General features: G+C 41.0%; 11 protein-coding genes and 1 long non-coding RNA gene across 20 annotated transcripts; 7 read left to right on the forward strand and 5 right to left on the reverse strand.

Moving 5' to 3' along the window:
* Positions 1-8,421: 8,421 nt before the first annotated feature.
* LOC113127300 (homeobox protein engrailed-1-B-like) lies at positions 8,422-12,654 on the reverse strand. Of its 2 annotated transcripts, none has more exons than XM_026301761.2 (2): positions 11,808-12,654; positions 8,422-9,130 (listed from the first exon to the last, which is right to left on the reverse strand). In XM_026301761.2, exons 1-2 carry the CDS (start codon positions 12,340-12,342, stop codon positions 8,811-8,813), a joined length of 855 nt encoding a protein of 284 aa, XP_026157546.1. In that variant the 5' UTR covers positions 12,343-12,654; the 3' UTR covers positions 8,422-8,810. The 2 variants fall into 2 exon arrangements, with proteins under 2 accessions (XP_026157546.1, XP_026157545.1); XM_026301760.2 differs by having other exon boundaries at positions 8,422-9,142.
* Positions 12,655-21,509: 8,855 nt separating this feature from the next.
* Positions 21,510-23,482, reverse strand: LOC113127354 (complement C1q-like protein 2). Its single transcript, XM_026301832.1, has 2 exons — positions 22,677-23,482; positions 21,510-22,015 (listed from the first exon to the last, which is right to left on the reverse strand). Exons 1-2 carry the CDS (start codon positions 23,274-23,276, stop codon positions 21,836-21,838), a joined length of 780 nt encoding a protein of 259 aa, XP_026157617.1. The 5' UTR covers positions 23,277-23,482; the 3' UTR covers positions 21,510-21,835.
* A 4,249-nt stretch (positions 23,483-27,731) lies between these two features.
* steap3 (STEAP family member 3, metalloreductase) lies at positions 27,732-33,867 on the forward strand. Of its 3 annotated transcripts, none has more exons than XM_026301722.1 (7): positions 27,735-27,908; positions 28,494-28,553; positions 28,708-28,941; positions 29,432-29,698; positions 29,820-30,347; positions 30,780-30,944; positions 32,234-33,867. In XM_026301722.1, exons 3-7 carry the CDS (start codon positions 28,714-28,716, stop codon positions 32,519-32,521), a joined length of 1,476 nt encoding a protein of 491 aa, XP_026157507.1. In that variant the 5' UTR covers positions 27,735-27,908; positions 28,494-28,553; positions 28,708-28,713; the 3' UTR covers positions 32,522-33,867. The 3 variants fall into 3 exon arrangements, with proteins under 3 accessions (XP_026157509.1, XP_026157507.1, XP_026157508.1); XM_026301723.1 differs by having other exon boundaries at positions 27,744-27,761; XM_026301724.1 differs by lacking the exon at positions 28,494-28,553 and having other exon boundaries at positions 27,732-27,761.
* A 429-nt stretch (positions 33,868-34,296) lies between these two features.
* Positions 34,297-36,032, forward strand: LOC113127282 (acyl-CoA-binding protein-like). The gene is made up of 4 exons (XM_026301726.2): positions 34,297-34,569; positions 34,819-34,936; positions 35,461-35,523; positions 35,674-36,032. The coding sequence occupies exons 1-4, from the start codon at positions 34,564-34,566 to the stop codon at positions 35,745-35,747; spliced, it is 261 nt and encodes an 86-aa protein (XP_026157511.1). The 5' UTR covers positions 34,297-34,563; the 3' UTR covers positions 35,748-36,032.
* Positions 35,831-40,222, reverse strand: sctr (secretin receptor). The gene is made up of 13 exons (XM_026301725.1): positions 40,056-40,222; positions 39,874-39,973; positions 39,401-39,514; positions 38,941-39,047; positions 38,706-38,815; positions 38,486-38,618; positions 38,159-38,312; positions 37,968-38,028; positions 37,804-37,873; positions 37,624-37,715; positions 37,052-37,190; positions 36,729-36,770; positions 35,831-36,631 (listed from the first exon to the last, which is right to left on the reverse strand). Exons 1-13 carry the CDS (start codon positions 40,113-40,115, stop codon positions 36,446-36,448), a joined length of 1,368 nt encoding a protein of 455 aa, XP_026157510.1. The 5' UTR covers positions 40,116-40,222; the 3' UTR covers positions 35,831-36,445.
* A 411-nt stretch (positions 40,223-40,633) lies between these two features.
* On the forward strand, positions 40,634-109,327 carry cfap221 (cilia and flagella associated protein 221). 3 transcript variants are annotated; one of them, XM_026301627.2, is made up of 26 exons: positions 40,634-40,762; positions 41,178-41,355; positions 41,701-41,801; positions 43,020-43,106; positions 43,224-43,319; positions 43,529-43,629; positions 43,802-43,905; positions 44,588-44,747; positions 46,374-46,503; positions 46,674-46,788; positions 46,916-47,027; positions 47,254-47,341; positions 48,843-48,932; positions 49,288-49,383; positions 49,941-50,028; positions 50,290-50,381; positions 50,796-50,876; positions 51,100-51,207; positions 51,336-51,518; positions 51,666-51,751; positions 51,921-51,987; positions 52,231-52,331; positions 54,229-54,321; positions 54,440-54,547; positions 55,186-55,321; positions 108,268-109,327. In XM_026301627.2, exons 2-25 carry the CDS (start codon positions 41,226-41,228, stop codon positions 55,319-55,321), a joined length of 2,553 nt encoding a protein of 850 aa, XP_026157412.1. In that variant the 5' UTR covers positions 40,634-40,762; positions 41,178-41,225; the 3' UTR covers positions 108,268-109,327. The 3 variants fall into 3 exon arrangements, with proteins under 3 accessions (XP_026157412.1, XP_026157411.1, XP_026157413.1); XM_026301626.1 differs by having other exon boundaries at positions 40,648-40,762; positions 41,121-41,355; positions 108,268-109,326; XM_026301628.1 differs by lacking the exon at positions 40,634-40,762 and having other exon boundaries at positions 41,274-41,386.
* LOC113127234 (gamma-aminobutyric acid receptor subunit gamma-3-like) lies at positions 90,136-146,387 on the reverse strand. The gene is made up of 10 exons (XM_026301633.1): positions 146,199-146,387; positions 145,589-145,740; positions 128,612-128,679; positions 112,555-112,646; positions 111,991-112,122; positions 108,266-108,348; positions 103,866-104,003; positions 99,445-99,597; positions 92,338-92,534; positions 90,136-90,584 (listed from the first exon to the last, which is right to left on the reverse strand). The coding sequence occupies exons 1-10, from the start codon at positions 146,252-146,254 to the stop codon at positions 90,303-90,305; spliced, it is 1,353 nt and encodes a 450-aa protein (XP_026157418.1). The 5' UTR covers positions 146,255-146,387; the 3' UTR covers positions 90,136-90,302.
* A 5,256-nt stretch (positions 146,388-151,643) lies between these two features.
* LOC113127235 (gamma-aminobutyric acid receptor subunit alpha-5-like) lies at positions 151,644-170,524 on the reverse strand. The gene is made up of 10 exons (XM_026301635.1): positions 170,509-170,524; positions 169,883-169,964; positions 169,076-169,200; positions 167,650-167,717; positions 166,567-166,787; positions 161,438-161,520; positions 157,447-157,590; positions 152,996-153,148; positions 152,528-152,739; positions 151,644-151,943 (listed from the first exon to the last, which is right to left on the reverse strand). The coding sequence occupies exons 1-10, from the start codon at positions 170,522-170,524 to the stop codon at positions 151,644-151,646; spliced, it is 1,404 nt and encodes a 467-aa protein (XP_026157420.1).
* LOC113127233 (gamma-aminobutyric acid receptor subunit beta-3-like) lies at positions 154,670-199,014 on the forward strand. Of its 4 annotated transcripts, XM_026301629.1 has the most exons (11): positions 154,670-154,821; positions 172,122-172,169; positions 173,738-173,829; positions 173,953-174,020; positions 182,292-182,512; positions 184,501-184,583; positions 185,342-185,479; positions 190,300-190,452; positions 195,200-195,447; positions 196,012-196,080; positions 198,643-199,014. In XM_026301629.1, the coding sequence occupies exons 1-11, from the start codon at positions 154,670-154,672 to the stop codon at positions 199,012-199,014; spliced, it is 1,644 nt and encodes a 547-aa protein (XP_026157414.1). The 4 variants fall into 4 exon arrangements, with proteins under 4 accessions (XP_026157414.1, XP_026157417.1, XP_026157415.1 ...); XM_026301632.1 differs by lacking the exon at positions 154,670-154,821 and having other exon boundaries at positions 172,129-172,169; positions 195,200-195,451; positions 196,019-196,080; XM_026301630.1 differs by lacking the exons at positions 154,670-154,821; positions 172,122-172,169 and adding an exon at positions 173,551-173,630.
* A 17,362-nt stretch (positions 199,015-216,376) lies between these two features.
* ndfip2 (Nedd4 family interacting protein 2) lies at positions 216,377-225,157 on the forward strand. Its single transcript, XM_026301656.2, has 8 exons — positions 216,377-216,612; positions 219,502-219,709; positions 219,908-220,038; positions 220,476-220,563; positions 220,914-221,038; positions 221,789-221,855; positions 221,961-222,066; positions 222,141-225,157. The coding sequence occupies exons 1-7, from the start codon at positions 216,589-216,591 to the stop codon at positions 222,062-222,064; spliced, it is 747 nt and encodes a 248-aa protein (XP_026157441.1). The 5' UTR covers positions 216,377-216,588; the 3' UTR covers positions 222,065-222,066; positions 222,141-225,157.
* A 6,647-nt stretch (positions 225,158-231,804) lies between these two features.
* Positions 231,805-232,584, forward strand: LOC113127555 (uncharacterized). The gene is made up of 3 exons (XR_003295450.1): positions 231,805-231,848; positions 232,299-232,424; positions 232,537-232,584. It is a non-coding gene; the product is annotated as an uncharacterized LOC113127555 (long non-coding RNA).
* Positions 232,585-240,686: 8,102 nt separating this feature from the next.
* On the forward strand, positions 240,687-243,071 carry LOC113127400 (protein unc-80 homolog). The gene is made up of 5 exons (XM_026301923.1): positions 240,687-240,758; positions 241,196-241,402; positions 241,493-241,677; positions 241,784-241,931; positions 242,938-243,071. Exons 1-5 carry the CDS (start codon positions 240,704-240,706, stop codon positions 242,979-242,981), a joined length of 639 nt encoding a protein of 212 aa, XP_026157708.1. The 5' UTR covers positions 240,687-240,703; the 3' UTR covers positions 242,982-243,071.
* The last annotated feature ends 44,185 nt before the right edge of the window (positions 243,072-287,256 follow it).

Consider the following 287,256-nt stretch of genomic DNA (forward strand, 5'->3'; position numbering starts at 1 on the left):
TTTTTTTTTTCCCCTGCTAAATATTTGGTGAAATGAAAGAAAATAACAGTTTATTTAAAAGGGTTGGACTGAATAAAAAAAAAAAAAAAACCCTCTGGGACCTGATCTTTCACGTGTACATGTCTTCCATGTTGCGTATTTGACCTCTCACCCCACCGATTCGTCGCAGGCAGCATGCAGGTGTTCAGCCTCACGCCTGTCAGGAGGTAAATGAGCAGTTGACACAGCAAACAAAACCTCCAAAAACAGCACAAACCATCGTTCATGAAGGGTCTAAACTCTGCAGGATGTTAGATCATTTTGTCAGTGTCAAAGGGGGGGAGATGATTCATCACCACCGCAGCACAGACACTGTATGATTTGAGTATTTGAGCAATGGTCGTGATTGTCATTCCAACATCATATGACAACACTGTCACTGTTTTCTAACAGTCACCACAACACACCAGGAAGCTTAAAGGCTAAAATGGTATTTTAACAGAGACTGTTTTTTACAATACGTACCCCAAAAGCTGCTTTTTCTGCAGCTCGTGGTTAGTTAGTTAGTTAGTTAGTTAGTTTGTTTCTGGGCCAAGTATAAAAACACCTCCATTTACTTCCTGTGTAAAAAAATAAGCTCAGGACCAAGAGACCGGACGAGAACTTCTACGTCTGTAACATATCCACATCTTTCATTTTTAATAATCCTGCAGTTTTATTTAAACACAACTTGGCAAATAAACATGCGCAGCATAACTCAAGAGCACGTGACTTCCCAGAAGATCTTGTGTCTATAAAACAGCGTGAAGTGTGTGGCGTCATAGCGAACGAACGCCACTTCAATCATACCATCACACGTTACTGAAATCATAACCAGACATGGCGTAGACAAAGAACACACTCTTACAGTACATGCCGGCAAAGCTGAATCAAATACATGCCCACTGAGAGCCTGACACACACACACACACACACACACACAGACTGACACAGTGATGCTTTAGATGGTATGTCAGGGACCACACATGGTGCAAGCTGTGTGTTAAAACAGTTATTCACGGTCTCACATTCTGCTGCGCAGATCCAGAGATGAGTTTCCCCGGTAACCTGAACTTCTGGCCTCCATGTATGTGCGTGTGTGAAAATCTATCTTTGACAGCGTGTGTTTAAAGAATGTGTGTTCATATGGTAAATATGGATCTGAGGGTGATAATCACAGATAATGCATTTCAAAATCATTGCGTTTACTGTACTGTACGCACTTGTACAGTAAATTAATTGCTTGCGACTGCAGCAAATTGGATTCATAGTCACTGGTGGAGCAGCCAGACCCGCTGAATATGGGAAGCTTTACTGTCTTTTGTCAAGCGAGGCTTCATAAATAACTTCGACTTCCTCCTCTGGACACCTGCCAGTGGCTCTTCACTATAAACTGCACCAGCTCCACAACTCTCTCTGAGCAGCCGACCGCAAAATGGACTGCTGGCTCTTGACCCCTTGAGGAGTTCAGTCATATTTGAGCTAATATTTCTGTAAGGAAGAGCTAAAGCAATCGACCACCCTCCTTCCCATAGTGCTTTGGGTGTGTAGCATGTGTGTGTCTGTAAGCAAACCCTGCTGAATCAAAACCCTTTTATTTTCAAGCTATAATTTAGAATCTATGCTTTTTTTTTTTATGGTGGAAGACGATGAACTGAAACTTGAAATGTTCTCACCTTTTCTGTAATGAAGCATAAACTGTAATTATACTTCACCTTTTGTTGAACAGGTGAATTAGCTGTTGTGTTCATCCCACATTATTGAGAAGGGCTGTCATTCATTATAATACCAATACAATACACACACATCTAAATACACAGTGTGGGCACATACACATGTTTATACATACACGTGCACACAAAAGTGCCCCCTTACATTCATCATACCAGTAACAGTGTTCCCATCACGGGGGAGGTTTTCTACTCCTCTGACAGAGAGAAGCCTTCCCATGCACTGGGGGGGGGGGGGGCCACAGAGGGCCCCACATACAGATGACATCAGCGCTCAGCCTGGACAGCCATATGTAAATTGAATATGACTAATCGCCTCTCTGCATCACCTCTCGTCACCTCTAGGCTACAGCGATGAAAGACGGGGGGACAGGGAGATCTCCACTAGCGCGTCGCCTTTTGAAGTGTGAGAAGAAGGTGAGAGGGTAGCCAGCCAGACGGCCAGCACGTAAGTCAGCCATTGTCTTATTTTTGCACTAGACAAAAACGAGCCCACAGATGATTAAAAACACAATGCCAGCGGCCTGCTGTCACAACAAAGCGCTCCGTGCTAGGGTTACATGGAGGATTGTGTTCTCATCCCTTAATGGCTGAGTTGACCAACATGACAATCTCCCAAAGAATGTGTGGTATTGCTTCAACAGCAAAACCCATGTCTGAAGTGTAATGCCTCTCAAGGGGGCGGCAGAAGTTGAGTTTCTGTTCTCATCAATGGCCATCTTCTTCTCACAGCTTTGTTTTCTGTAATTGAAGTGGTTCTCTCTCTCTCACACACACTCTCACACACACACACAGGATAGAAGAGAGACAGAGTGAGAGAGAGGCAGTGGGAAGATAAAGTGCTTCCACATGTGGAAGGCATGGAGAAGAGGCAGAGGTGCATGTGACCACCCATACAACAGGGGAATCCCAGGTGTCCCTGCCTTTGTTCTCATTGTGTGTGTGTGTGTGTGTGTGTGAGAGAGGGAGAAACTCACCATAACAATAAGAGTGCAAAATGTGCAACCCAGACGTCGCTGTGTGTAGTTTTTTTTTTTTTTTTTATCATATATGCTATATGATCCTCCGGGAGTTTGATAGCTGTCATCTAACTTTCCTCTTTCCTTTTCTGCAAAATTGCACAGTTCTTAAAATAATCCACAGATCTTTTTTTGCTTTTGTAATTTCACACCTCCTCCTTGTGTTGCAATCAAAGTTTTCACACTGATTAATATGCTGCATGATGAATCAGATTAGAAAACACTGGCAGACTGAATTGATGTGTTGTCTACCACATAGCTGTGGCTGGAGATGCACTGTCATTTCCTGACACTTGCCTTTTAATTAGAGCAGAGTAACTGCCCTTAAGTGCACCGCCTTCTCAGTAGCATGCTATGTATTGGAAAATTACATCTTTGTATTCCCACACTGGTTGAGGAAGATTTAGCTCACACGAACTAAAAGATGCAATTTTTAACTGGATGTAACATAGATTTGAATGTTTGATATATGTAATTCCAGTGAAACTTTATTCCTAAAACAAAGACTGATGCTCTCCCTCCACCCTCTTCGCACGCCACCCCTCTCAAATCACCCCCTGGCGGGGAGAGTAAACAAGTGGCACTGTGTATATCCTCCATGTAATCTGGATTTAGCTCGGTGAGATCACGGCTGTTGGAGCAGAGAGCCCCCTGGACACTCAGCTGCATTGTGGGGGGTACCCTCTCAATGCCACCTTTGTCTGTTTGTGTGTGTGTGTGTGTGTGTGTGTATGTGTGTGGGTGTGTGTGTGTGTGTGTGTGAGAGTGTGAGAGAGAGTGTGTATGAGTGAGTCCAGCTGACAGGCCGTAGTAAATCATGAGTAAAAATCCCCATGGTGTGAACTAATCTTAGTGTATGTGTACTTCTGAAACAAACAAACCCAAACTCTGGATTAAATGAAAATGATTCTTAGTTTCTCTGAAAGCTGATTGGTCTGCTGTCTTCACACACACACACCGAAAGTGTTTTGAATAGGGAAACACTTTCTCTTCAAGTCATAGCTGTAATTTTTACTTTTCAAACTTGACTTTCGTACAGTTAACCTACTGATAGCATCAGCTTCATTATGCAGTCCTTTCCTGTTTTCATTTTAACCTAATCTGCCCTACAAACACAATGTACCACGACAGTAAATTACTTAGAGCTTTTAACTGCAGAGAGTTGGTGAGGTTACATTATCTTTACATTACATGTTGAAATGTATTTATTTATGAATTTGAAAAAACTTTTGTTCATTATCCTAAACAAATAGACAACTAAATAAAAAGAGGATTTTCCAAAGGCACATTTATGTAATTTTTTGACTATAGCTATATATATATATATATATATATATATATATATATATATATATGTATGTATGTGTGTGTGTGTGTGTGTGTGTGTGTGTGTGTGTGTAAGGATTAAAACTTGGCTGTTAGCTCTCGGCTTTACTATGGCAGTATTCATTGTTGTATCCCATTCATTTGGTGCATTTATGCATTTATTTCCATTTAGCTTCATAGTTTTCTTTTTTTGTTTTTTTTTTTTTGTCCACAGATGTGGCCCACTTTCTCTGTGCGATGTAGACCCCTGTGTTCCTTCTGACATTGTACCGTCAAACACAATAGAAATGATTCAGGAACAAGATATTGAAAAGACTTCTCCTCCACCGATTTTCCTACCGAGTTTACTGACACACTGGACTAAAACAGATGTTTAATATAACATATGAAAACCTACTGCTGGTGGAGCTGCACGATATTATTAGAGAAATTCAATAAGAATAGCTATAACTGCTTGCAGTTACTTACGTGCAGCTGTTTTCACACCTTGGAAAGCTGAGCAATATTGCATGTAGTCTAAATCCAAAGACCAGTGTGATGTTGGACCAACTGGGCATCTGGTGTAATTTAGGAAAACACTGGAACAAGGACCTGTCTCTCCTGCCATTATGGAGGGAGCAGCTGGGAATGAATTACTCTAAACTTCTACTTAGCACCACCACCGTCACAGGGTGCTGATCTAAGAAACTCTTTTAACTGGCTCTGTGTGTGTGTGTGTGTGGGTGTGTTGGAGTGTGCGCGCGCACACACACACAGGCTCTCCTTTCCTTTTAGCACACGCGTGTATGTTCCTGCATGGGTGCGTTTCATTGTGCGTATCTTCATCTCTGTACCTATAATTGTTTATCTCCAAAACGCTTTTCCGTTTCCGTGTAAACACCACTGTGGACCCTTAATCTGCATGAACTGGTGAAAGCCCCCTCTTTGTTTGAATGACAGGTGGTTAGCCTGCATGGGTTTTCTTTTCTTTTTTCTTTTCTTTTTTGGAAAGGGAAACCAGTTTGTGGACTGTGTTCTCGTGTATGTTTTCTACAGGATTACCCTGCCATAACATTTATTCAACCAAGAGAAGCTTCTGGATAAACAGAAACAAAAAAAATGCAACAATTTAAAACAAAACACTGTTTTAAAAAAAATTGAAATAAATAAAAAGAGCTTTTTGTTATGAAGAGTGATCACTTTAAAAATGTCTTTTTAGATATTGTAGATTATTAGAGAGTGTAAAGATGGAGCTTGGTTTAACTACTTTAGTTTAGACTATAATAATATTTTATAAATGATTCTATATGTACTGTAAATGAAATAACAAGTACAGTACTGACAATTATATGAATGAAACGTCATAAAGTAGAAATACAAGCATGTTAAACTTGTACTTTAGTACAAGACACGTTGACTTGCTTTTAGAAAAACAAAACAACACAGCATCAGTCAAAACAACTTTCTGAGGCTGCATTTCCTGGCAGAGAGCACAGGGAGAGAGTGGAGTGCAGGGTGTGTGTTTGTGTGTGTGTGTGTTTGTGTGTGTGTGTGTGTGTGTGGTAGGATGCTGCTGCCTAACTTTTGCGTCATCAGAGTATCTTAACTAATACTAAAAGTCTTATTTAATTTGGGGGGGGGGGGCGTTTGCTGTGGTGCTTTGCTGGAGTTGAATGTTATATAACATCATTGTTCTTGGTTGAGGCTGCTCGTGCTTCGTTGTGTGCTCTACCTGCTCTGAATCCAAGTCTCGCCCCTTTAAACGGCAGAGATTTCCAGTGTGTATTCTCCTTTTATTGCTTTCATTTGCATATAAATTAAATCCATATTGTGCCTGCGAGGCAGACTATGCTAACTATGCAAACGATCCCTGGCTTTTCTTTGTTTTACAGATAAACCCTGGGCTTCCTCAGTGACAAGGTGGGAGGGGGAGAGAGAAATCCTCTCGCTGTTTCATAATTGTATGAATTTTAAATACACTGTCATAAGTCCCTCTTCCGCATTCACAGCAGGGAATGAAACGATCATTATAATAATAGAGCTACAGAGTTAGCTGACCATGAAGAGCCGAGGCAGCCTCTTCACCTTGGTTCACACATGCAGGCCAGATGGCTAACTAAGGAGCAGCACATTATCACTGTGTGTGTGTGTGTGTGTGTGTGTGGGTGTGTGTGTGTGTGTGTGGGTGTGTGTGTGTTTTCTAAACACATCAACAGCCTCTTATATAATTCCTCAGGACAACAACACGCATGAACATGTGTGTTCAAGTGTCTTTACCTTATGAGAAATAGTTCCTAGTGTAGAGTTTCTGTATTGTAGACACTAGATGTGATGAAATTAAATTCTGTGTCCAGCTCAAATAAAGTCCTATGAATATTCATTCATATTTTAGTGAACAGTGACGTTAAATTATTGCTGATACTGTGTGAGCCCTGGAGGTTTTCATTTCTGCAGAGCTGCTGCAGGGAAGCCCAGAGCACCAGGAGCAGGCCACAGATAGTCTACAGTGTAAGTGCTGTTTAAACAGATTTATTCTGGACGGACTCCTGCTCTTGCCTCTTCTTAACCCCGTCTGAGATACTTTTAGTGATTTAAGCCTTTTACCTTCACAGTTCAATTCATTTTCTCCCTCAGCACGCTCAGTGTTTTCTGCCCGCTAATTGTTCCTGCGCTCACGGTGCGCGCGTGGTCTTCACTAAATAAATAAATAAATGGCAACATTTTAAGATGCAATGTTAATTACAATCTGAAACCTGCGGGATAACCTGCCTATAAACTAACACCGAGTCCCCCGGTCGTCATTGCTGAAATCAATTATTAACACTCTATGTGCTGTGCGCTTATTAAATCTGTGCTCTGTAGGCAGAGCTGAGCACAAACGCAGCAGCAAGTACGTGAAATAATTAAAAAGCCTGAAACGCGAAGGCCGTGAACTCCTCCGCCGCAGACCTCTGCAGGCTTGTTAGCTCTTAATTAAATAATCCCATCGACGATCAGTTGTATATACGAACAGAAATAATATAAATCTCGCCATGTCAGTGTTGGTTGTTTAGAGCACAGTCGTGCGTATCGAGGGGTTTGCCCGAGGTGGATGAGGCAACATGCAGCCACTTACGACGCCCTCCTGAAGTCCTTCACTTTTTTCATCAAATTAACGATAAAATCACTATCCGGCCTCTTTTTGTGCGGATTTATTGCGTAAGAAAAAAAAATCTGGGTTATAATATAATGCAGAATAAATCGGCAGCAATGCTAGAGGTTTAAAAAAAAAAAATCATGGCATCTCCGGCCTTTTCTCATTATGTTTGCGCTGCAGTGACATTTTTGTAGGATACAAGTTGGGGCTTCAAAAATATGGCATAAGCACTAAATATTGGTCAAATACATTGAAGTATAAGGACAAATAAAAACAGGGCAATATTTCCTATAACTGAGAAAAACAAAGATGCTAGAGCAGTTTAAGTCTGTGTGTTTAGAAACATTTTAGATATCCTAATAGTTTCACTCACACCATTTCCCCTTTTCTGAGAGATTTAGACTATACAGCTAATATGGGGATAATTCCAGTTCGGTTTTTTCACCCTAATAAAATCTTTCACACACCAATAAAATGAGTTAAAATTAGTTGTGATAGTGTTTGTGCCTTTTCACCCCTAACACTGACTTTTTAAAAAATCCCAGAGGAGCACACATAATTTGTTGGAATAATTAAAGCTTTCACATCGTGGGAGGAAGTTTGCCTACAGTGCGTCTGCTCCCTCTGACCTTGCAGTCCACAGACACCCGCACACACGCCGTGTCAGAGTTCACAGCCAGGCTCGATCAGACCTGAACCTGAGGTCACGTCAGGCCAGACGCCGTCCTCTGCCAGTAGATATTCATTTAATTAAGCAGAAATCTGGCAAAATCCCAGAATAGATCAATATGTGAAATGTTTGCCAAGATATAAATGCCTGGTTATAGTGAAAGACTGAGTGTGTGTGTGTGTGTGTGTGTGTGTCATCTCCCTCTCAATATCAAAATCATAAAACAGAAGCAGAAGTAGATTTTCTGTGATTTGCTCCTTTAATTTGTGAATGTTGTCTGCCCAGTCAAATTCTAAGGAGCTGTTTGTTTATAATAATGGCAGGAAGTGCCCCCTATGTAATTTAATAATAATCATTTTTAATAATAATTCACAGATGTCCTTTAGGATTTTGTCCCTATAGATTTCAGTCACTGTGTCAGTATCAGTAGCTATGTCATATATATATATTAAATATGAAAATACATTTTGATCCCCCACATACTGCCCCAAAACGCTGTTTATCGCTTTTATGCAGCAGCAGGGAAAGCACGGAGTCCACCAATCTACCGTTCTCCTTTTTTTTTTTTTATTTCAGACTACATGTGAACATATTAAAATCTTTGGCTTGCTTGAGTCTGAGGACTGATGTGTTGAAGGAAATTATGGCGCAAATATGGACGACAGGAGACCACAAGAACCTACAGAGCCAATTAGACATCCTAAAAACAACGAGAACAGACAGAAAAAAGGATGAGATGAGGCTGTGTACAACATGATAACTGTGTGGCTATATAAACTTTAATAACGTTCGTTCATTTATATAATTATACTGTTACCATAAACAGAAATCTGTGTTTTAAATAGCGACGCCCCCACTTCCAGTCCATTTTTCATTATCTCCAAAGCCAAAGAGTCAGGTGGCGGCCCCCAGCAAGGAAAAGTCCGGGCCTCTCATTCGCTGTCCTCCTTGTCCTCCTGCACGGTGGTCGTTGAATGGTTGTAAAGTCCTTGGGCCATGAGCTGCAGGGCCAGGCCGTTCTTGTAGCCGCTGGCCTTTTTTATCTTGGCCCTCTTATTCTGGAACCAGATTTTAATTTGAGACTCGTTCAGGTTGAGTTCCTGGGCCAGAGACTGTCTCCGCTGCTCCGTTATGTACCGGTTGGCCTGGAACTCGGTTTTCAGTCTCTGCAGCTGCTCGGCCGTGAACGCTGTCCTGGGTCGCTTGTCCTCCTTGCTGTTCTTCTTCTTTTTCAGTTTCCGCGTCCGTGGGCCTGGTGTGGAAACAACAATGATAATAACAGATTTATTCTACGGTTGGACCACGAGCAAAGACTTACAAACCCCCCCTAACATTCACCATGGACGCTCCTGCTCACATCGACCGAGCGCGTCTGTGATGAGCGATGATCGCACGTCATTACCTGGTCAATATGATCCAATGTAGGTCACCACTGTCCTGATATGAATGATTTGGTCAGTGCGTAAATCCCTGCGCGCACACAGAGGGACCTTTGCCTTGAATGGCCTTTATATTAGCTCTTTAAACATGGCTTTCGATTATTTCATTATTTTCAGCTCGACTCTGAAATATGTCCATTATATTGGACTCAGAGAGGATAAATAAGGCCAGTCAGATGGAAAAACCATGCATTGCCATTTGGACCTCGTTCCAAACCACTGCCGACGATTCAATATATTCTGCAGCACAAGAAAATACTGCACAGTCCTGCCTCCTGCTCAGTGTATGGATGGCATTGTGTGATCAGGAGTAACAGATGCATAAAAACATTAACTGCGTCGTCATAATGTGGCTTTTGGTTTAAATCTGTGCTAAATAATAATAAAAAAAACACTATAGCTTGTGGTTATTAATGCATATTTAGCTAATACTGACTGTTATCCAAACATGGCCTGACTTCCTTGTATAAGGAATACGAACCAGCCAATCAGAGGACAGAAACTAGGCCTAACTATCCAACTGCAGCAACACTGGAGAAACAGTCCGCAAATTAGAATATTAGATTTGTTGTGGAGTGCACGGTGCTAAATCAAAAAGCTGAGCAGTGCAGTTGTGTGTAATGTCTCAGATCCCCCGGGTCGATCTTATTGCCTCATCTTGCTGTTCTCATGGTGTCCAGTTGGAGGTTCTGGTGTCTGGTGCGTGAGATCCAAGCACTCTCGTTAGGGCGCCAAAACAAGCAGCAACCCCGCAGCCACGGCTCAAATCAAATAAGTAGTCCTGACAAGAGTCCCACTGCAGACTTCACAGCTCCACATCACCACAGCCTTCGCTGCTAAAAGCCCAGTATCCCCTTATACAATTAGTGGAGTCCATCCAGGACTGTGATTTCTCAATCATATAAACGCCTCTATAGTGTCTATATGTACGCAAGGACGAAATCTGGCCTCGGCGCCTGAAAACACACATGGATAAAAAGCTCAAATGGCAGAAATGTGATGGTAACCGGTCAGGCTGAAAGGGGCTTCACACTGGGAGCGCACATACTGCACCAGGGGTAGATGTGTGTGAGAGAAAGCTGAGTGGAGGGCGCTGCTTTGCACAGAAAACGCATTGAACACAAGATGTTCATTTTATCCAGTGGCCCAAAGAATAAAAAAAAAAATCTCCTGAATAAAAAGCAACAGTCTACAGTGTCCTCTGACTTATATCACGGCCATTAACGCACAATAAGTTTAGGTTGTGTTAAACACATAACACAAAAATAAAATATGTTTTCAAATCAAAACTACTTATTTTTTCGTAATTGGGTTTAATAATGACGTTAGTAGGCTAAATATTGATAAGCTATTTCTATTGAACACGAAGCCTCGAAATCATAGAAATAATATTTAAGAGCGTAAAAAGACTAGCAAGCTAAAATTCAACAGGAATCCAAATAAATAATAACAGTCGAATGGTTTTGGTTTATAGCCGCTTTAAAATAACGCGAGTAATTACGGGAATTGAGAGCCACGTTATCAGCGCATCGTATTTATTTAGTTTTCAGTCAGAACAACAGAAAACACATTCAATTGAAGCACGTCCTATAATAACTGATTTAATAACCAAATATTTATTTATTTACGGCAGATAAACGGAAATGTGTTTGGGGAATATTCTGTGGGAGTTGGGTGATATTAGGTTTTGAACATAAAAGTATATTAATGTTGTGTAATTACTTTGTGCTGAGGATAATAACGTCGTTGCTCTCATCTACGAAAATATCACGGTGCTTTTCGTCAAACAACCCAAATATAAATGTATATTCAATCCACACAAACACGTTGATTAGCTATTAAATTCACTATATTTATTAACTTTGAATAGACTATACTGTCTGTGAATAGACTCTGTTATTAATGACGAAGAGGTCAAAAATTAAACAATTTAGCACGACATGAACGTGGGGGGCTAAAATAATAATAATAATAATAATAATAATAATACGGTGTGTTTTTAATTGTTAATATAGTATTAGCCTGTTTCTATTATTATTATTATTATTGTTATCGATGAACAAATTAAGCATAATATGTTGCAACTGCACATTGAATTGAAAACTATTAATATATTTCTGAGCTAGATAATAAAAACTATGAGACATCACAGAACATAATGTTTATATGTGTGTATGAGAGAGAAAGTAATGTAAATGACGGGTTTTGTTCATATTGGTGAAAACATATAGTCTCCCCTTGTTTTCAGATATTTACTGTACATGTGGTCATGTTTCAGTAATATATATATATAAATATATATTTTAGATATAATATATATATCTAACATATATATTCATATATCAGCCTTAAATTCCTTCAGCTTGACGAAGACTTTTAGAGCAAACCTGTCAGACACCACCAATGAGTTAAAACAAGTCACCAGAGCAAAGTTCCCCAGCTCTCCCCAACACCCCAGGCTTCATGATTTGGGGACTGTCAGCGCCTTACCAGATGAGGGCCGGTCCGAGTATCGTGTACAGTAAACCCAAGCGGGCCACAACAGCGGCTGGCTGTCCTTCGATGTGGGCGGAGACCCTCCATTGCTGCCACTCATAACCATAATTGACGAGGGGCTGTCTGCGTATCTGCCAGTCCCGTTGCTCGCCGGTTCGCTTTGTTTTGACGAGTTCTGCTTGGAGGAAGGCGAGGAGGACGTGGACGACGAGGAGGAGGGCGACGACGAGGTGCTGTCGCTGCTGCAGTTCGAGTCCAGGCAGAGGCTGCCGGCGTGAGGCGGCCTCGCTCCCAGCGGGTTCACGTTTTCTCTGCCCGGCGTCTGGCTCCGGTCGCGGTAGCTCGGCTCCTTTCTGCAGCCGAAGTCCGGCCGGAGGATGTTGTCAATGAAAAAGTTCGTGGTTCTGTGGGCCTGCTGGGCGGCCTGGTGGGGTAAAATCATGGGAGGGGATGGGAGGTTCGGCGACAGGGACATGCTTTCCTCCTCGGTCGAGTCCCGGCCGCTGTTGGGCTCCTTTTGCTCTTCCATAGCTCGTGTCGGCGAGAAATGTCAGCCTCTTTACACCAAACTCCACTTGTTGCTCGCTGTCCCGTCCCCCTGTCGGTATCCAATTTAGCCTGAGCGCATGTAAAAACAAGCCTTTTCGCTAGAATAAATACCTGCGCTCATTTATCATTTCACCTACAGCGGCGACATGTCTCCTAATAGGCCTCCGAGCCCTGGCATAGCGAACCGCTCCACGTTATCACCAGTGTCCCTGCCTGTCCCCGGTGCAGCATAATATCTGCTCATTCGCTCTTCCCAAACTCTCCTAAAACCTTTCGCCTCCCCCCCCCTCCACTGTTTTTCTCGCTCTTACACCCAGCCGGAAGCACGTGTGCGCGTACGCGCGACGCAGCGGGCCAACCAGACGCGGGGATCGTCCCTGTCACACTTCGCGGCGTCCAATCAAGAGCCGCGGGATGCGCTGCGGACGAGCACGCGCGCTCGTAGCCCGCGCTTTCGCTCGCCGAGCTTTGGTTAGGCGCGTGCATGTACGCAGCAAAACAAAAACAACAGCGGGAGATGACAAAAGGAGGTTTTCATTGAAATCCACCTGCCGGAGTCCGGTTTATTAAAAAAAAAAACCACAGGCTTAAAATAGAAAACTACATTATTTGGATTGTTTTATATGAGAAGGTTTGTTTTCATTTAGTCTAATTATACTGGGCATATTGTGGCTAATATAATAAACTGTAATGTAATAAACTAATACAAATAGTTCAAACAGGCTTTGAATGAGCCTTTTATAGTTTCATATTTTTTGGCTATAACACAATCACGACCATAAACATTCGTAAAATCTAGGTAATATTTGTTTTAGACGTTGCAGTTTCAGAAGAAGCAAAACGAAAGACGTGTCGTGTGACAAATCTCATCTAAACGTTTTCATTCATTTCTGTTTAGTTTTAATTAGACGCCTGTTTTCTTTGTTTTCTGTAGATTGTGTGTGTGACGCATTTAAGCCACGTCTGTGATTGAAACATTAATACTCTGGACACCCCCAGCTCTTCTTTTTTGTGAAAATATATACATAATAAAAGAAGATTATAGAAGCACAGTCAGGCTTAGAAAACTGGAATGAGTCCCGATAATAAATAGTGGTTTTGTAAAATCTCCAGAATAAGATTAAAACTGCTCCCAGGCTCTAATTGGCCATTTGAAATAATAATATTAATAATCATAATAACCACAGCGCGAAAGTGGGGACGTGTTGATGTTTTAACATCGCCCCAGTGAAATCTTTATCCCGCAGGCCGGACTGGGGAGTCCTGGCTACTTAATTAAATTCCAATTAGGACAGTATCAATATGCTGTTTAGCCTCAGCGCCATTGTGGCTAAATGGGCTCTCAGTCTGCTCTTATCTGGCGCCGCAAAGAGAGGCTCCTTGAGAGGGGCTGCAAAAGATAATTTATAGTTTTTAATTAGTCTTCATTCCGCCCGATCAGCCCGGTGTTCATCACGGGGAGCGGACTGAATAAAACCCGAGTCAAAAGCGCTGTCACCGGTCCCTGGCAGGGCCCTTAATCAAAGTGAAGCAGGGGCCGCGCTACAAGCCACCTAATTTCCAAGGTGCTGATAAAGCTTGTTGAATAATAGCGGGGGCCCTCGGAGACACCATTTACAGAAATGACTTTATTGACGGCTTAACGTTGGTAATTCATTTTACCTTTCATGTATTGGGAGCCGGATTTGTCGCCGTAATAGGATGATAAATGCACTGACGGATCGCAGCCCCGGTTTTATTGAGTAGCCTATATAGTCGAGGTGCTTCAGCGGCAGGCGCGCGCGCACACACACACACACACACACTCACACACATACATACACACTCACACACACGATGAGCTTCTTGAAAAGCTGATGTTCTGTCTGAAGTAAAGCCATGGCAGTGTGTGTAGACTGCACCTGAACCGCCTCTGTAATACAACAAAAAAAAAGAAAAAAAAGAAAAGCATGTTTCCACGGGTTGAGGCGACCCAGCAGATTGTTTCCTTCCTGTGTGAAGGATTAAATGAAACAATGCAGCCTAACGCCAAATGAAGAAAAATAGCTGTGCGAACAAGACCCCGTTTTCAACATCTATCTTCTTTTATTGTCTTTATAGTCGATCTGTCTCAGATTTTTTTCTTGTATTTGGCTTCATTCTGGTTTGTTAGCTGGCCGAGTATCCAGTCCCCAAATTCAGGCCTCCTTGAAGCCTGTGAGAGGCCATGTTCAGAGCAGCCAGCACAGTAACACCATGCAAACGGTTTGCCTCCAATTATGTGTGTGAATGACTTTAATTACTTGTCAGTATAATGTGTTTCATATTACTAAAAAACAATATATCCTAAAGCTCAAAGTTTCTATTACAAAACATAAGTCATTTAATTTTGCAGTTAAAAACACACCGATCATGTGGAAAATCCAGTACCGGTGTTAGTAATGACAACACATGCAGAGATATAAAGGGTGCTCGATTCAGGTTTATAATAAACAAAAAAGCCTTTTCAGGTCTTTTATTTACATAAAATCTAATTCAGTCATTGGCTGTTGTCCACTCCTGGTTAGAAAATCCCCAAATCCTACTATTACTGTGTGTTGTTGAGAGGGAAGCAGTTCCTGCTCTTTAGTTTATTTATTATTTATTTGTTTATGTATATATATATATATTTTTTTTTTTAAAAAAATGTATGTAAATGTTTGTGTCACATTAAAAATATTTCAGATGATAAAAAAACTGAGTCCTTGGATGGACTCAGTGCTGCAGCTGCGCGCTTGTGCTGCCACCTAGTGGAGGCTGAAGGGAACTAGTCTGTCACGCCCATGGTAATGTATTCATTCATGCTCATTCAGGTTAAAGAGCAGAGTCGGCAGCATCATCGCGTTTCGCATCTTGTTAGGACATACGGTGTTAGAGCAAACCTGCTCTGTCTTCTGGAACTGTTAAGTTTTCCCACTTTGTTTGATTCATTTCACTTATTTAATGTCACTAGAGAGTTTAGAGATCTTGGCAGATTGGACGAAACTAAAAGTAGTAAAGACTAAATCAGATGCTGAATACAGATGAAGCGTTGGCATGAAGCTGGACTATCACCTAATGTACTTAGGTCTGCAACGCTTCCATTTAAACTCAAGTAAAGAACTCTGGCGCCATCTAGTGACTGAGACATGTAGGTGAAGCGCGTGTGTTTGACCTGCTTTTCACCTCACACTTCATCTGGCAAACAGCAGCACATGAGACAAAACCACCCAGCCTGTATTCAAGGCTAAACCGAATCTTTGATTATGCAAAATATTTCAAACTGTGGAAGAGATTTCACTTAGAACAAACAAACAAAAAAAAACCTCACTGATTATAAGCAAAACATTCTTCAAACAGAACGACACTTAGGCATTTTTACTCAAATATTTAAATACACGTTTGAGCTGCCTGTGCTTGTGTTTTCATTTAATACCAGCTTACGCTTTTGCTACAAAAAGAAATACTGTGCTATATTTATCTGTCCGTTAAATATTATGAATTTATATTTTACATGCCAGCAATATAATGAGCCTATAAAATATAGAATATAATTCTAGATGACACTATGTTTTGTGAAGATAAAATTAATTTCCTGTCAACAAACACATCCTTGCAGTACTTTGCATGTCCACCAGATGTCAGAGTTAAAAAAAAAAAAACCCCTGCAAAAGCCAAGGAGACACAAACAAAGGTTAGAACATTAAAAAGGAGGATAAATCAGTGAAGCTTAATGACATGTAAGGAAGATGGATGAGCTCTGTCCAGTGCGGTTACTTTAAAATGTGTCTTCTGCTTCGGGAAAAGCCGACCAAACCGACAGCCAGTGCATTTTTCATTCAAAATGTTTTGAAAGATATGTTCAAATGAATTGAATCTGTCACCATTTAAAAAGTCAAATATTTCAGCTTATTTAAGGCATGTGAATGCAGACCGTCAGCCCCAATAAACAGCAGTACAAGCCGGGACATCACAGAATAAAGAATAATGAAATAATAACATTTGTATTCTAAATCGAACTGTTCATGCAAAGATTTGTGATGATCGGCTTCACAGTGGTGAATGAATCTGCTTTCCACTCTTTCAGCTTTTTTATATTTTATAACACTGTGCCACAAGTGTCAGGTTTAAGTGGATTTGTGGCGATGAGGGACAAATGTTAATAGGGATGAATTTACAATTTTAGTCCCGTCACGTTCTGCCATACAAGCCCCTTCAAATATTGAAATGCCAGCAATGTACGGACGATATGTGTGCATGCTAAAGCGTGATTGTCATTCCCTGAGTTCCCTCCATCTCCCTGGCTTTTCTCTCTCTCTAAGGTCCAGGCTCTCCCCAGTAATAATACATGAAGGGCTCCTTTACCTCATCCATTAATCAGGAGGGAGGCAGAGGTAAAGGAGGGCTGATCTTTGGCCCCAGCACACATACACACACCCAGACTCACCTATCATTAATAATTGAAGGCATATTAATGCAGATAAATAATTAAACTTTGGGGGATCTTTTTAGAGTCCTAATGAGAAGTAGGGGACAGATTGCTCCTCAGCCTTATTACGTCTTGCTGAGAAGTTTGTGAAAGCTTAAGGTGATGATAAATGGGCCCCATCGAGTAATTGGCAAATTAAATCAATGCAGACACTTTGCTGGGCGTCCACATCGCTGCCCGATGGTGCTATTTAAAGTAGAAATGTCTCTTCTTGTCTAATGTGTGTGGAATTTTTTTTGGCTCTATATGACAATGTCAGTCGACTGTTTTGATTGAGCCTGAAATATCTTTTACGGCCGTTGGATGGATTCAGATGAAATGATTTGTACAGACATTTACGGTCCAGAGAGGATGACTCCTTCTGACTATGTTGATGCTGCCCTTTTTTTTTTATCTAGCAGCACCAAGAGGTCGACAGTTTCGGTTTGTTGCGAAAGAGCTTGACAACTTGGGGAATGGATTGCCACTGCAATCCCCTCATGATGAATTGTAATAACTTTGATGACACCTTAACGTTTCATCCGGCTCCGTCAAGTCAAGTGTCAGCTTCAGCTGTACATTGTGTTGAGTGCTAATTAGCAAAGGGGCCTGCTGAGCTTCTAAAGTAAGATGGTAAGACGCTGAGCTAGAGAACAGCGTCCTTGTATGCTTGTGCTTCACACTTTAAACATGCATGCAGCAGCAGATGTATGCATGACTGTGGGGTCTCGGTGTGTGTGTGTGTGTGTGTGTGTCCTCATCAGCCATGCTGCCTGGGGCCACTCTAACCTTTCAGTCGACTCTCTGCGGATTGTCCCTCTCATCTGGCATCCTCAGCCTGTCACTGTCATCAGCCAGAGGAGCGATGAAAGATATAGTCCTCTCATCGTCTTTGTTACAATAAAAGCCGCCTGCTACAATGACTTATTCCCGTAACCTTTACTCCCCTATATTCACAAATGACAGATTGCTTGACACAGGATTCTAAAAACCTCCTGAGAGACATGGTAATAAATTAACAATGTCTCTCATAAGTCATTATCAGATTTTAAAAATCAGACACGTGGCCATTTTACACAGTTTGAGTAATTCGCTGAAAAGGAAAAAGGAGAAAAAGTGCAGATTATTTTCTTGATTTAGATGTTTGGATTTCTAAAATGTCAGGAAATAGTGGGAAAATGCCAAATTGGCAGTGATTTATTTTGAGCAACAATTTAAAAACTCAAATGTGCTTCGCTCATTATATTAGCAGACAAACAAACCCAGTGTATATCACTTTTAAAGCGAAATATCTATCTATCTGTAAATATCTATCTATTTATTATAATATCCCAGGGATCTGCTGGAGCCTATCCCAGCTCTCTTTGGGTGGAAGGCAGGGGTCCACCCTGGACAGGTCACCAGTCCATCACAATAATGTTAAAATAACTCGAAGAGTCACTTTAAACTGGTGAACATCATCTTTCATTAACTGCCACCGCAGCCTCTAATGTTTATGTCCTTCCAGGGTTTCAGCGACAATAAGCTGTGACACTATAGATCTAAGAATGAGTAACTCTAAGTTTACCCTTTGAAAGGAAGCACTTCCCTTTATTCGTTGACGTTATTTACCTCCATGAGAAGAAACTATGTTTGCCCTCTTTTATGTCCTCTCATTATTTTCAGGTTCCTTCTCTTTCGTCCTCTTCTCTTTCCTCTCGTTTGGCCGATTAAACCGAAGAGGAGATGTAATTTTCGAAGTGCAGACTGACAGATGAAGTGAGTCAGCATTTGGCTGAATCCTACTCCAACATATGAATCGTAATACTGAGAATACATCCCCCCCCCCCCGAGGCACATCCGTGTGGGTGTTCATTGTTTAGTATCAACTATATCACAAGGGGAAGGCTGATATAAGATATAATCTAAGGTAAGAATATGTTTTGATCAGCAAAATCCAAACAGACAATTTTACTTATTGGGTATTTTAACCTTTAAATAGTTTGTATTATCACTCTGTGATAATTATTCCCATGCAGCCCCTAAAAACTCAGTGCATTCCTTAAAACTTGCTAAATAAATTTGTCTAGCAGGCAGACAGTCATTGTTCCACTGCACACAGTAACATTTTTCATGCACCAACTCTTTCATTCTTCGCTCTCCCAGTGACAATGTTCTTCTCTCCTAGAAAAGAAAAAGAAGATGATAAGCAGAAGGTTTTTTTTAATGTGTCACTTAAAGTGAAAATTCGTCCTCACTGCAGGTCCCATTCAGATGCCCCCGTTTTATATTTTGCTCATGCCACACTGGCATTTGCATCTCAGCCATTAACATGGATCAATCATCTTCAGGCATGGAAGCGGGTGGAGTGAAAGAACGAGGAGAGGTTTTAAAAATGTCCCGATGATTGGCTGTCTGTGCAGGGAGCTTGTCGGCTGCAATTTTTCATGTCGATCCTGCAATCAGACATTCGCTGAAATCAACTGAGGCGCGCTGCTTTTTCTGCTGCTGGAGGCACACGTGTGAGCAGCAGGCTGCTGTGCTTTGGCACTGTAAACTCTATCGTTAGATTAGACTCACAGGGTTTAATTAAAAACAACAAAAAAACATAGCTAATGAAGGTGGCACTTACAACAATACACATACAAAATCTGGCAGAGCTCAGCAGCCAGAGCGCCTGGTGACACATGCTGCCATTACTCCACAACACGATGCCTGTTGCTCAGATGCCTGTCAAGCTAAATTCCCCTGAACACAGTGGTGTGTATGTGAGGCCTTGTCCCACTTATCTCATCCATCAGAGAATTTCACTACTCCATCTGTCAGTCAGCAATCCCTCACTGTCGGCCAGACTAGGGGATGGAGCAGCCTGATCATCTATCGTGTTGTTATATATGTGACTGTCTGTGAGCATCCGTCTAGCAGCCAGTGACACGTATTGCTGTTGATGTCTCAGTTGGTGTCAGCAGCTCCACATTTCATCCTAAATGTGTCTGCGGTGGGGGCTGAGAGCCTTTACAAGGCCATCATGTTTTAATCTTTAAACAGTTTAAAAGGCCTCCGCTATAGTGACACATCATCACTCCAGCTCTCAGTTCTAACCCTCCCCGAACAATGATCAGCTCAGATAAGTGAATCCAGCCTAGTTGTAGCGTAATAGTAAGAAATCCTTACCTAATCTTGAAAGAATGCCAGTCCTTGGTCATCTTTAAACCCCGTACCTTCAGCTGTAGGATGTCACTTGTGTTTCATGTATCGAGCGCCTGAGCACTACAGAGCACTTTCAAGATAATTTGATATAACTTGCATACTTTTTTCTACCTTGTCTGCCTTTTAAAACTTTTTATCGATTTGTCTTCCTCTGTGAGTACATTTTCCAGTTTTAGCCTCCAGCGTTTCTTTGGTCACATGTGGAGGACAGTAATGATAATAAGACCAAGGCCTGTTCAAAGAACCACCCCTTCCCCACAAAGCCACACCAGGGTTACTGGAGTGTTTTAAAGTATTTGTATGATTCATATAATTTTTTTTTTTTTTTTAAATTAATTTTGACTATAAAACTGTCTGAAACTATTGAGCCAGATTTTAAACCAACAAATTCCCTTCTGAAAGGGACAGAGTTAGTTTTTAGAGTGCAGGGGGAAAAGCCAACACTTTAATAGAGGTTTATTTAACCAGACATGATAATATTTGTATTTCGTGATTTCCATTTAAATTGACAGAGATGGTGTGTGAACAGCTGTTTTGTGTGTGTTCCTGAGGGGATGGGATAAAAAAAAAAACCAAAAACATTAAACACATACAAAACAGCCATCATCTTAATGAAGGCTCACAGCAATGTTTGAGTCTGGAACAGTGTTTACAAATCCCAATACAAGTTAATCAGAAGTGGAAAACAGGACCAACCATTTTCCACCTAGTTTTATTTCTCAGAATATAGATGACTGTGCTTGAACACTTACTAGAAATAATCAGCTTCCATTAGGGTACGGCTTACGCAAGTAACCAGATGAGGACCAAAAAAAAGTCCTTCAAATTAAAAGCTTGTAAATTCCGTAGCCGAGAGGTGCATTGTTGTAGCTTCATTCAATATATTAATCACTAGTCTGAAGCTGTAATTACGTGGCAGCAACCTTTCTGAATAAACACTAGAGAGCAGAATGGTGTCCAGGCTGTCAAAGTAAAACTGAGTGCAGGCAGTAGAGCAAAGGACATTGAGGCAGACACTTGGGACCTGTAGGACACACTGTACAGAGGCTGGTTTATAGGCTAACACATTCAGACAGACAATAGTTTTCAGGCAAGTGTGGAGAAAATATGTAGAGACAGATGACAGGTCACTACCTGCAGAAACATATAGCTCTGGGATTAAACAGGAAACACCTCAGTGTTTGAAATAGCAAATAGTTTATTTTAGTTGTGCTGGTGTAACTTGCTCTTGACGTTGAGGTGTATGGAAGACGTTTTCACACGCTGCAACTTTTTTTTTTTTTTTTTTTTTGTCAAACAATGTTTATTGGCATATGACAACATAACATAGTAGGTTCATTTGTATTTTTCAAATCAGTGTGTGGTCACTGGTTATTTTCTGAAACACAGAACACGACTGAACCACTTTTTTCTTCTGCAATCAAATCTCTCTTAGAACGTTTAGCAACTGTGAGCGAATCAGTTTAGACGTGGTAAAATGCTCATCTCCCTAAAAACATTTTAGAAATGTGCCCACCTTAAATAATATAATGCTTTTTCATCTCAGAGTGTTTATGCGGTGTTAGGTCTAGGAGCTCGGGCGTGTCCCTAATTACCTGGAACATCAGTGTTTTGATCGATGTTCATACGCACTAATGGCAGCAGCCTCCAGTTGTCCTCAAGTTAAATCAAATACAAATTAAACAACTTCACTTTAACTTTTACTAAAAAACATATAGTCGCAAATAGGTCTGTGCACTAAAAGAAGAGAAACATAGTTGACCATATACTTTAATGGAAAGAGTTTCCAGTGATGGTTACTGTCCGCTGGCTTGGCCTTTTAATCAGGGTATAAGATGAAGCCGGAGAAGGTGCTGTATTTGTTGTTGTTGCCGCCATGAGCCTTGCCGCCGTCCAGTTTGACGTAGACCTCATCTCCAGAGTCCAAGTGCAGCACAGCACTATTGCTGGCGTAGTCGTAATTCTGGTCTGCATCCTGAGCTATGGCACTTGCCCGCACCTGGGGGAAAGCAGGTGAGACGTTTGGTGATGAGCGTTAGTTTTCAGGAGGATACAACAGGAATAGAAACTGGGTGGAAAGGTCATGTAGGCCTGAGAGGTGGGAAAGCAGTGATGCAGCCATTTAACACCAGCTAAAGTCTAAACTACCAAGTGGGAATTCAAGGGGAAACAGTAACTTGAGGAAATCAAGTTAAAATGAACACAAACCATTAGGATGTTATGTAGAAGAGAACGTGATAAAATTGACTTTTTATCCAAGTTTAAATTTGATCCTCTCTCAGCATCTCTAATGAACAGTGATTATGTTAAGGCTTATGTCTAACCCCCTCCCCTCCCTCTTACCATCCAGCTATAGCTGTGCATGTCTGAGAGGAAACACTCATCCAAACAGATTTACGCATGAGCGCCACTGCCTAACAGAGCCTGCAGACAGTCTTGGATTTAACCAAAAATATCACTCATGTTATCATGAATCCATTCAAGACGTTAATTGTAAGACTATGCAGTTATATAACTCGCGTCAGGGAGCGTAAAAGGGCGCGCCTTAGGCCACGCTGTGTGCCTCCTGTGCGTAAAATGCGTACAAACAAGTGAAAATGCTTTGGAGTTGGATTAAAAGTGCACAGTGATTTGTTGTTTCTAGTCGTCTCCAATATTACCTGTCCGTTTTTGCACAAGTCGGCCCACATGCTGGTTCCGTCCCCTCCACGCATCAGCACATGGTAGGTGAAGAAATAGATCCCGGATACATGACAGGTGAACTTCCCGGTGCTCGGATCGTAGTGGTTCCCCAAGTTTGTAATCACGTCGTCAAACTTTAACACCTCATAGCCCTCATGTGGATTTTTAAGACCAACATAAAAAGCGATCCTGAAACTGCTGGCTGATGAGTTTGCACCGTCCGTTTCTGCGTTTTCAGACCCCACAGCTCCGGTTAATGCGGGGAACGCGAGTTTAGAATCGCCGCGCTCCCCCGGTGGCCCCCTTGGACCCGGGGGTCCTGGTTCTCCTGGCGGGCCCCGAGGTCCCGGTTTACCTGGTCGCCCCGGCTCGCCACGACTCCCTTGCGCCATTGGCGGCTGCGGAGCGACATCGTTCACGTTTTGGATCACCTCCACTGCGGTGGCGCCTCCCGGTTTGGGGCTGTATGGGTCGCAGACCATCCGACAGGTGCCCATCATCTCATAATAATGAGCGGTGGTCTCAGAGGTGCGGAGCAACAGTAACGGGACAGCGATGGCCAGAGCCAGAAGAAGCATCGCGACGACGGTCACCAGGAAGACCACCGACCACTTCCTCCGTGCGGTTCGGGGACAAATGGACGAAAGAAAACCCGGGGAGCCTCTCTGGAGGGGAATCGTGACAGAGGGCAGAGGAACTTTCTAGAGGATAAAACAAACGAGATCCACTTAATTCGTGCGCATCCCTCGGTCCAACTGTTCTAATTGGTCGCTCCAAGCCCCTGGGCAGCGGGTGCGCGTCTGGGCTGGAAGGATGGGAGCGCGCGTCCAGCTGTCATAGTGAGCAAGAATACGAGCGGAATATAGAGAGTCTGGCCTTCACATTAAAATACTAGCATATACTTAAGAGTATAGATCACACATTATTAAATTCATTCAGTCTTTAGAACGTTTTGTGATACTGTGATGTGATGTGATACTGGTCTAACTCGGAGCAGACTACTAGACTACAGCATTGTCTTTGTAAATACAGGTTTAATTTTGACACGCTTAACAGGAAGTCTGTAATTTCGGTGCGACAACTTGACAAGAAGGGCAAAGTGAAGCTTGTGCGTAAAGTTTCAGTCTGCGCAATTTTTATTCAGAACGGCGGGTAAATATTTAATATGATTCAGCAAGTAACACTCATATAGTGGAAAGTCTAAATCCTGCATATGTATCTTTACAAATCTCAATGCCGTGGAGACCTTTATGGAAATGAGTGGAGGGCAAAATTCCCACACTACCTAATTGGACAGGATGATTTCAGAAATAGATCCATAAATACTTCTGTGACCAATGTCTCACTCTGACCCATCTGACATCTTACATGGCCGTGTGTTTAAAATGTATCTCTTCACTTTTCAATTTGGAGACACTTGAATAAAAGCGTGAATTTTGAAGCTCTTTGAAGAAATAGCTGCTTTTGCAGATGACCAAAAATGAACGAAGGATGTTAAATATCTTTTATTTATGGGGGAAATGGACCAGAGATTTCTGATGGCTGTCGACACCTTCAGCTCCAAGCTCCCCATGGCTGCAGGGACATATTTGATGTCTTGTTTCACGAGGTGGAGAGCCACAGGCCTTGAATTTAAATTCTCCAACAAATTAAAATTCTTGTCATGCACAGGGAGTCATTACTCTATTGCATACAGATCTGTCTTAAATGCCTCTTTAGCCTGTTTTGTTTCTGCCTCCATTGTGGCCACTATGCACTCATTCTAACCATGTGGTTTATGAGCACATTACCTGAATAAGACCATTATTAATGTCTTTCATTGGTTATTTTCAAGATTTTTAGAGACTCAATAAAGAGATCCTTTGCTTGCTGAAAATAAAAGCGTCTATTGATTTTGTCCTCAAGCTCCAAAATTCCCTCCAAGGACCTATAATACTTGAAAACTACAGGTCAGGAGCTAAGCACCTGGAATTGGAGTACAGGCTCCACATCCACAACAAGGGCTTTAGAGCTCAAGGTGCTGTGGAGAAATCTTCAGAGGCCAGAGACAAGGCTTAACTGAAGCCCGCTGCAGAAGCCTCACACCCCCCTCCTAGCAATTTCAACTTATGCTCAGCTCAGCTTTACCTCCCAAGAACATGACTCCGTGTCTGAAGGTGAGATGTCACGAGAGCTGGCTCAAAAATGAAATTGAGGTTAAAATTTGAACACAACAGGAGCCGCGAAAGTCCTGTTTTACATTTTCTTCTCCAGGTGACTGAAATGAAAATAGGCATCTGCAAGACAATCCCCTTAATAATAAGTAAGAAGTAAAAGGCAAACAAAGCACATTATACTTCCCGGCTCTGCCGAGATGACCTTTACTCAGGATTAGTACAGTGAACTGTATCTTTAAGCTATGATGAGCCATGCAAAGCACAGTCTCCACATTATGCAGTGCGGCTGCTGAGACTATCCTGCCCTGCAGCCCGTGCTCCTAAACACGCTGCATGATAGTGCACTGCTGCGTCATACACACAAACCATACGGCGAGATAAATGAATCAGTCTGTCATTAGTCGCCCACACACCTATAGTAAAGAGGGCAAAAACTGAAACATGAAGGCTGTTTACTGACTGCTTATGTTTCGCTCAAAGTTCTGCCCTTTCATAAAACACATGCGAAAGTGGACCCTTTTTGTAAAAACAGTAATCCCATAACGTACTACTGTTGGCAGCAAAATTATTTTCATGAAATCAAACCTTGTTTTTGGTCCGCTGTGGCCATTTCCCTCGAGGACCAGGATTGGACACCCCTGATCAATACCCTCTTATTCCTATTTAGGGTCACAGGGATCTGCTGGAGCCTATCCCAGCTCTCTTTGGGTGAAAGGCAGGTACAAAAGTACAAAAGTCCCTGCAGACATTTAGTGGAACAGGAAGCAGAAAGTCTTAGGTGTGCAGAAATACAGAACTGTACCGCTGGACAACATCACCAAATCCAGATACTATTCATGTGATTGAGGTTTGACAGGCACTTTTTTTAATCATCACATCCTATTGCACCTGCATCCTTTGTTGTCAAATCCGTGAAGAAGTGACAACAACCATTTAATTAAACTTTGATAAACCTCTGCCGCACTGTGACCAAAGGAGAATATTAAAGGATTAATTATAGTGGAACCCCTGTCATTACATTAATTTGGGATCAGCAAAACATGCTGTATTTACTCTGAGTAAAATGCCACAGGGCATTACTGTAAATCTGTGTTGGGAAAGCGTCACTGAACCACAACAAGACAACTATGAGAACTTGTGACATCAGCTCCTGCCTCAATATGTGACCCTAATCCTGGATGAAGGGAACTGAAGACACCTCCACCCTTCAAAGCACAGAAGTAAACGTCTCTTCTCCGTGCTGCGTTCTGACAGTGAAGCCCTGTCACCTTAACACAGCTGTACCTGCCCGCTTGACGACTGTGCCTTCACCTCTCTGCCACAGCATTTCACATCCAACCGATTTACATGGTGTAAATCATGGTTACATTAACGGGACAAATTTGTACACTCTGGCTTTACTGGCACAGTGAGCGTCAGGTTGCTTTAAGATTTCAACGTCCATAAGAACAAGACAAGCAGCAGACACTGGGGACAACAAAGCTACTGACTGCCAGAGGGCTAAACTGACTTTCCACTGACCCGGGCTGACCACCGACTCATTCGGATGTCTCTCAGTGACCACAGGATGACATCGGTGACCTACACGATAACAGCAAACAGCAGCTGGGGTGAAACGAAGGGACAGTTTGAAACAGGCTCCTGGGGGGCAGGCCTGAAGTCGGGTAAAAACTGGAAGAAAGTATCTCATCTGTGAGAAGCAAAGAAGAGTCAGGCTGAGGTTTGCAAAAGATTATACCAAGACGCATGAAAGCTGCGTTTGCAAATCAAGCTTATTCCACCAAACACTGGTTTCTGAACTCTTTTAAGTTAAAACACTAGCATTGTGTCGTTTAAATGTGGCTGAGCAGGAAGCTGAAACCTCTTCCCCACTGGTCCACAATGTCTTCAATACATTTGACTTGTAAGATTAATGGGTCACCACACCGGGAGACACCAGTAATCGATACCTATGAATGAAGAATCTCAAAATCAGATATATATGTCAAGGACCGTGACCTTAAGCGTTGTAAACAAACACAAGGCCATGGGCGAGAGGGACTGAGAGAGAGAGGGGAGCATGCATTCGCTGTGTGTTAGCTCGTGTGAATGTGTTGATCTGTTTGTGTGCGGGGGACACTGATGCAGCGCCGCCAGCCAGGGGGATTCAACCTTTTGCAAGTGGCAAAGGCAGACATGATGAAGTCATGCTGACAGTGGGTAACCTGCGGCCAGAAATCTTAACACGATTTTGTTTTTGCTTTTTTGGTTCGGAGCCTAAGGCCAATACACCAGTGCAACAACAGCAGACAGAGTAAACAGGGAAACCACTGTGGAAGAACCTACACAACATGAGAAAATCTCTTATTTTCATTCTGTGGTTATGGATACACAACCCAACACCACTGTTAAAATACAGACACACACAGTCCAAAAGCTCAGCTGAAATGCCCAGTGATGTCAGACCGATACAAATGTTTTAACTTCGCTGCTTCGAATTTAATTCTTTTGATGCACAAACACACTTTTTATGCCCCTCTGAGTTGTTTTGTCTTGTGATTGTTCCAAGGTCAAGACTGAAAAGACACTTCATCTGTTGGCCAGAGACTCTATTATTCCCACTTGTTGATCTTATCTTGCCCAGAAAAACCTGTTTGGTTTTCTCCTAATGTTTTATTTTGTGGGTGAGCTTCATTTTGTTCTTGTTTTATTTGATTTACTCTCTGCTTTGCCTCATATCTCACTCTTTGTCCTTCACGCCTCCCTGCTGCGTGTACACACACTTTGTTTTGGTTATTTCGCCATTATTCGTCGTTACTCGCTTTATCTAAGGCGGACACGTGGGGGCGTGGTCGGGGCGGGGCATTGGGTGGTGCGTCATCTTTATCAGGAAGAGGTGTAGCCGTGACCAGCAGGCGGAGGGGAAGCGTGAGTACCTGTCAATAAGTGAAAAACATGGGGCTGTAAAAACTGCCAGAGGCGAAATTACTTAACATAAACTGTTATTTTACGAAAGCGGATATATTTGTGTGCCTGCGACGTCCTTGGTGTCATTGAAAGTAACTTTTTACGGAGGTAAAGTTTCTGCGGGTTTAGCCAAGGACAACAAGCAAAGTGTCTTCAGCTCGTTTTTTTTTCTCTCTCGTGGACAGATTTCCATACGGATTTTTGCTAATTTAATGTTTCATCGCTGATTGGGCAGCTTTAATAAACGACACAGCAGTTCTTGATACGGATTCGGAATGATAGCAAACTTTTGCTCAATTCGGCATAAAGGATGATCATATAGTTTGGGATGATCACCAAAACTGCACTTTTGCGGTAATCGCTTGTAATCTGCGCAAAGCACAGTAACCGCGCTTTGAGTGCGTCAAACCTAATAGCTGGTTATAAGTTGGGAAAGATATTACGCATGAATGGCTGCGCGGTTAGTTTAAATGTGAAATGAGTTTAACGTCGTCTGATATTTCTGAAGCAGACATCTGGTTTTCTAGTGCGTAATTTCCATTAGTGCTGATTCTTGGATCTAGTTGTGGATCTAGGACATGTCAGTCGAGACAGATAATGGGAATCCTAGTTCTGTGTTCTACAAAAAGAGCCTGTTGGCAAACAGCCTCTTTAAACTGCATGTTTCATTACTGTTAATTACTTTTACTTCAGGTCTGATGCTGGATGAAATAACCATAACCTTCTACATACTAGATCTAACCATTAGTGTCTGTAAGTAAAACTATTTATAGAATATATTTTTCAACTACAGTCTGCATATAGACAATAACACAAGGAAGTTTCCTTTTGCTTTTTGAATTGTTCTTCTTCTTAGTGGGCAACAAACCAAAACAACCAGCCTGTCTGCTTTGTCTTCATTTGTCAGTGTACTATGCCTGATGAGATGTCGTGGCCCTTGATCCGAAGTAGAGGTGAAGGAGGAGCCTCCACACATCTTGAAGCCTCAGCGTCTGAAACCGGTGCCCTGGTGATCGGCATCCTGGGTACGGGTGACTTCTCTCGCTCTCTGGCCAGGAGGCTGGTGGCCTCCGGCTACCAGGTGGTTGTGGGTAGCCGAAACCCCCATCGCTCTGTGGCGCTGTTCCCTGAAGAAGCTGAGGTGACACACACGCGCATGCACGCACACACACACGCACGCACACACACACACACACACACACACACACAGACAGTAACACTGACGCTCACATTCACACTCACCATGTAATTGGTGTTTTTGTTTCTGTCCCTGTGGTGATAATTATATATTTACTCAGTTCACACTGGGAAGTGATAACTGCTGTTATTATCCTGAATACATAGTGAAGGATAATCTAAGTTAAATACGAGACTCATTTGTGGCTTGGGAACAGTATAAAATAGTCATTTTTAATGATTCCCTCCTAAACTCAGGGATTATCAGTAGGAAAAAAGCATTCCTTCTGTCTGTCCGACTGAATTGAATTGATTGCTCAGCTGCATTTTCTGACATTTATTCTGAAACCGTATCTAGGATTTTTAGAAAATGCATTTCATTGTCCCTGCACAGGCCATATTTATTCAACGTAAGTTCCTCATTTTTCCGCCCGTCATTTCTCTCTGTCTCCCAGGTGACGTCCCAGATGGAGGCAGCCAGTCAGGCAGACCTGGTCTTTGTGGCTGTGTTCCCTGAGCACCACTCCACGCTGCTGGAATTGAAGCCATCGCTCGCTGGGAAGACCCTGGTGGACGTCAGCAATGGTTTGCGTATTAACAAGGAAGGGCCTTCCAATGCTGAACAGCTGGCTGACCTGTTCCCAGAAAGTTTTATAGTCAAAGGGTTTAATACCATATCAGCCTGGACGCTCCAGGTGGGCCCTCGGGATGGCAGCAAGCAGGTAGGACACAGCTCCTGATTAATGGATGTATAGTCATACCTGTGAAATTTTTAAAGAGCATGCTGAGACAAATGCTTGAACTCTTTCTATTTTGTATCGTTTTTTTTTTTTTTCTGCTCAGGTTTACCTGTGCAGTGACAATCAAAAGGCCAAGAGCTTGGTGATGCAGGTCTGCCGCAGAATGGGCTTCATCCCCGTCGACATGGGCCAACTCTCCTCTTCTGTGGAGATCGAGAACCTTACCCTCCACCTGTTTCCCTCTTGGCACATCCCCATTCTTTGCACCGTGTCCTTGTTTTTCTTCTTCTATCTGTACAATTTCACCCGTGACATCCTGCTGCCTTACATCACTGCAAAGAAGAGTGCTTTCTACAAAATGCCCATTAAGACCGTTAACGTCACTCTCCCTTCAGTGGCCTTGGTGATGTTAGCCCTGGTCTATGTACCTGGTTTGTGCGCTGCTTTCCTCCAGCTGTGGCGAGGCACCAAGTACAAACGCTTCCCCAGCTGGCTGGATGGGTGGCTGACCAGGAGGAAGCAGTTTGGGCTGTGCAGCTTCCTGTGTGCAGTTCTCCATGCCGTCTACAGCCTGTGTCTTCCTATGAGGAAGTCCGCCCGCTTCACACTGCTCAACAAAGCTTTCAAACAGGTGAGAAAGAAGCAGAGGTGTGTCCATGCATAAGAAATGTATGAAGTAAAATCCTCCTCATCTAGTGTTAACAAAAAAAAACCAAAAAAAACAAAACAAACATCAAATAGTTTTTCTGCTTTGTTTCGTATGTACCAGGAAGTTTCCAGGTCTGTGCACATGGCAGGATTTGTACCAAATCATTTCTGATGCACACACAGCGACTAGCGTTTCTGGCTTTTTGTCTCGGTACAAAATCACTGCAGTATTATGAAAAAGTAGTCAGTTACGTCTCCATACACACAACATCAGTGTGCTATTGTTCTGCTTTCATCAGTGTGTTCCTGCATCAGCCAATGCCTGATTATAGTACATATGTAGCGTATGCTGAATGGAATCACTGGAGCTGAATCTACCCTGGACACACTGGCATATTTAGTGTTTATTGTGCAGGTGAAGGACGGGGTGCAGGACTCGTGGGTGGACGAAGATGTGTGGAGGATGGAGCTGTACCTCTCTGTGGGCATCATGGCTCTCGGGCTGCTCTCTCTGCTGGCCGTCACCTCTCTGCCCTCTGTGGCCAACAGTGTCAACTGGAGGGAATTCAGCTTCATCCAGGTGCCTGCAGTCACACACTCTCACAGACCTTTCCTGTAATCATATATCCTTTCCTTCCTGCATGCAGTAGAAGCTAAACGGCCGAGAGGATTAATGTAGAATTATTCACAAAGACCAGCATGCGTACAGGCAGACGGGCGTCAGGCTGATGTTTACACAGATGCTCGATGCTCACCATGTCTCCTATATGCTCACATGCTCTTACAGTGAAACACGTGCATACAGTGTGACTCCAAGTGTTCGTCCTCCTGCAGCTGCCCCAGATTTGGCATTAAGCTCGGGCTGTGACAGAGGCATCAGGAGTGTTGTGACTCAGTACGCACAAAACACTACTCCGTTCCTCCCCTCCTCCCTCCTCTCCTTGACTTCCCCCATTGTGGCCTCCATTTTTTTCCAGGACCTGATCTTGGTCTGCGCTGCTTTCTTCCTTTTGATTTTTCTCTAATCCAGTGGCCGCCAGATTAGTCATGTGCCGACAGGCGGCGCGATGAAAGGCAACTTTGAGCCAGCTCATGTAGACTGGCTGCAGGACCCTGTCTTCATGTGTGTTTATGTGCCCGTTGATGTTGTAGTGTGTGTCATTTTTGTAATTGTTAACAATCCTGTGGCACTCAGCTCCATGTCCATACGCTTCTACTGACAATTCAAATCTGAAAGATACAGTTTGTGGCAGACATTCCTCAAACAGGATGTCTTTTCAATAGCTGATTAATACATGATAGTAGATGATCACATTAAATGCCCCAGAAGTCTAGTCCAGGTCTAACTGCACCATGAAATTGCTGTTCCCTTTGTTTTGGATATAAGAGAATTATTATTATTATTATTTTTTTTTTCCTGAATAATGGCACAGGTTTTAATCTGGCTGCTGTTCCCCCTCGGTGTTTTTAAAGCACTGCGATAAAAAGTCATCGCTCTTGTCAAGTGGAAATAATTATGATCCACTCAGCCCCGTTAGTGTGTGAACAAAGAATTATGAGGCTATTTTTAACCCCTGGCCTCTACGCGACTCAACCTTGGGAAGTTTTTCTAATTAGTGGGCCCTGTAGGTACGTTATACGGCATATCCATACACATGCACAGACTGCTGGGGTTCATTTAGGTCATGAATGGTAGGTCAGTGTGTTTCCTCAGGGTTTGCAGTAGCCTTTACCACAGTGAGTTAATGTGGTGCACTCACTGGACTGTAGTGGAGGAGTCACTTCAAGGGAACATATCTGCTGTTTTTTTTTTTTTTTTTATTATATATTTTTGAAACGATGGTGACACCCTTCTTTCATCTCCTGCAGTCGACACTAGGTTACTGTGCCTTGTCCATGGCCACCCTCCACACAGTTTTCTTTGGCTGGGACCGTGCCTTCGATCCAGCCCAGTACCACTTCTACTTGCCTCCCACCTTCTTACTGGTGCTGATTCTTCCCCTCCTGGTTCTCCTGGGTCGCCTGGCTCTCTTCGTGCCCTGTGTGGCCCAGCGGCTCAGACAGATCCGCCGCGGCTGGGAGGAGAGCAGGCACATCCGCTTCACCCTGCCGGACGACGACCGCCGCAACGGGCTGGAAGACGTCAGTAATGTCTGAGAAATATGCTGTTAGATGTGTGTATGAAGATCCAGACAGAAAGGTGTGAAAGTAAAGGTCTTTGTGTGTGCACTCATGAATATAATCATCACTTACACACATGCCAGAATATAATGATTTAAGCATCCTTAGAATGTAATGGAGACTGGTCTCTGTGGCCTGTTGAGTGATTCAGAGATGTCTGGTTATTTTCAGCAAACTAGTTAGTTCTTCCCTACAGGTATTTAACTAGCAGAGTATGGCAGTATTTACTTCATCTTTTTTGTCTGGTACGATTTTTTGTTATTACATTTGGTAATCTGGTCGAGGTTTCAAACTACAACTGATGGAGAACAATATAAGAGTTAAAGGTTAAAGGTTAAATCTATGCAGAACAGTCACTGTTACACTTCTGATCCTATTGCTGAACCATGGCAACCTCCTTTTGCAAGTTCACATCAGGTTCTTGATTGAGATTTATTTGATTATTTTTATAGTTTTTTGTCAATGATGTGTGTCATTTTGTTTTTTTTTTTTTGTTTTTTTTTTCAATCCAGTATTCGATCATATTGAATTTGTTAAGGACTGTATGACGTGTGTGCATGTGTATGTTATTGGGGCGTGCTGGGGGAAACTCTTTCATTATTTCAACAGGTCAATGCCTCCCCATGGTCTCCATATCTGCTTATAATGGTTTACAGTCGGTACAGTTCCTTTAACCATTAAGACTACTCTGTGTAAAATTTGTATAAAATTTGTGATCTTCATGATTAATTACTAAGCTTAAAGAATTGTTGTATACTTCGACTTAACCGTTTGAATATCCTAATTGAAAATGATTGTTTTTTACAGAATATGTGGCCAACGTGATAAATGATGTGCCACTTCTACCAACTATACAAATACAAAGCAAAGAAGAGAGATTTAAAACATGCACCTAGAACTGTTCATATTAGCGAAGACCCCCCCCATTCCACTAAATCATTTTCATACAGTGTCTTTTACTCAGGAGTGGTGTGTTAGCTCTAATGTGCCATGTGGAAACCCAAAATCTGAAACACTTGACTGCTGTTAGGTTTGTTTGTTTGAATTTTTAAACAGGTTGTTAATTTGTCGTCCTAATCTCACCTGCTGGTAAGTCCCTGTAACTACACATCTGACTTTAAAAAAAAAAAAAGAAAAAGTGCACTGTTACAGAACTTCAGTTTTCATATCAAGTTTTGTATCTGAGTTTGTCAAAGATGACTTCCTGTTATGTGATGGACATGTTTTCTAAATCCAGATAAAATGTCTAAGTGTTCTGAAATTGAATTTGGTGTCTGTTACCATAAAGAAAGAAATGGCAACATTTCAAATGGAAATTTTCAGAGCATGGTGTCCACTGGTCATGTTTTTCCATTGTTTTCTGCCTTTAATAATAGCAAAATAGATTAGTGTGTAGGTTTGAGGGCCAATGGGTCAAAGGTAGTAAAACATTTTGTAATTATTTGAAGATCAGACTACTAACAAAAAAAAAAAAAAGGCAATCTAATCTCAGACTGAGACGGCAAGAAACTCTTCGGATACTTAAATTTGTGAATGCTGCCATCTTGTGGAGGAATCATATTTCCCTTCTTTCCCAAAGTATGTGTTGTGGAAAACACAACTGGAAACAGCATAAAAGTCAGCCAGTCATGAAATAGGAGATGCCTAGTCTATTCACTGTGATCACACAAAAAAGCTGAACATGTCTTATCACGTGTGGCCTGTTGTGTTTTTGCAGGACACCCGGTGTTGAAACTACAGGTAACACGAGTAAACGGCTATTATATACAAGTTATGGCAAGTATAAAACAGATGGACCTCAACATTCAAAGATCTAACATGTGACAAAGTAACTTATATTGTCATGTCCAACTACACTGTTCCTTTATGAAAATGGAGTCCCACGGGCTTGAAGTAGGAGTGCTGACTCAAAACACAACCTCCCAGCACTGAGACAGCATTACTGCAGGACGAGTTGGGTAGGCACCGACTAACTGGAAGTGTGTAGCAGCCAGGTGTGTTCGTTTCTCACTGTAGTCATGACTGTAAGTAAAATTTTTATCATTTTAAGCCTTTCCTACACTGTTATGTAAAAGCTTTTTCTCAGGTGTGTCCAGATTCACAGGTTTTTGCAGTGAGGTAGTTACAGAGTGGGAGCCGCTCTGCTTTGCTCCATGTGTGAAGTCTTATGTGAACGTAATCAGGCGGGTCTAAACTTGTTCCTGAGCACAATTTGCAAATCTAAGACGATGATTCCAGGATACGCTTTTTTTTCTTTTCTATCTTCCTACCAGGAATCATTTGAAAAAGCAGCAGAGGAAGTCAAGGTACTGAAACAAAAACCAGACCAAGGAGAAGTGACTGCACTTTACGGTTTATATAAGCAAGCCACAGTTGGGGACGTTAACATAGGTGAGTTTAAGGTTTTTAACAGTGAATAAGTCATATTGAAATACTAAAAAAGAAAAGACTTGTGCTGTGTTTGTGTGAACCAGTACTTGTTTGAAGGAGGGCTTCCAGCAGGGTGGAGTTGGGACAAAAATCCAGTCTGACAAGTTAGGAGTCCTGTTATGAATCATGCCTGGGCTGGACAAGTTTATTTCTGATTATCAGATATGGAAATACATTGAAATACATTGTTTTTAACTTGCTGTGCACATGACGCACACAAAATATGGATTATTATTTTGTGTAAGATTTGCAGAATATAGAACTTGTTAGAGTGTTAATTTACAGTATGATATTACATTTACATATTTACTTGTAATAGGTTTTCTGGGACTCATCTCTGCAGCATGTAATAAATGCAAAAATGTTTATAAGACTGTTGCGTAGCTTGATGGCTTGTACTAGAAGCGACACCAGTACTAAAAAACTTTTATAAGTGTTGCCTATTGAAAAATCGAATTACTCATAAATTTTTTTTACATCCACAGATCGTCCAGGGATGTTTGACTTCATTGGAAAAACAAAATGGGATGGATGGGCTGCCAAGAAAGGTGGGATTTGTAGTTTTATCAAAAAGCAACAAGCTGTCAATAAGGAGATCCACAGAAACATGAAAGGCCACATGTAAAACACTGCAATCTTTAGGTAAAGATTATTCTTCTATGTTGATGGTTTGTCTTTCTCTGTTTCTATATCACCAGGTCTGAGCAAAGAGGAAGCCATGGCTGCCTATGTTGATTTGGTGGAGGAGCTAAAGGCTAAATATGGAATCTAGTACCGGTTTCTCTCAAATGCTGTAGTATTTATAGATTGGTTAAAATGAATACAATGCAATTAGTTTCTTTTACTCTACACTGGTGTTTAAAGGAATGCATCAACATATTTGTATGTCTGTATACTAATTATGAAGCAAGCGCCATAAGGTGATTGGTTTATGTAAGTTTCTTTTCCCGATAGTTGAAAGTATTCTTTTAAATGCCTACTATGTACATTTCCAATTTCAATTTCAAAGGATCTGTATACAGGACTGGAGAATAAAGACAGATAAGATGAATCTGTTGCTCTCTCACCAGCTGTTTCTTCACTTCTGCCTGCAGAAGACGCCTTTCCAATGTGCACCGAATCACAACCTCACACCGAGCTTCTGAAGTTTTCAATGCAAAATGTATCGTGAATGGTGTTGTCACAGTAATGTCACCAGGGGTTTTGGAAAGTTTCTAGATTACCCTAAACCGGATTGCTGGAGTTCCCCTTTAAATGAGTAAATTATTTTAGCAGTTTTCCTGAAATCTCCCGTTAAATCTGGGTAGTAAATACATAGCCTTGCTACATCCCATATTTTGTCTGCCAAAGCTTTAAATATGTGGTCATCATAAAAAAACTGTATCAGTGACATCTGAACATCAGCAAATCATTGCTGTGTAAATTCTGAGGTGGGCCTCTACAATGCATGTCAGCTTGTCCCAACTTGAGTCACATCTCCACAGTATCCACAGGAGGTCCTGTGGCTGTGGGGACACCTGGAGAGCAGGGCAGCAGCGACACCTGTGTATTAGGAGACCCACTGTGGCTGATGGAGCCGTGATGCTGCCTGGGCCGGCTGGGCAGGTGCTGGGTGATCCTCCACCTCTTCCACCTCCTCTGAATCTCAAGCTGCACCTTTGAATGGACAGGTCACAGATCTCTAATCGGCTATACACTTTCAAAAAAAAATCACCTTTTTACTTGGGAGCTGGAAGTTAGAACCAGTTCTTACCTCGCCATTCATGAAGCAATAGAGGACAGCGACCACAAAACCCTTAGGGATGTGAGTAAAGGTGAATAAAGACAGGTCAGTGAAGTGATTAGACATTCTGGCTCTCTTAAATATACATGGTGGAAGGATTAAAGGTCAAAGAGACTGAGAAAGTCTGCAAAGAGTCACACTGACCACAAAGACACACAAAACAACAGTGGCACGCACACACACACACACACACAAAATGCAAATAACTGTCTGTTTTAGTCTGGGTGTCTTGCTGTTATGTAGATAGGTTGGGGCCTGTTGTCTCTATCTGCCCATAGATACAGTCAATTTACCTGAGTGGATGACAGAGCCAGTTCTGCAAAGGTCCATATCTTAAAGACCGAGCTGCTTACTTCAACAGGTAAGAACACAAACAGGATGTAATGCAGACCGAACAGAGCCACCAGAAAAAATGTGGATTTGATCAGCCTCCTGTTAAAAAAAAAAAAAGAAAGGGGTTTTTTATTCATTAATAATAATTTCAGCATCTGTCATAGCTTTTCTGTGATGGCGTTCCATGTGTTGAAGGTATCCTTCCTATGTAAATGCTGCAAACTAAGAAAATCATTGAAACATTATATGGAAACCACCTAACACCTGGTTTCAAATAGAGGGATATCAACTGACATTTCCCTACAGGGTAGTGTCATTTTATTTGCTTATACCCATGAACAACTAATGTACTACTTTGCTTGCTTTTACTATGTGGATTAACAAAGTAAATAGGAATAATCCTGTATGCAAAATACACGGCCCATTCCTCAAAGACAGTCTTTACATATCTAAATAACTACTGGACTCAACTTTTACATATCAGATGTATAGTGCAATGGTGCAGAAATAGCACAGTGTGATTACTACTCACTTATACTGACTGAATTCATTCCTCTGTGCATCTGGCATTCTCAGTTTGCTCACCAGTGTCCTCAAAATGCCCAAGAAAAAGATGAGATTTATCTGAAATGATGAAAACCTGTTACAAAATAGCAGAACTGTTGCTGTTTTTTAAAAATTATTATTTAGACTTTTTTTTTTTTTTTTTTACAAATATAGTCAGAAGAACTGGCACTCGAAGTATCCACCAAATCCACTGATGTCTCCTGGTTTCCCAACAGCTGTAAAATGAAAGTAATATTAATTAAGTAAAATCATGCCATTCTATAATATAACTTAACATTAAATAATAAAACAGATTTTTACCCCCTTTACCTTTCATCTTCAAAAAAATACTTGGCAACCCCCCAGGAAACAATCACAATTAATGGCAAACCTGTTTAATGAAATGAATAGAGTTAAGAGTCAGTATTTTCTATATTAAGCTGTAAAGTTGTGTTTGACTGTCATGCAAAAAAAAAAAAAAAAAGATGATGTGCACTTGTTTTCTGTTAAGGTCTCTGTACCCCAGCTCAGGATGATGTACCAGGCGAGGTGCTTCTTCAGGGAGAAGAAGGAGCGGCTGACCAGGGTGAAGATGAAGTGACCCTCCACCAGCAACCAGCTGTAATTTGCCAGGATGGAGTAGTGGGAACACATCAGCACAACCTTACATGCCACCTGGCACACGGGAGAAAAGGTAGCAGCATAGGGAAGTAGCATTTGTGTTATGTCAAATATAATGTTTGTTTTTTTATGTATTTTCCTGCTGGGAAAAGAGGTAAGTATGATGTATGAAGTAGACTTTCGTGACTATCTAATTATAGGACATATGGCAAGTAGTTCATCAGTACCGGGTAATAGTCACAGTGGTAGAATTCCTCATTAGTGAATAGCATAGAGTCCCTGATGAAGATAAAGACAGCTCTCAGGATGAAGGAGGCAAACAGCTGGATGTGAATGTAGTTCCTGGTGCAGTGCAGCTTCCTGAAGGGGGAAAACACATAGTACACAGTGGTTTGACTTAGTATATGCATGAAAAAGAGAGGAGTAGTACATGAAATCATTTCTCACCGAAACAGGCAAAATATGGTGATGGCGATGGTGAGAGAGATGAGAGAGAGCGTGTATCCAGCTGTGTACATCGTCTTCACGAAGGAGAAATACAAATGGGAACCTGATGACTGAACAAGGGAAAGAGACCAGCATGATTTTACAACATATCTAACATCACCCATCATTAAAACTGACATTTAAATGTCATATTGTATTAACTATATATACTTCATGTATAATAGATACCACCAACCTCTCCAAGAAAGCTGAGAGTTTCATTGAAAGTGTAGCCACATGCGTCTTCATGTGGGATGAGCAGATGTGACCAGCCATTGGCAGTACAGTTGCGTTGTACTTGACCTGTCACAGAGAAATAGAATCACGGCAAATCTCCTTGCTGGTCAGGGATATAGTGTGTATGCTCACAGTTTCACTAGACATCGATAAATATCTGATTCGCCAAATAAATTAGAATGAAATCTGTCATCCTCATCTCCAAACATATGTTTAGCACTCCAGTGTATGACTCAGTATCTCTGTGTACACAAGCTTTTTATGGCTAGATGTCTGCATACAGACCCTGAGAGGAAGAAGCTGTCTTGTTTCCTTACGAAAACAAATGACTTTCCTGGCAATAATTTACCAGTGCAGTGTGGTTTAGTAATGGGAGTCTGTAAATGTGTATCTTTGTACATGTGTGTGTTGTAGCTCACCGTCTGAATTGAAAAACTCTGGACATGGTTGAGAGACGGTCTCCCCCAAAGAAGCAGGTGGCCAGCAGTTCAGGTGATCCCACATTCCCTTACAGTGTACACTGACATTGTTTTCTTAATAGATGAAATTAAACATTTTATTTGTATTTGCCGTGATTTAAAACACATAAGAGAGGAACATGATAGAATCTGAAGAATTAGTGTAATCAGCAGAGAAACACTAATGAATCTTGATTTTTCAAAATAAAATGCACGGTCTATTATGTCATATGACCACTAGGTGTCACTAACATCGCAGTCATATTTCTGTTGGTTAAAGAGCTCATTCATTTCAGAGATCAACAACAATTTCATAATGGAAATGTTCACTGTGCCACAATTTTGTTTTACTGCCTTTAAACAATATATATACATATTAGATATGTCACAATAGGTCTGAAACTCAAAACACAAATTTCACACTATTTACTCACCTGTTGCTTGGTATGACTTAAAAAGTAGCAGATCTTTGATGCACTTTTCCTCCTCTTTCAGAAGATTAACATGAGAATGACAACCCGATGATGATTTTGCCTGTGAAAATCGAGGTAAGTGGGCCATTGGTTTAAACATAGACAGTCACAGATTCAGTCCTGATATTTGCCAGTTTTCTCACCTGTGGTAGTAGTAGCAATCCAATTAGTCCAATCTTTTTCATTGTGTCAAAAAGGTTCATTTTTTACGTTAAGGGAAGTGCCTAGGTGCAAACCTCAGGTCGCATATCTAAATAAAATGAAAAAAAGCATCGTGTCATGCAGCAGATATACTAAGTCAGAAAATCAAACAAAGGACTGCGCAGTGTCGACAATTACACTCAATTCTTCAGGACAATTTGACAAGCGCTTTTATCAAGGTAGCTATAATAAAATTTTAAACGTCATTTCTCAACTTTCAAAATAAATCTTATGGTTTAAGGACACGGGTAAATATCCTATATCCGAAGAACAAACTGAAAGAGGAGTTAGAAACATATTTATAATAAATGGTAATATACATTACAAAATATGTTTTAATTTTAAGTATTCAAACAAAAATAGTAAGGAAACACACACCACAGTATGCTTGTAGTTAATGCTTTTATTTTGAAGCTGAAACGGATATAATATTAGCTGATTTGACGTAGATAAACGGAACTTGACCCCGACCAATGGGATTTGCCCACAGGATGTTTGTCCCGCCCCTGCAGAGCACTAGCGTCACTATGGCAACGGCAGTGTTTGATAGCAGGGTCTTCCCTATAAACAAGAACATTTTCATTCTTCCTTCACCAAAATAGCGGGATTTCTCCAAACAACTAAATGCAACACATTGTCTAAAACATAAGTAAGTTCTGAAGTTACATTGTCAAGTGCTTTTACATTAGAAGATACAAACTTTTGCATAGTAGTCCATTTTGAAGCTGGTTAAATTAAGATAGAGTTAACGTAACAATAACGTTAACGTAACAACAACAAGCGCGGTTAGTACCTTATTTACGTCTTTTTCAGTGTTTACAACTTAAAAATGAGCAGTGTAACGTTATCTCTGCATAGGTGTGTGGGTCATATTCATTTAGAAACATTCACATGTAGAGGGGGAAGGGACATGTGTGTATTTTCTTCACATTCATTCAGCAGTAACTATATCAGCCATACAAATTTCCAACATAAAATAGCCTGCTGCCTTCTGTTTCTTTCCTCAGATTATAAATTCATAGGTTCACCAGCATCATTCTGCTGTCTCCTTGACTGTCCTCCAGCCTCCTGTCTTTTCTCTCATGAGGAGCCAGGGCTGACCCTTTGCCAGGATGGAGGTGGCCCTGTCTGCCCCACAGATACCCTCAGAGCCCGTGAGGAGGGGGACACCTCTACCTCTGAGCCAGCTGGTGGAGGAGAGCAGGAGCAGAGTCAACATCCCGAATCATCTACTGGAATCAAGTACATATTAAGCCTGAACCCCTCTGATATGGTGCATTAATAGGATTTTCTTTATGTTAGTAGTCATACAAAGCATTTAACCTTAGAGTGACTTGAAATGTGTACATTATGGCAACTTATCTGTGTGGGACAAAGGTGAAAGACTGAGTGGCTTTAGATGTGTTAAAGCTACTAGACATGGGTACATTTCTTTCTTGTGGTATGTTTTATTATTGTTTCCTTTGGTTTTAAAATATTTAATGAATTTAGAATTAATTCAAATATTTGAATTTACTCCTACTTGCAATTATTTGCAATTATGTAAAATGTTTATGTCATTTCAGTATGAGTGTTTTTTCCTTATAGAAATCTATGCCAGACTGAAAAGCAACAGCCTGATCGAAGCAGAGCCTCCAGAGCTTCATTTCAGTGGGTTTGAGCTGGGGAATGATTACATAAAGATACTGGTGAGCCAAAAACAGCTAGTTTTAATAGCCATAGAATTTCCATCAGTATTTCAGTTTCCTATTCACATTCTTACTGATTGTGAGTTCATTTTGAAAATAATATTATAATGGTGAACCTTTTCTGTGATTCTTCTATGGTCAAGTGTAGTGTAAATGTAAGGTTATTAATTCCTGTTTGGTATGAAATACCAGTAAATAAGAACCATAGAAACATAAAATATGTCCCAAAAGCAGTACTGATGCAATGAATACAGGACAAAAACACATTGCTGTTGTTTCGATTTTGAAAAGAGATGTGGGTTGTTTACATTGTTTTGCTGACAAAATTATACAAATGATGGTTGATGTCCAGGGGCGGAGCGTTAATCTTGGTCTGCTGTAGCATCGTGTCAACAAGAGTGGAGATATGGTACGAGTAGTTGTGTGCTGCATTTACAGTGCAGCCTGTTTATCATGCTGATTTCTGTTCAATGTGGCAGGAATTTATTTGCACTGCATCCACATATTAGAAGCACTTAGCAACTGATGTGTAAAACCACATCTAAGCGTGAAACTGGTGACTGAGAAGACAATACCTTAGATGAGGAAGAAGCTGTTTTCATGCTGCTGGCAGCTTGTTAAGTCATTGTGGATGGGAACAAATCTTCATACCTTGATTATGTGCAACAAAATTCATATATTGTACAGTATATATGTATACAAATACATGTACATAGTATTAGAGGTAAGTAAGTACTGGTTAAATAATCCATCTTGTTCTCTTTTCCAGACTTTTGAGACAAAATCAGCAAACACACCAGAATGAAATAACCATTCCAATTTTTGATCTTCTGAATATGAGGACATTTCAGGAATTTGTTGAGCTCTCTTAAAATCATCATAATTTGTACAGAACAAAGGAAAATTGAACTCAGACAATTATACAGCCACCGTGTCATAATGGATGTAAATTTGTTTGTTCAGTAAAGGCTAGCCAGCAGATCAAGTTTCAATTTAGAAAAACATACAAAATTTTCAAGTACCCCACCATAAATACTCGTCACTTGGTTTTTCCATCAAAGATAAATTTGGTTCAATTGAATGGCCACTGATTTTACCTTTTACACGTGAAGCACTGTGGGCTGGATGTTGGCATCAGAAATAGAAATAGTTCTCTCAAGTGCTCATGATTGGATGGGAATTAATTATTCTTTTCTCTCCTCCCTTCCTCTCTCTCAGAAACTAATCAACATCTCATCTGAAGTTATGAATATTCATATCGTTCCTACCCAAACCAAACACTTCCAAACCACTTACACCAAAAAGGTATTTTTTCTTTACGAATTGCTGACTTGAATATGAGATTATTACTCCTCTTCTCTATTAGTGCAATCAGTGTTGTTTCTGATGATTCAATCTTGTTCCATGTGTTTTTTACTCAAGTATCGTCTTATCCCGGGCCTCTCTTACACACTGAAGGTGAGATTCTGTCCTGATGAGTGGCGTTACTTCTACGACTGCATTCGGGTCCACTGCAAGGTTCGGATCCGTTACAGCCGTCTTATGTAACATAGCAAACAGTCAACCATAAGGACTAATTCCCAGCTGCTTTAACTTCTCTTTTGGCAATATGGTCCTGTGTTTACTCAGAAGCCTATCTTATCTCTGCGCTTATTTCATCCTACGTATCTTCTGTGTCATGTTTTGTCACTCCCTTGTTCATTCAACCTGCCTACACCCTTTTGAAGGGGGAAGAGAACCTGTTAATTCCAGTTCATGCTTACCCTGTCATCGATGACCTGCACATCTCTCCTCATATCGACCTATCAGTCGTGCCACTTGGACAAAGGTGTGTGTATGTGTTTGTGTTGAGCTCCATGATGGGCTGTTTTCTGACCTCCCATCTGCCTGAGGGCTTGCCTGTCTCTTTGTATTCTTCTATCCAATCAACCATGCATCCACTCACCCATTGGTGTCAAATCACACAAAAATATCAGCTCTTTTTTTTCACCTGTCTCCAGTGTAAGCCATGCTATACCTTTGAGATGCAGCTGTCCTATTGACTTTGAGTTCCAAGTGTACATTATTCAGCCCAATGAGGCCTTCACCATCCACCCACTCGCAGGTAGGGACAAGTGAAATTCTTCATCTGTGAAACCGGCTTTTATATTTCAATACATGTGATTTCTGCAGTACATTTTGTTGCTGATTTACTGATTAAAAATAACATATTGTCATTCTGACTGTATAACTAAAAGCTGTATGAGCTTTGATAACACTTGTTTAGTTGTTTTGTTTGTTTAGTCTACGAGAACATGAACCATCAGTAGAGCGGCTGTGCTGTCTTTTCTCAAAGCTACGCAGTGCCATGTGTTGTGTATTAAATAAGTCACTAAAGAAGTCGGATCCTTCCACTTGTCCACGCACTGACACTAAGCAGTGTTCATGCTCTGGGAAGCATCATAACACATGGCGGAAAAAGCACTTGGGATCTGAATTACTGGTACTGCTGCAGTTTGAATTTGGTATAAGTCTGAAATGAGTAGGAAATGAGTAACTCATTTTGGAAATCTTTTTTTCTCCACCCCTCATTTACAAAAATCATGACCATCTAGATGACAACATCTTACAGCTCACAGTAGAAAATCATTCACACAGTCACACAAGAGCCAATAGTAGTAATTATTATATTATGCTTTGGTGCAATAATTAATGGGTAATAATTGATCTAGAGAAGCCAAATACTGTACTTACACTCACACATACACCTGTCAACACTGTTGTTTTATCTTAATCTGATATTCCAGGTGTGATCCCAGCCAATGGCGAGGCAAAGATCATGGTGACCTTCACTCCTTTCCAGTATGAGACGTCTCAGGTCACCATCCAGCTTGTCATCTCACAGTTCAACACCAAACCCTATGTGTGTACCATCACTGGGAGCTCTGCCCCTCAGCTGGCCTTCAGGTAATTAGAGAAATTGACTTTTTAGTTAAACAATGTACAAGTGGCCAAAAGGAAATAACCAAAGGCAAATAACCAGCTATGTAAAATATTGACTTTTTTTTTTTTTTTTTTTTTTGATTTGCCAATTGCAGAGATAGCACTGATAGCACCAGAAATCATAATGTTTTTTCATCACTGTAACACATCTTGCTGCCTTGCTTTTATTCTGCTCTCTTATCTTATTATGGTATCCCATACTCTAAATATAGCCCTCTGTCACCACATAAGAAGTTCACACCCAGTCTCTTGGTTTTATTGACTTTCTGTAAGAAAGCTTCAGCTAAAAGTAGAATCAGTTAAGCCTGTCTGATTACAGTAGTCGTAGTGAACCTACACCACCTGTTGGTGTTATATTTGTAAGAGCCAGTCAATCTAATGTATTTAACTACCAAGTTCATCCACAAACTGATTCATATAGTTTGAATACTAGTATAAAGTAATTTTTTTTCTCATTTGTTCAACAGCTTTAAGGTTGTATGAGCAAACTAACCCATAAACAAGTTGGGATTAAAACCAGGAAAAAGGCCTCAGGAATTTCCCTGTTTTTTTTTTTGTTTTTTTTTCAGCCAATATAAAACCTAATGTTTAATTCTGTTCCCATGAGAAAGAGGGTGCTATCCATCACACAGCAGTAGCTCCATCCACTGCAGTCTTGTGTTATCTTGGCCAAAGTTAATAATTCATGAAATAGCTTGGTAGCTGGTGCAGTGATATTAAGATAGATATGCCTCTGGATGGATGTTTAGCATATAAAACATTCTGCCTCTGTTTGTTGTTCCCTGCAGTGGAACCAAATAAAAGATCAGATATGTGCAAGTAAAAGATTAAGAAATATATGTTTGAGCCTGTTTGTTCCAGCTTGAACCAATTCCTGACACTAGGTTGTTGCGGAGTGTCCTTTACTTCACTTATCTAACATAGACACAGACCTTTTCTAAATATACAGATCATGATCAGTTTAATATCTGAATCTTTTTTGCTTCAGTGTTGCACTTTCCATCGATCTAATCAGTCTAATGAAATCTAATATAAATGCCGTGCAATAAATCCTTACATGCTCAGCTCTTGTTGACACAGTGTCAGAGAGGTGTTAAGTCAACTCTGGTTATTTAAGACCATAGTCAGTCATGCTGTGGCTTTGGGCTGTATTATTAAAGTGAGAAGTGTTTTTAATATTTTGTCCACCTACATTTATAAAACTGCGATGGACACTGAAAAAATGTGACAGCTAGAAAATGTAAATATAATGACACTTCTTTATCTGGCTCTACTCAGCCTCCCCACTACCCCATCACATAGTCTGTAATTGTCTATATATATCATGATATAAATTCCTCTAATTTAGAGCTATTCTCACAATTTGATGAGAACTGGTCTGAGAATTATTCCTGAAGTGAATCTATGCCCACGTCCTTGTTATTTGAAGTTCATCTGCTTTTATTTTTTTCATTCAATGCTTTTGTTTATTGATTTTTTTTAAAGCCAATATTGAATTTGCGAATGGGTGTTTTTTTGCCTTTAATAATGTTCACAGTTCTGTTATAGTCAAAAGTTTTACTTTTGTTTCTTTATTTCTCTGCATGTTAGTCAGCGGGAAAGAAAGTTGGCTCCTGGAGATGTAGTGCCTGCAGAATACAAAGGACCTTCTTCTACCACCCCGGGGCCTCCCCGAAGTAAATCCAAACACAGGTCAACTAAGAAGGTTGACAAATCAAAGGTAGCCTATTAAATGTGTATTAAATTACAGGGTTGTTTGTTTGTTTTTCAATTTGAAAACTACTGATAAAGTAACTTACTCTTTACGTTACAACTGCTCCTTTGTCCTTTCTTTTGTAAATACTGATCATTTATAGCTATAGCATTTTTTTTTTTTTAACTGTCATCTAGATATCGAAAGATCAGCCTGGCCTGAGCCCTCTGGTGGGTGTGTGTACCCCTGCAGGGGTGGCAAAGATGTTGATCAAAGACACCAGTAAAATCAGCGCTAAAGTCCTGAAGGAAGGTAGATACAACCCAGTGATTTATTTTTATGCTGTCGCGGAGTTTTGTGGACAAAATGTATACAAAATGTTTCCACTGAGGACACCGCTTCTCTAAGTGTGTCTTTGCTGGTGTCCCCTTCACTTCAGCCATGTCCTGTGGAAGTGTGGTTGCTCTGCAAAACAGGCAGATGAAAGAAGCGCTCTTCATAAAAAAAGTTCAACAAAATGTGAAGGAGGAGCAAGCCAGACACATCAAATGGTAGATTCATCAAAAATATAAATTTCAATTTTAATGACTGTGAAAATCAGTTTGGACACTTTTCTGTTTCCTTATGTATATTAGTACTAGATTTTATAGTACTGTTTCCTTATGTATATTAAAAATCAAATTCAAAACACAAATGCTTCATTTTATCATATTTTTATTAAATATATTGGAGAAAAAAAAAACACAAATTGAAAAGCATATTTGACAACTTTGTTAGGCAGGTTCATCTGGGTAAGGACCCTGTGCCAGAGGAAACCAGGAGGCAGGTAGTGGAGGAGAGGGAGATTGCACTGCATGAATACATGGTAAGATTTGTCACTTAAAGTGAAGATGGACAAATAGTGCACTCAATGACATTTAGCTTTACAGAAATGTTTAATGTATAGCAGGGGTTTTCAAACTGTGACACTGTGGGCTCGCACTCCACACAACCCTCAATCCTGTTGTGGTTCTTTGTCTAACTTTGATTTGGGAGATCATGTGTAATCATGCTCTGAATTTATTATTACTCTTAGGCAAATTGGCCCCTTCAAAAGTAAACAGAATTAGCTATTAACAATTCTGGTTTGCACCAATGGATGAAAACACAGATATCACAGTCCTTTGGTACAGAGAAAAACATGATTAGTGTATTCTCAGGCAAGTTTGGCAGATTTCTTAGTAGATTTAAGGACAGTTATTTTTCATTTGAGCTGCTACTAGTGCTGCTACTGCTGCTACTGCAATTTCTGTAGTGTATTGGCCATTAACAGACTCCACTGTATACCTCTCACTGTATCTTTGCTTCATTTCTCTCCCTCCATACCATCTGTACAAACTCTGTTTAAATTTTTAAAGTGCATCCCTTGGGGGTCTGCGTTGGTTTACACGTACAGTCTGAAGGAACAAAAACCTGCAGGATATTGGCATTCAAAGGACTGGAACAGGAATATCATAACCTGATTCAGTTCTGGCATAATTGGATCCACACTGTGATTTTCACCATTTAAAAAACTCATTGTGCCTCTGTGATTTATTTTATTGAGAGTCTCTGAGGAAATGTGCAGACTCAGCCAAAGTAACATCACTTTTGAAATATTGGTCCCAAAAAGAGATATTTGAAAAGTTGACAAACCCTCACAGACACTTAGCAGTACTTCCTTCCCCATGTCCTGTTTATAATGCACACACACACACATAAGCACACACAGATGTCTTCTCTGGCTTACAGTCTCCACTTTCAGCCTCATATCACCTCACTTTGGTATTTTATGAAAACTTTTTTATGACATGAAGACCTACTACCTTCTTCTATAGGTCCTCTTTTGAATCATGACAGGCTAAGTGATAAACCCTCCTCTATTTTTTTTTATCAGAATGATCTGGGTTATAGATTTGTGACACACTCCAATCTGTGTTGGTTAAGAATTGGGAAAGTGAAATGAATTTGACTATTTTTGTCAAAGTATTTTGTGATACCTTTATATATCACTCCAGTAAACCAATGGGGACTAAGAGAGAGACTAAGACTAAGTTCAAGTTTTCTGTTCTAAAGACATGACTTTTTAAAAATATTTTTATTCCATTTGTCTTGTACTGTCAGTCTTTGGATGAACCCTGAAAGTTTTAACAAAAAAAAGGAGTAGTTTGTGCTTTCACTTTTATTCTATATACCAGTCTCCCTTTCTATTATTACTACTGTGTAAAGAAGACATGTAAATTCATAACTTGCCCTTACCAGTGAATTAAAATATGTACCTATGCGACCCACTGCAGAACTCTGCTTTACAGACTTTTATCATACTGTTCTTGCTGATTGTGTTATAGGTAAAAAGGGGATCTATAAGGCAGGAGGAGGACTTTGCTGCTGGTAAACCTAAACTTTCCTCCAGACGGGTGCGTTGTGAAGCAGGACAGGTAAATCGTTCACACTGAAGTTATCAACAGAGCGAACTTTGTTAAAAAGATGGCTAATCCTCTACCAAGTCATCACACGTAGGGTAATACATTTTCTTTTATTGCTCTTTGGAGATGAGGGGTTTCACTGAAAAAACTCTCCCAGCGGTCTTAGATTAAATGAATCTGTTGCTCCCAGCTAGAGCTTTTCTGCAATTTAATTCAATCTAACATTCACTTTTTACTGTCCTACTATCTTTCCATGTAAATACTCCAAGCTGAGACCTCGTGATATTTCAGTTTATAGCTCTTTCATGTGCATTCAATGTAATGATGCCAAATGAGCAGCCATAAATGACTTTAGAACCTCTTTCAGGTCCCAGAGGGAGCCCCTACCTTCCAGTTTGTCTCCAGTTTTCAGCAGGAGCTGAGACAAAGACTTCTCAGACTGTTCCAGCAGGCAGCATGCAAGGTACACACATCCTAGAACTGTAATGTCACTGTGGTACATATGCAAATGCACACACTCATGAGCGTTTGCTTAGATAAACAGATACATAACATACACATGTGTTCAGCCATGTGCAAATTCCTTACACTAAATGTATTATATTCTTTATAGTAAAGTCAGTTTTCCCTAACGCACTGCATTGAAGTACCCTGTAAAAGCAGAGTAATCTCCCACGGCCCCTTAAAGCCAAAGGAAGATTATGCTTTTCTTTTCTTAGTGGGTATTAGTGCTGTTGCTGAACACTGGCTAAACCCAAGACTGTTGTTCATATGTGGCTGCAGTCAAACAGCTGAATCAAGTTACCTTTGTAGTACAAATTGCAATTTAAATTGTTTTTTGTAGAAAAATTGCTTGATGTTTTTAACATAATCCAGATTACGTATATCCTTTGGATGACATGATTACTTAAGTTAAAGTTAGAGGCCTTTTGTTGTCATGATTACAATAACGATGTGTGGTGTAAATGAGCATTGACTTGGTTAAAGCATTAGGCTACCCCGCTTCTCTCTCTCTCTTAGATCGTGATCCAGTGTCGCATGAACCACAGGCTGGCTTGTTTGAAGAAACTTGCAGACAATATGAGGAACCTGCCCTCGGCCCAGAAAGGTTTGGATTATCCCATGATTTCCTGATTCAGAGATAATCTTGTTATTGAATACTGTATATTCTAGAGGTGAAAGTAACATGAGACTCCCTCAGGTTAATATAGGGTTTTTGGAACATACTGTATGTGAATGCCTCAGGAAGAGAGCTGTTTATGAGGGTTTGTGGTTTGAGTCGTGCACTGAATATTCCAACATGTCTTTAAAGTCATAGATTCACTTTTTTCTCAATGTAGCTGCTTCTCCTTTTTTATCTTTATTTCAGTTGAAGAAGTGAAGACGTGTGACATGAAGATCGCATCAGACAAAGTCTTTCCGTTTTCTTTCCCCATTTTCTCTGACGAAGATAACCCACTGGTGAGTACATTAGATAACTGTAAAATGACATTCCTTCTACAGATTACAAGTCGTTAGTTAGGTGTAAAATATATCTACCCAGTAAATTCACAGAATCCTAGTCCACCGAAGAGTTAGTTCAGTTCTTTACAAATCGGTTTGCTTGTTAAAGCTTATTGAAATCACCTAAATGAAAGCTTGCTTACAGAAAAGGAGGAACCACTGAAAAGTCAGCGCTGGCTATTGTCCTGAACATGAAACAATTTACATTCGTTATTTCATTTGAAAGACATCTTTGATCTAACCGTGTAATCAAAGAGGAAGCTCAGTTTCCTGCACTTTGATTAAATCTTTCATTTCCCCGATGCCCTGCAGAGGACAGGCCTCGGTGCTCAACTGAACAAATAATGCCATTTGTCTCCTTGATATTTCTAGGCTGCGAGTAATTTGGTCACAGTGCCTGTGGATCCTATTGATGTGGCTGTGACAACACATATTCCTTTCTTCAAGCTTCAAGTAAGTATTTATTGCAGCATCTACTCTTCTGAACATCACACTTATAAATCAACATGTATGTATCAGTGATGCAGCAGAAGTAAAATGTTTAATGTGCTTTTTGCAGTGTATAGCTCTGCTCTGCTGGTTCCTATAAGTCAGTGTACACATCTTTCCTCTTATCTGTTGTGGTATTATGTTACCAACAACCATGTAATCTGTTGGTGTTGGTTTGGCACACCAGGTTCCTCAGCACTATAAGCTCATGGGCTACCACCCTGTGTCAACATGGGAGGCATTTAACTCTTATATCCCCACTACTTTGGCCAGACCACTTCGAACTGGAACTCCGGTAACTACGCAGGACCATCCCAAAAACATATATATTTAGCCAGTACTAGTATCTATTTACTGTATAGTTTTACTGATTCATTCTCATCGCCCCAGTCATTATTATTTTGATTTGTTCTTACTTCTCAGGGTGAGCTTATGTCAAACAAGGACAGGGCCCAATCTCCCAGAAAAGTAGAGCCCAAAGCAGGGGAGGAACAGCAGCATAAAGATGCAGAGGAGGATTTGGAAGCGGAGGCGGTTGCTGGTCTCAGTTTCAGTGCCCCTGAAGCTCTGCTCAGACCATTTCCTGCAAATCCACTCAGAATCTTTGTAAGGCTCTTCAATCATTTTCAATCCAAACAAAGTTATGTGTTTCCCATACACAATAGATAATAATGGCAGTATACCTTACAGTATTTAAACTACTGTAGTGCTGATTCTATGTTATCTCATCATATTATGCTCATTATATTACAGAACCCAGCTCCAGGCCTGCAGACTTACAAACCAACCCCTAAATACCTGGAGAGTGATCTGGAGTTCCATCTCTGCCCTCCGCTCAGGTAGCATTTTATAGACATTAATTATTCCCTGGCCATTCCCTACATTTACTTTTCGTCTTTATGCTAAGCTAAGCTATAATGTTGGCTGGATACCACAGCAACAAAATAAAAAAATCATACTTCCCAAACTGATGAACTATTCCTTTCACAAAGTACTTTCTGTATGCAGGTATACAGTCCCTGAGAGCAGCATCAGTGGCATGAGGACACAGACACCCCACACTCTGGACAGCAAGGTAATTTAGTTTCAGGGACTTTGCAGATTGTGAGTTTCATTGGAATGCTTTTAGTCTTATCCTTGAAGCACTTAACCCTGGTTTTGATCATTTTTGGTAAGATCTTCAAAAAACATTTGGCTGCTGGCCTTAAGTGTCTGATGCCTTTTTAGATGGAAGTTAATCTCCTGAAACCAGATCCTGTTTTATGTCTTATTTGTTTGGTCTGATGCAAATGTGGCTTTTTCCCTTGCCCACCAACAGAAAGTGATAAAAGGGGTCATGACCTGGAAGAATTTTGAATCAATCACACTAAACTGTTTGTCCAACCAACCTACTCTCCCCAGTGACTGTCCACTGCGCAGGTAGGTCAGAACCACAGAAGCTGTGTGTGTGTGTGTGTATGTGTGAGCTGTGTGGTGTAAGCCTTTTACCTACCTGCCTTTTTTATTTTTAGAACAGATTGTACCAACTTGGCTTTTAAATAATGTTTAACAGCTTAGGGTTGCTTCCTTTTATTGCCACTTTGTCACTGTGTACACTATCTAGCATGACTTAATATTGAGAGTTGCCACCCATGAATTAAAAGAGAGTGTCTATCCACTCAGTGGTTCCCATGTTAAACCACTCTCATGCTCAGTTAATTGTGTAAAATCTCCAACTGGAACATGATGGGATCAAAAAATTCCTTGTGCGTGTTTACCGTACTTGTTTACACAGTGGAGAGCAGCTTTGCTCACTTCTGCTCTACATTTGTCTCCAGCCTGCAGAGGAATTTGATCTTAGGATGGTTGCAAGACTGCAACTCCAGATTTCACCATTTTCAGAATCAGAATTTTCAAAATAATATCAGTGTTTAAAATGGCAAGGTGGGAGCGGGCATCTCATTGACGACTTAAATCAGCAGCTGATATGTTTTAGTAATACATGATGTAGCACTTCCATCAGTTATTGATATCTTTCTATCGGGGTACAATCCGAGCAGAAACATCAGTTTATTAATTAATTAGGAGGTAATTAATCTGAAGGAATTTAGTAATCTGTTGATTGATTTCAAACTGACCAAAATTATTGGGTTCCAGCTTCTCAAAGGTCAACATTTACTGGTTTTCCTTCTCCTCTAAAATTGTAATTTTTTGCTGTTTTATGACATTTATAGACCAAAGAGTTAGTATGGTTATTGACAATAATCAGATACATTAAATGATAATAAAAAGTCATTCCTATCAGCTCTAGCTACACTGGAAAGGTTTATAAGGCACAGGCTCAAAAAGCTAGTTTTATTTCTGATGCTTTTATTTTTTTCTGACTTGCCAAACGCAGTACATCATTATCCCAGGTGTAGATATTATCTGCTCTTCACCCTCTGTCAAATTGCCAAGACATAGCATGAGTATTTAATAGCTTGCAATTCCCATTCATCTCACGTACGGCATTACAGAAACATGACTTCTCACACTCTCCCAAAATAAATATGCAATAGCCACATCCACACAACTTCCAGCACCTGCCAGATAGAAGGATGTCAAATTGTCTGCTTGAAACATACCCACTAGAATCTATTCCACATTCAGGAAAGATGGAGGATGCTGTGTCAGTTGTGCGTTTTTCTGCTTTTGCAAAATAGTTCTTGAGGGTTAAGAACCTATGATTTCAAGACAGCGAGAAAAATTCCTTCCTGTAGTACTAACACAGCATTTCTTGTTCAAAGCTGATTTAAATAACAGCATGGGATCTGAAATGATTTTGAATCTTTGACAAGGTGCCCAAGTAGTTTGGGCAACCACAGTTCACATGATACTCCTGAATGTGTGTAGGTTGCAATTTACTCTGCTACATCTTCCTCCTTACCTCATCTACTTCTTATTTCTCCTCACCTTCCCTATGTTACATAATCAGATGTTTGTATTGTGCAAAGTATTTTCTTCCTTCTATGTGTGTCAGCACTGATCTGCAGGATATCTGCAGATATATTATTTTTTCAGGCACACAACTTTACCCCAACCTATTACAAAATAACTAAAATTGTTGTGACTTAAACTTGGCGATGATTAAAATGTTTTTGGTTTAGTAATTTAGTATTAGCACACTGCACTGTTTTATAGGACAGGGAAATTCCTCAAGAGCCGGTGCTATATTTCAATCAACCCTAAGCAGTTCTTTCGTTTAAGTAAGATGGAGTAGATATATGACCACTTTCTCGATTCCATAATGTGAAGAATTTTCGGGGGAAATAGTGATGTGTGTTTGTCTCTCCCATAGGTCTGTTGACTACAGCACAGATATACTTCCACTCACAGCACCTCCTCCACTAACCACTCTTCCTAACAATCTGGAAGTACTAATGGACAAACCGTAAGCATGCACAACATTCTTGACATTATTGATCTTCTAGTTAAAAGCCTTTTCTGTTAGATGTGTTCAGATGTGTTCACTGCTCTCATGCTGAGGTTATTCCTCTTTGTATGTGCAGGTGTGAAGGCTCAAGAGTCCAACTGACACCAGAGATGATCAGAGCTGAGTTCTTGTCTGGAGAAGCTCTGGTAACTAACGGCAACCTCACCACAGGAATGACAGCCAGGTAAATCTGCTGGCATGACGTAAATGTGACTAACACCAACATTACTCATAGCTTCACAATCAAGCAAGATGTTGACATTTAAAGTGTTTAGGCATAATGAATGCCTATTAACATGAAAGATGGGAAGAATGCTCAAGTATAGATATACACACACATATTACGAATACCGGTTCTTGAAATTGACAGTAAACATATTGTACTTTTTGTTTTAAGAAGGGAAGTACTCAGGATAAACCAAACAGTTCCTTCCAAGAAAAGCTTCCTGGGAGCTGGAACATATTGCATGATGCTCCTTTTTAACTGCTGTCACAGCATTGAAATAGATAAATTAAAGAGTTCTAACATGGTTGAAGCTTCAGCAGCGCATGGTTCTAGCAGGAATAAGTACTACTGTCACACAAATATATTTTTGTATTGTACTGTAAGTTAAAATCTAATTCTAATATATCCATATATCCAGTATTTTTTGGGGGGGGGGGTGTATTATATGTTTTATATTTCCAGCCTTTTGCAGAGACCTTTTAACATATTTGGAAAAACATGTCATTGCTAAATGGAGGCATTGGTCTCCCAGTCTTTCTGTTCACTGTGGTATCTGCCCAGTTCTTCACTGGTAATGTTAAATGACTCTGTCACAGGCACCAGAGGGAGCTTCAGATGGAGGAAACCTACAGATCTGAGTTCAACCAGATGGGAAAAAGAGTGATGACCAGGCTGAAGCAACTTGGAGTCGCTGACAGAACTTTGCATTCAGCAGAAGACCAATGTGAATAGGTAAGACACCTCACACACACTTCTTAAACATAGACTGTGTGCACATATACTGTGCACACATACTGACACATGAATTAGCACAATAGCTGGGCTTACAAATAAGCATGATACCCGTTCTACTCAACCACGTCAGACTCTATATTTTCTGCTTTCTACTTCTGTAAAATAAAACCTGGTTAGTATGTCAGCCACCTTTCCACATATAAGCACAGCCCCAGTATATTCAAACAATCTGCATTACATTACTGACAAGTGCATTTAATTAACAGTGACACTTGTGCGTTTTGTGCTGTAGTTTATGGGGTTGTAGAAAGTGTGATTATGTCTGTTAAGCCTTATTACACTGCAAGCAACCTTTTTTGTTTTTGTACTGAAAAAAACCTCCCACGCTTACTGATGATGTGACAGAGAATATTGGCAGATTGATTGCCAGAAATGCTAATTGGTGTCAAAAAGTTGCATCAGATATTGATTATGGTAGTATTCCACTTTAATTTGTGTAACTGCTTGCTGATTTGTAAGCTATCACAAGGACATCATTTATATGTGTCATTAATATTTATGTGGTTGTAAAAAGGGAGCTGCTTAGGTCAGCATCGAATTTTGAAAAGAGCTGCCAGGCTGTGAACTTACTGTGATGGAGTCCAGTATAGTACAAGTGTCCGTTCCCACCCCTAGAGGGAGCTCCAGCTCTATGACGTTTACCATTTGTTTGACCATCTGTGAGTGTGTGTGTGTACTCACATGATGCCAGTGTCCTTTAGACTTATCTCATGAAAGTACAGTGCCTGTTTAAAACTCTTGTACAGAAACAGACAGTTTAAAAAAAAAAAAGAAAAAAAGCAGTCACATTTTTTAGACATGGGGTTGGACCCACACAGCTTCACTGTCACAATACATTGAGATGACAGTAGAGGGTGTGTTTTTAAAGGACAGTGCTCTTGCTTTCACTGCAGCATGACTTCCACTGAGAAATTTATTGTATTAACAACACTCATGGAATTTTTGCAGGGAAGCAGTACAATAGCTATATATTGAATTAAAGCCACAGCAATGATTTCCAGTACATTTAATTAGTAAAATAGAATATATAATATACTTACCCAGTAGTCAGCATCTAACATTTTCAGTAAAAAATATAGCATGGCTTATTTTACCCTAGGAATATATTCCCTTATTGAAAAATTACATATAACAAACTGAAAACAGCACCAGTTTTGCATCAGCCAGCTCAGTTGGTGTGGCACCTCATGACAAGAATATAGTCTCAGCGAGGTGACATATATGCCACAATGACCCAGCCATTCGCAAAAAGCACCAGAAGCGCACAGAATCAAAGCAGGAGGTCATTTGTGAGACAGAATCTGCCCTTACTGCTGCCTCAGTGTTCCGTCAGCAGCAATTTACAACTCCTAAAACAAACCAACAATAACCAGTGGCAACAGATTGTGATTGCAACTTTTAAAGCATCCGTCTTTCTTTCTCCTGAGCACACTCCATCCCTGTCCTGACAGTTACCACTCCTCCTCGCTTACTTACTTCACACATTTCACCAAATTACTCCCTCATACATCCTTTGTGAGAAACTGTGTCACGGTATTTGGTCTCTTTTGCCTCTAAGTACTGGCCCTTCAGAGACGGCCATTCCCCTAAATTTCTTTTTACTGCGAACCAACTTCTGGCTACCTCTGTCAAATGTCGTGGAATCTGTGCGTTTGGAATAACTTTAAGACCATGCATGCAAAATTGGTTTAACGTCAACGTAAGCACTGAATTTCATAATTGTTGAAATAATTCATTAATGTCTTCAAACACATGGAGACTTTAGTTAGCCTCTTTTAAGCAGGTCAAACTAGTCTGGAGTTATTTTTTTCTGTTCTGTAGATGTATGAGGGCACTAAAGAGAACTGCAGTGGAAAAAGCACTAGAAATTCAGTCTGATAGCAGGCTATTGATTGACTGCTCAGTACCTCCAAACTTTGCTAGAGTCTCTTTCCAAACCTGAAGTGGTTTTGCAACTTTGGGAAAATAAGAAGCTCGAGTCTCATAAGTTGGACTCAGAATGCTGTGTGATTTTAAAAATGACTTGACTTAACTTTAAATATGAATCACTTATCATTGTGGTGTGAAAAGCCCTTTTCTTGTTGAAATGCCAACGTTGTCATCTCTCAAAAGCCTGTAGCTTTTTTCCCCTCTCTTTAATCAGGCAGAAATTGAGTCACCTTTGAGTAAGCTTTATGGAGGTGCTGAGTTTTCTTTGTTTGACACATTTAGGCTCAATTTATTATTTGGAGTATTTAAATGAAAAAGTAAACATTATTGCTGGTATTCTGTTGTATTTAGTAGGAACCATTACCTTTAAATGACATTTACTTTTTTATCATCCCAAACCTTTATGTGTAACTTATAGACTTATATATACTATATGTGCCATTATAATTTATATACTTACATATGCTATATGTGCCATTATAACTTATAGACTTATAGATGCTATATGTGCCATTATAACTTATATACTTATATACTTATAGATGCTATATGTGCCATTATACCTTATAGACTTATAGATGCTATATGTGCCATTATAACTTATAGACTTATATATGCTATATGTGCCATTATAACTTATAGACTTATAGATGCTACATGTGCCATTATAACTTATAGACTTATATATGCTACATGTGCCATTATAGCTTATAGACTTATATATGCTATATGTGCCATTACAACTTATATACTTATAGATGCTATATGTGCCATTACAACTTATATACTTATAGATGCTATATGTGCCATTATAACTTATAGACCTATAGATGCTACATGTGCCATTATAACTTATAGACTTATATATACTACATGTGCCATTATAACTTATAGACTTATAGATGCTATATGTGCCATTATAACTTATAGACTTATATATACTATATGTGCCATTATAACTTATAGACTAGACATAAAAAAAATCAGAACTTTAGAACAAATGATTCCTTGGTTGTATAGTAAGTTGATTTGGGCACGTTGCCGACCCTAAGAGAGACATTGCATATAACCTGTGCTAGCAGTGTTAATTTGTTGTATTTTGAAATACAGGGTTTTTCTGCAACCCTTGACACAGCCTCAAGCTATGCAGAATTGCTGTATTGTGGTCATCTCACCACAAAACCTGTGATGTGATCAGACACTGTTAACTTTGTAAAATTATTACCCCTTGATCATAGCCCCCACTAAATGGTATTACCCAGCAGACTAAATACCAAAAGGATGTTTAAAAAGTTATGACGCCTGACTTAAACAAGCCCTGCATTCAAACCAGTCCCATACCAGTATTTGGCACATTAAAAAAAACATCTGTCATCGAAGAAATAATTCCCCCTGCCACTACATTAATATGTTGTCCTGGCTTCATCGCCTTAAGGCAGAGAAGCAGAGATGTGATCAAACAGATTATTTACTCAGTTATGTTTCTAGATAGATGTCTTGGGTGGGGAGGGGGGGGGGGGGTGAGTGAGAGTGAGGTTTTTCAATTCTATGCAAAGGATTTAGTCTGGAATCTCTTCATTTGAGATCGATTTCTTGGGGGCGGGCCAATGGATGCAGAATAAACCAATCAGAGAAACAAGCAATATGACGCAGGCAAAGCGACAGTCAGATCCAGCTGTAATCTTGCAGTAGTGGTAGGATGCTCCCGCAAGATTACAGCTGGATCTTTCATAAGCTTCTTAGTAAACCAGGCAGATGTCTCAGTACCACTTGACATAGACTCTTTATTCTGAAAAAAAAGGCTAAATGGAATCTTGGACCTCTTAAGAGAAGTTTTTGTAACAAGGACATGGGTTTGTTTGATTTTTGTGTAAATTTTGTTGAACTTAGAACTTTTTGCTTCTGCCTCTAAAGGACAGGAAGTTCAAACTCCTCATCCTGTGTGTAAACAATGAATCCTATAACATTCTTTAAAAAGGAGGAAGAGTAGTCGTCGCTTGCACACTTGACCACCAAGTGGCACTACAGTCCCCAGAAGTACTTCTGGCCTACAGGTGAGGCCTGAGTCCTGTTTATTTTAAATTTAACAGGATTTTTGCTGTTGCTGTTCTCTAGTAGGTGTAATTCAGGCTATGACAGACCAGAAATATGATTTATTTCAATACCTGGAAATCCATTTCCAAAGATGCACTGTCGAAGAATCTGAATTTGGCATACTTGTCGGTTTGATTGGCGGAGAGTATGGCTTGCTACATAAATGCTTGCTTTCATTTCACATTGTGAGGGGTGTGCACTGTAGCATTAAATAGGCCACCAACATAAAACGGGGACCACATCAATCCCCCTGACATTTCTGCGAACGGAAATACAAGTGTTTATTTTTAGTGGGGGGGGGCGACAAACAGCAAATAAAATCCTTTTTTGTCAAGGAGAGAGAGCAGGTCTTAGCTCAGACTGGGTGTTTGTGGAGCTGGAATAAAAAAACAGAGTGAGATGGCTACAGATCTTTCTCTCTGTACGGTGTATCACTGGATTTCATGGATAAAAAGTCTTTCTTAACACCCCATTCAATGCGTTTAATTACTACTATTAATCAGTAATCTGTCCCTGATGGTCAGAGATAGGAGAGTGTTCATTAAGCCATCTGCGTTTCCTGATCTGCGTTCTGCATCTCTGGCGCTTTTTAAAAGCTGTTTCTTTAAAATTTATTTTCTGTTTAAGGTGGAGCTTTAAAAGATTTTGGGGTCAAGACCCAAATCACTGCTGCTTGTGGACGTGCGCAGCAGTTTCATTTAACTTATTAGAGAATTTTCTCTTCTCCTTGCATCATATGTGTTAGTACTCCTATAAAATTGCAGGTTTTTCAAAATATCTGCACCTTAGGGCCTTGAGACAATTTTCTATCTATTTCATATACTTGGCATATGAAGTGGCTGTGATTCAAAGCAGGGCTTGCGCTATCAATAGACATTTTATCAAGACAGTGACAAGGAAACAGTGAGAGGAAAATTGAAGAAAGATGGAAACAAAGTTATTTACAGGCAGTTAGGTTGACTTAAAATGTGTTAGCTACTACAGTGTTAAGAAGAAAAATTGAAAAATGTGTGGTGCAAGTTTCCTTGTGTAATATAAAAGCCTGTAGGGTGTTTATTTACAGATGGAATGCAATTTCCTGTTGTCTGAGCATGTATTTCTTACCTAATAAATGATCACAGCAATGATCATGTCAGGTCTGTGAACCTGCAGTTCTTGACACAAAACCTGCAACCAGGGTTAATCCTTTCAAAAGATACAAAAGATTTGAAAGAGAAACTCTCTTCTGGGTGTGAAAACCTTGCTTTGAGTACCATTGTGGTGTAAGATCATCAGAAACCCTAATTAGTCTTAACATCACTGGAGCTCTTTCAATTAAAGTCAGCCTTCAGTATCTTAGGTTGACTCCATGCACTGCTCAGCCATATGACTTGAATGCTCGCATGTTCACAGCAAAAACCCAAGAGAGTCATCACCAGGACTCAAATTGCACCTTTGAAGAGTCTAGTTGGAAGGATTGCTCTCAGCAGCGGTTACCAATGCTTCAGTGCTGAAAAGCTTTTTCCTGTCAGACACAAAACAACATAAAAGAATCACAAAGGTGGTTATTAGCTGCTTGTGTACCACTAATTAGCTTAGTAACCACAACACAGTGAAGTGAGCTTTACAGGCTCCAACCAATCTACCCAATTACTGAGCTAGAAAAGCCCCTTGTAGACAACAGTGTTACAAGTAAATGTTTGTAGTGCTCTAGTACTTGTTGTCTCTTTTTCATTTTCATTTGATTTCCTTGTATGCAGGTTAGCTCCTTTGAGGTTGAGCTTGTTTTTAAGGGAGAAAGTGTGATATAATAGGGTAGTCAGTGGTTTTGAGAAAGTAGGCTTGATGAAAACAGCACGTTTCCCAGTTTCAGCATTGATCATCCGAATATACAATCTCAAATTGTAAATTGTTGTTGAAGCTGAAAATAGTTTGCATTGTTATGTGCCTCTAATTAGAGAATACCCCAGATCTGGTTCATTCTGTTTATCCTGCTAAGTCTTCTTAATACCCACTGTACATAATTACCTTCGACTGTGCACCTAAACATTACTGCCAAACAGATACCATGGAATGCTTTGAGTTCACTGTGAAGCATTTACTTGCCTTATCACTGTAATTATTGTTTCAGACTTTAGAATTTGCATGTGCATGTTGTTTCTCCACGTCAGTCTTCCTTAAGAAAACATCTTGTCAGATAGAGATCTTGTTGCATGCGTTTTACTCGGTGCAGGCTTTTGCAACCTCGCCGAGAATCTGTGAAGGTCTTGCAAGTCAGGTGGCCACAGCATGTTGGAAGCATAAGAACATGTATTTTCTGGAGGAAATGTATGTGATTACTACCAGATGTTGCTGCTTTCAGCTGCTGCTACTAAAAGAGTATATGGTGACAAGATTGATTAGGCTTCCTAATAATCTCTGTTACCTATTCATAAATAAATTGTGGGGTGCACAGTTAAAACAGTAAAGCTCAATACCAACCAAAAGAAAAGACAAGAGACACATGTAGTATATATGATGCAGGCAGTTATATATTCAAAATGTATGTAATGCGTCATCAAAAATGCACAAATGACTCTTTGCTATCTGTTGTTCATTCCTCTCCTGTACATCTGACATTTTTTGAGCAAGAGAGCTTCATTTTAACCACTGCCAGGTTTGTGGATCCAGCTATGCACTGGGCATTCTGCCGTAAAAAGAGGTCAGCGTGCGTTTGGTGAACCTCAGAGCTTTTTGGAGCTATAATCTGTACTGTACCTACGAGAGAACAGGTTTCTACTTTTGATTTTTATCAGGTTAGAAAATCATTTAGACTGCTGCCGAGTTTTATTCAACACGACTTTGAGAAATATTTCCCTTTTCTGGTTCATATTTCTGAAATCGTTTTTTTTTTATTCATACACCTGTTTCCTCCTGTGAGTTGCACCAGCAGTAGCCAAATGTTCCTGCCATCAGAACTGCCAAAAATCAGTTAATGACAGTAGAAAGTGTTGATAACTCCCTTCTGTGTAATTGTTGTGTGTATTCATTGAAATGAAAGGAGTTAGATTATGCCACATGTTCCAGGGGATGGTACATAGCGAGAAATAGTTTAATTAGAGTTTTGATGCTTTAATAGTTGTAGCAGTGTAGTGCTGTCAAACTGTGCTCCCACAAAACACAATTATTTCCTAGAAAGTCTAAATTCAAAGTAGCAATTGAGGCTGTGGATTGTTTTATTGCAATACCGTGGATTTGTCAAAATAAGATGATGGCAAATAGTGTCTGTAATTGTCTATAATTTTTATAAGTGATTTTAATGTCTATAATTTACCTGTTAGTAGTGACTAAATCCTGGTTTCAACATTTTACAAACACAAAAATTAGAAAATTAGAAAAACAGTGGGTAGTTTCTACATTCTTAGATATACTTTAGATGGATTAGATAGATGCCTATTTTAATAAATCATTTTACAGCTCAGATATCTTTGAGTGCATCATTTCAAATGTATTCTACAGTATGTGGTTATTAGCTGTTAAAAGCAACCTGTTACAATTTTGTCCATGCCTACTGGTGAAAATTTGTTCTGTCATCATCATTGAAACTCTCTGAATCAGGTCTAACATGACACATCTACTTTTACAATTAAGCTGTTATGTCAGAGTTGACCTCCAGGTTCAATCCATAGTTTCAGGTTAAATTTCGTTATGCTCCCTACCTGCTGTGTATTAAATAAAATTCGGCTCTTACTGCTTTTCTGATTTATTTAAAGATACAGTGGGTGTTACTCACGAGCTGTGTCTCTGTGGCCTCAGGCGGACATTGCCTAGCTACAAACAAGCCCAACCAGCCCACACCTTGATTTGACCCTGGCACTCAATTTCACTATCGTCTAATCTGTGGAGTCAGGTGATGATGGGGAGCTCCATCTTGTGAAGCTACACACTTAATGGCACATTTCACTGTTGGCTTACATGCAGCTGGGGTGACCTCAGGGGATAGAGAATGTGTTTAGAGAGGTCACATAAAGGCTGAAACAAGACAGTTCAGGCTAATAAAGGGCAAAGATTAAGAATGAATATGCTGGGAGTGTCAGGGTGCTGACAACGCAACTGTGCATGTGTTTGTCACGCTGGTAAAACGCTGAATATCGGATGGTAGACAGTTGTGTAGGTTCACATTATGGAATCAGGCAACTGGTCCCATGCTGATCCCAGATAAACTTCTATTGCGTGCAATCATGTTATGCATCATCGAAGTGGCCCATTGATGGAGGCTGCAGTGTAGCAGCAACCTTTTAAATATGTGGAATGGTTTCAATTAAAGCATGCTTTAGAGCTGCCTAAGTGAGGTTTATGCTGCTGGGCTTCATCAGTGTGTGTGTGTGTATACTCCGGGAAGGATTAAGGCCCATAGCACAATATTAATCTCAGATACAGATTATGACTCTGGTTTCTACGAAAGGCTTCACTGCTACAGTATCACTAGTAGTAGATGTCAGTAGTAGCTGCATTTGGGATTCTATGTCCTTTAATTTGGGTCCATTGCTTTTAAAATGGTAAACTAGGGATCCAGATTTCTCTAAATATCCTTCCTGCTTCTTTTATTTAGCAAACTCCTACTGTATATGTGACAAGCAGTGAGCGAAATGAGAAATCAACTTCAACTAATTTTTAACATTTATGAACACATTCTTGTTAACACAGTCTTGCAGCAGCCTCAGGGAGGAGGCTGTACAGCAATCACCTCGCTAGAAAATCTTGAACTGATTTTGGCATTGTATAATTTTATCGACATGGTTATCAAAACTTTTTTTTTGATATATGTGATTTTCCTGTGATTGACTGGCCTCCTGCCCATGGTGTACTCCACATTTTTTCTCAGTGTCAGTTAGAGAAGCACAGAGGGTGTTGCTCATGTCCGTCACCTGCCCAGCTTTCCCGTGCCACTCTGCGGCTTCAGACCAGTACTTTCCGAACCCACAGGTTCTCAAATCAGTCTGTTTCTTGACTGTTCATAGAGAATTTGCTGGTTGGCTGGAAGTGTACTCAGCAGACTCTCAGAGCGGGCCTGCCCACTGCATGTGGAGGAAGCTTTGCTTAATGGTTTGTTTGCTGAGCCAAAGCTTGGAATAAGACATTTAATGATTCTATTACCTACTACAGTATATGCTGTTAGTGTTGTAGTTTCATTTAAATATTATATTGTTCTATTACCTTATTCTTTACAGTTTTTTTATGTTTATTTAGTTATATTTTTAATAGGGGCGCTCACCCCTGCAACCTACATTCACCCATAGGACCCTCTTTGTGTAGATTATCTGATATATGTATTCTCACTAGATCGTTCATCTAACAATTAAAAATGCTAATTAGTGTAACATGTAACCAAGTTTTTCCTACAAAATCCCATTTTTAATATTTAACACATGATATAACGTCATAAACACCTTGGTTTTGTTTCAGTTAAGTATGCATGTATCCATGTAGAGCCGTGTACATACATACATTTGAACACAAACAGAGACACACAAAAGGCACTCACTGGAGCTGTATACTGCTTGACTTTTTTTTTATCCCACTTCAATCCCTTCACGCACTCCTACATACACATTTAATCATGTTGTTTATCATTTTTGCACAGTTTGAGTCAGTTACATTTCAGTCCATCGAGTGAAGTTTTATAAATGTTCGAAAGCATTTAACCAGCGAAAATATTGGCAGATCTGACAGCAAATCAGAATGAATTTTACCCTCTCAGGTTGACTGTGCCATGTCTTCTTATCTAGAGTGTAAATGCACATAGTGGGTCCCTTCAGCCTATATGCATGAGCACACGAGTGCATACAGCTAGTAATAATCTGTCGGCTATCATCACTGTCAGTTACGCTGCTGTTGAATACGTCTGGGATGACACACACATATACACGTACACTCAAAGGCACCAGGGGTAAGCAACACAGCTGTCTGGGAGAGGCAGAAGGCTAGGGATTACCAAGGGTTACCCAGTGCTATTACCGTATGCATGTGTGTGTGTCAACGTGAGTCGCTTTTTGATGCTGTGGACCAGAATAGATATATTTTGATTTTGATAGTCCTTTTTTTTTTTCTTCTCCTTTTTACATGTGAAGGATCTCGATCTGTGTTATGTGCATTCTCCAAACCTACCTCTAATGGAGCATTAACACATACAGATTTAAAAAGCTTGGCCAATAGCAAATTCTATTCATTGCGAATGGGATGTGGCTTTGCAGCTGTGTGCCCCTTGTGTGTAAATTACATGCTCAACATAACACACCCCCACCCCCAAAACAGCAGATTGATGACAGGCCAGATGCTGCCAACTTCTTTGTATCCCTATGTGTGAGCACACCGTAACAAATCATCATAATATTTACTGCACGGCCCTTCAGATAAACACCTGATGAGATGAAATATTGATTTCCCTATCACACTCTCTCACACAGTCCTACACATGACAACCCCCACCTAATAAAACTAAAACCACAACCTGTCATATCATCTGTGTAGTTTAGAGTCATATAAGTATGTTCATGTGTGGTGACTGTACTCATTCCTCACTCATTTTTGTTTTCCGTACTAGATGCATTTTATTTGAGGGGTGCTTAGGTCAAATATATAAGAATAACGTACAGTTGCCTATGTGTGCTTTCCCATGGGATGCACTGGATGGATGGGGTACACCATGGATGGGGATGGATGGGGTACACTGGGTCACTGGGTCCTTCTAAGCTCCATGGGAGAGTAGTGTCTCCTTGGCACAAAGGTGGGGAACAGATTCACAATGTGTTCCTTTTTCTTCTTTTTTTGCCATTCAATCTTTGTAAAGGTGCAGTCGTGGTATGGAGAGAGTCCAGTTCACTGACATTAGAGTGGTATCTGCTCTTTGCCAGTGACACTGTCTTTCTGCCTTCAATGAACCGTGATCTGTGCTATGTACTGGAGCAGTTTTCTGGCTGCATGTGATGTGGATCAGCACCATTCGGTCTGAAAACTGTGATTTTTGTCATGTGTTTAAGCGGCACTAATGTGGATGGCGTACTAGAGAGTGGTGGAGGCTTTTGGGATTATTTGCAAGTAAGGTCCCTGTGTTGCCTACCTTTTTACATGTGCATTAGGTGTTCTGCACAGACTGATCTAAGACATGCTTTTGGATTTCCCAGCTGACCCGGGGGCCATTTGGACTCCCCTGGGAAGGGCTAGAGGAAGTTTTTGGAGAAAAAGAACATCAGCCTCTTATTCCTGTAACTTAGCTAAACAGGCAGCTAGAAAGCATGCACAAAACCATCATGAACCCAAAAAGCTTTTTACCGGTAATTTTGGTTATCTACTTTTCAGATCACGCCAAAATATGGATGACATTTCTATCCCTTAGTGAAATAGCTCAATAAGTATTCGATGGATTGCCACTAAATTTGGCACAGATATCCACGGTGCTAAGAGGATGAATCCTAATAAGTTTTTTAATCCCCTGACATTTCTTCTAACACCATGGGCAGTACAGTGTTTTCACTTCTCCAGTGAAGTATCTTCTCTATACAACTCCTGACCTAATGAGTGGAAGTTTATGTAAGACTCTTGTAGTGTCTGTTCATATACCAATTTGTTCAATACTCCTGCACCTCAAAGAATTGCTAACACTCTTACAGTCTGATGTGTGTAATTCTGTGTGAGGTTCATTTGTAGCAGCCGTGAAAATAGGGCCCTACTGGCAAGAAAGATGTTTGGCTTTCCTTTATGGAGCAAACATTGTTCTGTGTTGAATGTCTCTTGCTCCTCAAAGGTTTAAAGCTAGGCCCCTGCCTAGTCACTTGGCTGTTGTTATTGGCTTATGTTAGAAAATGTTAAAACCCAACATGTCATTTTGGGTGTAAACTCAGCAACATGTTGGTACCTGACAACAAAACTGGTGTAATAAGCCCATAAAATAGCAGAAAGACAAGGCGATTTCCTGTGGTATAATGGTATACTGATTTGTTGAAGCACTTGTCTTCAGCACACAGAAAATGTAATTATATAAATACCAATCAGATATAGTACAAGTATAGCTAGACATCAAATAGATGTAGTCACATATTGATTAAATACTGAACTAACAGCTTATTCAGCGACTCCGCTGTCAGCTTTTAAAATGCATGACTGAAATAAGACCAGTACTGACACCCTTTGCTTACCACATGCTGCTTACATGACACTCTTCACCCTTGTCTCATGCTATGTGCATCACACATTTTGCTAATGTGAAAATGAGCTGTATTATAGCTACTGTAATTCACACCTGCCCTCTGATTTAGCAAACAGGATGTATAAAGTTAGACATGTTTCCCTTGATTCTTTTCTCTTTTTTTTTTGTCAGCTAGTTAGATGCTAGCTAGCATAGCTGCTAACAGAACCAGTTGTTTTCTAGTGACAAACCCTAAAGCTAACTTGAAAAATTAGCTAGAAAAATTACATTTAGGTTGTAGTTTATTGAGAGAATGGATGCAAATATCAGTGCTGGCGGTCCACATATATACTCCGTCCTGCTTTGATGCCAAACACAGGTCATTTTGAGCCATTTGATCAAGCAACAAGTGACTCTTCTTATCTAGTGGGGATGTTGAACTCTGAGTAGCCCTCTCTCCTTTACTTCAATAACCATGATCAAGAGGTCCTTGATTAGTCCATATATTGGTAAAGTCTGCCGTTGCTGTTAAAGACTTCTTTCAAACCCCATTCCCTGGTGGAATGTAAAGTTTCACTGAATGTGTACTTGGGAGGAGGATGCTGTTTGGGGAGGGAGCTCTCCAAGGTGTTGCTTTGTGACACCAATAAGACAGTCTGTTGCTCTGTAATGAGCTGTGAAACTGCAGCCCACTCTTTGGTTCTCTGGCGGCCAGAGTGTAACAGGCCTAGTGCTATTTTTGACAAGAACTGACAATACAAGTCCGTTCTGCTGTGTGAGGGAGAGAAAGGACAACAGAGCCACCGGACTGTGTGCTCTGGGCTGGCACTGGGTCAGCTGACATGCTCACATGCTGGTGTTGGTGTTTTCTCAGGCAACATTTCCTGTCATCATTTTATTTATTCTCCATGCAGATGTTCCAGGCATGACAAATACAGTTGTTTACTATGTTGGATTTTCAACAACACATTATTGTTTGGAGGATTTAGCAACACCTAGTCAATTATCTTCAAGTGGACTTGGCAGTTAGCCTTTATAATAACAAAAGTAATTTGTATTTACCTCAGTACTATTATTGCCAACAGATGGATGGTGTATGATTAATAAAACAGGTGTTTATATACATTTAAAACTCTTTGAGTGGCCAGCAGGATTTATTTTATTAACTGGCCATGTTCCGTGACAAACATGGCATTTATAGGAAAGTAATTGTTTTCTGAATACCAACCAGCAATGTTTTTCATTTTTTATTTTGCCACTTCTTACTGTATTTATGACTTGGCTTGCTTTTCCAGGGTTTCATAAACCCAGACAAAGCAAAACTGTCAGCACTGCCTGTACAGCACTGAGTTTCCTGCAGAAAATATGAGTGTTACAATCTGTCTTTTCAGTGTTCGTTGGCTACAGATCAGCAGCTTGTGGTGGCTGATGGAACCTGGTGGGCGAGTGAAACGCAACAGCTGATGTTTTTATGATGCAATCCCAGCATAGAGTGTGTAAGCAAATCATCAGCAACTCAACATCCCCCCCTGTCCCTTTTTTTTTTTTTTTTTATTTGGTATTTACTCAGCAGTTCAGCCCGTGGGTGCATGTGCATGACTCCTCGGCACAGACGGAGAATGCTGTACAGATGCAATCTGCGCAGGCAAAGCAGGCAGCTAAAACCTGTCATCTCAAGTAGAAGAATAAAGTTTCCAAATAGCTAAAAAAAAAACAAAAAAAAAAACAACCCTGATATGAATGGAAACTTAAAACAGATGGCTTCTTTTCTTTGTCTGTTCACCTGTATTCAGTGGCTGTTGTTGCTGTTCATTTTATTGTATGATTTATTTATTGCAAACAAAATGCATCGCTTCCTTGAAGCTAAAGGATTCTACCCAGTCAAAGACAGACGGGTCCAGACGCAGGGAGTTTTTAACACTCACTGCAAAAGCTTTTATGACCTGGTTATAGACTCTATCATTATTGTTTCATGTCAGAAGGTAGAAAAAGAATCAGCCGCAAAAGGAAAAAGATTTCAGCTGCATTTATCAATATATTTATATTTACACATCAAATCAGTACAAGTGCTATCAAAGCGGTTGTTTGTAGTGACAAGCAACCGGTGCCGCAGTTCCTCTCGACTATGGAGCATAGCTTTAAGTCTTAATTTTCTTCTTCAGCTGTTTTCAGTGCAAAAACTCTTAAAAACAGCCGGAAAATGTTAGTGACTAGCTGGTTAAATTAATGGATTTAGCAGCTAAACAGGTAGATGTTTTTACTCAGGAGGTGGTACAGACCAAAAACAGAGCTAAAAGGAGAATAAATACTTGACAGAAACACTCTGAATCTCATGCTGCTATGTATTTGCTGGATGTGTACGTAACTAGCTATTTGTTTGGTGAAAAAGTCTTTATAGGGTGATTATATATTTATGTCGATGTTGTGTTTACATCTGCTTTTGCTGCCCCCAAGTAGCTAAAAGATCAGTAAATGCAGGTGTAATTGGATTATCTCATATACGTCTTAGCTCAAAATGGATAGTGGGGCTGGGCTTTTTATGTATTCTGGGTCAGTCCTGAGAAAATACAAAAACAAGCTAGAGCAAAGCAAGCAGACTTATACTGCAAACTAAATTAATTGGCATTTACTTTTCCCCAAGCACCAAAGCGGCATATGACAGAAACATGGAGTGCACCCAGTCATAGCATCGCATTCCAAAGGTTTCCAAATGGCATTTTGATTTGCATGTTTCCTCCTGCCAACAAGAATGAGCAATTAAGGCATGTTGCACTCAAGGAAGACAGGCGGCGCTTGGCAAAAATCACACACTGTGGCTCAACCCTCAGAAAATAAGCAATTAACACCTGCTCTCCTACCCTCTCTCACCCCCTCCTGGCTCCCAATAATTATTTTCAAAGCTCTCACTACCCTATTAAATCCAAAAATATGAGGTTTGCATTTGCATGTGTGTGCTTTTTCTGCCTTGCTTTCTCTGACTCACTTTCGAGCACATAAACACACACAGAAACAGGATAAATTAAAAAAAAAAAATGTTATTGTCATGCATTGACACAGTTTAATAGGCCAACAACTCCTCTTGTATTTTTCATACTCTGAAAAATCCTCCAGCTCACCTAGAGTCTTAAACACACACTGATACACACAAACAGAGTGTTGGACTGGACGGCCTGTTAGCTATTCCTGCTCTTTCCATTACAGACCAGCGACATGGTGCATTTGCTGATGCACTGCACTTAGTTGTACAAAGATACGCGCTTGCTGTTTTGGGAAAAAAAAGTTTAGTGAAGATGCAGAACTAGAGTTGACAGAATGGACTGTATGGAGAGTCTGCACTGTTGCTGCTTTGTGATGGAAATGCCGAATTTGTATTAGATTCAGAAACTTGCTCCGAAACCAAGGTAACCCATCATTCTCTGAATGTAACATACTCCTCAGGACTAATGCTGTTTAAATGTAGCCTGCGTTATCCATTTTTCTCTTCTCTTTTGAAGGACAGACATAATTGCCCCTGACTTTTGAATTTTATAATAAATGCAAAATTTCAGTAGGCTTAGGAGTACTGGTTATAAAGTTTTAAGCTTTGATTTGTCTTCAGTTCTTAGGGAGTCTATGTTGACTTATGGCAAAAACGGTTAGTTTGGAAAATACATCTATTTGCTTTCTGGGCTAGACTCTTATATCTGTTGCTAAATGTGAAGACAGAATCTGAAATGGTTTTACAAAGGGGTTTGTGTACCAGACTCTTTCTGAGCCAGGCATGGTGACTTGCTGAAATCTTGTCATTACATCTCAGGAGGCAGGTGGAGACTCATAAGGCCTTGTTACACCAGCGTTAGAACAGCAAAATCGGTTTATTACAAACAAAACACTGCAACCGGTTGATTTGCTTGCAGGAGCACATCAACTTTGATGAAATTTGACAAAGACTTAGTCTTTTTGTTAGCGACAAAGATCATCTTATAATTCTCAGCCAGAAAGCAAAAAGTGTTTCTCTCTTTTTATTTCTGAAAATGTCAAACCATTTTATTTCTATTTCTTTTATTCTCCTGCTGTAACCTTTTGAAGAACCTCCAGTTCTACGTACTGTATTTTGAGCACTGGCAGCTTCACTCAAATGAAGTGGTTTTTTGAATTACTGGCTTGAAAGTTGGTGTGTTGCAGTTTGTTGAACACCATTTAACATTGCAGACTTGTGGCAGTGGCAGCTATAAAACTTTCAGAGGAATCATGACAACTGTCCTCTATTTGGCCTATCAGCAATCTACCCACTCTATTAGCGTTATTTCTGTTGTGGTTTGAGTAGTTTGTTTGCTGTTGATTTGTTGAAGGATTCCCTTTTCCCCTGTTGCTGGGAGACTAAACAGACAGAGGAAAATGAGAGGAGACAGACAGAAGTGCAACTGTCCCACTCCTTTGTCTCCTCTGTTTGACACTGAACAGCAATGATTTGATGTGGAAACTGATAAAAATCAGTTGATCAACACATACAGTGGATATAGAAACAGAGTGAGCAAGAAAGAGAATAACAGAGCAAGGCCTTCTTATCTCTGCCCAGCTGAAGCTTGGGTAATAGTGCCCAGCCTTTCAGAGGAGACATGATTTATTTAAACCAGTTTACATGAGGGAGCAGCATCACTCTTTTAATTCTTTTTCCTTTCTTTAAAAGTAGGGTTACCTCCCCGAAAAACTGTGCTCAAAATAAAGAGCCCTACTTTTTACGTCGACACCGCTCTGCTGCTGCTTCACTCTGCTCCCCAGAAAATTAGTTCTGTTTCAGCTGTCATGCCAGATTGAATTAAAGTGGCCAAAGAAGGGAAAGACAATGAAAACAAAAGCACATGCAGATGGTTGGAGAATGAATAGAAACAGCACAAAACATGGCATGTGAACATGAAGAGAAAGTAATAGATGCCGATGTGAAAAATGTCTCCTCAAGAAGTTTAAGTAAAAATGTTAGCTGTTGCAGATTTACCTTCTTCTCCAGGTACATGTTATTTCCAACACAGCTAAAAAAAAAAAGTTCTGCAATGATAGTGTCAAGTTTTGGTATCAGTCTGTGCTGCAGGCCAGAGGTTCCAATTTCTCCACTGTCAGCCTCAATTGACCAGGATGCACCGACAGAAGTGCACAGGCTCAGGAAGAGAAAGTGTGTCGGTTTCCCTTTCGGGCCTCACTTATACTTTTACATGTTTTCAGTTGACATTACTTAAGTCCCGCATTGTAATCCCTCGCTCTATACAAATTGCAAAGTAGCCGAATAGGTACGGTTCTTCAAACACAACAAACGACAGAGTAGTGATATAACAGTGATTGAGACTTCCACTCTGACATGCTCAAAAATAGCAAACATACACACACGTAAACACACACAAAAAGCTTTCCAGCTAATTATCCACCTTTTTGTATCAATGCCACTTGGAAGCTAAGCCTGATTGCACCTCTGCATGATAAATGTCCCTGTCTAAAGTGCTCTGCTCTTAACTGTTCCTGCCGCCTTAACGCTGTTCTTCTAGTAACTGGTTTAAACACAGAATTAGGTGTTGCTAGTGGATGAAGTTATTTATCTTCAAACTGCAATGGATTTCCTTACTGAGTGGTTAGTGGCTTCGGCTTAAAGCTGATATTACAATTTTTGTGGACTAGTGAGTTTATCAACTGACTTGGCAGTTCCCATTACCTATGAGGAACATTTCAGCATCTTTAAGCTCATTGTTTTGGTTTTCTGGCTGCTCTTTAAAAAAAAAGTAAGGGCTTTTGGGTGGTTGTAGTAGTCAGAAGTAGTCAGTAGTCATAAACCTTTCAACACTAAGTCTCCATGTCCCACAGGCAATGAATCAAATTGAATTTAAAAAGCAATTATAAAACATCTAGAGGAAAAAACACGTTTCAGTTCAGACTGATTCAAATGCTGGTTGTTATTTATTCTCTATTATTTTTCTCTACCTCTTTGTGCTAACTTTTTAAGCTCAGCCAAGAGTTCAATTTATTTACATTCAATATTTAACACTTGTTTTAGCACGTGTCAGATTTTTCTACAAAATTTGCTTATACTAAAACTGCACGTTCAAGGCAACATTGTGCAGCTAGACTACTTTTGTTAGGTCAGTATCGTACTAAAGCAAGGAGATGTGTTGGGATGCAGGTAGGAAGAAAGTGACATGGATGAAGAATGGTTCCCAGAATCAGGTTTGAGAGTAACCAGATCAGGGATCAGTCAGTATAGAAGAGTGTGTGTGTTAGTAGGTAAAGACGAGTGGATGACATGTTCTAATTTTCTACTTCCCTTCTTTTTTTAAAAGGAGATTGTCTGTTTGTTAATAAAACTGTGTCAACTTCACTGTTGATGGCTGGGTAGTCTTAAGATCTGATGCCATGTCACCCCTACAGTACTTTTGAAGACCTTTTGGAAGTAGTAGCAGTCAACTCTATATATTATATAGTGTGAAGTAGAAAGCCCCCTTAACTTCACTAGTAAAGATCTGGAGCAGATCCTGGCTACTGTGGATTATCTGCATGTTTTGTGAGCTGAGGTTCCGAATGTAGTGGAACAGATGGGAACCCATCAAAAAATGGCTGCATCTCAACTGAAATGAAGACAGACAGGAGGACAATGATGATTGATGATGACTTTGAAATCTACACAGGGAGAATTATACATCCTCCTGATTGGTCAGATGTGGGAGCAAGTGGCAACATTGTCCAGGGCCCCAGCCCAGCTTGTACCAAAGTAAAGACTACAAGCTGTTCTTTGTTAACTGAATGTCCCTGTGTTGTAAAGTGGTGGCAACAGAGTATTGTATGTCAACGTGGATCACAGATCTTTTAAACTAATTGGTTGGTTGGGGCAGTCGTCTAATGGATAGGGAGTTGGGCTTGTAACCTGAAAGTTGCGGGTTTGAGCTGCTCCCCGGGCGCTGCAGCGATGGCTGCCCACTGCTCCAGGTGTGTGTTCGCGGTGTGTGTGTGTTCACTGCTATTTGTGTGCACTTTGGGATGGGTTAAAAGCAGAGCACAAAGTCCGAGTATGGGTCACCATACTTGGCTACACAAGTCACTAACGAACTAAGATTACATAGACTACCTTGGATTTTAGTACTGTGGTTGCAGTATAATAACCCCACAGTTACTCTCCAAAAAGTGTAGTGGAAATTATTTATCCCACAAATTAATAATAATAGTAATAATGATAATGAAAAAAATCACAACATTCAACTTAATGGACAATCTGTCAACTTCTTTCGTGAACAGCTTAAAGAGGATAAGATCTTTTAAGATAAAAGGGGGGTTGGGGTGGGGGGCTAGGCAGGCTCTGAAAGGCTTTTTAATGCTTGCTGAAAAGCAATGTGTAGCAAAGTTGTTTTGAAAAAGAAAAGCCATGTCTGGTACATTTTTTGTACCTTTTATTTTTGTCATGGCTACCTTCAAAGGATAAGTGTGTGTGTGTGTGTGTGTGTGTGTGTGTGTGTGTGTTTTGAAAATAAATCCCCCAAGCAGGGGAGTTGCTGTGTTTAGATGCGCTTTCCCCAAGCTATCCACATCAGCAGGCAGGCCCTGTTAACTGCCAGCCCTTATCTCTCTCTTTCTGTCCTTCCTTCTGTCTCCATCCCCTGTCTTTCCCTCCCTTATCTCCCACTAAGACTTTTCTTTCTCTGCTATTCCCCTTACAACTCTCGTCTCCCTCGCTGCTCTCTTCCGCTCTATTTCAGTTTCCTCACTCGTCAAGCTCCCTCCCGTTCCCGCCCTTCTCACTTTCACCCTCAAGCTTCCCATTTACCCTCCCATTTAACCCCCCCCAACACACACACACACACACACACACACACACACACACTTACATCCCCATTGCCTGTCATTTCTCTCACAGCAGATAATGTTTGATCCAACTCTTCATTGTTCACCCTAAAACTTTTTGACAGCCAACTATCAGTGACAGGGTATGGATCTTACATGTTTTGATAAATATCATGAAAGATCCTCAGTTTTCATCCAAATGACTTTATACTGTATGTAATTAATTACTGGAACGTCGTGCCTTTTTCATCAAAGGGGGCATCGATTTACTTTCTTCAAAAATATCAGACCAAATCAGTGCTTTGTAGACTGAAGACTCATTTGTTGCATTGATTGTTTATAATGTGGTTTTCACATTCCACCAAGATCACAACCCTGCAAAGATCAGTAGGATTTTAGCCTTTAAGCCCTATGGGAGAACAAATCTCTGTGCTAATTGTCTTTGCAGAAATATGACTGCCTTCCCCCATTTAGACATTGTTCTTATGCACCACACACTTACGTCATATAGAGCTTAATAATCTGAACAACAATAACGTTAAATACAGTCATACCAGCTGTTGTAAATGTAACAGCTTCCCTGCTGGAGTACTGATGCCAACTGAGCAGCTCCACTGTGAGCCCATAGCCTTGCAGCAGTATATTTGCCAAAGGACAGAAGGCTTGTACTTCTCTATTTTACAGAGGATTTGAAAAGTGTCAGGCACCTCTGGGTTAGTATTGTCCTATTTTATACTTGCTGATTTTTTTTTTTCTCCCCACAAGGACTGCCTACCCTGAAAAGAAACAAAACACGTGGATAATCTGTATTGAGCTGACTAGCCGCGATGCTCTGGACTGTATCCACCCCCAAACGTATGAGGAAACATCACATTCACCCTCTCGCAAACACCCCCCGGCCCCTGACGTGTAAAGTAAGCAATAAACTGTCAGCAGTATCATAGGCAAATTTTGAGAAAATGGGCCTCTACACAGATAGATAAAGGTTCTCCTACCCCTCCTTTATAGGATGCCCAGAATGAGACTCTATTTGTAGTTATTTTTAATCTCTTTGTGGTTGTTTTCCATCTGTTTGCAGTCATTTTGAGTCTCTTTGTGGTTGTTTTGAATCTCACAGGGAGTTCTGAGTCTCTTTGTGGTCATTTGGTGTCTCTGCGTGATTGCTTTGCCTCTTTTTTTGGGGATTGTTTTGCATCTCTTTGCAGTCATAACTGAGGACTGTGATTTCCAACCAAATATTAGCAGTCACTACATACAGAGGCTCTGGCCTGCTGGCCTGGGCCCAGTAGACCTGTTCATCATTCCATCCATGGGCAGTGTGAACACTGTGGAGTATGAAAGATTGCAGCTGAGAGAAGCAGTAGATACCAGACACATTTTACTATCTTCTGATTTTATATAGGTGAATCCGGAAATGATCAAAATAATCATCAGACTAATCAACATCACCAGCAAGGGCTCGTGTTGGTGAAATTAATATGGGGATTCTGTCAGACCCTAAACCTCTATATCATACACTTGACATTACAAAGCCCTTCAGGCCAGAATGACTACAACAGAACTTAGTTTTAATATTTCCAAAACACACAGGCAGCAAATGAAATTATAGATCAAATGAATTATGGATAGAAGAATCTGATGGGGACAAAGAAGCATGTTGTTATCTGTGTTTGTTTAGCAAAGGCTCAGTCTGATTTTGTAGAGGTGAACTTCAAACAGTAGGAGTCCTACAGGTACATAAAGAGAGAGGGGCATTGCCAGAAACGATTGCTTTACATTTAGCTTTGTGTTTTGTTTAGATCACAGAACTTTTTCACTAAAGATTTTAGTCAGTGTTCCTCATTTTATAAACAAAATCTGCATTTCACTATAACTGTTGTGTGTAATCCAGAGTTAAAAAGCACTATATGTAATTATTTAGTATTTAGCTTATATGAATCAATTCCATTAATTAAAAAGTACATCAAGTGTGTTAAAACTGTGAAATATTAAATTAGTTATTGAATGTGGTCTAAGTAAGAATAGGTAAGTTAAGAAGATCCACCAGACATGCTCACTATTAGTCCAGGATCATTTGCAGACACAAACAAAAGCTCTTCTAATCCCAACACGGTGCCTTGACCTTTGTCATGTGTCATCTGTTTCATCTCCCATTTTGTCTCGCACCATCAGAAATGCAACCAGTATTAAAATATTCATCACTGAAACAAGCAATATCTCATTCAAGAATTCATTAATTCATTGGTTTTGAATATAAAGCAGGGCTTCCTCACTGTTGGTTTTTTTTTTTTTCATTTTTTTCATTTTGGTAATTTATTTCTTTACATTCACCACTGCACATTTTAAATATATTGCTGTTTGTACAGATCAGTACAGTACAACCATTTTTAGCCTGTGCTCTTTTTTTTTCATGCATCCCATTCGATTTTAATTACACCTACTAGGATTTATACTAGACTCTGTCCCTCAGATCGGCCATAACTTCCTTGTTTAGAGCCACGTTTTTAGATGTTGCACTAAAGTCTGGATCGGAAATTACAACACAGTCTATAAGCAACACTCTGTCATGTAGGGGGTAATCTGAATGATTTAACAGCAGAAAATAAGAGCTCTCTCTCTCACACACACAATACAAGGTATGTCCAATCTCATGGGGGTTATCCGCACACACACAGCTCTTAGCTACATGTACACACTGTTAGATTCTCCATTCGATGTTCCAGCACATTCTCCACAGGGGTATCCATATTATGTAAAGCTTACAAAATCAGTGCATGATTGATGAGCGATCTGGCTGTGCAGGAAGTAAAGCGATTGATTGATGTAGCTTGCCAAAGAGGAAACAGCGGGGTGTTGATGAGGTGTGTCAACAACATTGAATTTTGTTGTCATAAAATAGAAAGGATGGTTGTGACTCTCAGTGACCTTTTTTCTTTTTAGTGTTGCACCTCATACGGGTAAGAGAGCCCATCTCTGGGGGAGGACAAGAACACAAGCTCTTACACCTTGTAAAATAATGCTAGCTAGATGCACCATGTTAGCCTCGGCCTGGCTTTACATTCTCCTAGCGTCTTCTCAGAAGACAATCTACTGTAGCAAATTATGCTGATTATTTTTCTATCCTCCAAACTTGCAGAAGAAGGGATGTTCTTTTGTTGAGTTGATTCTCCAAGTCTTCACTTCAGACTCCATCACCCTCCATCAACAAGGCAGCGCAGCTTGTATGTACTGTAGCCTTAGAGGCGAAGCCGAGGGCGAAACATTCTGTGAAGCACTTGGTGCTGCTTGTTAAGTTGATTGCTGTCAGGCTATGTTGACACAGCCTGTAGTTTAATACCCTTTTTATTTTTGCACACTCCAAATACTCATGCTTTTTGGCCTGCATGCACAAGCTACTCCAGTTTCTGTTTTGTTTTTCTATGCTTTTTTTCCCTTTCTATCATTCTTGTTTGCACTCCTGTACTTCCCCCATTATTGTTAGACTGTTGAGAAACCTGTGGTGTACAGGCAGTGACAATGGTTTGTTTTTTAATCCTTAGTACAGTGTTTTTATTTGCTCCTAACAGGTTATTAGAAAACATTTTGTGTTCCCAGAAGAATAATAAAATCCTGCATGTGTAGGCTGGTGTCACTCAGCGCTGTACTCATATTACTTTCTGTATTTAAAATATTTTTGAACTACGTTTCCCAAGTCATTTATCTGCTTGTTGACATAGTGCTCTATTTATTTCTGTTAGTCGTTCCTTTCAGTTAGTTGTGTCAGTTTAATTCAAAATGCCAATATCATTTCTTCAGATGAAAGTGAGACACCACTAGTCAGTTTTCATGAAAACATAAAAACAAACATGATCTTAGAATATCTGTACCCGAGCGTCCTTGTGTATTTATTTCCTCTACCAAGGTCCGCAGCAGCTTAGGGATATGACTTGTCATTTCTGGCACAATTTCACTAAAGCTGTGAATCTAACATCGCTGATCAGTCACACACACACCTGCTTGTTTCAGTCACCTAACACTGACAAAATAAACAGCAACATGGCAGCACAGATCCCCGGGAAATGACATGCAACTAACAAGATTTCACCTCAAAGTCTGCCATCTGGAGTTGCACATCTTGACTTGACAACTGTGAATATTGGCTGAAAGAGTTGCAGAAAGGCTCTGCAGCTTTTCTGTCTTTCATTCATGCACATTTGTGTATTTGCAGTTAACCACGAGTTAGTTTTGATTAGACAATAATGACTTTTTAATTCAATTTTTTTTTTTTTGAGGATTACCACCTGCTGCCACATGCAGGCTATGCACACACACTGGTACACATACTGTATATATGCTAGGCTAATGTGGACCTCACGTTGATATGTTGATTTAGTAACGTTCATAGACGAGCAAGGGCAGAAACAGTGGAAAGAAGCGAAGAAAAGGCTGAATACCCATCTGATTGGGTTCTCAATACTCTCAATGGGATCTCTGCCTCATAAAGATTATCTGTGACACACAGAGCACAGAGGCAAACAGTGCATGTCTGTGGCATTGGAGGGGCGGTTTGAGTGCATGTGAACATTCGCGTGTGTGACAGAGATATAGAGAGACAGTGAGAGAGAGAAAGGCAAAGTGTGTGCATTGAGAAAAATTCCATCCGGAGTGTCTTCGGCTTGCAGAGATGAAGCCTGAATATTTTATTTGACTCGAGCGAGCTCAAAAGGATAGATACAAAAAAAAAAAAAAAAAAAAGGCTCCAGTTTCTAAACGAGATGGTGTGTCTAAAGGTTCTCTACTCAACATGATTGCACACGTCTTATATATGGGTTTTGTGGCGATAGTCCAATTATGTAATCATGTGCCTGGCTTTATAAGAGCACTCTAATCAATATGGAGGGCATTTCATCTCACCTTCTGCAGGAGTAGAACGTCACCAACATTGCTTAGAAAATAGCTGGCTTACACAGATGTCTGTGTGTGTGTGTGTGTGTGTGTGTGTGTGTGTGTGTGTGTGTGTGTGTGTGTGTGAACACCAATCTACAGTACAGTAGCTACAGTACCAGTATGCCCAGTTTTATGTTCTGTTTTGTCAGCCATAGTTCCTGTCTTCCGAGCAGTGCGTCACATTGAGTGTGAGATATAGGTTCAAAAATATCTGCCTTGTTCTGTCTTCCATCACATGATCTTTGATCTGGGAACAGCTCTCAGCCCCCCTACAAACCTGAAAAAGATTAAGTGTAGCTCCATAGTTCTGAGTTCTCAAGGCTCTGAAGTCACATCAAGCCAGTGATCACATTCAGAAAACCATTTTTTTCTAAATTCCTGAAATTTTGACTACTATTGCATGAAGACCTTCCTACACCACAATTATGACCATATGCACAGAATTTAAAAAGCATCTTAGTATGAAGTTAGTAGGCGAGAACCCCAGTGCATTTTGCAAAATGTCACCCTCTGGTCCAGTTACTGCTCCCCTGAACATTGCACCTCAGCCCACTGATAGTGTTCTTGTCTCATGGTTCTCCTTTGGCATCTGGCCTCATTTCTCTCCTGAATCCAGAGAAATTACTCTACGAGATAGCAGCTGACAGGAGACTGGTGTTGCTTCTGCCCCAGGTTTATTGCTTTGCAGTTTGCTATTTCATATGCAAATTCAAAGGTGAGAAGCATAGATTGGCATTCCACCTGACTAGGTACGTTAAATTTCTCCAGCCATTTAGTTGAAAGCATTGCAGAGACAGGACATTGGCATGGCAGAACTGCTGTTATTTTAAGAGTGAAAACATTTTGCCTCACATTGATTATCCATTAAGACACCCATTGGAGGAGCTTCTGTATTGCTCTTCAAGCTCTGTTGTATGGTTCAGATAAAAGCACAACATGTGCACTTAAAATCCTTTCATTCCAACGCAATGGAAAACACAAAATGGGTGAATGGACTGCTGGTTAGGTCAAAGTGGGGCCCTGATAGAATTTTGTTGTTTTGGCTAAGCTGATTTTTAATCAGCCTTTGCAAAATCAGTTCAGATGCCTTGTTTTTAAATACCTATATTTTAAATTAACTTGAGGTGCAGATACCAGTAATAAAAATACCACAACAGATAACTGCAGGTGTGTGTGTGTGTGTGTGTGTGTGTCCGATAGTGACAGCTGGTTGACATGATGACTTTGACTCAGGTTCCCCCTCACAGGATCCAAAAATGCTAACAGAGCTGTCACAGATGTTCAGATGACGGCTGCTCATTTCTCTTAATCACTCCCCTGTAATGACTGCGATGGTCGTAGGATTTCCCCCCGAGCCGCGGCTTTGTGCACGCAGCGAAGCAGGAGCTAAAAACCATGTGAAATGAAGAGTCATGTGATATAAATATAAGTGATATATGATTTACGTGTCTGGGCAGTAAGGGATTTTTAGGCTTTCATTGTCAGTTTCTAGTTTGACAAGCTGTTTGGATTATAGATATACAAAGGCAGAGGGGATTCTCTTATGAAACTTATGAAACTCTAAGAACTAAAGCAATGCTGCTCTTAACTGTGCAGCATAAAACCTCTTGAACAAGGTGGATTTTGGTACAAGTCGCTTGCTAATGTTCAGTTACAGTTTGAATGGCATATTTGCAATATCAGTGTGGGTTTTGAAAAAAAAAGCATGGAAAAACAAAACAAAAACTGGAGTGCCTTGTACTCCTTTGACTCCACTTATATCCCAAATAGGTGTTGTAAAACATTTTACTTTCATTCCACTATAAATGGTGGTTTGATGTGGTTGGACTGGAATAGACTGAAGTAAAATATACATTTTGGCCGAGACAAACTTTCTTGCTGTCTGAATAATACAGTCATCCTAATAATAGCAGCGGATTAGCAGTCAGCAATGATTCTGTCACATTTCTGTTTTGATCTGAAGATTTGCCCTTGGAAATACGAAGATATATCTGTGGAAGACTGACAAGTATTTTGGTCAGATTTCCCCTGAGGTCCCATTTGTTACTTGAGGCACCCAGAGACATGATGCATCTTTAATGAAGTCATCAGTAGTGGGCATTGTGAGATAAAGCCCAAACACTCCCCCTGCCCTCTCTCTGCACTGTTGAGGTGTAAGTATTTCTACATATGGCTTTAAGTCAGACAAACCCAGCCAACAAACAGATTTCCCTTGAGTTTCCATTAATGAAAGCCTCAGATGAGGGCCAAATGTTGATATGTTTGTGCATGTGGCACTTTCCTTCATTTCACTATCCAATTTGCAACTGTAATGAAACTGACATACTCAGGTTTCATTTTTAAACTCCTCAGAATATCAGATTGCTTTATTTAGCACGCAGTGTTTGTTGAACCCTGAGTCACAAATGTAGTATTACACTGCCACTGAAGAGCTATGGGTTAACAACCTTGATTAAACTCAGTTTAATGGGGACTTTTTTTTTTTTTTAGGATGATGTCTTTTACTGTGACTTTCACGTTTACCCTCTATTAACAATTAAAGATTCTTAACCCGGTTCAAACTCATCTGAATCTTTGAAGCAGCAATTTTCTGTGTGTAGCCCTGAGGCTGTTGCTGCCCAACCATCCAGCTTTGATTGTTTTTTTGTTTTTTTTTATTAGGACTGTTTTACCACCAGACAGTGTAGATGATTTACAAGAAGTAGGTCAGGTACCTGTACCTAACCAGAGATCAGTTCAATAACTGGGAAGATTTCTGGTGCTGTCATTAGTCTGAATGCTACTCAAACATCTTGTGCCTCAAGACGTTGAGATTCAGCTATCTGACAAATTTCAGGGTTCGTATTGTAAAATTGCTGTGAAGTGTCCATTAATGCTGGCAGACATAAGCAGCCATTCACACAGCAAACATCACAGACATGCAGCAATTTACTGTAGAGGTATTGATACAGATGAGTGTATTGAAGAGCAGATGTTTTCAGTCGCACAAAATGCTGAAATGCTTGTTTCATTATAATCTGAAACGTGTGTTATGCCATCAGTTTGGCTTTGTGCAGTGAAGCACACACAGCACCTCTGCCTCCCAGCAACTCGATAGCTGTATTGCCACAGTACAAAACACTCCAGAGAAATGCAGCAGCATATTGCAGTCGCACAAATTTATGTCTAAGGATAAACTAATGCATAATTAAAACCGGAGATTGTCTCATGAGCAGGTTTGAATGTGTAATTCCAGAGCGACTTTAGTTTTTTAGCTTCAAAAAGATTATATTAGAAAATCTATGGAATATTTGACTTACAATTTTTGATATTTTATTCATTGTTAGTTGTTAGTTGTTGTTTGGTTTTAAAGCTGATTCAAATACAGTCTACAAAATTGGAATAAACCAATAAGATAGTGAAAGTTTTGTAAATTGGTGATTGTCTCCCCCGTGGTCCTTCAAATACAGGTTACAGCTTGTGTTCGTACAATATTAAAGACTTCTTTCTGTTCAGCTGAGCAGGTCTTATTGCAGCCTGCAGCACAGCCTTTTCCATGTTTCAGCTGATTAATGAATATCTTGCTGAATTCATTGGATGCTGTCACAGTCTCAAGGCTCAATCACAGTTCAGTGTTCCATGACTGTAATGATTTATTCCTTCAAGATATTGACAATAGAGATTTGTCATTTACTTTCTGTTCATCATAAATCGTCTTGAACTTGAAACACACTAATTTAGACTTAAAATAATTTTCATATTACAGTTACTGACATGAATTACCAGACGTGGAGTTACCAGCAATTTCATAGCATTTAAAAAAACTTTCTTTCCCCTCCGCGCTATCGTGCTGCTCCTGCTGCTGGGGAAGTAAAAATCCGATGGTTAAGAGAGGGTGAAAATTGATAATGTCCACTGCTCTTTTTTTTTTTTTTTTTTCCATTATCATGAAAACCGATCATATCACCCTATTATGAATTTGGGCAACTAGCAGAGATTTAACAGTGGCATGCAGCAGTCCTCTCTCACCCTGCTCTCTCTCTCTCTCTTATTCCAATTTTTGCCTTATCAGAAAATATTGATAGGAAAGCTATATCTTTAATTACCATTTGGATTAGATACACAGTATTCACATTCTGACTAAAAAGGAGACTCGGTTCAACTCAGAAAACCGCAAAAGAAATTCAGCATTCCCGTTTCACTTGAATATTTTCGAATGCAGTCAGCTTTGCAGACTCTACTGTATTTCTCAAGATGTGAGGAATGCTGCTGGGGAAGCATAACTACACCTTGAAAGCTCTCTATTATCAAAGTGACTGTGCTACTGCAGCTGAAACTGGCACTGAAATGCACATAACACATAAAGAGATTCCCAAGTGTTTATATTTTCTAGAAGGCGATTCTAGGATGGTTAACCAGACAATGAAATGCTTGAGCTTCCACCTATTTGACACCGTTATATTGATTAAAATTGATGGATCATAATGTTCCATCAAGGCTAAGAAGTCAATTACACTACCTTGGCATATTGTAACTCAATATGCATAAAGCCCACACACACTCTATTAATCTATTACTTTAACTTTAGCCATCACTAAATGTCTAATCCTAAGCCTTATCCTAACCCTCACCTAAATCTAATTTTAGCCTTAAGCCATGTCGGATCCCTTAAACATCCTTTTGAAGCTGAGAGGACCGGTCAAATGGTGGATGATGTGGCCGTATGCTACCTGTGAGGAAGACTGTAACCTGAAAAATTACATCTCTACATTTTCAGAAAAAAAAGAGTTTATCTTTTTTTTTTTTTGGTTTAAACAAATAATTCTACCAAAGAGACAAGTGCTACGACTGCTCATGAATGAAATATGAGAAAGTAAAGGACAGTACTGCACTTTTTGTGATATAAAAAGGAAATTCATTATTTATGGCATTTAAATATTCATTGTTGATGGTGGAAATAGTAGTGAGAACCTTCTGTCAAATATTTTAGAAAATATTAGGTCTGAGCTTAGGTCCCTACACACACACACACACACACACACACATATATATATATATATATATATATATATATGGTTATGTAATTTATGCAAAGTATTTCGGCAAATTAAATAAAAACCCACACTGATATTGCAAATATGCCATTCAAACTGTAACTGAACATTAGCAAGCAACTTCTACCAAAATCCGCCTTGTTCAATGCCACATGTTTTTATAGTAGCATCTTGCACACATTACTCTCTGGCAGCCTGCGTATACTTTATTCGGTTGAGTTCATTTGTGCTTCCCACTTCTGAAACCAAACCCACCCACCCACACTAACAGAGAGTCTCTTCTTGTTGAGGCTTGCATGCAGTCATGCATGAACACACTTACACTATGAATGTATTCACACAAATGCACTGATTCCCAACAGCAGGTTTTCTCACAAGATGTGTCCATTCTTCTCACAAGCAAAGCTGTCAGTTTACAGGCATGAGCAACTTCATGAGTTACATCTACACACACACACACACACACAATGACATCTCAGTTGTCTACTGCATAAGTGCTTTTCCCTGTGTATGCACTGTGTTAGCGTGCCATCCTGCTTTTGCCTCGCGTAGGTGGTGGCAGCTTCATCCAGTTTTGGCGGCAGTGGAGCTTTGCACTGTAAGATGCACCCTTTGACTCCACTTATTTGTCTCGCTTCTTCCCTGTTCATGTAGCTCGCTTCAAACTAGGTCAACAAACTCAGGGTAAAGCAATGACATGCTCATGCATCTGTCAGTGGATATTAGCTGTATCATTGTTATTAAGCAGGCAGACTGCCTGAGGATGATTGCAAGTGATTCTATTGTATATGGAGAGCTTAATTTGTCAGCTTGCCCATCAGAACATTGAATTAGAGGTCTTTTGCATATAAGCTCTGAACTTGGCAATGATGACATCACTTAAGTGAACTCAGATCATGTAAATAATTTTGCTCCAGATTTATACAATGCTTAACTGAACACTTTAATAGTTTATGCACGGTCACATATATGAGGTGTTTCTTTTACTGAGTAACAGCAAATTAATTATATAAAATAGAACAGCATACCCTATATCAGTAATTATTTCATTGTTGCTCTTCCTATACTTTCTTCCTTTATTTTGTCATAGTCAGTGTCACTGAGTTTTTATGCAGTTTAGCCAATGTGAGGCTGAAGGTTAGAGGGCATTGTATGTTGTACAGTCCTATTAGACCAATTTGTGATTTCTGGTAATAGAGTATATAGCTGTTTGATGTGTAGTGCACTGCTTCACTGCTGAGATGGCAGGGTTAACCTGAATGAGTTTAAATTTAATGCAGGGATGTTTTTGTTAATCACATCTGACAGAAATACTTGCTTGAATGTGTTAGTTGCTCAGTTATCAGAAATTAGTTTTGACACAAGCTTAGGGAAAAATCACACTTGTGCTAACTGCACTGCATAGTTGTCCAGTTTTTGTGTAGCAAACCTCAAATGATGGCATTTCTTATGCAATAGTGTTGTTTTATATCCATGAGTCTATAACTATTCCAGATCTTTAACTCGACATATACCAGAGGCTCATGGCAACGCACAATGAGCCTTATGCGAGAAGAGAGTTTTAAGAGAATTTGAGGCATTCACTGATTTTCTTGTATGAACAATATTCACAAGTGGTCTCATCGTATGAGTCATGAACAGATAGCTTCCCTCTCCTCAGTGGAGGGACATAACCAGAATTATAGTAGCTCCATTTGAATGGAGGTATACTTTGATGCAGATTTAATTAAACATTATATAACTTAATTAATATTCTGCTCACCATATCTTCATCATCAGGACCTGCCAATATGCTGTATGTAATGGTAATTTAGATTTTATTATTATTATTATCTAATTTTACATATTTCTTCAGAGCAGGTCCTACATTTTAGTAGTTAAATAGGATGGAGCACTTTGTTTCCCTCTGTTTCTGTACTATTAACATTTTGTAATTGTTTTGTATCATCTGATATGATCACTCGCTCTTATTGTACAATATTTTTTGCTTGTATGACATTTTGCGAATGGAGCCTTGCCACAAAAGATCACATGCCACATGGAGGAGTAACGTTCTCTCTTGCACAAAAAGACTTCACAGCAGTACTTGACCAAAACGTTATTTTTTTAATATAATCCATGTTAACACGCACTAGAAAAAAGATACCTATTTTCACTCTATATCCTGTTTTCATAAAATATTTCCCTTCAGAGTGCTGATCCAAGATCAGAGTGCCTTTTTGTTTATGCAGCCCTGCCCTCCAGGGACCTCGCAGACAGTCAAAACAAAATTGGTTTGTGGGGTAAAATGACAGTAATACATGTGTTTGTGACACCTGGGTGCGAATGGGCCAATGCTCTTCAGAAAAAAAAAACTTTAATGGAGGTGATGAGGTCTCTGGGAAAGGCTGTTCATTATGCTGGCCAGTGCTGATCCTGGGTTAGTACTCTAATTCCAAAGAAGCTTTATAAATACAGGTCACAGTCAGTTGAAACACATAGGTGATTTTTTAATTAAGACGTAGAAAATAGTGATTTTTGTTTTAGTGGACTATCTCAATGGACTAAGACACTTATAAAGTGTAGTAGAAATATCAGAGGTGAGGAGAGTTTACTGCAGTGTGGGCCAAGCTCTGTTCAATTCAGTCAGTTCATAGATAGGTAGACAAATAGATGTCAAAATGTATTGACTTTTGAAATTTCACCTCGCATGGGCAAATGTATTAAATCGGGAAAATAACAGCCCACAGGTTAACAGCCCTTCTGCTGTTTTTCTAGCATCACTTGAGGCAATTTGTAAGTACAAACCTCAGGACAGGACACAAATGTGTGTGGAGTCCTTATGAATATGTAAGACCCCTAAATATAAACTCATTTAAACTGCTTGAACCGACTGAACTGGAACCAGATCGACTCAGGCCTCGCTACTGGCCTAACATACATTCCATATATAACTGTATGAAAATAGAAACATTAATTAGATACATCTTACATAAAAGCTTTTCTCTGAACATACAAATACTCGGGGAAGGTATGATTGTGTCGGGGGAGAAAGGGCTAAAAGGGGGCTGATTGTTCTACAAAGCCAAACAACTGCAAAAAACACCATAGAACAGTAAAACCAAAACATCTCAAATGTCATCTGTACTGTCCGTCCCTGTATGTGACTTTTTTTTTTTGTTTTTTTTTTTTTTTTTTAATTTCTTTGCCCATATGCCTCAGTTTATGGCATCACTTTTACATGTTTGAGGAGGGGATGTGGGCCACTACCAAGAGTCATCAGCAACCTTCCTGGATCATCTATTTTTGAACATTGTTCTTTGTGTACAGTGTGTTGGATGTATAGAGTATCACAATATGACGCGACTGCATGGACAGCCTGGCTCTGAGCATAAGAACAACATCTTGCTGTTCTGCAGTGGACTATATTCTTTCTGTTTGTGTTACATGTAGACATCTAACTCTATAGTGTAAATTGGTATTCAGATATGTCTCGAATAACGCCCAGGGGAGTAGCCAGTACAAATACATTAAAAAAGGCTTATTGCTAAAAAAGACTGGGTAAAACAACACATTAAGGAGGGGTGGAAATTACCTGCAGTCTACTACATCAACTCATACTGTAAATTCAGAGAAATGCACATTTCCACAGCACCAATTCATTAGTGCAACAACAGAGGCAGGCCACACTCATCCCTCTGCTGCTCTGTTTCTTTTCTTTAATGTAAGGGTATAAAATTAAGGCTGCTTGATGTTTAATGCGAACATTTTGGAGGAAATGTTGAGTTTCATTCATGCTAGCCTAACATCATTCAGGGAAAAAGAGGAATGTCTGATGCTGCACCTGTTGTACTGCTGGAATTAGTGGTGAGAAATGTGCAAGAGGCTGAATTTACAAAGACAAAAGGGAGGAACACAGAGGAAGTTTTGAGATTGCATTAACAGCGGAAATTAGAAACAAGAATCTGTCTTTAATATAAACCTGTACGTTATACATTAGGGCCTCCCACCTTTATATGACTGAATGTACAATAAATATATTTCCCTTAATGTCAAACTTTTCCTTTACATGTTGGTGATCCCCAGGCCCTGTTAAAAAAAAAAAGTTTTAAATTCTTTAAAAGTGTGTGAAACTATTACAGCTGTTAGGAGAAAATCAAGATTGCTCTAATTTTCGTACTCATCACCTGTAACACAGGTGCATGATATGGTGTGCAAGAATATAACCCAGCATTCATTAAAACATCCACGTCTGCCTGGCATCACGAAGCATCTTGAACAAAAAAAAAAAAAAGTTCAGTCTAACTCATATTTACTGTTTATCAACTGATGTGTGACCTAGCCGACTTGCTGTGAAAGTCCTCTAACAACAAGAAGAAGAAAACATTAATGTTATTAAAAACGGGACTAATTCTAGGGTCCAACTAAAACTAATGTGCTACAAAATAAACGTTGAGTACTAAACATCTCCAGTGGTGAGAACTGTGTTCTCGGTTTGTCTCATCAAAGAATAAACAGCTCAGCATGCAGCGGTGTGATGGATGAGGTAATAAAGATAATGGAGGGAACTGTGAAACTGCGTCTCTCTGTGTCGCACCCTTTCTAAGAAAGGCACTATGGGTGCTTCGCCATCTTAACGACCAAGATTTAGAAATGCAACCCTGTCCCCAAACATCTCTGAAGTCACAGCTGTCTGTTGTTTGGTTTCTGCGAGTCGTGTACAGGACCTATCCATTCAAGTTAATTCTGCCAACTTGCTTTTCAACTGCTGAGCGTTTTATTCTCCTTGGAGTGCCACCGCTCATTGTGTCATGGCCTACACACACCGCGCCACAGCGCATGTGTGTCTTTTGAGTCATCCCACCTCAGAGGCAGTACGTTTTTCACAATTCCCATGGAGTGAATCCACCTCTTTTCCTGTACAATGCTTAGTTTTGACCTCAAATCACAAGCTGTGGCACAAAGTGGCAAGGACTGTGGTTGTTTCAGCAAGGTCCCACGCATCACGACCAGGGACCAACTAGAGGTAGAGGTAGCTGACCCAGTATACAATGTTGAAGAGCAAGAAGGAAGTGGGGAAGAAAACCCGGGAGTAGGAATCCAGCTCACGGATGTTGACATGGATCCGTCCTTTTTTCCAGCCACCTTCTTTACACTCCTCGTAGCAGCAGAAGAAGCTCTTACAGTCCTTCCCGTCCAGGCACTCATACAGGCAGTTGTCATCATAGTCATGCCAGAACAGGGAGTTGCCCATGGGCATCATGGACCGAGGGGTGCGACCCATGTTGAAGGATGTATAGGCCTGCATGTGATGACAGAGAGAGAGATTTATGGTGGAGGATCTGACTGCATTTGTCCAATCATAGCTTGGCAACTGTAAATTTGACACCTTTTACTGAATTTCTTACTGTAGAACAGGTGAAATCATTAGGAGACAATTTGTTGGTAGTTAATTAGCTACAGTAGAGCTCATAAAGACTTTCAGTTGTCATTTCAAAGAGCAGAATCAAAGGTTATTGGCTAGAAATAAGTTTGCTTTTGAAATTGTCTGAAATCAGGGACCAACTGGTGAATCTGCATATGTGCAGTGCAAGAATGGAAAATTAGCACATGTCCATCAGGATGCCTTTTTGCTGCATTAAATTCTGTTGCATTGATTCCATGAAAACATCGTGTTTTCTGGTGTATTATTCCGTCTATAATTGATCATTAGTGCGAAATGGCAAGACTGTAAAGACACAAAGCACAGACACGTATAATGTATCAAGCATAGTAGTTTCTAGTTTCTCTTGGGACTTGATTTTTTTTTTTTTTTTTTTTTTAATAAGCAACTTACTTACTAGAATTATAATTGTTAATCATTATTTTTTTAAATAATTTTTATATCCACATAATGCAGAAATAGACTGAATTTGTACACCGGAATTCTGAATAAGTGCCTCCAGAGTCATTTTATGACTTTCTCCCTGATGTTTATAAAATTGCGTGGGTCAGTCGAACTGGGGTAAAATCTTAACATCGTTTCCAGCCCTTTACTCTGCTCTTAAAGGAAGAGTGGGAGAAAGAGATTTAGATGTGTCCTGTGGAGTAAGAGAATTGACTGAGGGGGTGGCCCGAAAGGGCCACAGAGATGGGGTGGTGGTGGGGGTGGGGGTGGGGTTTCTCCATAGACGGACATGGTCAAAATACAGCTGAGAGCAGAGGAGGGGACTGACTGTAACACAACTTAATTGTTCAGCCTGAGCTGACAGACTTTTTAGCCCTGAGACACATTCAGCAGAACTCCTCTACATTGTGAGGAAATAATGAAGAGGGAGGGAATCTGAGGGAAATGACAGCAGCAGGGGCTGACTCAGTCTTAGGAGATGCGAGCCGTCGCTGCCATTAAAGTGTTTGCGGCAGGTGCAGCCTTGAGAACGCCCACACATAGCATTAGACTCTCGCCCTGAAGCGATTGCTGGAAAAAAGAAATGATTTCAGCTGCACACGTGTATGGCACCTGTGAATGTGATCGGTATGAGTTTCATTCATTAGCTTGTGGGTCTACAGTAGCTTTGTGTTATTTCATTTTTTTTTTTATTTCGCTAAACAAGAATTTTACCCTCGAAAGGTTGAAAAAAAAAAAAAAACCCTCATTATCATGGAGCAGATTCTCATAGTAAGTTCTGACTGGCTCACTGGCTGTCTGGAGAGCTAGAGGATGACCCATGGGTGCATGATGGTCATAGTTGCTATGGAACCAGTGAACCTCATGCCATCACCCTAAATGTGATCTGTCCAAAGCAAGATGTTCAAGGAAGCATCTCAATAACAAAATTAAGCAAACCAGTTTAAAATTTAATTTCATTTGAATGTCATTTTGTGGTAATTTTTTTGTTGGTATTTTTACATTCCAACAAGAAATCTCTTTTCTGGGTCTCTTCAAACAGGCTTGTTCAGTTGTTCATCCATGATTAGCCAAATCTGACACCATTATACAGAAGATACAAGGTGTTTGATACAGCTGTGCATATACAGGACCCAGCCTATTACTCACATTTTCACCACAGCCTTACCATTCTCTGTGTCTTGGCAGATGGTCTGCGTATACTGTAGGAGTAGTAGTTTAGCATGGCGTACTCAATCATGGCGGCGAAGACGAACAGGAAGCAGACAGTGACAAACAGGTCCATGGCCGTCACGTAGGACACTCTGGGTAGTGAGTTTCTGGCCACGGTGCTCAGGGTGGTCATGGTCAGCACTGTGGTGATACCTGGGAAGGTAACAAACGTATGAGGACTGAAAGAGAAATACTTTGCATAGCGAACTCCGTGACTGCATGACAAATTCCTTGTCAGTACTGGGGTGACCCGTGCAGAAGTCAGTGATTATATAACATGTGGCCAGAGGATTATTAATCACCATTAATAATGCATATGGGGTATTCTGGGTAGATGTTCCCATTCTTGCATCAATCCTGTCTATTATTAGACACCCACAGCGGGGAATTTGTTTTGAGTGAGGTTCAGCTGAGTTGAGAATTGTTAATATTATGGAATAATTAAATGCACCTGTGTGTTTTTATCTTTTCCTGCAGTCTAAAATATGATAACTTGATATGTCAGAAATCAGTCTGTGGGTTAAGACGCACTGTTTTACAGTGGAGCCACATCTGAATCCCATGGCAAATCTTAACACCTCAGATACCTGATTTTAATTCGTAGCTTTGACATGCTATCTCATAATGTTGACTTCATATTTCAGCTTTTTGACTATGTATTTTGATGATTATTGTTCTGCCCTCGGTTTTTAGTGTAAAAGCGACACAAGACCTGATTCTCTACTGACACTCCCTTTGGACTAGTCAAATGAGAAGCCACATTATGCTGACAGCTATTTCCTGACTGATGTACAGACTGTGGTTATTAGTCAGCCTCTGGAGAGGTGACGCTCTCATCAGTCCACTTGTCTATAGCTTGGCCTCTGTAGTGAAAACTCACATTGAATTGGAAACGTTTCATAAGTCGGAATTAACCTCCAGTCACCTGTCAACCACTGGTGTGTTAGACATTTTGAAAAACTAATCTTAGTAAAATATAATAGTAAAATTTTGAAAGTGGCTGTCATCAGTACCAATAATTACCTGTCCTACTGGTAAATATTCTAATTGGGGCTAACTTTTAATTGTGCCATCAATGCCACTGAAATTACTCCCCATGGTGTCTTAAAGGAGAATATTGTGTTCACTTGGTGAAATGAAATCAATTCTTTCAAAGAGAGATGAACCTAGTGACATTAATGCCCACTGGGGCCATCGATATCCACTGCTGTGATACACACACATCATTCTCATAAGCTTGTTGTCTTTTTTCACGCTTCTGTCTTTCTCTTCTGCCGCGTCTCACCCTTCCTCTCCTTGTCTCTGCGTCTCTTTCATCCTCATCTCCTACATGTCTTTCATGGCAGTGTGTGCTACTGTTTTTGCCTGTGGTTTCCATAGAGACGAGTTGCTCCCATCTATTTCAGGCTACCTCCTCTGGTCTAGTGCTCGTCTAGACTTTCTCTTTTTCTCCGCTCATTAGATTTAAGCACCGAAGTAGGTAAATGAACAACTCTGTGCTTCAAACACCTTAAATCTAACTATCTGTTTGGTCTCAGTGTACTGTAAACACTGTGATCTCACTCAAAAAGCAAGTGCATCGAAATTCCTGCTTTTTTTCCTTTGCTTCTTCTTTTTTTTTTTTTTTTTTAATCACAAGCTACTAACCAGCTGATCATTTTTTGGTTGCTATTTTCAGTGAATGTCATGGCTTTTCTTTGTGGGGTTTAATTCGTTCTGTGGAAATTGTCACTACATGGTGCCATAGCAACCTTACGATTCCAGGTGATCTGAACACAAAGTCTCACATCTCCAGACAGAAAACAAGGGTTGTCACATAGAAATGAGAAAAGCTCCAGTGCGTATGCCTAAACAAAGCAAATATGCAAGTGGCAGCCTCAACGGGCAAAACAATGTTGTTGGTGTGATCGCAGCAACAAGAAACAACATGCTTTCTTTCTGTATATTTAAATTTACGCAATGAGATTTAAATTAAGAAATTCTAGTTGGCATCAGTGTCGAGTTGTAATATAGTGTTGCAATATGTTAAAAAAAATATCAGATGTTGACCTTTGTTATGTGTCCAGGGGTAAACCAGGTAGAGCAGACCACAGCTTGTGTTCATAGAGCGTCTATAAATAGTACTGAGGGAGTAGGAATACCAGTCAAGCATCAGTGGCCAGGTCAGAGGACTGCATGGATTTTATTATGACTGCACACCAGTGTTTTTTTCCGTTTTAACTGAAAAGCTACGACACTGAATTGTGCGTTGTGAGTGTTTAAGCTGCAATTTCCAACTTTAAGCAAATGTAGCAAAATAGGCAAAGTGGTGTGTTTAAGAAGGACTATTTGCCTTATTCTGACTGGTTTTGAATTGCATAATTATGTCTTATTTGATCAGTGAATCACATGCTGTGGAGGTTTGGTGTTGTGTATTATTCACCAGGAGAAACAATTGACCAATAAGAGCATTTTGTAGGCAGGATTAAGAATTGAATTGTAATGTTCCTACATTGAGAGCTAACTAGTTGGTGAGAAAACATCAGTATAATTATTTGTCGATTAACTGTTTTTGTTATTAATACAAAATTAATCTACAAATATTTAGATTGGTTTTAGATAGAAATGTGCATTGTGTTTTTTTTAGTACTTTATGTTTTGCAAGCATGATGAATGCAATATTATATTATATATCAAAATCAAATTTGACATAAACCCATTTACTTCCAGTCATAAAAGGGTGCTGCTAACATTGTATTCATATGTTTTTGAAGTGCAAGAAGAGAAAAAGAGGTTGCAGTAGCCCTGAATAACAGTGACTACATAAGAGTCTGACAAGTTAAATTAAAATTTGGCATTTAAAACGGTTGAATTGGAATAAAAGTGCATATTATTTGCGAAAGTGAAGGCGTTCCTGTTCTGAGCTGTGAAGCACTCCCATAGATTTTCCACCACATCAACACGGTGTTAAATGCAGTGTAACTAGGAGCTGACAGTCTCCACCACAGCCTTGTTTGTTTATGGTAATTATGCTGATGTTTTCAAATTAATGTTCCAGTGATTGAGGTTAAAATGCTACACATGGCAACTTCAGTGTAATCTGATTAAAGGTGTTTCACACAGTGTACAGGCCTCGACTTAAAGCCACATCTCTCATGCATGTAATCAGTGAGATGGCCCTACATGAGTCCTCTCTGACCAAGAGGACACCTGGGACCAAACAACATCCAGTGAGCCTATGGCACTCTGTAATTTATTTACCCAACCATATATTTTCTGGCAGTTGGCCTGATTTCTGTAGACCTTGATATATGATGCAACTTTAAGGGCTCCATTAGACCGTCAGAAAGAAACAGCTCTGGGAGAAAAACACAGTTTAGATTTCCCCATCTCTTTCACAAAACACTTTGAGGGGCCGATGCCTCTGTACTTCCTTCTATCCTTAACTTAGTGCCTTCTCGGTAGAGTTCCCATGGCGAACATTGTCAGCTCTGACACTGAAAAATCGCTGTTGACAAGCATTTGTGTGATTGACTGCACTTAGTACACAGAAACCCAGGGGTTTTAAATGATCCTGTCACACTCACACGTACCTCACGTGAAATAAGCTTCAGGCGTTGCCAGCACTTGCTGGTAGCCAGTGCACAGTATTTGACTTTAATAAATAATAAGCGTGTGTTGTTTAGCTTTTGTGGATATTACTTTGGTAGAAAATGAAAAATGTCCACCCCAGAAAAAAGTACAACAGCAGCAGTTTCAGCAACTGCATCAAAATGACAAATGCTCATGTTCTAGTGACTGATTCTCTAGTGGCCATAGATATTATGACTCTTGAAGGGCAATAGTGTGACGATGTCATTGAGCCACAAAAATTGCAGAGAGGTTGTAGTTGATGGATGGATCAAGAAAAATTTGGCTTCTGGAGTCAAATGAGAGAAATTTGTATCCTTAACCCACTACAAATCATTACGTTACTGACCAACCCCTCTAGAAAACGAACCAATGTCAGTCTTACTTCTCTATTAGTATTGATTTTCACTGTCACTGCACTGCCTAAAAGTAGTAGTGCCTTGTCACCAGGTTTCCAGCACAGCATATTTGGCCAAAAAGTTTTGATGTGGGAGACCGTGGAGACTGTTTCTTTGAAAGAGTAGTCCACAGATTCAGCATTGCATTCTGACTGTAAGACTCATCATTGATGAGTAAGGTCTTACTGCACAACGCCGCATATGCAGTAATGCAGCCGAGCACCTGTAAACAGACTTTGATGTGTAAAATCAGTGGCGTTCTCCTTTGAAGTCATGTTGCTTTTGTGATGGTCATTTACAATGCTGTCAGCAGTAAAACAAACTCCCATACACCTGGAGAATTTGGAAGAATATATTTTCTCATGGACAGCATGGTGGCTGAGTGGTTAGCACTGTTGCCTCACAGCAAGAAGGTCCTGGGTTCACAACCTGGCCTTTCCTTGTGGAGTTTGCGTGTTCTCCCCATGCTTGCGTGGGTTTACTCTGGGTACTCTGGTTTCCTCCCACAGTCCAAAAACATGCATGACTCTAAATTGCCCATAGGAGTGAGTGTGAGTGTGTGTGGTTGTTTGTCTCTATGTGTCTATATGTGGTCCAGGTGACCTGTCCAGGGTATATCCCTGCCTTCCACCCGAAAGAGAGTTGGGATAGGCTCAAGCAGATACCCGTGACCCTGGTTAAGGAATAAGCGGGTATAGAAAATGGATGGATGGATGGATATTTTCTCATTGGTCAACTGCCCTTAAAATGAACTTAAGTGACACTGTGATATTGTGTTATTACCCTAGATAAGTCTGTACAACGTGATGATGGATGTTACCACCCTGTTCAATTAACTCTGCTTTACCCTCTTGAAGACTACATTCACAACTTGTACCTTGGGTGGTTTTCTTTCTCATCAGCAACCCCCCTGTATCACTGTCAGGATCCATCTGAGCTGCAGAGATTGAGCTTTAATGGGAATCAACCTGAGCCTACTCTCTTACTTCCAGCCTGCTGCTATCCAAGAATCCTACTGCTAAAGCACTAACAGCTGAATGACAGCTCTTTGGAAATACCACCAGGAACATGTTAGCAGCTTGTCAAGGCACAGAACCTAGAGGTGTGGGGCAGGGGGCAGCGGAATCACCTACCTTTTTCTTGGACTTCAACCTCTTTGCGATCTGTCTGATCCTCCTCCCTTATTCTGACATTTCTCCCTGCTACTGTGTGCCAGAGGTCTTCACTGTGCTTTATACTCTTGCTTTGTCGGCCTCTTGCTACCAGCCTTTGTTCCTCTTATCTCTACTCTCCCCTTTCAGCCTTGAGATCAGGTCTCAGGCCGACCTGAAAATGGGGTTGGTGTGCTAGAGAAGAAAGGCTGAATCTGGGTGTTTATCAGGAGCAAGACAGCTTGCTTCTCTTGTGCTACCTGTTGTTTGAGGGAGATCACAAACCTTTCACTTCCTTGGGTAATGCATCACACTACCACCCACATACTGTAAGCCTTGACTGCCTTTGCTTGTTGTCTACAACAGGCAGATAGACTGGGTGAGTGATGGAGACAGAAAGACAGGCACACGCGTTGGGAGCATTGTGTTCTACATTAGATAACAGTCACAGTTGCATGGTGAAACCTGCAGGAAACAGCACCAGATAAAGCTGCAATGCAGTGATCCAAAATCTTTCCTACACTGGCTCCATTTAGCCCAGCACATGCTGGAGTAATAACATTAGCTTATTTTTGAATTCAGTACAACATGGGGTCGACTTTATTGTTCGACTATCAGCAAAGTTTTTCCTTCTGGGCTTGATAACGAACGGGGACAGACAGAACTCCAATATAACTTCTCTGTTACTACAGAGACATTCCAGATGACCTTCTGTGATATTGGCTGACTGACAGGCTGATGAAGGGCAGCAGGGACTGAGCGGAATTAAAGCACTTCAGAGTTGTGCCCTGTCTCGATGCGAGTGACAGAGAGGATGAAGGTGGCTCGAGTTGAGTTCTTAGGTCAAGTTAGAAAATTTGGGTGGTGGAGGTTAAATATTAGCACAGTGCCAGAGGGGCAAAGCATTGAACCCAGACTGCTTTATCTGCACGGCTGGAGTGTTTGAGGGTGTTTTGTGCTAAATGTGAAACCTGAGGAAAGTTGTTAATTTCTACTCTGACAGCGATACGTTAAAACCAGGTCAACTTTCAGGGAGCAAAGGAGCAAAGGAGCAACCAGCCCCAAACATCCACTACTCTGTATCAAATCAATTGACTGGATTAAATTATTTCATTATAGCTATGGCTTATCAGCTGGTAAACATAATTAGAATTAAAATGATCAAACCGTTGTGGAGGCACTAAGATATTGAAATTGGAAGTATACTGTAGTTTATTCTTGTGGCAGTTGTCAAAATTAAAAATAGCCTTTTGGTGCAGGTCAGGCTGGTTTTGTGAAAAAAAAAAACTATTTGCTTCAGTATTTTCAGTTTTGGGTCTTCAAGCTTTTATTTTTTCTTCTGTTTTTTAGAAATTGGACCCACCGGGCAGGTCAGTGAGGTTTAAGAAGCAAGACTCAAAATATAATAGAATTCTAAACTCTGATGTATCCTTGTACTATTAAATGCTTACTATAGGTGGAAATTGTGTTATTTAAATGCATTGAAATACATATATAGGGTCATAAACTTCTCAAACACTTACCTTCAGTTCTACCTCACACAGGAAATCATCAGCACCTTGCACATCATCATCATCCACAGGAAAGAAAATGTACTAATGGCAAGCATGCAGCGACAGAGGAAAATAATGCAAAACAACTGTCAACTGATGCAAAGAAAATTAAGATTAACACAACAATTTAAGGATGAAAAGGAAACAAGCCACACTGATGGGACATACATTATTAAGATGGCTTAAAGCACAGCCAAAGACCGCAACATCTATTTGTGAATGCACATGTACACACAGATAGACACAGCTATTTGTTGACTCCCTTATCTGCTAAATTGATATGTGTAGTAGAAAAGCAACACTAGAAAGTAAGGGAACAAGTTACTGATAGATAGGCGGTGAGGTCATGTACCTAGGGCCGTCCTTGCAGGCGTAGCATCGCTCTTGATCCAGAAGGAGACCCAAGAGAGGACCACAGTTAAGATACAGGGGATGTAGGTCTGAATGGTGAAGTAACCCATCCTTCTGCTGAGGTCAAAATACACCGTCATCAACACATAGTCACCTGTCGAGAGACAGAAATTGCGCATACAAGGGAGAGAAGTGAGCTGCATTTAGCTGGAATTAATGTTTTACCCGAAGTCATTTCAGAGTGATGTTTTCTAACAAGAGCAATGGTAACGAGTTGTGTTAAGGTCTTATGTCTTCTGGAACTTTCATTAAGGCAATTTCTGTGCAGTGAAGCTGATGAACATCACCGAAATTTGTTATTTGTCATGGAAGACATCGGATCATTCCTTCTAGTTTGGAATTAGGTTCCTGATTGCTTGATGTAATGTGGTCTGGATCACACAGGAATGCAGAAAGGGAGAAGGAAACAGGAAAGAGAGGAGAGCTGAACGATTTAGAGAGAGCAGAGGACAGGAAGAGAAAACACCTAACGGAACCCATAAAATAGAGGAAAACTTTTCTCTTACTTGAGCAAGTATACAATAGCACTGACAGTGTGTGGGCAAGAAAAATGAGGAGAGGGACAGAATTTATCCGACTGCTTCTTTAATGGTCCTGCTACAGTAGGACACTTGTTATGTGAGTCTTAACTAAAAGCAAAAGGGAGATATTGAACTATTGAACTTCGCAAACAAACGCCATTGTTCCGTGACCTTGACAAAGTTCTGCACTTCAGAAGAGCATTACTTTATAAATACTATAGGAAAACCGCGTTTGATAATCCGCTGCCACTCAGGTGTCACCATGAAAAGGATGTCTGATTAAATAAGACGTGAAGAAGACCTTCTGTTCGCTATTTGCAGCTTGAATCCCTCCTCATGCTCGACATTTAACTGAAGTACTCATTTTGATCAGCAGGTGCAATGAATGAAGAGTAGAGGAGTGTTTATAGCTTACACAGCTGCAATTGTGCACCAGCGCACAACATGTAGCAGTTATCTCAACAATCCCTTGAGGTCGAGCTAGGCGGTCACCAGGGGGAATTGTCGCCAAAGAGGATGAAAAATATTTATTTATTTATTTTTCGATGTTAAGTAAATGCAGACACTTCCACTCCTTTTAAAAGTGGTCAGGGCTTTTCCTAATGGAGGTCTGTACCTCAGTACAGGAACAACATATCATTAGAAGCAAAGTTCTTAACAGGAAGAGATGTATAGTGATTTTAATCTAAGAGGGTACCCTGATGGGGCAGCTGTAAATTCCTCAGTTGCCAATACAAAAAAGTACTTAAGAAAGACAGAAGAGGGAATTTTATAATCATGGCCCATTGAGGATGAGGCATGTAATTAGACCATGTACTAAAAGAATTAGGTAAACATATAGACTATTGACTATTTGAAATGATCTGGTTAATTTTCTCCTAAGCAACAAAACAAAGCAAATCTTAATCACAACACAGCAGGCACAACATAAAATGCACGTAATTTGCTTTTTCATCAAAATTAAATGCTCTCATTTTATTTTATGTAGGCATAAAATAAGTGTGTTCTTAAAGCAAGTCAAGCGTGTTAGAATTGAAAATAATGCTGGTTAGATAAATAAGCAAACTCACTTTAATACACCAACTGGGTTAAATAAAACAACACTTGGGGGAAGTTATTGCTGAATTATTCTCCACTCCCTCCCTCTGGGTACAACACTGCACAGTTGTAGAAGCAGACCAAGCGAGACACAGTTCATATCCACTTTTGGACTGTCGCTCTGCGAAAATATCTCTGCAAATGTCGCAGCCCCGTACTGGTTAATGAGTGCACGCAGGCTGCAGAAATGCACATTCCCAAATGGACTTCCGATAGCTGGTGTAGCGTGGTGACTTTTGTGCTCTGCATTGTAGCAAACAGCCACCATGTTTATATTCTGTTAAGACAGTAACAACTCCTCTGTTTCTGCACCCATGCAGAATACTTATTAGTCTGAGTTGCCTGCTCTACACTTGTCTACACACTCTGTCATGCCACACAATCAAGTCTACTTTCTGTTTGGAAGCTGCAAGAAAAACTCTTTGGGAAAACTGCTTCGTTAATGAGCTCATGACAGCTCGGCTGAAATGTTATTGTGGGAGCATCCTTCTTCTCTTAACTGACACACAGTTGCAGGGATGTCAAGAAACCACCATGTATATGAGTGGATTTCTTTCCCTATGGTACATTTTGAAAACTTTCTACAATTCTGTCTATATAATTTGTTTAAACTAAATCATCATAGTAACTGGATATATTATTAATATAGCCAAACATCCTGCTTTGCCGTACTGCTGCTATTGAAAAGGCTGGTTTAAGCAGCACTGCAGATGCTTTGGGTATCTGAATCTTTGTGATTTGAAACTAACAGGTATTTACATCTTTCTTTTTCAATTTTTACCTTTAGTTATTAAAGAAATGTGATTGGCCAATCGTTGTTCAGTGGGAAGGGTTAACTGAACAGTAAGCCTGCTCATGTCTCCTCCACATGCAGTATAGTACTTTCATCGTACCGTCATGATTTCCAGCTCTGGTTTTAATTTGATCTGACAGGTTAGTGAGCACAATCAATGGATGTATGAAGGATCTCATACATAAGAAAGGGACATCAAATGGAATATCAGTGTCGTGACGCAATCAGAGGCCTGCAGCCGCCAGCCGTTTCACCACAGATCTGTACAAAAAAAGGCATTTGATAAAGGAATCCACTGTGGACATGTAAAGAAAGAAAATACTCACATTTCTGTAGTGTAAATGCAGAAAAGGGCGTAACAAAAGCTTTAGGGAATTAACAACGGGATCATAGAAAAGAAGCACTGAAGTGTTCGGGAGTGTGCATTGGGGCCTTGTGAAGACAATGTCGATGAATTGATAAAGATGGTAGATTTGCAGTGGGGTTCCCCAGTGGTGCTGTGGCTGGGGATCTGTCCATTCCATCCTCATTAAAAAAGACCCATACCTCATGTGTTATATCAAGAATGAAGGATAAAGTGGGGAGAGGGAGACGGAGGGAGAGGAAGCGAAGTGCAGCACTTTCGAGGTTTGTCATGATGTAAATTAATGATAGGTATTTTTAGACAGGGATCTCATCATCATGCGTGTGGAGATGGCACTCCAGCAAGTGAAACAGGAAAAAGAAATGAGGAAATATATGAGAAAATGCCTAATTTTCTTGAACAGCATGAGGTAGATGTGTAGGTTTGCCATTGCTTTTGAGCATCTCAGCAGAAAATTAGTTTGGCTGTGTTTTGACGATACAGCGGGAGTCCAGGAAAACGTGTAATTTGTAAGGCCATCAGTGTGTCTCGGGATGAGAGCCCTCACCTTTTTTTTTTTTTTTTTTTTGTGGTCAGAAACACAAACATGACATGACATTTTCTCATTAGATATTAATAGGATATTGTTCCCTGCAGAATTGGTTAATGTCTTCACCTAAAAAGAGGGATATATCTGATTTCTTTATGCCATATTTTAGGGCATTTTGCACAACAACAAGCTGAGCCCTCTGTTATCCCTCTCCTAATCATGTCAAGTACTCCTGTTCCTCGAATATTCATGAGCAGAAGTTCAGCTCTTAGAAAGCTGAATCAGGTCGCATTATGCAGATTTGAGCATGTCTCTTGAAAGACAAAAGACCTTATGGCATATAATAAAAGGAATACATGCAACGCATAAACAAGGTTAAGAGGGGCTAACAATCTACTCTTCTCTTTTTTTTTTTTGTCTCCCTCATAATGCTTCACTTATTAAGCCATTAGAATGTGTTTTTAGCTGCAAGGGTCACGTGGACGCATTAAAAATGTATTAGGAACTGGTCCGTCCTGTGCCAGTTATGGGTATAATTACTGGCACCTGTTGAGCACCAATATTTCTACAGCTGCCAGGGCCTCCAAAACAACAAATTAAATTATCAAAGAACACAAAGTCTAATAACTGCACTGCAAACATGGGAAGAGAGAAGGAAAAGGATTGAATAATTAAACTTCCTTTTTAATCTTTAATCTCAGTGATTAATGTCAGTGGAAAAACCTATTTGGCCTTACACCCGAGGGGAATACTTATGAGCTTTGAGCTGGTAGTGATATGATTATATTTATGGGGAGGGTGTTAGTGTTAATCTGTGCAAAGGTAGTGGCTAGTGGCTCGAGAGCTGAACAGATCTTGAGCAAGTATTTGTATTGCGCACGGCCAAGACTGACCTTTGACCTCCTTGTAGGTTGGGGTAGAAGGGGAAAAGAGTTTCCCTACAGGGATCAATACAGTTTTATCACATAATTCGTCATAATGCCATGAAATGCAACCATTCGCCGTGTTTTTTTTTTCGTGACAGCGGTCTTAACCTTTTGTTGCCGACTGTTCTTACCTGCCGTCGTCGTAAGCACATCTGTTGTGTTTCTGAGCCCCATGAAATCAAACTGGTAAAGCCTCCAATATTTCTGGTCAGAAGTTTCCACCGAGTTTCGCTTCCACTTGTACACAATCTCATCTCGTGGGTAGCCATCTGGAAACCACAAAGAGATTGAGTTGTGTGAAAGAAAGAGGGAATGTAAAAGAGAAAGATGAATAAAAGCAGCTTTTACGCAGGAATGTCTAATGTGTGTGTGCGCGTGTGTATAAATATATATAAACACATACTCTATGTTTTCTAATGTAGGGTTATACGACATGTGCCTTCCCATCTTGCCATGTGACAAACCAATTGTTACACTAAAGAGACATGTGAAAGTAGGTTACCATGGAGGAGTAGTGCTTGCAAGAAGAATAACCTGCTCAAAATACTTCAGATCCTGTAGTGTACTGATCCTGGACATGTTAAATATTAAAACTGCAATATTTCATTTGAGTCTTGCTGGATGGAGCAGTTATAATAAGTACCAGAAAGCAAGCAGGAAGTTGAATTTCACAAAAGCTACACAATGTATTCATAGAAACATTCAGCTGAGCTTGTTTGACGATTTAAAGTCGCCTTATGTAGATAGCAGTAATATCTATAACCATAAACCGCAATCGCCACGATCCAACAGATGTGTGTTTTTCTAGCGCTAATATAGATGGCAAACAATATCGCCACCATATTACTGTTGATTTGTTTGTAGGATTTTCTGCAAACAGTATTACCACTGTGTTATTGGTGTATCCTCATAGCTGCAAAATGTTTGTCATTCTTCCGGCCTTTAAAAGCCTCCTGAAGTAACATGTTCTCATGCATTGTTATAAATCACTGTCTGCTGTGGCCTTGGCTTTAATATTCTTCATGTCTATCCTGCCATACTAGTGTGAAATTTCATATGCCAGTGAAAATAATATCATGGGATGTTTGTGTAAAGGAATTCCAACCACAATAATGCTGCAATGTGCTTGCACTTAATTTTCCCGTTGTTTCAGCTACTGTGTTGTGTTCATCCCACGTTGCTTTATCTTAGTATCTGCTGTCCCTTCTTCATGATTCAATATGCAGTGATCCCAGTTGATCAGATCAGCACAATTGTTGCAGAAATAGATGTAAAATCTAAACAAAAATGGTTTTCTGTGATTTCCCAAACTCCCTGAATCTCATTTTATTGTTTCAAATGTGGAGAACTATTATCTGCCTACAGTATGTATCCAAATAGGTGTAAGATGCCCAGTTCGTCACAACATACAGCTGAGTTTGCTTAGTAAAGATAACCTATTATATTGTGAGAGAAAAGAAAATGGCCGAGCTCTTTTTATTCCAACTATTGCGGCACAGCAACTCTTTTCAACAGCCACGCCTGTATAGAAGGTCAGTAACAGTTTCTTTCCAGCTTCAGCTGCTTTGGGAATATGTTTAACTTGTAAGCATTGAGGATCGTGAATGATTGGCCATTCATGAACCCCCGCTGAAGGGTTTCAAATAATGTATCAAGCCCTGTGGCAGTCATGATGGAGGTCTCTAGCTTTTTCTGGGCAGGAGTGAATGAAAACTGCTGATTACATCTTTAAATGTATGACTTGCCTGATTGAACACACCTGACATGGGATTTATTTGGGGTTTAAATAACAGGTATCAAATAATGTGCTCTGTTGTAATAATGTCTTCTCAACAGAGGGATTTTAGCCCATATACCGACTACAAGGAGTCTTGCGTGAATACTCTGAATACTGTTACTTGCATTTAAAGGTTTTTAGCCTCAGGTTTTTCTATCTGCTGGTTAATCAGTCCACCACTACTGTCCAGGCTGACATATCTCCATAGCTTGTGGATGGATTGAGATGACAAATGTTGTATAGCCATTTAGCTGATTCTGGTAATCTCCAAGTTAAAGATAACTTCAGACAGTTTAGTTAGTACGTTTCTAAGATTACAGTTATGAGAAATTATTTCAATGTCATGCTGCAGCTGTCCCTTAGACAGAGAAAAGCTCGGAAAATGTGACATGCTGTACTTTTCCATTTCTTGCACAAAGCTAATTACCTACTGACCTTCAATCTGACCAGCATTTTGAGACACAGCCTACCATTAGTTATATATACTCTAATAGTCTGTGCAGTAAAATGTCAAAATATCCTACCAATATAGCAGCACAGAGGGTGATCTATAGCATGTAATTGTGGCTATGCCTGTGATGTGAACACAGCATGAGTCCAAAGTGCTTGCACTCATAGTTACCACTTTTTATGGCTTTTATACTGAAATCACCAGTTCTCAGTATTTCTTTTTCTTTTTTTTAACCCTACTTCACAGTGAATACATGGCCACGTAAAAGCTTCTGCACACAAGAACCAAGCCATCAATTCGAAACATGTTTGCAAGGTGTCACATTGCTTGCATAATGGCTGTCAGGAATACATGTGCTTTCAGAAAATATTCAGCATTAATAAGAAAGATTAGTGAGCCCATCAACGCATTCATCATGTTTAGAACGTTCCTTCTGAATAAGTGGAATTGATTGCAGCCATAATGGGGAGACTTGTAATTTGCTGCATGATGAAAAGACCGTACACCTTTTGCATCAGGCTTCTACAGTGTCATAATACATTAACAGCCACGTGCTTTGAGTGGTAAGAGAGACTTTACAGTGTATAGGAAAGAATTATACATTTGGAGAGAAGCAAGGGCCAGTTATGGCTTTAATAACAGAGATCGTCCTAGTGGACAGTGAGTCAGAGTGACTATATGTCACCTCTGCTCTGCTTCGTCTCCCTCCCTCCCTCCTGTACAGAAGATCTTTATCACACAAACCATCTGCCATGAAATGCATGATTTGTATGCATGTTTATGCAAAACAGATGGGGACGATCTGAGCGAAACACTTGCTGCTTTCTTAGTTTATGTGCTTTCCCTGTCTCACGCCACAATATGAAGACTGATGGAAATGATGTCTTTGGAACTTCATACGAGTCAAATGAAAATCTGCAGAGCAGCTTTTCCAAAAGAGTTGACTTTTATGTGTAGGTATGGAGGTCTGTGCCACTGGCTCCAAAAATAAGTTCAACTGTATAAAGACGACACCAGTAGGTCATCCGTTTGCAGAAACACAGACAGGAAAAGGTCCACATTGGAAAAAAAAAAAAAAAAAAGCGTTATTGCTGCAAATCCTTTCATTGACAACAGAGACATAATGGAAGCCCATTAGCTGTCAGTAGCTCTTTCACTATACAGTACTGTAACATTCAGTCTCATCACACTGTGAGAAAATTGTACATATGCTGGAAAATAGTCGATTGATTATCCAAACTCAGTGCCGAGAGGAGGTTTAATAATGGCCTGTGAAAAGTACTGCCATCTCTGGTTCTACCAAGTAATGATTATTGCTAAAATTAAATCATATCTAGCAGAGGAAGATGTCTGGTCCAGTAGAATGGCCTGTCATACAAAATCTAATGTGATTGTGGTGCTTTTTAGGTGGTGGGTAAGTTAATGAGATACTGGTTAATGGAACCATAAAAGCTTTGAGGAGTTGAATTTCATGCCAGCATAGAGCTATTGGGAGTGCAGTCATGAAGCCATTTTCAGCATTCATCTGTTTGGGAGTTCAGAATTTTGGAAAATCTACTTATTTATGCGTACCTGGTGATCTTAGCTTATAAAAAGGCTGGAAACAGAGAGAAACAACTAGCTCGTTGGCCTAAAAGAACATTATGTGTATCTGCTATCACTGTAGTTTTGTCAGCTGTTAAATTATCTGTTTGCAGAAATACTTTGAAGAGTTTTAAAGGTTCAACCCAAAATATCCCACTTGATTTCTCATAACCCATTCAGTCATTGATCTTGATCACAAAGCTATAGAACTACATTTTTCACACACAGCAAATATACCCAGCTAAAATAAAATAAACTGAGGCAAAATTTTGCAATTGATCCCAAATCCCCCAGTATTTCCCTCTAAAACTTTCACACCTCAGTTCATAGTCCGGCCTTTTACACATTTGTATCTATCAGGATGCAAAAACCATTTCAGGGCTCTGGATCCAGCTTGTGCCAAGATGGAGCTGAGGATGGCTGTGTTAAAATTAAGTGATGCACTTCAATTTGGATGCATTTCCACCTGCTCAAGCCACCTCAAAGAGCAATCTGTGCGACTTTATCTATTAGTTCACACTTCTCTGACGTGGTTTTCTTAAAAGCTTTTGCTTACTGACTTTATATATGTCGATATTGCTTATTTGTCTCTGCTTTATAGTTTGTTTGAAATGAGTTACATGTAAAGGTAATGCTGTGCATGAATATGTGCATAATTCTGTGTTTCTGTGTGTGTGTGTGTGTGTGTGTGTGTGTGTGTGTGCATTGGCAATATTCACAGCTGGAGAAGACAAGAGGACAGGAGTGTTCGTCCATTGGGAAATTATGGAGTTGCAGCTGGCATTCTGCGTTGATGGTCATCCTGGAGAGGGAGAAATGCAGAGAGAAAACAAACACTTCACACAAAGGCAGTCTGGGCTCTAAAAAAAATGCTTCAGACCCTTCATTTCTCAGCCCATGATGTTCATCACAGCTTATGTCATACATTTCACTTTTTGCACTACATTATATGTAGGACTGGCTTGAAACCAGATGGTGCAGGGTCATACTCGGTCGCCTGGCTGATGCATGAAATCCCTCAAAATGACAGAGTTGTTTAATCATTAGTGTGAAACATGTTTTTCCATGAAGACGGTGTTAACTTGTAGGTCAAGGCCCAATGACATGTACGCGTCTAAATACAGAAGTACCTGGACATGTTGATACACCAGATGTTTTAGGAATGCAGCAAGGATCACAGACTACACAGGATATTAGTTTTACATGCAAAAAAAAAAAAAACTAAACCTGAACATGCCTCAATTTATATTCTCTGCATGTTACTTCAATATATCATCCTAAAATTAATTTTCACTGGATGCAGTAATGGCTGCTAAAATGTGACCGTGATGAAAATGAGCTTTTTCTTTCAAAGCTGTGTCTTTGTCCCTGGCACGATTACTCATTAATTGACTTACGGCACAAACGCAGCCTCAGTCGAAGCAGGAAAAGGGGCTGCCACACTTGTCTTGTTTGTAGTGTAGATGATGTACAGACCCAATTTGCATATACATGTTTGCTTCTATCCTTTTCAGGAGCCAGGCAGTCCAAATTTAGTGCACAAGTGTGGGGATGAGGCTGAGAGAGCAAGCGGCAACAAATGCAGCAGACGTGAGTGTTTGAGATGTGCCAATCAAGGCAACTGTGCCCCCAAACATATGACTCTTTGAGACTTAATATCCTTTTAATGAAACAATAATTTTCACATTCCTCACAGAGACATGCATTAGCGGAAATTAAATTGCCTATTGAAGCCCAAACATTCTGGGAGCCATTTCCGGTGGTGAGGGAGAGTTTTTTGTTTTTTTTTTCCTATTTAAAACTAGAATTTGCACCTTTTGAGGAGCCAGAACATACTGGTCTTTAGAAGCCACTTCCCTATGAACACCCACACTGGGTTGGCAAATTGTCTTGTAACAAAAAATAGCTGGTTGTTTGCCTGTTATACAGATGCTTTGCTTGAAATCAAATGCATATTAATTTTTACACATCTTTTAGATGTTTATGTTCTGATTAAAGTGAAATGTACATATCTAAATTAATTTTTTTGTGTGTGTGTGTTGTCATTACAAACAAAGAATTTAGTTTGATGTCATTAAAAATATCGATGAAGTTGCTTGTGAAATTTGTATTAATTACATGAAAGTTTTAAGCACTGACATATGAATATATGTAAGTCACCTATTAGCTCTCATTTGTCTTCATCAGGCAGTTGTTAGCTTGGTCTTTCTTGTTGTATAGTATTGGTAGAGAACATCGAGTTGACTGATAACAGCCGCCCGCTGTTGCTAAAATCACGGTTGATTAGAGATGAATCTGCAGGATTCAAGCTCGACAACAATACGCTGCATCGACACTGAAATGCTCAGCAGAACTGAGGAAACTTGTGCAGTCAATTCTTTCTGGGTGTGTCACTATAATTGATCCTTTTCACATTGCACATAATCATTAGGTTGTAAATGTAAAAATATTGATTAGTGCACCTTTCCCCAAGCAGATCATTTCCATTTGAACTGCTGAACCCCTGGTGCTATAAAGCATATGCAGAGGTCACTAAAAGCTGATAATCATAGTGTTATTAACCACTAAGACACCCCAAATTATTCCCTCACCATTAAGAGTTACAACTTAAGTAATAATTAGATTTTAGGTACAGCATCTTTTCGCCCTTATGTCTAGAAATAGAACTGACTGTCTGAAAAGCCACAACATTTCTTTCTGAATATCTGTCCACAACATGCAGCATTGCAACCTACCTAATTTTTAGACTAGCACAATGAAATGCTAGATTACAGGTAGGTTTTAATGAATTTATTGGATTTGTTGGAGACAGGACCTGAACTATGCTAAGGCAGCTGCGAAACGTCTCTTCCAGGGGGGCTGAAAACAAACACACATGGTGGTATTCGCTATTTGACCAAGGTCTAGTGTGAAATTCTGGGTACGCAGGTAAAATTGGATTCTCAAGACAGAAAAAGCTCATGTCAGAGCTTGAGGGTTCATAATCCCAGATGCCAGTCAAATTTAAAAAGAACCTGTCCACTCGAATCCTCAGACATTTTTTTCTGTAGACAACAACACAGTGAAGGTTATATTGTCATAAGGCCACACAGACTCACACAACCTCCTCCTGTCTCATTTCTCTGACACTGAGATGCTGTCAGAAAGCCCAAAATAAAGTGAGTTAAAACACACACATGTTGACATGCTGCTAGAAAGTTTGTGTGTCCTTCTGTGCTAAAGGTAAAGAAAATGTATGGCCTCTGATTAAATAAGTAACTGTAACATCCAAATAGTGTCATTTTTACATCTGTTCTTTTATGTCTTTAAAAGTCTTAACTTTTTATTGATTAAATCTGTTCTGATACAATTCAACAAAGCTACTCACAAAAGAATGTATATTGTAAGTAGAAGTGTGTAAATGTTGCAAATCACTGTATTTTGTGCATCTAGAAATCTCTTCAAATCCCCTTCAATAACCCGGTTTCACCGAGGGTTGTTGAACTCGTGATTTCATTCGTCGAAGCATCTGTCAGTCATCACGATCGAAGCACGTGATTGGTGGGCCGTACAGGGAGGATCTCTCGCCTGTCGGCCGCCAGGTGTTTCTAATTATTCGTTTGCTGGCCAGTACGCGGCGCGGATAGTTTTTGTTTTTGTTTTTGATGTGACAAATATGTATTTCCGGTCAAAAATGATCCTCTAGCAGAGATACGAAAAAGAAACAACTTACTGAGTGACTCTCTGGGTTTTTGTCACACCTTACTGGACTAAAAGCAGTTTGTTTGTTTGATAAAGAAACAAACATCAGTTTCATCGTTGCATCAGTTTCCAGCACAAAGATGCAACAAGTGACTGCTTCCTGCGCCCAAAGTCCTCAGACAGGTAATGTGGTTTATCCTTTAGTTTGATATATGTTTTTTTAAACTTTACTTTATGAACCATGTTGAAATAGTGTGTTCATACACAGATGGTGTAAATGTAAAGTGTATATATTCTGTGTATAGCCTGTTATGTTTGGAAAAATATGTTTCTATATGTTTGTGCTGTAGGCTCTAAACCATCTGTTCTAGTTCTTTTACCCAGTTCAAGTCCCAGTGACAGACCAGTATAGGTCGAATGTATGTTAAATGGTATATGACATTCAAATGCACAACCTTTACATGAAATCGACAAATGTTGTTCAGAAGCACCTAATTAAAAGTTACTGTATATGTGATGAACATCCAGCAGTGACTTCTGTCACAATTGTTTTACAAAACCATATTTTTGTACTACCATTATTCACGTGTGTGTTTTATCTTCAGTGCTGTATGTGGAAATAAACTGGGTGATACATGTTTGACAGGCTGCACATGTTCCCATGGCCCACAGTTTCAGCACAACACCAGTAAAAGTTCCTTCTTCTTCACTGTTGAATCTACAGTCATGTCTCTTATAGCATGTGCGGTCTGGAGGCTTCTACCTCAGAGTGTAGAGTATTTTTCCGTTGTTCCAGATCCGGAGCAGCTGATTGGGCGTCGTTATCCAGTGCGAGTCGGCGGTCTTGGAATTCCTAAAGATGGTGTCAGGCAGCCAGATCAAGCCGACCATATTGCTGGTTCAGTAAGAGACAAAGACAGACAGAGAGAGAGGTCGGATGCAGAAGGTAAGAGATCACTGCTGTTGAATTCCTTTAGATTTCTCTGAAATGCATGAAGCAGCTCCACTTCCCAGTAAAAGGATAATAAAATACTCAGGCGACATGGGGGAAACAAAGCACATCAATCAATTTGTTCCATTAATTACAGGCTTCTTCCCAAGAGAGAGCAGAATATTGTTCTCAGATGAGATATTCACAGTATGGAAATGCTGAAAACCCCTCACACAGTTCCTTGGAGTTAAAGGTTATTTTAAAAACATAGGTAACTAGAAAATTGTGTAATCAATAGATGGGCATCAGTGCTACAGGCACAAAGTTGACATGTGTGGGAATTTGAAATACAGCTGTCAGTATGTTTGCAGTGCATCCTCAGTAAATCCAGCGTACCTGTTGAGGGTTAGTATCCGCATGCTGCTGCTGTTGTACCGGAGACGGGTGTCCACCCAGGTCTGGGCAAAGATAATATCAATCTGGTACTCCTGGGGAGACAAAAGTAGAGTCAATACAACACACCGATCTGGCCGCCGTTTTTAGAGTAGTATACAGACAGAACAAAGATGTGTTGAATGAAGTCTGAGCGCTCAGCAGTCTCGGTCTGGTTCTTCTGGCAGAGCTGATAATACGGTCGCGTGAACACAAATGTGTCCGCATCAAAGAAAACACATTCAGCGAACTACAAATTATGCTTTTGATACGGAAATTAAATTACACCATCTCCCAAATTGCTTACTTGAGGACCTTGTTGGTTTATCTCCGCAATGACCCGTCCTGTAATTGTGAAATGTTTTAGCAGCAGAATTGTGGACGATGGAGCAGAATTCCCTTACTGAATAGGTGAAATAAGACTTTAGAAAAGATTTTTAGAGAAGGCACTTTCTGCTGTTGTGTGGAAGCTTTGTTTGCTTGGAGGTCTGTGTGGCTACACTGCAGTTTCTGCTTGAGTTAAAAGCAAAAATCCAACAATAATTAAGTGTGTGAAGTGACAGGTTATTAACGTCCACCAAGGAGACTTTGAAGTTCTTGGCATTCATGTGAAATTGACCACGGCTAGAGCTCGCACATCTATAGAACTGACATCCAAATAATGGCTAAATATAACCAGACTAAATATAGACGACAGAGTGTCACTCACTGATCTTCACTATCTTTGAGGCTGTAATTTAAAAGCATTTGTTTTGAGTTGGGATACATGTGGGCTGTGCTGACAGCACACTACACAGCTGTCTTCACTCACGCTGTGATGGCCACTCTTCTCTCTGTATTAGTTACACCTAAGTGATACTTTGTACTTAAGACAGATATTGTAGCGGCAGTTGCATATAGTCTTGGCTGTACTAAGTGGACAATGTCAACGTATATCATCAGGCCGTAATCTTCGGGTGCTGGTGCGTATCCATCCTGTGATATTATAATCCTGTTCACCGGGTTTCAGTTTGGGAGGAGAAGCTGAACATTAATCCAGTGATGTGTCATTAGTGAACATCTAGAGGAAGATTTAGATGGTTGCCTGCCTGCCTGATTTTGTATAAGTCTTAGTGTTAAGGTGGTTAAAAACCTCATCTCCATGCTTTTGTTTTTATTTGTTGACAGAAAACGTTTTTATCAGTATCAGATGACTCTTTTTAAAACATGTTTTAATGCAGTTCAGTTAGTTCAGTAGCGACCAGCTATTCAGAGCTCGCCATTGCTCTGAAGCTGAGGACCTCCAGCGTTGCCAGCAGAAGGTCAGTACATCAGCTGGAAGTCCTCTATAGAATGTAAACAAGGAGGACTGACACTTTGATGATAAGGTCAGACAGTGTGAAGTCTTTGGAGGCCAGTCACAATCCTCCGTTGATATGAAACCTAGCAGTTCCAGAGTCTATTATGTGAGCCTGGTCTCTGAGTGATCCTTTTTGGTGAAAGGCTGATCTAGGTTTAAGGGGAAAGTGTGCAATTACAGGGGGATTTTCTGTAGAGGACAGAGTTTTATTTTTATACTTCTGTTGTATTTGTCTTCAAAAGTTTGTCAGGTGACCCAACAACATATAAGATCCTAGTTTTGGTCTTAAGTTGCTTTATACACACACATGCACTAACTCGGCTCAAACAGCAGTTTCACACATGGTGTTTTTGACTTTCACGCTTTTTTTCTGACCTTTTCCAAAAACAGATGAGTCAGTCTGTGTCACCAGAATCTCCATTGTTAGTCACCCTGCGTGACCTTTGGAGGATAACGATAGGGAGACACAGCACCGACAGTGCCGTGCCCGTAATTCAGACAGAAACAGCAAACCATGGCATGTTAAGCCTGACGCAGATGAACTCTCACGGCAATCCCCAAATGGGATTTTCTGCTTCCACCGGGTCCTTTGGGGGACTACACCTACAAGCCAGGCACTGAAGCGGGTCCATTATTCATGCACATTATGCAAAACAATGAAGCCGAATACTGAGAGATATCTGACTGAAATTAACTACGGAGGCTTGCATTATATGCATGCATTATTCCTCTGGGGATCCATCTGGGGGAGTTAGAAAATGCAGGTGTTGAAAGTCCATTACTCACGGCTATTGATAAAAAACCAGTGACACAAGACCCCTGGGTGACTTGTATTGTGTATTATTTACTGTGACTTTTTCCAGCATAAAAAGTCAGAAAGTGAGTTACAAGTTCATTATTCAGGATATAAATACTTTATTTTAGGTCTTAAAATATTCAGAATGTGATAAACTATTTCCTTATTTAGTCCATGACAAAGGCTTAAACAGCAGGCGATGCATACAAAGAAGAGCTAGGAAACCCTCGCATGATCAAAAATTTATCATTTCTCATGTGCGATGAGAGTTTAATTCACTGTCATGGAAAAAATGACTATCTGCCATGCACCGTACTTAAAATTCCTTTCCCTATATAGTATTTAACAACAAATCCTTTGCGATTTTAAATGAGAACACCGGCGCTCCCTATATCTTCTGTTCTCTGCAGCACACGGTGGACATCAGCAAATAAACTTGCCTTTACAAAGATGAGCGCCCATCAACAAGTTTGGCCCTGTTGTCTTTGAGAATGTAAATACCAGACAGAATCTGATCATATGAAATCCATGAATAAAGCCAAAGGATGCTGACAGCAGTGCACTTCTGCCTGAAATTAATGAGCTGGACTTGAACAACATCAGAACAAATAGCTTCCTCCTTATCCAGGCTCATTCTTTGTGCATGGAGGCGGCTCACTTCTCACCAATTACAGACATCGCTCAGCCACATTGTCCCTGTCCATGTACCAAGACATGTTTCCCCAGGAGGGCGCGTACTTGGTTTTAGTACTGTGTGATTAGTTGGAGCTTGATTTTAATATTTACACTCACTGAGCCAGAAATGATGTTTTTGTCTGAAAGTTTGTGAGTACAGAAAGTGTCTAGATTGGCAATGACAGGGTTCCAGGTATAAACATTTTCAAATCAGTAATTAAAATGAGTCGTCCATTGTTTGCTGCTGATTACCACTCAGTACCTGTTGCGGGGTCATGGAGGGGAGTAAGAAATTAAAGTGGGGAAAAGTAGAAAAACTGAAAGAAATACACAAAAATAATAATTTATCATTTATTTACTTTATTGTATTGAATATGTGTATTTCAGTTTTACCCCTATACTATGCAGGACTGTAAAGATTAGGCAGAACTGCATGGAAATTTTAATGTATTATTTTGCAGTTGCTAACCCAACCTTTTCCCACCAGGAAATTAGCTATAAAGTAAGTGGAATCAGTTTTTTTTTTGTGTGTATTATTTGTCATGACAGACATATTTAGACCCCAATGTGTAAATTAAACCTGTTGCTTCAATGATTTGATGAAGACACGTTTTGCTTATTTTAAGCTGGTGTGTGACGATGCATAGCTGTGTTCATGAAGTCTGATTAAACCCTTTGTCGTACTCAGTCTTTCAGGAAACACATGTAAGCTCAGAGTAGCCTTAGTAGTAGTTTAATGTGCACACTCCCCAAAAATGTAAAGCACACAGAGTCCCTTTAATGCTCCATACAGAGGTAGCATCCCTTTAATTCATCCATGCTTAACAAGCAGCAGCAAGCGCCTGGCAGTCTTTACATCTCCCCTGAGTGTGGCCTCTTAGACTACATACATACATACCATTAATATCCTTTTAAATAGACACTGGGAGTGAACATCTGTCAAAGATGAGGCAGTGTGGTAGTAAAAATGCAAATAGAAAATTATTTATCAGACAGTGTGACATGTACGAAGGAAACTAAAAGTGATTCAGGATAATAGGATGACAATACAGTTGGTAGCATTTTAGTTATAATACCAGTATTATTAAAAAAAAGCTTAACGACCAGTCTGAGCCTAATTTAGTATTCGCTGTCAAATAGTTGTGAATGAATTGCTCCGAATTTCTGATAATTAAATCGTGGTGTGAGCAGAGAAAGTTGGAATGAAACTCCTGCTCATGTGTCACTTTGAAAGCTTTCCAGCAGCTTAATACCAGCTCTGTCAGCAGACATGAATGTTAATGGTGATATTTTTAATCAGCAGCCGCAGCTATGATATGGTTAAATTCTGCTTATACATTTAAACATTAGCGAGATTCTATTTTTGCTATGAATAATATTTTTTGCAGTACTTTTGCTTGTAATGGGAGTATTTTTGCACTGTGAAATTACTAATTTTAATTTGAAAACGCTGAGTTTGCTGAAGCTCCACCAAAAAAAAGTGCCAATCCAGCCTATTTTTGCCTGAAATAAATATTTCACCGTTACAGCTCACTCATAATGCTGTCGACTCTGCTTCACTGCTGATAAAGTAGAAACCAGAGAGCTCTAAAATACTGTCTTGAACTTTATTATGTTATGCTTTGCAGTGAAGGGAATCTCAAACTTTAGCACAGATCACTGACTAATGGATTTCTTCAGGCAAAACCGATGCTGCATAGTTGATATAAATATTTATAAGTGAATATTTATATCTCACAGACCTTGGCTGGAATATATTTTCAATCCCTGTAGAAAAAAAAAAAAAAAAGATAAACATGAAAAGTATTTGATTTCTCCTAGCCATGACTCCACTTCCGCGATGGCTCTGTTGATAGTTTATCACTGAGAACAATATTTAAATATGCAGCTCAATTCTCAGAGCCACTCCCTACTCCTCTTAAATAAACACATTCACCCAGCATGCATTGCTGTTGCCGCGTCCCGCGGTCAGCCCCTCGGTGATGCTGCTTGTGTGTAACGGCCAGAAATAACAGTAAACACAACCGTTCAACCACAGCTTAGGGGCGATGACGAACTTCTGTCACACGTGTGATAAATAAAACTGTGCAGAACCTGCAGATATGAGCGGCATTTGAAAGATTGCTTTGGTGCCCGTGTGTATGCGTGGAGCTAATTTCATAAACACGTTTTTGTCTTTTCATTGCAAAGAACGACCCTTGGAAAAGAACAAAAGGGAAGTCATTTACATACCTGTTTGTGAGGAAGGAAATGGAAAATGACGCACACTGTCTGTGCTTCACTGAGCATGTAGCCTGAAGCGCAATCAGCACCTGTGTTTCTCTCTCTCTCTCTCTAACAAATCATTGACTTGTATTTGTAATAGTGGTCGCAGTAATGGAGCACTGGATGTGACAGAAAGTGACAGCAAGTGTCCATTTATGTCCCGTGTTGACGCTGCTGGAGTATCAGGGAAAGTAGTACTAGTAGTTGAAGTACTAGAACTAGCTTCTGTGAGATACACGAAGGGCAGTGATTTTAAAGCAGATGATGTTTTACATAAATACAATTTAAAAACGTACTGTATGTTGTGCTGCATTGCATCTGTTTTGGATCACAAAATATGTTGACTATGGCACTCTATGTGGATTATTCCAGCTTTTCTTCAGTCAGTTTGAAAAGACCGTCTTTTCTTCAGGCTTTAGGAGTATTCCATCAAACACAAACCGCTCATTATTCATTTAGATACCGATACAGGTTTCACTTCAAACACAAAATTTCTGTATTGATTCTGAGGGAAAACCAAGCGGAGGAAGAGGATGAAATAGATTCGAGAGGAAAAAGTTCGGGGTAAAGGGGCTGAGTAAGGGCAAGAAAAGTGATGAGGGCCAGTCATGAGAAGTGAAAGATTTCAAGGGGAATAAGGAAGAGAAGAAGAGTACAAACTGCAGATGATTTAGTGATCATGTAGCTATTGCTGTATCAGCTACTGTAATCAGTATTTGTAGTTTAAAAAAAAAAAAAAAAAAAAAAAATCACGTTCAAACAAGTCACCAGTCATGTTTATTGAGGTGGGGAGTCCGTCTTTAAAATTTCATGCTCTCATAACGCTGCAGCTGCTTGTCACGCTTTGATCCGCCTGCTACAGTCCATGGTGCTGGCTCTGACAATGGATAACCATGTCCAACAGCCAGCTCCACCTGTTCGTCTGCTTATTACCATACTTGATGGTGGCATCTCTTGCCTTGTTGCGTGTTGTGGGTCTGTAAGTCTCCGTTCTGTGTGGCCCTGGAGGGCTTTTATTGCTTTCACTGCTGACGTTTGTTTGGATTTATTACGCAGCATCCTCAAGAGTACAGCTTTTCCACAACCCTATCAGCAGGCAAGAACATCAACATAGGGTGTTGTTTGTTTGTTTTTTTTTTTATATTTTGTACATACAGTTTAAAAAAAAATAAAAAATCCTGTTTTTTACAGTATCGGCACTTTGAAACTGTAATATTGTTTGAGTTGATAAACACAAACTTGGGTTTGAGCAATAAACTGTTTAATAAACAGTTTTTAGTCTGGAGTATGCTAATGTTAGGCTGGCTTTTGTTTTTTATCAGTTTGTTGGTTTACTTATTCCATAGTAATCTACTGATTTAACATTGATCCAGTTTCACTACCCATAATGTGGTGCCTACATTACCCATAATGCACAGTCACTTGATTTACTTGGCTGTAGAGAGTTAGGTGTGTAGGCTGCTGTTCTTGCAGGGCTAATGAGCAGGCTGTGGACCTCTGACAAATGTAGTTCTATAAAAGAAATTTATGAAAAACATTTCATTTCTTGATTATTTTGTATCAAATGAACATGTGATGTGCAGTTGTGGTTTGTGTTTATTTCAGCTGAATATGAACTTGACTACATAATTGTTTTGCAGTCTGGTCGGTCTTTTGGGAAGACATTTATTTTATGTTTTTCCCTGCATTCACCTCAGTATTCACTTCAGCAGTATCAACCCCGTCTCAAGCTCAAGAAACAAGCAAAACAAGTGGAGCACTGCCCTGTGTGAGTGCTCTCTAGTTCCAACAGGTGTCAACCTTTTAAAAAGGTCACATATGACAGTTATGTAAGAAATGTCTTTTTTTTTTTTTTTTTTTAATTTTGTTACTAGTGTGCCAGCTCACAGTGGTTTCTCATCCCCCTCAGATAACGCAATTAAGCGAAGTGAGTAGCTTTTCATTTTTCTGAATTAACTCATGAAGCCATCTTAATGCTGTCTTAGTGGAGGACTGCAAATCAGATAACCCTTTCTTAGGAATTTTTAGCCTCCCTCCTCCAGACCCTAAAATGAATCACATCATTGAAGGTCAAGCATGGAAACGCTAGAAAAACACAAGCCGTAGCACAAACACACTTTCACATGCACCCCCACGCACTCAGACTACATTAAAAAGGCACTTTAAAGTGCAGTCTGACATCGGGATAAAGCAGAAATTCTCTGCTCTACAACAGAATGATGAATTCTCAGCCCTGGCGGTTATTTACCTCTGAATCATATGGACTTTACACTTGGCCATAACAAGTTTGCATATGTTGTTTGTGCCAGTCGGTTATGTGACCAGCAGTAATGTGCCACAGGTATGCAACCTCTACTGATCATAGTAATGATGATGGCAAAGGAGGAAGTGAGGTGATGTAATAGATACAAAAATTTTTGGTGGATGGAGGGGTCACATGGCTTTATGTCAGGTAAGTATTCCTCTGTGTGTGTGTGTGTGCGTGTGTGTGCGTGTGTGTGCGTGTGTGTGCGTGTGTGCGCGTGCGTGCACGTCTCCATTAGCCTGCATTAGTCAGTTTGCCTGCTTGTTTATGTTCACTGTCAGTAAGTGTCTCCGCCACAAAAATAGCTTTATCCGTGTTTTCGGAGCAGAGGGTCCGGATGTCCTTCAGTCTCTGTGGAGTCAATAATTCAGCGAGTCCATCGTCTGTTGCTGTTGTACTGGGGTTGCACACTTCCTGTCACTGGGAGGTTTAAGTGCATGTACAGGCTCGGTTAATAAGGAAACCAAAATTAGACATGAGAATAGAGCATGTACTGAAGTTCTCAGACACTCCTATTCATATTTCCACCTAACAAGTTCTTTAATTGATTTACCATTAGCATGCGTCGCCAGGCTTTGAAATGTATAGCAGAGCAGCAAAAGTTTATGCAAAAACCCTCCTGTTTTATCAGCCTTAATCACATAAGAAGAGCTGCAGGATACACAGCATCATCACTGATTGAGATGCCAGGAACTCAACCCCAAAATTAGATCCAGGAAATGTCTCTAGAGGAGAGTTGAAACATAATAGTGAAACACTATATAATAAAATTCTTAAACAGCTGCTAGGCTCTTTGGCCAAGAAGGAAAAAGAATAGCCTAAGGATTTATATAATCACTTCTCTTTGCTGAAAGAGACATATATCATATAAAATATTACATAGGAATTTGGTGATATCACAGTGCAGGACATTTCTATAAAATAACATTAAATCATTTTTGTGGTACTTTTTAAAATCCAGCTTTTTATACCCAGCTTGTTTTATTTGTAACAGGCTGAGCAGCTGTACTGTTTAACTTGTTCACCTCCTTTGTTTAGATGCACAAGATTAACATTTTTAAGTTTGCACTTAGCACAACTCCAGCTGCTGAATGTCATTAGTTTTAAAGCTACTTTACCATAAATCAAAAAAGGATCTGTGCAATCCATCCATGCGTCACCTGATAGTGGTGCTACAGGAAAAGCCAGGGAATCACCACAATCATAAGGATTGATCCACTGCACAACAGTCTTGTCTGTGCCAAATTTCCTCACAATCCAACCAGTAGTTGTTGAGATATTGAGGACAAACATTGCCTGAACTGTAGCACAGGTATGGCTGGAAAGACCTTATCTTATGATTTCTATGAGCAAAAAAATGGTTAATTTTGCAGCATAACTAAGAAAAAAAGAACTAAACACTTAAAAACACCTTGTTCTCCTGCTGCTGTTGTCCCAATCCCCAACACAGCCACAAAGTGTCCACATAATGACTGTGTTTGTTGCACGCTCACATTTTAAGAGAAAACAGCAAACAAAATAAAAATGCATTGTGTGTTGAGAGCAGTCGATCACAGCAAAACAAAATTACAGCTGTGCTGCATTGCCATGACCCGCTTCACGTTTTGGGTCAGCAATGACATATTTGAAATGTGCATGCCGACTAATAGATGCATGATATGTGTGCCAAGAAGACTGAGGGCTGTGCATTGATGGCATACCAATGAGAATAATAATCTCTCCTCTCCGTCTCTCGCTCACCGGCCCTTCTCCTTGTCTTTGTCTTTCTTTTTCTTGTAATTATTGAGTGATAAATGAGTCCATTGTCAGGGAATGAAGGCTAATTTGGTTAGCTTGTCTTCGCAGTTGACGTCTTTGATCTTAAACCTGGATGGGGAAGGATTTGTGAGAACCATAAATGAAAAAAAAAAAAAAAAGAGTTTTTGTCTTCATCATCAGCAGCAGCACAAAATAAAAGTAGAAATCAAAGACGGGCGGCCGTGGGGGGGGGGTATATGGTGTCTGGAGTCACTCACACACAACTTGTACTTCAGTGGAGTTTTCAACAAAAGACATGAGGAAAAAAAAAAAAAGCTGTTCACATTCACACAACTGCATATGCACAGAGACGGAGCATGTACCTACAGACTGCTTCTTTATCTCAGACAAAAAAAACAGACTGTACAACCACACACACACACACACATAGAGCTGCTTTGAAATACTGCATCTGTCATCCTGGCTCAGGATGACATCTCTTCAAAGATTATTCATGTAAACACATTTATCTGGACTAATGTAGATGGCTGTCTCTGCTGGATGTATCAATCTCTTTCTACTCACTTGAGATAGATTTGAAGTGACACATCAGGAGAAAGAACCTCTCCAAAATAAAAAAAACCCTAATTTTGATTGAAATGAAAATATGGCACACTAAACTGAAATGATGCGTACTGTAAATATGTATTGGACACAGCTGCAGCCCGCTAATTTTGGCACAGCTTATTTTTCACAGGCTAGTTAATCCACATATACTGACTGTTCTGCTTCAAATGCATTCATTTGATAACCTTTAATTATTGATTGGGTAGGGATGAAATTTTAACTGGGAGAATGTGACCGCTGTTGTCTAAGTATTGGCTATGGTTCAAAGGCACATGTGTCTTTTTCCTGTGAACCACACTGTTGCACTTGCTGGCATGCTTTTTTTTTTTTTTTTTTTTTCATGATAAACCTGGACACTATAGTTTATTTTTGTGAGATCATATACGCGCTGTAACGATGCCAAGTAATTGCTAGATCCACTAGCATAAAAAATAGTTAATTTGCAAAAACTGCTCAAACCCCCCCCTCCCCAGAGTTTGGTCTTTTCATGGCTGTGCATTTGTTAATAACAAATAGTCAACCTCAGCCTTTAAGTCGCAGTTTCTTCATGAAAGTTCATATCAGGATGTGTAGTGATCACCAAAATTAAAACCAGGAGGATCCATACCTGTCAACATTGGGATTTGCAAACAAGAGAAATCCAGCTGAACAACTGTTGACAGGTATGGAAGGATCTCCATTCGAGGGATGGATCTTAATAAACAAAAAGCATGTACATACATTCAGTGTTCATTGATGGTACGACATGGTGCATGGAACATTCTGTTTCAATAACTTCGTTTTCTTCATGCACTTACAATATGCGTGTCAATGCACTGTCTGCCCCTTCCCAACACTGCTCCTCATGTACTTCATTAACTGTGACCTTTTAATAGTCGGCCAGTTCAGAGGCACAGGCCCTTTTATGTGATGAATATAACTGATCTACTTAATAAACTAATTTGTGTTTTGGTTATTGAGGAGCTCAGTCTATGCAATCATGCCAACATCTCCAGCAGCTGAGCATCTATTGGTGCTAGTCTGAGCTGCTTTACAGAGAAATCGGTTTTCGTTCAACAAGGCAGATCAGTGAAGATTCTCTTCAGTCTTTGGTTATTCTGTAGATTTGTTCGTCTTTCTGTAATCATACTGCTTTTTATTAAAGCTGGTGAGCCATTTCTGATGGACATGATTTCATCAACAGTGAGAGGATGTGTTGGAGAGCTTTAGTGAGCGTGGGTACCCTGAGCATTGGTTAATACAGTCAAATTTGGACTGGCTTTGCTTGCATTAGTTCTGCACTTTCATTGTTTGTTTGTGCTACAGTTTTTCACTGGTTGCGATGGGGTGTTGTCTTTAACTGGCCTGAGTCAGAACTGAGTCAGAACTACTAGCTGTCCATCACCCGTACTGTCCTGTACACACTGTATAGGTGGAAATAGGTATAACATGGTTTGCTTACATCAAAGATGCCCAAACATCTGTCTCTGTGCTCAACCCCAAAGGTTATTAAACTAAAAAAAGAAAGATTTATGAGATGTGTAAGAGTCTAAAATCTATTTTAAATATGTCAGCTGATTCGCTGCTGGAGTGGAGCACTAAATAAATCATCTGCTTGCAGTGTACATAGAAACATGATGACCAGTCGGGCGTTGAGTGATTCCCACTGTATATGTAAAAAGATTTAGTACGTTTCGGTCTGTGAATGTGATTTAAAAAAAAAAAAAAAAAAAAAAAAGAAGCTGAGTTGTGACACAGCTGTCACGTGGTCACAAATAGCGAGCTGACACTTCCACAGAGGTGAAAATGATCTGTTTTGACACTTCCGTCAGATGTGAGCAGCGAAGAGCTTTCACTGATGTTTGAAGGATATATTCCCTTTCTGGCTGAACTCGTTTTCAGTGGCTGCACTGAAGATAATACTGTAGAGTTCATATATATTCTTTTTTTTTTTTTTTTAAAGAAGGCTCAGTAATTTCCTAAAACATCCAGTCATCACAGGTTGAGCCAACCTTTCATGCACTGGAGTGCCATTGTTGGGGGACTATTTTTAGCTGTGGATGAATACTCTTGGCGCTCCAGCAGAATGTTTATGGCGGCAGGGTGATGTACTGATCACAAATGAAGTCGATGTCGAAAAATGTGTGCAATAAAAACTGACTTAATGGGAATTAATCATGGCATAATTGAAGCATGTCATTTAAGTTTTAAGAAGTTTATAGAGATTGAGCCAATACAGAAATATTAGGAGACTGTAACTTTCCTCAAAAGTAATTTGTGAAATCATTTTTCCATCATGTTTTCCAAACTGTTTGAGGTTAGAATAAGTACAGTTTTTATTATGCCATCTCTTCTGTAGTGGTTTAATGGCACCTGACTGGACAGTTAGTGCTTTGACCTTGAAAAGCCAAATGTCATATTTGTATATTAGAGTAGTGGATTTAAGAAATTCTATTAAGATTTGCACTTAATGTAGTTTGACTATCTATATCGTATCTTCAAAATTTGACCATATTCAGGTAATAAACGTGCCAGCTAGTCACATGTCTTCATTTCATCTCTTTGATGGCGTTCCATGGGGAATCTTAGCTTCCACTTGGTTTGATGAAATCCTTCTATTTCTTGAACCGAGCAGGTGGTTGTAATAATTTCCAAGCCTGGTTGAAACTTTCTGCCTGCTCAAAAGTAGAGATGCAAATTCAAGATGCCACCCACTTCGCTGGCTGGAGCATAGAAGAGAAGAACATAGTGTCCATGTCAAAGTGTGTCCATCTTTGTCACTTAATTTACTGGCTGTGTTATCTGACTCTCCCAGCACCAGCTATCAAACCTTGGCACTTTCGCTCGACTTTAACGCCGTTAATGCCGTTTAATCACTCAACCATTCATCACAGTATGTCCTAAATTACTATCAGCTTCATTTGGCGTTGCATCATCCCAGCCAGTGCCCATTATCATCAGTGCAAATGAGGAAAGATAATGTGTTTTGTTCAGAGGCAGACGAGAAGCTTTCTGGAGTTTGTTGGCTGAGTGTCGTAGCACTGGAGACAGGCGGAGTGTTGTGGGTGCATGTGGTCAGTATAGATCATGGATCTAATACGCCCTGGGATTTGACCTGGTTTTTGGTGTGGTAGTCGCACACAAGTAGAAAACATTCAGAGGGAGCTAACTCACAAAATAGAGGTCTCAGGACACATGATGGATTGGACTCAAGCAAGTAGAAAAGGGCAGGGGGGAGGGGTCAGATTAGTGCCATGCCACGCTAACAAAATCACTTGTTTTACTCTCTGAGAAGAGAGACGGATAGAGGACGAGATAAAAGCGTTGTGACTTCGCACTAATCTGAGGGTGGCGAGGGGATTCACAATCCACTGACCAGCACCCATCGACCCTGACAGGGTGAAGCCAATCAGCACTTACACAGGAAAATCACCGGAATGTCACAGTGGGATCCTATTCTCCACTGAAGCTAAGTTTGGGCTCCCACAGCGAGCCGAGCCAAGTCATGCCCCACTGACCTACTACAGGCCGCAGGGGTTTTAAATTCAACAACTACATTACTCCTGATCCCGTGTGTGTTGCTATGAGTTTGTCCTATTTTATACACCCAGCAGTATTTTAATATAGTATAATTTAATAACAGTATGTGATTTGAAAAAGTACATATTCAGTACAAAAGTACACTGACTAGAGTAAACATCATTTGCATACTGTAGCTAGTTCCAGATAAAAAACAAGGTCTTCCTGAAACGGCTCTGCCAACAGTTCCACAGGGTTTGAATTTAGAAATATGAGTCCTTTTAAAATTAAGGAATGCAAGATATCGTTTTTCTTCCCAGTGCACATAATTTCAGCTCCTCTGTTCCTTTAACTCATGCATCATCTGTCGCGTGTTCTTTAACTGAGCTGCAGCAGAAATATGTATGGCTTGGCACCAAAGGGAGAAAAAAAAAAGTTTTTTTTTTTTTACACTGAGGATCAATGAGAAATGTTGTCCAACAAAAGTAAATTTAGCTTCCTCCTTACACCTGGGCTTTAGTGATACCTTCTTCCTGTTCTTCTGCTGTTATAACTGAGGACTTTAAATCCAACCCTGTCTTTGTGAGTTAGGGGATTCTTTATCACTCTGTGCTGGGAGCCCTGTTTTTCATCATACCTGCTTCCCTTTGGCCCCATTATCACTGTTTATTTATCCAAGCCATGTCAGTGATGTGAACTCGGTGTTATTTACAGCCGCACTTGGGCATTTTGTTTCTACATTCAGATCTTTGAGTATGTATATTTTTAAAAAAAGTAAAAAAAAAAAAAAGCTACTAGCTAGACGAAACAGCTGACTTGTACCAGAGTGATGTTGCTGTGTGGAGCAGATAGTCCTGCTTTTATATTTATATATATATATATTTTTTTTTTTTTAATCTAGTGTGAGATGATTGATGTCTTTTGTAAGCAGCCATGTAATAAGCAGGATCCTGCAGGAAATAAGTCATCATGATAAAATAAGGCCCTTCAGGGTTATCATGAGCCTTCCGTTTAATTGCTGAAATCACCCTGCAGGGGCTGCACTTGGAATAATGACCAATTTTTGCTATACGTCCTAATTTTGTTCTGCAAATCACAACATACGGCTGCTGGAGAAAATAAAAGCAACACCTGCAGACTATTCAGTACAGTAAGGCTGCAACAGATTGTCTCCACATAATGTTTCTTCAGGGAGATATTTACCATGTACGTTTTTCACATCTTATTGTCTGTCGTTCTGTTATTATCTGACATGTGACATAATTCATTTTGTACTAATTTGATGTGGTGAAAATCCTTAAGAATCTTATTTTTGTCAGTACTTTCTGAAAGCCTTTATAGTCAGTGTGGGTTTTTTTTTTTTTTTTCCCCAAACAGCTGATAGATTTCTGCACTTCCTGTACAGATGGCAACGATAACGTGCTCCATGTATTTAGGATTGGTAATTGCTTTTCTATACAGTAGCTCTTTATTGGTGGTGGGTTCCAGAAGTCCCAGGAAACACCGTATTTGTCATTTGTTAGTGCTAATTCTGACACCTCAGAAAAATAGTTAGTGTTGATAGTTCAGGAAAATACAACCAACATCACAACACATCATCTACAGTTCACAGTAGTCACAAAAAGTGTCGTCTCCCGATGGCTCCACGGAATCCACAGTGCCGCAACAACTTAACGAGCTATGACTTCAGCCAGACCAGTTTGCATCCCAAATTGAATTTACCCCATTGCACTATGGGAGGAATCCTAAATACCCACTGCCAAATGTCTGCGTAATGCTCAGGGTTCCTTTGGAGCAACTGTGTACAGTTGCACTCCAATAAAATAAAAGTCCATTATGCCAAAGCTTCATCTGAAGAACATGATAAACAGGGTTGTTGTCTTAGTGAAGATCTAATCTTAAACAATATAAGTCACAGGGTAGTGCTGACATTTTAAAAAATGGCTAAAATGCTTTTATATCTGGAAAGATTTAGTGTTGCCAGGCAACAGTCACGACTAAACATCTGGAGATCTTTTGAGTTTCAGAGATAAAAAGCTTTCATTATCATGTCTAGCTCAGTTAATATTTGCAAAGCACTACATTTGTGGCATCTTGAGAGGGAACGTTGAAGCAGAAAAATAAATAGATTTGAGTGTATTGACGGCAATCGAACGGGCCCTTTGCATTACCCATAATAAAAGGCGGTATCCATTTAGTCTTCACTTCATTCAAGGCCAAACAACAGACTGCTTATGCTTTCAGTTCTCTGAAAAGTAGCTATTTTCTCATTGCCACTTATCAAGCTTTGAGTTTCAGCTTTTCATGTGTTTAATGGCATCTGTCACCTAGCCTTGTATAACGAAACATGCATCGATTTTGTTCTGTTTTTCTCCACAACCATTTTTTTTTTCTCCCTTCCAGTCAAACTTTGTTCTGAACATTTTTATTCTTGTGCAAAAGATCCAGTTAGTAAATATAGAAAGGTCCTCTCCTCTCCACAGAGACAAAATGCTTCAGCAGAGCTTTCATAATAGAACTTCTATGGCTTTCTTGGGTTTAAAAAAAAAAAAATAATAATAATTTGCTTAATCTGAGCATATCCATGGGTCATGAAACATACTGGTAGCATCCACACCTGTATTTCCTGGCTTCCTGTGCCATAGTTACAGCTGTGGCAGCACACATGACCCCAAATACAGCATGAAAAATGGAAGCAGTCATGTATGATGATGCTAATATGCAACGAACGTGTGTGTGTGTGGGAGAAATAGAGGTGAGAGGGAATGCTTTAACTCACCATATCGATGGATGACACAGGCCCAATACTGTTGACATATATGCCCACATCGATGACTGTTGGTTTCACTGCAAGAGCCAGAAGGAAGGAGAGTGAGTGATGGTAGCTGCACATGTGGTTGATGGGACACATGAGATTTATCCGTGCAGTCATTATGTTTTATTTGTCATTTGTCAGTCTTATACTGCAGTCATGTGTGACTGAACCTGCAGCGTATCAGTGGCTGAAATTCTAATCAATAATAAAGTTAGAAACAGTGGTTGTTATCATCACTCACAAAAGTCACCGTGGCAAATAAAATACATCCTGCAAAAATAAATAAATAAATAAATAAGATTCTCTTTTTAAAAGAGAAGCTCCACTCAGTTAATGTTGTTTCCAGCCAGTTTCGTAGGATCTTGGCTAATTTAGCTTGGCCCAAAACATTTGGCTGTGTAGATTCTAGGACTCTCAATTGGAACATCAGGGATGTAGAAGAGCACCAGGTCTAAAAGACTTTTATTTTTTGTGTCATACTAGTAAAACATTATGTGTGGAAAGAACCAGAGAATGTAGATATTAATGAATCAAAACTTTACATCATGTGGTTCAGGAATCATTTTGGCTGTTTGACAGTTGACATAAAACCCATTTACTGCACTGTTTTTTTCTTACTCTGTACACCAGGACAGGATGTTGTGTTCTAACTAATAGCTGTTCTCTTCTAGGACTGAGCACAGAATGCACATACATGCTTCCTCTTTTGAGTGCTACTGAATACAACAATTGTATTGAGTCTCTTTCAGACAGTGGTGTAAATGCAGGTTGAGCTGATTCATTGCAGGAAACATCATGAGGTTAATCACAGAGCGTGCACGAGAGCTCTTGTACGTCGACCACAGTGAGATTAGTTGGTTTGTTATTATTTCGCGTCGGACATGTTTGGAATTTTTGCAGCCCGGTTGGAGAAAATGTGTTCGGGTGAGCCGACGAGGGCGAGTCGCCGTTTACTGTCGTTTTGTGTGCCAGAGGTTAAACATTTTGACAAGTGGCGTGTGTGTGTGTGTGTGTGTGTGTTTTGGAATCTCTGTGGGAGGTGGAGTTTTTTTGGTGTTTGAGAAGTAATGAAAACAAGTTAACTCCAGTGTTTTTGTATCTGTGATCTGTGTACACACGTTTTACACATCCATTCTGAAGACTGAGAAAGTCTTTCTTGTCCTCTTTTTATCTGCACTGTGCAGTGCAGCTTGTTTTAAAGGTTTCCATACAACTGATCTTGCTGCCCTGCTGTTGTTAGATATAAGACTTAGCGTAAACCCGATTACAAAAAAAACTTGAAAGTGCACAAAATTCTAATCACCTTTTTGTGTGTTTTAGATTCTTCCTTTCTCAAAGAAAAGGTGGATTGAGCTGTTTTGCTCAGCCCCCAACCTGGAGTCTCAGTCGAGCTGCTCTCTATCCAACAAGAGGACTGTGTTGTTTTACAAAGCAACTTCCAGGTGTGAATGTCAACGACAGAATGAATCTCAAGCAGGTTGACAATGGGGGGAAAGAGAACATATTCTCAAATACATCTTCTGAGCACAAATAGAGGTTGATGGAAAAGGAGGAAATAGAAGAATAAAACACAGACATTGGTGAAGAGAGTTAAGAGAGTAGTATTTCTTATTGGATGTCAACCACAGCAGCACTAAACAGATGGCAGTTCGCATGAAATCTAATAATGTTAGTTGTCACATGGCAGGGAAAGAGCTGTTTAATGAATCCATGACCCATGTTACATTCAATTCAGTTCATCTTTATGGCTAATTGACATTGAGGACTTCCTATATTATTCAATTATCAGCATCTTCATAGTGTGTGCTCTGGGATTTTTGATATGAATAGCAGAAATGAAGCACACGCGGGTGTTTGTGTGCGCACATCTGTGAGTTATGTCCCCAGGGGACCCTCTGTGCAGGGCCACTGATGCAAACAGCTTTGGTTGGTGAAGGCCTGCTGGGAGGCGTTGACTCAGTTCCAGTGGCATGTTCTGCTCCACCAGCTGGACAATGAGGGCCAACAATGCAAGTTGCACTTTGAAAATTAGTTTGTTTTTGTTGACAGCAAGTCAAGCTGGTACTGCGCCTGAGGTCATGTTCTCTGTGATCTTTGAATTGAACCCTCTAAAGGCTCATTCAGAAAAATCAAGCATTCACCTTCTTTTAAGGCCCAGCTACCAGCACTGATGCTCCTGTCAGGATGAATCCTATTCTCTCTGGTGAGGACATTCCCGTCAGCTACGCTAGCGGGTTAACATGGTCATTGTAAGCTGTTGTTAGCATGTAGCTCTAACCAAGGCTGTAAGCCTGGCCTGGTTTTTACTCTTCTTCTACTCTTTTACGCTTCTCATAGACAGACTTGTTTTCACCTGCCATCAAGGTTGGAGTGCTCGGATAAACCTCTGCACACATTACAATCAGTCAACAAGGTATGAGCCTTTACTCGCCTCTCACCCACAAACACCCTTAGCTGGGTTTATTAAAAAGAAAAAAGTATGACCCAAAAAAAAAAAAAAAACTTAATTACATTTGATTGAACCCGGGTCCCTGTGGTGGAGGACAAACACTCCAACTCTACACCAGCCTTGTGCCTGGAAGAGAAGTATTTCTGTTGATTTCTGCTTTTAATCATTTTGAGGTCGCTGCAGGGTTTTCTGTTGGCTGGCATCTCTACCCTTCATTTGAGCACTGTCTGGAACTGTGACTGGGCATCAAGCCTTCATTCAGGCTCAGGATCCAGACTTTATTCTCCATTTGGGGACATCTGGTACTGAAAGCAAACAGGACAATACATAATCATAATGTACAAATTATAGAGGAATACATAAGGCGCATTCATTGTCCATTCAGAGTAACTCGGCACTGGAACATATTCCAGCCTGCACTGGGGAAACCCCGGGACTCATTGCCAGTCCCGACACCAGACAAAGACAGACAGCGATAAACAATAATCACACAGCCACCTCATCTGCATGTTTTTGGATTATGAGGCAGGATTACCTAGAGGAAACTTAGGTGACGGCAACAGCCACTGTCCCTCCTGTGAGACTCATTTACATTTAGTATGGAGAAAATTGAAAGAGCACAAAAGTGCGTGCGCAGTGTAGGAAGATGATCTGTTACAGCTAAGCAGGTCTGCAGCATTTGGAAACTGGGACAACCTGAGGGGACTTGTCCTTAATTTACACCACAGTGGATAATCAAGGAAGACGGTGACACTTTGAGTCTCCATAAGATGTGATTTTTTTTTTTATTTTTTTTTTATACACACGTTGATAGATAACTTTTCAAACGCAACTACACACCAATGTTTCTGACTCTCCTTCCTGTCTTTTATTCATTTCCTTCTTCACAAGTGTGAGTCAATCTTTGAAGAAACACCAGCATCAAAAAGCTGAGTCAGCCTGAAAAATGCCCAGATAACACACACACAAGATTCATGTGTGATGGTGCAAATAAATGATGGCATTGCTGTAAAAGAGAATATTCAGCACATATTTTATGTTCTTCATCTGGATTGTTGCTTATGTTTTGAGAGCTTGTTTTCCTCTCTTTCATCTCCGAAAGAGACGAATCAGTCTGAAAGAAATCCAACTTGTAATCAATAGGGAAAGCAACTACACATCTACCTACCGATGTGTTAACCCACTTCTAACAGAGAGACCATGATCCACAAGTTGTTCATCCTCCCCCTTGTCTTGCTTCTCAGAGAAGCACGACGGGCCCCATCAGTATTACCACATTACCCTGTGGGCCATGATTAGGAAGAAAGGGCTTTTATGCCTCCTTGGCCTGGCTGGCATGACAAATGCATTACGCATTGTCAGCCCTGGGATAAACACACACTCCAGACGTATACACGCAGATGCACATATCCCAGCTCACCATTGAAGCCCCATATGTTCAGTGTCCAAGGAGCACTGTACTGGGAGTAGTTGAAGGCCTCAGTGGGCTGTCAAGATGCTTCCCCATGGGTTAGCCTCACATCCTCAGCCTCCGTTTGAAATAAAGGTCTCTGAGCTGTTTGCCCTACGTGATTCCATCACAAATATTGGTTGACAACTACATACAGTTACAATTGTATTGTACTTAACATGTCTTGTAAACCTGTCTAGCTTTCAAAGTCAGAAAGCATCCAATGTATATTAAAAATTCAGTGAAGACCAGAATCTGACTTTTTGGACCAGTTTTATAAAATATTGAAATCGGCATGTAAGGTCTGGAGCAAAGCAACCTTGGTAGCTGTGCACACAAGTCATTTTCTTTCAGCAGCATCCTTTGTGTAACTTAACATAGACTATTGGACTTCACACAGTAATTGAACATGTTTTGTTTATGTGTACTGTGTTTTTGCCTTTGAGGTTCACTGAGGATTGTCAAAAGCAAATTTGCATTTTTTTTTTTTTGGCTTCCCTTGAAAAAGCTTTATAATCAGCCTATAAAAAAAAAAACAAAAAAAAACAGGTCCATAGAGATATGGGTTTTTTAACAGGTTTGGGGCTTCTGTAGTTTCAGCTTCCAAACTAATTTCATTCTTGGTTTGGAGTTTCTTCATGTTTCCTTTGGAACAGTTCATTTAGATTATTCCCATGACATAAATAAAGTCTCGCACAGTAACTACAGTTACAGGTCATATAGTTCAAGTCAGTTATGGGTCCACAGAAGTGTAGCCTGCACGCGCCATAATCCATCACTCCATGGTCTGCTGCACCGATACAGCCCATGTCATCCACAGTAACCACACATCATGTCATGCAGGACCTCTCTGTTCCCTTGTTAGTGTGTGTTAAGACCCGTAGCCCACCTTGCCTCTGGTTTTGACAGCCTCAGTCACTATAATTTGATGTAAAAGTAATTACATTAACTGCATAGATTTTTATTTCTGCATAGAGAAATGCAGACTTCTGCCTTTATTGGAATTAGCACTGTATAAATGTACACAGCAATTGCAGTGCATGTTTGTACTCCTACTGTTAATCCTCTCAAAAGTACAATTATAGAGCCCTAAGTTTGAATTTAAAATGATGAAAATACTTAAAGGGGAGAGTTTGGCATTCAGGGAATTACACTTATTTACTTTCGTGCTGAGAGGCAGCTGAGAAGATTGATGCCTCTCTCACGTGTCTGTCAAATATAAATCTACAGCCCATGAGGATGTCTTCAATTTCGATAGGACTTTGACATATGTGCTTTTCAGAACAGAACTGCCGTGCCTGTTGCAACCTCATCAGTTTGTGTTGTAATTGTAATAGCATATATCAAAACAAAACTCATAGACATGACAACAGGAATAATCGTGTCAGTCCCCTAGTTGTAATCACAAGTAGGCCAGGCAGTCCTTTTTCATAGGCTCCCTAAACTCCCCGTTGGCATCAGATTGATTGAAGTACGGAGACACAAAGACAAACTTAGAAGTGATTCGACTGGTGTTACTTTTCCTTTTCTGTCCAAAATCATTAAGAGGAAAAAAAAAAAAAAAATCATATCCTGCTGGTTGGTTGTAACAGAAACACAGTTAGGACAAATGATGTTGGAGTTGGATAAGTGAATGCTTTACCATAGCAACAGTGACTTAGTGTTTTTCTCATAATAACAATACAGCAACGGCAGCCTTTAATCAGGACTCAGTACTATATATAAGCTGTCATGAGGATCTTAGATACATTGTGTAGCACTGTGGCAACTAATCTTTAGGTCTGTGTCTGCACCAGCTCCACTTGTGAAGAAACCTTTCTCTGCTTTCTCTGCTGTCTGTTCTGGCACTTCTCAGCCCTGTACCACATGTTGGCAAAACAACAAATTTCCAAGGTGCACACACAAATAGCTGATTACCAAAAAAATGTCAAAACTTGAGGAGCACCAGAGAAACACAAGCAGAGCTAAAGCACTTTGACTGACTTGAGATCAGAAGCTCTCTAATACCGAGTTTTAATGAAATCGATGTGATGAATTGGTTAGATAATGGATTTATTAGTTAACATTTGAGCAAAATGCCAGGGCACACCTGAGCTCAGTCTATTTCACAAAGGTTTTCTCACAAGCGCACCACTTGACAGCTAAATAGAGATAGAAAGGGAGAAAAAACAAGTGGGTCATGACATGAGGTTTTATTTTCCATTTAGACAGTGAGGTTGCAGAATTACTATTAATGAGAACCAGACTCTTTCTTTAATAGTTTGTAGGCATGCTGCCATGGTATTTTCATTCTGATGTATCCTGGTTAGTTAAGTTAGTTAAATAGTTTTGCACTGCCAGTCATACTCTTAATGTGTATTTGACTGATAAGCTGCTCACAAATGGACATGCACCTACTGTAATGTTTTTGGTAATAGTGCCAAAAAGATGTTCAATAATATATTTGTGCATTCAATATCATGTGGTTCAATACAAGTCAAACTCAACTTAATTATAGCATCAAGAACACAAAAAACGAAAGTGTTCATTAGCATTTAAACCTGCGTAGGGAAGAAAAGCTGAATACAAATACAAATAGCAGTGATTCTCTCCTCTGTCATTTGAGCTTGACTTCAGTCTGATGATACAAAATGTAGTTCTCTGGTCGATCCCACTGGGGTTTAGCTAAATCAATGAGGCAATTTCTACCACCAAGAAATGTTTAAATAAGTCAGACTGCATACAGCAGCCATCTGCCTCTCCCGAGCAGCAAAACACACAGGCTAAAAATTATTAGCAAATGCTATTTGACCCACATCTGTACATTTCAGCAGCTCCTCACTTCAAGGACAAGCTGCAGTGAGCCATCTGCACAGCTGAGAGGGGCATCAGCTGCAATCACCCAACTACAGGCAAATGGTAGTCCTTCAAACACTAGTGATATTTACTGCTGAGTTCTGCCCAGAAAGCTGGATCATTTGACAGCCTTGCCTTTGGCGGGTACTCCGAGTCCAGCAGAAGAATCGGAGCAGCTAATTGTTTTTTGTTTTTTGTTTTTTTTAAAGTTAAGATGGTGTGTATTTCTGAAAACACAAGGAGTGTGAGTTGATTTGAAGCTGCACATTAAATCAGGACAAGTATTGTTAGAGAGGAATAAGTTACAGCCAACAGAAACGTGCACAAACTGCAGGAGTCCACATGCACAAATTACAGTCTTACTTGATAAATTAAGGGAACTGTTATGCAGTTTGGACTTTATTCCCTATTTTTGTTGCAAATTTCTTTTTCTTTTTAAGATGACATTTTAGCAAAAGTGTAGTCGTCTTTGTCGTCTTCAGACCCTACAATATAACAGCACTGACAGTTGTATCAGTCTTGTAGTGTTGCTGCCAAAGAGAAACCAAATCAACACAATTACCCCAAAATATCAAACTTCTTTTGTGTTTTTTTTCTAAGATACAGCAAAAACAAATTGTGAACATAAATATATCATCCTACTCTCCAAAATGACTCCAGGGAGGTTGTTAGTTAAAAGTTTTGTTTTTTTTTTTTAAATCTTGTCCAGCAGTTATAATGAATTATTACTGTTTCTGGCCAGATGATGGAAGAAGCAATATTTGTTTTCTTTTGGTTCTGTCTGTGGGTATATGACCCTTGAGCTGTTTATTAGCATCATTCTTCATTAGCCAGCATGTTAAGAGAGAGATAGACAGATAGATATAGAACTTTATTAATCCTCAGGGCTGTATATGATTGGTTTTTGGAGTCGATTCACTGCAAACAGTAAAGTTAGGAGCCAGACAGCTAAACTGTGACCTGAGCTGTATCTCTGTATTCTCTTTCATGTCGAGCTGCAGCATTTATGCAAGGATTCTCAATACCCAGCAGACTGCGGCTTTATTAAGCTATATCACTTGATGAATTGAAACCAGAGTATTGCCGAAGCACATCTGAGCATCAAACCTTGCCTGTATAAACACATAGAATTTAAACTGAGGAGTTCATTTCATCCGACAAAGATAAAAGGAGGCATCGGTTGTACGGAGAATTAGGTAAAAACTTGTGTATTCCATTTGGGTAAGGAATAATAAGTCATGTTAGTCCCAGTGAAACGAGTTTCCCCATCAGACAGATATTGACTGGCTACGTGGGTGTGTACGTGGTGCTTGTGTGTTTGTGATTTGTGTATGTAGGTGTGTGGGGGACTGAGTGAGCACATACTGTACCAGATTGTATTCAGCTCCCTGAATCAAATATAATAGATGTGGGATGGGAAGGTATTTGTCTCCTCTTGGAGGTTTAATGAGAACCAGGCAAAAGGAAAGGTCTTGCTGCTTATGAGTTGCCACCAGGCAATCACACAGCTAACACCACGCAATCACTCAGCAAAACAGAGGAGGGGACGGGGATGCTTATTACACACAAACACACATTTATGCATGCAGTGAGTGGGCATTTCATAAATTATCTCTCGGTTCAGTTAATCCTTAAAGACTAATGAAATTATCAGAACAGGCTCTTACACCAGCTCGCATTGTTAAATGAATAGCATCGAATGTATTGTAGCAGCTACTTTGTGAGTTGACTGAAATGGAAGTGAATGTGATCTTACCCAGCACAAACTGTTAAAAGATCATCATGCAAATTGATGCAAAAAGAAAGGTTACTGGCTTGGCCCAGGCCAATCCCAGAATACTGTGAAGATCCACAACAGAATCTGTTTATAATAACTCAAAAAGGGCTGTAATGCTATAATCTTTTCAGTGGGGGGTGGGGGGGAGCAGCATATTAGGTGCCTTACACGCCCCGCAATTAAAATAAATGGACATAAGAATGGTTGAGTAGTTAAATTCTTGATGACCGGCGCTGCGACCTTTCTGCAAGTGATTCTGTCACTTAAGCACAGTGAAACCAGAACCGCAGACACACGTCACAACTGGGGGAAATTCTGGAGATTTAATTAGACTTTGTGTCCATCACGTAAACAATGAATTATGCATTTATTCATTCCCTTGGGGCAACAATGCAGTCTGCCTGACAACAAACTAATGTGAGGGATGAAGCAGTCTCTAGTAAAGTTAGGGGTCCAGTATTGCAAAAGTATATAGTATTATAGTAAAAGTATATAGGTAATGCCTGTTTTTGTGATTAGGGGAAGTTTAAATACCAAAATGATCAGAAATAAATGAAGTGAAATACAGTGCACGAAACAAAACACCTGAAGTGAAGCTATTTAGACATCCAGATTCACATTTGCGATACACTTGAGCTGTATTAAAGTATGTGTACTATGTTTTAATGTAGGCATCTTTAATTGTCCATGAAATCTAATATAGTCAGACAGAAATATCTTAACCAGCGAAGCTCAAACAACCAAACGAAACAGCCCGTCTCATTTGTTTCCCGCTGCAGCTCCACTAAATGACAAGGCTTAACAAACTGCACAGGGGCAAACCGTCTCCCCTTTTCCCTTTCTACATGTTCATAGTCTCTCCAGCCCTGCCTTACCTCTGGACAACCACCGGTGCTTTGGCTGCAGCGGAGCTGACATGGGAGACACAGATGGAAATCGATTAAATGGTTGGAACTCACAGGGACGGGAAATGTGTCAGCCATGATCCAGACCCAGCTTGGTCTTATTACCACCTAATGCACTTCACTTTGGTATCAGCCCCTCGCTTTAAAGCTCTACATGATTGCTTGGCCATTCCTTTGTGGTTTCTCATTAACTCAGGAACGCCGAAGGAATGAAAGCCAAGGGTTTATGACTCTCCACAACCTCTCTTTGGAGATGAATTAAACATTTTCAGTGAATCTGTGTTTCTGGTCAAGGCCTGCTCTTTGCCTGCCCCACAGTGTGTGTGTATGTGTGTGTGTTTGTTAAAAAGGAGCACAGGAAACTGCATTCATTTGCAAATACTCTTGCAAGTACTGTTGTGTACACTTGCTCCATATTTTAACTCATTACAGCAATATGAATTGAAAAAAAAAAAAATCCTTATTAATTTTACAGCTTGTGCAGTAAGATTTTGTATGTTTCTATGAGATCACAATGCCTGTCAACACACAGGCAAATCTTATCATGATGTGACATATTGTCCCACATGCAGCGCACCATGGTGGTACTTGGAGCTCATTCAGAAATGAAGCTCAGTGATTGGCTGAAGAAGTCGGTGTCCTGAGACAATAAAAACATACACGCATAAAGAAATATTCTCAGGACTCATTAAAGGTTACCCCATCTGCCAGCTTGTGAAAGTGTGTAACTATTCACATCTGCTTTATAGATGCCCGTGTGTGTGCGCACGCATGTGTGTGGAGCTCCTGCTCCTCCGCCCCGCAGGTGATTGTCAGCTCAGCAAACCTGGCTACCTGAGATCTAGTGAATTGTCACTGGACATGAAATATTGAGGAGGTTCTTCAGAGAACTGTCCTTGCAGCTGGTCAGGTATCACAGCTGTGCCCAAACGTCTGCTTAGTGAGACTCGAGGAGCAGAGGCATGCCAGGACCGGATCGGCCTCAGAGCCACCAGTGTTGTGAGCCAAAGGTGGAAAGAGCACCGTTTTACTACAGCGGAAATGCTTCATTTGGGTTTCGCTTTTTAAAATGTAATCATGATTACATCTCACATACGGTAGCTCCGATAGGTTAGCCTCACAGTTTTATTCAGTCCAGAATACCTCCTCATAATTTCGATCCAGCTGAGTAGTTACTTGATGAAAATGATGCCCTGTTAAGAAAAGATTAAGGCAATTCATTAACTGTATCTAATGTCATTTCACTTGGAAAATAAATATCTAACACAAGAGGACCACACAGTTTTTAGAGTGAGCCTGAATGCTGGTTTTCATCTTTTCAGTTCGGTTTAGGCTCAGTATTTCACTTACTTCTGTCTTTTCAAGGTTGATGATCATATCTCTGTTAAAAAATCCAAATGCAGACTAGAAAACTGAAGACAGTGAGTTAAAAAGAAGATGGGACTTCTACTTTCTGGATGTGGTTCATTTGTGATCTTGTAAAGATGCTGTGAGAAGCATCGATTGAGGGAAGTTACTTGAGGACATGAGAAAAATATGTTTTGTGCCTTTCATGTGTCTTTTGCAGACAGCAGTTCTACTTCCCAGTTTTCATTACAGAAGAATGCACTGAGGAGTTTTTTTTTGATGGCCAAGAATAATGGGATGTCATACTGACCCAAAGCTTGAAGGAAGCTCACAACGGCTGAAAAGTCCAGGAAAGACGCCTCGTATGACGCAATTATTTCTGAGCTGAATATGCTAAATGAAATGAAAAAGATAACAATTCAATTTGAGTGCGATTGTAGGTGAAGTTACAAATGCACTTTGCTTTCATCAAAACATCAACTGGTCAGAGTGAAAACTGCACTGGAGAGGAAAACCAGTGATTTGTGGTTATTTCGGGCTTCAAGAGACAGAAAACACAGCAAATTCAGTCGGAACCGTCTTCGCCAATAAGATTCCTCAGATGTTGATGTCCATTAGTTTTCTGCTTTATTAAAACAAAGGATGTTAGAGCATAAACTGTACAAGGACATGAATAGAATTCACTCAGGCTAAATGTTGCTGTGGCTACGTCCCATCATTTCCATCCTCCAGGTTGAGTCAGGCATAAATTCTGAATTAATCTATAACATTTTAATACAGAATACAAAGACATTTAAAAAATGCACCACAAATATGGATGTAAATTATGTAACAACTTATAGTCACTCCTAGCGAATCGTGCAAGGTTTGAAGGGGGAATAAAAGGGTCGAAGGAGTGGAGGAGGAAAGGGGTAAGGCGGACTGAGAGAGAGAGAGAGAGACAAACAGATGGGGAGAGAGTGAGAGAGAGAGAGGAAAAAAACTACAAACCAGTGATATCCGATGGGTTTTGGTTTCTGTTTCCCACGCACACCTGGCTTCTAGCCGACTCAAACACACATTTAGCCCATGCTCATATCATTTGTGTTTAAAGTGTGTAAGTAAATTAGTGACCCCACATTTTATGAGAGTAAAAGGATAAATATAGATGGAGGAAAGTATAGGACAGCCACGAAAAGTAGCTGCTTGTTGGTTGGAAATGCATACTCTGTCTTTCCCTTTCACTCCCACCCACAGACTTAATTGTAAGCTCTAGACATATTCAGTGTGGTATAATGGTGGATATGATTGCAGCAATGTGGTCAGTCAGTGTAGATCAATAGCTTGTTAGCTGTGGACAATTACAGCCCTCAGTCACAGTCGCTGGCTGTGATCACACACAAGCTGCAACTGGATTAGCTACCTGGCTATATTGAAAAACTGCCAGCTTTACTGTATTTGTATGCAGGTTGAAAGGGAACAGGGTAAGCTATCAGAGTGGAAGAGCAGGGACAGAGAGCCTGGGGAGGATTTACGTCTGGACAAAAAATCTGATATTTTTGGTTGAAATCTGATAAGGCTGTCATTTGTCGCTTGTTTCTTTCTAATAAGTCAAAGGTGTGGTAAAGCTTAATCAGATGTTCTGTCTTCATAGTCTCGAGATCAGTACTAGAACTTGTTTCTGTTGCATTTTTGCCAGTGGGGTTCATTTCCTGGGCTTTGCAGCATGGTGGTCATATCTGTTTGACAGCTTTTATTTGTTTTGTGCAAAGCAAATAGCTGTTGCTCCTACAAAAGCCTTTTTTCCCTTCAGAGTCCCACTGTGGAATCTGGCAAATATATCTCTTATAACATTAGCACCGGTCACATTTTTAAGATTTTATTTTGAAATCCCAGTTGTCAAGTATATCGATGGGTATAATCCGTTACCAGAAACAGCTTATGGATAAGTTAACACACTTCTAATGGTACCAGTTTGTTCAAATATCAACACAGCCTAAAAAATAGGTAAAGCATAAAGTATGTACACTATGGCACAGGTGACACACAAAGCACCACACTCCGCCCTCTTTGTTCTTTATCCCCTGGCAAACGCTGACACACACACACACACACACACACACACAAGGATCACACACAGAGATCACACTGAATACAAAGGAAAGTGACACCACAGTGGCACAAAACCATGTCATCTTCATCTAAGGCGAACTGCTCCTTATCTGCTAAGGTGAGGCTGAACACTTATCCAGCTCGGGCGAAATGTGGGTCACTTTCTTATGACAAGTGGACCAGTCACCCACTTTATATGAAGATTAGGCTCACTGCTGACTTCAGTGACACTGGAAGAGACAGGATGAAAACAAGCAAGGAATCTAAGATAATAACCACGTTATGCTCTGTCTTGGCTTTCCACTGTTACCTGCTGTGGAAATGAGCCGTATTTTTTATCTGTTTTAAAGATTCCTAAGAAACATGAATCTTAAATCTTAAACATGCGACACTTGGATGGAGAGTGATCATACTAAATCCTGTTTAGTCTTAATTGATTTTGTTCTGTTTTTAATACTGTTCTTTGCCTCTTTATTGCACTTACAATGATGATATATAAATAATGCCGCCTGTCTTCTCATTAACACTTAGGTTTGGTTATCTGGTCAGTTGTTACCGGTTTCACCTCCAATATTTTAGCTTCAAAAGTTGGTTTGGTTTCAACCAAGTAATGATGATTAATGATCAAATCACAGAGAAATCTCAAATATGCTTAAAACACCAGCATGTATTTTGGTTCCACAGCCAGCAGCGTAAAACCAGGCAGAACTACAGAGGAGCTCACATCTAACAGGGACAAAATTAAATTGCTTGGTTGTGTGTGTAGGTGTGTGTGTGTGTGAGAGAGAGAAAAGAAGGTGACTTTGATTTAGACAAAATCCCGGTAATATTGGAAATGAGCCACACTGTTCTGACTTCAGTGGCTGGCCGTTTACGTGTTTGTACTTGTTGCATGTGTGTCTTTGTGTTTGCTTCTCAGAGATTCATTGCAGCAGTTCTTGGCTGAACCCGCTCCTTTTTTCAATGACTTAAATGTCCCAGATCTGTCTTTGACTCAGCGTCATTTTCAAGGTGTGTGTGTGTGTGTGTGTGTGTGTGTGTGTGTGTGTGTGTGTGTGTGTGTGTGTGTGTGTGTGTGTGTGTGTGTGTGTGTGTGTGTGTGTGTGTGTGTGTGTGTGCTTCCTCACACATACATGCCTATGTATTTCTGCTATCTCACATTATCCTGCTAAGACATTAACATTTCAATGGACAATACTGAGGACTGACAGTTGGATTGCATCAACATTTTCTTCTTAATTATGGCAACAGAGCTGGAGGGAGATTCCTCCTCTGATAAGGTGAAGTGCCAGACTGAGCAGAGCTACAATATAAATATAAAACATACATACAGTATATATTTATATTGATAAATGTGAGAGCTGGGTGCAAGAGTGCAAATATGCTGGTAATGATATGGAGATAAGCATTCAAACCACAGGAAGCTGTTTAAAGTGCCAGCTGAAACCATTATACATGAAAGTCAGGCCAATATAGTTGCTTTCTCTCAGGGCATATGTGTGGACACCAGCTGCAACACTGGTGTGATTGTTCATATATATATCTGGAGGATTGGAAAGTTTATCCACTAGTTGGCAGAGCTAAATTATCTATGAATATCTTCTCAATATATCAGTTAAATCAGCTGTTTTGCTGCAGAGCCAGCACCTTTACTTTGATAAATATGTTTTATAGTTAATACTTCTGTACTTTTATCTTTACTTTGTTTGAATCATTGCAGCAGAAATGCCAAGAACTGCTGCCTGTAATTCCCACAATGCAATGTGTGTTATTCTAATGGAGGCCAATGTAGCCTCGAGCTGGCGGCCTCAAGGAGGGATAAGGAGATGGCTGCAGAGGTCTGGCAAGCTGACTTCTTTCCATCTCCAAACCCCCAGATTTTTTTTTTTTTTTGTTGTTCGTCTGAAACTTGTGTTCAGACCCAGCTGATGTTGCCTCAGGTGACATCACTTGAGGCAATTTATCAGCCTTCACTCAGCTCCCTCTGGAGTCACAAAAGGCTTTACACAACTTTTTTTTTTTCCACATATGCAGCACTCCCCAGCACCTGTAAACACACTGTGATGTGCAAAATCAGCGGGGTTCCCCATTTATTAGAGAATCGCAGCATATATAAGAAACCCGTCTGCAGAGCTTTAACTCTACTTCAACATGTCCTGATGTGCATGTGTGTCAGGTTCTAGGTGAAGACGGAAAGAAAATGTCACAGCAAGCTGCAGGAAACAGAGCAGCTTCTAAAAAGCAGAAAAGAGAAACAGTTGTTTATCCCAGATTTTAGAGTAGAGTAAGTTCCCTAATGATTTCCACATATCAGTCAGCTATTTGTCTGATTTTGACACCACATGGCTGATTGGAAATGCAAAATCTGCATCCAAGGAAAGGAAATAGAGGAAAAAATGTTATTATAAAAAAACTGTTTTGTACTATGATTTCTAAGCAAATTTCTAGGTTTTCATTCATGACACTCTGAAAGTGCAAGTCTCAATGAGTCTCATGACATGGTAGAGTTATGGCTGGCATTAAAAATGAAGGTTAGTTTAACCGTCCAGGTCAGAGGTCAAGGCTGGTCAACGTTCAGAGTTTTACCACAGAAGTCTGTTTTTCTGAATGTGTTTACGGTCAGATGACTCAAAGACGCAAGGCCTCGATTTCTACACATCGCTGTTAAAATGCAACATTCACAATAAATGGGACTACACACACACACACACACGCTTAGCACAGGGAACTCTGCCAGTCATCAGCCCACCAGTGAGAACACTCCAGGGATCAACCTAGTAACCATTTGATGATCAGCCAGCCACATTAGTTTAGAATAAAATATAGAGTAAAAAAAGATATAGAGTTTTTTGATCACTGTAAAAATAAAAAAAATAAAAAAAACAACCACCATCTTGGCCAAGACACTCCATTGTTCTCCCAGGCCTATGTCTCTCTATGTGACAACGCATTTGTGTTCAAATAACCCAGTGTGTTTAAATGTAAGGAACAAATCTCAGCACATTAGGGAAAATGTAACTTGTTAGTTAATCTATAACCGGTTGACTTTCACAGAACTCACTGCTCTCCCTTACTGTGAAGGTTTGATTTATTCCCTGCAATTTTTCTTAATAGAATCCAGAGGAGGAAAATGTTGTTATGTTCCTCTAGGTCGACTTCAATAATTACTGTGTTCATATTAATTAGCTCTACAGGCAGCAAAGGCTGATACTTGGACTTTTGTCCTAGATTTAGATTTTCAGTTTATACCTGCAGCCTGAGGGGAAGCCCCGAGGGCACCACAGGCAAAACCTGACTTATCTTAAGTATATTTTATTGATAACTTACTTAAGTAATGTTTTCAGCCTGAAAGAGAGTATTTCAACAGTGTAGTATTATTATTTGAAGTGAAAGAGCTGAATGCAGTTTTCAAGTTCTCTATTTACATTATGGGCTTTTTTTTTAAGATGTTATTTTACTCGGTTTGAATGTGAAATTAGAGACACTAATGGTCTTGAGAAAATGGTATTCATTGAGTAAATTCTCAAATTTGCCCACCATTGACTTTAACAGCCACATTTAATACTCTACCAACACATTATCATTGAAATTGGGCTGGTTTATGCTTGAGCTGCAATAATTAGTTGATCGATCAATCAAATTCCGTCTTGTGGCGTTCTTAAACCAGAGGATTTGCTGCTTTTGTTTATCATGTACAGTAGTAATGTAAGTATCTCTGGGTTATTGACCCTTGGCCAGTTAAGTCAAGCCGTTTTTCATTATGTTCGGACATTTCTTAGAATGAATAAAATAATGGGCATATTATTTGACAATGGGATAAAAAAAAAAATCATGTGTTTTAGACAGTGCTGTTACCCTGCTACCTGATTCTCCATCTTTTTTTAAAAATTCTAATTAGTGTTCATCCCAGTGCACAGACCAAGACTAGAGTCAGTACTATGGACAGCTCCAGTGTAAGCAGTGACATTCAGCACCATGGACAGCTGGACAGGCGGAGCTCCTAAAGCTTGAAGTTTTTTTTTTTTTTGGTTTGTTTTTCTTAAGCGACCACACAAGCTTTAAACTTAACAACAGAACCCAGTCCTACCTCCGATGTCTGGCCGAAGAGTCTTGTCATATTCCTTGAGCAGGTTGTTCAGTATGAGTGTGGCATCCTCCTGGTACGACCTGGGAACCAGCATTTGATTGACAGTGGTGTCGTGCTGATCTTCGTCGTCGCCATATTCCAGTAGATCACAACTGGTGGGGTGGGGTGGGGGGGGGGGGAGAAAGGGGGAGGGGGGGGGGTCGTTAGTCATGTTACCCCAGTTCCCCTTTAATAAACACCCCTGTCATAAAAAAAAAACTTTGTCGCAGCAACAAAAGATGACTGAATGATGTATGAGGATTATGTTTGAATTGTGACAGACTGTCAGACCCCAGACTCTGTATTTGGGCTCAGCGGTAAATGGTTGCTGGCATTTTCTTTTCCTTTGTCTATGGGAGTGTGTGTGTGTGTGTGTGTGTGTGTTTGTGTGTATGTGGCGGGAAAGCCCCTTAGGAAAAGAGAGAGAGGAAAAAAAAAATGTATTCTCAGTCGGACTCATTCACATAAAATGCGCATTTGTCATTGTGCCCGTCAACTTTTGAAGCGTCAAAGAAACAAAGACCTTCCAGCTGTTGATCATGCAAATAGAAAAGGTGCAGATCAGACTCACCGAGCACCTTGAACGAGCAGAAGTACAAAGAGGATGACCACAAACTTGATTATCATTTTCCCATATGCGGATCACCTCTGGTCACAGAAACTGGTGGATGGAGATCCCGGCGTGCGCTGCTGCCGCTGGTGCGATAAAGTGCTAGTACAGTAGGTGTGTAACCATCAATCCGTGCTCTCAACTTCCTCATCCGCCCACACACTTTCTTCTGCGTGCCATCCGCGGCCACACAACAGCAGTCTCCCCTCGATCCGCCGAGCTGGGGAGGAGGTGAGGGGAAGGGGGGGGGGGGGGGGAGTTCCTCCGGGACGCACCCAACGATCAATCAGTGTGATCGGTCCAGCGGAGGGGAGTCGAATCGACGGGATCCAGCAGTGCCCTCCTCCCTCTCTGTGTGTGGGCAACAGAGTGGTTGGGTGACGGTGTCTGCTGCTGCTGGTTGAACCTCAAGAGATGAGAATCTTGCGTGACTCATACACCGCGCACACAATACTCGGATCACAGCTAGTTAGGTTATCTGAATGAACAACAAACCGTTCGGTTTTTATAGCGCAAAATGTGTTTGATCACCTTTATACTTACATTTGTAATATCCCTAATATTAGACAATCACCTAAAGTTTTTTTTTGTAAAATTATGCTGAAAACTAAAACTTGATTTGAGTTTTTTTTTTTTTTTAAACTTCAGCATTTTGATTTCTCCCTAGTTTGTTTACAATGTGCTGCACCATGCAGGTCTCATAGAAACATCACATCTAAACATAAAGTCATGAAGCAGTAGGGTATGAGTTTAGTGAATACACTTGATTTTTGTTTATTTTGATGCTTGAAGTTTGCTTGATGATCATCACCACTGGATGTCATATTCCAGCTTTACTTACCACAGAGTCACTGCAGGGTCTCCCCCACACTCAAAATAAGTCTTTGCTGAAAACTCATTAGGGCAGCCCAGTGTTGAGCCTACAAAGCTGTGAGCAACACACTCACAGTGCAAGTTGAGTGGCTTCATTTCCCCCTGGTGGCTGAAAATGGTACTGCACTGCAGTGTTGCTGCAACAGGTGGATGAACCTATAGACCAGCAGAGGTTATTTGGATGTTTCTAATTATTGATGCTGGTATTCAGTGAAAACATCCATAGAGCTGTAACGTCACTGCTTCTCTTTGTAGAGTGGTAGAAAAGCAGCAATACCAATGTGTAAAAGTACTAAATTACAAGTAAAGGTGTACAAGTATTACCATCAAAATACCAAAATAAAACTAGTCAGTCTGTAGAGAAATGGCCCTGAGACTGGAGATAGAATAGTACAATACTTTAAGTTCAGCTGAAGCTACAAAGACTTTAAGCAAAGGTCTAAATCAGTGTCTCCTCCAAAATAAAATTTAAAAAAAAATCACTGATGCCTAAAACTAAGAAACTGCATGTATGTGTAGTGTCTGTCTGTAGCCCTCCTGGAATAGACAACTGTTGCTCTAAGAGCTTTGCATACTGGAAGACCTCTTAAGCTGACTGTTGCATGTGTATTACACCCCCCCCCCCGTTGAAGAAGCAAAACCTCAGTCTGCTTCACTGGCCATGAGCTAGCTTTGGATAAAGTTCACATAATCAATCCTAAATTTGTCCCTAACATGCAGCAGCCACAGCTGTCCAGACACTACATAGAGGAAAAACAAGCATTTGTCATTGGCTGGGCCAGTCGGGGCTTAAATTGGAGCGAAGCGCTCTGCTGTAAGGGGCTCCCGTCAACTTAAGCGGAACTAAATCCCTTTTCTAACAGATGTATGGCAGATGAGTCTGTCACAGTGGCTGAAGGAAGGAAGGAGGGCGGGGTGGGCTATCAGTTCTTGCCTGACAGTAGAGAAGGAAGGGGTGGTTAGGTGGATAAGTGGGGGCAACCACGTCTTGGATAGCAAGATAGCTGGATGTATGGCCAGTATGTAGTTTACCTTCTAGCACATAGATGGCCTTCACTTGTCTGTAGCGATGAACGTTTGGTCCACACTGGTGAAAAATGAAGCTGTTCTCTCTTAGTCCTGATCTTTTCAGCACATGCTCATTTTGCAGTTGTAAGGTCCTGTATGTTTTCAGTGTGTGTGTGTTTACTTACTATGTTAGAGGCTCTGTGAGGATGTACAGTAGTGATTTGAGCTAAACATTAAAACTGCTAAAATTTAAATACCCTTATGTTATCAGGGACCAAAAAGCTTATTGTGGTTTCATACCATAACCCCAAATAAGGCTTGACCAGCAGCAGATGAAGCAGCTCAGCTCTGACAGCACAAATAAAGACTCGCCTACTTCAGGCATAATAATCAGACCCAAAAGGAAAACGTTCACTCTTACTTGAAAATGTGTAAGCAGCAGAGTGAGAAACAAAAAGAGAACGGAGGAACAGATCCATGTCTGGGGATGTCTGGTCTGTTCATCTGCACTTGGCTGCCATGGCAACCATAGACAGACAGATGTATAGATCGCCTTTTAAGTGCATTTCATTGAACTTCCTTTTGCCCTGCTGCTGTGCTTTAACAAGCACTGAAACATACAGCAGCTGTGCTGAAAATCACCCAATATGACAGGAAGCAACATCAACTCAAACCAGCAAAAACAATACAGCGCCAGATAATATTGCCCAAAAATGAACAATAAAAACACTTAGTTAAGAATTTTAAAACCGATATCCGAAAAGATATTCACTCCAGGTTTCACAAAACAAAGCAGGACTAGTAGCAGCTGATGTGATCTTTATTTACATGTATTTTCACCAAGCCATTCAGTGCTTTAAAAAAAAAAAAAAAGTTATCAGAGACAGTGCTCCCAGCAGCAGGTGACAGAGTGAACTATGCTCTTTAAAATCCATGTGATTAATGTTGCAGCGACTCTGAGGCAGCTCTTCTGGCGGCAGCTTGGGTCCTTTTGTTCCTGAGTACGTCTCACCACAGTCCAACGAGTCACACATGCTGTGCTACGGTGGGCTCGAGCCATAATGCCATAACGTGTGCTCATTGCTTCCAGTTCAATGAAGGAAATGTAGAAATAAACGCAGAAAAATTGGATTGGGTTCAAAGGTACAAAGCCAAGTTTGGTCAGATGTACAATGATCTTTTCTACAAGCGACAAGAGGAAAAGAATCTTATACATTTACACAGAAACACTAAGAAGAGAGACAAAAAACATACTCTTAGTAAATTCAAAGTCAGCATTAAACTTGGGCTTTTTTCTTTTCTAACACAAACATGAGAATCTCACTCTTTTTTTTTTTTTTTTTTTTTTTTTTTGTGCCTAAGCAAAAAGTTGAAAATAAAATCTATTTACATGAATCTCTCATGAGACTTAACCTAATTTCCCAAAACCTCTGTAGCCCCCGACGCCTGGCCACACACGCATTTAAAATGGGGAATAAATAAACGAATTTCATTGATGGTGGATTTGCTTGCCATGACTAAAGTGACTGCAATATTTCTGGGTCAAGGTCAATATTTGCCTTTAGAAAAAGCTGACAATGGAAGGGACTGTAAAGGCAGAGAGGCCAAAAAATAGAGAATAGAGAATTAGCATCACTAATTTGTTGTTTTGCACCATCCTCTTTTAATAATAATCCTCCTTTATTGGAGGACAAATCAGCTCAATAAAAGCAGAATGTCTGAGACAGGAGTCACTGCTACACTACTCAAACGTATTCACTATTAGTGACTGAGCTAACAAACCTACCAACTAGCTAGATACCTAGAACGTTAAGAGAGATGTTTCCCCTCCTTACTACAAGACTTTGTCAAATAAAATCATGTACAATCTCAAGAATAAAATGCACAGCACAGAGAAAATAGAGGAAGTTCAGTGACAGTGATGCTTTGATTGACAGCTTGATTGACAGATCGACTTCCTTGATTGTTGTTCTTTTGTCTTTGTGTCCAGCAGACCTAGGGCACGTTTCACAGAGATATTTTAGGTCTTTTAAGGGTTAGGTTAGTGTTCATTTTGAATTTGCCCTGTAAAATGTCCTGGTTACTGGTTTAGAAGGGAACTAATCTCTGCACTAATGAAAAAAGATGAGCGGTTTGATGTGATTGCTTGACTAACCATGTTCTTTAGTTTCAAAAGAGAATTAATAAACCTACAACTCGAGGCAAAAAATTTTCTGTCTAAAGGCCCTAAAGACTTAGACAGCTTTGTCTCACTGATGAGCTTAGTCTTCTGTCTGAAGCCTGATTATTAGAAGCGGAGCTTGTGTTTTGCCAAAGGGCCCAGCAGCATCTTGAACCCTGATCATCACAGTCACAGTCAAACTCTATGTAACACACTCAAGCACTGGTCTGTCAACTGTGAATATTAGTTTGCCAGCTGAGTGACCCAGACTCAAAATGCAGTTTAAAGCACATATATATCCGATCTCAAGTTTGTCCTTAATGCACCATATGCAGCTGTCCGGTCACCCGGTGTAAGTGGGCCACATGCGACTTTCTAATATTCCTGTTGGTATAGTGCTCTAAATGATGTTTTCTATGACTGGAGGAGAAACACTTCATTTGAAATAGAAAATCCCCTGCAATGATAATCTTCCAAGTACATTTTTCCACCATCAAGTACCCCCTTTTTTTTTTTTTTTTTTTTTTCGTGAAATTTTTCACTATTTGGGAAACCACATATGCAGCAGTAGACTTTAAATCTTCAAGTAAAGATGTACAAAGAGACACACAAGCAACCACTGCAACAGGAGAGAAAAAAAAAAGAAACAAAACAGCAAAGGTTTTTAAAAAAGAGACACAAAATTCAATTATTAATGCACTTAATGCCTCACGACCTTCAAGAGATGATTCTTCTACACATGGAAGTAGGTACATTTTAAAATCCAATTTTAAACTCAAATACAGGATATATTGCATTTTTAATAGCATAAGCTCGATGCATTTTAAGCTTTAATGAAAAGAATAATATGCATTCAAATTTAAGCAGAATTGCTCAAAATGCTTCCTCCAGTAGCAGGGATGAAGTGTGCTCCCATACTTTAAGATAGTGATTGACATATACATGGTTGGTATTCAAGACAAAGAGTCCATGGTTTCCATGGAGAGCGTCATGCAAACTGCAACAGGATAGATGGGAAAGAAGCAAAGCACCTGCTCTCTTGTCAGCACAGTCGTAAAAGCAGTTTCTATGGGATCAAGCAGTTTTTGTTGTTTTTTTGTTGTTTTTTTTTAGGCCATGAAAAACAGGAAAGGGATTCTGTTGCAGCCTTGCATCCATTCAAAGTGCTTGAATTAGATAATTGAGTATAGTTTGTTTTTGTTCTTCAAGCGCAGATATTTGTTTGTAATTATTTTCATCTAGGACAGAGACCTTACAACAACCCCTTTCCTTTTAGTCCATCCACTCTCCAATTAGGCCCAAACTTCCTCCCCTCAACAAAAAAAAAATGAAAATAAAATAAAAGAGAGAGATATAGAGAGAGATTACGTTGAGGTGACAACTCCTTTCACCACTGGTTCTCTGTTCAGGTACGTGGCCCAGTAGACGAGGTTGAAGGTTCCAAAGAGGACGGGGAACACTATCCGTGACATCTTGTCGATCTTGCTGACGCTATTGTAGGTCTTCTTCGGGTCCACCATCTTGGTCTCAGAGGCCCGCAGCTGCACCGATGTTGTGTTGGAGATGGTGGAGATGGACACATCCTTGGTGAGGTTGGGGGTGTAGTTAACACCCGCCGAGCAAACGTTGTTGGGTTTTTTCGACAGCACCATGGGGTCTCGTTTCTGCAGCGGGACAGATTACAATGAAGTCCACTACCACTTACTGGTGTTTTTGCTCTGAGATGTGATCAGTGTGTTTCATTCAGGTGAGAATGACTAGTGATTTTTACAGAGGTAAACATTTCTGAGAAAACAGCCTGAACATGTGGCCTGGGCTGTAATTAGATTTTCACTGAATTAGTGGTATGACCCACTGGTGGTCTGGCAGTTTGATTTGTATTTATGATGATTGCAACCTGCAGTTGTCCTGGGCATTTCTGAGAATATTAACGCTAGCAACACGTGTAAGCTTTTAAGGTGCTGGAAGACGTGTGTGTGTGTGTGTGTGTGTGTGTGTGTGTGTGTGTGTGTGTGTGTGTGTGTGTGTGTGTGTGTGTGTGTGTGTGTGTGTGTGTGTGTGTGTGTGTGTGTGTGTGTGTGTGTGTGTGTGTGTATTTTTTATATATCACAATTCTGTAATTGTCAAACTGTATGGGCAGTGATGTGAAGGATCTGTGATTTGTAGTTTTTGGGCTAAAATGCCAAATTTGCAATGCCCTTTCAAATTTAAAGCTGTTTTGTGACCTGGTTGCTCTCTGGTGTTGTACCTTAGGGTGCTGTGCTTCCAGAGCCTTCTTTCCATCCCAGGCCCAGCTCCTCTTGGTGAAGTAGTTCACTGTGGCGAACTCGATGAGGGCGGAAAAGACGAACGCGTAGCAAACTGCAATGAACCAGTCCATGGCTGTAGCGTAGGCTACTTTAGGGAGCGAGTTCCGTGCACTGATGCTGAGTGTGGTCATGGTCAGCACAGTGGTCACCCCTGGGTGCAAACAAAGGTGGTGACAAGACTAAATTGAGTTTTTACAAGCTGTCTGGAAATAAGTAGCACTTTCCCCCCTCATTCTACAAAGGAGGGTGCTTTAATAACTCTTAGCTGCAAGACACTAGAGCGCTGCTGCTCAGTGGACAACAGTTATTAATCTCCCTGGTGTGAACGTGCATGACAGGAATATTACCCTTTATAAATAATAAGTTTTTAAAAAAAAATGAATGAGTAAATAAGAAGCTTCACTCACCAAAGACAGTCCTTGCAGGAACTGATTCTCTGTTTAGCCAAAATGACACCTGGGACAGGATTACAGTCATGAAACAGGGCATATATGTCTGGATGACAAAATACCCAATCTTCCTCTTCAGGTAGAAGTGAGCCATCATCACTGTATACTGTCCTGAGGGGAGGAAGAAATAAAAAGGTCATAAAGTTTGATCAGGACATTAAACAAGGCAGGAGGTAAGATGTCTCCCAGTTTAGGAGGAGGGTGAATACCGTTTGCCACATAGGAATACTTAATTACTACTGATTCAATTACTTTTTATGAGGAAAAATCAAGAATTTCCCCAATGATGCTCAGTCACCGACTAAAACGGATGCAAAAGTCTTCATAATCTTGTTCCAGTCCCGGAGCTAATGTACCTGTCCTCCTTCCTGCTATTTCAGTAATGAAATAATCAGAGGTGTTGGGACTGCAGAATGGACAAGGGCGAAGGTGGAACAGTTAAAAAATGAAAAATAGGATAGAGAGAGCATTTCATATTCAGTTGAAAGTAATGGTGAAATGAACCTGCCTTCAGATCCATTATTAAACTGAAAAATGAGCAGAAAGTGGTGTTAATTATGGCGAGGACATGACAATACGTTATTATGCAGTTACTGTCTGGGATTTGAGAATGGAGCTGTGGCAGCTGGAGGTAAATAAAGAGACAGGAAAAGTATAGTGAGAGTGAAAGAGAAAGAGAGGGGACACAGTATTAAGTTAAACAAGTGAAGATTGCATTTGGGGCTTTAAAAAAAAAATAAAAATCCCCTCACCAGCAGCAGTTTGAGACTGCAGTGAAAAATCCAGTGAGTGGGGCACATGTACAGAAGCAACTCTAGGAGCTCTCTTTCTCTGTCCCTCCCTCCCTCCCTCCCACACAAACACACACACACACACACAGTAATACATGAGGCTTTCTCCAGGCAAAATCGGATTTTTGAACCTCCCTAATCCCTGGTTACAATCTGCATCCTGCCGTCAGTGAGGGAAGGAGAGAGGGAGTGAAGGGGGAGGGTGGTGGGTGGCGGGGGTGAGGCGAGGCTTCCTGTCCTGGGATCCTCACAGAGCTCTAAGCCCAGCACACTCCACCCTGCCTCTGACACGCACACATATACACACTGAAACACACATGAAGTATGATTTCTAACTGCTCTGACCCACGGAGAGGGACACTCCCGCCACTGCTGCTAATCACTGGTGGGATGGAGGGGTGTGACTGTGTGGACCTTCTCTAATTTTTGCCATTTTTCTGTTGTTTGGCAGCAGTTTGTGGAATAATGATCAAACACTGTTGATGGGAGTAGCTGGCATGTGAAGGGAAACAGCAAAATGCACTCTGGGCTTCAACTGACAGCAGCCTGTGAGTGAGGTAAATCTGTTTATTTTGCAGACACCCCCTGCTGATGGCAAACTACTTCTATATACAACACACATCATCATCACCACCACCACCACGGCCATGCCTCGACCAGGAGTATCCCAACACCGCTGGTTCTTACTGCAAACCCATCACCTGGGCCCTCTGATGCCTTGATGACTCCAGGCCATCCACCTCACAACTACCTCGTCAACTTCTACTGCTGTTGGAAACATCCAGACAAATCCAGACACTGCCTTCTGGCCCACCCCAGGGGTCAACTTTGCTCTTGATGCATGGATCCCGACAGGACTGGGGGCAGAGGAATGAGGAGGAACATGTTCCTCCGATGGATCTTACTGCTTTTCTCCCAAGGATTTGTGCTTCGCAACGTCCACGGGGAACTTCCGTTTATGTTGGGGAACAATGCTGCCATGCTGGTCAACTGGTGAGTATGAAAAGACCAAGACGCCTAAGCTAGCACTTGTCCTCTGGAAATGAGTTGTGACATGAATTTGACATAAAAAGAATATTCTAGAGCTACAATCTCTAGATGGAACCGTTACCCATAGTCTTATCCACTTTTAGAGACAAGGGGGTTATTTTTAGGAATGATTTCACTGTCTTAGATGGAAGAAGTCATGCCCTTTAAAGAAGTCAAGTCTTTAAAGAAAAACTTGTGGACTAAGCTCCTTCTTCAAGTCCTCCAATGGGAATAGTGCCTAAGATAAGATGTGAAACTTAAAAGACATCAGAGTCAATATTTTCTGCTATAGGGCCATTTAGATGAGGATTTTCTGTTCATTAACAACCAATATCGATACAGATGTGGTTTGGAGACAGAGACAGGGTGTAATTAGTTTTCATTGAGGCCATGTACTGTAGCCAGAGCCATTTGTTACTGCTAAGATGATCATTAATTGGCAGCTGTTTAGAGTTTGAGGTTTACATGGACTTCATTATATGTTGTCTAGACCCCATTAAACATCACGCGACTGTCAAGGAGGAAACAAGAAGAGTTCTAGGTAACTCCATGTGACAGCTCACTGTCCTTATTTATCTGTATCTCTGTTGTCAGAGTCATATTTCAGCTGCATTTATTGCCCTTCATATCCATTTTTTTTTATTCTTTCTGACGACGTGCTTCTATGAGGTTCCAGTGTAGCAGTCCAGCCACGTTTACTTCCAGGGTTTCTTCCAGGGAAACCTGTGCTGAAGGAGATCTCTCCTGACTCTTTAGATTTACATATACATACATATTAATATATCAAATACAGTCACGTTGAATGTCCTTGCCAACCAAAGGCTCTGTCAGAAGCTGTGGCTTAACTGGTAATAAATAACTTCAGTTTGTGATGAACTTAGATACAAAATGCTAAATTTGCATCCAAGATGGTTATATTCCATTTAAAGCATGCTCCAGTCTAAGACTATAAGATGAAAATGCAGAGCGCTGTTTTGGCACATCTGACACCCTGAAAGTAGTTAGCAAGAGAGTCAAAGACATACACAAAGTAAATTAACCTGCCAGACTGAATGTGACCCCTGAGCTGAACTCACCACCGCCGATTTGGACGGTTTGCAGGCTGCATGAGTGATGACTTACTGCCAAAGAAAATAGTCCCCAACTAGAGGGTCAGACTTTCAGCCAGTCTTTTATCGACTGGTCTATGAACTAGCAAACTGGTCCGCATGCCAACCTATCAGCCATGTAGAGAACTACCAATCCAGCCCCCCCAACCAACGAACACTTTCAATCATTCGCTTAAACTATTGACTCAGACGGAAAAAGCAAAGCTTCATTCTTGGTAAATGAATTAAAAAAAACACAGGGGAAATCCACACTTTTAATAATGATTCTACTAGAAACTGTGGGGCAGTGCATTACAGTTCTGTTTTACATAAGAGTATTAAGCAGATGTCTTTCAACACCCCCACCCCCACTACTTCCCCCAGCACATGTGTCAGAGCGAGGCTGTCCAATCCCGACATAGCGACACACACAGATATTTCTTTTCCTATTTTCTTATTAGGGTTTATTCCATTTGAAGTCAGTCTATTTCAATTATGGTACATTTTAAAGCAACACACCTCTAGTGATGATCTGTAAAACCAGCTTTATTTCATGTTTCACCATGACTCTAGCCCTAAAAGCAACACACAGCCCAGAAATAACACATCCACCATCCACATGTCCCCACTTGTTTGTACATGTTTTGCCGTTATTATGAGGACCCCTGCACTCACAGAGATAAATGTACAAGAACACACACCAACAAACACACAGATACACTCAGAGAGTGTCAGCCAACCAGTCCTGCTCTCATCTGTGATGTCATCACCTTATGTAAAAGCTGATGGGTGGTTGCATGGTGAAGGGAGGATTAACCCCAGGTCTCAGGTCTCCCTCTAGCTCTATGTGGGCGTGTGCACGCGCATGGGCTCATGGGTGGATAAGACTTGTTTGACAGGGCTGTCCGGGCCTGTAGACAGCTGGTTGTGCGAGGGATAGGCTACTCTCCCCGTCTAGCCTGCATCCATCGACTCTGATCTCCCGATAATGTTTCCCGCAGTTACTCTCTGCCTTGCACTCCCATCACCGTTTATCTTTTCTAATCTAAAGCTTGTTACGTCGCGGTGTTTACTATTTGTGTGAAAAACGTAGAATTCGCTCATTGTGTATGAGTAATTTCACATACATGTAATATGATATTACTCATCCAAAACTATCTTTGCACTGTGCAGGTAGGTAGCAGGTTTTTAGTTTAGTCAAACATTTTTAAACAACAAATTAGGTTCATTGTTGTGAAAATGTTAGTGAGATGACTGGGAGATGGTACAATATAAGAAAATAGAATATCCTCAGCCTGCCTTTAACTAATCATGTGCTGTACTTTTGAAATATTACAAAGTATAAGATGTGGTATATGTGAGAGTATGAGAGTCAGACAGTGTTTCTGTATTTAGAATTGAACATAGCTGATTAGTTGTAGTTCTGCGTGTCTGTTATGTTCTGTTTTGTACATTCAAGAGGGTTGTCCGCAGAAGTAAACATATTGCTAAGCACACAGACCTCTGCTTGTGTGTATGTCCTCTGTGCCAGCAGTTTGCCCAATAAGGTGGTACTGGTTGAGTCTGGAGCCGTCCTCCGCCACCACCACAGACTTAGCAGCTCCCTGAGTCCAGGTGTAGACCACCTCTGACACTGGATAGGCATCTGAAGAACAGAAAGATGACTTTAAATTAGCTTGCAACATTTGTAAGCTTTTAAGTTCAAATATAGGAACATCCAAAATGTGAGGGAAAGTTCCTAAATCCTTTTTTGTTTTACCCCAGTCATCGGTCATGTTATGTGTAGCCGCCCATGTACTCGTGTGATATTTTGAGTGCTGATGCAGAGTCTTTCTAGCACTTCTTGATTAGACTGTGGGCTTTAAGCCAAAAGCAGAATTTTGCTTGCATGCCTGTATATGTGTGTGTGTGTGGGGGTGGGGGGGTGGGGGTGGGTGTATATGTGAGTGTATTCTTGTTTAAACCACACTTCTGGGTCAGAGATGAGCTTCCCTGTCAGCAGGAACCAGACCTCGTCAGATTAACCTTAATGTTGTTGCATCACATCCAAAATCGGAGCACAAAATGTGAAGCCTCTCCTGCTATTTTGTTTATTCATATCAAAGCCTGCACAAACACAGCACATACAATATATTATTCTCTCTTCTGTGAGGGCCAAGTACTAAGAAGATGACAACTGATGCTTCATATTCATGTATTTTGACTTATTTTCTAATAGAACCTTCAAGAATGAGAACAAGGAGAAAGCTGGCGCACTGCAAAGCTATTTGCTACATTAGACTTGGAAAAATATTGATGAATGTCATGAAATATGGATATGGTGAGGGGACAATGGGGGGGGGATGAATTGCTGAGAGGAAAAATAATGAGTGGAGGAATGTGTGGAACGCTTACAGTGGATGCTTATTTATTTATTTTTGATGTTCTCTAAACATTCTAATTTAACACTGAGGATACTAAGTAGCTACAATTTCTTCTGCTGTGACAGACACAAAACCCTCAAAGGGGGACATGCAGCGACATGTGTGAAGCCTAGTGTTGTTTTCTCAGCTGGCGATATCTGCTATGAAGTACACAGTTATGTACATTAAATATCTATGAACAGACAAGTCAAACCTGCATTTAGACGTTTAAGAGTTTGCAGTTTATTTGCAGACTGTCATAAACCCTCATTTAACCATCGGCTTGGACTTGTGTAACTGGGTTAGCATTGTTTATTTCTGGCCTTAGCATAACATCTTAGTGTTTCTATCCCGGGTGCTCACTAGGCGTCTGAATACTGGAGTATAATATGTGTAGTGTTTAAATTTGGGCAATGTCAGACCAAAGGCCAGCGCTTTAATTGGAGGGTAGTTAGACTGAAGTAAGGGATTACTGGTGAACTTCATTATGCAGAGGAAGAGCTAAAGACTTTGGCAGGCTGGACTGTGCACCTGTGCCAACTTTTCAACAGTTCATGCTTAACGCTTTGCTGCTCCCGCCTTGTGTGTGAGGCAAAGGAGCTACAACTCAGCCAAATTCATCACTTACTGAACAGTAACTCTGTGCACTCTGACTGAATCAGTAATACAGAGGCAGGAATCTACAGACCTAAGTAACAATACAGGTTGACTAATGTTAGGGAAACATCACTTTTACAGTTGACTGTTATTAGAAGATGGGACGTGAGCTACAGGGACAGTAGGATATAACAACAACAAGCTGAAGTATAACATTAAATAGTGTGTTAACCTGCACTAACATAAACTGCAATCATTAACGGGTTGCCAGGTATTGAAGCAGCTGAGGCTTACTCCCAAGGTCAAGAAGCACATCTTTAATTATGGTATGTTAGTTTGTAAGCTACAGTTTAAAAACCCTGAACAGGTTGTTTCAAGCCTTTGAATATATGACCGTGTCGTTCTTCTGTCGAGGACGGTCTCCAACAAATTAGAACAACTTAAGTCGTCTCTGTGAACCTTTAAGGCCCCTGAGGGCCAGAGAAGTAATTCAGACATTCATTATCTTAGAATATAAAATGGCTCCAAGAGAACGAGCAGTCATAAAAGGATCCAGTACCTGTGTTGAGCAGGATCATTGTGGATTAAAGGAAAGACTGCTTGAAAGACGACTCATTAGACTGTAGTTTATTTTCCTACTGCTGAGGGGACCGACCAGGTTTCATCTGCTTCTTTGTGTGACATGGAACACATCAGAGTATTATTCCAACTCCTCAGTGAAAACCTCAGATCTATATGGCTGCAGGCCAGCACCTAAATTAGGATGTCAGTACTGTAGGGCCAGAATAAGGGATTAGTTGCCCTTTACCTGGACCAAATTTAGAGCATGTCTCTATACTTTCATTACATGATAAATCACTAATGTCTCACCAATGGGTGGATACAAGAAGCTGTGAGAGACAGGTGCATGGGTGTTCACGTTAAAGCTGAAGTGACCTTTATATACGTGATCTAGGACTATCCTCATTCTGCGCGTCGTATCAGCTTAATCAGCTGAGAAACTGTTGATTAAAAATGTCAGCAAATTTTCAGCTTTATGAAGTTAAATGTCCACTGTTCCATTTAAAGTCAAAACCTGTGCATCCCATTACAGAGCTGGTCCGCTAAAGAAAGAGGTTAATGAAGTTACAGCTGGCTAAGTGACCTAACCAGACCCAGCCTTTATCTATAGGCAAAAATATGCATTATATATGTATTGGTTTTATTGCATACTGTAGAGGACACTACATCGATGTTCATGGTAAAATGCTCAGGCTTCACACCTTTTCAGTTTTTAGTTTTTGTTGTTTTTTTGGGGGGGGGGTGTTAATTTTGCCTATTTGTCCTGTCTTGTTTTATCACAGTGTGGACTGAAGTTGTTCTAAATTGTTGTAGACTGTCCTCAACAGAAGAATGATGACGGTAGTAAACACTGGATACTGGATACAATTTTTGTGCCAGGCACTGCAGCTTTTGTTTATTTTAAGAAAATTGAATGTCTTTTTTTTTTTTTTTCTATGCAGGTGTAATTATATTAACTTGCTGTAGTTATGAGAGTGGAGGTCCAGAACATTTGCTGCACAGTGAGTGTTAAGCCCCTGAGGACTAAGGCTTAAAATCAGGATGTGGTGAGGTCAGATGAAAAGGTCCTAGTTAGTCTCAGAGCATCCAGAAGAAATGATGGAAGGAAAAGATCTTCTACACTCTAGGACACTTCAACTTGTAAAGACACAGTGTTGCCATTATTCTTATTATACACTTACACCTCTTACCTGCTGGGCGTTGCACCGATGCAATTAAAAGTTTGCCATGGGAAGGACCAACAGCAACTTACAGTGTAATTGGATTACAGTCAAATGTGCGTCTCTTACATAGGGCGTGTGAGTTGACTGGGGATAAGAGCCTCATCCTTTTAGCCCAAGAGGCTCTCACTGTGTGGCATTTCGCCAGATCGGTCTTAAAATAACCCCAGGGCCACTCAAGTTTCTATACATGTCCTTGTTGGCAGAACACACAGACAGGCCATACTGTTAAAGAGGGCATTGGGGAAAACCCTTCTGATCATTGGCCTAATTCATTTTTGGAGAACATGCACTAAGCATCTCTCCTTTTGTCTCCACCAAACCATTCACTGCTCAGTTCAACAGGGCCTTACTTGGTCTGGTATGACCAGTAGCTTATGATGGATGATGTAAAGGAATGTTGGCAAACCTATAATAACTTAAGATAAGTAAATATTGGGTCAATAACACATATTGCTGTCAGTTTAGCTGCAGTGACCATAGTTCAGGAAAGGTTAGATCATCTTGCTTTAAAAGTGAAGATAACAATCATGAAATTAAATGTAAAGGAAATAAACTCAGCAATCCATTAACGTTAAAGCATTAATTACCATTGCATTGTTCTATAGATTTATAGAAAACTGTTATATTTCTCACTGCATCAGAGTAAAAATTGTAAAAAAAAAAAAAAAAAATACAAAATAAATATAAAAATAGACATGATTTTACTCACAGCTGCCAAACTTAAGAGGGCAGGCGTGTGCGTCCATGGGGAAGTCCTCCAGCTGCATCGGGCATTCTGCTGATATGGTCAATCTAAGACAAAGCGCACAGTACAGTCCCTATTAACCATCTAACACGGCTGTAATAACAGTTTTAAATAATAATAGTGGTGGAAATATCTGGAAACATACATACTTGTGTGCTTTTTAATCAGGAAATCTGGATGTTTGACCACTGATCTAGGAAGCTTTAGTAAGTGATTCATTAATCAATAAACACTAATGATTACACTGATTATTTCTTATAAACATTTATAAATGGTGCATCATGAGAAAGTGGTACCTTGATGTCATAGTGAGAAAATTAACACTGCAGTTTAGTGTATAACATTGGCAGATGCACAACGTCCCTCTCTCAGCATCACTAGTATTGAAGTGACAACACTACCACCTGGTGGTCACAGAGTTTGTGTGTTTATGGTATGAATGGGCTTTGGTTCGATCTCTCGTGCACTTGTCAATCCATTCAGGTATGAATATTAAACATAACCTTAAACTTCTATCGCATAATGAACAATGTTTGAATTGTCAAGGACTTAAGGTGGAATCTGTCTCCTGTAGTGCTTCTATTTAGATAAATCACACTCAACAACAATAGCAACAATTTCCTGTTCTAAAAGAACCACAAAATTAAGTTGATCGGGAATAGAAACAACAAAACACACATCCTAATTTCACATTTTTGCTCTTGATTGATTGCTCTAGAATGAATCAAATAGTATTTTTGCTCAAGATGATAAAGAGTAATCCAGTGACATAATTTTTTCACTGGATTCATTAAAGTGAGTGGACTGGATGAAGGAATATTAGGTGTTTTGGGAAACAGTGCAAAAAGACCCATGATAAAAGATTGTCTAACGCAGATGCTTTCTGCTCTAATTATTCAGGCACACAATCAGCATTCAGCATTAGTAAATAGAATTATGTGTTGTTATAATTTTATACCATAATCTTAATGACAGCTGTGTCCTGAGATGTGTCAAAAAATCCTGCTGAGATGTGTTTTTTTTTTTTTAAGCTTCAAAAACCTACCTCAGTATGGATCTACTGCAGGAGGTTTCACAATTGTATCATTAAGGTGAGTGAAGCATAACAAAGTGGGATAAGAGGACACCTCCTTACAGACTCGCTGTTTTGGGGCTCAGCTTGATTTCCACATCAGTGCAGGATTATTCAATTGCATTACTGTGCTGAAAACAGATGAAGGATTTTGCATGTAGGAGAGGAAAGAGTGTCTGTGAGATAAATAAGTAACAGGGCTATTGGCTGCTATACCAGGTTCTAATTATTCATGGGGCCTTACCCCATTAGGAAAGATGCCTGTAAATATACTTGCTCATTTTTACTGTATTCTGATTTAGGACGGAAGCCTAGACCCACATTATTCCCTTCATAGTTAAAAATCGTGGGGTTAAATAAGTTTAGAATAATGTCCATGATTTAGTTTCTCCAGTCTGAGTGGAAATTGTTACATTACAGGGCTAAAACCTCAGAAACAGACCAGCGTCCAGTCCATCACACCGACGGGAAACGTAAAGTTTCCAATGACCTTGGTGAAAAGTTGAAAGAAAACAGACAGGGCTTAGTTTTAAAGCCGGGAGCTTTATGTTGTATTAAGACTGAGTCTCGATGATGCACAATCTGTCTTTTTCCTCTAACAAGCACATTTTTTTAAAACCTATATTACATACAGTCTATTTCATGGGATTTAGGGCTATATAATATATCCAAGGTGTGAAAAGACAGAAGAATCAGCTTAGTGTTGAATGCCAAAACATAAAGTTAGATGTAAAAAAAAAAAAAAAAGTCTTTTCAGGGTTTTTGTAGTTTCAGCAAATTGATTTTAAGATTTTTCATACTATGTCAAATATAATGTAATATCCCTTTTCAGTCAGCCCAGTTCAAGAAACAAACAATAAGCCCTATACTTATCAAACGTTTGCCAGTCTTTCCCCGCTATCTAGATCTTTATTTACTACTATGAAGTGACTCTTTCCTGTCACAAACCAACCACAATGAGACTCAAAGGGACCACAAAAAGATGCAAAACCACAACAGAGATCCAAAACTACCCCGGAGAGACACATCCTGACTAAAAGGAGACATAAAATGACTGCAAAGACTCACTAAATGACCTCACACAGACATTAAATGGCTAGAAAGGAATGTAAAACCACCCACAGAAACACAAGACACCATGAAAGAGCCACAAAATGGAAAAAATATTTAAGACCTTCGTTATGTAAATAAAATGTAGCACTTTTTAGTACCTTCCATTGCCTTTTTGAAGTCACTGACCTGCCGATACGTTTAAATGATATTAGTATGCTCCAGTGTCTGGCTAAAAGACCACACTAGGATTGGGAATGGCAACTCAGCTGTGTCTAATGACAATGGTGCATAATCTCCTCACTTCATGGTAATGTAGCTAATAAAGCTGTATATGCAACCTATGGAGCCTATCCACTGTCTGGCTGTAATGGGCTCCCATCAAGCCTGGGTGTGTTGAGACTGCATAGTGCTGTGGAAAGTGGCATTTTATAAATTATCCATGGAGACAAATACGTTGAAATTTTTCTGTTAAACCAATAAGGGAAATCCAAATTTGTTTTCCTAAACCAAAACGGGAAATTGGTTGTTTTTCGGTTTTGCCGTTGTCAGTGATGGAAAAACAGGTGAACTAAGGCTGATATTAGTGAATGAGTAATAGTTTGGTTCGGTTGGCCACCAGATGTCACTGTTCTTAGACTGAAGCCTTGAATCTGTGAATCTTTTTCGATACAATTAGAAGGAAAGAGCTTCATGAGCCTTCACCTGCCCATCACTAGTGAACATACAAAGGCATCTGTATAATTCCTGCATGTCACTAAAATCAATGGACAAGCACATGAAGGATTTCAGGATTTATTTTAAGGAGGACACAGTGAGCAGCAGACTTCTTCTTTTGTCGTAATAAAAGTTAAACTGTTCAGTTTTTGCTTCTTGTTAATTTGTTCGGCATGAACTCAGTTGAAAGTTGACCCACCATCTGGTTGTTTTAAAATAAATAAATCCTGATTTCCAAGAACTACGGTGTGGGTCGAGGGTCATAATGTTGTAAGAACGGTATAGTTCCTATGAGAACACCATGGTACATAGTCTGTGTACACTGTGTGTGTTAGCATCGAGCAGCAGTACACAAGGGCCACTGTTCTGCTTGTTTTCCAACTATTTTTGCTCTACTCACTGCTGATTACCTGGATCAGGTGTGTTCAATCACCAAGAAGCTGGAAGATACTATCTCAGATGAGGATGGGGTGAAGGAAGACAAAAATGAATTGGTATTAGCTTCTGATTGGCTGAACACACCTGATCATAGTTTGCTGAATCTCCCCTAATATATGTCACCTAATCAATCACTTGCGTCATTGTACAGGCCAAAATAAATCTTGATTGCGGATAACCAGCTCAAAAGCATACTTGACATTATTTTAATTACCTTGATATTTCACATAGTTAATTTCATTGCAGTTTATAACCCTAAATTGGACCTGATGACTAAAAAAACAAACCATGCTGTACAGCTGTAACACATGGCTAAATCCATTGGCTTTTAATATGATCTATTTGTGCTCTGTGTTCTGTTCATGATTATATATTGACAGTGTGGTTCACAGAGCACAGCCAATCCAAAATCCCAAGCAAGTCTATTTGGATTTCTGTCTTTGGAGTTTTATCACAGTTTTTTTTTTTATGAGAGATTTTAGCAGGGAGTGAGACCTCCCCAGGGTCTAATTAACTCCAAACATAGGCAGTGCCACATATCTTTGTTTGTGAATAGACATCTCTTTGTGTTAGAAGAAAAGAGAGAACCATTTGATTGATCGATTTAGCAATCACTGGAGTGTGTGGGATGCCAAACAATTAAGAAGTAAAGGTAATGTGAACAAAGCCTAAGACTTAATAGCATCACAGGCCTATATAGATAAACAGCTAAATACAAATCGCAGATTATCACTCATGCACATATTAGTCATATTTCTGTGATAATAAATGGTAGATTATAAAGAATAGTGAATTAAATAGTCCAGTCTGTGTGAGAGAAACAGAAAGTCTCTCCTGTTGCTTTAGCTATAACCTGCAAGTACCCAGATGGCCTTTGTGTGTGTGTGTGTGTGTGTGTGTGTGCGTGCGTGCGTGCGCGCGTGCGTGTGCGAGGCATTGTGTTTATGCAGGAAGTAACATCAGTGCTGCCTGTGGTGAAGCTCTGCTGTTAATGACAAGCACAGTAGTGTAACAATCAGACGATTAAAAGCGACCTCCCGCTGCGGCGTGGAATCTGATGCTATTTTTAGATCATGAACACACACATATCCATGTCAGGTAGAAATACATCTATTGGTTTCCATGTTTGTAGTTATTGTGCGTGCAAATTTGTATATGTTAATATGTGAGGATGGTTGCTTTTGGATAACCCGCCCTCCCCCTGGTGGGGGGGGGGGACTGGTATCGGATATAAATTTTTAAGCAGAAAAAGTTCAGTATTTTTTTTTTTAATACTAGTGGTTTAGTTACACCATCTGGAGTTCATCATTGACCTATTTCTGCAACGTTACTGCCAAAAACTATAGTTCACAATAAGGCTGCTTTCATAATAGATGATCTCCTCTCTGCAGTGTTTCATCGAACCCCGCCACTTTAAAGACACATCTCACTCCAGTTATTTGGTTTCAGGATTTCTCAATTAGAATGAATAAATATTAGAATAAAGGAATGCACTTTAAAGAAAAACTTGCAATGTTTGGTTTTTTTGTTTTTTTAAACGTATTATTGACTTTTCTAGGACAAATTTAATACCTCTGATTGGCCACTGGGTGTCACTGTTCCCCTGCAGTCTCAGTACCATTTTGCAGGTTGCTTTTTATTTTCAAAGGAGATATTTGGATTATGCATTATTTTGACCTTGTTGGCTATTTCTTAATTTTACATACTAGCTGCAAGGCACATAAATGAGGGGTGTCCTCAGCTCAGTTAAGAATCATGAGACTCAGAGCACTAAACACAAATTTCCATGATGAACAACCTCCGTGTTACGACCTACCTCATAGTGTAGAGCAAAGTGCCGTCATCCTTCAGCCTCAGCAGCTTGTTGGGTGTGGTCATATTATGAGCAATAGACTTCTTGCCATTTAGGAAGAAAGTGTCAGGGGTCCAGATGTTACTGGCCAGCAGGTTGTTTAAGGGCAGCATCTCCATGGGCCCTTTGAAACACAGTCGCTCGTCCTTCCAGCTCTGGCGAAAAAAGACATCTATGGTGTATTCCTAGGACACACAGCAGGAGAAAGATTTTAGTTTTAAAATATCAACAACAGTTCCGGACTTTTACAGCCGTTTAGACACATAAGATCAGTGTTTTCCACGTGGAGCTTTAACAGACAAGTTAATTTACAGTAACTCCTTCACAGTCAATTGGCATTCGGTTCAAAGTGGTCAAACAATTTGCTTACTATTACAGCAGCTCCTGCTTTATGTCTTCATAACTCCAGATTTTATATGGTGGTCAAACACTGCAGTGTAGAAATCTGTCAGAGTCGCTCGTGCGTGAAATATCAACTTGAAAATACGAATGAACAAGAAACACACAAAACTCGATCTCGGAGAATAACGAAGCTGTTAGCAGACCATGAGGTTTTATGGACCTCAGAACCGTTCAGGGCTTTTTGCCATATTTCATTAATCAATCATGTTTCTCTGTCAATACCTTTTCGACTTAATTAAAGGAGTGGCGGGTTAGATCACTGAGGTGTTAAGTGTGCCAGGGATATAACAGTGTGGAGGAGGAGATTTAATGCAGTTTCCTACTCAGGTGGAACCTTATAGTTCATAAGAGAAGAGATTAATAAAGAGATTAATCATTTGGAACAGACTGGAATAGGCCAACCACACTGCATTAAAGCGGAAAAGTTAAAAGACGTTCACATTTATTTAATGCACAAGTTGCCAAAAACAGCCACAGACACATCTTGGGCAGGAGCACAAAGAGTAAATATACAATATGTTGGGCACTAAATATACTGACAGTAGTCGAGGGTGGCCTTTGGGGACTGTTTCCTGTTTCCTGTTTGTTCAGCTGAGCTAGTCTCTCTCTCTCTGTAGCACCGGTGTTTGCTGTAGATGAACTCACCATCTCTGTGTCAGACACCGGGCCGAAGCTGGTGACAAAGATATTTGTTTTGATCTCTGTGACGTTCTCTGTTGAGAGAGAACAGTTGAGAGTGTCTTAGGTGTGGGGAAAGACAAACAAAGGCTATGAAAAGCAGCATAAGTCTGTGCCTTCACCTGGGATGTTCTTAACGCAGCTACACCAAATTTAAAGCAGTATAAAAGTTTTTGTTTTTACTATCTAGTAGATTTAGTTTCTGTCAATGTTCATCTCTGGCTCCAGAGGCTGTTAAATCTTGACAAGTATACTAATTTAAATAAAAAAGCTTTTCTTAAGACGATCACAATGATCACATTTAAGCATAGTGTGACAATTTTAAACAATAAAACCAATGTTGAGCATTTTAAACTCCACTTTCCAATTGCAGCTACAGAATATAAACCCCTGCTCTCTCTGTGCTATTCTGCACATTTACGTGATTTCTCTCACAATGCTTTGCTTCTGAAGATGATGTGTAAAAGGTAGCACCTTATTTCTGTCATTCGCACCAGCAAAGCCAACAAAATCTCCTCTATGCATATAAATTTGGTCTGGGAGATCTGGGATTGGCTGTGCTGTGGAGAGCAGCTTGTTGAATGCCGAACGAAGGCCTGAATGTTTTTTCTGGTATGTATTTATAGGCTCTCTTTTCAAGGGTAGCAACCGTTACCAGGATGTGAGAGAGGGGCTTTTGCCATGACACATCAGGCATTCGGCATGAAAAAGCCTGGTTTCTTCCAATTATGGGACAAGTACTCCATGTGCATGAGAAACAAAGTGAAACAAGGACCAGTGTCATGAGAATGAAATAAAGAGCAAATTGGAAATCAGTGGACTAAATGCCACGCCATTAGGGAGCGAGGTAGGGAAGGAGTCGGGGATGGCAGAAGTATAAAATTAAAAGCTTTCATTTCAAGAGCCCCTAAGGAAAAAGAGTCTCCACCTTTGAATGGCGGTTTGTCGGCTCTCAAGGTTAACTCCTGTTGCCAGGGTGAGGAGTGTGAATAAAACACTGCAGCACACTGAATTCAAGCTGGGTTGACGATGGCTTCATTGATTTACTTTCCCTCTACCATGGCAGCACACTAGAAAGGAGCGCATGCACTCATGATCCTGAAAAGGGGAGCGCATTGTCTGACGACGTGTGTGTGTGTGTGTGGGTGGGTGTGTGTGTGCGTGGGTGTGTGCGCGCGCATTCACCTTAGCTCACGAGGGAACTAACTGCACTTTTGTGAAATCGCAACAGGGAACGAGGCCTTTCATCACAGAGGTCAGGTTAGGGGGTTAGGTTAGCGTGAAGAGAGGCTCAGTTATGGAGTTATATGAAAATGTACGATGGCTGCCTACTTTTCAAATCAGAAGGCTCTAAAATGTCATGTCTGCACTCATAAATTTGTCTCCAACCAACCTCCGAGTCCTGGCCGGAGCCTGTTGTCATAACCGTCGAGTAGCCCGTCCAGGATCCTGGTGAAAACCGTGCTGTTGTCGTTGGCCGCCGTCTCCTTCTGAGCCTCTGAGGAGGACAGGCAGAGACTAGGAGAGGAGAGGATGAAAAGGAAACGAGAAGAAACAACATCCTGGCGTTAGTTTAACTGCAGGACGTCTAAACAGGACATGGTTATTGTGATGAATGAGCTCGCCGCATTAAGGACGAGCTTGTTGTGATTAATTATTGAACATAAGTGCTACTTACAACTACCAGTAGAGTTAATTAAGGCTTTGACATGTGATCCAAATATAAACAAATGAGCTCCCCTTCTAAATATGGCATTATGTCTTATAGATGAGCAGTTTTCTTTGTAGAGCACAGAGCACACTGTGTTCACTCGCAAGAATTAGCCCAGGAAGAGACGTGCACAAAGGTTACAAGCTGGATTTGAGCATGTGATCTGAAAGCCATCGATCTAGTCAGATGAGTCGACTATTCCTGACAGCATTGCCAAAGATTGTTTCTGCTTGGCTTGAGTGTGGGGCAGCCACTTAAGTAGTGGTGTAGCAGAGTGCGGCTCCGGTATGGGATCAATCACGGAAAGGAGGGCAGCTCTGGCAGAAATCCTCAGCTCAAAAAGAGCTTCATTTGCTAAATTACAGCTGAAACTGAAAATGAAAGTGGAATATTTTCTTTAAACCTCAGCAACTTTAGGACAATCAGCTTTATAATAAGACTTCTAATCCATCCATCCACTGTTTCACATGTGTTAAGCTCTTATCTTACCTATTGTGGCATCCACACAGCAGCAGGAGGTAAAGGAGGAGCTTTGCCATGCCTGAAATTCTGTTCACTTTGTTGCTTAAAGCTGTCACATACAGAAAAACACAAAAGAAGAAGAAAATTGCATCACAAAAAGCCATAGCAACCACGAGTAAAGACTAATCTTCTCCCATCCTAATAAGGGACCCCAACTCACACAAAGAAACTCTATCCAGCTGCTTCCAGAGGCAGACCATTACAGGAATCACTAAATCAGGCAACGGGACGATCTCTGCTCAGTGAGGCTGCAGTCTGCAACTCTGCTCACATCATCTACCTCACAATCCTCTTCGCGGACACTACTAAGCCTCCGGCATCATGAAGAGAAGACGTGTAAATGGGGAAATTGCTGCAGTATGAGCCCCGTTGTCTAAAGCTCCCGCTGCAATTGAATCGAGCGCATCACAATTCATATAAACCCCCCCCCGCCCCCCCACCCTATCCCCCAATCCCCATCCCCATCCCCACTCATCCACCATCACCCTTTTTCCACTCTGTCCACCACCAAAACATGAATCTCATTCCTGGTCCTTATTGCCATGCACACTGCCTAACGATAGAAAGGGGAGAGAGGGGAAAAAAGGGGGTACCTGAATGCAGATCCATCACCACCGGGGTTTATTGTTTGTGGGTAAATAAAGCAGAACAGCGACTGGAGGATGGGGGGGTCTCCGTCGATCACAGGTTCAGTCGCCTAATCCCTCTGCTTGTCGGTTTTCTCCCCTTCTTCTTATTCTCTTTCTCCACCTCCCTCTCTCTCTTTCCCTCTCCCTCCCTCTCTCTCTCTCTCTCTGTCTCTCTCTCTCAGGCGCTGTTGTAGTAGTCTGTCTGCTCTTCTCCTCCTATAGGCTACGCCGCCTTCCTTACTCAGCGCCTGCTGCTGCTGCACCGCGTCTCCTGCGTCGCCTCCAGAGGTGTTGCAGCAGCAGCAGCATCACACTGGCTGATCGTCGCTCCTTAACCCCAGGCTCGGTGGACACTGCATTCACTTTTTCTATTTGTTTATTTGTTTCTTTATTTATTTTTGCGCGTCGCTTTACCGAAAGAATAAAGTGCTACAAGAGAAGACTAATCATTTTATAGACAGGCAGGGAGGAGACGCACCGGCTGTGCACCCGAGTGCTTTCAGGGTCAGGGAGCCTCAGTGTCTCCCCACCACCACTTGTATATTTGAGTCTGTTTCAAACTGGATGTTTTATTTCAAGTTTTTCGTACGAGACAATTTAAATGTGCGTTTTAGCGATTTATCCGTAAATTTCCAGCCAATTACCCGCGACCCAGCGAGGCTGATATTGTGTTTTGACATTTGTTGCTTGATTTCATTTATGAATAACTTTTCTTTCTTTCATCAGTTTATCGATGACCTTACATGACCCTCATTCATGTAACACATTCCTCTTTAGTCGCGTTTTCATGTTTATACTATGGTTGCCAGTTCAGCCATTAATATTTGACATTTAACCCCCGCGCGCAGCAACACAGTATGAGACAAAGTAGACCTAGAAGCCCCACACAGTTTATAGTGAGTGGAGTAAATGAAAACCTTTCTAGAGGCTAAATCAGCATTTGTCATCTTCTTTTATGCAAACTGTCCAAAAGTGCCCAACAGAAGTCTGAGAACATCTCATCCTGACGGTAGCCATAAGAGGGTAGCCGAGTTCCATGTTTGTAGACTGTAATTAGCGTCTCACCCCTCCGTCCACTTTCTTTAATCCGCCTGGAGATGCGGGAGGTGCACAGGATCCGCAGACGGGAAACATAACGCGGTGTAACACCAGTGTCCCAGTGTCTCAGCGCCACACCTGGTGCGTGCGCGTGCGTGCGTGCGTGCGTGTGAGAGAGAACATACAGAGGAGTGTGTGAGTGCAGATGCAAAGGTGGGAGAAGAGGAAATTGAGTGTTTGAGTATTTGCCCCTTAGGCATCCCACTGTTTTACTGCAGGGCTGTAAAACCGGGTGTCAATTAATACACAAACAAACCAGGGAGGGTCAAACCCGCAAACACACACATTTAGGACTGATGCACTTCTCATTCAAGTCCACAGCCGTGAAGACATGACGCTTAAAGTCTCATATGATCTGAATGTGTGACGGTGTTTGTTTATTAGGGGTGCTGATAGAGTAAATAATGTCCCGCCCTTCAATGTTTCCATTGGCCGAAGGCTCATTAATTATTAATGATGTCATCGCCCTGTTCTTGCAGGAATGCTGTTGACGGAAACAAGAAGTTGATCGCCATCTATGACACAAGGTAGGATATGTCACGTGATCTACTGCCCAGGTCCACCTAATGCGTGTAGCACGCGCCCACGTGCAAGACACAGCATTTCAACCTAAATAGTGTTTGGTAGAGGCCTGTAACGGGCCAATCAATCACAAGCATTGACTAATGCCCCCCCCCCCCCCCCCCCCACGCTATACTGGTTTCACCTCCCGCCATTTTTATACAAAACACAGAGGAAGAGGGATTACAGCACTGTAAAAAATGTCAATTTTGAACAAGACAGCCTGGTGTAATGCTGAGGCTGAACATGTTTGTTATGGATAAAACTATTTTGCCTCTTTCAGGACATTTCTACCATGAAGAAAACTATAAGACAAAGTGTAGAAGATCAGATATTTTTCAAATCAACTGTGACTGTTTAAAATTATACAAACACCATCTGGAAATAACACACACACAGAATTGAAATAAATGTAAAAAATAAAGGGGGCACTCACTAATTTGACATGTCACAGGGAGTGCTGCAATGTCCTTACTGGCCCTAAAGGTAGCATTTAAAGTCTAAGAAAATAACCCTGATAATGTCATCAGAAATAAACCCGGTGATGTCATCAGAGGTCTCTGTAATTGGACCCCAAACCATTTCCTGTCTGAAATGTTTAACAGAAAGCCAAAGGTGAAAAGATTACTCTCAGATTGCAGCATGGGAATTGTAGGAACTGGTGTTTTGTTTATTTTTTTTTGGAACTTGCTGCATCATTTAAGGACTAAAGGTAGAGTTAGTATCTCAAACATCATTTGACTCCCACAGTTCATTGCTAAAATTGCTTTACTGACCCCTTCACCTTCTCACGTCCTGCTAATTTCCAGCTCGGAAGATAGACAGAGGATTTAAGGGCAGTTTAATTAAAAACACAAATGATCATTTAAAAACAGTTGGAGATTGACACTTTATGTGCTGGAATATTGAATCGGTTATGTAAAGAAAAGGACTAAAAAAAAAAAAAAAAAGAAAAGGCTGAGATATTTTTTTTACAGTGTGTTGGTGCTGGGCTTCGCCTCTCATTTCAACAAGCTGAGCGCCTTCACCGCCACCAGCAGCAGCATCCCCGCACACCCTCCTCATCAATATGCGCTTCAGCTCCTGAATGTAAGATCCTCTTGCACAGTCAGAGACGGCAAAGAGAAGCGGAGCCGCTATTGATGGGCAGGAAGGCGATGTCAGCCCATATTTCATATCTGACCGCATCCACAACACGCCGCTGACTTTTCCCACCCCCTTCGGTCCACTTTCTCCTGTGAGAAATCAATGGATTTCCTCTGATTTGCGAAACGTCCGGGCACCGTCTGTTGATCGCTGTGCTGTTGCTGTGGCAGTAAACACCGTAAAGAAACACAGGACAGGGTGATGTTTGCGCTGCATAGGGTTCGCCAATTTCGCGTCTTTTCCGCGCTGGTTGTCGGTTCGATTGTGTGTTGCGCCAAAAGGTGAGCGGGTTTTTTTTGTGTGTGTGTGTCATTTTTAGGGAGTCAAGGTTATTGGCCGGGCTTGTTGACAAGGTGATGTTTTCTTCTTGTTCTTGCTGTCATTTCAGCGTCAATGAACCGGGCAACATGTCTTTCGTCAAGGAGACGGTGGACAAACTCCTGAAGGGGTACGATATCCGACTGAGGCCGGACTTTGGAGGTATGTGCTGTATTTGATTCCTCCTTCTGGCAGGTAGATTTATTTTTGGCGCCGTTGCCAGTGGAGTGGTCAGGTGTAGAGGTGTAGGCCTATATACATAATCTGCTCTTTAACCTCTTCCAGGGGCCCCTGTTGCAGTCGGGATGAGCATAGACGTGGCGAGTATTGACATGGTGTCAGAAGTCAACATGGTGAGTGAGTCTACATCACATAAACGACCACACAGTGTGTGTTCCTGCCTCAGTGCTGATAGAGAAATATATACTGGCACTCACACAGTGTGATTTCCTATTGGAGTAGGAAGTGTCCAGTTTTTTTTAGGTTTTTTTTTTTTTTTTTTTTTTTTTGATTTGAAGCCCTTCTGTGATGCTGCAATGGATGGGCTGGGCTTCCTGTAAGCAGTGACACATGATTTATCTGCCACCCTGCACAGTGGAGCCAGACATACACAGGTGTATGATAAACAGAATACAGGCTCCTGCTGCTGTTTCCAACAATGCTAATCCTCAGACATCCAGCATCGACTCACTTAGAGAATAGATTCAAGCTGCTCCAATGGTTGAACAATCAATATAGTCCACGCACAATGCGTGTGCATTACACAGCCGAAGGAAAACGTGCACCGGTGATGTCGGACTCGCCGTTGAAATCTTTTGGTTCTTTGAAAAGGACAGACAGGAGAAACTTTAGCTCTCACTCTGCTCGGCTTGTTAACCTCTGGAGCCACAGTTAACAGAGTTTCAGGAGTGTCCTCCCAGGAGGCCGTCTGAGCAGACAGCTATCACAGAACTATGATTGGATTTTCTAATTTGCGAGCTGGATGCTGTTTGCCCCACGTTGACACAAGTACCCACATGCAGGAACATAACCTCAAGGCTATTGTATCCTAAAATATCAGCCGACAATGACCCAAATTGCACCGGAAACAAGCGTCTCGCCCCATTGGCTATATTTTCAGTTAATTTGCAGGAACAGGAAGACTCCAGCACCTGACTGAATGCTGGACTTTGCGAATAATCGGTTTGGATCCAGGCTATGAAACCCACAAGTCGCAGCCACCGCTTCCAGTTCAACACCTCTATTCTGACACTCTTCACGGGCCATTGCCTGTCTTCCTAGATGATGGCTGCTGAAGCCATGTGCTTTTACAACAAGGCAGTCACCAAAGCGATGCAGTCAAATTAGGTCAGTCAGGGATAATTTACACCTCATCCATTGTATGAGTGTCATTGCAGGATGAAAATATTATTTCAGATGTGTAATGTTTGATCCTTACTGATCTTCTAAAGGTGGAAAAGGCTGTTTTGTCATTGTACCATATTATAAAATGATCAGTGTGTATCTGGTAGAGGTCGTATGGGCGACTTAGTGATTGATAATGGAAATAATCATTAATTGCAGGAATATTTTGGACTTTTTAACCACATCTTACTAACCTTTCCCATGTGTTGTGAGTATCTAAACAATATGTTTATCACAATTTAGTTGCTCCAGATACAGTTTTGTAGAAAAACCAATTCAGTACATTGTCGGTGGTGCGGGGACATTTCAGGTGCCATTACAAGTCTCTCAAAATGCTTGTCCATTAGTAAAAAAGCAAAGCAGAAGCACATATATGTTTCGAATAATACGACACCTGTTGTCCCAGTTGATGATCCATGCTAAAAGCTTTGTTTGCAAATTGTTTAGTTGCTCACATTAACCAGCAGGAAAACAAAGCTATTCTGCACAGAGCAGATAGAGGCGGCCGATCAACCGGGGAATCAGACAGCTGTGATCACACCTAAACCGATAATTAATTAGGTCTATTTCTCATCTCCACCAATGCACCGAGGGACTGCACATGTGCATCTGTGCATGTGCGCTTGTTCGTTGGACAATGCCTGGCTGTCATCCAGTGTCGAGGCCAAAGCAAGACCAGTCAAGCTGTTTTGTTATTTTTGCTCCAGCATTTGACATTTGGTGGATGCTTTTCCTCCAATGCTGGGGACCGTCTGCACTTTCATCAAGGGGGTTGATCCAAAGGGAAATGGATAATGAGTGCTTTTTGTCCTGACAGTGACAGTGCCATGCTTTTTCCATTCAGCAGCACTAAACAGCACAGCCCTGATAAATGCTGCTGTCCGTTTCTTTTGCAAAGAAGACGGTTTTCAAGTTGTTGGACTACTTTGTGCATTAATTTCATTAAATATTCAGCTGCTAAATCCACTTCACAAGTCTAGTGGAATGACCTGCGGGCATTATTGGGGAGTTGGTCTTAAAAGTTGAGGGCGTATTGGAACAAGTTCTGCTTGCTATGCTGAAACGCAGCTGAAGAAAGAAACAGTACTGCCAAATTTCAGGCTTTGTATGTCTTTCACTTCCATAAAAAGAAGAAGAAAAGAATGCAACAGCACTGTAAAATACAACTGTCTTACCACTGTGGAAACCAATTGAGGCCACTGATAACTTGATAAGAAAAAATGTAATGAGCAAATTTGGACTAAGGTTTAATATAAAAGCCAAAGAGTGTTAAAGGTTAACGAAGTAGCAGATCAGTCAGCTCAAAGGGTTAACATCAGGCATCCAAGCAAATGCGAATGTTCTTACAGGTGTTACAAGCTCATGAGTTTCCATGCAGGTATGGGAATGTGACAATTCGTCCTAGAAACGAGACTGATGCTTGTATATAAAAATATCTCCCTAGGTTTCAATTCCTATTTTAGGGACTGTACATGAATTATTAGCAGTGGATGACAGATCAGAAAATGGGGAGGATTCTTTTTTTTCTTTTTCCTTTTACTAAATTTTGGGAAAAGCCAGGAAGGGTCTTTTAATTTTTCTTCTCCCTCGAAGATCATAGTATATTTGTTGTGAGCTGCTCCTGCTGCACACACCTCCTCTATAGATTTATTTGATGTGTAGGGCGAGTGCATGTCATCAATCCATGCCAGAGTCAGAAGTGGTCTTTGCAGCGCTGTCAGCCTGAAGCCCTAATTTTTACCAGACTTAACACTCAGGTAGATCAAGAGACTCAGAAGTAAGGGGAGAGGAGAACTACAAGATCTAAAGATTTATGGCATGATCGAGGAAAACAGAAACGAGCAGGGGAGAGGCAGAGAGAGAAGGCAGTAGCTGATTGAAATACCCAGAGAGCTTTGCGAAAAGCCAAGCGACTGTAGCATCTGGCTCAGCCAAGAATCCACCTGGCGGGGCAGGTCAGATAAGTCGGGTTCTACTACTCCGGCGCCTTCTCAGAGCGCGAGCTCCTGCACTAGCAGATGCTAAAGTGTCTGAGAGCGGCGCACTAATTACCTCTGAGGTTTGCTTGTGGTGTGCTGAGTCTGCGCTGATGAGAAACACATACTAGGACAAGATCAGAGCAAGGCAAAAGTCATTACTTGGAAACGAGTTGTACGTTTCAGAACGGATCACCTGAAAGTGTCTTACTTGTTAGTGCTGTTTTGGAATACTAATCAGATGAAGGAGGGTTTTAAAAGGCTCTTTTGATTAGATAATTGGTTTAATGTCATGTTTGGATGGTGGAGATAAGCATAGTGTTGCATTTAAAATGTTTTGAAATACTGTTAAGAAAGTTTTAAGTGCAAGTTAAGGGCACAGTGCGTAGGTGTGTTTTCATTATAATGGCCATCTCTTGCTGAAATATACAAGCAGTCACGATTCCCTGTTGAACTATGAGCTATCAAGGCCTTTATCCCAGCCCATTTCCAGCACCTCATAAAAGTCATAATTTTGTGAAATTAAATTATGGCACAGTGAAGACAGAGCTCCTCATATGGGGAAATGGTCAGAGCATGTATTGTGAACGTAGTTACAGTTACAGGCTGAACAAACTAGTCATCCGTACACCCACGGCAGCGAGTGGGCGTCAAAAAGACACAAAATCTGTCACTATGGAGAGGTGAAAAGATCTTTCTCTCCTTCTCCAAATGTTCCTGCTGCCTGGTTTGTTTTTTTAGCTTTTACCAGCAACACAACAAGTCCACAAACTCCTTCTTTTGATTTGCTTGCATGTTGTGTATTTCATTCAAATGCACGTACATGTATTTTTTTTTTTTTTACTGAATGACATCATTATGGTTTTATATACTGTCTGCACACTCTCCTGCATAAAATATGTCTTGGAATCAAGTGTTGCCAATGCACTATGACATCCTGATCATCTGATTTTGGGTTTCCAGCAATGCAAAAAGAGCCTGTCTTTTCTCTGTGCTCTGGGTGTGACTTAATATACCACCATGTCTTTTATCCCGCATCCGACTTCCTGCCTGATGGAATGTAATTGGCCTCAGGAGACAGCACGCTGTAGGATGGAGTGATGATCACTAACACACAGAATGAGCAGACTGGGTACTTTCAGGTTTGCACTGGAAACCCACTGAAATGTGAGGGGAGAACTGCCCTTTGTAATCATCCTGGTTCTACACAATAACCCTTTTTACTGAGGTGCATATACCTTTAATACACTACGTATATTGGCCTTGGGAATCTAAAATTGACAGACGCTGGCCTCATTTTGTGTCTTGGTGCCGCTCAGACAGTTGTTATATAGTAGCAAATAAAAAGGGGCAGGCAAACTGCACTGGATTTATGATGTGAAGGTCATAAGTCACCGGTCTGAGCCTACTTACCGCAATTTTAAGGAGAACTGAGCAGAAAAAAACCCGACATGTTCTGTTTTTACATCCCTGTTTGTCCCTCCCTCTGTTGTTATGAGGTAATAAAAAATATTAGACATTGAGGAAATGCTCTTATATCTTGAAGGCCAATATGGGTCATTCTACCATTCTGTGGCAGCAGTAAGAAGGGGGATAGCATGTTGCTGAGGGACTTCCCCGCATTGATATACTGTAGAGCCTGAGGGCCATCTCAAGGGAGCTAGTTGGAATGACTTACATTGAAGTCACTCAGATTGCTTTTCTGCAAAGGGGTTCATATGGAGTACACAGTTGATTACATACCATATCATCATTTTTCTCCCCTGCACTAAAATGCGAACCTAAGCAGGGGAAGTAAAATATTCTTTATGTTGTCATTGAGTGGAGCAGCTTTGTTATGTGTCTCATAATGATGTTGGTTTTTCTCTCTTTTTCAGTTTTTTTTTTTTTTGTATTTTTTTTTTTTCAGTCTCCTGTTGTGCTGCTGAGTCTGGTGATGAACTAGTTGCTGCATGGACAGTGAACATATGCCATGTGACAAAAAAAAAAAAAAAAATGTTAAGAGGATAGTTCCTAGGTACTGGTGGTATCACGACATAGCAGCCGGTGTGCTAGCCCCGCACAGAGAGAGAGAGAGATTAAACTGAATATGGGTCAGTTCACTGCCAAAACTCTGCTTATCTGAATTCTCACACACCCTGAATGAAAGTGATTATCTAGTTGAGTTAATTGAATAAATGAGGCTTGCTGGAAATTATTTCCACTGGTCACTGTTATTATCTCAGCTGAAGACATATGCTAATAACCAAACAGCAGTGTGTACTGGAGAAATCGTATGCTGTAGGAAACGGGAGAGTTGTCAATAATTCATAATCCATAGTCCTAGTTCGTCGAAAATAAAAAGACATTGCTCCGGGGCAGGTAATGCAAAGCTGCGTTCGCCCTCATCTGAAATTCATTTTGATTGTCTTCATGCAAGATTGATGAGGATTCCTTGGTGTGTTTGTACAGGCTACATTGTTAATTTGAATCATTTATGTCTTAGGAGGCATGCGTGTGTGAATTGTGCTCGCCGGGCCGCCTACCTGCTGACACACTGCCGGCGTGAGATACCTAAAGCGCGATACCGCGGTGGGGCGAGAGAGAGTGCTCTGGAGGAGGAGTGATGTGATAAGGGTCAAAACAAGGCGGTGTGAAAGAGACAGTCATTTGTAGAGATTGATGGAGGGTAAAGTTACCGGGGTAATGGAGGGAAAGAAGGGAAGCAAGTCTGAGGCACTCATTCATACAGCAGATTGTATTTCCACCACATGCTGTGATCAATCCATGTTGACCACTTTAATGGCACTATGACCGATAATGTTTATTGCTCCAAAAATCCAGCAAACAGACAGGGATTGCTTTTCCTATCACTTAAAGGGACAGGCGACCAGTTATCTCCAAGCTATCATGAGTAGAATATGGACTTCAGTGTTTCAGTTTCAGTGTTTGTGAAGCCAGTTAGTTGAACTGTTGACTCCGAGCAGTGATGGGCTCATCCGCCTGACAGGTGGTGTGCATCCTATGGAGTTAGAAAATGTAGTCCCTGTTTGTGTCATGGCTGGTTTGACGTGCACACTGGAATCTGTACAGACAAGTGGATGAAGTGGAGTTGCATTGTGGGTGATGTTGTAGGAAAGGTTTTGACAAAGTTTCTGTCTAGAGCTGATTAATTCATTGTTTTAACAGTGTTTTAAGCAAAAAATGTGTCATTTCCAGCTTCTCTCTATCATACATTACAGTAAACTGAATATATTAAACTGTTGCTCAAGTAAAACAAGAACATTGAGGTTCTTGTATATTAAGTACATCTTCATTTTTGCAGGATATAATCTAAAATAATAAAGGATTTACATGGAGTGTTTGACATGGAAACTTGGCATCTCAGCTTTGATTTGAGTTTGCTCTTTTGTAACACAGTTCTTCAGCTCATGATAGGATTTTACTGGACGATCGCTTGTTTGTCTCACCAGCTGTCCAAACAGTAAAAATGGAGCAATCCATAGCAATGGGCTGATTTAAAGAGCGCATAAAAAGACGAATTGTGCTGAGGAACTTGCCACATGATCGGCTGTAATGCTAAACCACACAACCAGCACGGCTCCATCATCTGGGAGCTGCAGATACCACACAGGCCATGGTTTTACCAATATATATTTATGGCTCAGTGCCAGTGAGCTTTCCTTGTCATGCTGAGAGACCAATCTGTATCCTGTGCTGACTAAGATCTTCCCTGTTCACATCTCTGTGTACTAACCAAGCCTGGAAAACATATTTGTTGGATATAAAGTATTAGTTAAAACAAACAAACAGATGATTAGAATACAGTCAGTTTCAAGAATTTGCAGTTTCGTTCTTTAGTTCTCATGAAAATGCAAAAACCTCAAGTGTTTTCTAAGTGATAGTAATAGTGTTGATGCAGCACATGAGGGGTGCGACAAATAACTATTTCAGTTACATAACACGCACGAATAGTTTTTGGAAGCCATGCTCGTTGCAGCGGCCGCTTTAATCTCCGTTTGTGTTTGGTGTGAGCTTGAAAAATGCTGCACCAGTGGACATGTGCCAGCTTGGTGCAGTCTGGTTTCATTTCAGCGCCACAGCGGGCAGAGGGGAGATCATGGCATTGCCCCGAGAAAGAGAGAGAGAGAGAGACGGAGAGAAAGAGGTGCAGACGGACTGAAAGGAAAGCAGAAATAGGAGGAGAGACTGTTTGCTGGGTAAGGGGATTATGCGATGTGGAAGGATGGAAGGAGGGGGCTCTGCCCTCTGTCTCCACTCTCTGGTTCTGCCTTGACCAAATACTGCTGGAATTAAGGCAAAACAGAAACATTAGTTCTTTACCATCCTATGTTTTAAGCTTACACAACCATCCTAAACATGTTTGATTTCACAGAACCAATAGTGTCCTCACAGCTGGACTTTAGATACGTCTTTGACTTGGCGATGGACATTTGTTAAATGTATGTATGACTTGTATATCTAATAGAATATTAATGTGTAGTGTAGGTTGACATGAATAATGCTTAAATAATGTTCTCTTTCATGACATTACTTTTTGGTTGTGATATCCTGTGATTTTGGTCAGTGGGTTAGCTTTAACAGTTTGCAGGTAAAATGATGCCATAGCTCTTTACACTACATGCTGCATTGGAGCCTTTGAGATTCAGGCTTTTGGATTTTTGATTGTGTTTGGGATGTGGGAAAAGACCGTATCAGAATAACAAATTGGGGATGACCTCAGAGGATGCCACAATAGTGTTATTTAAAGCATATTTTTCCGTTGGTCCCCTGTGAAGAAGAGAAAAACAATCATTTATTGTATGTTTAAAGTCTATTTGAATAAAATGATATATACATTTAAATTTAAATTTATAGTGGGAATACACTACTGAGGGAGAGAAATCTGTTGATATATTTGTAAAAACTTGAATTTTTCTACTAAAGCTGCAGCTACATGAGTCAACATGCCCACATGCTTGTTGTACAATGGCCCACCACTGTATGGGTTACTGAGTTCCAGAAGGGAGGGCACGGGCACTTCTGAGAATTTGGCTGCAGCATGTGAACTAGTTGGCCCACACTCCTTACAGCTTGTAGGATGCTGTGTCATAACAAATATTAGGAGAACTAACTGTGCAGAATGGGCAGAGCAGATGTTTCAAAGCTGGTAATGTTGGTCTGCAGCTGCTAGTTTGAGATTAATGAAAACAAACCATTTAGGATCTGTCAGAATGACCTCTTCTCCTGTGTTTGTACCCATAGGACTACACGCTGACCATGTATTTCCAGCAGTACTGGAGGGACAAGCGTCTAGCCTACGTAGGGATTCCCCTCAACTTGACTCTGGACAACAGGGTTGCTGACCAGCTCTGGGTCCCTGACACCTACTTCCTTAATGACAAGAAGTCCTTTGTCCACGGAGTCACAGTGAAAAACCGCATGATCCGCCTGCATCCTGACGGAACCGTCCTCTACGGCCTCAGGTGGGTTCTGCTTTGAAACTTGTAATTACATTGAGTTTCTTTAGTGGTGCTTTTTGTGTGCTGTACAATTAGTTTGGGTTTTTTTTTTTTTTTTTTTTAATCTTAAATTGAACACTATAACCCAGAAATCACTATTGTGCTAGTATTTCGATTTTTTTTTTTTTTTTTTTTTTTTTTTTAGGATGCATTGTTAGCTGTTAAACCAAGTGACAATGAGCTGCAGTTCTCCTTTTAAAATATGTATATTATGAATGGATTCTCTGCTGCATTTCCCACTAAATGAGTTTGTTGCCAGAGTGCTGATACACACTTTCTGGGCCACGTAAATGAGCAACACTCCCCGCAACAGGAAGCAAAGTGAATCTCAGGGTCAAAAATGTTGCTGTTTCTCAGTGTCAAGCTAATTCAGTGTGTTTAAAGCCTTATTACAGCACCACAGTTGCCCAGGCTGAGGACTTGGCAGTTTGCTGCTGGCCGCTGAGCAACCAGAGGATTATGTGGCATGCTCAAGGGCACTTCAGCATTTGATTTTTTTTTTTTTTTTTTTTTTTTTTTTTAAGGAGTCAGAGATCATTCATGAAAAGAAGTATGAACAGCTTAGAAGATGCATTAATGCAACGTTAAGCTCGCAGCTGTTGTTTGATATTTATTTCATAAAGCCCTTGTTTTGAATTTCCATTGATCTTTTCGACAGGCAGGTTCAGAAGCGTGTGTGACCTATGAATATGGATGCATGCTTTGAATTATTAGACTGCAAAGCAAACACACACACACACACGTGTCTGTTTGCATGTGTGCTTGCATGCTTGCGTTTGTATCTGTCAGTGTTCATACTTTCCAGTCATACAGCCGTGCTTGATTATGCAAGTGGAGTTCATAGCACTTAGCCTTGTGGGCTACTTATAGACCTCTCAATGCTTTCAAGAGATCAAAGGGAGAGGGAGATGTGTGACGTGGTGCTTTTGATATGAACGTTACATAAATGTATGTCAGGTAAAGCTGAGTACACAATCACTTTACAAAATGGTAAAAATTAGGGAAATCCATCCATCCATCCATTAGCTATACCTCTTAGTCCTTAATTAGGGTCACAGGGATCTGCTGGAGGGTGGGTACACCCTGAACAGGTCACCAGTCCAGAGCCAAGTTGTACAGTTTAAGTGTATTTTAAAGAATGATAGATGCTATAGGAATCTAAAAAGCTGTGTCACTTTAATAACAGTATGTCTGCATCTTGCAGGCCTGATGTTATTGTAATTTTAGCTGTATAACAACATTACCTAATGGGCTTCCACAGCTTGATCTGGGTCGTAACTGAATGAAGACTTCCAGTGGCTTACAGCCAAGCAGCCAGCTTTTAATGAGGCCAGACTTAGCCAAATCTGTTTGATTTGCATTCCCCTTTACTGCTCATTTGGACTGTCTGATTATCAGCCAGTTGAGTTCACACATCTGATCAACAAAGGGTTACGCCCTCATGACCCAGTTCAGATGAGCTGATGCTAAACTTTCACAGAATGTCTCAATATGATTTTCACTTTGACAGGGTGGAGGTTATCCAGTTTTGTTGAAGAGGGTATGGGCTGATTCAAAAACAAGTGTGAGAACTGCTTGTCTGTCTAGGATCTATAGTTTAATTATGTATACAGTTACACAGTCAGCATTTTACCTTGGAGGTCGGCACAGTAATCTTATTTTAAGATGAGAGTGCCAAAGTCTCCTGCAGTAACATGAAGCCAACTGAGGAACTTAGTGAAAAGCCAAATGCACATGTGCTTTCCTTTAAAGATAATCAGAGTCCTTTAATCGAATTGTATTTCCACAGTATCTTATGCTTCCCAGTTAACAAACTACTTACCATTTATAACAACTGAGATGGACCCAAAAAAACGATGATATTCCCTTCATATTCACCTTCTTTCACGGTCTAATATGAAGTATGTTCTCTCTCGTTTTCTGTCTTTCCCCATTTGTGTCTTCGTTTTCAGGATAACCACAACAGCAGCATGTATGATGGATCTCAGAAGGTATCCCCTGGACGAGCAGAACTGCACTCTGGAGATAGAGAGCTGTGAGTAGAGACGCCTAATACCATTAGTGCCGACGTTCAGAACAGGGAGCAGGCTGAGGGGAAAACCAACGCGCTCTTGACTGAAATATTACAGTTTGAATGAAGCAACATCAAGGCTGGTTTTCTAGAATTTGTTGTAAATATGTAGGATGACTTTCTTCTGACATGATTTGACAAAGCTCCGTTTGATAACATAAATGATTAAAGGCATACTCCACGGATTTAATAATGGATTTCCATAAAGGTTTGGTAATAGTCCCAAGCATTAGCATTCATTTGGAGTCATTTTGAAATTTCAGTGCACTATTCGCTTTCCTTTTAGTTCTGCTTCTGATCTAATTGTCTGAGTTTATCACTACCAGCATCAATACACAGAATGATGGGATCCATTGTAAATATAAAAGACCTGGTACAGCAGCACGCAGCGACTCAATCATAGGATGGAAAACAAGGATTAGGTTTGTTAGGGATTTTTTTTTTGTTGGAAAGAAGAACTATCAAAGACAGAGGAAATGGCATGTAGTTTTGGTTTCTTTGGACATTTGAACTCAAGTGAACTTATTAACTCACTTACTTCTCAAAGCAGTGTCTGGTTGTTGGAAGCAACTTCAAACATGTTTTATTTTCCCAAATGACAGCCCAGTTGGATGATCAGCAACACTGCATATCTTGGTCTCCAGTGATGATCAGACAGATGGTTACACCTTGGTATATATATATATATATATATATGTGTGTGTGTGTTTCTTCTTGTACAGATGGCTACACCACAGACGACATCGAGTTCTACTGGAAAGGAGGCGAGTCGGCCGTAACGGGGGTGACGCGGATTGAGTTGCCTCAGTTCTCCATCGTCGATTACAAGTTGGTTTCCAAAAACGTAGTCTTTTCCACAGGTAAATGCTGTTCTGTGCTGTGTCCTGTATGTGATTTCTGCCCATTGAGTAACTTTCTGCGCGCATCTGTGCCAGAGCTCGAGCTGTTGATCATAAATGCTCAGAGCCAAAGTTGTTTGTTAGCGCTTCTAATTGGGTTGGAGTGAGGGAATGCCCTGTCTTTGAAGTGTCCCTCAAACCACAGCGGCTGATGCAAGGACGTCGAAATGGAGTTTAACCAAAACATAAAGTAAACACTGTGATTTACAGAGCGAATGGCGTCCATGTCAGGTGGTTCTTGACCCTGAGAGCTGACATTGGCATTAGCGCTTTAGTTAGCATGCTGACATAACAAAATACAGCCCAGTCAATACACTGTGTCAGTAGCGATACTATCTTAATCCCTATGAAAACATGGTGTCATCAGATTTTCATATGTCAAATGCCATAAACCACCTGAGACCAACGCCAGTAGCTGTATCACAGAGTTAATGTTGAACTCAAAACCCTGTTAAACATTAATTTATCAATGCTGAGACATGGATGCTCAGGAAAAATGAATGCAGACATGTCTTGGTAATCTTTTAAAGTTGGCATAAGCATTAACTAGTGTTGTGAACCACATCAATCCGGTGTTATTTATAGGTTCCCAATGGCCGTTTCTTCAGAGCATTTCATCTCTCTTGACAGTTCATTAAGAGACACTGTGACACATTAAGGCAATTTGTCAACTTAGTGTACAAGAGAAACATTTGCAGTATCGCAATTCATGTTGTAATTAATGGAGAGAAGTGTAGTAATTCAACAAACCTCATTGCCTGCAGGGGTAATCTAATCTATTCTGTGAACTTTGGTTTTTTTATCTGTGGTGCACCAAGGTCCTAAATTAGTAAGATTTTTATGCACATGTTTAAATAGAGATACAGAACTTTATTGATGCTCCCTAACCAAGTGTCATACAGTCCTGTACAGCAGAGACACATTCAGCGAGTCAGCTTCTAGCAGGTGAACAACAACTGTATGACATTTAGTAAGAAGATCATTTCTCAGAGAAGCTATGCTCCTGAGAACGAGCCGTCGACAGCCTGAAAAAGACATTGTTCACTTTTTTTTTTTTTGGCATTTTAGAAGCAAAAATACACAACACAGAATTTTGTCCCTGTTCCACAAGTGGCTGATCAAACAAAGTCCCACCATCACGGCTGTTTATCCGTAGCTCACGATGTTGCACAGGTGTTTTCTGCATTACATGTGGCAACAGCAAACCTGTAACTCCCACCCACCCTTTCTCTCTCTCTCTTCCTACCCCTTCTTTCTGTCTTATCTTGGTCTCTCTTATTCTGTCACTTGTTTTACTTTCTTCTTCTTCTCCTTTATTTCACCTCAGTATTAAACTCCATATATATTTGAGGTTTTTTGCTTTAATTTGACAGCACTGGCCTTGAATTCGCTTCAGATTTTTTATGTACTATGGCGCAGATATTCATTAACATGAGCTGTCTTGTTGCTTCTGGAAGAAAATAATACCTCCATTCCTAACGGAAATACCAGTGATACTTGGCAAGCAAGAATTCGAAAAGAATGGCAGACAAGGGCAGATTTTCATTTCTAGCTGCCAGCACTTGATAATACCTGATAATGAAAACTGAAGCTGAAAATCTTATCTCTGACTGATACTGGTAGTATTTCTACAACAGGAGTGTGCAGTTGATGGCTACATACATGATTCAGGCTATAGAATAAGGTTAGCATGTCCCAGGCCAAAAAATCAGAGGTAAAGAATCAACATTGCTCTTGTATTGCACTATAGAGTTAGTTTGTACGACTATTTTAAGTGGCTATAGGCCTAAGGAGCTTATGTTCCTTGACGTTGGAAGCTGAGTACTGTAGGTACTAAGCTAGTTATCCACAAATGTTAACGTTCACAACTTACGTACAAGGAAAACAGACTGTTTAATCCGGCCTCAAAATGAGCGCGCATGGGGTCAGTGTCTCAGTCAGACTTTTTCTGTTGTGAGATCAAAGCTGCCAGTCTCTCGTGGCATGTCAGACTTGACTGCCATGAAGGTGACAAAAGAGACATAAAAAAGGAGAGACAGCAGACGTCCCGTCTCCCCAGCCGCCCTCCCAGACTCCACTGTCGAACTGTCATCATCAACTCAACTCTTTATAATCCTCCCTGCATCTCTCCTGTCTTCTTCTTTCTCCCTCTCCTCCTCGGCCTCACACATGGTGTTCCTCCCACTCGCGGATGTTGTTTGGTATAGCAGTTACAGCCGGTAGAGTTCTACGCCCACACGCAAGCGAACCTCAGCCTCCTCTTCTCTTAAGCCACTTCTGCTTCCGCGAAGATACTTGGTTTGGGTTTAGGCTGGAGGAGCTGCCTTAAAGTTGCATCAAAAGAAGTGAATGGGATATTTTAAGATCTGTGACAGTCTGTTCTCATGTTCACCCTGTATTGAAGTGAATGTTCAGTGTGTGGTGAGTTTGTTCATGGCTGCCAGAACTGCTAACCATGAGCCAAATATAGGAGGATCATCAAGTGTGATAAATAAGGCACAGTGTGTGTGTGTGTGTGTGTGTGTGTGTGTGTGTGTGTGTGTGTGTGTGTGTGTGTGTGTGTGTCTGTGTGTGTCTGTGTGTGTGTGTGTGTGTGTGTGTGTGTGTGTGTGTGTGTCTGTGTGTGTGTGTGTTTAAATTAGCTTTACTACCAAGCAGCTTCACAACATGCTTGACAATGAGCTGATCTGTTTAATTTAATACAAAGCTTGCATTTTTGACTGGTGGCTAGATAAAATAATCATGACCTGTTAAAAGACCTTATGGAGCATGATATTATAACCCACCGGTATCAGCTCATCTTTGCAGCTCAGGTTTTATATTAGACGATTTATGTTTTTCTGTAATTACGCCACTATAGGTTTACACCGAGACAGATGACGTCAGTGTAAATCTTCTGTAGCAAGATGGGATTTAGAGAAATTCATTAACCTCAGCATTAGCAAACTGCCAAAGTAGCAGCAGCACTGCAGAGGTGTGTTCACATCATCGTCTCGGAATCAGATGCAAAACAACCACTTGCTTTCTTCAGCCGCTGCTGCTGTTACGTAACTGAAACTAACTGCTGTTTTTATGTGTTTTGTGGCACAGCTGGTCACTCACTAATGGAGCACAGCGACTGTTGTCGCTTCAGGTGCAAACATCTGGAAGTTCACCTGATAAACCTGTACCTGTATCTTAATGTATGGATTCACCTGCCTTGCATCATAAATGACATGTTAATTCCTGAATAACCCAATTATTTATCTTTTCTTTTGTCAAAATAACGAGCTCTCTGACATTAAAACTCTAGTCAGGGACCCAGCTGGACACGCAGCATTGTCCACATCTTTGTAATGATTAATCTCTTTTCTTTCTTTGAGTTATCAGTTTTTGTTTTTTCTTTTTTTTCCCCCCTTGAGCATCACTGTCTCTGTTTAACTGTGTCAACTATGCTGCTTATGCAAGCTGCCCAGTTCTTCCGCTGTTTCTTCCAAACTCATGATGCTGCCACAAATATAAAACACGTACATAGACTGTTGTGTTTATATTTGTTTATACCAGCTGCTTTTTCTAGACGTTCCCACCACTGAGTGTATAAACTTAAAAACTGCAAATGCTACACATAGAATCACTATGGCAATTGCCTTAATATATACATTTATTCAATTAAGCCAAACAAAGGTTAAAAAATAGTCACAATTAAGAAGCTGGAACGAGAGAATTTATTTTTATGTTAAATATGACTTAAAGAATCATTTATCACCACAGCTGCCAGTTAATTTCGTGACAGTCAAGTTTCCTTATATTTGCTAATGAGAACCTATTTTTTTAAACTGTCCAATATTTGTTAAAATATTTCAGTCTGGACAGAAGTGGTGTAATAGTCCACACTGCCATCCATACAGCCATGCTGTGTCTATTTCTTGCAGTCTAACATACAGTACGAACTGAATTTCAATAAGATTGTGTATTTTTTCAGAGTGACTCTCTAACCAACTCTGCACACAACTGTGCAGCTGATTGGACCCACGCTTGCCACTAGTAGCTTTGTCTGAAACCCACAGATTTGAAATGACAGCATTATGGCCTCCACTTCTGCTCCAATATAAACCACAAATGGAAAAATAGCTAAGAATAGTGGGAGTAACGAGCCATAGATTCAATCCATAAAGAGGCAGATGCTGGGAGTTTGATGAGAAATCCCACAGTGTCTTTGTGCACATGCATGTACAAATACTGTTTGTATTCCAGGTCATGGAAAACTAATGCCAGAAGCGCTGTCTTATAAGAAACAGTGAGGAATATTGTTTTGAATCTGTGACCTATAAGTGTCACATGGTCTGCTACGTGCGTTTATAAAACTATTTTTGCTGCAGTAATGCACAATCATCATATGAATTATGTAGGTGGATGGGATGTGGAGAATTGATAAATCAAAATGTGCTGAAATTTTTATCACCATCCTGAATATTGTGTCACATTATCATGAAATGGGGTTATAGTTGTGTGTATGTGTGTAAGGACCGCCTTGGTGTGTGTCTGCATTAGTGAAGGGGATACTTGTTACCATGGCAATAAATCCAACCCATGCTGTCAGGGTTGTCATGGAAACTGAAACAAAAACACAAGCTGTCCCTGTGTGCTCTTTGGAAAAATATTAAATTAGATATGATCAACATTTTAAAGTCTGTTGGCATTGATGTACTTTTGTAGTTTAATTTTCTGTACCTTGACCTTGAACGCTACCATCAAAATTTCTCAACCAAAAGCTTTAAAACATGCTGCTCCTCTTTCCTCAGGTGCCTATCCTCGACTGTCTCTGAGCTTCAAGCTGAAGAGGAACATTGGCTACTTCATCCTGCAGACATACATGCCATCCATCCTGATTACCATCCTCTCCTGGGTCTCCTTCTGGATAAACTATGATGCGTCGGCAGCCAGAGTGGCTCTAGGTATGAAACAGTAGCCGTCAGGCAGGAGCAGGTATTTGGCTTTAGATGGGGTCAGTGAACCAATTTGAAGTGAGCACAAATATAATGGAAGAGTGCCTGTGTTCTGTGGACAACCAGATTTACTTTATGTAAATATTGCTGAGATATTACAAAAAGCATGTCCATTGTGGTTTTCTATATGGCAAAGCACAGAAACATGACCTTGACTGGGACCAAATTGGGTCACACCTTGTGTCTGTAGTGGCTGTGGTCACAGAGATGCCTGTAGGAGCTATAAATACATCACGTCTCTAGTATAATTTCACTTCTTATTGAGGCAGGCTGTGTGGGTGCAAAGGCCCACTCACTGTGGGGCTCCTGTGAGCAGTAAACAAGGCAGAGCTGGAAGCGGTGGGTCACCGGTGTGTGATCGCTGGGATCCTTCGCAGGAGGTGGTGGTAGTCTGTGCTGAATATTAAACTGGGTGGTTGGATACGACACATCAGGCAAGAGTCATAGTCATAATATGAAGGTTGGCAAGACATTACCTAAAAATGCAATTCAGATGATGGACTTTCCACTGCAGTCCTAATTAATACCATGTTAAAATGGTAATTGTCCGTTCACTAAATGTGTCAGCAATGGTCCAATCAGAGCTTAGCAACTGTAACTAGGCACAGCCGGCTGCTGCTGTTCGAAGGTGTGTGTCTTTTTGAGACCCCAACAACAGCAAATGTGTTTATCTGCTCTGTTACCATATCTGGTCCACTGCCTTACTATAGTAACCAAAGCTGAGAAGCATGTTAATAAATTATGTTTTAGGTTGTGAGGTTGCAGGTTCAGGTTCATGAACACGTTGAGAGTCTGCATCTGAAAGTGAGCTTCGCTTCTGCAATAGTTCGAATACTGTACCACAGGAGGTTGCATCAGACTAACAGTATTATTATTTTATTTTCTTCAGTGACTAATGCAGAGAGTAGTTTCGCCCTGAATACAGAAAGCACATACTGAACTGGCAACAAGCCAGTCATTCATGCAGCAAAGCCCCTTCAAACTTTTTTTTCAAAATGCCAAATTCCAAATTAGGCCCAATAACTGATGCCAAGGAAAGAAATGCTTAAAACATAGCTTTGATTACAGATTTTTAATTATAGAATTGGATTCAAATAAAGAAACATCCCATTAAACAAACATCAAAGCTGGTTCCTTGTTTGAGAATATAGGTTCATCAGTTGTCACACCTGGATTGCCAACTCAGCAAATTAAGTGACCCTAAATTCCCATTTTCTTTTCAGTGTGTGTCAGCTGCTTCATGGGATATGAATGTGGTTGTATGACAAAGCTGTCGTGTGCGTGCGTGCGTGCGTGCGTGCGTGCGTGCGTGCGTGCGTGCGTGCCTCTGTCTGTGGACCGCCCTTGGCAGAACCTTGCAGGTGACACACGATGGAGCTGATGGGTGTTTGAATTTTTTGATACATTGCTGCACCAGCCATCACTTCCCCTGAAATCCACAGGCACATACAGCTCATTAGTGACTGGAATGAATTTTTGGCAATAATCAGCGTGTGCGTGTTTGTGTGCACATACTTTTAGTCGTTTTACATCCTCCTTTTATTTGTCAGCATGAACTGGTTGGCTTTTCTTCTTTTTTTTTTTTTTTTTTCTTGTTAAGGCATGCGTGCAATATCCGGTCATTACAAAATGCCTTTGAGTGTATGTCTGCTTATATGTGCGAGTGTGTTTGTAGGTGGATGCGTACATGTGTGCACAGTCGTTCCTAGGTGCAATATCCGGTGTGTACCTCCTTAGCTCTAATACAGCTGGAGGTCCATTCTCTTCTCCTGATGGGTCATTATGAGCTTTCAGTAGGTATCTTGATGGCGCAAAAGGGTGGGTGTGTGTGTGTGTGTGCATGTGTGCGTGTGCAGGCATGTCTGTGCATCTGCGCCTTTGTGTGTGCCAGTAAGAGCAGTGTAATGATCAGGGAGAAATCAATTGAAGGAGGCAGCAAGCAAACAATTGAATTGTTTGAAGGAGAATCTCATTTTCCTGAGCAATTTCATAGGATTGCAAAGTTACAAATGACCTAATCTGCTTGCTGCCCATTTCTCACAGTCATGCCCTTTGTCCATAATCATATTATAACGAACAGTCAGGGTGTGAGCGTTTGCTGTTATTGGTACGGGGGCACTTTTAGTGTAACGGTAGCCATACAAGTTCACTGCAGACGCTGGCAAAGTCTTGATTTCTCAACAAAAGACCAAAACGGCGAGTTGTGAAACACTGCATGCTAACTGGATAGCTGACAGTTTGTGCAGTCTGCAAGCGAATAATGGAAAGTGGTTCAGTTAACACTGTTTTTGATTAACTACCCGTGCCTCATAGTTAACATTCATTTCTGTTTCACTTTATTGCATCCAACATGATACCTTTTCGTTGGCTAGTGATTACAGGAGATTTGATTGCTGTGTGCCTTTGTTTCAGCTGTTAAGGTGGAAAAGGGATATATAACGAACGAGCGGAGGGGGAGGGGAACGAAAAGAGGAAGTCACCATTAAATGATGGTGAGATCTGGGGGTGGAGGGTAAAGAATAGATGAAGAGGGAGAGGGAGAGAGGCCGAGGCAGATGAAGAGATAAGGGGGAAGAAGCACCGAAGAAAAGGACAGGGAATATAACAGTGTGATGAAAAAGGAGGGAGGCCCATGGTCCCCTGATTAAATTGTCCAAACAGGGAGTGAGGGAGGGAGCAGATGAGAGGAAAAGAAGCAGGAATGGAGGGACACACTGAAGGACAGAGAGTAACGACACAGTTGAGGGAACACCTATAAACACAAGGCTGTCTTCAGCAAAAAAAATAACATTTTTTTAAAAAATAGCTGTCGCTGCTTATATTGCACCATCCACAATCCAGGCGGCGACGCTGAGCATGTGCAGGTGCGGGCAAGCTTGCACAGATTCACACCCGCTTGTCACACCTTCTGCAATGAAACACACGCATGCACACACGACTGATGCTCGCCTTGTAATGTGCCAATAAATCACATTAAGGGCTGTATTGACCTTAGCTCTGTCACTCTCTTCTCCCAACCCACTGACTGATCCTCGTATCTTTGCTGTACACACACACACACACACACACACACACACACACACACACACACACACTCCAGAAGCCTCGTCTGTGGGTGTTATATGAGTGGCCCAGCAACTGATAGGCCCCATTTATTTCCAACACGAGTGGATAAATTAGTAGAGATAGTTCTGCCATATATCTCTATAGACGCAAGATAAATTGCATTGTGTGGGGTCAGGGTTTGCATGTAAGTGGGTGAGGTGTGTTTATTTGCTGTAATATGCGTAATAGTTCATGGTAATAGAGCTGCAGAACACAGGAGCGTGCTGCAAACACCGAAAAATAATCCAGGGGAAAACTGAAAAAAATACAGAAATGTATACAACAGAAAGGGAGTTCCAAAACGACACAAGTGTAGTTCAGCCTGGTGTTTCCAGAAAACTTGTGGTGTTTTGTAACTCGGTTTGCTGTGTTGTTGTGCCTTTTTCTGTTTTCATAACGTGTCTGAATTTGCTTGTAGTTTTTTGTTGCACGTCAATATATTTGGTTAAATTTCCTGCTTCTGCAGCAGATTTATGCTCTACTGTAATTTACAGCATACACAGCATTTTTTGATGAAAGTGGTGTTTTTTTTTTTTGTTGTTTCCTTTTTTCCCCTTTGATTTTGTCAATTTGTATGCGTTTCTTAAGCTGTAGCGCATTGAGCCCTCAAGGCACAGTAGACATCTATCAAACCTCAGCCAATTCAATTTCCCGTTTTTGTCTGTATCTTTAGAATCTCGCATCATGTTTTTTTTTTTTTCTGTTGCTGTCACACATGGTGCAAAGGTGCATTCAGTGGCTAATAACAAATTGTCACTCAGTACCTCTAGTGGTTAAGGTTACTAAGAGCTGGGGGCAAAATACATGCAGCTGTATTCTAATGAGTTATTTCTGCTGGATGACCAAGGGGCAGCAGGAGGTTTCGAGGCAGACCTTTGAATTCCAATGAAGCAGAGTTTATGCACTCTAGCTACCAGAACACTTGTGTACTGCAAGAAGATCAAACATGAAAGTTATCCGAAAACAGTTTTTTTGTGTTGCTTTTTCTCCTCAGCTGTTTCTTTGACACTTTAACAAGAGGATAATTTTTTCCTCTGGGTCAGTACTTCCCATCAGAAATAGCAACAGCCACGTTTTTTTTTTTTAGATAAAAATATTCTGGTTTCTATAGTAACACCTACAGTAAGACATCTGTTGGAGATTTCTCCTACATGACCTCAAAGGTACTGACAAGATAGCGGCATCTGCTTAGGATGGCGGGGTACTCCTTTAAGACGGCCTTATGTTATGACAGGTTCGGGCTAATTAAGCATCAAATTTACCATCCCGGATAGAGTCCCAGAAACACTGGTAATGAGGAAGCCTAGGGAAAAAACAGAGTAGAACTTATTGCACCTAATCTGGAGACATTTTTTATATTTCCACATTAACAATATCATGCCAGAATCTTAGATAACAGCTCCTTATGTGTACACCCAGCACACACAGAGCAACATTAGGGTTCTTTTTGAGTTATCTGATGAATATGACTACAGTTCCTTTCCTACTGATGGATTAATTGATTTATTCATAAGACTACTAAATAAGTTTTGTTGAAACTAATGCTTGGAATTATAAGCAACATTACCGATTATTTGTATCTTTATCAAAGGGATTACTACGGTGCTGACTATGACCACTATCAACACCCATCTGAGGGAGACTCTGCCTAAGATCCCCTATGTGAAGGCTATCGACATGTACCTGATGGGCTGCTTCGTCATGGTCTTCCTGGCCCTGCTGGAGTACGCCTTTGTCAACTACATTTTCTTTGGGCGGGGGCCTCAGATGCAAAAGAAACTAGCAGAAAAGGCAGAGAAGGCCAACAATGAGAGGGCAGCCAAGTACGATGCTGCAAGGGTGAGTTGGAATTCGATTTCTGGACCTTTTCTGACTTGATTCCTGGAGTGGAGTGTGTGCACCGGCTCAAATTCTTGATGTATAAATGGATTGAATTAAATGGATTGAATTAAAATGCTTTTGATGGTATTGTATGTGCAGGTTCAAGGTGAGAATGTTATTTATAAAAATCTTCCTTGCCAGTGGCTTGAACTGTGTATGAATATTTGGTTATTTCTACAGAAAATGCTGCAGGACAGCACTGTGGAAAGGGCAGTCTGAGTATTTCAAATTCTTTAATTATCTTCCTCCCAACAGGACATGAATAATAAAACTGCCTTCACAATGCAAGCGTTCTAAAATAAACATTTTTGAGAGCTCTTAACAGCACAAGCAGCAAATGGAAGAGGCTCTACATAAAATAAACTTATTATCACAATTTTTATAGGCAGCTGCATTCCAAGTGGAGGCTTCACTAGCCAAAATATGAAGATTTTTTTTTTGTTTGTTTTGTTTTGTTTTGTTTAAAGTCAGTTTTCGGGTGTTTTGTTCCCCACATGTTGCTGAATATTTTCGTCTTCCCAGGAGGCAGGTAGTAGGACCGCGTCCCTAAAACGGTCCAATCAGGTTAAAGGTCTTCGCCACTCACGCTCGGTGAGTTGATTCTTCACTGAGACTCAAGTGAACTCTGCCATTGCCATCAGCTGACATGGATGTTATTTTTTAATTTCCTTTTGCCTTAATGGAAATTTTTCTCCATCCATGCAACGAATCAGTCGGCAACAGACATCTTCATGACATTGCCTTATTCTCAACAGTATTTGTTTTTGACTTCCACTTATTCATTGCAGTTTTTTCTACATTGAAACAACCCTCATGCTTATTCTTAAACTTCGAAATTGACGTTTCAGATACGACCCTGTTTTCTCCTTTCAGAACTCATCTCGAATGCATGCTGCCTGTATATCTTTTCTCATTGAAATCATCATTAAAAGCCACATTTCTCACATAGCTTTTATAAAGTGGCATTGCGCAATTCAGGATGTGGTGAATGAATCACCCGCAAGATTCTGTTTGAAATGGGGATTTCTATTTGAAAAGTGCAATTGTGAAAAGGTTTAATAGAACTGAATAGTGGAATGGGTATTATTGAATACTACTGTCAGCGACTGTCCTCTAAAGAGGGGTTTCAACTTTAGTAGAAAAATCGGCAATTAGCACTGGACTTTATGAAACTGATACCGTTAATTTCTAATTTCTAAACATATACAGGCGAGAGTTCAGTGGGTTGGAGGGAAGTGAAAAAAAAAAAAAAAAAAAGTCCAGTCAGTTCTGGGATCAGTCAGATGGTGAGATGGTGAAACACAAACACAGCCATGAAGTGATTGCTCACATGGTCACTTGTTAGCAAGCGTGCTGCCCGTGTCTGTTGATAAATTGGCATTTTGCACACATAATGCAAGGAAACACTTAGGTTTACTTTCTGTGAGAACCCATCTAAAGATTTCTTTTGATTTGGGCAATCTCTCACTTTAAAAAGGGAAATGTGGGACTTTGACAGTTGCTTCATGTGCATGAATGATCACCATTATATGTTGATACGTTTTGGGGGGGCAGACATCATAGGCATGGGGTATGAAGTATCTCCTCTTTGTCTGATTAAATTGTGCTAAGTGTTGATGTGGGCTAATACTAATTCAGTTTGAGGGGGTGGATTGTTGACTTAGAGAGGAGCTCAGCAGGTTGTAACAGTAGGCCTAAGATGTTTTGATAGTTCTCCTATTAGTGTGACTCATTCTGTCTCACTATTCATGTTATTTTGTATTATTTCAATCATTCAGAAGGAAAAAAGCTCTTCTGGTGCTCATCTATGAGTGGGAATTTAACTCCTGCTTTGCAGCTGAACATGGCAGCTCCCTCCTCCACTCAATTACCTTACCTTACAGAAGGCTCAGAAAGGCTTCTTGGTGATGATGTAAAATGATAACTAATCCTGACTTGTTGCTATGGCGAAAGCGTGACATGACATTCATGATGGACAGTGGGTCCCTGGGCACAAACTGGTAAAAGTTCTTACACGCCTTCAGCACAGCAGCAAGTCTTGTAGTCATTGTGCATCACTGCGTAGTCACTGTGAATCTCTGTAGTCCTTGTGCATCACTGCGTAGTCACGGAGTGTCTTTGTAATCAATGTGAGTGTCTTTGTAGTCCCTGTGTCTCTTTGTAGTCCCAGTGTCTCTTTGTAGTCACTGTGAGTGTCTTTGTAGTCCCAGTGTCTCTTTGTAGACACTGTGAGTGTCTTTGTAGTCCCTGTGTCTCTCTGTAGTCACTGAGTATCTTTGTAGTCACAGTGAGTGTCTTTGTAGTCCCTGTGTCTCGTTGTAGTCACTGAGTTTCTTTGTAGTCACTGTGAGTCTCTTTGTAGTCACTGTGAGTCTCTTTGTAGTCACTGTGAGTCTCTTTGTAGTCACTGTGTTTCTTTGTAGTCACTGAGTTTCTTGTCACTGTGAGTCTCTTTGTAGTCACTGCGTCTCTTTGTAGTCCGTGTCTCTTTGTAGACACTGTGAGTGTCTTTGTAGTCCCTGTGTCTCTCTGTAGTCACTGAGTTTCTTTGTAGTCACTGAGAGTCTCTTTGTAGTCACTGTGTTTCTTTGTAGTCACTGAGTTTCTTGTCACTGTGAGTCTCTTTGTAGTCACTGAGTTTCTTTGTAGTCACTGTGAGTCTCACTGTCGTCACTGTGTTTGAAGTCACTGAGTCTCTTTGTAGTCACCGTGAGTTTCTTTGTAGTAATTGTCTTTGAATGTCTTTGAAGTCATGTTTTTGTAGTTGTTTTGAAAATCTTTGTGTATATTTTTAGTCATTTTAAGATTGATTGTAGTTGTGTGGAGTCTTTATGTCTGTGTAGTCGTTATGAATCTCTATTGTCACTTTGCATCTCCTCCGTCATTTTGTGGCTATTTCATTGAATTTTCAACAAAAAATGTTGCAACAGAGGCTCTGGCCCAGTATCTGCCTGACACCTTGGGCCTCTTAGCCTGTGCCCAGTAGGCCCATTCACTAATCTCTCCATGATGACATCCACATTTCATTGTCTTGAGTGCACTGTGCACTGAGGGAAAGTGCCTTAAATCTTAAGGTAGTGCCCTGTCCATGTGTAGCTATTCCTTTTATTTGCAAATGTTAGTAATTACTTTCCTCTTTTTTTCTTCTTTCAGGCGGAACCACATGGCCATGGGAACATCCTGCTAACCACCCTGGAGATCCATAACGAAGTGGCAGGAGGTGAGATCACTACCAGCGTTGCGGACATTAGGAACTCTCAGTCCATGGTGCAGTTGGACAGCACAGCCTCGGCGCACATCCAGTACCGTAAGCAAAGTGGTGGGATCGGCCCGCGCTCCGCCAGCCGCCACTCTCTGGACCGGTCCGCTCAGATGAAGCGCAGCCGCCTGCGGAGGCGGTCCTCACAGCTCAAAATCAAAATCCCTGATCTGACGGATGTGAATGCTATCGACCGCTGGTCACGGATCATCTTCCCCTCTGTTTTCTCACTGTTCAACCTCGTCTACTGGCTCTATTATGTCTGATTGGACTGTTTTGTTGAGGTGTTTGGTGTTGTTTTAATTGATTTTTTTTTTTTTTTTTTTTTTGTTTCTTTCACTTTGTTTCTTTTTCTTCCTTTTTTTTCTGTTGCTTTTATACATGATGTAATATGATGAATGAAGACTGCAACAATACAAGACAAAAAAGACTGAGAAAGACTACTGAGTTTTGGACCAAGTTTTTGTCAAAATTGTTTTTATATTTGAAGTCTTTAGTCTCAAAGTCTTTTTATTTTGAAAAGTATGTACTGTAATTGGGACTTGTGACAGCCATTTCCCAACATTTGCCCTCTTGGTAATGTGTAAATGGAGAGATACAATGCCAGCAATTTAATAAATAATACAGTGTTTGCAAAAAAAAAAAACAAAAACACAGGAAAGCAGTTAAAGCAAAGATTTTTAATATAACTTTATACTACACAGGTGGTCAGATAAGTGCAGGCAATTCCTAAAAATCCATTAAACTCATGTAGTTTTGACCGGTACCCTATGCACTAATTGTGTGTATTGATCAGCCATAGTGGAAAAATAATGACTCCTATTTTGCCTTGGGTTATGGCACAACTTTACATAAGACTCTGGTGGTTGTTTATTTGTTTATAGCATTGATAATATACATTGTACTTGCTATCAACTACAGAATACATTGATCTAGTAAACCTTTACCCAAACACAATAATTTAAAGTTGAGGATTTTATCATCTGTTCAGGATGATGGTGACTCAGGTTCAGAATTTTTCCTATTTGGCATCTTTTCCTTGACAAAGAAAAGTGTCACTGAAATATCCTTTTTGGTCATTTGATATGGGAAGAAAAGCACAAATACGAATAAAACTGCCTTTTTTCACTTTTACCTTTTAGCAACAGCGCTTCAAATAATAGCATGACAGAATTGCACTCAAATTTATCAAACTTCCTCTAAAAACTGTCTTACTTGCATTTAAAACAACAGCCAAGGGCCTTTGGGGCAACACTGTTACTCAACCCATGAAATATTATGATATTTTTGTACTCTATGTCTTCAGGTATGCATTTGATTTCCTAATCTGTCTTGTTTTCTTTTGCTCAGCACAAACTCTGTTTTGGTGATAGAGTGGAGGAGTTAAACTGCTTTTTGTATATAAGTACATAGATGTGTATATACATAAATGTGTATATATATACTGTGTGTCCAACCCAAAATGAAAATGATGACATATTGAGTACTTTGTGATTGTCATACTGGCGATGAACAGTCAGATCATTTAGTCCAAAAAAGATAAATACATGCAAGGATTAAACAAATGAACCGACAGGTCAGTTTCAACCATCAGTTTAGTTTCTGATCATTTATGGGTCACCTGGAATACATTCCTACTTGAACATGCAACCATGTTGAATTCCACTCCAGACGCTGTACAGTTTGTCTGTCCTGCTCTGCATTTTGGAAGCTATTGTATGCCTCGCTATACAGCAGCAAGTGATGCAAATGGATTTCATCGATTCCACAGATGGACCACAATAACCGGTCTGTCGACTAATGAGCACATACAAGCATTGAATGTATCAGATCCATTCTTCAGGGAGAGGATAATGAGCCATGGTCATCATTTCTCCATCAGAATGTAACACAACCATTCTTGCGTTTCGAGTAACAAAGAAATAGACGGAAGGGATGGTGTTTTACGAGTGTGGGCATGTGTGTGTGTTAGAGAGGGATGGTAAATGGATAAGGAGAGTGTCGACGAGGACGGGGGTGGACACAGACTTTTTTTTTTTTTTTGTACTGCTTGCTCGGCTATGGACAAATGTCAACGTATAATATTTTTGTGGATGAAAATGTTTCTCCTGGTCAGCTCGACAAATCATGTGCCATTCGAACTAAGGTCACAGAGCAATCAACGTATGGACAGTGATGTAAATCTGATGCATTCTTGTTCAATCATGAATACATGAATTATATCTACTATTTGTGCATGTGCAAGAATACAAGTAGAAAAACTGATAATTGAGATGCTGGGTCACTGACACGTCAATTTGACTTTGAAATGAGAAAAACCGTTTTATGTACAGTCTGATTTATGACTGAGAACTGAATGTATTGTACTGGATTGTTGCTGTACAAATGCAATATTTTTTTCTGCAAACAGGATTGACCTCAACCCTGATTATTATAGGGCTCCAGCTGATTCTACATTCAAGTTACCCAGAGTTTCCTGTTTTCTGTGTAGGGCAAAGTGCACATACAAACTGGGTCCAAAAAAGGAAAAAAAAGCAAAAACTTGTTACAGATAAAATAAACAGAATCAACAAATTGTGCTTTCTTCAGCCAGAAACTGAAAATATATATATATCAATTTATCTGGTAGACCGTGCTTATTTTGCCCCAAAAAGTGATTATATTAACTGCTGTTAGCTAGTTCTCCTGTTTTTTCCTTTCATCTCTATACTGGGACACTTTCAGAAAACAAATGTTTCTAACTCCTGTGCACACACCTTTACCCATGTTCTGTGTGAACACACTAAGAGGATATCTCTAAACACTATAAGAGCGTTGTTAAAGTCTCTGAACCAGTTCGTTCCAAGATGTTTCAAGCTGCTTTGTTTAGTTTGGTAGTTTCAGAGGGGAAACTGTGTCCCGGTGAAATGTTGAAACAGCTGATGGAGCTTCAGCGTTGTGTAAATAAGATGCAACAGGATAGATTTCTGGAATGGTGAAGCTTGAAAATAATTATTTAATGGTGCAGGGTTGTCCTGATTTACTGGTTCACTTTGATTTTAAAAGATTACTTTTGGGTCATGTGGTGAGATTTAACAAACTTTTTTGCAGCTGGTCATTGTATGAGTTTTTTTTAAATAACCAAATTACATAGTGCAGTTAAAAAAATGAAATAGAAAACTGTTACAAGCTCTAGATACTTGTTTATCATGCATGCATTTATAATTCGTAACTAGGGATGATTTTCTTTTTTTTTAAAAAAACATTTTGCAAACTCACTTGAGAGCTGCCAACTGCTCATGTTAGAGACTACATCATATCATGTGAGCCTACAGTAAAAAGAAAAAGTTAATTAAAAAATATAAAAGTCACTTCAGATGTTGTATGGCCTTGGTCCCATAATGGAATGTGAAATGTTCTGTGCTGCCACAAAATGTATTTAGGCTTAGATTTATACTGTATATCTCTGTATGTTTCTCTTCCTTTTTCGATAGATTATCATGGTAAACCATCAAATAAATATCCATTGTACCTGTGTATTTGGTATTGCAAGCATGTGTGACACCTTAACAATTTGCATACTGTTGTATGTATAGCAAGTTAATATAATGAACTGCCATTACGTACATCCAATAAATTATACAGCACATTTTAACAAAGCTTGAGACGTCTGAAATGATAATAAAAGGTTGCCTTGTACAAATCCCAAGGCTTGTTGGGAATATCTTCAACTGTTCAAGTGACTTTTCAGCAGCACATGTAATCACGATCTGTTTCTGACTGCAGTTACACTCGCTGACAGTATCTTAGTGTATGTAGTGAATCTTACGAACGACGGCCGCACCTGTGGCCACCCACAGCTGAGACTAATGTCGGTAATCCTCAAGCACTACACATCTGAGTTTCTTTAGTTTAAGTTAGTTTCAATTTATTTTAAACAGTTTTCAGATTACACAAATAAATCACACATTTTGTTTCACAGTATATTTATTTTGCATGTGCACAATACATTGTCTTCTATCTATAGCGCACACAGTTAGGAAACTTTTGTATAGTCGCACTTTGATTTACTTACTCTCTTACTCTTTAAGCATATTTTTTAAATGGTTATTTCTTTGAGTTACCAGTGCTGGGATGCCGATGGTGGTTGGTGCTGCTCCTGGAGGGATGTTCTGGCAGGCCTCAGGCAAAGAATGCACTCCAGGAAAAAAAACACTTAAATAGTGGAAGTGGCCAATTGGACTGTACTAAGTTCTGGCCACCTTGTAGGGGAAGTTGGGAAATTTGTTTTGGAGGTTTTGTTTATTTGTATAAGTTATGTTAGAAGTTTCAGATATTTGTTGGGTTAATATTTCATTGGTGATATTAGGATTAAGATTCATTTAACATTTATTTGGTATTTGTAGTTTACTGGTAGTTTGTTTCTTTGTTATCCCCCTGTGTGTGTTAAGTGGTCTGATCAGCCACTATATATATCTCCTTCTGTGGTCAGTTTGTCTTTAATTAATTTGTGCAGTGGTGTCATTTTTTTTTTCTTTCCCTTCTCTCCTTCTTTAAGGTGATTTAGCCTGAGTTCAGTTTGGTTTCTTTGACTGGTTTTAAGAGCTCATATTATGATTCTTAAGTTATTTTGTCTATTTCTTTTGGAGGAATAAAAACCCTTTTTTTTTTCAGATATTTTTGCCTGTGTCCTCGTCTGTGCCGCTTGGTCCCTTACAGTTTGGTGGCGGTGGTGGGATCTGTAGGTCGAGGACACAGTTTGTTTTTTTTTTGTTGTTTTTTTTTTTTTCCTCTTCCTTTACTCTCTCCTGTTGTGTTTCTACAAAAACATTTTTTTGAACTATGCAATGGGAGGAAGAGGTGCAAGACGTCAGGCAGAGAATAGTGTGTACTGGACAGGGAGACCAAGTGGTCCATGAAGAGGAGCTGGAGACTGGGATTCCTAGGGTGGCTCCTGGTGCTGAGTGTGAGGAAGCGAGGGAGCCAACATTGAAGGATTTGGCTGGTATACTCCAGGCAGCAGGAGGACCGGGAGATGCGACTGAAAGAGGAAAACACACGACAGGAGCATCGGTTCAAGGCACTGCAACACCAGTTTCAGCTTTTGCAGATGGAGGTACAGGCCCGCACTTCCCCTGTTCCAGAGCTCATCTCACCAGTACCTGATCCTGTGGAGACTGTTGGTCTGGATGATTTTCCCCCACAGACCCAAGTTACACCTACCTGTACTCTTGAGATCACCCGGACAGCCCAAGCAACCTCAGGTTAGTCACGAGTTTCTCCTGATCCAAAATTAGAAAAACTGACAAACTGATGATGTTGAACATTTTCTTGTTAGATTTGAGAGGATGGCAACAGCATGTCAGTGGATAAAAGCTTTTCGTCTAATACCCTTGCTCACTGGCAAGGCTAGAGGTTCCTTGGTTAATATGGATGTGGACGATTCCATGGACTATGAAAAGGTGAAAATAGCTATTCTGCAAAAATATGACATTAATCCTGAGTCCTACAGGCAGAGATTTTGCTCCTTAGAGGTTGGACCTGGGGAGAGCCCCAAGGAACTCTGAGGCTTAAAGAGCTGTATGGTAAATGGATACAACGTAAAGGTAAAACTATTCAAGAAATTGGTGAAATCATTATCATGGAGCAATATTTAAGAATGCTGTCCCCTGAGCTTAAGGTCTGGATTAAAGAACATGGACCTAAATCTGCAGCCGAAGCAGCCACCCTGGCTGAGGTGTTTGTAGCGGCCCGAAAAAGGAACCAGCCATGGAGCAATACAGCCTGGAAGGCTGGTAAGGATGCCCGCAGGCTGACACCACCTTCATACCATCCGAAGTCAATGCCAGCCGAGGGTAAGGCTCCTGTAAAGGAGGAACAAGTTAAACCATTAAGACCCTCGAGTATAATACTTACTTGTCATCTATGTGGATAGGAAGGGCACATTAAACCGTCATGCCCAAGAAACCCTGTTAAGCTTACACAGATGTTTTGTTCCATGACAGAACTTTGGCACGTGAGCTCAAAATAGTCTATTAAAATGACAAATGTGAAAATCAATGGACAGAATCTTAGAGCCTTGTTGGATACTGGCAGTTCTCAGACCCTTGTACACAGACAGTATGTACCAGCTAATATCGTTTGTACTCTAGACTATTCCAGTTTGTTGTGTGCATGGTGATGAGAAGCCTTATCCCAGTGCTGATCTCTACATTGAAGTACAAGGACAGCCATACTTGCTAAATGTTGGTGGCTGATAACTTGCCCTTTCCAGTGATTTGGGGGCATGACCTGCCAGTCCTTGTTGACTTATTAGGCAAAGAAAGGGACAGTATGGTGGCTGTGACTAGGGCACAAGCAAAGAGAGAAGAGCCCTCCAACTCTTAGTGCCTTGTCTTTTTATGCTGCAGAGCTAGACACTTCCAGGGAAGCCTCGAAAGTCACGTAACCAGCGAAGGCAAGAGAAGTTTAAAAACAGTGGTAGATCCACCAGGTGAGGCTATTCCAGATATGTCTCTAGGCTTTCAGTTGCTGGATGATATAATTCAAATGCAGAAAAATGATCCAACTTTGTCCACTTATTTGTTGAGAGCTACACAGGAAGAAGCAGGATGTGATCCAGGCAATGAAGAGTACTTCCTGCACGTTTCTCCCCTCAAATCTGTTAAAGCAAGAGTTGTGGCATTTTCCTTGGTGCAGTTTTTTTTCCAAGGGTGGGTTTCCCCCAGGAAATCTTAACAGACCAAGGTACTAATTTTGTCTAAATTGCTGAAGCAGGTCTACCAATTGCTGGGCATAAAGAGTGTGCGGACTACCCCTTACCATCCACAGACAGTGTTTCAACCAGACTCTCAAGCAAATGCTCTGTAAGTTTGTAAATGATACTGGATCTGATTGGGATCATGCATGTGCATATCTGGATGATATTGTCATTTACAGTGTTACATGGTAGGAGCATGTGAGACATCTGAAGGAAGTCCTGGAGTGTTTGCATTCTGCTGGACTGGCCATTAATCCAGCTAAGTGTCTTTGCAAGAACTGAAACAGTATCTGGGCTTTACTCTGAGGTGGGGTAATTAAAACCACAAGTGTCTAAAGTTCATGCAATTGAATCATGCCCTCTGCCGCAAACCAGGAAGCAGCTGAGATCTTTTCTTGGGATGGCTGGTTTTTATCAACGGTTCTTTCCAGGTTTTTCAGCTAGGGCCACACCACTGACAGATATGATTGGATCACGGTTCCCAAACCAGGTGCAGTGGACAGGGGAGGCAGTGACAGCATTCCATGACATCCAGAAGTCCTTGGGTAGGAACCCTATCCTTCATAGCCCAGATTTTGATAAACTGTTTATTTTGCGAACTGATGCTTCCGAGAGGGGTGTTGGAGCTGTGCTTTTGCAGGGGCCGTCTGAGGATCGACACCCCATTGCTTATATTACTAGGAAGCTGCTTCCCAGGCAGACTTGCTATTCGACAGCGGAGAAGGAAGCATTGGTAATTAAGTAGGCTTTGGACTCTTAAGTATTACCTCTTTGGGAGAGAGTTTACACTGGACTGACCATCGGGCATTGCAATGGCTGGAGAAGATGAAAGATGCTAATGGAAGGATTACTGTGGTACCTTGCCATGCAGCCTTTCTGCTTTACAGTACAGTACATCCCTGGTGAAGACAATGTCACTGTGGACTATCTTTCGCTGTCCTAGCAAGAAGTCTGGAGGGGAGTGTGACGGCCGCACCTGTGGCCACCCACAGCTGAGACTGCCGGTAATCCTCAAGCACTACACATCTGAGTTTCTTTAGTTTAAGTGAGTTTCAATTTACTTTAAACACTAGTTTTCAGATTACACAAATAATCACACATTTTGTTTCACAGTATATTTATTTTGCATGTGGACAATACATTGTCTTCTATCTGTAGCGCAGACAGTTAGGAAACTTTTGTATAGTCACTTTGATTTCGTTACTCTTTAAGCATATTTTTTTAATCATTTCTGAGTTACCAGTGCTGGGATGCCGATGGTGGTTGGTGCTGCTCCTGGAGGGATGTTCTGGCAGGCCTCAGGCAAAGGATGCACTCCAGGAAAACACTTAAATAGAGGAAGTGGCCAATTGGACTGTACTAAGTGCTGGCCACCTTGTAGGGAAATTTGTTTTGGAGGTTTTGTTTATTTGTATAAGTTATGTTAGAAGTTTCAGGTATTTGTTGGGTTAATATTTCATTGGTGATATTAGATTAAGATAAATTTAATATTTATTTGGTATTTGTAGTTTAGTGGTAATTTTCTTTATCCTCCTGTTTTTTAAGTGGTCTGATCAGCCACTATATATATCTCCTGTGTTCAGTCTGTGGGTCAGTTTGTCTTTAATTTGTGCAGTGGTGTCTTTTTTTTAAAAAAAAAAAAAAAAAAAAAAAATTGATTTAGCCTGAGTTGAGTTTGGTTTCATTGACTGGTTTTAAGAGCTCATATTATGATTATAAAGTTACATTTTTTTGTCAATTTCTTTTGGGGAAATAAAAACACATTTTTTTCAGATATTTGCCTGTGTTCTCGTCTGTGCCGGCTTGGTCCCTTACAGTTTGGGAGAGTGTTGGTGTATAAAACTGGGCAATGGTGACAATGTGTAGGTGGAGGTTATTACTGGGTATCATAGCCTGTCAATTTGTCATCCTACTCAATTGCCAGAGTCCCCTTACCAGCTTGTCTGTATTAGTAGTGTTAAAATTTGTTTTCCCCCCCAAAGGTAGTCTGTACCTTCTTACCCTGAAACCACTTTTGACCAAGCGTCCACCTATTTTTTTTTTTTTAGCTAATAAAACTGGGCTTTATTAGTATTTACATTACATCCTTGTTGCTAGAAAACTAAGTTTTACGAAGTGCCCTGGCCAACATTTGAGAATGTGGTGAGGAGCTGCTTGTTTGGACTAATAGAATCAGAATGAGCTGTATTGCCAAGTGAGTGTGCACACAAGGAATTTTAGGTACAGGTGGTACTCCAGTGCAAACAGACATAAATACAAATGCTACAAGGGTCAAACAGTAAACATAAATGCTAAAGAAATGTTACAAAAACTAAAAGATATACTGATGGATATTATGACAGTTTATATATATTGTGGCCTGTCAGGCACTCGAAGAGGTAATAAGCTAAAATGTTTGAATTGTAGTAAATGAAGTACAGAAGTGTTGCATGCACTTCTCCTCCAAAGCCACAGGGGGCGCTGTTTCACAGCTAGTTCAATGTGGCGCTATTAAGGTGTTTGACTCGGCACCTACAGTTTTCAGTGACAGTTTTCAGAAAGACCAGTCTGTTTTGTTTGAAACACTGCGGAAACTAAGACAGACACAAGTATCTCTGACAGGATTTACGAAGAAGACCAAACATGATACTTTCCAGACAAATTTGTGTTAGCATTAGCGTTAGCCCCAGCCGCTGTCGGTTACACGTGAAGCAAGAAAACACGTGCGGGTAGCTTTGTTTTACTCCTGTTTAATGGAGCTTATGTGTTCAACTGAAGTTTCTTGGATACTGTTTTTGTTAGTTAGGTCCTAGTTTGACTTAAATTTCTGTAATTGCTTGTTAGCAAACAGTTTTTATGATGGCAGTGTGCTGCTTTGGTGTTGTATTCTGTGTAATGTTTTTGTTGCTGAGTTACCTCTTTATTTTCAGTGTATGTGATTGGCAGGTGCACATTGGAGGTGGACAGTTGGTTTTTTTGGAGCTTTTTTATGCCTGTGACAGAGTGAACTGAAATATTAAAGCTACAGATTGTGAAAGTCCTCTATCTACAGTCTATACCCGCTTATTCCTAACTAGGGTCACAGGGATCAGCTGGAGCCTATCCCAGCTCTCTTTGGGTGAAAGGCAGGGGTACACCCTGGACAGGTCACCAGTCCATCACAGGGCCACATAGAGACAATCTCACACTCACTCACTCCTATGGGCAATTTAGAGTCACCAATCAACCTGACATACATGTTTTTGGACTGTGGGAGGAAACCAGAGTACCTGGAGGAAACCCACACAAGCACAGGGAGGACATGCGAACTTCACATAGAAAGGCCCCTGCTGGGTTTTGAACCACTGAGGCATTAGTGCTAGCCACTAATCCACTGTGCTGCTCCAAATTGTGAAAGTGTTATATAACAAAAGATGCTAAAATTCACCATAATCTGTCTGGTGACAATTTTCTGTGTGATATGATGCATAGTTATCCATCATTATTCATTGGTGATATAAGGATTTGGACTATAACGTGTGTTCTGATGCAAACTAATAGCCTACAGTGATTCATTGTCTGGGGGGACAAAGACGGTTGAAAACTATGGACGTACAGAGAGGTGGTCAAGCTCAGTTTAACAGAACATTCATACTGTTCTCACAAATGTTAAATTAGACTGTGCTAAACCTTCCTCTCTGGTTTGACAAATCTAAACAGTGGTCAGTATTCTCGTCTTTTCAAAACCTTTCATTTCTTTGTAGTGATTGCACTGATCAGATGTGACTCAGTATGAGTGAGTTCTTTCTGGGTCATACATAATAGGACGTGTTATTCTCTGTGGTATTGAACACTTGGGGAATAGCCCTTTAAATGTTTAATGATTTAGGGATATGCAGTTGCTCGAGTTCTTCAAGAAAAGTTTATCGTCTTGGGATGCTGAATAGTTTCACTGTAGGAAAACATTGTCTTGTACAGTATGTCCTCACCTGCCCGTGGATGTCAGGAAGTGTTTTTTGCAAAATAAAAGACAGGTTATAATGAGAGACAAGAGAGAAAACAGTGTATTAAGACAAGAGAAAGTGTGAGCGAGACAGAAGGCATGAACAGTAAAGGGAGAAGTAGGTTAATACACTGTTACTGTTCATAAATCAGAAAGACATCATCAAAAAGCACAGTGAAAAGTCAATGTATTCCCCCCAGTCTCTAAGACAGTTTTTGATGGTGAAACAGACTTTCTATCTCTCTCCAACCATCCCTTCTCCCTCTTTCTCTCACCCACGCTCCCGCCATTGCTCGCCGCGCTGCTGATGAATTAAAAGAAAGTATGTCAGTTGGCAGGCAGGGAGGGGATAAAAGAAAGAAAGAAGACATCAGAAAGAATTCATTCAGCCGAGTTTCTCAACAAGAAACACGTCTGAGTCTTCACCGCCTTGCCAGTTTTCTGGAGGCTCGGTTATTTGGATCGGCCGTTAGGGTTGAGAATCGACCTCTGTCCACTCCGCACTTTAAACTTGGCTCAGTAAATGTATTGATGTGCTTCATAATCCCATGAGAATAACTCTGCCTCAGTGTCCATGGGGTGTCTGGTTTTTAACCAGCAGCACTAAACACATCTACTTTATGTAGTAAGCCCCGGCTGTGGAAGCTGCTGTTGCTATGCAACTGTTTGGAGTACCATATATCACTGCGATGTTAAAAGTTGAAATGTTTTTATCTGAGAGAAATTGGGGCCCATGAGTGCTACAACAGAGCACGCTCACAGGGCCACATTACGTCAGCGAGGATGTTAAAATTTGATTGAAAAAGACCTGGATAAAACCACTAGAATGAGTCTTTTATACTGCAGAATATATTCTATGATAGTTATGTCCTGCATGTTGTCATTTTTTTACCTTTAATTTGTTATTTGCTGCTAGAGTGGCACCGTTTTCCCCACTGGACCGTTGTATCTTATCTCAAATGTATTATCTAGTCCTTTTGCCAAAGTGTCTAATACTTTTTTGTACAAAATCAATTTTTTTCATTAGTTTTGATAACCTTTGATTGACTTTTGGTTTACAGCCCTCTTGAGTGCTTTTTATTAGGGACGTGGTGTTTGTTTGCCTGAGGACATTAACCACCATCTCTCTCTCTCTCAGCCTGGCCGTGACCACCCTGTTCCTGACGAAACACCAGGAAGGACTGTGAGCTTTAATATGAACTGAAACCTGTTTTTCTATTTTCTAAAATAAGGAAGACAAATAAAAGGAACTGATCAAGTTGGAGAGTAGGAGTGTGTGTGTGTGTGTGTGTGTGTGTGTGTGTGTGTGTGTGTGTGTGTGTGTGTGTGTGTGTGTGTGTGTATGTGTGTGTGTGTGTGTGTGTGTGTGTGTGTGTGTGTGTGTTTTTCCCCCCCCTCTCTCAACATGGAGCACAGAGATGATCTGGGGACCTGATGTGCTAGAAACAGTTTGACAGCAGGGAGAAAAAAAAAAAGCCTCTTCCAAATCTGTACTTCGGTTTCTTTGAATGTGATGTTAGAGGCAAGAACTGTATGTACTGTGAATAGGACGTTCTGCAGCTAGGTACTGCTGGATAAACAAACATATTGACTGGATATGCTAAATTAAGCCCGGTTCTACTCTTCTAACATTTTGCTCCAACATAGAAGCTTTTGTGAGCTGTCACATTAGTCTATCCTGTGAAGTAACCGTCTCGGTATAATCCCAAACATGGAATCACCGGAGCTTTTTCCTGTTCTGCAGATTTTGCACGAATCCAGCTTCAGAGCTTCCCTGTCTGGGAAATGGCCACCTTTTAAACTCTGTATCTCTATAACTCTATAAAAAGGCTTAGATTCCAAGCTGTGATTAATAAAGAAGTGTCACTAGAGTGATCTTCAATGACTTAACAAATGTCCAAAGTTGTTTAGTCAAGGCAAAGCACTGAGTTGTTGTTCCCAGCTGGATCACTTTACAAATGATCCCATAGAGAATGCATTACAAGAGACAAACTCATCCTTAATGAACTGCAGTGCTCAGATTACCTGTGTATACTAGTACTATGCTAGTACTTCATTGAGTTAATTGAAAGCTATGTATTATTTACAGTTTGTGGCTAACCCAGGCTTGGTGTTAGCATATGCACAGCGAGTTATGTATTCAGGTGTATGAGTTTGGCCGGTGAGGGGTCAGTATTGGGATTTTATCTTTCTTTGAGATTTATTTGGTTGAACGTTACATTTCCAGCCTCTGATTTCGAATCTGGTTATGGGTTGGGTGTGGTAGAGCATTATGGGGCAGATGAACTCTTTGCTTTGCTGAGCACCCTATAAGAACTGTGGCAAGGAAGCTAAAGAACCAACACAGAAAATGACGTCAGAACATCTTTATTTCTTCCCACATTCTGGGGAAATGTACTGTTGTGTGTTCATGGAATCAAAAATAGTTCTTTGTGGGTCCCTGTGGTGGAGCTGGCCTCCTTCTAATGGCCTAATTGTAATAATTTTATATAATTAGCTTTAAACCACCATACTCTCGTAAATACATATTAGATTTCACAGTTGTTAGGGTTCCAGTAAAGGCATCGGCACATATGAGTTCACTGATTAATAAGGCGTAGGTGTGTAGACTTGTGACTGGTAAACTAATTGGGTAGTGGGTAGTGAAAACACAGAGGACTACTAGTGGGCAGGTGAGAAAGAGCAGCTTCAGAAATGACAGGCTTCCAGCTAATTTTAATCTGAGCAGCTTTTTAGTTTGTTAATACAATATATATGATAACTGGCCTTGCAGAGGTGTAGCTGCAGGCTTTTTTTTTTAGGGGATTGAACAGTCAAACAACTCAGTCTCATGATCCAGTGAAATTCTGTCTGTGTGTCTGTAAACTGGAATCTGAAATGTTTCCGACAGCTTAATTTGCTAGTCTGAGTGAAGTTCTCCGATGCCATACTTCATTAGTACATTTTACCGCAGTTTCTGGAGTTTCAGCCACTTGTGCTCCGTCATTATACCAACATCTCAAACTGTCAGGAATGGCCATTTTATAAAAGTCATTCTTGTGTTCTGCTCTGCCAGATGCAGGGGAATAATTTAGGTCTTCCCTGTGCACTTTCTCATGATGCATCACTGTCTCCTGGCAGATCTTGCTTCAGAAATGATCAGCTTGCAGGTCCTCCCATTTGTTCTCCTCGATGGGAGTGCTTCTGTTCCCTGGGCTCATTGTGATCAGAACAAAGAGAGCAGTGGCGTCCAAGGAGAGAGCAACTGTAGACACAAAATATCTTTGTTTTAAATGTCGCTATATATCTCCCAAAAGGTTAACGAGTCTGTTTTATCATCCTGGTGTTGCAGTCTCTCTGCATGAGACAACAATGAACAGCTCAGTGAGGCTGAGGCACAGATGTGGACAAAGCTTTTTTGTTTTTTTTTCTCCTGATAGATTTAATGTACATTTTTGAATTCTGAGCATCATCACCCAGAAATGCATCACCATGTTAGTATTTCTTTTCTTCTTCCCTGAATATAGGGAATGAAAAAATGCATAGAGTCATAATTAAAGGATGGTAATATATTGAAGGAAAGTGTTATTTGCACCGGATTCTGAGACGCTCAGTGTAAGCTTGTGTTTGCCGCCCTCTGCTGGACACTTGAAGTGCATACATCATACATGAATGCCATTATCCTGCACCTCTCCCCTTCCAAGACACACGCTCCCACACACTCACACGGAGAGGCGTGATCGTGTGATTGATGCTTTCTGCTTTCACGTTTCTTGCTAATTAGCAGCTGCATCTAGCTCATACCGACGGTTATTTAAAAGACGTTTTATTTCCAATTTGTCAATAGAGCCACAGACACTACATTACATGTTTAATTACTCCATGGGCCAATTACATGGAGGGCGTTGCTGCTTATTTACACATTTCAATTATTGCTTGATTCATCATATAGAGACAGGGTTAGAGAGATGGGCTGGATGATATTTCATACTGTTAGAAATCTCATCTTAACACAAACCCAGGACTATAATAGATGTTGTGGTAAGGATTATCCATCAACCATCACTTTTAATTATTTTATTTGTTGTTGAGAAACAAAGTTTTGTCTGTCATTTTGGTCTGGCAGACACAAATACTACAATACCCACGAGCCTGGTAGCTGCCATTTGATTGTGATGGGAGGACAATTAAGTATGATACTGATTTGTCAGAATGTATATGTGATGTTTTGGAAATGTATGGAAGTATTCAGCGCAGCGTTCCTGTAATGCAGTCGTTTCCACATTTCCACACACAAAATGCAAATTCACCCAAAGTATGCCGCAGCCAGGCAATTAAATTGCTGCTTGTATCCTTGCAAAACTAACAGATGTCTTCTCCTGTAATACACAATACCAGGAGCCTCTAACAAAACACCCTTCCACTCAAATAGCAAAGCTTTCACCGCATAAGAATGAGTCTGCCATGCTGAAAAGCAGCAGCATCTGACAGAGACACCCCCTGTTTCTTTATATAAGCCCTTTTTATAGCACCTATTTACCTTGAAATGATGTTGCCAAGTAACAACATTCTGATTGTGTGTGTGTGTACGGGGGGGTGCATATGATTGCGTGCAGGTGTGTGTATGTCAGTGATGGATGCTCTGAAGTATCATTATAGGCTTTAAAGGTGGGGTTGTTAGAGCTGCTGGTAAATGACTTCAGGCCCTCTTTACTCTGCTGCAGGTCTGGTGCTGTGGAGAGATGCAGGCAGCAACTCATATATCACTACTACCCATTAATCCTTAATGCTGCTAATTCCCACTGCCTTACAAAGGCCAAAACACTTTATGTTGCAGTAATGCAGGATATTGCATCTCCTTTTCTTGCATTGCAGCTCATGTCTTTTTTTTTTTTCCTCATTTCTCTAACCTCTTTTACTTGTTCTTGCCCTCTCCTTCTCAGCATGAGCTGCTTAACTGATAGATGTACTGCATTAATCCCCTTCTTAGCGAATGGGATTAATATTTAATTCAAGAAGAGCCTTTTATCAATACCTCCCCTTGCATTCGTTGTTCACTCTCTTTAGCCAGCTTTGGGCAAATGAAGAAATTCCAAGTGTGTTAATGGCGTGGATTGGGTAGACAGGCGCGAGAGCATCCCTTAAGTTTCAGAAAGTGTCTGCACTGCATCTTGTCGAAATACAATTGTGTGAATCAGTTATGTTAAAAAAGAAAATCACAGCTAAAACATTTCTACTGATAAAAGGAGTTTTTGCTTTTAACATGTCCTACATCTATATTGTTCTGAAGGCAAAATCTGGTCAGAGGGACTTCTGAAAACCAGAAACTGTTCCTTTAAAGTCATTCTGTAATGATTTCTGAACCTCTTTGTGTCTCATCCTTGAAACTCCTGCATTTACATTTATAAAGGTACCAAGAGCCTGTTATGCACTGATCCACTGAAACGCTGATCCAGGATTAGCCGGGAGGCAGGAGCACATGACAGAGTAAACTAGAGAATGAAGTACACCCACAAACCAGCTTCATTGTGCTGATTTATAATGTATATATATAATAAACAAATGCATAAAGTTTGATGTGTAGTTTGTTATTTTTGACTAATATTTAAATTTGTTTGATGATCTGAAACATTAAAGTCTGACAAACATGCAAAAAAAAAAGAAAAAGAAATCAGGAAGGGGGCCAACACATTTTCACACCACTGTATATTGGCCAGATATTACAAGAGCAAAGACCATGAAATCCGTCTGAGGTTATTCTCTGCAGGAGAGGCCTGTTTCTGAAGTTCTCAGGAGATTCAGCACCTGCTTGTTCCTAGGCATCCAAAAGTTAAGGGAAGGATCACTAAGGGGCTTTACTGTATTGTTTCTGGCACTTCTGAACTTTTCTGAAGTTGAAAAGTATAACCATGTTTCATGAAAATGTCATTTCCCAAACTTTGAGCATGAAAGTTTATAAAGATTAGTAGAAATTGTTGAACTCAAATTAATAACAATCTCAATTCAAGGGCCACTTACTAACATTTTCTAAGCTGTATACCATTGTGGTTAACAGTAATGTTCAGGAGCCTTTTATCGTTTTTTGCTTAAGGGTAAATTATAAATTAAACCAAAGTAAACTTTGATGATGACCTTCTGGTAGAGCTGAAAGTTCAGGCTAGGTCAGAAGTGGACCTTCAGCGCAGGTGGTTGTGTCAAATGCAGAATTTTGTTTTCCATGTTATCTGAGCATAATGCAATCTGATCCAGAGGTGTTTTTATTAAGGAAATTAATGGAGAGCTGGTGATAGTGCTTCATTGACGTAATTGCACTTTGGCTCCATCTGCTGGTTGCAGTTATTTACCAGTTTTGTGTGTATTTGCGTCATCACGCTTTCTAAATTCTGTGAAAATCCGTGTTTACCCCCCTACCACTCTTAAGTTAGCACGACTTAAGTTAGCACGACTCACACTTACAGTAGATGATTCCTCCATCAAAATAAAACAACTACCCAAAACGTGTTAGTAATATTTCCACATATTTATTCAAATCAAATCAAATTAAATGTATTTATGTAGCACTTTAAAAACAACATCCATTTGACCAAGGTACTTTACATAGACCAAATGAAATCTTCAGATATCTAAAAAGACAAATACAATGCGTATGTGCAGAAAAAGGAAAAAAAGTCTAACACTGCAATATAAGTAACATATTGCCATTAAAGAAAGTATCAAACTCTACAATATTTTAAAAGCCAATGAAAATAAGAAACGTTTTAAGTGAAGATTTAAAAGAAGCCAAATCCGTAGCGTAGGACACATAGCGGGGGTCTACCAAACAGTCACACGCAATTATAATATTATAAGTATAATTTTGAATTCAGATTAATTATAATGTAACTGAGCACAGGTTGATACATTTTATTTTGTAATGCGTGACCGGACGTGTTGCATTGCAGTTGTACTCCAGCTCGTTGCTCAGCGTTTTACCAACAACGCTAGTTTTCAAAGGGCCTGCCCTAGAGATTGCAGCCATTTCTTTGATCGCCTGGTACCCTGAGCGTCGTTTCAGGGTCGGGTCGCTCCGTCCGTAACACAGCCTCTCGGAGTACATTCAAGCTCGACTCCCCCCGTGTTCGTGACCTGGGCTGGCTTGCCTGCCAGCGGAATCTCGTCGGGATGGACCCAAGCCGATACCAAGTGGTGAGTGTGGAGATCAAAACATCGCCCGATTGCTCGGCCTGCTCGTCACATGAAACAAGGCCTCGTTTGTGATATTTCACTAGTCAGACAAAACCTCACATTATCCAGACAGGAATTCAAAACTGAGTTTTAAATGGGAACTTTCGTTGTATTTATTATTTCGCGAATTGTTTTTGTTTTAACAATACATTAAGCACTTCCGCGTAGGCTATGCTAACGCTAGCTAGCTAACCAAGATGGGTCTTGTCGGCCCTGAAAGTTAATATCCTAATAAAGCGTGTTACTCTGCTTGTTACCCCCGTTTTAGCTATTTTCACGTGCTAACTATAAACCCAGGGTTAACTTACCGCAGGTGTCGATAAGCTAAAACGAGCGCAGCGTTAGCTGTCTTAGCTAACCTGACCTTTTACTTTCTGTGTCAGCAGACTGCCAATAGTTAACTAATAACTAGCTAAGTGCCTGTTAGAAATTCAGCGTCATAGTCAAAACAATGTAAATGCAAAATTGGCCACCTCATTAAGTGGAGTGAATGTTTGACCTGACTGTGTAAATTATTTGTTTCTTTTGTAAATGTGTTACCGGATATGTGAAGTGTAGTGAGTGAGAGAGAGATATTTGAAACAGCTCTGGTGTGATCGTGATACAAAGTCCACTTTGTGTTCAGATGGATGCCTGTGGTTCTGGGTATGTGAGTGATTATCCCAAAGGATTCAGAGTGAGCCAAAGCAAGTCGGTGCAGTAAGTCTTACTTTCAACCCTGAAACAAAGCAGAGATATCAATAACAACCCACTTCTTGGTAAAATAATACACCCAGTGTTAATTGTCCTTTGGATGATAGTTTCTCAAGGATTCTTTAGAGACCATAGAGCTGATAAGAGATGTGTGGTTTGTAAACACATTTATGCACACCATATTGTGCTCTCTATCTCTCTGTGCCTTCTCTAAATAATACTTTGATTTCTGCGAGCATGGAGCAGGCCTGAGTGAGTTTCGGGTATATTTGGACACATGAGGAGGCTTCTGGCTGTGTTGTTAAGATCTTATGTAATCCCCAGTGCGCGGGGGTGCGTTATGCTTTGTCCTTGATTCCGAGCCAGTTGTTAGCCACTCATTCACTCTCTGCCTTGTACCCCAACCTGCACTGGTGGAAGCTTACAGGGTGGGTTGAACGCCCAAGATGTTTTCGGATGTTTATCTGCATGGTGACGAAGGACTTTTCCTTTTAATTATGAATGTATATCTTTAAACCCATGTGTAGTCTTTAATTGAGCTGCCCTGTTATTAGTCATCTTTGACTTTTGAGTAATCGGTCTTTGCCAGACATTATCACAGAGGGGATTTTCCCTGTTTGTAGCAGTGTTATACTACAGCAAGAAAACTGCCATTACATCATGGAATATGTTTGATTTGGTGAATTTCCCTGTTTAAACACATAATCATTATGCTGATCATGGGAATTCAGAACTATCTTGGTTTCAGTCTGCTTGTTGCCAAAACCCAAGAAAAGTAGAGCCAAAACTAAAATAGCTTTCAGTGTTTAGGCGTCGCCACATCAAGCTTTTACAGATACTTTGTTTTTCAAACATGTTAGACTAAACATTTTTGAAACAACCACATCATGTCAAGACTGATCTGGTGGATATTCATAAATGTACAACCTTATGTGTGTTGCTTTAAAAAAAAAAAAAAAAAAATCATATCAAATCATTTATGAGAGAATCATATTTTGTCATGGCTATCGGCTTTATTGTAATTTTAAGAGCACAAGATAAAACAACGTACATCTAGGTTCAAGTTAACTTTGTCAAGGTCACCTTGAGGTTAGTCACCAAGGAGGTAAGAAAAAAAAAAAACAAAACACTCCTTCACTTTGTCCCCCAGCCGTTCTGTAACCATCATGTTCCCATTGCCCTGATGGAACTTCAAAATGTGTTTGGCTGTTTGACACAGATGTCACATCCCTGTGTACAGTTTTTAACATTCGACTGAGGACAAATGTTACTCCTTTTACCCCACGCAGCAGACATATTACTGAGTTGTAATCTGGCGGCTGCTTCAAAATAAAAGCCATCCAGAGTTTTGCCACTTGAACTCTTTTAATGTGAGGCTGCAGCAATTGGAAACGTTGGGTTTGGATTGGCACGGTCTGAAAATAACTCTGTAGTCAAGTACATAGTAAAAAGTGAAGCTGTTATCAATGAGATAAAATCACCCTAGATTACATTCATGCAGATCTCCTGCCAAGACTGGCGATCTGAATCCAGCGTAGGAATGGTGGAGCCCGACAACAAGCAGCTATCAGTTATGCAGCAGAATACAAGCTGTTCTGTTAGAAGAACATAATATGAGATATTGTGACTCCAAAGTTAAACTCTAGATGACAAAGTAAATGCTGGAGGCAGTGACTTAATACAAGTCCATATTGGTAAGATAGAATAAAAACATTTGTAAACTACCTCAGTTGCTGTTTGTTACATTATACCCTGATGAAATACTGGATAAACCTATAACAAGATAAAAACCTCTTTACAATACTTCTTATCTTTAATTACAAAAACCCCAACATGTCAGCTAATAAATGCCAGCTTCACTGCTTCCCTCCTTTACTTTCAGGGTGTTATTTTTAGTTCGGTGGCAGCTAACCTCATAGGATCTGATTTGTGAGCTCACAAAAAGTGGAATATAAATTTTATGATCTTGACAGAGTCATACTTGCATCAACTTTCAAGGCCACCCATTCTGCCTAGAAGCAAGTACTAGATTGGTGCCAGTTTTAGAAATTTGGAACATTGTGAGCATTCCCCTCTAGCTGTCACACATTTTGGCTGACTGATCAGCTGATCTGTTTGTGTCCCCCGACAACCCGTCTGTCACATCCTCTCCTGCAGTTGCACAATGAGGACGACTCTTCAGAGGCCTCCACCAGCGAGCAGCAGCCATGCACTTCTGCCACAGCCCAGGCCTGTGCATCCAGCCATTCCCAGGCTCAGGCCCCTGTCTCAGCACCAGAGGAGGTATCAAGATGTCAGGGGGAGTCAGATACACCTCCACCTCCTTATGCCTCCATTGACCTCGGAGCAACTGCTGCTACACCAGGTAATTTGTTTGTGGTTGGTCTTAGCTGCGAATTTTCCGAAGTAGTAATAGGATCATGTCTTTCTGAAGTTTATATTTGGCAGCTGTTTTTGTCATGAGTCACTTTTGACTTGTAGAACAGCATTACCACATTACTGGCAGCTACGTATGTGGTTTCCTTTCATTTCTTTGTAACCGGTCCTTTTGTTGATATCACAGAGATGAGTTTCCGAGGTGACTTCCCAGTGCCTCCGCCCTACAGTGTCGCCACCTCCCTGCCCACATATGATGAGGCAGAGAAGGCCAAAGCAGCTGCCATGGCCACCTCCACTGTGGACGTGATGCCACGAGTGAGAAGACGCACTGACGTGCATTCTCTTCCCTTCTCTTATTTTTATATTATTATTTTTTGTGCCCTTTTATGTCGGCATCATTCCATTTAAAAATCCAGCTCATCTGGGCATTACATGCTTTTGTCGTGGTCTGTATTCTTAAAAGACAAAGACAAATATTTATGTGTAAACCATATCAAAGTCTCCTATATACCAAGCTACATGTAATTGTTGACCAGCCTTATAAACTTTAACTTCCTGCTGCTGCGTGCAGCCCACTGTATCGGCATCACATGAATCAGATTTAGACTTCAGCACATTTATCAAGATGGTAAGAGGTAGTCAAACCTGTTTTTCCACCGAGGTTTTAACATTCCGTAGTAGCTGAGTTATTCTTTTAAACCAACCTTATGCAATACTTACTTGTTGTTTGTTAATGTGCGTGTCCATGTTAGGATGAAGAATTCCCCCCCAGAGATGATTTCAGTGACGCTGATCAGCTGCGAGTTGGGAACGATGGGATCTTCATGTTGGCCTTTTTCAGTAAGTCTCTCACGATGACACAGACCTGAATCGGTATTTGTTTAACCTGTGTAATGATACACTGCTCAAGCTTTGATAACTGAGCTGGTTCTATTAAGAGTTGACATTATGTTTCAAAATCAATATTTGTGTTACAAATGTAGGGTAATCTGGATTTGCACCTCATGATAATCTCTGTTGTTACAGGAGACATTCTTGTGTGCTTACAGATATTACAACAGCCAAACAAACCCAGGATTAAGATGATTAGCATCTAACGTTTGCGTTTTCCCTAAGTTTTTTCTTCCAGGCTCTATCTCTAACATTCACGTTCAATATGCATTTCCCTGTGCTTTGATTTTGAAAATTAGTGGCCTTCCTGTTCAACTGGATCGGGTTCTGCCTGTCCTTCTGTTTGACCAACACAATTGCAGGACGCTACGGTGCCATCTGCGGCTTTGGCCTGTCCCTCATTAAATGGATTCTCATTGTTAGGGTATGTAGTTTTTATCTTACTGCTGCACTGAAGTTTATGTAAGTTGCATATCCCACCATGATTAGTGGTTTTCAAACCAGTTGTCAGAAGATCTGCTTGTCCGTCCCACATCTGAGGGACGTACAGAGAAATGTCCTTCGGCAGATAAAATGGCCTCATCAGCGTACACAGCTTATACACACACACACCATACAAAGCTTCCCAGTGAAGAACCAGTAGGCAGAAAAGGGTGGATTTAAATAACAGAAAGGAGTCAGCCTCATTGATCTGTCACGTCTCCGCTGGCTGATGAAGAGCATGTAGTCCGCAGCAAGGTGAGCCCAAACATCAGTGAAATCTGGCCTTGTGTGTTTCTCTCTCCGTGGCATCTGTGGTTGCCATGGTCACGCAGAGGGCCGTGCTGACAAGTGGAACAAGTTTAACCATCATCATCATCATCATCCCTGAGCGCAGCGGCACATTCAGCACAGCCGCAGCCGCCCTCACAGTCCTTGCTGTTGCTATGTTAACTCTGAAAACAACTGCAGTGGTAGCCTTATCACCCACTGTCTGAAAGTACATTTACATACCAGGGAGGATTAGTTCGATAGTGTTTGATCTTAAAAAATCCTGATGTTAGAATGTTAGAAAAAGGGCAGTCACTTTATAATTGCGGTCACAGTAGAGACGGTTTTTCAACATAACGATCCCGAGATTTAATCTTAAGTAAAACAAAATCTCCAGATGATAAATGCCTTCTTCTGTTCCCAGTTCTCTGACTACTTCACTGGCTACTTTAATGGTCAGTACTGGCTCTGGTGGATCTTCCTGTTGCTTGGTGAGTCCACTGTAATTTATTTTTTATAACCTGCACTGTTTTGCTGCCTCAGTTTATCTGTGCCTCTCTGTGAGATGAAAAAATAATTATGTTTTGCCTCCACAGGTCTCCTGCTGTTCTTCAGGGGCTTTGTTAACTATCTAAAAGTCCGCAACATGTCAGAGAACATGGCCACCTCTCACAGAACACGCCTCTTCTTTCTCTACTAAAGGTAAAGTCAAATCTGTCGTAAAAGTATGGAGGAATACGTCGCTTCGTTGCTGCTAACGTCTTGACTTCCCACAGATTTTTCACACCATCACCATTCCTTTCTGATGTGACGTTCCTTCCCTCCCCTTTGAATGACCTGACCGAGGAGCCGTGCAGCGAAGAGAGGAAAGGGAAGGAATCAAGTCAGGAAGTAGGGCGAAACATATTAACAGTCTCATTAAAAAATATAACACAGCTCACTCTGAAGTCACTACATCTAACTGTGAGATGTAAAATCTTTCATAAATGCATCTCTTCCCAGGTTTTTTCATTTTTCCTTTGATTCAGAGTTCTTAAGTCTTGCGAAACCCCAGTCCCACCTACGCATGTTGTCTGTCGAGTAGGAGTTGCCGTTGACAAAAACGGCCCTGGCCAGTATTTGGTATAAAGACAGATGTTCTGAAATGACGTTATGAGTCACATTTACTCTAAGACACTAAATGTAAGCACAGTGAACCAAATCTAATAGAACCACGTCTTACGTGTTTCAAATTTGTACAAATCATTTTGGTGTTGGAACATTTGTGGGGAGTTTTCTCTCCGTCAGCACACATCGATGGCACTCCTATCAGCTTGTAATTGAATGAGTAAACCTCTGTAGTCTGTAAACAGTTCCAGTTTTAAAATAGAAAATGCGTAGGAAGTTTGAACCTTTGATATTTAGATTCCCATCAAACTTGCTCACTGAATTCTGCAAAGATCAAGTTAAAGATTTTACCCGTTCCGCCAAAGCTCTCACTCAAGATGTACCATTCCACGTTTTTTGGATTTAAGGGTGTTTTGAAGTGTTATTTTGATGTAGCATTTTTTGCGGCTTCACTAACACACGTGGCATGGGGAAATGAAATCTGTTTTCGTTGGTAATTTTTATAGCATGTGTATTTCTGACATCTTCATTTATAGAATAATAATAACCCAAATGCCAGCTGGAAGATTTCCACTCAAATGTGTATGTGGGGGAAAAGCAGAGATACGCATTGATCAGTTTACATATCACACACCCTGATGTTTTTAGTGTTTTTAAACCAAACAGTAACTTCAAACCCAAGCTTCGTTCCTTTCCGCCATTGGCTTTTCTGTGACCGGGCGTGGCTCAGAGTATAACACAAGCAGGAAAAAAGCTTGGTTTGTTAAAACTCTTTCATGTCTGACATCAATCCAGCTTGTCTAAAAGTATGTCAGATGACAGAAATGGTCAGGGAAGTCAATAAAAAATGTAGAAATAAATGTGAAATGTGCACAGGTTTCTTAGTAATAGCTTTTTACCTTTTCTTTGCCTTTTTAAAAATTGACATGTTGACCTGACCTGTGCAGTCACAATTTCTGTCCATCATGACAGTTTTAGAAGAGGAGGGCTACGTTTTCCTCTGCACTGGGTGCCATTCTCTGTGTTTGAATCAAAGAAAAATGAAAAAAGATCACCTGGCTATCTATAAAATCAAAATGTGCTCTTGAACATACTTTGCTAAGTTCAGTAACATATTGTGTTCAGTTCATTCCGACCGATCTCCTTATTCATCATACACCCCTGCTTTTTCAAGTCGAAACCCACAATGATCAATTGCCAGATACGTCTGGCAAAACATTATCTGTAAGCTAACAAAAAGCTCAGCTGATGAGCAAAAGCTAGGATAAATCAGTGTTTTTAGGCCACGCAGACTGCTCCAGTTCGGACCAGATGATAGTGGCCCTAAGGCAGGGGGGACTGCGGTAAGTCAGCCCTCCTGTCACCTCTTGCTTCGGCGCTATGGAAGCGCAATAAACATCTCGCATACAGCACAGTGCAGTATCTGTTAATGTGCCAGGCTTGAGTAAAAGCTCTTGGGAGTGAAAGAGTCTTATGCAATTTAGCTGTTTATAATGACTGTCAGTATAATTGTGGATGTGAAGTCCTGTGATAATGGAATAGATGTAGCTGAATAGTCATCAGAGAGTGAGATCCAACAATATCAGGTGTGGTCCAGCGTTTAATTATTTTGATAAAGCAAACAGAAATTGTGTGTATTTGTACTTTACACACCAACAAAATGATTTCAGTTACTAGTAAATCAGAGGGAAATGCAATAAAAATGTGACTGATTCTGCATGTTCTGCATGATTAAGAGAAAACCAACACATGGATCTCTCTCTGGGATTTTGGTTTTGATAAGATTAGAATAGAACTTTCTTCGTTTTTATAGAGTGAGAAGCTTTTGGTGATGTAACATAGCTCCTACTGGAATGGTTGCTTCTATGTGGATAAAACACCTTTTATTATGTGATAAACTGAGAACAATATAAGCAGACGTTGCTATTTCTTGAGTGTAACAGCAAAGAAGTTGGGATACTATCCGGCATGAATGGAGCACGATTTGTCTGAACTTGTGCTTCATGACAATGGAGCCTGAATGGACAAAGGAAAAAAAACACACAAAAAAAAAACCCATGCTTTTTGATTATTTTTGTCATCCAGAAAATGAGATGTGTACATACCAGCTTATGCCAATTCATAATATTTGCACTTTGAAGAACGTCTGTACAGTATGATTTGTGAATCTGCTTAAGTTGAAGTGGAGATAGAAAATGATATCTTAACCATCCAAGTTTTTCAACTGGAATTCTTAATCATCCCAAATGGATAATTTGCCTTTTGCACTTTTTATTTTTTGAAACAATAATATTGTTCTTGTGTGTATTGTTTTTATCGCTTTTTAGCCTGAACTGTGACAGCATAAGTATTGCCAAATGTTTTTTAAGCGTCTCCCTTGACTTTGGTCATATCCAACTAAAGCCTCTTTGAGCAATATCAAGTTCTTTAAATGAATTCAAGCTCTGCTGCATGATTTATCCACTTGAACAAGTGGGACATTATTAGGATTAACCTAGTACAAATACATTTCTTTGTAAATTACCGAAGCAAAAAATGAGACGGCAGCCAAACAGTTTTGTTTTTTTTGTTTTTTCCGTCCAAGATAATCCTTGTAACATCTTCTGAAACAAATGCATTTATTGTAACTGGAATTTAATTGACAGATGATGTCTTGCAAAAAAACGCAAATAAACTAGAAAAGTCTGCCATTTGTCGGATTCTTCTTTATGCCTGAATTTTGTCAGTTTTTAAGTTGATACACGGCTTTTTATTCTCATTTATGTACATCTAACGTAATTTCAAGAACGCGCTTGGATTGTTATGCAAGAAAACGGGATTATTAAAATAGTACTTCTTTTTCATTGGCTGAGCTAAAAAAAAAAAAAAAATTCCATATTGTTCATATTTTTACTTCTAAAAGGGTACTAGACATTTGGGCAAATGTCGTCCAATCAGATCAGCAGCTCATTTCCAGGTCTTGCTTGAATGGTCTTATTGTGAAATTCCTTCCAGCTTCACTCACCATGGTCCTTATCATGTCCCCTGGCCGTGACAGAAATTACCAGAAAATATAATGGTCAAGCCTTAACAAATGTCCAGAAACTCCAACCTTGGATATGCTGTATATCATCTTCATGGCATTTGGGCATACATATATTAAACTTCTGCCTCTATGGGCAAATATAGGATATGGTAATTACTTTCTAATGCCATTAAGGAAGTAATTAATTATGGATAAACCTCATTCGTAATAATAGGTCAAAACCTTAAAAACTAGGACTTGTTTATGACCCAATGCCTGCAAAACTAATGGCATTCCCTGACAGCAGGGGGACTGGACAGAAACATGAAGGTTACAGGCTGGAAAGCCAAAACAACAAAAGATGCTAAAACCCACTACAAAACTGGGAGGAACTGTGGAGTCGGGTTAAAACCCTCTAAGGGTTTATCATGACAAACATCCTTTCCCATTGCAGTCATGTCATCCATTGTTATTATCAAGCCATAGAACAGCTTTAATTTTTTACTGTTAATATTTAAAGTGTGTCTTGTCCTCACATTATAGAGCTTTTTAGCCCTCAGGAGCCTTCATATAACCTCAGGCAAATGTTTTCTGACTGTGCCAGGGCCCTGAGATGCAGCATTGATCTGCTTGATCTTAAAACAAGTCAGGTTACTTTGAAGTGACTTATTTAAAAATGTTTTTTTTTTTTATTCTTATACTAACATGTCTATTTTTAATATTTTTTTATACACTTAAATCTTTTTTTTCCCTCTACTGCATGTTCAACAATAGACCCATTTTATTTCTCATACTCTATTCTAACACTTGGCAGAGGCATTGACAGCATGATTAAGTGTCACATTTCTCCATTAAATCCACTAGATGGAGCCAAACCTGTAAAAATGTATTGACAGCGTGATTATCACATTTCTCCATTAAATCCACTAGATGGAGCCAAACCTGTAAAAATGTATTACAGGTCTTTTATTAGCAGCTCAACACACTTCCATTAGGTAGGTCAAAGCTGTTCTTACTCTCTAAACTCTTGAGAAAGAGCATGTTCGTTTGTATATTCTTTTGGGAGCCTGTTAACTTTGCTGTTCATCCATATCCACTTATCAGTCATGACGATAGTAGTCATGGGTCACTATAGATCTTTTTTGTAAAGCTGCGATAAAGGGTGAATTCTTCATCTGGAAACTAAAGTCTTATATTCACTCAGCCTCCTCAGCTGTGGAAGACATCACTAATATAAAGTATGAGAGTGTATGACCACCCTATAAAGCAGATTTTAGGTAGCATTGCGTACCTGGCTGTTGATGAGAAAATATGAATCTTGCCAGAGTATTATAAAGTATTGATTAAATGGAACTTTCTCCATTTTATCGAACTGGGTGCAGGCCAAAATAAACCACTGTTTTGCAGTCGAAACATGTTTTGGAAAACAAAAAGACGCATGAGGTTTTGTTGCAACCTTTATTAGATTCATACACCAAACAGGTAAATGATGAAAACATTATGCTGTTTTACACTTGCTCCAGCTGAACAACTGCATTTGCTTTGAAATTTCATGTTCACTCATCGCCCAGTTAGTGCTGTAGGTTGGATTTTAAATGGATCAAGTTTTCATTTAGTAAGGGTTGAGGAATTAAAGTCTGTTTTGAACCAATTGGATCAGGTGCTGTCAAGACAGAGATTACCTTACAGCAACATGTGTTAGAAACACCATTTCTCTCTCAGTTAACACTGAGCTATTCAGCCACCCTGTATGTGCATATATGGACGTGTATGTGTCTTTTCATGTAGCACAAACGCTACGAAATAATTTCAGATTGACTCATCAGACTGCCTCAGATGAAGATCAGCATCAAACAGGATATTTTATTGTGGCTATAGTAAGATATATTATTGTAGATTGTAAGATTCCTGCGTTAAAGATTAAAGAAAAAAAATGATTCTACATATATCCAAAAAAATGTAGCTACATTTGTCTTCTGCTTCTTATCTTAAAATATACATTATATATTGGATACTATAGTGGCATGTCTACATAGAATGCATAGGTGGCTGGGTAGCTCAGTGCTTCGTGCCACTGCCTTTGGTGCAAGAGATTGTGGATCAGGGGTTCGAGTCCTGACTGGTCAATGAAAAAACACAAAACAAATGCTACGGCAAGGGGGAGCCAGGACGCCCGGTTGAGGGGGGGGGGTTAATGTCCCCCCCACCCAAGATTAGGTAACAAGTCTCCTAAATTTAAACTTAAACTGAAGATGGCCACTGAAGTGTGATGAAGATGAAGACCAGAAGACTAAAGAAGACTAAGGCATGCCCCCAACAAACCCCCCGAACAGAGAATTGAGAGAGCATGAACAAGACTTGTTACCTAATCTTGGGTGGTGGGGATGACATTACTCCCCCCAGTGTCCTGGCTCTAATTGGAGATGATTAGACATACATATAATTTTATATGCATACAGAAATTATTATGTATGTTTTCAATTATATTTTATATATATGTATGTGTATGTATATATGTGTATGTATTTATATATTTATTTATATATTTATTTATATCTATCTATCTCCGCGTGCGTGCGTGCGTGCGTGCGTGCGTGCGTGCGTGCGTGCGTGCGTGCGTGCGTGCGTGCGTGCGTGCGTGCGTGCGTGCGTGCGTGCGTGCGTGCGTGCGTTATATTGTATTATAGTTACTATTTATACGTTTAATGTATGTATATATTATCTGTTATATATATATTTTATATTGTTTGTAATATGTATGTATGTAGATATATGCAGGCTACAGGCTATATAGACTAGTAATTGGTAAAGTACACATTTTTATATATACAACATATATTATTTATATATGTTTTATTTATTTCCCACACACACACACCTGTATAAATATACATATATATATATAACCTAACATATATATTAACATAAATATACACATATATATGTATTTGTATATATATTAACATATTACATATATGTATATGTACATATATATATACAGACAGACAGACAGATAAATAGATATGATAACAAAGAGAGGGAAGGTTGTCGGGACTGAAGGAGTTGAACTCCCAGAAGGCAGCATAGCGGATGTTGAGGGGAGCTACAAGTACCTTGGAATCCCACAGGCAAATGGGAACCAAGAAGAAGCCGCAAGGAAAGCAGCCACAGCCAAATACCTACAGAGAAGTAAGGCAAGTCCTAAGAAGTCAGCGGAATGGGAAGAACAAGGTCCAAACCATCAACACCTACGCCCTGCCAGTCATCAGATACCCCGCTGGCATAATAAGCTGGCCAAAAGAGGACATAGAAGCCACTGATGTCAAGACAAGGAAGCGCTTCACAATGCATGGAGGACTGCACCCCAAAGAGCCACCCCAGAGCCACCATCCGAGATGAAACAGCCAAGATCCATGAGTACATCAGGAAGATGGCCCCGAGCGATGGAATACTTAGTGAATATCTCAGGCAACAGAAGCCCGATGCAGAGGAAGAAGAGCGAGAACCATCATGGCAGGACAAACCCCTGCACGGCATGTACCACCGACAGATACAAGAAGTGGCTGATGTCGAAAAGTCCTACCGGTGGCTGGAAAAAGATGGACTGAAAGACAGCACAGAGGCACTGATCATAGCAGCACAAGAACAGGCCCTGAGCACAAGATCGATAGAGGCCGGGGTCTACCACATCAGGCAGGACCCCAGGTGCAGGCTGTGCAAAGATGCCCCTGAGACAATCCAGCACATAACAGCAGGTTGTAAGATGCTAGCAGGCAGAGCATACATGGAACGCCATAACCAGGTGGCCGGCATAGTGTAGAGGAACATCTGTGCCGAGTATGGGCTGGAGGTCCCGAGGTCAAAATGGGACACACCTCCAAAGGTGAGGGAGAATGACCGAGCTAAGATCCTGTGGGACTTCCAGATACAGACCGACAAACAAGTGATGGCTAACCGACCGGACATAGTAGTGGTGGACAAACAGCAGAAGAAAGCCGTAGCGGTAGATGTAGCGATCCCAAGTGACAGCAACATCAGAAAGAAGGAACATGAGAAGCTGGAGAAATACCAAGAGCTTAAAGAAGAGCTAGAAAGGATGTGGAAGGTGAAGGCAACAGTGTTCCCCATGGTAATCGGCACCCTCGGGGCTGTGACCCCCAAACTGGGAGAGTGGCTCCAACAGATCCCAGGAACAACATCAGAGATCTCAGTCTAGAAGAGCGCAGTGCTAGGAACAGCTAAGATACTGCGAAGAACCCTCAAACTCCCAGGCCTCTGGTAGAGGACCCAAGATTGAGGAAGACACACACACACACCACCCATAGGGGTGAGAAGGGATTTTTTTTTTTTATATATATATACACACACATATATATGTATCTGTATATATATTAATATATATGTACATATGTGTATATGTATAGATATACATTTGTTTATGTGTGTGTGTGTGAAATATATAAAACATATAATATAAATAATATACGTTGTATATATAAAAATATATGTACTTTACCAATTACAATATATACTCTGTTATCAAACCTGCTGCAGTGTCTCTTTTCACACAGTGTGGGCTGTCTAGAGAAGAACCAGACAGAGGTAACACATAAAATGGCATCATCAATTGTATAAGAGCACAGGTTCCCTGCCAATCAGGTGGGAGCAAAGTGGGCACATCATTAGGTCTCTTTGTCCTAGGTTTTGTTTTGGTGTTGTTCATGGCATTACCTGGCTGTAGCAATTCCTTCTCAAGGGAGGAAAAGATACCAGGTCTTATCTCAGTGGAGTTAGTAGCATTCTCCGGCTGTTGCAAAACCTTCTCAAAGAAAAACAAACTAGGTAAAACTATGATGAGTGATTATAACAATCAATATGCTTATTGTCAGTGTCACCCCACAGAATGGTCTAAAGGGGTCCAGGGTCGATATATAGCACTCTCCATGGCAAAATGCACTTCTGAGCAGTCTTCTCCCCAGGTCACTCTACTCCTCACTCACCTAATTCCTGGGTGTGGTTGGTTTCTTCACTGGTTGAATGACATATTCAATTCAATTCAATTTATTTGTATAGCACCAAATCACAATACAAATCATCTCAAGGCACTTTACAAAAACTAAAAACCCAACAAATCCCTCATGAGCAAACACTTGGCGACAGCAGAAACCTCCAGCAGAACCAGGCTCAGTCTGGGCGGCCCTCTGCCTCGACCGGTTGGGGTGAGTGGATAATAACAATAAACAACAACTAGACACTGCAGGTTGCTGGGGCCAGTAACTCTGCACATCAGCAATATACAGCTCCAGGACCAGGGACACCTGCAGAAGGTACAGAGAGAGAGAGAGAGAGGAGAGAGAGAGAGAGAGAGAGAGAGAGAGAGAGAGAGAGAGAGAGAGAGAGAGAGAGAGAGAAAGAGAGAGAGAGCGAGACAAAGCGGCTCCCAATCAGGAGCCGGGGCGTGGCCGAGAGATAATCAGTAATGTGGAAAACGTGCGACGCATTAATCATGTGATTTCCGGCTCTTTTGGCTCAGCTCACTGAAGCGACGGCTCTTTCCGTGGCTCTTCATATTTTTTGGTGGTTAAATTCATTTATTACCAACAATAATGTTAAAAAACATGCACTATATGAACTGTTGATTATATAAGTCCACCTTTATTTATACACTCTACAGAGCGATAAAAAAATAAATGAGAAAGTGGAAAAACAAACGTTTAACTATTTACAAGCCAGATCTATGTGAGATTTTAGTCTTGCAGACTCTACGTTCTGCCTTAGTTTGGTCAATGTAATTGAAATGTGTCCAGATTTTGCTGCGTTTTCTGTTGTCACTCATTTTCTCAACTTTTTTTTACCTTTCCAGTCCGTTTGTGTTTTGGTCCCTCCCTCCTGTTCGTCTATTTGCTGTGCGTGTAACTCCACCCCCCCCTCTGCTCTTCTCAGCGCAGGCAGAGACGCCACACATGTCAATCAAATGCGGATTGAAGAGAAACGCGACAGAGAGAGAGAGAGAGAGAGAGAGAGAGAGAGAGAATCAAAGCGGCTCCCAATCAGGAGCCTTATTTCTGAGGCCACTGTGGACTGAGAAACAAGGAAATTAATGATGTCTGATATCTGACGTTCATGTATTTGTCACCTGACACCCGACATACATTATTGATTCATGGGATCATAATTAATTAGTGGTCTTTGATTCTTGTAGATGTGTGTAGTGTTATTGTGTATATAATGTAAAGTGTGATTGTAAATAAATACTTTCCAAAATTATATCAACATGTTGATTTTGTGTTGTCACGTGACAGCTACCAAGTCACCGTGGCGCTGTTAAACAACAATGGCAGGGAGGATGCAGGACACGAGTCACTTTATTGTGGTGTGTATTTGCTTTCCTAGGTTTTCACATGGTCTGAATTGCTTGTGGCATTTTGTGTATTATAATATGTCAGCTGAAGCAAACCATGTTGTCTTCAGTATATAGTGTTTGAGAACCGCGGCCATTTTTACAACGCCCACAAGAGGGCTACAGCGCCACCTGCTGTAAAATGAACGAAATGACTCAAAATGATTCGTTCAATTTACTGTTCCAGAGTTAAAGATCCGAGTCAGTCAAAAGAATCGAATTTCCCATCTCTAGTGGGAGGCAGCCAGCAGCCTGATCGAGGGGATCTGCCTGACCCTGCAGCGACAGCCAATCATCTCCTTCCTCCCACACCTTCGATCACTGATCAACGTCTGCGTCAACCTGGTAAGGAAAAAAAGAGGACACAGACTTATCACTCAGGTTTGGATTGGATTTTTAGCTTTTATTTTTGTGCATTGTCAGGTGATGGGTGTGGTTGGACCGTCCAGTGTGGCAGACGGCTTACCTCTGCTGCACCTCAGCCCATACCTTTCTCCTCCATTGCCCTTCAGCACAGCAGTGGTGCGGCTGGTGGCCCTGCAGATCCAGGTAGACTTCAATTACACTCATCTGACTTCATCAAAACTGTGTTCCTAAATAATATGTTCCATACGCCCACTATCAGGGCTAACTTCTGTTTCCTCCTTTTCCACCATCCTAGGCCTTAAAGGATGATTTCCCTCTCAGTCATGTGATCTCACCTTCCACCAATCAGGAGAGGCGTGAGGGGATGCTGCTCAACCTGCTCATTCCCTTTGTATTGACAGTGGGGTCTGGAAGCAAAGGTACAGACTTTTTTCTGATCTGAGGCAGTTCATGAATAGTTTTTATGAAATCAATTTGGATGGTATCTAAGATGCATCGTATCTAACTTATATTTGCATTTTGTCAAGATTTATTTATTCACATGACGTTTATTTCTGGTCTTGTGGCAGCATGCAGTCTTTTAAGTGTTCTGTTTCTGGTCTGGACTGTTATTGCTGGTTACTTTGTAAACAGATTTGAAATCTTAGGGACGATCTAGTATAAACACGTCCGTTCACCTACCGTATAATGAAACTATGTTGTAAAATCAATGACTTTGATCCGTGCAGGTTGTTCCTCCATAAAATGACATTGTCGATCCCACAGTAGGTCTTTATAGAGACAGTCTGTGATTGAAATGGCCAAAAAGCAATAGCAGATCGGCTGTACCTGGGCGTCTGTGGTGTTTTCTTTGCAGACAGCCCCCACCTGGAGCAGCCCGAGATCTTCCTGCTGCTGCAGACAGTCATCAATATCCTTTTGCCTCCTGGGATCATCTCCACCTCTCGCACCAAAAACTTCATGCTGGATGCTTCCCCAGCTCACTGCTCCACCCCCGGCGACACAGGGAAGGACCAGCCTGCCGACTCCCGTCACCACATCGACGACCAGCTGGAGCGACGTTTCATCCCACGGCCTCCCTGCAAGAGCTCCCTGTTTGCAGAGTTCAACAATGAACTGAAGATCCTCAAGGAGGCTGTGCACAGCGGCCAATTCCTCGCTTACATTATTAAAACCCCAGCTGACATCATAGTGAAGATTGTACATTTTGAATTCAGACTGAGATGGACATACTGAATTACAGTTTGTGTTTATTTTCCATTTTACCTTCCACCACCCAACAGCTTACCTGGGCAAAACATCTGTCAGCACCGTGGGCACCTCTACGTCAGCATATCGCCTCAGTTTGGCCACGATGTCACACTCCAACACAGGCACCGGCACAGTCTGGGAGCAGGACAGCCAACCGTGACGACAGCCCTCCCAGGACACGCTCAGTCGCACAGTTTTTTTTTTTTTTTACATAGACAGTAAGAATAGTGGGATGTGAAAAATATGCTGCAGGTTTTCTAGCTGAGGTCAGAGGGAATACTCTGGCTTCCTACCCTCATAAGAAAGGTGCTCAGTGTGGTGACGCTTTCTGTGTGGGTCCAATGTCTCTGTCCCACCAACCCCCACCCTCCCACTTCCTTTTGAGCACTGACCCTCATGGTCTCAGCTAATCTGCTGTGCTATCTAACCAGCCCCCTTCCTAAAAATCTAAAGAGGGCCCTTCAGCCCCAGGGCCAGGGAGCTCTGTCTCTTCTTCTGTGTTAGCTGTGAGTCTTTACAGCTGATGTGCCATCACCAAAGTCAGCCTCTCTCCCATAGTGTTTCATACTGTTTATGTGTCTCTCAGGCTTCTCGCTAATCAAACTGGGCGTCCTACTGTGGATACCAATCTGTAGGGACAAGGGGGAACTGGGTTGGCAACCATAATGACACTTTTGTTGTATTTTTTTTTTGGTCCTGTTCTATGAAATTGTACTTTTGAGAAATGGATGTCAAATCTGTTTAACCCCTATCCTACACACTTCAAAAGGAATGAAGGGGGGATTTAAAAAACTAGACACCTCCAGTTATTAGTACAAAAGTTTCTTGTCTCTGCGTTGCTACTCCAGCCCCTACTGTCCCCTGTTGTGTTTTCGGTGTATGAATCATGGCAACCTGCCCCGACCGGGCATCTTGTAGCAGAGTGTTTGTGTTGTGTATGGGTATATGTTGAAGTTAAATGTCGTCAATAGGCAGAGCTGGGGATGCGGTGGCCTTGTGGTTCCTTCGCCGTTACGTATTTCTGCGTCTTTGCGTTTGCGTCCATCTCTGTGATTGAACCAGGGTGGCCAGCGTGCAGAGTGAACCGGGCCAGCAGAACCTCCTGATACAACCTCCATTAGGAAGAAAGCGTGGCCTCAGACAGGTGAGACGCCATCATCGTCTGTCATCTTTTATACAAACACGCATACATGCATTGAGGATAATATGGTGGATTTATAGATGTATCATGGTCATCGAGCAAGTGCAAAGGCTTTGGAATAATTGTGTTTGTGTATTACAGAGAATCAAGACCAGCAGGCGTCAGCAAGCCCCTGACTCCCAGCGTCGCGGCCCCTTCAAAGTCCCCCATGCCGGAGGTCACGTCCACTCCCACGGTCAGCGCCGACCTCCACTGCCCTGCAAACAAGCAGGTAGGAGACAATATAAGGGGTACGCTCACTTGAATTTCAAGCATTTTCCAATATCTTAACCACCCACATCCGGGACGTGCTCCCCGTTGCCTCTTTCCCGAACCTGCTCCCCTGTCCCTTTATCCCACACCTCCTCCATCCGCCACCACCAGCGCTGCCGTCGACACCGTTTCTTCCTCCGCCTCCTCCGGGGCCATCCAGGATCAGACAAAGCCCTGGGGACGAGGACACGGCGGCACTCCTTCCACACTGTGACGCCCTGCTGCGGTTCAGCGAGGACGACGGCACAGAGAATCCCCTCCTCACCCCCCTGTTGACCTGGACCTGGATGAGTCCCATGTTTGATGAGGCGACAGGTAGATTGATTCTCTAGCTATTCCATTCTCAGGCAATGAGCTGAATGTATAACATAGTTTATTTTTCTGTTATGTTATGTCATCAGTGGTGTTAATGATGACATAAATAAAGATCAGACATTATCAAGTGATTAATATATTGAAGTTAAACATATGTGTAGTGAGAGTAGAGTATATACATCTAAGAAGAAGACGCAAAGTTCATTATATGATATACATGTAGTGTATATTGTATACATTATATACAACAGTCTGGAGATTAGTCATCCAAAGAATGGATTTTTATAAGAAAATATAAGATTTAATTATCGATAATCAAATCAATCAGTATTAATTCAAGTTTATTGTACTTGAATCTAAGTTCTATATTGAAGTTCTCAAAGTGTCCAAATTGGTCCAAACAGAGGTCTTTGATTTGACAGCCAAACAAAGTCTTGGTATTGTCTCTGCCATAGACATTAAATGTTGTTTGGAAAGTTCCAATATCGCATAGACATGTAATCTTAGACTTCGACCAGCAGATGTCGCCATAGTTGATTTGTCCAGCAGATGGCGCCCTTGTTGACGCTTGGAAACCGTGAACTTCTTTGTGTCCTTAAAAAGGAAGAGGCCCTTCCTTAAAAAAGAGTTTCATTTCATGTAGCACAAACGCTACGAAATAATTTCCGATTGACTCATCAGACTGCCTCAGATGAAGAACAGCATCAAACAGGATATTTTATTGTGGCTATAGTAAGATATATTATTGTGGATTGTAAGATTGCTGCGTTAAAGATTAAAGAAAAAAAATGATTCTACATATCCAAAAAATGTATCTACATTCATCTTCTGCTTCTTATCTTAAAATATACATTATATATTGGATACTATAGTGGCATAGAAAGTAGGTAGATAGGTAGAAAGGTACATAGACAGTGTAGGTGGCTGGATAGCTCAGCGCTTCGTGCCACTGCCTTTGGTGCAACAGATTGTGGATCATGGGTTCGAGTCCCGACTGGTCAATGAAAAAACACAAAACAAATGCTACGGCAAGGGGGAGCCAGGACGCCCTGTTGGGGGGGGAGTAATGTCCCCCCCACCCAAGATTAGGTAACAAGTCTCCTAAATTTAAACTTAAACTGAAGATGGCCACTGAAGTGTGATGAAGATGAAGACCAGAAGACTAAAGAAGACTAAGGCATGCCCCCAACAAAGAAGGCAATGAAAACCCCCCAATTGAGAGAGCATGAACAAGACTTGTTACCTAATCTTGGGTGGTGGGGATGACATTACTCCCCCCATTGTCCTGGTTGTAATTGGAGATGATTAGATGTACATATAAATTAAAATACACACAAATACATATATGTGTGTTTAGTATATGTATTTATATATGTGTATATATTATTTTTGTATATATATAAAAAAAAAAAAAAAGAAAACATAATAATTGGAAATATATAAATATATATAATACCAGTTTCTGTATGCATATAAAATTATAGGTATTTTCTAATCATGTCCAATTAGAGCCAGTGTCCTGGCTCTAATGTCATCCCCACCACCCAAGATTAGGTAACAAGTCTTGGTCATACTCTGTCAATTGGGGGGTTTTCATTGCCTTCTTTGTTGGGGGCATGCCTTAGTCTTCTTTAGTCTTCTGGTCTTCATCTTCATCTTCATCACACTTCAGTGGCCATCTTCAGTTTAAGTTTAAATTTAGGAGACTTGTTACCTAATCTTGGGTGGGGGGGACATTACTCGCCCCCCCAACCGGGCGTCCTGGCTCCCCCTTGCCGTAGCATTTGTTTTGTGTTTTTTCATTGACCAGTCGGGACTCGAACCCCTGATCCACAATCTGTTGCACCAAAGGCAGTGGCACGAACTGCTGAGCTATCCAGCCACCTATACATTCTTTGTAGACATGCCACTATAGTATCCAATATATAATGTATATTTTAAGCTAAGAAGCAGAAGATAAATGTAGCTACATTTTTTTGATATATGTAGAATAATTTTTTTTCTTTAATCTTTAACACAGGAATCTTACAATCCACAATAATATATCTTACTATAGCCACAATAAAATATCCTGTTTGATGCTGTTCTTCATCTGAGGCAGTCTGATGAGTCAATCTGAAATTATTTCGTAGTGTTTGTGCTACATGAAAAGACACACACACACGTCTATATGTGCATATATAGGGTGGCTGGATAGCTCAGTGTTTCGTGCTGCTGCCTTTAGTGCAAGAGATTGTAGATCAGGGGTTCGAATCCTGAGTGGTCAATGTATCTATTATATATCGAACATATGTGTGTATATATATATATATTCTGTATACTGGGCAATAAGCTAGTATATAAATATATAATATTTATATGTACACAGATGTACATATAAATGTATATGTATGTGTGTATATACATCTATATGGCTACATAGAGATGTACATATAGATATACATATACAGTGGGTACTGAAAGTATTCAGACCCCTTTAAATTTTTCACTCTTTGTGTCATTGCAGCCATTTTCCAAAATCAAAAAAGTTCATTTTATTTCTCATTAATGTACACTCAGCACCCCATCTTGACAGAAAAAAACAGAAATGTAGAAATTTTTGCAAATTTATTATAAAAGAAAAACTGAAATATCACATGGTCATAAGTATTCAGACCCTGTGCTCAGTATTGAGTAGAAGCACCCTTTTGAGCTAGTACAGCCATGAGTCTTCTTGGGAATGATGCGACAAGTTTTTCACACCTGGATTTGGGGATCCTCTGCCATTCTTCCTTGCAGATCCTCTCCAGTTCTGTCAGGTTGGATGGTGAACGTTGGTGGACAGCCATTTTCAGGTCTCTCCAGAGATGCTCAATTGGGTTTAGGTCAGGGCTCTGGCTGGGCCAGTCAAGAACGGTCACAGAGTTGTTCCGAAGCCGCTCCTTTGTTATTTTAGCTGTGTGCTTAGGGTCATTGTCCTGTTGAAAGGTGAACCTTCGGCCCAGTCTGAGGTCCTGAGCACTCTGGAAGAGGTTTTCTTCCAGGATATTTCTGTACTTGGCCGCATTCATCTTTCCTTCAATTGCAACCAGGTCGTGATGTTTCCTGTCAGGATGCTCTCTATGGTGCAGGAGTGTGCAATGCATTCTCTCTCTCTCTGTCGCTTTACTACGGTGGCCGACAACGCGCTGCAAGAGAGAAACGCCGCAAGAATGAAACGCTGCATAAGAGAAAACACAACGGAAGTGCGCCAGGCCGATAGGGGGACCCCGAACTCAGGGGTGCTATGAACAAAGAACTTTTACAGAGGCGAGAGAGACACATGTAGTGATATAAGTCATGTCTCATTTTGGAGGCTGCGTAATGACGCAGGTTATAGTGTTGAATTGCAACAGAATGAGCGTCCTCTGATGATTGTTCTCATGTGCTAATATGTGCTAACAATGTTCTGTTACATTTGTTTACTTGATCAAAAGTGTCATACAACGTTGGGAGACGTGGGGGGGGGGGGGGGGGGTTGCAGGGTGGGAGGTCTGAAGGTGCTGTAATGACTATAGGTTGTTGTCTTGTTCTGGGTGTTCTTTGGGGAGTCGGTAGGGTGCGCTAGAGGACATGGGTCAGGGAGGAGAGAAGAAGTGTGTGTGTAGGGAAGAGAGGGAGGGTGAGAGAGAGCTATTTGGTGAGTGGAGTTAGCGTGGCTACGGCTGAAACAGTAGCCTGTTACCTGTTCTGACTAAAAAATGAATAAAGCAAAGTGACAAAAGAACGTCTGCTGGCTGTGAATTTAGCGGGGCATTACAGTACGTTTTACATTTATTATTTTTTAAACACAGCCGTCATGTGTTACAGTATTATAAAAGTACAGTGTTGTAAAAGATGACGGCTAAGTGTTAAGTAATAAATGGAAAACGCACCTTCAGATCTCCCACCCTGCAACCCCCCCCCATGTCTCCCAACGTTGTATGACACTTTTGATCAAGTAAACAAATGTAACAGAACATTGTTAGCACATATTAGCACATAAGGTAAAAGTTCTTTGTTCATAGCACCCCTCAGTTCGGGGTCCCCCTATCGGCCTGGCGCACTTCCGTTGTGTTTTCTCTTATGCAGCGTTTCATTCTTGCAGCGTTTCTCTCTTGCAGCGCGTTTGCCCTTGTCGGCCACCGTACTTTTCTCTTCAATCCGCATTTGATTGACATGTGTGGCGTATCTGTCTGCGCTGAGCAGGGGGGGGGGGGGGGGTTACACATACAGCCACATAGCAAACAGACGAACAGGAGGGAGGGACCAAAACAGAAACGGACTGGAAAGGTAAAAAAAGTTGAGAAAATGAGTGACAACAGAAAACGCAGCAAAATCTGGACACATTTCAATTACATTGACCAAACTAAGGCAGAACGTAGAGTCTGCAAGACTAAAATCTCACATAGATCTGGCTTATAAATAGTGAAACGTTTGTTTTTGCACTTTCTAATTTTTTTTTTATCACTATATAGAGTGTATAAATAAAGGTGGACTTATCATTTTTCATTGGAAAGTGCAAAAACAAACGTTTAACAGACGCCACACGTCAATCAAATCAATCAAATGCGGATTGAAGACAAAAGCGACAGAGAGAGAGAGAGAGAGAGAGAGAGAAACAAAGCGGCTCCCAATCAGGAGCCTTATTTCTGAGGCCATTGTGGACTGAGAAACAAGGAAATGAATGATGTCTGATATCTGACGTTCATGTATTTGTCACCTGACACCCGACACACATTATTGATTCATGGGATCATAATTAATTAGTGGTCTTTGATTCTTGTAGATGTGTGTAGTGTTATTGTGTATATAATGTAAAGTGTGATTGTAAATAAATACTTTCGAAAATTATATCAACATGTTGATTTTGTGTTATACTCTGCCACAAATCGTTCATCGTTCACAGCTCAGGCTGTGTGGCGAGCTGTACACTCGTTCTCGGATCGGTCCTCGTTCATTTGTCACGTGACAGCTACCAAGTCACCGTGGCGCTGTTAAACAACAATGGCAGGGAGGATGCAGGACACGAGTCACTTTATTGTGGTGTGTATTTGCTTTCCTAGGTTTTCACATGGTCTGAATTGCTTGTGGCATTTTGTGTATTATAATATGTCAGCTGAAGCAAACCATGTTGTCTTCAGTATATAGTGTTTGAGAACCGCGGCCATTTTTACAACGCCCACAAGAGGGCTACAGCGCCACCTGCTGTAAAATGAACGAAATGACACAGCAGTGGTGCGGCTGGTGGCCCTGCAGATCCAGGTAGACTTCAATTACACTCATCTGACTTCATCAAAACTGTGTTCCTAAATAATATGTTCCATACGCCCACTATCAGGGCTAACTTCTGTTTCCTCCTTTTCCACCATCCTAGGCCTTAAAGGATGATTTCCCTCTCAGTCATGTGATCTCACCTTCCACCAATCAGGAGAGGCGTGAGGGGATGCTGCTCAACCTGCTCATTCCCTTTGTATTGACAGTGGGGTCTGGAAGCAAAGGTACAGACTTTTTTCTGATTTGAGGCAGTTCATGAATAGTTTTTATGAAATCAATTTGGATGGTGTCTAAGATGCATCGTATCTAACTTATATTGGCATTTTGTCAAGATTTATTTATTCACATGAAGTTTATTTCTGGTCTAGTGGCAGCATGCAGTCTTTTAAGTGTTCTGTTTCTGGTCTGGACTGTTATTGCTGGTTACCTTGTAAACAGATTAGAAATCTTAGGGACGATCTAGTATAAACACGTCCGTTCACCTACCGTATAATGAAACTATGTTGTAAAATCAATGACTTTGATCCGTGCAGGTTGTTCCTCCATAAAATGACATTGTCGATCCCACAGTAGGTCTTTATAGAGACACTCTGTGATTGAAATGGCCAAAAAGCAATAGCAGATCGGCTGTACCTGGGTGTCTGTGGTGTTTTCTTTGCAGACAGCCCCCACCTGGAGCAGCCCGAGATCTTCCTGCTGCTGCAGACAGTCATCAATATCCTTTTGCCTCCTCGGATCATCTCCACCTCTCGCACCAAAAACTTCATGCTGGATGCTTCCCCAGCTCACTGCTCCACCCCCGGCGACACAGGGAAGGATCTGCACAGAGAAGGTTTAGCCGAGTCCACCAGTCAGGCTGCATATCTGGGTATGACTGAGAAATGGCATCAGCTGATGGCTTTTCTTGTTCCCACCACTTTCTCTTCTAATCCTCTTGCCTTCTTTCTTCCCTGTCCAGCTCTGAAGGTGGTGCTGGTTTGCTACGAGCGTTCGTTAGGGAACCAGTGGTACCGCTTAAGCCTGCAGGTAAAAGAGATGGCTCTGCAGAAGGTGGGCGGCCTGGCCTTCTGGGACTTCATTGACTTCATTGTCGGAACCCGCATCCCTGTCTTTGTCCTGCTGAGACCATTCATACAGTGCAAGGTAAAGGAGTCAAATATCGACGTTAACCTGTTAATCGACAGGTTCTAACATCACCATAAATGCAGCGATCCTCGGGCCGGTCTCAGAAATGTCATGCGTTTTGCAGTTGTTGACCCAGCCTGCCGACTCCCGTCACCACATCGCCGACCAGCTGGAGCGACGTTTCATCCCACGGCCTCCCTGCAAGAGCTCCCTGTTTGCAGAGTTCAACAATGAACTGAAGATCCTCAAGGAGGCTGTGCACAGCGGCTCTGGTCAGACATTTGCTCCAAAAATAACATGCAATGTTTTGATATGATGGCCTGGATCTGTTTGTTCTATAGTTGATGATTTTGTACCTGGTGTTCAGGCAGAGCCTGAAGTGAAGCCAGAGGTTTCACACAAAGTATGAAATGCGATCATACAAAGATATGTAGCCTGACAGTTATAAGTGTTGATCGTGGTGCGAGAATATTAGTTTTTCTTTCTTGAAATGTTAACGTACAATTCCGATCTTGACTTGTTTATGGAATATGTACAATTAATATTTTGAAAAGGATCAAGCAGCTGTATCCCACAGCCACAGACATTTTTTCTGTGTATTTCTCTGTTGATTTATAGTGTTTGTTTGTCTGTTTTTACATAGACAGTAAGAATAGTGGGATGTGAAAAATATGCTGCAGGTTTGCTAGCTGAGGTCAGAGGGAATACTCTGGCTTCCTACCCTCATAAGAAAGGTGCTCAGTGTGGTGACGCTGTCTGTGTGGGTCCAATGTCTCTGTCCCACCAACCCCCACCCTCCCACTTCCTTTTGAGCACTGACCCTCATCGTCTCAGCTCATCTGCTGTGCTATCTAACCAGCCCCCTTCCTAAAAATCTAAAGAGGGCCCTTCAGCCCCAGGGCCAGGGAGCTCTGTCTCTTCTTCTGTGTTAGCTGTGAGTCTTTACAGTTGATGTGCCATCACCAAAGTCAGCCTCTCTCCCATAGGGTTTCATACTGTTTACGTGTCTCTCAGGCTTCTCGCTAATCAAATTGGGCGTCCTGCTGTGGATACCAATCTGTAGGGACAAGGGGGAACTGGGTTGGCAACCATAATGACACTTTAGTTGTATTTTTTCTTTTTGGTCCAGTTTTATGAAATTGTACTTTTGAGAAATGGATGTCAAATCTGTTAAATGTCGTCAATAGGCAGAGCTGGGGATGCGTTGGCCTTGTGGTTCCTTCGCCGTTACGTATTTCTGCATCTTTGCGTTTGTGTCCATCTCTGTGATTGAACCAGGGTGGCCAGCGTGCAGAGCGAACCAGGCCAGCAGAACCTCCTGACACAACCTCCATTAGGAAGAAAGCGTGGCCTCAGACAGGTGAGACGCCATCATCGTCTGTCATCTTTTATACAAGCACAAACACGCATACATGCATTGAGGATAATATGGTGGATTTATACATGTATCAGGGTCATCGAGCAAGTGCAAAGGCTTTGGAATAATTGTGTTTGTGTAAAAGTGGTAGTGTGGAAACAATTCTCTATACCTAGTTGCTGTTACTTGTGAGTTCTCTGCAGATACGATGCCCCCTGCTGTCGATTCCAAAGAATGAACCACAAGGTCGATCTGGAGAGAGGCTTTCCACAACCCGCAGGAGCATCCAGCCCAAAAACAAACCACTGGGTAACAACCTTCACATGTGTCTGAGAGTTAGCGACAGTAAGGATCGGTGAAAATCTGAAACGATTTTGTTTTACATTTTAAAAAGGGATGAGGCTACACTTATCCCACACTTCAGATCGAGCGCACAGGCCAAAGGTGGACTGATAAAAATTGATATTTAGTGTCTGTGTGCAGATTTGAACTGACCTGCTTCACCCCTCCACAACCTCTGTGTTTGTTCCTGTGCTGTTTGTTGTATCACCTGTCTTCAAACTGACTCTTCTCACTCTGTTCTGTCTCATGCCCTGTTTCGAAAAAAATGAACTTTATTGGACTGTGACCTCCTAGTCCTTGCCTAGCCCTCCTGTCCCATCCCCGCCTCCATTCTCTTTGGTGGTGCTGATGTGTTAACGAGTTGCGAGATGACACTGTCATCTCTGTTTTGACCACTCGTGCACGTGTGCCCACAGCGCACGGAGACCAAAAAGGGTCGGTGACCTTTACAGAGAATCAAACCCAGCAGGCGTCCGCGGGGGAGGGCAAGCCCCTGACTCCCAGCGTTGTGACCCCTTCAAAGTCTCCCATGCCGGAGGTCACGTCCACTCCCACGGTCAGCGCCGACCTCCACGGCCCTTCAAACAAGCAGGTAGGAGACAATATAAGGGGTACGCTCCCTTGAATTTCATGCATTTTCCAATATCTTAAACCTGTTAATATGGAGACGAAAAGCACTCCTGAAAAAATGTAATTCTTTAGATGGATAACTAAAGACAATATGCTTTCATTAAACAAACTGAACAAGGAACAGGAGAAGAGAGAGCAGTGGGGCCTCCTCAGCAGCCTCTCCCCTCCAACCCAACACCCCCATCCGGGACGTGCGCCCTGCTTCCTCTTTCCCGAATCTGCTCCCCTCTCCCATTATCCCGCACCTCCTCCCTCCACTGCTCCCAGTGCTGGGTACTGCGCCCACCCCGGGCCCTCCGCCACCACCAGCGCTGCCGTCGACCCCGCTTCTTCCTCCGCCTCCTCCGGGGCCATCCAGGATCTGAGAAAGCCCTGGGGACGAGGACACGGCGGCACTCCTACCACGCTGTGACGCCCTGCTGCAGTTCAGCGAGGACGACGGCACAGAGAATCCCCTCCTCACCCCCCTGTTGACCTGGACCTGGATGAGTCCCATGTTTGATCAGGCGACAGGTAGATTGATTCTCTAGCTATTCTATTCTCAGGCAATGAGCTGAATGTATAACATAGTTTATTTTTCTGTTATGTTATGTCATCAGTGGTGTTAATGATGACATAAATAAAGATCAGACATTATCAAGTGATTAATATATTGAAGTTAAACATATGTATAGTGAGAGTAGAGTATATACATCTAAGAAGAAGACGCAAAGTTCATTATATGATATACATGTAGTGTATATTGTATACATTATATACAACAGTCTGGAGATTAGTCATCCAAAGAATGGATTTTTATAAGAAAATATAAGATTTAATTATCGATAATCAAATCAATCAGTATTAATTAAAGTTTATTGTACTTGAATTTAAGTACTATATTAAAGTTTGTATTAGTGATGTTGTCTTATTCCTTATAACTCATTTCACCGGTGAAGCAATGTGTCATCATTAGCTGTGTTTAACATTATGTGAGGATACAATCATATCTTGTGTGTAGTCTTTACAATAGTAAAGTGGACTTATGCATATGGGTGGAGTTTTTCACGCTTTTTTGAAGAAGCGTTACTGTTCCCTTGAAATGTGCCATTTCTGTCTAATTATGTAACTGTGTTTGTGTGTAGCTACAGGAATATATGATATACAATAAACGTCATATTTACGATATCAGCGTTGGATGCATTTCTTGTTCCTTTTTAAAATCATAACTTCAATAACTAAACCATGAATGTTTTTTTGCCAGATCATTTATAGCTTCTCAAAGTGTCCAAATTGGTCCAAACAGAGGTCTTTGATTTGACAGCCAAACAAAGTCTTGGTATTGTCTCTGCCATAGACATTAAATGTTGTTTGGAAAGTTCCAATATCGCATAGACATGTAATCTTAGACTTCGACCAGCAGATGTCGCCATAGTTGATTTGTCCAGCAGATGGCGCCCTTGTTGACCGGCCAACGCTTGGAAACCGTGAACTACTTTGTATCCTTAAAAAGGAAGAGGCCCTTCTTTAAAAAAAAGTTTAATTTTATCGTAATTCTTGTACATAGAGAGAGCTTAGTGAGCCGGAGTCAAATCGCAATCTTGGCCCATAAAGCGGAATGTGATAATAACAGGCTACGGACAGGATCATTGGATCTTTAGTATTAATGGCGTCTGGAAATGTATGTTAGTCGGATAAAAGGAGAGACGGAGGGAGTGACAGCCAGTGACATGGAAGGTGTTTTAGACAAAGAGTGAACACAGCGAGTCATAATAAATATTAGAAATCGGATCTAAATATAGATAATGAGAATAATGTTGAATGAAGTTCACACCGCGGGTCAGTAGGCGGCGGTAAAGCAACTTTGGCGAGGCTGCAAGCTGCCATGAGGAAATGGAAGAGGAAGAGAGGATCCACTTCCTCCCATAAATCCCTTCGGAGAACGTCACTTCCTCTTTGACATTCGGCGGAGCCAGACGGAAGAGCCGCAGCGACCCGCGTTTGGCTCAGTAACGGCGGAGATTCGGTGTCGGCGGCGGCTCGTCTCGTCGTGTGGCGGAGACAGAGGAGACACACTCGGCTTTAGTTGGACGGTCGGACCGCGTAGATGGACGTGGCGGCGGAGGATGGCGGCTAGCTAACCGGCTAACCGGCTGGGCAGTTAGCAGACGGACGCCACGTGTGAGAGTCGCGGTCACGTCAGGGCGAGTTGTCCAACATGTATATGAAAGAAAACGACTCTCTGTACCTTTGTCGTTGTCACGACAATAACAAGAAAGGTCTAGAGAGGCCGGGGGGGAAGACACGGGGTTCATAGTCAAGTGCAGTAATTGTTTTCGTGTTTTTCATGTTTTGATGAAGGTACGGAGCACGGGGGACGGAGGGACACCCGGCGGCCAGATCCAGACGGAGTCGTCGACCTCCAGGAAAGGACGTCGCTGAGCGGTGAGTGTTAGAATAAAGGACAGCGTATATCGTAAGGTGTGGGTTTGTAGTTCTGAAAGTGTTTGTTCAGACAAACTAGTTTAGGTCAATGCATTGGAACATTTGAGTAGCACATACATGTTATACCTTTATCTGCAGTCATCTCCTAGCCTTAGTCATGTCAGTAGCCCAGTCAGTTAACTATGTCAGTGTTTAGAGTCAATGGTTGTTTCTTTCCAAATCATATGCAGTCAATGTATTTCAGTAGAGGTAGATGTGATAGATGAGCAAAGGTTTAGAAAAGTGTTAAGACTCAAGGGAAATAACAGTGAGGGAGTGAATAGATGTACTACTTGTGATGTTTGTTCTTTCTAATAAAGTGACATGTAAACTCTGACTCTCTTGTCCTCATCATTGTAACTAACTGTAGCATGAGACAGCAATGTGAGTATGAAAGAGTAAAGGGCTGTCTAATTATGTGGGAAAGAAGGGAGTTTATGTAGTGCTGCTAGAGATCAGAAATGTGTTTTTCATTGTTTGTGAGCATCATGTGCCCCTCATATTTACATCAGGCAAAAGAAAAAAACTTAATTTTGAAAAAGCAGTAATTAGATAAGCAGATGGGATAAATGTAAATCATTTTTATTGGTGGAACAAATGTTAACAGTTTGTGGTGGAATATGGAACATAGAGAAAAGAACTTTAATAAAAACTGAAGTGTCTAAAAGTGGAAGAAGTCTTTTTTGTGTCTTTGTATAAGAAAAATGAAGTTAAACGTTTGACTTAAGTTTAACATTGACTTAAAACTTTATTAACTTAGAAAGTGCTTTTTGAAGTGTCACATTCAAGTCAAATCACTTCACAACAACACACAGACCTTTAAGTCCAAAAGCTGCTTCATCCAAATCAAACTCAACTTTGCTCTGGACTGCAACACTGAAAGCAGCAAGCATTCAAGTCAAGTCACTTTGCAACCACAGGTACACTTCCTGGTCTTTGTGTTGCAAAAATGACTTCACTTATATGACTGTTCCTTTGTCATCCAAAGCAAACTTTGGCTAAGGCAAGCATGAAGAGTCCAGGAAACCTGAAATGAAAAAAAAGTTTAATTTTACTATGGATTGGTGTTGATAAGAATGAAATGTTTAATTTATCTGTGATATTGATATTTATCTCCACATGTAATAAAATACAAAACATGTTTCTAAACACTGCTTGTCCTGTGCTCACTTTAATAAAAATTACCTTACAAACAAGCAGTTTACAAGGTAGCCAACAGCTTCTCCAGGCCTCGTTATTTTACCTGAAAAACAAAGTATTTCCGGAAGAGGAAACCTCAGCTACAATCCTGAGACAAAGGAAACGGGGAGGAAAATAAACTAAACTGCTCCGTCGCACGTCTCTGAAATTAAAATCATTAACTAACAATTATTAAATTAACATTATGAGGCTGCTCCAAACACTGCTGACGACTCCACAACAGCCCCGCTGTCGGAAGTTCAGACTACATTCATTCCTTCCGCCCGTGACGACACATCCGGTGCCTTGTCACGTTCAAGACACAAACCCCGCCCTCCTCTACAGCAAAAAAGAAAAACCACGTTATTTCTGCTTCTCTTGTCTGTAAAACAAACAAAGATCTCCGTCCACAACCGCCATTAAAAACATGCGGGGACTCCGGGTCTGCTGCGCGACTCCAACCCGCTTCAGCACCTGAAACAATCTCCGTTAACACCTGCTACAAACATTTAGCTCCGACGATAAACACACATTCTGCCATCTCCGCCGACCTGTAGGAAACAAACACATTAAACAAAGAAACACTCCTCACAAACCGCCAGCCCCGGACTCCAAAACTGACGCTGTTTGCCGTCGTCCCGCAGTCACACCTGTAAACCAAAAACCAAACCAAACTTTCACGCCGGTCTCGTCCTCAGCGGAACGAACAGCCCGAACTCTGCAAACAAAACACAACAGGTCAGAAACAAGTTCAACTGAGCGTCGACTCGTCAAACGATCGACCAGCTCACGCAGAACGTACTGAACCCGTCTGAACCTGGACCTTAAATGAGACCGGCCCGCCTTCCCGCAGGCGCTTAAATAGACTCACAGCCACGTGATTGAGTCGCCGTCCAATCGCACGCGAATCCTTTCTACGCATGCGCCGTAGTGATGTGTCGGTCGTTAAGGAAACGGCTCTGAGAGTAGGCTGTTTGACGTGAAGGACGGGAGCCGGCTATGTCAATGACCAAACTAAGGCAGAACGTAGAGTCTGCAAGACTAAAATCTCACATAGATCTGGCTTGTAAATAGTGAAACGTTTGTTTTTGCACTTTCTCATTTATTTTTTCATCGCTCTGTAGAGTGTATAAATAAAGGTGGACTTATATAATCAACAGTTCATATAGTGCATGTTTTTTTACATTAGTGTTGGTAATAAATGAATTTAAGCACCAAAAAAACTGAAGAGCCACGGAAAGAGCCGTCGCTTCAGTGAGCTGAGCCAAAAGAGCTGGAAATCACATGACTAATGCGCCGCACGTTTTCCACATTACTGATTATCTCTCGGCCACGCCCCGGCTCCTGATTGGGAGCCGCTTTGTTTGTTTGTTTCTCCCTCTCTCTCTCTCTCTCTCTCTCTCTCTCTGTCGCTTTTCTCTTCAATCCGCATTTGATTGACATGTGTGGCGTCTGCGCTGAGCAGAGAGGGGAGGGGTGGAGTTACACACACAGCAAACACACGAACAGAAAACGCAGCAAAATCCGGACACATTTCAATTACATTGACCAAACTAAGGCAGAACGTAGAGTCTGCAAGACTAAAATCTCACATAGATCTGGCGTGTAAATAGTTAAACGTTTGTTTTTGCACTTTCTCATTTATTTTTTTATCGCTCTGTAGAGTGTATAAATAAAGGTGCATTTATGTAATAAACAGTGCTTTTTTTTTTTACATTATTGTTGGTAATAAATGAATTTAAGCACCAAAAAATCTGAAAAGCCACGGAAAGACCCGGCTCTTCTGGTGAGCCGAGCCAAAAGAACCAGTTCTCTAAAAACAGCCGGAAATCACATGACTAATGCGGGCACGTTTTCCACATTACTGATTATCTCTCGGCCACGCCCCCTCAAGAGCCTCATTGCACCTGACCCTATGACCTTCATACAGATGACGTTATTTCACTGAGTCTATAGTCACAGGTGTAGTCCTAAATAAACCGACCTCTTATTTCTCAGCACATCTACACTAAACCATTTCTTGGACTTTATTTCACAAACACCTCATTTTAGTCCTTTATACCAGCTCTTCATTCCTCATCGGATTTTTAGCACTTCTGATACTGATGCTTCAGTTTTACCACGCTTTCAGTACATGACCCAAAAATGTTTATCATACACGTTTCACTTTCCACCACAACTTCTCCACATATTACACTTCTGCTTCATTTTCACAACCCGCAGCTGCAAAATTTCACAGAATTTCCTGACACATATTAAACTCCCATCCTCCTCATATATATGTATTGATTGTCACTAACTTTGTAACTTTGTGCTCTCTCTCTCTCTCTCTCTCTCTCTCTCTCTCTCTCTCTCTCTCTCTCTCTCTCCTCTCTCTCTCTCTCTCTCTCTGTACCTTCTGCAGGTGTCCCTGGTCCTGGAGCTGTATATTGCTGATGTGCAGTTACTGGCCCCACCAACCTGCAGTGTCTATTTGTTGTTTATTGTTGCTGTTCTCTTCTCTCTCCTCTGTCCACTCACCCCAACCGGTCGAGGCAGAGGGCCGTCCAGACTGAGCCCGGTTCTGCTGGAGGTTTCTGCTGTCGCCAAGTGCTTGCTCATGAGGGATTTGTTGGGTTTTTAGTTTTTGTAAAGTGCCTTGAGATGATTTGTATTGCGATTTGGTGCTATACAAATAAATTGAATTGAATTGAATGTGTCATTTCAATGAAATATTCCTCTTCTTAGCTACGACCGACTTCCTTCACCTTACAGGATTTTTACAGTCATACTGGGGGCCAAGACTATAGAGCAGGGGTGTCAAAGTCATTTTAGGTCAGGGGCCATATGAAGGAAAATCTATACCCAAGTGGGCCGGACCGGACCGACAAGGCAGCTACCTCCGGGCCACCTAACAAGTATAGGGCTACTTGCTCAGCCCTGGTATAAACAGTTTGCCTCCTTAACATAATTGCTATTGCGATACCCAGTGGACACATTTAGAACAACAGTTTCTTTCATTGAAAAATTGCAGCTAATTTAAACTTCAAATCATCTCGCGGGCCGGAGTACACCCGTTTGTGGGCCTGATCTCGCCCGCGGGCCGTAAGTTTGACACCCCTGCTATAGAGAGAAGAGAGAGGGTAAAGTAGGTATATTATAAGAAGAGGTATGTCAGAGGTTTGTAATTGCAAAGTACAATAACCTGTGTGTTATGTATTAGTCATACAGGCTTTTATTTCCTTTAGAAAAGGTGGTTTGTTTCATCAGGTTTTGTAGTAACATTAACTAATACGGTGAGAGAGAAGAGAACAGCAACAATAAACAACAACTAGACACTGCAGGTTGGTGGGGCCAGTAACTGCACATCAGCAATATACAGCTCCAGGACCAGGGACACCTGCAGAAGGTACAGAGAGAGAGAGAGAGAGAGAGAACGAGAGAGAGAGAGAGAGAAAGAGAGAGAGAGCGAGACAAAGCGGCTCCCAATCAGAAGCCGGGGCGTGGCCGAGAGATAATAAGTAATGTGGAAAACGTGCGGCGCATTAGTCATGTGATTTCCGGCTCTTTTGGCTCAGCTCACTGAAGCGACGGCTCTTTCCGTGGTTCTTCAGATTTTTTGGTGCTTAAATTCATTTATTACCAACACTAATGTAAAAAAACATGCACTATATGAACTGTTGATTATATAAGTCCACCTTTATTTATACACTCTACAGAGCGATAAAAACATAAATTAGAAAGTGCAAAAACAAACGTTTCACTATTTACAAGCCAGATCTATGTGAGATTTTAGTCTTGCAGACTCTACGTTCTGCCTTAGTTTGGTCAATGTAATTGAAATGTGTCTAGATTTTGCTGCGTTTTCTGTTCGTGTGTTTGCTGTGTGTGTAACTTCGCCCCTCCCCTCTCTGCTCAGCGCAGACAGAGACGCCACACATGTCAATCAAATGCGGATTGAAGAGAAAAGCGACAGAGAGAGAGAGAGAGAGAGAGAGAGAGAGAGAGAGAGAGAGAGACAAAGCGGCTCCCAATCAGGAGCCGGGGCGTGGCCGAGAGATAATCAGTAATGTGGAAAACGTGCGGCGCATTAGTCATGTGATTTCCGGCTCTTTTGGCTCAGCTCACTGAAGCGACGGCTCTTTCCGTGGTTCTTCAGATTTTTTGGTGCTTAAATTCATTTATTACCAACACTAATGTAAAAAAACATGCACTATATGAACTGTTGATTATATAAGTCCACCTTTATTTATACACTCTACAGAGCGATAAAAACATAAATTAGAAAGTGCAAAAACAAACGTTTCACTATTTACAAGCCAGATCTATGTGAGATTTTAGTCTTGCAGACTCTACGTTCTGCCTTAGTTTGGTCAATGTAATTGAAATGTGTCTAGATTTTGCTGCGTTTTCTGTTCGTGTGTTTGCTGTGTGTGTAACTTCGCCCCTCCCCTCTCTGCTCAGCGCAGACAGAGACGCCACACATGTCAATCAAATGCGGATTGAAGAGAAAAGCGACAGAGAGAGAGAGAGAGAGAGAGAGAGAGAGAGAGAGAGAGAGAGAGAGAGAGAGAGAGACAAAGCGGCTCCCAATCAGGAGCCGGGGCGTGGCCGAGAGATAATCAGTAATGTGGAAAACGTGCGACGCATAAGTCATGTGATTTCCGGCTCTTTTGGCTCAGCTCCCTAAAGAGGCGGGTCTTTCCGTGGCTCTTCATATTTTTTGGTGGTTAAATTCATTTATTACCAACACTAATGTGAAAAAACATGCACTATATGAACTGTTGATTATATAAGTCCACCTTTATTTATACACTCTACAGAGCGATGAAAAAATAAATGAGAAAGTGCAAAAACAAACGTTTCACTATTTACAAGCCAGATCTATGTGAGATTTTAGTCTTGCAGACTCTACGTTCTGCCTTAGTTTGGTCATTGACATAGCCGGCTGCCGTCCTTCACGTCAAACAGCCTGCTCTCAAAACCGTTTCCTTAACGACCGACACATCACTACGGCGCATGCGTAGAAAGGATTCGCGTGCGATTGGACGGCGACTCAATCACGTGGCTGTGAGTCTATTTAAGCGCCTGCGGGAAGGCGGGCCGGTCTCATTTAAGGTCCAGGTTCAGACGGGTTCAGTACGCTCTGCGTGAGCTGGTCGATCGTTTGACGAGTCGACGCTCAGTTGAACTTGTTTCTGACCTGTTGTGTTTTGTTTGCAGAGTTCGGGCTGTTCGTTCCGCTGAGGACGAGACCGGCGTGAAAGTTTGGTTTGGTTTTTGGTTTACAGGTGTGACTGCGGGACGACGGCAAACAGCGTCAGTTTTGGAGTCCGGGGCTGGCGGTTTGTGAGGAGTGTTTCTTTGTTTAATGTGTTTGTTTCCTACAGGTCGGCGGAGAAGGCAGAATGTGTGTTTATCGTCGGAGCTAAATGTTTGTAGCAGGTGTTAACGGAGATTGTTTCAGGTGCTGAAGCGGGTTGGAGTCGCGCAGCAGACCCGGAGTCCCCGCATGTTTTTAATGGCGGTTGTGGACGGAGATCTTTGTTTGTTTTACAGACAAGAGAAGCAGAAATAACGTGGTTTTTCTTTTTTGCTGTAGAGGAGGGCGGGGTTTGTGTCTTGAACGTGACAAGCACCGGATGTGTCGTCACGGGCGGAAGGAATGAATGTAGTCTGAACTTCCGACTTCAGGGCGGGGCTGTTGTGGAGTCGTCAGCAGCCTCACGAACTGTGCAGGTGTTTGGTTTGGAGCAGCTTAATAATTTAATTCATAAATTGTTTTTAATTTCAGGGACGTACGACGGAGCAGTTTATTTTCCTCCCCGTTGCCTTTGTCTCAGGATTGTAGCTGAGGCTTCCTCTTCCGGAAATAGTATTTTTGTTTTTCAGGTAAAATAACGAGGCCTGGAGAAGCTGTTGGGTACCTTGTAAACTGCGTGTTTGTAAGGTAATTTTTATTAAAGTGAGTACAAGACAAGCAGTGTTTAAAAACATGTTTTGTATTTTATTACATGTGGAGATAATTGTCAATATCACAGAAAAAGTAAACATTTAGCCCTCTTATCAACCCCAATCCATAATAAAATTAAACTTTTTTTTCGTTTCAGGTTTCCTGGACTCTTCATGCTTGCCAAAAAAAAAATAGTTTGCTTTGGATGACAAAGGAACAGCCATTGAAGTGAAGTCATTTCTGCAACACAAAGACCAGGAAATGTACCTGTGGTTGCAAAGTGACTTGACTTGGATGTTTGCTACTTTGTCAGTGTTGCAGTCCAGAGCAAAGATGAGTTTGATTTGGATGAAGCAGCTTTGTGCATTGAAGTGAAATGACTTTGCAACTTTTGGACTTAAAGGTCTGTGTGTTGTTGTGAAGTGATTTGACTTGAATGTGGCACTTTCTAAGTTAATAAAGTTTTAAGTCAATGTTAAACTTAAGTCAAACGTTTAACTTCATTTTTCTTATACAAAGACACAAAAAAGACTTCTTCCACTTTTAGACACTTCAGTTTTTATTAAAGTTCTTTTCTCTATGTTCCATATTCCACCACAAACTGTTAACATTTGTTCCACCAATAAAAATGATTTACATTTATCCCATCTGCTTATCTAATTACTGCTTCTTCAAATTAAGTTTTTTTCTTTTGCCTGATATAAATATGAGGGGCACATGATGCTCACAATCAATGAAAAACACTTAATATATACACACAGTATGTGCTCAATAACACATTTCTGTTCTCTAGCACCACTACATAACCTTTGACACCTAAACTCCCTTCTTTCCCACATAATTAGACAGCCCTTTACTCTTTCATACTCACATTGCTGTCTCATGCTACAGTTAGTTACAATGATGAGGACAAGAGAGTCAGATTTTACATGTCACTTTATTAGAAAGAACAAACATCACAAGTAGCACATCTATTCACATCCTCTCCTACACTGTTCTTTCCCTTGAGTCTTAACACTTTTCTAAACCTTTGCTCATCTATCACATCTACCTCTACTGAAATACATTGACTGCATATGATTTGGAAAGAAACAACTGACTGGGCTACTGACATGACTAACGCTAGGAGATGACTGCAGATAAAGGTATAACATGTATGTGCTACTCAAATGTTCCAATGCATTGACCTAAACTAGTTTGTCTGAACAAACACTTTCAGAACTACAAACCCACACCTTACGATATACGCTGTCCTTTATTCTAACACTCACCGCTCAGCGACGTCCTTTCCTGGAGGTCGACGACTCCGTCTGGATCTGGCCGCCGGGTGTCCCTCCGTCCCCCGTGCTCCGTACCTTCATCAAAACATGAAAAACACGGAAAGAATTACTTCACAACAAAGATACAGAGAGTCGTTTTCTTTCATACACACGTTGGACAACTCGCCCTGACGTGACCGCGACTCTCACACGTGGCGTCCGTCTGCTAACTGCCCAGCCGGTTAGCCGGTTAGCTAGCCGCCATCCTCCGCCGCCACGTCCATCTACGCGGTCCGACCGTCCAACTAAAGCCGAGTGTGTCTCCTCCGTCTCCGCCACACGACGAGCCGCCGCCGACACCGAATCTCCGCCGTTACTGAGCCAAACGCGGGTCGCTGCGGCTCTTCCGTCTGGCTCCGCCGACTGTCAAAGAGGAAGTGACGTTCTCCGAAGGGATTTATGGGAGGAAGTGGATCCTCTCTTCCTCAGCCATTTCCTCATGGCAGCTTGCAGCCTCGCCAAAGTTGCTTTACCGCCGCCTACTGACCCGCGGTGTGAACTTCATTCCACATTATTCTTATTATCTATATTTAGATCCGATTTCTAATATTTATTATGACTCGCTGTGTTCACTCTTTGTCTAAAACCCCAGGGCGCCATCTGCTGGACAAAACCTTGATATTGCATTTGTGGACATAAATCACGGCGAGAAAAGCCGCAGTCTTCTGAGACTTTCATTACATCTTATTTCTCTCTATAGACGTTGTAAAGATGACCACCTTTTAACAACCTGTATAAATCTGTTTGTTTCGGCTATATATGTCTTTTTGATTTTCTCAATGATTTAGGGGTGTATATAAATGTGACCGACCTCTGGGTCCGTTGTAGCCTATATGCTCTTTATTATTTAGGCCTTTGAATTCATATCTAGAATTTCTGAATCAACTATGGCGACATCTGCTGGTCGACGTCTAAGATTACATGTCTATGCGATATTGGAACTTTCCAAACAACATTTAATGTCTATGGCAGAGACAATACCAAGACTTTGTTTGGCTGTCAAATCAAAGACCTCTGTTTGGACCAATTTGGACACTTTGAGAAGCTATAAATGATCTGGCAAAAAAAAACATTCATGGTTTAGTTATTGAAGTTATGATTTTAAAAAAGAACAAAAAATGCACCCAGCGCTGATATCGTAAATATCACGTTTATTGTATATCATATATTCCTGTAGCTACACACAAACACAGTTACATAATTAGACACAGAAATGGCACATTTAAAGGGAACAGTAACGCTTCTTCAAAAAAGTGTGAAAAACTTAACCCATATGCATAAGTCCACTTTACTATTGTAAAGACTACACACAAGATATGATTGTATCTTCACAAACTTGGTCACATAATGTTAAACACAGCTAATGATGACACATTGCTTCACCGGTGAAATGAGTTATAAGGAATAAGACAACATCACTAATACAAACTTTAATATAGTACTTAGATTCAAGTACAATAAACTTTAATTAATACTGATTGATTTGATTATCGATAATTAAATCTTATATTTTCTTATAAAAATCCATTCTTTGGATGACTAATCTCCAGACTGTTGTATATAATGTATACAATATACACTACATGTATATCATATAATGAACTTTGCGTCTTCTTCTTAGATGTATATACTCTACTCTCACTATACATATGTTTAACTTCAATATATTAATCACTTGATAATGTCTGATCTTTATTTATGTCATCATTAACACCACTGATGACATAACATAACAGAAAAATAAACTATGTTATACATTCAGGTCATTGCCTGAGAATAGAATAGCTAGAGAATCAATCTACCTGTCGCCTCATCAAACATGGGACTCATCCAGGTCCAGGTCAACAGGGGGGCGAGGAGGGGATTCTCTTTGCCGTCGTCCTCGCTGAACCGCAGCAGGGGTGTTGGGGTGGAGGGCCGGGAGATGGAGGGTGGAGGGGAGAGGCTGCTGAGGAGGCCCCACTGCTCTCTCTTCTCCTGTTCCTTGTTCAGTTTGTTTAATGAAAGCATATTGTCTGTAGTTATCCATCTAAAGATTTACATTTTTTCAGGAGTGCTTTTCGTCTCCATATTAACAGGTTTAAGATACTGGAAAATGCATGAAATTCAAGTGAGCGTACCCCTTATATTGTCTCCTACATGCATGTTTGCAGGGCCGTGGACGTCGGCGCTGACCGTGGGAGTGGACGTGACCTCCGGCGTGGCGGACTTTGAAGAGGCCGGAGGGGCCGCGACGCTGGGAGTCAGGGGCTTGCCCTCCCCCGCGGACGCCTGCTGGTCTTGATTCTCTGTAATACACAAACACAATTATTCCAAAGCCTTTGCACTTGCTCGATGACCATGATACATCTATAAATCCACCATATTTTCCTCAATGCATGTATGCGTGTTTGTGCTTGTATAAAAGATGACAGACGATGATGGCGTCTCACCTGTCTGAGGCCACGCTTTCTTCCTAATGGAGGTTGTATCAGATTAGTACAGATTGGTATCCACAGTAGGACGCCCAATTTGATTAGCGAGAAGCCTGAGAGACACGTAAACAGTATGAAACACTATGGGAGAGAGGCTGACTTTGGTGATGGCACATCAACTGTAAAGACTCACAGCTAACACAGAAGAAGAGACAGAGCTCCCTGGCCCTGGGGCTGAAGGGCCCTCTTTAGATTTTTAGGAAGGGGGCTGGTTAGATAGCACAGCAGATGAGCTGAGACCATGAGGGTCAGTGCTCAAAAGGAAGTGGGAGGGTGGGGGTTGGTGGGACAGAGACATTGGACCCACACAGACAGCGTCACCACACTGAGCACCTTTCTTATGAGGGTAGGAAGCCAGAGTATTCCCTCTGACCTCAGCTAGCAAACCTGCAGCATATTTTTCACATCCCACTATTCTTACTGTCTATGTAAAAAAAAAAAAAACTGTGCTACTGGGCGTGTCCTGGGAGGGCTGTCGTGACGGTTGGCTGTCCTGCTCCCAAACTGTGCCGGTGCCTGTGTTGGAGTGTGACATCGTGGCCAAACTGAGGCGATATGCTGACGTAGAGGTGCCCACGGTGCTGACAGATGTTTTGCCCAGGTAAGCTGTTGGGTGGTGGAAGGTAAAATGGAAAATAAACACAAACTGTAATTCAGTATGTCCATCTCAGTCTGAATTCAAAATGTACAATCTTCACTATGATGTCAGCTGGGGTTTTAATAATGTAAGCGAGGAATCGGCCGACCCTTAACGAGGCGATAAAAATACGAAAAAGGACTGAGGTCTTTTATTTTTGGAGCAAATGTCTGACCAGAGCCGCTGTGCACAGCCTCCTTGAGGATCTTCAGTTCATTGTTGAACTCTGCAAACAGGGAGCTCTTGCAGGGAGGCCGTGGGATGAAACGTCGCTCCAGCTGGTCGGCGATGTGGTGACGGGAGTCGGCAGGCTGGGTCAACAACTGCAAAACGCATGACATTTCTGAGACCGGCCAGAGGATTGCTGCATTTATGGTGATGTTAGAACCTGTCGATTAACAGGTTCCAATGTCGATATTTGACTCCTTTACGTTGCACTGTATGAATGGTCTCAGCAGGACAAAGACAGGGATGCGGGTTCAGACAATGAAGTCAATGAAGTCCCAGAAGGCCAGGCTGCCCACCTTCCGCAGAGCCAGGCTGGGGGCTGTCTGCAAAGAAAACACCACAGACGCCCAGGTACAGCCGATCTGCTATTGCTTTTTGGCCATTTCAATCACAGAGTGTCTCTATAAAGACCTACTGTGGGATCGACAATGTCATTTTATGGAGGAACAACCTGCACGGATCAAAGTCATTGATTTTACAACATAGTTTCATTATACGGTAGGTGAACGGACGTGTTTATACTAGATCGTCCCTAAGATTTCAAATCTGTTTACAAGGTAACCAGCAATAACAGTGCAGACCAGAAACAGAACACTTAAAAGACCGCATGCTGCCACAAGACCAGAAATAAACTTCATGTGAATAAATAAATCTTGACAAAATGCAAATATAAGTTAGATACGATGCATCGTAGACACCATCCAAATTGATTTCATAAAAACTATTCATGAACTGCCTCAGATCAGAAAAAAGTCTGTACCTTTGCTTCCAGACCCCACTGTCAATACAAAGGGAATGAGCAGGTTGAGCAGCATCCCCTCACGCCTCTCCTGATTGGTGAAAGGTGAGATCACATGACCAGCCGCACTACTGCTGTGCTGAAGGGCAATGGAGGAGAAAGATATGGGCTGAGGTGCAGCAGAGGTAAGCCGTCTGCCACACTGGACGGTCCAACCGCACCCATCACCTGACAATGCACAAAAATAATGCACAAAAACTGACTCGGATCTTTAACTCTCGAACAGTAAATTGAACGAAGCATTTTGAGTCATTTCGTTCATTTTACAGCAGGTGGCGCTGTAGCCCTCTTGTGGGCGTTGTAAAAATGGCCGCGGTTCTCAAACACTATATACTGAAGACAACATGGTTTGCTTCAGCTGACATATTATAATACACAAAATGCCACAAGCAATTCAGACCATGTGAAAACCTAGGAAAGCAAATACACACCACAATAAAGTGACTCGTGTCCTGCATCCTCCCTGCCATTGTTGTTTAACAGCGCCACGGTGACTTGGTAGCTGTCACGTGACAAAAGAACGAGGACCGGAGGACGGACGCGCAGTTGAGTGAGTCGTGAACTAATCATCTCTGTTTCCTGTCATGCTGACTGAGCTTATGCAGCTGCTGCCATGTGGCGAGAGAAGGTACTGCATGAAAATGAACGAATCGCTCACTGAGAGGACTCATTACTCCCGAGTCATATAAAAGATTAGTTCATATTGAACGAATCGTTCACGAGCGACACATCACTACCTCCCAGTCCACCTGTCTCCTGGAGAGCACACACCATACACCACCACCACATTAAAAGCACATTTATATGAATTTCTGAAAGACTAAAACACAAATGTCACAGTCATATCACTCTATAAACATGTCCTCCCAAATAATTACTACCCCCTCTGTGGCTGTAACAAAGGCTGTACTGACAACAACAAATACCGCAAAGCTCACAGACATGGCCAACTCAGCACCACAGCAACAGATTGTGGTGCGATCACACCGGTGTTCCCTCAGTCAGCCGAGTCCTTCTCATGTCATAAAAGAGGAGCGATGTTTGCATGTTACGATTTTTTTTCTTACCATGGTTTGACATTTTTTGTACTGCATTGCTGACTGTTGTCAGGATTTCCTGACTCTTTTTTGCTAAGGCTTTTAAGTCCATTAGGACTGACACGGTGCAGCGGGAACATTTGTCTGATATTAAAATCTGCATCATCTCAGAAAGACTGGACTCCCCTGGCTTAGAGGGAACACCGCCAGGGAGCTTTCATTACTACACATGTCCTCCTTCTAATTTCAGCGTGTGTCAGAGGCAGCAGGTGCCAGAGCAATCCTGAGGAAAAACCACATTCTCATCATCGATGAGGCGACAGCTAACGTGGATCCCAGGTACGATGTGTAGTGGCCCTGTATAAACACTAGGGCTCATGACATATCCATGCAGTGTTGTAACTCGTCAGTTGATGGAATGATTGTGATCAAAAAGCACGTAAATGCTGATGTCCCTTAAACAAGTCTACAACTACAAAAGTCTACAAGTTGACAAACTACAAAACTAATCTGATGTTTCCCTGTACAAAAGAAAAGTTCAGTGTCTGTGGACTTCAACGGAGAACTGAACTAGTCCAGGTGAAACTCCAGGTGCCTTCATTCTGGATTCACTGTTTGTACGGACCGGGATGGTTCCTAAACGCTCAGAAAGACACTGTGTCTTTAAACACAACTAATATTTTGTGGTGTTTTAGGATTGATGTCATTTTTATTTGACACCGGGTCACTGTTTGGGAGCATGTCGCACAGGCAATGTGGTGACATCTGCTGGTCAGAGACTAGAGTCAGGGCTTAGAAACTTGCACGTGGTAGGTTCAAGTCCTGTCCAAAGCTAAGCTGAATGAAGTACACTAACAGATCTTGGTCACATTAGCTTTGTTGATCAGAAAAGGTAAATGTAGCAGAAATATGGTGTTTGTTGACCGTTCCTGTCAGAACTGTGGCTGCAGCATTTTGGATGAAGCGGAACCTTTGTACGGAGTTATGGGGCCATCCCAATAAGAGGCGTTTAGTAATGTTGGCTCGATGTAACCCAGACATGGACTGTTTTTTCTCTATGTTGTGTCAGGATGTAGAGATGAGTTAGAGCTGTGAGTCAAAGGACAAATGTTGTGAAGTAAGTACAAGGATTTTTACAGTCATACTGGGGACCAAGACTATATAGAGAAGAGAGAAGGTAAAGTAGGTATATTATAAGAAGAGGTATGTCAGAGGTTTGTCATTGCAAAGTACAATAACCTGTGTGTTATGTGTTAGTCATACAGGCTTTTATTTCCTTAAGACAAGGTGGTTTGTTTCATCAGGTTTTGTAGTAACATTAACTAATACGGTGAGAGAGAAAAGAACAGCAACCAGTTACTGGTGGGGCCAGTAACTGCACATCAGCAATATACAGCTCCAGGACCAGGGACACCTGCAGAAGGTACAGAGAGAGAGAGAGAGAGAGAGAGAGAGAGAGAGAGAGAGAGAGAGAGAGAGAGAGAGAGAGAGAGAGAGAGAGAGAGAGAGAGAGAGAGCAGTTAGTGACAATCAATACATATATATGAGGAGGATGGGAGTTTAATATGTGTCAGGAAAATAACACAATAATGTAATATGTGGAGAAATTGTGGTGGAAAGTGAAACGTGAATGATAAACATTTTTGGGTCATGTACTGAAAGTGTGGTAAAACTGAAGCATCAGTATCAGAAGTGCTAAAAATCCGATGAGGAATGAAGAGCTGGTATAAAGGACTAAAATGAGGTGTTTAATGTGAAATAAAGTCCAAGAAATGGTTTAGTGTAGATGTGCTGAGAAATAAGAGGTCGGTTTATTTAGGAATACACCTGTGACTATAGACTCAGTGATATGACGTCATCTGTATGAAGGTCATAGGGTCAGGTGCAATGAGGCTCTTGAGGGGGCGTGGCCGAGAGATAATCAGTAATATGGAAAACATGCGGCGCATTAGTCATGTGATTTCCGGCTCTTTCCGTGGCTCTTCAGATTTTTTGGTGCTTAAATTAATTTATTACCAACAATAATGTAAAATTATGCGCAATATGAATTACTAATGTGAAAAGACATGTACTGTTTATTATATAAGTCCACCTTTATTTATACACACTGATAAAAAAATAAATTAGAAAGTGCAAAAACAAACGTTTAACTATTTACACGCCAGATCTATGTGAGATTTTAGTCTTGCAGACTCTACGTTCTGCCTTAGTTTGGTCAATGTAATTGAAATGTGTCCAGATTTTGCTGCGTTTTCTGTTGTCACTCATTTTCTCAACTTTTTTTAACCTTTCCAGTCCGTTTGTGTTTCGGTCCCTCCCTCCTGTTTGTGTGTTTGCTGTGTGTGTAACTCCGCCCACCCCCGCCCCCCGCTCAGCCCAGACAGACGCCACACATGTCAATCAAATCAATCAAATACGGATTGAAGAGAAAAGCGACAAAGAGAGAGAGAGAGAGAGAGAGAGAGAGAGAGAGAGAGAGAGAGAGAGAGAGACAAACAAATCGGCTCCCAATCAGGAACCGGGGCGTGGCCGAGAGATAATCAGTAATGTGGAAGTTAGTGATGGGAATTCCGGCTTTTTTGACTCGGCTCACTAAAAAGAGCCTCTTCCGGTGGCTCTTCAGATTTTTTGGTGCTTCAATTCATTTATTACCAACAATAATGTTAAAAACTGCAATGTTGATTATATAAGTCCACCTTTATTTATACACTCTACAGAGCGATAAAAAAATAAATGAGAAAGTGCAAAAACAAACGTTTAACTATTTACAAGCCAGATCTATGTGAGATTTTAGTCTTGCAGACTCTACGTTCTGCCTTAGTTTGGTCAATGTAATTGAAATGTGTCCAGATTTTGCTGCGTTTTCTGTTCGTGTGTTTGCTGTGTGTGTAACTCCGCCCCTCCCCTCTCTGCTCAGCGCAGACAAAGACCCCACACATGTCAATCAAATGCGGATTGAAGAGAAAAGCGACAGAGAGAGAGAGAGAGAGAGAGAGAGAGAGAGAATCAAAGCGGCTCCCAATCAGGAGCCTTATTTCTGAGGCCATTGTGGACTGAGAAACAAGGAAATGAATGATGTCTGATATCTGACGTTCATGTATTTGTCACCTGACACCCGACATACATTATTGATTCATGGGATCATAATTAATTAGTGGTCTTTGATTCTTGTAGATGTGTGTAGTGTTATTGTGTATATAATGTAAAGTGTGATTGTAAATAAATACTTTCCAAAATTATATCAACATGTTGATTTTGTGTTGTCACGTGACAGCTACCAAGTCACCGTGGCGCTGTTAAACAACAATGGCAGGGAGGATGCAGGACACGAGTCACTTTATTGTGGTGTGTATTTGCTTTCCTAGGTTTTCACATGGTCTGAATTGCTTGTGGCATTTTGTGTATTATAATATGTCAGCTGAAGCAAACCATGTTGTCTTCAGTATATAGTGTTTGAGAACCGCGGCCATTTTTACAACGCCCACAAGAGGGCTACAGCGCCACCTGCTGTAAAATGAACGAAATGACTCAAAATGATTCGTTCAATTTACTGTTCCAGAGTTAAAGATCCGAGTCAGTTTTTGTGCATTATTTTTGTGCATTGTCAGGTGATGGGTGTGGTTGGACCGTCCAGTGTGGCAGACGGCTTACCTCTGCTGCACCTCAGCCCATACCTTTCTCCTCCATTGCCCTTCAGCACAGCAGTAGTGCGGCTGGTCATGTGATCTCACCTTTCACCAATCAGGAGAGGCGTGAGGGGATGCTGCTCAACCTGCTCATTCCCTTTGTATTGACAGTGGGGTCTGGAAGCAAAGGTACAGACATTTTTCTGATTTGAGGCAGTTCATGAATAGTTTTTATGAAATCAATTTGGATGGTGTCTAAGATGCATCGTATCTAACTTATATTGGCATTTTGTCAAGATTTATTTATTCACATGAAGTTTATTTCTGGTCTTGTGGCAGCATGCAGTCTTTTAAGTGTTCTGTTTCTGGTCTGGACTGTTATTGCTGGTTACCTTGTAAACAGATTAGAAATCTTAGGGACGATCTAGTATAAACACGTCCGTTCACCTACCGTATAATGAAACTATGTTGTAAAATCAATGACTATGATCCGTGCAGGTTGTTCCTCCATAAAATGACATTGTCGATCCCACAGTAGGTCTTTTCACTTTCACTTTCTCACTTTCCACTTCCTTTTGAGCACTGACCCTCATGGTCTCAGCTCATCTGCTGTGCTATCTAACCAGCCCCCTTCCTAAAAATCTAAAGAGGGCCCTTCAGCCCCAGGGCCAGGGAGCTCTGTCTCTTCTTCTGTGTTAGCTGTGAGTCTTTACAGCTGATGTGCCATCACCAAAGTCAGCCTCTCTCCCATAGTGTTTCATGCTGTTTACGTGTCTCTCAGGCTTCTCGCTAATCAAATTGGGCGTCCTACTGTGGATACCAATCTGTAGGGATAAGGGGGAACTGGGTTGGCAACCATAATGACACTTGAGTTGTATTTTTTTTTGGTCCTGTTCTATGAAATTGTACTTTTGAGAAATGGATGTCAAATCTGTTTAACCCCTATTCTACACACTTCAAAAGGAATGAAGGGGGGATTTAAAAAACTAGACACCTCCAGTTATTAGTACAAAAGTTTCTTGTCTCTGCGTTGCTACTCCAGCCCCTACTGTCCCCTGTTGTGTTTTCGGTGTATGAATCATGGCAACCTGCCCCGACCGGGCATCTTGTAGCAGAGTGTTTGTGTTGTGTATGGGTATATGTTGAAGTTAAATGTCGTCAATAGGCAGAGCTGGGGATGCGGTGGCCTTGTGGTTCCTTCGCCGTTACGTATTTCTGCGTCTTTGCGTTGGTGTCCATCTCTGTGATTGAACCAGGGTGGCCAGCGTGCAGAGTGAACCGGGCCAGCAGAACCTCCTGATACAACCTCCATTAGGAAGAAAGCGTGGCCTCAGACAGGTGAGACGCCATCATCGTCTGTCATCTTTTATACAAGCACAAACACGCATACATGCATTGAGGATAATGTTAGAGAAATTAAAACGTTTACCCTCCTGTGACCTGATCCACCTTACTTTAGTATAACTGAAACACTTCTGAATGGGGCCTATTGTGTATTGTGGAAATATAATTGTTGCTCTCAGTGAGCACAGTTTGCTCTAACCTTGACTATTTGATAAGGGCTGTACCAAGGTGCTGTGTGACTGTTACCCCTTGCAAGTAAAACTTCTATATAATCTTACCGAAGTTCGTCCTCTGAGTCTATTTGTTAAAAGAATTTACCTAACACCTTGGGGGCTGGTCCGGGATCGCAAAATCTCCTCTTCCTTCCAGGTTTGGACCTAAAAACCGTGCACGGGGGAGTCTAAGACTCCTGACTGAAAGCCCTCCGCCCCGGTCCAATAAGGGAACGGTTTGGAGCATTGAGAGGCTAGGATCTGCTGTGAGGGGAGAGGAGTGACGCGATTGAATTTTGAAAAGAGAGACCAGAGACGGACTCCTGTAAGGTAAGAGGAATTTTATAAGTGACTTAAAACAGAGAGTATTGAATTTGGTGTGAAGGGAGTCCCTGGGAGTTTCTGGCTCTCTGGGAGCCCCGGGAGGTCCTGGGTCCTTCAGGTCATGCAAGCTGAGTAGAGTCTCAGTGAATTGCGGTCTCATATCAGGCTGAGAGGTTGGTGGTTTCAAAACGGATCACTGACTAAAAATATCATTGACTTGACTTGAGTTCTGGAATTCGAACAAAACCGAAATTTGTGTGGCCTCGGGGACGCTGGCTCAAACGTATTCGGGTAAAACCGAGCAGGGCTTTCGGGAAATCAGAAACTTGGGATGAACCCATAAAGTGGTCTGTGGGAGACCCAAAGTAAACTAACCCCACGGTCTGTGGGAGACCCGGAACAAAAAGAACCCCGGTGCAGCGTCGATAGTGCTTTTGAGCATAAGGCCAAGAGAGAATATTGGTACCATGGGAAGAATATAAAAGCATAGAAATAATTAATGTGACATAAAGCAGGTTAATCAGCTGCTCCATCTCCTCCAATCAGATCAGTAACTAGACAATAACAGTAATTAAATTAATTTAAAAAACATAAAAAAGGGGGGGATAAGGAGCCTGTTAAAATAATAAGTGTAGGCCTATAATAATAATAAATAAATAATAAACAAATTAATTAATTAGAAATAAATAAAAATGAATAGCAGTGAGTAAAAACAAATTGTAACTGAATATATAAAAAAAATAAAATGGGTAATAAGAACTAGTCATCGGTGACGCAAAACTGATGCATCAAAAGGATCCTAGAAACATAGAAAAATTAGAAAAATGGAAAAATAAATATGTTTTTTTGGGGAAGTTAAACTGTGAGGACTGTAGAAACTTAGTGAAGGACATAAAGAGTAAGACTAAGGGAAATCAGAAGGATCAGAGAAAAGAAGGGCTGGTTAAAGGAGACACACATCTGACTGAAGCTAACATTTTGAGCCTAGAAGGAGTCACTGAACTCATGCTGTATGAAGAAAAACCTAAAGTGACATTGTTGGTGCAAGGAGTTAAAATAAAATTCCTGTGTGACACAGGAGCTTGTAGGTCAGTTCTTAGTAATCCACCAGACAAACTCAGACTGACTACAAAAGAACACATTTTGGTAAAAGCAGCAAATGGAGGACTACATGTTAACCCACTGACAGTGCCATTTGAAGTACATGATCCAGAATCAGGACACAGCACACAACATCAGTTTGTACTATCAGACAGGTGTCCAGTTAATCTGTTAGGAAGAGATTTACTCACTGCTTTAAACATAGGGATACATCCTACAGTGAAGGGGATGAGAGCTGTCAGGCTAGAGAGTGATCTTTTCTTAACTGAAAGTGTTCAGCTACCAAACCATTATTACACCTTAGACTTAGTTACAGAGGGACCCAGTTCAGTAACCACAGATTTGGGGAAAATGACAGGCGAGGTAGCTGCTGCACAGGCCGTTAGACAGACACCAGACAACCAAGCTTCAGCCAACATCATGTTGTTCCATCCTCTGACACTAAAGGTTCCACATGCAGTCTCTGTCCTGTTGTTGCAAAACAAGATAACATACATGTCACCAGCTAGACATTTATCCTGCATGACTACATTGCTTTCACAGCCACATCTCACTATTGAACGATGTACAACCTTTAATCCTGCTACATTAATGCCTATAGCTGAGGATGGTGAGCCACGATTGTATTGCTGAAACTGAGAATAGAGTGTTGCCCAGGGCTGACCAAACTGACACACCTTATAAAGATGCTGAAATGACAATGTTTGTAGATGGATCTTGTAAAAAAAAAAAGAAGAAAAAAACCTCAGACTGATCTAATTCTACAGGATATACTGTTGTAACCCTTAAAGATGTTTTAACACTGAATCACCACTATCTCATTTATCATTGCAGGCAGTGAGACTTATTACCTTAACAGAAACTTGTAAATTAGGAGAAGGAAAAGTAGTTAATATTTACACTGACAGCAATTATGGATTTTCAACTGTACATGTGTTTGCTCAGCAGTGGAAGAACAGAGGAATGATCACATCATCTGGTAAGCCCATCACACACAAAGATCTTATATTACAGCTGTTAGATGCTGTGCAGCTGCCTAAAAAGGTTGCTAATAGTAAGTGCGACACAAATGTGAGGACTAGATATGATTTCTCTTGGTAATTGTAAAGCTGATGAAGTTGCTAAATCAGTAGCACAGAAACCACTGCCTTTACAAGCTACAGTTACAGCTGAACATCCTGATGAGCAGATACTTAAAGACATGCAGAACAGTGAACCTTAGAAATGAAAAGACTCATGGGTAACAACAAAAACAAAGAGAAAAGAGAGTAAATTAAATGACAATAACATTTGAAGATGTAAAAATAAAAAGTAGTTTTACCTAAAAGTTTTAGATATGCAGCTGTACTGACACATGCTAATGTTCATACGTCAGCAGGAGGGATGGTGGATTAGTAAACAAAGTGTTTATAACATATGTCTTTACAAACTACTGTAAAAAAGGTAATTAAACATCTTACTGCAGTGTTATCATCTTCCTGAGTTAAGACCATTCATTAAGGAGGATGCTCACATGACTGAGACCATTGCTGATTACATGGCAAAAATGTTGAATAATAAAAATGTTGTATCTGTGATTGATGCACAACAGGAGGGTCCTGAGCTTGAACCTGACTCTGGAGTGAAACCAGGAGACTGGGTCTTTGTAAAAATCATCAAGAGGAAGTATTACCAAGTACTGCTGTCCACTCTCACGGCTGTGAGAATTGTTGAAAGACCTTCCTGGATTCATCTAACACACTGTAAAGAGGTAAAAGTACTGTCTGAGTAATTCTGTCAAACCAGCAGGGACTCACTCTAAACTCCAACTAACCTGTGAAGTCTGGCTACAAAAGGGGGGTGGGACCAATAGGGACCACTCTTCTCAAACCAGTGAAGAAACCAACCATACCCAGGGGAATTAGGTGAGTGAGGAGTAGAGTGACCTGCTCAGAAGTACAATTTGCCATGGAGGGTCCAATATATCAACCCTGAGACCCCTTTAGACCATTTTCTGGAGTGATACTGGCAATAAGCATATTGACTCTCATATCACTGACCACAGTTATGTTGATTTTGTTTTTTTTTGAGAAGGGTTTGCAACAGCCGGAGAATGCTACTAACTCCACTGAGATAAGACCTGGTATCTTTTCCTCCCTTGAGAAGGAATTGCTACAGCCAGGTAATGCCATGAACAACACCAAAACAAAACCTAGGACAAAGAGACCTAATGATGTGCCCACTTTTATCTTTTGGGCCAATGAGACTCAAACTGCCCAGTTTAATTTGGAAAATGGTTCACTGTGATAATGTGTGACAGGAACAGCTGACATGGGCAGACAAGTATATTCATGTCACTAAAATATGTAGGTTACACTGATAAGACTTAATCCACCCAATGATCCAACAGGCCCGAACTGCACACTGCAGCTGTTTGCTTCCACCTGCCCTCCAGCCAGTAAACAATGTCTTTGCATTATTTGATGCCACCTATTCCTGTTGTTACTCCTCCTTTCTTTACACCTTATAGTACTAATTATACCTGTTTTTGAGAAATTCCACTTCAGGGAGAAATGTCGGTGATCTCCACTGGTGCAACCCTACCACCAATGTGACCACTCCTGGGGCAGGCTATGACGCTTCCTGGTTCACTGACCATGTTACTGCACGTAACAAACCAACTGAGACCAGTGCTCCCACCTGATTGGCAGGGAACCTGTGCTCTTATACAATTGGTGATGCCATTTTATGTGTTGCCTCTATCTGGTTCTCCCCTAGACAGCCCACACCGTGTGAAAAGAGACACTGCAGCAGGTTTGATAACAGAGTATATATTGATGCCATCGGAGCCCAGAGGAGTCCCCGACGAGTACAAAGCTAGAAACCAAGTTGCAGCAGGGGTTGAATCTTTCCTGTTTTGGTGGTCAACCGTTTATTAAAATGTTGATTGGATAAATTATTTGTATTACAACCAGCAGAGATTCATTAACTACACTAGAGATGCTGTCAGAGGCTTAGCAGAGCCGTTAGGTAAAACTAGTCTTATGACCTGGCAGAACCAGAAGGCATTCACTTCTTGGCTGGAGGGAATGTTTGGTAAATGGAGCGGTCTGATCCAGTCCATACTCATCTCTATGGCTGTGATGACTGCTATTTTGGTTACCTGTGGTGGCTGTTGCATTCCATGTATTAGAGGCCTTTGTCAAAGCCTTATTGATACAGCAATTAACAAACAAATGTATCAGTCTATTTCACAGGATGACCTGGACCCTGAAACTCCTCCAGAACCAATGAAGGAAGACCTGACTGTCTTTTACCGACTATGATAGATTTGTCTTAACTTCTGAACTGTAAGGCACAAATGACTCCAACATTGATCATTCTTACAGAAAGTGATGTTGTGATGACTGTTTGACCATAAAGACAGAAAGTTACATTTATTTCTCACTTCTACAAGTTATATTTAACATGCTAATCATCTTAGAACTGTGATTGTGATCTTATTTGTTTTTTTAATCATAGTAGTTATGATTTTAATGTGTGTATGATCTGCTAAACATTTTCATATAGTAGTTATGCTAAGCATAAACAGAAGGGATGTGTTAAATGAAATTAAAATGTTTCCCTCAGGTTTGTTAATCCACTTTACTTTAATGTAAGTCAAAAACTCTGTTGAGTAGGGCCTGTTATCTCTCGTCTCTTCCTAAGGTCAGTCTGTTCTGACCTTCTTTTCTGATTAGACACTTAGTATCGAAACCCTTATGTTTTGCAGTTTCATGGGAAACTGCCTCCTCATTCTTCTTTTATCACGACTGTTTGTATCATAGTATTAAAATGATGTGCTGCCCAGCTAAGAGCCAGTGACCCTCATGCTGTGTGAATGCACCCCAAGGTGCTGTGTGACTGTTACTCCTTGCAAGTAAAACTTCTATATAATCTTACCGAAGTTCGTCCTCTGAGTGTATTTGTTAAAAGAATTTACCTAACAACCCTGCAAACAAGCGGGTAGGAGACAATATAAGATTTAATTATCGATAATCAAATCAATCAGTATTAATTAAAGTGGCTCATTATTAAAGTTTATTGTACTTGAATTTAAGTTCTATATTAAAGTTTGTATTAGTGATGTTGTCTTATTCCTTATAACTCATTTCACCGGTGAAGCAATGTGTCATCATTAGCTGTGTTTAACATTATGTGAAGATACAATCATATCTTGTGTGTAGTCTTTACAGTAGTAAAGTGGACTTATGCATATGGGTTGAGTTTTTCACGCTTTTTTGAAGAAGCGTTACTGTTCCCTTTAAATGTGCCATTTCTGTCTAATTATGTAACTGTGATTGTGTGTAGCTACAGGAATATATGATATACAATAAACGTCATATTTACGATATCAGCGTTGGATGCATTTTTTGTCCTTTTTAAAATCATAACTTCAATAACTAAACCATGAATGTTTTTTTGTCAGATCATTTATAGCTTCTCAAAGTGTCCAAATTGGTCCAAACAGAGGTCTTTGATTTGACAGCCAAACAAAGTCTTGGTATTGTCTCTGCCATAGACATTAAATGTTGTTTGGAAAGTTCCAATATCGCATAGACGTGTAATCTTAGACGTCGACCAGCAGATGGTGCCCTTGTTGACCGGCCAACGCTTGGAAACCGTGAACTTCTTTGTATCCTTAAAAAGGAAGAGGCCCTTCCTTAAAAAAGAGTTTCATTTCATCGTAATTCTTGTACATAGAGAGAGCTTAGTGAGCCGGAGTCAAATCGCAATCTTGGCCCATAAAGCGGAATGTGATAATAACAGGCTGCGGACGGGACCATTGGATCTTCAGTATGAATGGCGTCTGGAAATGTATGTTAGTCGGATAAAAGGAGAGACGGGGGGAGTGACAGCCAGTGACATGGAAGGTGTTTTAGACAAAGAGTGAACACAGCGAGTCATAATAAATATTAGAAATCGGATCTAAATATAGATAATAAGAATAATGTGGAATGAAGTTCACACCGCGGGTCAGTAGGCGGCGGTAAAGCAACTTTGGCGAGGCTGCAAGCTGCCATGAGGAAATTGCTGAGGAAGAGAGGATCCACTTCCTCCCATAAATCCCTTCGGAGAACGTCACTTCCTCTTTGACAGTCGGCGGAGCCAGACGGAAGAGCCGCAGCGACCCGCGTTTGGCTCAGTAACGGCGGAGATTCGGTGTCGGCGGCGGCTCGTCGTGTGGCGGAGACAGAGGAGACACACTCGGCTTTAGTTGGACGGTCGGACCGCGTAGATGGACGTGGCGGCGGAGGATGGCGGCTAGCTAACCGGCTAACCGGCTGGGCAGTTAGCAGACGGACGCCACGTGTGAGAGTCGCGGTCACGTCAGGGCGAGTTGTCCAACATGTATATGAAAGAAAACGACTCTCTGTACCTTTGTCGTTGTCACGACAATAACAAGAAAGGTCTAGAGAGGCCGGGGGGGAAGACACGGGGTTCATAGTCAGGTGCAGTAATTGTTTTCGTGTTTTTCATGTTTTGATGAAGGTACGGAGCACGGGGGACGGAGGGACACCCGGCGGCCAGATCCAGACGGAGTCGTCGACCTCCAGGAAAGGACGTCGCTGAGCGGTGAGTGTTAGAATAAAGGACAGCGTATATCGTAAGGTGTGGGTTTGTAGTTCTGAAAGTGTTTGTTCAGCAAAAAACTAGTTTAGGTCAATGCATTGGAACATTTGAGTAGCACATACATGTTATACCTTTATCTGCAGTCATCTCCTAGCCTTAGTCATGTCAGTAGCCCAGTCAGTTAACTATGTCAGTGTTTAGAGTCAATGGTTGTTTCTTTCCAAATCATATGCAGTCAATGTATTTCAGTAGAGGTAGATGTGATAGATGAGCAAAGGTTTAGAAAAGTGTTAAGACTCCAGGGAAAGAACAGTGTAGGAGAGGATGTGAATAGATGTGCTACTTGTGATGTTTGTTCTTTCTAATAAAGTGACATGTAAACTCTGACTCTCTTGTCCTCATCATTGTAACTAACTGTAGCATGAGACAGCAATGTGAGTATGAAAGAGTAAAGGGCTGTCTAATTATGTGGGAAAGAAGGGAGTTTAGGTGTCAAAGGTTATGTAGTGCTGCTAGAGATCAGAAATGTGTTTTTCATTGATTGTGAGCATCATGTGCCCCTCATATTTATATCAGGCAAAAGAAAACACCATAATTAGATAAGCAGATGGGATAAATGTAAATCATTTTTATTGGTGGAACAAATGTTAACAGTTTGTGGTGGAATATGGAACATAGAGAAAAGAACTTTAATAAAAACTGAAGTGTCTAAAAGTGGAAGTAGTCTTTTTTTGTCTTTGTATAAGAAAAATGAAGTTAAACGTTTGACTTAAGTTTAACATTTACTTAAAACTTTATTAACTTAAAAAGTGCTTTTTGAAGTGTCACATTCAAGTTAAATCACTTCACAACAACACACAGACCTTTAAGTCCAAAAGTTGCAAAGTCATTTCACTTCAATGCACAAAGCTGCTTCATCCAAATCAAACTCATCTTTGCTCTGGACTGCAACACTGACAAAGTAGCAAACATCCAAGTCAAGTCACTTTGCAACCACAGGTACATTTCCTGGTCTTTGTGTTGCAGAAATGACTTCACTTCAATGGCTGTTCCTTTGTCATCCAAAGCAAACTATTTTTTTTTTGGCAAGCATGAAGAGTCCAGGAAACCTGAAACGAAAAAAAAGTTTAATTTTATTATGGATTGGGGTTGATAAGAGGGCTAAATGTTTACTTTTTCTGTGATATTGACAATTATCTCCACATGTAATAAAATACAAAACATGTTTTTAAACACTGCTTGTCTTGTACTCACTTTAATAAAAATTACCTTACAAACACGCAGTTTACAAGGTACCCAACAGCTTCTCCAGGCCTCGTTATTTTACCTGAAAAACAAAAATACTATTTCCGGAAGAGGAAGCCTCAGCTACAATCCTGAGACAAAGGCAACGGGGAGGAAAATAAACTGCTCCGTCGTACGTCCCTGAAATTAAAAACAATTTATGAATTAAATTATTAAGCTGCTCCAAACCAAACACCTGCACAGTTCGTGAGGCTGCTGACGACTCCACAACAGCCCCGCCCTGAAGTCGGAAGTTCAGACTACATTCATTCCTTCCGCCCGTGACGACACATCCGGTGCTTGTCACGTTCAAGACACAAACCCCGCCCTCCTCTACAGCAAAAAAGAAAAACCACGTTATTTCTGCTTCTCTTGTCTGTAAAACAAACAAAGATCTCCGTCCACAACCGCCATTAAAAACATGCGGGGACTCCGGGTCTGCTGCGCGACTCCAACCCGCTTCAGCACCTGAAACAATCTCCGTTAACACCTGCTACAAACATTTAGCTCCGACGATAAACACACATTCTGCCTTCTCCGCCGACCTGTAGGAAACAAACACATTAAACAAAGAAACACTCCTCACAAACCGCCAGCCCCGGACTCCAAAACTGACGCTGTTTGCCGTCGTCCCGCAGTCACACCTGTAAACCAAAAACCAAACCAAACTTTCACGCCGGTCTCGTCCTCAGCGGAACGAACAGCCCGAACTCTGCAAACAAAACACAACAGGTCAGAAACAAGTTCAACTGAGCGTCGACTCGTCAAACGATCGACCAGCTCACGCAGAGCGTACTGAACCCGTCTGAACCTGGACCTTAAATGAGACCGATCCGCCTTTCCGCAGGCGCTTAAATAGACTCACAGCCACGTGATTGAGTCGCCGTCCAATCGCACGCGAATCCTTTCTACGCATGCGCCGTAGGGATGTATCGGTCGTTAAGGAAACGGCTCTGAGAGTAGGCTGTTTGACGTGAAGGACGGGAGCCGGCTATGTCAATGACCAAACTAAGGCAGAACGTAGAGTCTGCAAAACTAAAATCTCACATAGATCTGGCTTGTAAATAGTTAAACGTTTGTTTTTGCACTTTCCCATTTATCTTTTATCGCTTTGTAGAGTGTATAAATAAAGGTGGACTTATATAATCAACAGTTCATATAGTGCATGTTTTTTCACATTAGTGTTGGTAATAAATGAATTTAAGCACCAAAAAATCTGAAGAGCCACGGAAAGAGCCGCCTCTTTAGGGAGCTGAGCCAAAAGAGCCGGAAATCACATGACTAATGCGCCGCACGTTTTCCACATTACTCATTATCTCTCGGCCACGCCCCCTCAAGAGCCTCATTGCACCTGACCCTATGACCTTCATACAGATGACGTCATCTCACTGAGTCTATAGTCACAGGTGTAGTCCTAAATAAACCGACCTCTTATTTCTCAGCACATCTACACTAAACCATTTCTTGGACTTTATTTCACATTAAACACCTCATTTTAGTCCTTTATACCAGCTCTTCATTCCTCATCGGATTTTTAGCACTTCTGATACTGATGCTTCAGTTTTACCACACTTTCAGTACATGACCCAAAAATGTTTATCATTCACGTTTCACTTTCCACCACAATTTCGCCACATATTACACTTCTGCTTCATTTTCACAACACGCAGCTGCAAAATTTCACAGAATTTCCTGACACATATTAAACTCCCATCCTCCTCATATATATATCGTTCTCTCTCTCTCTCTCTCTCTCTCTCTCTCTCTCTCTCTCTCTCTCTCTCTCTCTCTCTCTCTGTACCTTCTGCAGGTGTCCCTGGTCCTGGAGCTGTATATTGCTGATGTGCAGTTACTGGCCCCACCAACCTGCAGTGTCTATTTGTTGTTTATTGTTGCTGTTCTCTTCTCTCTCCTCTGTCCACTCACCCCAACCGGTCGAGGCAGATGACCGCCCAGACTGAGCCCGGTTCTGCTGGAGGTTTCTGCTGTCGCCAAGTGCTTGCTCATAAGGGATGTGTTGGGTTTTTAGTTTTTGTGAAGTGCCTTGAGATGATTTGTATTGTGTAATGTGGTGACATCTGCTGGTCAGAAACTAGAGTCAAGGCTAGAAACTTGCATGTGGTAGGTCAAATCCTGTCCAAAGCTAAGCTGAGTGAAGTACACTAACAGATCTTGGTCACATTAGCTTTGTTTGTTTGTTTGTGTGTTAGTCATACAGGCTTTTATTTCCTTAAGACAAGGTGGTTTGTTTCATCAGGTTTTGTAGTAACATTAACTAATACGGTGCTTCAACAGTAACATCGGCAAAGATAAGAATGTGTAAGGTGAAGGAAGTTGGTCGTAGCACAGAAGAGGAATATTTCATTGAAATAACACAATCAATTCAATTCAATTTCTTTGTATAGCACCAAATCACAATACAAATCATCTCAAGGCACTTCACAAAAACTAAAAACCCAACAAATCCCTTATGAGCAAGCACTTGGCGACAGCAGAAACCCCCAGCAGAACCGGGCTCAGTCTGGGCGGCCCTCTGCCTCGACCGGTTGGGGTGAGTGGACAGAGGAGAGAGAAGAGAACAGCAACAATAAACAACAAATAGACACTGCAGGTTGGTGGGGCCAGTAACTGCACATCAGCAATATACAGCTCCAGGACCAGGGACACCTGCAGAAGGTACAGAGAGAGAGAGAGAGAGAGAGAGAGAGAGAGAGAGACAAAGCGGCTCCCAATCAGGAACCGGGGCGTCGCCGAGAGATAATCAGTAATGTGGAAAACGTGCGGCGCATTAGTCATGTGATTTCCGGCTGTTTTTAGAGAACTGGTTACTTTGGCTCAGCTCATCAAAAGAGCCAGGTCTTTCCGTGGCTCTTCAGATTTTTTGGTGCTTCAGTTCATTTATTACCAACAATAATGTAAAAAAAAAATGCAGTTTATTATATAACTCCACCTTTATTTATACACTCTACAGAGCGATAAAAAAATAAATGAGAAAGTGCAAAAACAAACGTTTAACTATTTACAAGCCAGATCTATGTGAGATTTTAGTCTTGCAGACTCTACGTTCTGCCTTAGTTTGGTCAATGTAATTGAAATGTGTCCAGATTTTGCTGCGTTTTCTGTTCGTGCGTTTGCTGTGTGTGTAACTCCGCCCCTCCCCTCTCTGCTCAGCGCAGACAGACGCTACACATGTCAATCAAATGTGGATTGAAGAGAAAAGAGACAGAGAGAGAGAGAGAAAGAGAGAGAGAGCGAGACAAAGCGGCTCCCAATCAGGAGCCGGGGCGTGGCCGAGAGATAATCAGTAATGTGGAAGACGTGCGAGGCATTAGTCATGTGATTTCCGGCTCTTTTGGCTCAGCTCCCTAAAGAGGCGGGTCTTTCCGTGGCTCTTCAGATTTTTTGGTGTTTAAATTCATTTATTACCAACACTAATGTGAAAAAACATGCACTATATGAACTGTTGATTATATAAGTCCACCTTTATTTATACACTCTACAAAGCGATAAAAGATAAATGGGAAAGTGCAAAAACAAACGTTTAACTATTTACAAGCCAGATCTATGTGAGATTTTAGTCTTACAGACTCTACGTTCTGCCTTAGTTTGGTCATTGACATAGCCGGCTCCCGTCCTTCACGTCAAACAGCCTACTCTCAGAGCCGTTTACTTAACGACCGACACATCACTAAGGCGCATGCGTAGAAAGGATTCGCGTGCGATTGGACGGCGTCTCAATCACGTGGCTGTGAGTCTATTTAAGCGTCTGCGGAAAGGCGGGCAGGTCTCATTTAAGGTCCAGGTTCAGACGGGTTCAGTACGTTCGGCGTGAGCTGGTCGATCGTTTGACGAGTCGACGCTCAGTTGAACTTGTTTCTGACCTGTTGTGTTTTGTTTCCAGAGTTCGGGCTGTTCGTTCCGCTGAGGACGAGACCGGCGTGAAAGTTTGGTTTGGTTTTTGGTTTACAGGTGTGACTGCGGGACGACGGCAAACAGCGTCAGTTTTGGAGTCCGGGGCTGGCGGTTTGTGAGGAGTGTTTCTTTGTTTAATGTGTTTGTTTCCTACAGGTCGGCGGAGAAGGCAGAGTGTGTGTTTATCGTCGGAGCTAAATGTTTGTAGCAGGTGTTAACGGAGTTTGTTTCAGGTGCTGAAGCGGGTTGGAGTCGCGCAGCAGACCCGGAGTCCCCGATCTTTGTTTGTTTTACAGACGAGAGAAGCAGAAATAACGTGGTTTTTCTTTTTTGCTGTAGAGGAGGGCGGGGTTTGTGTCTTGAACGTGACAAGGCACCGGATGTGTCGTCACGGGCGGAAGGAATGAATGTAGTCTGAACTTCCGACTTCCGGGCGGGGCTGTTGTGGAGGATAATTTAATTCATAAATTGTTTTTAATTTCATAGACGTGCGACGGAGCAGTTTAGTTTATTTTTCTCCCCGTTTCCTTTGTCTCAGGATTGTAGCTGAGGCTTCCTCTTCCGGAAATACTGTTTTTGTTTTTCAGGTAAAATAACGAGGCCTGGAGAAGCTGTTGGCTACCTTGTAAACTGCTTGTTTGCAAGGTAATTTTTATTAAAGTGAGTACAAGACAAGCAGTGTTTAGAAACATGTTTTGTATTTTATTACATGTGGAGATGATTATCAATATCACAGATGAATTAAACATTTCTCTTATCAACCCCAACCCATAGTAAATTAAACTTTTTTCTTTTTTTTCATTTCAGGTTTCCTGGACTCTTCATGCCTGCCTTAAAAAAAGTTTGCTTTGGATGACAAAGGAGCAGCCATTGAAGTGAAGTCATCTTTGCAACACAAAGAGCAGGAAGTGTACCTGTGGTTGCAAAGTGACTTGACTTGGATGTTTGCTACTTTGTCAGTGTTGCAGTCCAGAGCAAAGATGAGTTTGATTTGGATGAAGCAGCTTTGTGCATTGAAGTGAAATGACTTTGCAACTTTTGGACTTAAAGGTCTGTGTGTTGTTGTGAAGTGATTTGACTTGAATGTGACACTTCAAAAAGCACTTTCTAAGTTAATAAAGTTTTAAGTCAGTGTTAAACTTAAGTCAAACGTTTAACTTCATTTTTCTTATACAAAGACACAAAAAAGACTTCTTCCACTTTTAGACACTTCAGTTTTTATTAAAGTTCTTTTCCTTTTTTCAATGTTCCATTTTCAGGAACCAAAAGGCCTCTGAATGGATCCTGCAATGACAACACAAACTGTTAACATTTGTTCCACCAATAAAAATGATTTACATTTATCCCATCTGCTTATCTAATTACTGCTTCAAGTTTCTTTTCCTTTTGCCTGATATAAATATGAGGGGCACATGATGCTCACAAACAATGAAAAACACGTTTCTGTTCTCTAGCACCACTACATAACCTTTGACACCTAAACTCCCTTCTTTCCCACATAATTAGACAGCCCTTTACTCTTTCATACTCACATTGCTGTCTCATGCTACAGTTAGTTACAATGATGAGGACAAGAGAGTCAGAGTTTACATGTCACTTTATTAGAAAGAACAAACATCACAAGTAGCACATCTATTCACACAGTCTCCTACACTGTTCTTTCCCTTGAGTCTTAACACTTTTCTAAACCTTTGCTCATCTATCACATCTACCTCTACTGAAATACATTGACTGCATATGATTTGGAAAGAAACAACTGACTGCACTACTGACATGACTAAGGCTAGGAGATGACTGCAGATAAAGGTATAACATGTATGTGCTACTCAATATTCCAATGCATTGACCTAAACTAGTTTGTCTGAACAAACACTTTCAGAACTACAAACCCACACCTTACGATATACGCTGTCCTTTCCTGGAGGTCGACGACTCCGTCTGGATCTGGCCGTCGGGTGTCCCTCCGTCCCCCGTGCTCCGTACCTTCATCAAAACATGAAAAACACAAAAACAATTACTGCACCTGACTATGAACCCCGTGTCTTCCCCCCCGGCCTCTCTAGACCTTTCTTGTTATTGTCGTGACAACGACAAAGGTACAGAGAGTCGTTTTCTTTCATATACATGTTGGACAACTCGCCCTGACGTGACCGCGACTCTCACACGTGGCGTCCGTCTGCTAACTGCCCAGCCGGTTAGCCGGTTAGCTAGCCGCCATCCTCCGCCGCCACGTCCATCTACGCGGTCCGACCGTCCAACTAAAGCCGAGTGTGTCTCCTCTGTCTCCGCCACACGACGAGCCGCCGCCGACACCGAATCTCCGCCGTTACTGAGCCAAACGCGGGTCGCTGCGGCTCTTCCGTCTGGCTCCGCCGAATGTCAAAGAGGAAGTGACGTTCTCCGAAAGGATTTATGGGAGGAAGTGGATCCTCTCTTCCTCAGCAATTTCCTCATGGCAGCTTGCAGCCTCGCCAAAGTTGCTTTACCGCCGCCTACTGACCCGCGGTGTGAACTTCATTCCACATTATTCTTATTATCTATATTTAGATCCGATTTCTAATATTGATTATGATTCGCTGTGTTCACTCTTTGTCTAAAACTCCAGGGCGCCATCTGCTGGACAAAACCTTGATATTGCATTTGTGGACATAAATCACGGCGAGAAAAGCCGCAGTCTTCTGAGACTTTCATTACATCTTATTTCTCTCTATAGACGTTGTAAAGATGAGCACCTTTTAACAACCTGCACAAATCTGTTTGGTTCGGCTGTATATGTCTTTTTGATTTTCTCAATGATTTAGGGGTGTATGTAAATGTGACCGACCTCTGGGTCCGTTGTAGCCTATATGCTCTTTATTATTTAGGCCTTTGAATTCATATGTAGAATTTCTGAATCAACTATGGCGACATCTGCTGGTCGACGTCTAAGATTACATGTCTATGCGATATTGGAACTTTCCAAACAACATTTAATGTCTATGGCAGAGACAATACCAAGACTTTGTTTGGCTGTCAAATCAAAGACCTCTGTTTGGACAAATTTGGACACTTTGAGAATCTATAAATGATCTGGCAAAAAAAAACATTCATGGTTTAGTTATTGAAGTTATGATTTTAAAAAAGAACAAAAAATGCACCATGAGCTGATATCGTAAATATGACGTTTATTGTATATCATATATTCCTGTAGCTACACACAAACACAGTTACATAATTAGACAGAAATGGCACATTTAAAGGGAACAGTAACGCTTCTTCAAAAAAGCATGAAAAACTCAACCCATATGCATAAGTCCACTTTACTATTGTAAAGACTACACACAAGATATGATTGTATCTTCACATAATGTTAAACACAGCTAATGATACATTGCTTCACCGGTGAAATGAGTTATAAGGAATAAGACAACATCACTAATACAAACTTTAATATAGTACTTAAATTCAAGTACAATAAACTTGAATTAATACTGATTGATTTGATTATCGATAATTAAATCTTATATTTTCTTATAAAAATCCATTCTTTGGATGACTAATCTCCAGACTGTTGTATATAATGTATACAATATACACTACATGTATATCATATAATGAACTTTGCGTCTTCTTCTTAGATGTATATACTCTACTCTCACTATACATATGTTTAACTTCAATATATTAATCACTTGATAATGTCTGATCTTTATTTATGTCATCATTAACACCACTGATGACATAACATAACAGAAAAATAAACTATGTTATACATTCAGCTCATTGCCTGAGAATAGAATAGCTAGAGAATCAATCTACCTGTCGCCTCATCAAACATGGGACTCATCCAGGTCCAGGTCAACAGGGGGGTGAGGAGGGGATTCTCTGTGCCGTCGTCCTCGCTGAACTGCAGCAGGGCATTACTGCGTGGAAGGAGTGCCGCCGTGTCCTCGTCCCCGGGGCTTTCTCTGATCCTGGATGGCCCCGGAGGAGGCGGAGGAAGAAGCGGGGTCGACGGCAGCGCTGGTGGTGGCGGAGGGCACGGGGCGGGCGCAGTACCCAGCACTGGGAGCGGTGGAGGGAGGAGGTGCGGGATAAAGGGACAGGGGAGCAGGTTCGGGAAAGAGGCAACAGGGAACATGTCCCGCATGGGGGTGTTGGGGTGGAGGGCCGGGAGATGGAGGGTGGAGGGGAGAGGCTGCTGAGGAGGCCCCACTGCTCTCTCTTCTCCTGTTCCTTGTTCAGTTTGTTTAATGAAAGCATATTGTCTTTAGTTATCCATCTAAAGATTTACATTTTTTCAGGAGTGCTTTTCGTCTCCCTATTAACAGGTTTAAGATACTGGAAAATGCATGAAATTCAAGTGAGCGTACCACTTATATTGTCTCCTACATGCTTGTTTGCAGGGCCGTGGAGGTCGGCACTGACCGTGGGAGTGGACGTGACCTCCGGCGTGGCGGACTTTGAAGAGGCCGGAGGGGCCGCGATGCTGGGAGTCAGGGGCTTGCCCTCCCCCGCGGACGCCTGCTGGGCTTGATTCTCTGTAATACACAAACAGAATTATTCCAAAGCCTTTGCACTTGCTCGATGACCATGATACATCTATAAATCCACCATATTTTCCTCAATGCATGTATGCGTGTTTGTGCTTGTATAAAAGATGACAGACGATGATGGCGTCTCACCTGTCTGAGGCCACGCTTTCTTCCTACTGGAGGTTGTATCAGATTAGTACAGATTGGTATCCACAGTAGGACGCCCAATTTGATTAGCGAGAAGCCTGAGAGACACGTAAACAGCATGAAACACTATGGGAGAGAGGCTGACTTTGGTGATGGCACATCAGCTGTAAAGACTCACAGCTAACACAGAAGAAGAGACAGAGCTCCCTGGCCCTGGGGCTGAAGGGCCCTCTTTAGATTTTTAGGAAGGGGGCTGGTTAGATAGCACAGCAGATGAGCTGAGACCATGAGGGTCAGTGCTCAAAAGGAAGTGGGAGGGTGGGGGTTGGTGGGACAGAGACATTGGACCCACACAGACAGCGTCACCACACTGAGCACCTTTCTTATGAGGGTAGGACGCCAGAGTATTCCCTCTGACCTCAGCTAGCAAACCTGCAGCATATTTTTCACATCCCACTATTCTTACTGTCTATGTAAAAAAAAAAAAAAACTGTGCGACTGAGCGTGTCCTGGGAGGGCTGTCGTGACGGTTGGCTGTCCTGCTCCCAAACTGTGCCGGTGCCTGTGTTGGAGTGTGACATTGTGGCCAAACTGAGGCGATATGCTGACGTAGAGGTGCCCGCGGTGCTGACACATGTTTGCTTTGGTAAGCTGTTGGGTGGTGGAAGGTAAAATGGAAAATTATCACAAACTGTAATTCAGTATGTCCATCTCAGTCTGAATTCAAAATGTACAATCTTCACTATGATGTCAGCTGGGGTTTTAATAATGTAAGCGAGGAATCGGCCGACCCTTAACGAGGCGATAAAAATACGAAAAAGGACTGAGGTCTTTTATTTTTGGAGCAAATGTCTGACCAGAGCCGCTGTGCACAGCCTCCTTGAGGATCTTCAGTTCATTGTTGAACTCTGCAAACAGGGAGCTCTTGCAGGGAGGCCGTGGGATGAAACGTCGCTCCAGCTGGTCGGCGATGTGGTGACGGGAGTCGGCAGGCTGGGTCAACAACTGCAAAACGCATGACATTTCTGAGACCGGCCCGAGGATCGCTGCATTTATGGTGATGTTAGAACCTGTCGATTAACAGGTTAACGTCGATATTTGCCTCCTTTACCTTGCACTGTATGAATGGTCTCAGCAGGACAAAGACAGGGATGCGGGTTCAGACAATGAAGTCAATGAAGTCCCAGAAGGCCAGGCCGCCCACCTTCTGCAGAGCCAGGCTGGGGGCTGTCTGCAAAGAAAACACCACAGACGCCCAGGTACAGCCGATCTGCTATTGCTTTTTGGCCATTTCAATCACAGAGTGTCTCTATAAAGACCTACTGTGGGATCTACAATGTCATTTTATGGAGGAACAACCTGCACGGATCAAAGTCATTGATTTTACAACATAGTTTCATTATACGGTAGGTGAACGGACGTGTTTATACTAGATCGTCCCTAAGATTTCTAATCTGTTTACAAGGTAACCAGCAATAACAGTCCAGACCAGAAACAGAACACTTAAAAGACTGCATGCTGCCACTAGACCAGAAATAAACTTCATGCGAATAAATAAATCTTGACAAAATGCCAATATAAGTTAGATACGATGCATCTTAGACACCATCCAAATTGATTTCATAAAAACTATTCATGAACTGCCTCAAATCAGAAAAATGTCTGTACCTTTGCTTCCAGACCCCACTGTCAATACAAAGGGAATGAGCAGGTTGAGCAGCATCCCCTCACGCCTCTCCTGATTGGTGGAAGGTGAGATCACATGACCAGCCGCACTACTGCTGTGCTGAAGGGCAATGGAGGAGAAAGATATGGGCTGAGGTGCAGCAGAGGTAAGCCGTCTGCCACACTGGACGGTCCAACCGCACCCATCACCTGACAATGCACAAAAATAATGCACAAAAACTGACTCGGATCTTTAACTCTGGAACAGTAAATTGAACGAAGCATTTTGAGTCATTTCGTTCATTTTACAGCAGGTGGCGCTGTAGCCCTCTTGTGGGCGTTGTAAAAATGGCCGCGGTTCTCAAACACTATATACTGAAGACAACATGGTTTGCTTCAGCTGACATATTATAATACACAAAATGCCACAAGCAATTCAGACCATGTGAAAACCTAGGAAAGCAAATACACACCACAATAAAGTGACTCGTGTCCTGCATCCTCCCTGCCATTGTTGTTTAACAGCGCCACGGTGACTTGGTAGCTGTCACGTGACAAAAGAAAGAGGACCGGAGGACGGACGCGCAGTTGAGTGAGTCGTGAACTAATCATCTCTGTTTCTTGTCATGCTGACTGAGCTTATGCAGCTGCTGCCATGTGGCGAGAGAAGGTACTGCATGAAAATGAACGAATCGCTCACTGAGAGGACTCATTACTCCCGAGTCATATAAAAGATTAGTTCATATTGAACGAATCGTTCACGAGCGACACATCACTACCTCCCAGTCCACCTGTCTCCTGGAGAGCACACACCATACACCACCACCACATTAAAAGCACATTTATATGAATTTCTGAAAGACTAAAACACAAATGTCACAGTCACATCACTCTATAAACATGTCCTCCCAAATAATTACTACCCCCTCTGTGGCTGTAACAAAGGCTGTACTGACAACAACAAATACCGCAAAGCTCACAGACATGGCCAACTCAGCACCACAGCAACAGATTGTGGTGCGATCACACCGGTGTTCCCTCAGTCAGCCGAGTCCTTCTCATGTCATAAAAGAGGAGCGATGTTTGCATGTTATGATTTTTTTTCTTACCATGGTTTGACATTTTTTGTACTGCATTGCTGACTGTTGTCAGGATTTCCTGACTCTTTTTTGCTAAGGCTTTTAAGTCCATTAGGACTGAGACGGTGCAGCGGTAACATTCGTCTGATATTAAAATCTGCATCATCTCAGAAAGACTGGACTCCCCTGGCTTAGAGGGAACACCGCCAGGGAGCTTTCATTACTACACATGTCCTCCTTCTAATTTCAGCGTGTGTCAGAGGCAGCAGGTGCCAGAGCAATCCTGAGGAAAAACCACATTCTCATCATCGATGAGGCGACAGCTAACATGGATCCCAGGTACGATGTGTAGTGGCCCTGTATAAACACTAGGGCTCATGACATATCCATGCAGTGTTGTAACTCGTCAGTTGATGGAATGATTGTGATCAAAAAGCACGTAAATGCTGATGTCCCTTAAACAAGTCTACAACTACAAAAGTCTACAAGTTGACAAACTACAAAACTAATCTGATGTTTCCCGGTACAAAAGAAAAGTTCAGTGTCTGTGGACTTCAACGGAGAACTGAACTAGTCCAGGTGAAACTGCAGGTGCCTTCATTCTGGATTCACTGTTTGTACGGACCGGGATGGTTCTTAAAGGCTCAGACAGACACTGTGTGTTTAAACACAACTAATATTTTGTGGTGTTTTAGGATTGATGTCATTTTTATTTGACACCGGGTCACTGTTTGGGAGCATGTCGCACAGGCAATGTGGTGACATCTGCTGGTCAGAGACTAGAGTCAGGGCTTAGAAACTTGCACGTGGTAGGTTCAAGTCCTGTCCAAAGCTAAGCTGAATGAAGTACACTAACAGATCTTGGTCACATTAGCTTTGTTGATCAGAAAAGGTAAATGTAGCAGAAATATGGTGTTTGTTGACCGTTCCTGTCAGAACTGTGGCTGCAGCATTTTGGATGAAGCGGAACCTTTGTACGGAGTTATGGGGCCATCCCAATAAGAGGCGTTTAGTAATGTTGGCTCGATGTAACCCAGACATGGACTGTTTTTTCTCTATGTTGTGTCAGGATGTAGAGATGAGTTAGAGCTGTGAGTCAAAGGACAAATGTTGTGAAGTAAGTACAAGGATTTTTACAGTCATACTGGGGACCAAGACTATATAGAGAAGAGAGAGGGTAAAGTAGGTATATTATAAGAAGAGGTATGTCAGAGGTTTGTCATTGCAAAGTACAATAACCTGTGTGTTATGTGTTAGTCATACAGGCTTTTATTTCCTTAAGACAAGGTGGTTTGTTTCATCAGGTTTTGTAGTAACATTAACTAATACGGTGAGAGGAAGAGAACACAACAATAAACAACAAATAGACACTGCAGGTTGGTGGGGCCAGTAACTGCACATCAGCATATACAGCTCCAGACCAGGGACACCTGCAGAAGGTAACAGAGAGAGAGAGAGAGAGAGAGAGAGGAGAGAGAGAGAGAGAGAGAGAGAGAGAGAGAGAGAGAGAGAGAGAGAGGAGAAGAGAGAGAGAGAGAGAGAGAGAGCAGTTAGTGACAATCAATACATATATATGAGGAGGATGGGAGTTTGTGTCAGGAAAATAACACAATAATGTAATATGTGGAGAAATTGTGGTGGAAAGTGAAACGTGAATGATAAACATTTTTGGGTCATGTACTGAAAGTGTGGTAAAACTGAAGCATCAGTATCAGAAGTGCTAAAAATCCGATGAGGAATGAAGAGCTGGTATAAAGGACTAAAATGAGGTGTTTAATGTGAAATAAAGTCCAAGAAATGGTTTAGTGTAGATGTGCTGAGAAATAAGAGATCGGTTTTTTTTAGGACTACACCTGTGACTATAGACTCAGTGATATGACGTCATCTGTATGAAGGTCATAGGGTCAGGTGCAATGAGGCTCTTGAGGGGGGCGTGGCCGAGAAATAATCAGTAATATGGAAAACATGCGGCGCATTAGTCATGTGATTTCCGGCTCTTCCGTGGCTCTTCAGATTTTTTGGTGCTTAAATTAATTTATTACCAACATAATGTAAAATTAATGCGCAATATGAATTACTAATGTAAAAAGACATGCACTGTTGATTATATAAGTCCACCTTTATTTATACACACTGATAAAAAAAATAAATTAGAAAGTACAAAAACAAACGTTTAAAACTATTTACACGCCAGATCTATGTGAGATTTAGTCTTGCAGATTCTACGTTCTGCCTTAGTTTTGGTCAATGTAATTGAAATGTGTCCAGATTTTGCTGCGTTTTCTGTTGTCACTCATTTTCTCAACTTTTTTTAACCTTTCCAGTCCGTTTGTGTTTCGGTCCCTCCCTCCTGTTTGTGTGTTTGCTGTGTGTGTAACTCCGCCCACCCCCCCCCCCCCC

Source organism: Mastacembelus armatus, chromosome 2 (assembly GCF_900324485.2).
Source record: "Mastacembelus armatus chromosome 2, fMasArm1.2, whole genome shotgun sequence".
Lineage (NCBI taxonomy): Eukaryota > Metazoa > Chordata > Actinopteri > Synbranchiformes > Mastacembelidae > Mastacembelus > Mastacembelus armatus.

Bases quoted from the DNA above. Each gene is read 5' to 3' on its own strand.
- ndfip2 (XM_026301656.2), top strand. From the start codon at position 216,589: ATGGACCCAAGCCGATACCAAGTG. The intron at 220,039-220,475 runs GTGAGAAGACGC...TGTCCATGTTAG, and splicing joins CTGTGGACGTGATGCCACGA to GATGAAGAATTCCCCCCCAG. The intron at 220,564-220,913 runs GTAAGTCTCTCA...TTTGAAAATTAG, and splicing joins CTTCATGTTGGCCTTTTTCA to TGGCCTTCCTGTTCAACTGG.
- LOC113127234 (XM_026301633.1), bottom strand. From the start codon at position 146,254: ATGATAATCAAGTTTGTGGTCATCCTCTTTGTACTTCTGCTCGTTCAA. The intron at 92,535-99,444 runs GTACATGACCTC...TTACCTTCCCAG, and splicing joins GCCTGCAAGGACGGCCCTAG to GTATCACCACAGTGCTGACC. The intron at 90,585-92,337 runs GTAAGGCTGTGG...CATCACATGCAG, and splicing joins CTGCCAAGACACAGAGAATG to GCCTATACATCCTTCAACAT.
- cfap221 (XM_026301627.2), top strand. From the start codon at position 41,226: ATGGAGGTGGCCCTGTCTGCCCCACAGATACCCTCAGAGCCCGTGAGG. The intron at 43,107-43,223 runs GTATTTTTTCTT...TTTTTACTCAAG, and splicing joins AAACCACTTACACCAAAAAG to TATCGTCTTATCCCGGGCCT. The intron at 54,322-54,439 runs GTAAGCATGCAC...TTGTATGTGCAG, and splicing joins GAAGTACTAATGGACAAACC to GTGTGAAGGCTCAAGAGTCC.
- LOC113127233 (XM_026301629.1), top strand. From the start codon at position 154,670: ATGGATCCCGACAGGACTGGGGGCAGAGGAATGAGGAGGAACATGTTC. The intron at 172,170-173,737 runs GTAGGATATGTC...CTGTCATTTCAG, and splicing joins ATCGCCATCTATGACACAAG to CGTCAATGAACCGGGCAACA. The intron at 173,830-173,952 runs GTATGTGCTGTA...AACCTCTTCCAG, and splicing joins ACTGAGGCCGGACTTTGGAG to GGGCCCCTGTTGCAGTCGGG.
- LOC113127400 (XM_026301923.1), top strand. From the start codon at position 240,704: ATGCTGCTCAACCTGCTCATTCCCTTTGTATTGACAGTGGGGTCTGGA. The intron at 240,759-241,195 runs GTACAGACTTTT...TTTTCTTTGCAG, and splicing joins AGTGGGGTCTGGAAGCAAAG to ACAGCCCCCACCTGGAGCAG. The intron at 241,678-241,783 runs GTAAAGGAGTCA...TGCGTTTTGCAG, and splicing joins GACCATTCATACAGTGCAAG to TTGTTGACCCAGCCTGCCGA.
- steap3 (XM_026301724.1), top strand. From the start codon at position 28,714: ATGCCTGATGAGATGTCGTGGCCCTTGATCCGAAGTAGAGGTGAAGGA. The intron at 29,699-29,819 runs GTAGGACACAGC...TTTTCTGCTCAG, and splicing joins CTCGGGATGGCAGCAAGCAG to GTTTACCTGTGCAGTGACAA. The intron at 30,945-32,233 runs GTGCCTGCAGTC...CATCTCCTGCAG, and splicing joins GGGAATTCAGCTTCATCCAG to TCGACACTAGGTTACTGTGC.
- LOC113127354 (XM_026301832.1), bottom strand. From the start codon at position 23,276: ATGCTTCTTCTGGCTCTGGCCATCGCTGTCCCGTTACTGTTGCTCCGC. The intron at 22,016-22,676 runs GTAATATTGGAG...GCTTTCCCCCAG, and splicing joins ACTTGTGCAAAAACGGACAG to GTGCGGGCAAGTGCCATAGC.
- sctr (XM_026301725.1), bottom strand. From the start codon at position 40,115: ATGAACCTTTTTGACACAATGAAAAAGATTGGACTAATTGGATTGCTA. The intron at 39,515-39,873 runs GTGAGTAAATAG...TCATCTATTAAG, and splicing joins TAAGTCATACCAAGCAACAG to AAAACAATGTCAGTGTACAC. The intron at 36,632-36,728 runs GTAAGAACTGGT...GTCCATTCAAAG, and splicing joins ATTGCTTCATGAATGGCGAG to GTGCAGCTTGAGATTCAGAG.
- LOC113127235 (XM_026301635.1), bottom strand. The intron at 166,788-167,649 runs GTGAGTTCATCT...TGTGTGTCCTAG, and splicing joins CGGTGTCTGACACAGAGATG to GAATACACCATAGATGTCTT. The intron at 161,521-166,566 runs GTAGGTCGTAAC...GCTTTGTCTTAG, and splicing joins ACTTTGCTCTACACTATGAG to ATTGACCATATCAGCAGAAT.
- LOC113127300 (XM_026301760.2), bottom strand. From the start codon at position 12,342: ATGGAAGAGCAAAAGGAGCCCAACAGCGGCCGGGACTCGACCGAGGAG. The intron at 9,143-11,807 runs GTAAGGCGCTGA...TTATCATTGTTG, and splicing joins CTCGGACCGGCCCTCATCTG to TTTCCACACCAGGCCCACGG.
- LOC113127282 (XM_026301726.2), top strand. The intron at 34,937-35,460 runs GTGAGTTTAAGG...TTACATCCACAG, and splicing joins AGTTGGGGACGTTAACATAG to ATCGTCCAGGGATGTTTGAC. The intron at 35,524-35,673 runs GTGGGATTTGTA...CTATATCACCAG, and splicing joins TGGATGGGCTGCCAAGAAAG to GTCTGAGCAAAGAGGAAGCC.